Here is a 288,358-nt window from a genome sequence, read left to right on the forward strand (position 1 = left end):
TGTCTCCGGGTAGGACTCTTAAAATATTGGGTTGTCTATCCATTTTGTGTTTTTAAACTGTAAAATAGACAAGAGTTAGATTCATAAAAAAAAACTTATTAATACAAGAAATTTTTACATATATCATAAAGCATAAGCACACTATATTACATATATTACACCACACGAATACAACTATCTTATTCCGACTCGCTCGTTTCTTCTACTTCGGTTTTGGTTCATTTTGCCAAGTTTCTAGGGATATATGATGTTTCCCTAATACGAGCCGTCGTTGTCCACATTGGTTTAGAAAAACCTGGTGGTTTAGAGGTTCCCGGGTCATTGTTACAACTTAAGGACTTCGGGGGTTGACGATACATATAAAGTTCATCGGGGTTGGAATTAGATTTCTCTATTTTTATGCCCTTTCCCTTATTATTTTCTTTTGCCTTTTTAAATTCAGTTGGGGTAATTTCTATAACATCATCGAAATTCTCGTCGGAATCCGATTCATCGGAGAATTGGTAATCCTCCCAATATTTTGCTTCCTTGGTGGAAACACCATTGACCATAATTAACTTTGGTCGGTTAGTTGAGGATTCTCTTTTACTTAACCATTTTATTATTTCCCCCACCGGTTCTATTTCTTCATCCGGTTCCGATTCTTCTTCCGGTTCCGATTCTTCTTCCGGTTCTGACTCTTCTTCCGGTTCCTCTTCGGGAACTTGTGAATCAGTCCACGAATCATTCCAATTTACATTTGACTCTTCATTATTATTAGGTGAGTCAATGGGACTTGTTCTAGAGGTAGACATCTATCACATAATATCAAACGCGTTAAGAGATTAATATATCACATAATATTCACATGTTAAAAATATATAGTTTCCAACAAAATTTGTTAAGCAATCATTTTTAAAGAAAACACGGTCGAAGTCCAGACTCACTAATGCATCCTAACAAACTCGATAAGACACACTAATGCAAATTTTCTGGTTCTCTAAGACCAACGCTCGGATACCAACTGAAATGTCCCGTTCTTATTGATTAAAAACGTTCCATATTAATTGATTTCGTTGCGAGGTTTTGACCTCTATATGAGACGTTTTTCAAAGACTGCATTCATTTTAAAACAAACCATAACCTTTATTTCATCAATAAAGGTTTAAAAAGCTTTACGTAGATTATCAAATAATGATAATCTAAAATATCCTGTTTACACACGACCATTACATAATGGTTTACAATACAAATATGTTACAACAAAATAAGTTTCTTGAATGCAGTTTTTACATAATATCATACAAGCATGGACTCCAAATCTCGTCCTTATTTAAGTATGCGACAGCGGAAGCTCTTAAAAATCACCTGAGAATAAACATGCTTAAAACGTCAACAAAAATGTTGGTGAGTTATAGGTTTAGCCTATATATATCAAATCATAATAATAGACCACAAGATTTCATATTTCAATACACATCCCATACATAGAGATAAAAATCACTCATATGGTGAACACCTGGTAACCGACATTAACAAGATGCATATTTAAGAATATCCCCATCATTCCGGGACACCCTTCGGATATGATATAAATTTCGAAGTACTAAAGCATCCGGTACTTTGGATGGGGTTTGTTAGGCCCAATAGATCTATCTTTAGGATTCGTGTCAATTAGGGTGTCTGTTCCCTAATTCTTAGATTACCAGACTTAATAAAAAGGGGCATATTCGATTTCGATAATTCAACCATAGAATGTAGTTTCACGTACTTGTGTCTATTTTGTAAATCATTTATAAAACCTGCATGTATTCTCATCCCAAAAATATTAGATTTTAAAAGTGGGACTATAACTCACTTTCACAGATTTTTACTTCGTCGGGAAGTAAGACTTGGCCACTGGTTGATTCAAGAACCTATAACAATATATACATATATATCAAAGTATGTTCAAAATATATTTACAACACTTTTAACATATTTTGATGTTTTAAGTTTATTAAGTCAGCTGTCCTCGTTAGTAACCTACAACTAGTTGTCCACAGTTAGATGTACAGAAATAAATCGATAAATATTATCTTGAATCAATCCACGAACCAGTGTATACGTATCTCAGTATTGATCACAACTCAAACTATATATATTTTGGAATCAACCTCAACCCTGTATAGCTAACTCCAACATTCACATATAGAATGTCTATGGTTGTTCCGAAATATATATAGATGTGTCGACATGATAGGTCGAAACATTGTATACGTGTCTATGGTATCTCAAGATTACATAATATACAATACAAGTTGATTAAGTTATGGTTGGAATAGATTTGTTACCAATTTTCACGTAGCTAAAATGAGAAAAATTATCCAATCTTGTTTTACCCATAACTTCTTCATTTTAAATCCGTTTTGAGTGAATCAAATTGCTATGGTTTCATATTGAACTCTATTTTATGAATCTAAACAGAAAAAGTATAGGTTTATAGTCGGAAAAATAAGTTACAAGTCGTTTTTGTAAAGGTAGTCATTTCAGTCGAAAGAACGACGTCTAGATGACCATTTTAGAAAACATACTTCCACTTTGAGTTTAACCATAATTTTTGGATATAGTTTCATGTTCATAATAAAAATCATTTTCTCAGAATAACAACTTTTAAATCAAAGTTTATCATAGTTTTTAATTAACTAACCCAAAACAGCCCGCGGTGTTACTACGACGGCGTAAATCCGGTTTTACGGTGTTTTTCGTGTTTCCAGGTTTTAAATCATTAAGTTAGCATATCATATAGATATAGAACATGTGTTTAGTTGATTTTAAAAGTCAAGTTAGAAGGATTAACTTTTGTTTGCGAACAAGTTTAGAATTAACTAAACTATGTTCTAGTGATTACAAGTTTAAACCTACGAATAAGATAGCTTTATATGTATGAATCGAATGATGTTATGAACATCATTACTACCTTAAGTTCCTTGGATAAACCTACTGGAAAAGAGAAAAATGGATCTAGCTTCAATGGATCCTTGGATGGCTCGAAGTTCTTGAAGCAGAATCATGACACGAAAACAAGTTCAAGTAAGATCATCACTTGAAATAAGATTGTTATAGTTATAGAAATTGAACCAAAGTTTGAATATGATTATTACCTTGTATTAGAATGATAACCTACTGTAAGAAACAAAGATTTCTTGAGGTTGGATGATCACCTTACAAGATTGGAAGTGAGCTAGCAAACTTGAAAGTATTCTTGATTTTATGAAACTAGAACTTTTGGAATTTATGAAGAACACTTAGAACTTGAAGATAGAACTTGAGAGAGATCAATTAGATGAAGAAAATTGAAGAATGAAAGTGTTTGTAGGTGTTTTTGGTCGTTGGTGTATGGATTAGATATAAAGGATATGTAATTTTGTTTTCATGTAAATAAGTCATGAATGATTACTCATATTTTTGTAATTTTATGAGATATTTCATGCTAGTTGCCAAATGATGGTTCCCACATGTGTTAGGTGACTCACATGGGCTGCTAAGAGCTGATCATTGGAGTGTATATACCAATAGTACATACATCTAAAAGCTGTGTATTGTACGAGTACGAATACGGGTGCATACGAGTAGAATTGTTGATGAAACTGAACGAGGATGTAATTGTAAGCATTTTTGTTAAGTAGAAGTATTTTGATAAGTGTATTGAAGTCTTTCAAAAGTGTATAAATACATATTAAAACACTACATGTATATACATTTTAACTGAGTCGTTAAGTCATCGTTAGTCGTTACATGTAAGTGTTGTTTTGAAACCTTTAGGTTAACGATCTTGTTAAATGTTGTTAACCCAATGTTTATAATATCAAATGAGATTTTAAATTATTATATTATCATGATATTATCATGTATGAATATCTCTTAATATGATATATATACATTAAATGTCTTTACAACGATAATCGTTACATATATGTCTCGTTTAAAAATCATTAAGTTAGTAGTCTTGTTTTTACATATGTAGTTCATTGTTAATATACTTAATGATATGTTTACTTATCATAGTATCATGTTAACTATATATATATCCATATATATGTCATCATATAGTTTTTACAAGTTTTAACGTTCGTGAATCACCGGTCAACTTGGGTGGTCAATTGTCTATATGAAACATATTTCAATTAATCAAGTCTTAACAAGTTTGATTGCTTAACATGTTGGAAACATTTAATCATGTAAATATCAATCTCAATTAATATATATAAACATGGAAAAGTTCGGGTCACTACAGTACCTACCCGTTAAATAAATTTCGTCCCGAAATTTTAAGCTGTTGAAGGTGTTGACGAATCTTCTGGAAATAGATGCGGGTATTTCTTCTTCATCTGATCTTCACGCTCCCAGGTGAACTCGGGTCCTCTACGAGCATTCCATCGAACCTTAACAATTGGCATCTTGTTTTGCTTAAGTCTTTTAACCTCACGATCCATTATTTCGACGGGTTCTTCGATGAATTGAAGTTTTTCGTTGATTTGGATTTCATCTAACGGAATAGTGAGATCTTCTTTAGCAAAACATTTCTTCAAATTCGAGACGTGGAAAGTGTTATGTACAGTCGCGAGTTGTTGAGGTAACTCTAGTCGGTAAGCTACTGGTCCGACACGATCAATAATCTTGAATGGTCCAATATACCTTGGATTTAATTTCCCTCGTTTACCAAATCGAACAACGCCTTTCCAAGGTGCAACTTTAAGCATGACCATCTCTCCAATTTCAAATTCTATATCTTTTCTTTTAATGTCAGCGTAGCTCTTTTGTCGACTTTGGGCGGTTTTCAACCGTTGTTGAATTTGGATGATCTTCTCGGTAGTTTCTTGTATAATCTCCGGACCCGTAATCTGTCTATCCCCCACTTCACTCCAACAAATTGGAGACCTGCACTTTCTACCATAAAGTGCTTCAAACGGCGCCATCTCAATGCTTGAATGGTAGCTGTTGTTGTAGGAAAATTCTGCTAACGGTAGATGTCGATCCCAACTGTTTCCGAAATCAATAACACATGCTTGTAGCATGTCTTCAAGCGTTTGTATCGTCCTTTTGCTCTGCCCATCAGTTTGTGGATGATAGGCAGTACTCATATCTAGACGAGTTCCTAATGCTTGCTGTAATGTCTGCCAGAATCTTGAAATAAATCTGCCATCCCTATCAGAGATAATAGAGATTGGTATTCCATGTCTGGAGATGACTTCCTTCAAATACAGTCGTGCTAACTTCTCCATCTTGTCATCTTCTCTTATTGGCAGGAAGTGTGCTGATTTGGTGAGACGATCAACTATTACCCAAATAGTATCAAAACCACTTGCAGTCCTTGGCAATTTAGTGATGAAATCCATGGTAATGTTTTCCCATTTCCATTCCGGGATTTCGGGTTGTTGAAGTAGACCTGATGGTTTCTGATGCTCAGCTTTGACCAGAACACGTCAAACATTCTCCTACGTATTTAGCAACATCGGCTTTCATACCCGGCCACCAAAAATATTTCTTGAGATCCTTGTACATCTTCCCCGTTCCAGGATGTATTGAGTATCTGGTTTTATGAGCTTCTCTAAGTACCATTTCTCTCATATCTCCAAATTTTGGTACCCAAATCCTTTCAGCCCTATACCGGGTTCCGTCTTCCCGAATATTAAGATGCTTCTCCGATCCTTTGGGTATTTCATCCTTTAAATTTCCCTCTTTTAAAACTCCTTGTTGCGCCTCCTTTATTTGAGTAGTAATGTTATTATGAATCATTATATTCATAGATTTTACTCGAATGGGTTCTCTGTCCTTCCTGCTCAAGGCATCGGCTACCACATTTGCCTTCCCCGGGTGGTAACGAATCTCAAAGTCGTAATCATTCAATAATTCAATCCATCTACGCTGCCTCATATTCAGTTGTTTCTGATTAAATATGTGTTGAAGACTTTTGTGGTCGGTATATATAATACTTTTGACCCCATATAAGTAGTGCCTCCAAGTCTTTAATGCAAAAACAACCGCGCATAATTCCAAATCATGCGTCGTATAATTTTGTTCGTGAATCTTCAATTGTCTAGACGCATAAGCAATCACCTTCGTTCGTTGCATTAATACACAACCGAGACCTTGCTTTGATGCATCACAATAAATCACAAAATCATCATTCCCTTCAGGCAATGACAATATAGGTGCCGTAGTTAGCTTTTTCTTCAATAACTGAAACGCTTTCTCTTGTTCATCATTCCATTCAAATTTCTTCCCTTTATGCGTTAATGCAGTCAAGGGTTTTGCTATTCTGGAAAAGTCTTGGATGAACCTTCTGTAGTAACCAGCTAGTCCTAAAAACTGGCGTATGTGTTTCGGAGTTTTCGGGGTTTCCCACTTTTCAACAGTTTCTATCTTTGCCGGATCCACCTTAATACCTTCTTTGTTCACTATGTGACCGAGGAATTGAACTTCTTCCAACCAAAATGCACACTTTGAAAACTTAGCGTACAATTCTTCCTTCCTCAATACTTCTAACACCTTTCTCAAATGTTCACCGTGTTCTTGGTCATTCTTTGAGTAAATAAGTATGTCATCAATGAAAACAATGACAAACTTGTCAAGGTATGGTCCACACACTCGGTTCATAAGGTCCATGAACACAGCTGGTGCATTAGTTAAACCAAACGGCATGACCATAAACTCGTAATGACCGTAACGTGTTCTGAAAGCAGTCTTTGGAATATCATCTTCTTTCACCCGCATTTAATGATACCCGGAATGTAAGTCAATCTTTGAATAAACAGACGAGCCTTGTAGTTGATCAAATAAGTCATCGATTCTCGGTAGTGGGTAGCGGTTCTTGATGGTAAGTTTGTTCAACTCTCGGTAGTCGATACACAACCTGAATGTACCATCTTTCTTCTTAACAAACAAAACAGGAGCTCCCCACGGTGATGTGCTTGGTCGAATGAAACCACGCTCTAAAAGTTCTTGTAATTGGCTTTGTAGTTCTTTCATCTCGCTGGGTGCGAGTCTGTAAGGAGCACGAGCTATTGGTGCAGCTCCTGGTACAAGATCTATTTGAAATTCAACGGATCGATGTGGGGGTAATCCCGGTAATTCTTTCGGAAATACATCAGGAAATTCTTTTGCGACGGGAACATCATTGATGCTCTTTTCTTCAGTTTGTACTTTCTCGACGTGTGCTAGAACAGCATAGCAACCTTTTCTTATTAGTTTTTGTGCCTTCAAATTACTAATAAGATGTAGCTTCGTGTTGCCCTTTTCTCCGTACACCATTAAGGGTTTTCCTTTTTCTCGTATAATGCGAATTGCAATTTTGTAACAAACGATCTCTGCTTTCACTTCTTTCAACCAGTCCATACCGATTATCACATCAAAACTCCCTAACTCTACTGGTATCAAGTCAATCTTAAATGTTTCGCTAACCAGTTTAATTTCTCGATTCCGACATATATTATCTGCTGAAATTAATTTACCATTTGCTAATTCGAGTAAAAATTTACTATCCAAAGGCGTCAATGGACAACTTAATTTAGCACAAAAATCTCTACTCATATAGCTTCTATCCGCACCCGAATCAAATAAAACGTAAGCAGATTTATTGTCAATAAGAAACGTACCCGTAACAAGCTCCGGGTCTTCCTGTGCCTCTGCCGCATTAATATTGAAAACTCTTCCACGGCCTTGTCCATTCGTGTTCTCCTGGTTCGGGCAATTTCTAATAATGTGGCCCGATTTTCCACATTTATAACAAACTACATTGGCATAACTTGCTCCGACACTACTTGCTCTGCCATTACTCGTTCCGACACCATTTGTTCCTTTCGTTCTATTAACCCCTGGTCCGTAGACCTCACACTTCACCGCGCTATGACCGTTTCTTTTACACTTGTTGCAAAATTTGGTGCAGAACCCCGAGTGATACTTTTCACACCTTTGGCATAGCTGCTTCTGATTGTTGTTGTTGTTGCGGTTATTATTGTTGTTGGGATGATTGTTGTAGTTGTTGTTGTTGTTGTTGTTGTTGTTGTTGTTGTTGTTGTTGGGCCGTTTGTTGTAGTTGCGATTGATGTTGCGATTGTTGGGATAATTGTTGCGATTATTGTTGTAATTGCTGTTGTTGTTGTATTGGTGATTCTTATCACCGTTTTCCTCCTACTTTCTTTTGACTTGCTTCACATTGGCCTCTTCAGCAGTCTGTTCTTTAATTCTTTCTTCAATCTGGTTCACTAGTTTGTGAGCCATTCTACATGCCTGTTGTATGGAGGCGGGCTCGTGTGAACTTATATCTTCTTGGATTCTTTCCGGTAATCCTTTCACAAATGCGTCGATCTTCTCTTCCTCATCTTCGAATGCTCCCGGACACAATAGGCACAATTCTGTGAATCGTCTTTCGTACGTGGTAATATCAAATCCTTGGGTTCGTAACCCTCTAAGTTCTGTCTTGAGCGTATTGACCTCGGTTCTGGGACGGTACTTCTCGTTCATCAAGTGCTTGAATGCTGACCACGGTAGTGCGTACGCATCGTCTTGTCCCACTTGCTCTAGATAGGTATTCCACCATGTTAACGCAGAACCTGTGAAGGTATGCGTAGCGTACTTCACTTTGTCCTCTTCAGTACACTTACTTATGGCAAACACCGATTCGACCTTCTCGGTCCACCGTTTCAATCCAATCGGTCCTTCGGTTCCATCAAATTCCAAAGGTTTGCAGGCAGTGAATTCTTTGTAGGTGCATCCTACACGATTTCCTGTACTGCTAGATCCAAGGTTATTGTTGGTATGTAGCGCAGCCTGTACTGCGGCTATGTTTGAAGCTAGAAAAGTACGGAATTCCTCTTCATTCATATTCACGGTGTGTCGAGTAGTCGGTGCCATTTCCTTCAAAATAGCCAAATGGAACAAGTTAATCATACAGAATATTAAGAGTAGTTAATAGTATTTCATAGCATAATATGAACTCATTTATAAAAGCTTTTTCTTCATATTAGCGTTTTATAAGTTTAAATTCGGGTAGTACCTACCCGTTAAGTTCATACTTAGTAGCTAATATATAATTCAACTACTACAATTCTATATGAAAAACTGATTATAATAATATTTCGCGTTCAAACTTTTATACAATATTTTACAAACTTACAATACCGCTTATTTTACATAAAGCATGAAATATAGCACACAATAACTTTGATACAAGATAGTTGTGAAGATAATTCTAGCTAGTACACAAGTCGTTCAGCAAAGGCAATAAAGACACGTAATTCATACGTCCAGAAATAAGTCATGCATTCTGGTTTTACTAGGACTACTTCCCATCCTTGGTCTTGTGGAACATAACCGTTATGGCCGTTGATAAGACAGCATGTTGTAACGTCGTCAAAGGGACGAGGGTTACGTAATGTCCAACAGTCCCGTAACAATCTAAAAACCTCATTTCTTACCCCAATTACCGACTCCGTCACTTGTGGAAACGTTTTGTTTAATAGTTGTAGCCCGATGTTCTTGTTCTCACTTTGGTGAGAAGAGAACATTACTAATCCGTAAGCATAACATGCTTCTTTATGTTGCATGTTAGCCGCTTTTTCTAAATCACGAAGTCCAATATTCGGATATATTGAATCAAAATAATTTCTTAACCTTTTGCGTAAAATAGCATTTGGGTTCCCCGCAATATATGCGTCAAAGTAAACACATCGTAACTTATGGGTTTCCCAATGTGATATCCCCCATCTTTCAAACGAAAGTCTCTTATAAACCAAGACATTCTTGGAACGTTCTTCGAATGTCTTACAAACTGATCTCGCCTTAAATAGTTGTGCCAAGGAATTCTGACCGACTCTAGACAAGATTTCATCAATCATGTCTCCGGGTAGGTCTCTTAAAATATTGGGTTGTCTATCCATTTTGTGTTTTTAAACTGTAAAATAGACAAGAGTTAGATTCATAAAAAAAAACTTATTAATACAAGAAATTTTTACATATATCATAAAGCATAAGCACACTATATTACATATATTACACCACACGAATACAACTATCTTATTCCGACTCGCTCGTTTCTTCTTCTTCGGTTTTGGTTCGTTTTGCCAAGTTTCTAGGGATATATGATGTTTCCCTAATACGAGCCGTCGTTGTCCACATTGGTTTAGAAAAACCTGGTGGTTTAGAGGTTCCCGGGTCATTGTTACAACTTAAGGACTTCGGGGGTTGACGATACATATAAAGTTCATCGGGGTTGGAATTAGATTTCTCTATTTTTATGCCCTTTCCCTTATTATTTTCTTTTGCCTTTTTAAATTCAGTTGGGGTAATTTCTATAACATCATCGAAATTCTCGTCGGAATCCGATTCATCGGAGAATTGGTAATCCTCCCAATATTTTGCTTCCTTGGTGGAAACACCATTGACCATAATTAACTTTGGTCGGTTGGTTGAGGATTCTCTTTTACTTAACCATTTTATTATTTCCCCCACCGGTTCTATTTCTTCATCCGGTTCCGATTCTTCTTCCGGTTCCGATTCTTCTTCCGATTCTGACTCTTCTTCCGGTTCCTCTTCGGGAACTTGTGAATCAGTCCACGAATCATTCCAATTTACATTTGACTCTTCATTATTATTAGGTGAGTCAATGGGACTTGTTATAGAGGTAGACATCTATCACATAATATCAAACGCGTTAAGAGATTAATATATCACATAATATTCACATGTTAAAAATATATAGTTTCCAACAAAATTTGTTAAGCAATCATTTTTAAAGAAAACACGGTCGAAGTCCAGACTCACTAATGCATCCTAACAAACTCGATAAGACACACTAATGCTAATTTTCTGGTTCTCTAAGACCAACGCTCGGATACCAACTGAAATGTCCCGTTCTTATTGATTAAAAACGTTCCATATTAATTGATTTCGTTGCGAGGTTTTGACCTCTATATGAGACGTTTTTCAAAGACTGCATTCATTTTAAAACAAACCATAACCTTTATTTCATCAATAAAGGTTTAAAAAGCTTTACGTATATTATCAAATAATGATAATCTAAAATATCCTGTTTACACACGACCATTACATAATGGTTTACAATACAAATATGTTACAACAAAATAAATTTCTTGAATGCAGTTTTTACACAATATCATACAAGCATGGACTCCAAATCTCGTCCTTATTTAAGTATGCGACAGCGGAAGCTCTTAAAAATCACCTGAGAATAAACATGCTTAAAACGTCAACAAAAATGTTGGTGAGTTATAGGTTTAGCCTATATATATCAAATCATAATAATAGACCACAAGATTTCATATTTCAATACACATCCCATACATAGAGATAAAAATCACTCATATGGTGAACACCTGGTAACCGACATTAACAAGATGCATATTTAAGAATATCCCCATCATTCCGGGACACCCTTCGGATATGATATAAATTTCGAAGTACTAAAGCATCCGGTACTTTGGATGGGGTTTGTTAGGCCCAATAGATCTATCTTTAGGATTCGTGTCAATTAGGGTGTCTGTTCCCTAATTCTTAGATTACCAGACTTAATAAAAAAGGGCATATTCGATTTCGATAATTCAACCATAGAATGTAGTTTCACGTACTTGTGTCTATTTTGTAAATCATTTATAAAACCTGCATGTATTCTCATCCCAAAAATATTAGATTTTAAAAGTGGGACTATAACTCACTTTCACAGATTTTTACTTCGTCGGGAAGTAAGACTTGGCCACTGGTTGATTCACGAACCTATAACAATATATACATATATATCAAAGTATGTTCAAAATATATTTACAACACTTTTAACATATTTTGATGTTTTAAGTTTATTAAGTCAGCTGTCCTCGTTAGTAACCTACAACTAGTTGTCCACAGTTAGATGTACAGAAATAAATCGATAAATATTATCTTGAATCAATCCACGACCCAGTGTATACGTATCTCAGTATTGATCACAACTCAAACTATATATATTTTGGAATCAACCTCAACCCTGTATAGCTAACTCCAACATTCACATATAGAGTGTCTATGGTTGTTCCGAAATATATATAGATGTGTCGACATGATAGGTCGAAACATTGTATACGTGTCTATGGTATCTCAAGATTACATAATATACAATACAAGTTGATTAAGTTATGGTTGGAATAGATTTGTTACCAATTTTCACGTAGCTAAAATGAGAAAAATTATCCAATCTTGTTTTACCCATAACTTCTTCATTTTAAATCCGTTTTGAGTGAATCAAATTGCCATGGTTTCATATTGAACTCTATTTTATGAATCTAAACAGAAAAAGTATAGGTTTATAGTCGGAAAAATAAGTTACAAGTCGTTTTTGTAAAGGTAGTCATTTCAGTCGAAAGAACGACGTCTAGATGACCATTTTAGAAAACATACTTCCACTTTGAGTTTAACCATAATTTTTGGATATAGTTTCATGTTCATAATAAAAATCATTTTCTCAGAATAACAACTTTTAAATCAAAGTTTATCATAGTTTTTAATTAACTAACCCAAAACAGCCCGCGGTGTTACTACGACGGCGTAAATCCGGTTTTAAGGTGTTTTTCGTGTTTCCAGGTTTTAAATCATTAAGTTAGCATATCATATAGATATAGAACATGTGTTTAGTTGATTTTAAAAGTCAAGTTAGAAGGATTAACTTTTGTTTGCGAACAAGTTTATAATTAACTAAACTATGTTCTAGTGATTACAAGTTTAAACCTACGAATAAGATAGCTTTATATGTATGAATCGAATGATGTTATGAACATCATTACTACCTTAAGTTCCTTGGATAAACCTACTAGAAAAGTGAAAAATGGATCTAGCTTCAATGGATCCTTGGATGGCTCGAAGTTCTTGAAGCAGAATCATGACACGAAAACAAGTTCAAGTAAGATCATCACTTGAAATAAGATTGTTATAGTTATAGAAATTGAACCAAAGTTTGAATATGATTATTACCTTGTATTAGAATGATAACCTACTGTAAGAAACAAAGATTTCTTGAGGTTGGATGATCACCTTACAAGATTGGAAGTGAGCTAGCAAACTTGAAAGTATTCTTGATTTTATGAAACTAGAACTTTTGGAATTTATGAAGAACACTTAGAACTTGAAGATAGAACTTGAGAGAGATCAATTAGATGAAGAAAATTTAAGAATGAAAGTGTTTGTAGGTGTTTTTGGTCGTTGGTGTATGGATTAGATATAAAGGATATGTAATTTTGTTTTCATGTAAATAAGTCATGAATGATTACTCATATTTTTGTAATTTTATGAGATATTTCATGCTAGTTGCCAAATGATGGTTCCCACATGTGTTAGGTGACTCACATGGGCTGCTAATAGCTGATCATTGGAGTGTATATACCAATAGTACATACATCTAAAAGCTGTGTATTGTACGAGTACGAATACGGGTGCATACGAGTAGAATTGTTGATGAAACTGAACGAGGATGTAATTGTAAGCATTTTTGTTAAGTAGAAGTATTTTGATAAGTGTATTGAAGTCTTTCAAAAGTGTATAAATACATATTAAAACACTACATGTATATACATTTTAACTGAGTCGTTAAGTCATCGTTAGTCGTTACATGTAAGTGTTGTTTTGAAACCTTTAGGTTAACGATCTTGTTAAATGTTGTTAACCCAATGTTTATAATATCAAATGAGATTTTAAATTATTATATTATCATGATATTATCATGTATGAATATCTCTTAATATGATATATATACATTAAATGTCTTTACAACGATAATCGTTACATATATGTCTCGTTTAAAAATCATTAAGTTAGTAGTCTTGTTTTTACATATGTAGTTCATTGTTAATATACTTAATGATATGTTTACTTATCATAGTATCATGTTAACTATATATATATCCATATATATGTCATCATATAGTTTTTACAAGTTTTAACGTTCGTGAATCACCGGTCAACTTGGGTGGTCAATTGTCTATATGAAACATATTTCAATTAATCAAGTCTTAACAAGTTTGATTGCTTAACATGTTGGAAACATTTAATCATGTAAATATCAATCTCAATTAATATATATAAACATGGAAAAGTTCGGGTCACTACATATGTACTATTGGTATATACACTCTAATGATCAGCTCTTAGCAGCCCATGTGAGTCACCTAACACATGTGGGAACCATCATTTGGCAACTAGCATGAAATATCTCATAAAATTACAAAAATATGAGTAATCATTCATGACTTATTTACATGAAAACAAAATTACATATCCTTTATATCTAATCCATACACCAACGACCAAAAACACCTACAAACACTTTCATTCTTCAATTTTCTTCATCTAATTGATCTCTCTCAAGTTCTATCTTCAAGTTCTAAGTGTTCTTCATAAATTCCAAAAGTTCTAGTTTCATAAAATCAAGAATACTTCCAAGATTGCAAGTTTACTTCCAAGTTTTCTAAATCCATTCCAAGTAATCATCCAAGATCAAGAAACCTTTGTTACTTACAGTAGGTTATCTTTCTAATACAAGGTAATAAAAATATTCAAACTTTAATTCAATTTCTATAACTATAACAATCTTATTTCGAGTGGAAATCTTACTTGAAATTGTTTTCGTGTCATGATTTTGCTTCAAGAACTTTCAAGCCATCCAAGGATCCTTTGAAGCTAGATCCATTTTTCTCATTTCCAGTAGGTTTATCCAAGGAACTTGAGGTAGTAATGATGTTCATAACATCATTCGATTCATACATAAAAAGCTGTCTTATTCAACGTTATAAACTTGTAATCACTAGAACATAGTTCAGTTAATTCTAAACTTGTTCGCAAATAAAGTTAATCCTTCTAACTAGACTTTTAAAATCAACTAAACACATGTTCTATATCTATATGATATGCTAACTTAATGATTTAAAACCCGAAAACACGATAAACACCATAAAACTGGATATACGCCGTCGTAGTAAAACCGGGGGCTGTTTTGGTTGGGATAATTAAAAGCTAAGAAGAACTTTGATTTAAAAGCTATACTTCTGGAAAAATGATTTTTCTTATAAACATGAAACTATATCCAAAAATCATGGTTAAACTCAAAGTGAAAGTATGTTTTTCAAAATGGTCATCAAGATGTCGTTCTTTCGACGGAAATGACTACCTCTTTCAAAAACGACTTGTAACTTGTATTTCTGACTATAAACTTATAATTTTTCTGTTTAGATTCATAAAGTTAAGTTCAATACGAAACCTGGCCACTAGAATCACTCAAAATGGATTAGAAACGAAGAAATGGCTAGTAAAACAAGATTGATAAAAACTACTCATTTTACCTACGTGAAAGTTAGTAATAAATCTATTCCAACCATAACCTAATCAACTTATATTGTATATTATATAATCTTGAGATACCATAGACATGTATACAATGTTTCGACCTATCATGTCGACCCATCTATATATATATATTGCGGAACAACCATAGACACTCTATATGTGAATGTTGGAGTTAACTATACAGGGTTGAGGTTGATTCCAAAATATATATATATATATATATATATATATATATATATATATATATATATATATATATATATATATATATATATATATATATATATATATATATATATATAGTTTGAGTTGTGATCAATACTGAGATACGTATACACTGGGTCGTGGATTGATTCAAGATAATATTTATCGATTTATTTCTGTACATCTAACTGTGGACAACTAGTTGTAGGTTACTAACGAGGACAGCTGACTTAATAAACTTAAAACATCAAAATGTATTAAAAGTTGTGTAAATATATTTTGAACATACTTTGATATATATGTATATATTGTTATAGGTTTGTGAATCAACCAGTGGCCAAGTCTTACTTCCCGACGAAGTAAAAATCTGTGAAAGTGAGTTATAGTCCCACTTTTAAAATCTAATATTTTTGGGATGAGAATACATGCAGGTTTTATAAATGATTTACAAAATAGACACAAGTACGTGAAACTACATTCTATGGTTGAATTATCGAAATCGAATATGCCCCTTTTTATTAAGTCTGGTAATCTAAGAATTAGGGAACAGACACCCTAATTGACGCGAATCCTAAAGATAGATCTATTGGGCCCAACAAGCCCCATCCAAAGTACCGGATGCTTTAGTACTTCGAAATTTATATCATATCCGAAGGGTGTCCCGGAATGATGGGGATATTCTTATATATGCATCTTGTTAATGTCGGTTACCAGGTGTTCACCATATGAATGATTTTTATCTCTATGTATGGGATGTGTATTGAAATATGAAATCTTGTAGTCTATTGTTACGATTTGATATATATAGGTTAAACCTATAACTCGCCAACATTTTTGTTGACGTTTAAAGCATGTTTATTCTCAGGTGAATACTAAGAGCTTCCGCTGTTGCATACTAAAATAAGGACAAGATTTGGAGTCCATATTTGTATGATATTGTGTAAAAACTGCATTCAAGAAACTAATTTCGATGTAACATATTTGTATTGTAAACCATTATGTAATGGTCGTGTGTAAACAGGATATTTTAGATTATCATTATTTGATAATCTACGTAAAGCTTTTTAAACCTTTATTTATGAAATAAAGGTTATGGTTTGTTTTAAAAATGAATGCAGTCTTTGAAAAACGTCTCATATAGAGGTCAAAACCTCGCAACGAAATCAATTAATATGGAACGTTTTTAATCAATAAGAACGGGACATTTCATGCGAGTGGTCAAGGGTTCGAATCCCTGATGGGGCAGTTTATTTTTGGGCCAATTTCTTTTGAAGGTAGCTTTAATTTTCATCATTTTTAGTATTATTATTGTTATTATTATTATTATTAATCTGATTATTGTTATTTTTGTATTATTGTTTGTATTAAAGATATTATTATTGTCATCATTATTATTAATACAAGTAATAAATATTATTTACTTATAATTACGAAAATGTGTAATCTTATTAATATAAGTATTAGTATTAAGAAATAGTATTATTATTGTTAGTATATTATTAGTTCAATTATTATTATTACCATCACAACTATAAGTATCATAACCATTAGTAATATTATTATATATATTATGATCATTATTAATTATTGTTATTGTTATAACATGATTCTTATTATTATTATTTTAGTTATAATTAAGTAATATCGTATTGAACTAAAAATATTAATACATGGTATGATTATTATGATTATTGTTCCTATGAAGATAACACAAACTATTATGTATTATTATCAGAATTATTATTTTTATTATCGTTATTATTATTAAACTTATCATTTTATATATAAAATTTGCACTAATATTATTATTATTAAATTTAAGAGTATTATCATCCGTATCTTAATATTTTCATTAGTTTAACTAGCAAATGATATTCATATAACAATATAATTAATAACATAAAAGTAAATTATATTAATATCTTATTTATTAAAAATGAATAAAATGAATCATATAAGTTAATAATATTAAAACTTATATTACTAATAATATGCATATCTGTCCGATTGCAAGTATATGTATTAATATATATACGAATGTTATAGGTTCGTGAATCCGAGGCCAACCCAGCATTGTTCATTATAGTCATATGTATTTTTACTACAAAATACATTAGGTGAGTTTCATTTACTCCCTTTTTAATTGCTTTTGCAATATATATTTTTAGGCTGAGAATACATGCGCTGCTTTTATAAATGCTTTACGAAATAGAGACAAGTGATTAAAAATGATATTCTGCGGATTGATGTGCTAGGTAACTTAGTTATATGTTAGAAGAACATTTAAGCACGAATCCTAAAGATAGATCTATCGGGTTTGACAACCCCATCCTGTAGGATGCACTAGACATTAGAGCTAGTGGGCGGATGTTTAGTATTTCGAGGATTAGTTATTAGCACCGGTGTACATATCCATCTTTGCGAAGATGACTTGTTATATTATTGTTAAGGTTGGTTACTGAGGCCTCAACATAAGCAGAATACTTTTATACACTTGCGAGTGTACATATATTTATAAACGTAAATCTTGTGGTCTATTAATATATTGAAATGATTGTTATGATAAACCTATGAAGTCACCAACCTTTTGGTTGACACTTTTAAGCATGTTTATTCTCAGGTATGAAAGAAATCTTCCGCTGTGCATTTGCTCATTTTAAAGATATTACTTGAAGTCATTCATGGCATATTTAGGTCAGTACCTCACAATGGGACCAGATGTTGATGATTTCGTCCTGGTGGATTAGGACGGGTCGTTACACAACGAAATTGAGGGACAAATAGATCACTTTTCACGTGCCACTATCAATACCTTTTTATTTTACAAACTTTCTGAATGCTTACTGAATTTAATACTTAGAATTGAGGCCTCATGCCTTTAAAATCAGTGACGGGCCAGCACCGTTGTGTAGGTGGGCTGATCATGGGCCTATTTTATTTCCATTGGACCATTTAAACCTGCTATATAGATTGTTTAAGTTGTGCCACTGCTATTTTGTAACCCAACACAATTAATGACGATTGCACGTTTTGTTTCGGATTGACCAGCGAAGACGATGATGATACGGGGTGACTAACAATATATGATGAAGATGAATATGATTCTGATATGAAGATGAGTATGTTACTTGTTTTGTTATGTCATAGGCATCTCCAAAATCATTAACTTTAACCAACAATAACCCATTCAATTGTTACTTGATCCTGTCTCCAGCTTTCACTTGTTCTGTATAATAAAAGATGTTACACTTGAGCATCAGTATATACAATAAGAAATACCAACCGCACCCTCATTCCGATCTTTTTCTTTATTCACCAACCCGAAGTGAAAGATAAATCTTAAAATTTAAATCATGTTATGATAAGTTTACAATTATGATGATGAAATACTATAGGAGTAACATGATGATGGTGGTAACGTGAAGGGAATGATGATGATAACAAGGATGGTGGTGTACGAACAGGAAGAAACCGATGATCGTGTTATGATAATTGATTCGTGATTTTATGTATTAATGATAATGATTCGAATGAAAAGATGAATGAGATCGATTATAAGAAATGGTGATGGTGAGCCTGTGTATGATTTCATGATAATGATGATAATGAATTTTTGAGGAAGATGATACCAGTTTCGTATATGTTAATTGTTTAACTACGCGAGCTAGTACAAGAATAGTCTAATGGTTCAATGGTTAGGGATGTTTTTGTTTTAATGAGAAGTTGCGGGTTCGAGCCCGGGCAGTGTCGTTTTATTTTTAAAAGCTCCTTTCTTCAAAGGTTGTACACTTTTATTATTATTATTATTATTATTATTATTATTATTATTATTATTATTATTATTATTATTATTATTATTATTATTATTATTATTATTATTATTATTATTATCATCATCATCATTATTAATAGAGTTAGAATTATCATTATGAATATTATATAAGTATTAATATTAAAACTATCATTATTATTATTAAAAATTATCCAAAGTAACATTTTTATTATTACTATTATTACTATTATTACTATTATTCTATTATTATTATTATTATTATTATTATTATTATTATTATTATTATTATTAATATTATCAATATTATTATCATTATAAGTATTATTATTTTTAGTATTATAAATATTATTATTATCATTATTAAGTATATTTACTAATATTATTATTATAAAATAATATAACTTTTTATTTATTATTATCAATATTATTTTATCAAATGATTTTAGTTATATAAAACTATAGTTAATACATATAACATATCTATCTATATTAACGTTTATAATAAATACTAATTATTTATTTAAAGTACATAAAATAGAAACATATAATTTATTAAAATAACAATAATATCATTAACAATATATATATATATTTGTTCGATAACAATTATATGTGTTAATATATATATAAATGATACAGGTTCGTAAATTTGAGGCCAACCATGCACTTGTTCAGTGCCGTCCTATGCATAATTACTACGAAATACAGTATTGTGAGTTTCATTTGCTCCCTTTTTAAATGCTTTTGCAATATATATTTTTGGGACTGAGAATACATGCGCTTTTATAAATGTTTGACGAAATAGACATAAGTATTTGAAACTACATTCTATGGTTGAATGATCGAAGCTGAATATGCCCCTTTTAGCTTGGTAATCTAAGAATTAGGGAACATACACCCTAATTGACGCGAATCCTAAAAGTAGATCTACGGGCACTAACTCCCCCTATACTGGAAAATGGTATGCTTTAGTACTTTGAAATTTTATCATGTCCGATGGGTGTCCTGGAATGATGGGGATATTCTACATGCATCTTGTTAATGTCGATTACCAGATGTTCAATCCATATGAATGAATTATATGCAGAATGTTTATGGGTAATGGGAATATGAAATCTTGTGGTCTATTAAAATTATGGAAATGATTGATTACGACAAACTAATGAACTCACCAACCTTTTGGTTGACACTTTTAAGCATGTTTATTCTCAGGTATGAAAGAAATCTTCCGCTGTGCATTTGCTCATTTTAGAGATATTACTTGGAGTCATTCATGACATATTTAAAAAGACATTGCATTCGAGTTGTTGAGTTCATCAAGAATATTATTAAGTCAAGTATAGTTAGATATATTATGAAATGGTATGCATGCCGTCAACTTTCAATGTGATGAAAGTTTATCTTTTAAAAATGAATGCAATGTTTGTAAAATGTATCATATAGAGGTCAAGTACCTCGTAATGAAATCAAATGTTGAAGACTTCGTCCAGATGGATTAGGACGGGTCACTACAGTTGGTATTAGAGTGATGGTCGTAGCGAGCCATGTCTTGCATTAGTGTGTCTAACTAGTAGTTGTTAGGATACATTAATGAGTCTGGACTTCGGCCTAGTAGTTGTTAGGTTATATTAATAAGTCTGGACTTGAACCTAGTCTGCATGTCAAAAGTTTTGCTTACCACCCTTTGTCAAAAAATATCTACATATCATTTTTAGTCTCGACACGTCTTATTGCAATTAATGCATAGATGGTGTACAGACAAATTCATATCACATCACATTAAATCTTGTCGGACACGTTCCCTTAATTTTCTCCGTAATGTATGGGATCTTCTGTACTATATATAGGTATTCTATGTAATTAGAATATCATCTGATATCCAAAAATCATTTCATATCAAAAACCCTTTATCTAACCGTACAAGATGGAACTCGCAACTAGTTCAAGTCCCCCGAATCCCGACAGCTATTCCGACATGGATGTTCATCTAAGCTCCGGAAGCAGCGTCACCAGAATGAATCAACCAATTAGCCATCCCTAATTCATATGATGGGTTCGTAGTCGACTGAATTAATGGAGACGCTAAGAAGGCGATCCTTTCCATCAACCGAATTCACCTCTTGGAGAAGAAACTGAAGCACTTATCGACGAATCTGTTCGAGACACCATTTTCTCTCTCATTGCCAGAGTATCTCGTCATGATTATATACTATCTCAGATTCTAGATCTTATTCATCAGCTTGTCCAAACCGACAATCATCTCGGTGTAATAGAAGAAGTCAATGAGCTTCGCGCATGAGTAGTGGTTTTGGAGAATATGGTGCAAAGGTTACAAGCACCAGCAACAGCACCGGCAGCAACAGTATTACCATCTGCAACATCAACATTACCATCACCACCAACAACAACAACAACATCCGCATCCCGAGCCTCAATTTCACAATCTGTCCCTACGAACATCAACATCATACGCACCATAGATACCAAGGAGTACCAACAACAATGAACGATGAAGTATTGATCCATAACTTCATTGAAGAAATATTCTGCGAAGAATATGTGATTCCTAATAGTTAACGATGAAGTATTGATCCATAACTTCATTGAAGAAATATTCTGCGAAGAATATATGTGGTTCCTAATAGTTTTAGAGATTACTTATTCTAGCTCAAACCGAAAATCATATGAGTTTAATATCATAATTAACTCATTAAATCCATGATTACATCTGAAGAAAATATATATGCAAGTATATTTTCATAAAGGTTGTAATTAAAAATTATTCTGTACAAATTATTAATGATGAGAATATTTTAACGGGTAGGTAATACCCGAGAAACATTTAGATTTCATATTAATACGTTACACTGTACATTCTTCAATTCAGATTCAGCAGTCATCAACAATACTGCTCAAATCTACATATATACGTATCCGTTCATCCAAGAACAACTATTTTCATTCGAATTCAATTTCATATTCGGATTTTGACTGATCAAAATCCAAGTCAAGATTTGACAAGTGGCATAATGAAGAAAATAATGGACAAAATAAAATTGATTAGTAACCATTTAATTAACAACGTAAAAAAAAAAAATTTAATCTATACTAACCAAATCCTAGCTAACTGTTCCTAGCTGACTGTTCCTATATCCGTTATGGCTATTCCCTTATAATATACTAGTCTTGGTTGAACTATTGAACTATTGAATACTATCATTGGACAATTAAAAAGTGTTAAAATAGTAGGAAATATTAATTATAATATTTTGACTTAAAATATCGTTAATAAGTTACACCTACTACAATTAAATAATTCCTCAAGTTTGCCACTTGATTTCATCTTAAGCATCCTTTGTAACTTGATTTCATCTTAAACATCCTTTGTATTTTTACGATTACAATCAGCGTTTAATCATCTAATAACACAATTCCCTTGAAACCACCTCGGATTTATAACCGATGATTCAGATATGGTAGCATTAAATGCAGAGGAAACAACAAAAATTGTAGATGGTTTAAATGGACAAAAGTTTGATAATAAAGAATGGAATGTTGGGAACGCTCGATAGAAACTTTGGTACTAAAAATGGATTGAGCTAACCATGAAGGAGACCAAGGACAAATACAAGGACCAAACTCTATATTCAAAGAATTTGGGTAATTCTGGATCCGATAAAATCTTTAGAGAATATCTTACTCTGAAGTCATGTTAAAATCTTGCGAAAAATCTTTCTTCATCAACCTTCGAACTTTGAAATTCCAAAATATCATCATAAATATCTTCGATTTTTCTGAAGATATTTTCATAAATATTCTTGTCCGAAATTATATACCTCTTCGTGCTTTCTGTATCTCATTATATTGGAAACTTCTGTAAAACCTAAGTATAAACTATGAATGAATTCTGGAGAAGTGTTAAGAATTTGATCATGAGTTAGTATAATATAATAACACTTGGCCAACGTGATTATATTACAGTAAGTCATGCTGGAAGTTCTAATGAAATATGATGATTCACAGATCATAAAATCATCATGTGCCATGTTACACGACTAGTTCATTCTGTTTCACCTCCGAACATATCAATAAAATATATTATTAATAGTTCCATCCTCAGTGATTCTGGTAATTTAACCAATCAAATCGTGAGAATACGCTCTTTCGTGCTTAGAACGTTATGATCAATCGAAACTCTATATCTATGAATTCTGGACCATTATTCGCTTGATTTAAAGTCGGGAAGAGAAAACAAAAGCATAGAGCTCCGAAACATAACAAGAAATATAAAACCGATCACAAACACAGAAATTACAAACCGTGTATATCAATGCGTATAGCAATATAAAGACACGGGAGAATGAAAAATACTATAACTGATATATGCAGTGGGGTGTATATAAAATAGCTATTATATTTTAGCAGAAAATACTATTAAATACGATACAATTTTACACAAGATATTTATTTATTTATAGAATGGATATACTTAAACCTTGCTACAACACTTATAGGCAGTGTACCTAATCGTACAGTAGTGTAGTTTTTAGTAAGTCCGGTTCGTTCCACAGGGAAAATCTTTAAACAAAGCTTAACGCTATATTAGTTTACTTTTATAAAAATACAAATATATATATAAGTAATATTATTATTATAAAGGGGGGTTTTTACCGTTTAATGACCGGTTTGTCGATTTTAAAACTTTAGTCGCAGTTAAAACCAAATGTAAAATATTAAAAATAAATACAAGACTTAAATTAAAGCGTAACGTAAATAACGATAATGAAATTCCGAATAATAAAAGTGCGATAAAATAAACTTGCGATAATTAAAAAGTACGATAATTAAAAGTGCAATTAAATACAATAACAATAAAAATGCGATAATTAGAAGTGCAATTAAATATAAAATAAAGGAAATTAAATATGAAATAAAAGAATTATGCTTATTTAAACTTCCGTAATCATGATGTTTGACGTGTTGATTTTAGTTTTATGCCCATGGGTTAATTGTCCTTTGTCCTGGATTATTTAATATGTCCGTCTGGTTTTTGTCCATAACAGTCCATCAGTCATAAATATAAAGTGCGAGTGTCCTCGTCAAATTATCCTTATACCCGAAGTTAAATATTCCAACTAATTGGGGACTTAAACTGTAACAAGATTTTAATACTTTGTTTAATAATTACACCAGGATGTCGACTGAGTGTAACCCAAGGTTTTAATATTTTGTTATCAATTATACCAAGTGTCCTTGTACATAATTTCACCCCTGTTTTAATTATTCTAGTGGCTATTAATCCATTCCCGTGTCCAGTTAAATGAACGATTATTCGTACATATAAATACCCCGCCCATCGTGTCCGATCGAGTGTATATGGTAATTTATAGGGACGCCCAATTGTAAATCTTTATATTAACATTAACAAACTATCATTTAGTTAAACAAATATAAAGCCCATTAATAGCCCATAGTCTAATTTCCACAAGTGTCGTTCCTTTGTCCAAACCCCAATTATGGTACAAAGTCCAATTACCCAATTTTAGTAATTAGCCCAACATCATGATTACTTCGGATTAAATAAGCATAATAATAACTTAGCTACGAGACATTAAATTAAAAAGGTTGAACATAACTTACAATGATTAAAAATAGCGTAGCGTTACACGGACAGAATTTCGACTTACACCCTTACAATATTCGCTAACATACCCTTATTATTAGGATTAAAATTAAAATTAAAATTAAAATTAAAATATAAATATAAATATTTACGTATAGATATAGAGAGGATGGATATATATGTTTTTCTTGCGATCAGAATTCGTTTGCTTTTATAGGGAGTTTCAGAATTTGGGGCTCCGCGACTCGCGGCATTTTTTGCCTTCAAACTCCGCGAGTCGCGGAGTTTGAAATTCCAGCTCACTCCAAATTGGATCTTAGTCTGACGACGGTTTTAAATATTAATATAATATATATATAATTTTTAAGAATTATTTATATATTATATTATATTCATGTGCATAGTTGACTTGTAATTTTTAGTCCGTTGCGTCGAGCGTTGAGAGTTGACTCTGGTCCCGGTTCCGAATTTTCGAATGTCCTTGCGTACAATTTAATATCTTGTACTTTGCGTTTTGAATCTTGTACTCTTGTAATTTCGAGACGTTTCTTATCAATAATTGGAACCTCTTTGATTGTCTTTTGTACTTTTGAGTTTTTTGGTCGTTTGCGTCTTCAATTCGTCGAATCTGTCTTTTGTCTTCACCTTTTATTATTTAAACGAATATCACTTGTAAATAGAACAATTGCAGCTAAAAGCTTGTCTTTCTTGAGGAATAATGCTATGAAATATATGTTCGTTTTTAGCATTATCAAATATTCCCACACTTAAGCGTTGCTTGTCCTCAAGCAATATCGTCTTGAAATACTAGAATCACTTCTTTATTCTTCACACTTTGTACATCAGTGATTTCTATACGGCGGTATAAACAATGGTAGTAACGATATGGTTTACAGTCCCACATGACTATAAAAATTTAGATCCATTAAGGAAATTGAATCTTTATGAAAACATTTGATCTTTTGAAAATTAAATCTAGTTTTTACCCTAGATAAGTTTTCCGGAATAACTCTTTACCGGTGTTTGCAAAATATTTTTGTGGGTTTGGTGGGTTTCAGATTTGAAAATTTTAGCTCAAAACTTGCGATTTTGTGTCACCCACTTGCTAACCTTGTATTTGGAAAGCAACAGTCCAGTTTACTTGTCCCGTATATTACCTTTCAGTAAACTACCGTCCGGTTGTAAAGGAAAGCGTTGAATAAGTAACTGTTAAGGCAATGTCCCCTGACATGCTTTTAATTATGGTCTATAACGTGTCGGACGCAATTACTATCCTTGGTAGGAGCAATAGTAAAGCTCACCCTTATGATTTTTCGGTCTGGCACAAGGTCCTATCTTTGACCACTATGCAACCACCGTTCTTACGGTTGACACCCGATTTAGTTCAGGTGACCTAATGAATTCCAGGTGAATTCCTAGGATTTTACGTTCAATGGTAATGAACGCATTGAAAATAGGGTTTTCAGAAAACAAATCGGTTTGTAATTTTAATCAAAATATTTTCTCGTTCAAGCTCGAGTTTAGATATCATTGAATTCCATGAGTTTGTAATTCTCAATCTTTAAGGTCAATCTCAAGGATTGAGTAATATCAGGCTTAAAAGCTGATTTTTGATCTTTTAAGGAGATTATCCTTTCTGGGGATCTGATTCATTAGTCTTATCCAGCTAATTTGCATGGTGCCCCCCATTTTACGAGATAAATCCTTCTCATGGTTAGGATAAATCTGACCACTTGGCGACCCTGTTTAATGCTGAGGTCCGTGTATTTCCTGCTGATTTTAGTGATGACTTTTCTGGGTTTTTCGCCAACCTACAGCTGGTCTGGACGACAACTTCATGACCTAAATCAAGAAGCGCGTTTCTTTTTCGGAAGACTTTACTTCCTTTTAATGATGGAATTGATTCATCGTGTAGATCCATCTTTCTTACAGTAAATCAGGTAAAAAAATTTAGTTTAGTCCAAAGCAAAAGTATTTTCAGTTATTTGTACAAAAATATGTGACATATGTTTTGAATAACTTGGAGAATTTTCCCACACTTGGCTTTTATTTTCCTTTTTATTGTCCTCTATTCCATTTTAAATGAATTTTAACATTTTGGTTTGTTTCTCAATTTATGTCCTTTCTGAGGTAACAATAATTTCGGTGTTAACACCTAGTTTTATCGTTCATAAATATGTATAAACATGATTTTGAGTTCATTTAATTGAAAATTTTGAAATTTTTTTACTAGAATTGGGTAGTCAGTATATAAGACTAGGGCTGTTCTTTATTATCAGAGAGCACTAGATTCTAATACAACTACTACGTTACTAGTATTTTTAATGGTAACCAAGTGTTTAAGATAAAAATTATAAAATCCGAAAGAATTTAACCCCAGAGAGCACTAGATTCTAATACAACTACTACGTTACTAGTATTTTTAATGGTAACCAAGTGTTTAAGATAAAAATTATAAAATCCGAAAGAATTTAACCCCTTCCCACACTTAAGATCTTGCAATGCCCTCATTTGCAAGAAATCAGTAACAATTTAAATTATTGAGGGTGATTTGTGTGAAAATGATTAAATTTTACCAAAGTTTCCAAACATATTGGCGTTTGTTTGCTGAATGATAAATGGTGCACATCATTTGTTCATTCCGTCTTGTTGTTATTTCACATATATTTTGCATCTTGTCGTCAAAATTAGTTGCTTTTGCTGAACTTAATGCCAGTCTTTGAAAATGCGTTGTTTTACCCTGTTGTGTACATAAGATAAACTGCAAACATATATACATATTTTTGAAGTTTGGTATATTACCCCACATTCAAAAATTATTAAAATCTAAGAATAAAAGTTAGAAAATTATAAAAACTATTACAATATTAACATAAGTATTAAACGTATCAACATTACAAATTACAAAATAAATAAAACTAAGTAGACTAGGGATGATACTGATACCAATAGGGGTTCTATGCATAACCATAGGTGCTATAAAATGCTTCGGCAGGGTTATACGTAGGATAAGGTGGTTGCATCTCTATAGACCAGGGAGGGAATATGGGTTTTGGAGTAGGAATATAGTTTCTACCTATATGTTAGCAATGAGCTATGATTTGGTTTTGATGAACTTGCCAATCTTCAAATACTCTCTGTCTAGCATTTTCGTACTCCTGTGAAGCTATAAACCTTTGCATTTCTTGCATTTCATTTCCCCCTCCTACATTACCTTGCTGTTAGTTTCTCTCAACCTGTGGATGTCTACCATGGTATTGTACTGCGGCGTTATTTCGCCTCTTCAAAACTTTCGCACCATGGTATACATTTAAACCTATTGTATCGCGGGGTTCTGGTTCTTCGACTAATAATCCCCCCCCGACTTATATCCACACCGAGATATTCAGCAATCAAAGTAATAAAAATACCACCTCCTATTATGCTATGCGGTCTCATCCCCATAACCATAGCTAATAAATAATAACCCACACAATAAGGTATACTTACAGCGCTTTGTGGGTCTCGAATACACATATGGTAAAACAAATCCTGTTCATTTACCTTTTCCTTGTTCTAACCTCTTTGTGTAATCGAATTAGCTAAAAACCTATGAATCACTCTTAATTCAGCTCTATCTATATCCAAATAAGAGTAATTTCCCCCTTTGAATCGGTGATGGCTTGTCATTTGACTCCATACACCATGTGTATCAAAATTTTCATCTATCTTTCTACCATTTAGTATCAACCCTCTACAATCGGCAGATGCTAACTCCTCAGGCGTATATATACGTAAAGCCTGAGCCATGTCTAGTAAAGACATGTGGCGCATCGAACCTCCTAACAAAAATCTAATAAAAGATCGATCGGTTAAACTAGCTACCCGATCATTTAATTCTATACTACACAACAATTCTTCACACCATACTTTATATACAGGTCTACGCATGGTGAATAAACGTACCCAGTCGTTAAAAGTAGAATTACCATACCTCTGTGCAAGTAATTCCCTAATTGGCCTGGCCAATTCTACAGCTTCTAATGGTCCCCATTCTATGACCCTAGGTACCTCAACAACTTTAGAATGAAGAGTATGCAAACCCCTTTGGTATTTTGGATAATCTATCCAAAGTCTGTCAAATCTCAGGTTCGGATGCAAATCTTCCAAGTGCATATCAGAAAATGTCATGACTGGATGAGGTATATCATGATTGTAGTAGTTATCCACCTCCTGTTGTTCCGCATTCTCAGCAGGAGCATTGCGAGCATGGGATGAAGATTCACCCCTTTCAGTCTGCAAAACACATCAAACACAATTTTTGTGCATCCAAATATGCATTAGTGTCAGCAAAATCATCAATCAAAATAATTACAATGACATGATAAATTTATATCAAACTTAAGCTCATTTTCACATTTTTATCAAATCTACACTTTTTCAAATAAGCATATACGAAAATGTTCACCAAGTTCATAAGCATTCAACTCAAATAACATGTCAAAATAATCATTACTAGCAATTAAACAAGTTTCAAATGGCATTATCTCTCAAAAATCAAGTTCATGAATTTTAGACTTGAAAAAGTCCACTTTAATTCTCAAAATCATGTTTAGGCTCAAAGTTTGGATCATTTAACTACCTAAACATGTTACACTACTTAATTTAGCAACAATTCATGACAAAAATCGGCCATAACCTGTTTATATCAAAAAGCCCCAAATTGCTCAAGAACACAAACCCTAGATTACTCAAAATTTGAAGTTTAAGGCTTCTAATCATGTTAAATAGCATCAATCTAGGTTATACAAGCATAATACATAAACAATTTAAGCATAATTACACTAAAAAGCATCAAAATCAAATTGGGAAAAAAATTGCTCAAGAACACTAATTTTCGGATTAAATGGTGTTTAGGTGTAGAAATTTACCGTTTTTCTTGAGTAATTCCTTGATAGCATCCTTCTCAACATGATTTTAGTAAAAGATTTGATGATTAACTGTTAAAAATTGTGATTTTGGGGGTGTTTTTGCGGGTTTTTTCGGCAGTATTTTCGCAGTATTTGGTGTGTTTGTGGTGTGCAACTGATCAGTTCTGCGTTTTATTTTTTTTCTGATTTTTGGTCCTCCCGCGAGTCGCGGGGTTTAAACCTTCAAACTCCGCGAGTCGCGGAGTTTGTTATTTTTTTTTTTTTAACATCTTATACTAATTAAAACAAATAAGTAATTAATTTTAAAATTTTGTTTCCCTTGTTATTTAGGACGAGGTCGTTTCGGATCGATGTCCTAGTCCGTCCCTCGACAAAATTTTAAAATTTGTCTTTTTGTAGCTATTGTTTTAAAAGCTAAGATTTTTGGTTTTTAATGTTTTTGGCATACTTTAATTCAATAAGATTAAAAATAATGATAATAAAAGTTCTCGTCCCTCCCTTGGGTAAAGCAATTTCGGTTCAAAGACCTAGTCTTCAACTTACGACGAATTTTAAAAATCATATTTTTAACTTAATGAGATAAAGTAAATTTTTGTTTTTAAATTCACACAATTTAAATATAAAATTCAAAATTAATATTAAAAATTCACACCAAACTTTAAAATTTGAAATGCATAAAATTAAAAATTCATATTTTTTAAAAATTAAAGATTCACACCAAACTTAATTTAAAAATTCATATTATAAATTCACACCAAACTTATATAAATTTTTCAAATATTTACAATTTTAAATATATTGTTTTTACAAAGTTTACAATATTAATTTAAGATTTATATATTAATTTTAAAAACATGGTAAAAATAAAATTAAAAATCTTTTTGGCTTTTTATCCCACTTTAATCAATCAAATATTATCAAAAATATGCGCCCCACTTTTCGGTAAAGTAATTTCGGTTCCAAGACCTAATTTAACTCATGACGAATTTTTGAAATATTTTGGGTTGATTGATTAAAGATATTTATACCTTAAGAATAAACGTTAAATTTCGCAGTGATGTAATAAATTTTTGAATGATATCAATAATTTCGGTTGCCAAACCTAATTTTATTCAATACCAATTTAATACTTTATAGCGAACAAATTAGCGTTTATTATCAAAAGGTTAAAAATAAAAATAAAAATAAAGACTGTACAGACTTACCTGTGAAATAGATTTCTTAGTTATATGATCTATCCCATTCATAAGATAGTCGGTTTAATTGGTTTTCCATGGCTACATAGGCGTAACCTCGAGCATTCAGTGTTTTTTCTTCTAAACATACGAACGGTCCGTCTCTGCATAAAGTAACAAATTCGGTATTTGAATAGGTTTGATTATTTGAACATTTACCTCCATGTGACCATTTTTCGCATTTGTGACATCTTTCTAGGTGTCGTGCTCTTCTTTTCGCTGCGGATTTTGATTTTCCTTTACCAAATTGTAACTTATTATCTTCGCATCTGGATTCTTTTCTAACTCCGTCCAATCTTTCTCTGATTACTGATACTATTTCACTCGGTAGTGTGTCATTATTATGTTTAGTGATCAAAGCGTGTAGCATTAGACCATGGTTTAGTTCACAGGCAGTCTTCATTTTGTAAAAACCTAAAAAAAATAAAAATTCAGAATGGGGGGAGAAGACTAGTTCTTTAGGGTCTGCTAGGGAAAGACCATTCGGGTTCCATTTTTGACACCTACACGAAAACAGACAATCTAACTCTAACAGAAATACATATTATCATTTAAAGACTTGATTCTCCCCACACTTAGTTAGCTGTGGTGTCGAAATTGTGATTAACTTCGTTGTCGACTTCCATCGGACTATCTATGTAGTGTTTAACTCTGTGACCATTAACTTTAAATTCAATCCCATTTGAATTTATTAATTCTATCGTTCCGTATGGAAAAACTCTTTTAACTATGAATGGTCCAGACCATCTTGATTTCAATTTTCCAGGAAATAGCTTGAATCGTGAATTGAAAAGAAGAACTCTGTCTCCTTCCTTAAATTCTTTTGAACTTCTGATTCTTTTATCATGCCATTTCTTCATTCTTTCTTTATAGATTAACGAATTTTCATATGCTTCATGTCTTAATTCTTCTAATTCATTTAGTTGACTTAATCGTAGACGTCCGGCTTCATGTAAATCAAGATTACATGTCTTCAAAGCCCAAAATGCTTTGTGTTCAATTTCTACTGGAAGATGACATGCTTTTCCATAAACAAGTCTAAAAGGTGTGGTTCCAATTGGAGTTTTGTAGGCTGTTCTAAAAGCCCAGAGTGCATCCTCCAATTTAATGGACCATTCCTTCAGATTTGATCCTACGGTTTTCTCTAGAATACGTTTTAAAGCTCGGTTGGTATTTTCAACTTGTCCACTTGTTTGTGGATGATATGCGGTGGAGATTTTATGAGTTACTCCATATCTTTTAAGAACTTTCTCAAGTTGATTATTACAAAAATGAGTACCCCGATCACTTATTAAAGCTTTCGGTGTTCCAAACCTTGCAAAAAGACGTTTTAAAAAGTTGACTACAACTCGTGCATCGTTAGTTGGGAGAGCTTGTGCTTCCGCCCATTTAGATACATAATCAATGGCTACGAGTATATATAGATTATTATGAGATTTTGGAAATGGACCCATAAAGTCAATACCCCAAATGTCAAATACTTCACATACTTGGATAACATTTTGTGGCATTTCATCACGTTGACTTATTTTTCAAGCCCTTTGACAAGCATCACAGGATTTGCAAAGAGGGTGTGCGTCTTTGTAAATTGTAGGCCAATAGAATCCAGCATCATAAACTTTTCTTGCTGTTAGTTGAGGCCCATAATGCCCTCCTGTTGGTCCTGTGTGACAATGGTTTAATATTTTACTAGCTTCATCTCCAAATACACATCGGCGTATTATTCCATCGGGACAACTTTTAAACAGATGTGGATCTTCCCAAAAATAGTGTTTTATATCACTGAAGAATTTCTTTCGTCTTTGGTACGATAATCCTTTTTCAAGGAATCCACAAACTAAGTAGTTTGCATAGTCTGCAAACCATGGAATTTCTTTATAATCTATCTTCAATAGATATTCATCAGGAAAGTTGTCTTGTATGGCCGATTCATTTAGAACTTCTAATTCGGGATTTTCAAGACGAGAAAGATGATCAGCGGCGAGATTTTCTGCTCCTCTTTTATCTCGGATTTCAATATCAAACTCTTGTAAGAGTAAGATCTAACGGATTAATCTTGGTTTAGCATCTTGTTTTGAAAATAAGTATCTAAGAGCAGAATGGTCGGTATAGACCACCGTTTTTGCTAGAACGAGATATGATCGAAATTTGTCAAAAGCAAAGACAATAGCAAGGAGTTCTTTTTCAGTAGTTGTATAGTTCGTTTGTGCTCCTTGTAACGTCTTACTAGCATAATATATAGGTTGAAATCGTTTTTTAATCCTTTGTCCTAAAACGGCTCCCATTGCAAAATCACTTGCATCGCACATTAGTTCAAATGGTAGATTCCAATTTGGTGTTATCATGATCGGCGCATTAGTGAGTTTCTCTTTAAGAATATTAAAAGATTTGATACACTCATCTGAAAAGATGAATGGAGCATCCTTTTCTAGGAGTTTATTCATAGGAGTGGCAATTTTAGAAAAATCTTTTATGAAACGTCGGTAAAAACCGGCATGCCCTAGAAAACTCCTAACTCCTCTAACATTGGTGGGATGTGGAAGTTTAGCAATTACATCTACTTTAGCTCTATCCACTTCAATTCCTTCTTTTGAAATTTTATGTCCAAGAACGATGCCTTCTTTAACCATGAAATGGCATTTCTCCCAATTAAGTACTAGATTTGATTGTTCGCATCTAATAAGCATTCGTTCCAGATTAACTAGACATGATTCAAATGTATCACCGAAGACTGAAAAGTCATCCATGAAAACTTCCATGCATTCTTCTATCATGTCGTGAAAAATCGCCATCATACACCTTTGAAAGGTTGCAGGGGCGTTGCAAAGTCCAAATGGCATGCGTTTGTAAGCAAAAGTACCATAAGGGCATGTGAATGTGGTTTTCTCTTGATCTTCGGGTGCTATTGGAATTTGAAAATATCCGGAAAATCCATCTAGAAAACAATAGTAACTATTTCCGGCTAATCTTTCCAACATTTGATCTATGAAAGGTAAGGGAAAGTGATCTTTTCTGGTGGCGTCATTTAATTTTCTATAATCAATACACACACGCCATCCTGTTACAGTTCTAGTAGGAATAAGCTCATTTTTTTCATTTGTAATGACAGTCATGCCACCCTTCTTAGGCACGCATTGAACTGGGCTTACCCATGGACTATCAGAGATTGGATAAATTAGACCTGCATCTAGCAGTTTAATAATCTCTTTCTTAACTACATCTTGCATATTAGGATTTAGTCTTCGTTGGCGTTGCACATACGTTTTATGACCTTCTTCCATAAGGATTTTATGTGTGCAATATGAAAGACTTATTCCTTTAATATCATGAATCTTCCATGCAATGGCTGGTTTATGAGCTTTCAACACAGAAATGAGTTGTAATTTCTCTTTTTCAGTAAGAGAAGACGATATTATTACAGGTAATTCAGATTCACCATGTAAATAAGCGTATTCCAAATGGTTTGGAAGTGGCTTTAACTCTAATTTCGGAGGTTCTTCTATCGATGATTTGTATCGATATCTGTCTTCTTTTTTTAGCATTTGAATTTCTTCTGTTGTTGGTTCATATCCATTAGCTATAAGTGTAGCTAACATTTCAACTTCATCAATTGGTTCATTACCTTCTCCTAAAGAACATTCTCCTGTTCCTTGTAATTCTGAAAATTCTTCTAATAATTCTGCATGTGCATCTATAGTTTGAATATAATAACATGTATCATCTGCAGATTGCGGTTGTTGCATTGCTCTATCAACTAAAAAGGTAACACTCTCATCCTCTATACTTAGGGTCAATTTCGTACCGAACACGTCTATCATTGCTTTAGCCGTGTTTAAGAATGGTCTTCCTAATATGAGAGGAACTTGAGAATCTTCTTTCATGTCCAGAACAACAAAATCTACTGGAAATACTAAAGTACCAACTTTAACTAGCATGTTCTCCATTATCCCTCTAGGATATTTTATTGATCTATCGGCTAGTTGTATGCTTATTCTGGTTGGTTTCAATTCTCCAAGGTCTAGTTTAGCGTATAGTGAATACGGCATTAGATTTATACTAGCACCTAAATCTGCCAATGCTTCTATTGAACTAAGACTACCCAGAAAACATGGAATTATGAAACTTCCTGGATCGGATAGTTTTTCTGGTATCTTATTCAACAGTACTGCTGAACAATTAGCATTCATGGTAACAGCCGAGAGTTCTTCCATTTTCTTTCTATTTGAGATTAGATCTTTCAAGAATTTAGCACATCTAGGCATTCCTGAAATCACATCAATGAAAAGAAGATTTACATTTATCTGTTTAAACATATCCAAGAATTTGGATTGCGCGGCTTCAAGTTTCTCTTTCTTCATTTTACTCGGGTAAGGAAGTGGTGGTTGGTATGGTTTAACATAAGGTTTAGCCTTAACTGTGTTATCTTCATTAACCTTTTCAACTACCGGTTCTTTTTCCTTATCTTGATTAGGTTGGGGTTCTTGTGGAGTAGGAATAGCTTCATCAGAAGTTACAGGTATTTCAGGTGGTTTAAGTGTTGTACCACTTCTTGTGGTAATGGCTTTAGCTGTTTCATTCCGGGGGTTAGCATTTGTATCACTAGGTAGACTTCCCGGTTTTCTTTCACCTATTAACCTTGCTAGGTTACTTACTTCTTGTTCCAGATTTTGAATAGAAGCTTGTTGATTTCTAAATGCTTGAGCATTTTGTTCATTAGTTTGTTTCTGAGATGTGAAAAACTGCGTTTGAGTTTCAACTAGCTTCGTCATCATATCTTCTAAATTCGTCTTTTTATCATCGGTTTGTTGTGGTGGTTTGTTTTGAAAATTAGGTCTTTGCTGATTGTAATTATTATTGGATACTTGTTGATTGTTAGGACCTTGTTGGTTGTTGTATGGAATATTTCGGTTATAGTTCTGGTTTTGATTGTAAATTGGTCTTAGCGGTTGATAATTATTCTGATAATTATTTCCAGGTCTTTGGTTTATGTATGAAATATTCTCTCTTTGTTCCATTGTTAATTCAATACTGAGACAATCTTTTGTCAAATGTGGTCCTCCACACTGCTCACAACTAATTCGTATTGAGTGAATATCTTTAGTCATCTTTTCCATTCGTCTCTCGACAGCATCTATCTTTGCGGAAATGGAATCTAAATCATGGCTAGAATCGGCTCTAGCTACTTTAGATGATCTAACGATATCTTTTTCTTGGTGCCACTCATGTGAGTGGGAAGCAGTGTTATCAATAATTTTGTAAGCATCAGTTTCGGTTTTCTTCATAATAGAACCACCAGCTGCTATATCTATGTCTTTCCTTGTAGTGATGTCGCATCCTTGGTAGAATATTTTTACTATTTGACAGGTGTCTAAACCATGTTGCGGACATCCTCTCAACAACTTTCCAAATCTTGTCCACGCCTCATATAGAGTTTCATTTGGTTTCTGTGTGAACGTAACAATTTCTCCTTGAAGTCTTACGGCTTTAGATGCAGGAAAGAATTGTTTAAGAAATTTTTCAACTAAAACATCCCATGTATCAATCGCCCCTTCAGGTAACGATTCCAACCAATCTTTGGCTTCTCCCTTTAAAGTCCAGGGAAATAACATGAGATATATCTGCTCATCCTCCACTTCTCGGATTTTAAATAGTGTGCAGATCCTATTAAAGGTACGTAAATGTTCATTTGGATCTTCCTTCGGCGCACCACTAAATTGGAATTGATTAGTCACCATGTGTAGAATTTGTCCTTTGATTTCATAATCTGGCGCATTAATGTCTGGATGAGTAATTGCGTGACCTTGGCCAGTGCGTTTGGCTCTCATTCGGTCTTCCATACTTAATGGTTCCAGATTCTCCATAATTGAATTTGTTGAATCGGAATCACTAGAGGATTCTGATTTAATGGTTCGTTCCTCAACAATCTCTGTTTGAATGATTGGTGGTTCCGGAGGAAAGTTTAGTGGTTCAGGATCTATGAATCGTCCCTGAATATTCTCCGGATTCTCAATTGTGAGGTCGGGTTCAAAAAATGGATTATCGGAAATTTGAACTGGAGTACTTGGTCGACTGGATGACGATTCTAAAGAAAAATCAACGGCGGTAATATTTGCTAAATGTCTTGATCTAGTTACAGGTGGTGAACGTACAAAAGGTGGTGAACGTCTTGCTCGGTGCATTCACTGAATATCCTATTAGTTTTTAAAAGGAAAGAAAAATTATAATAAGTTATCCAATCAATAGACTTTTCTGATTTTGTCCACGTTTCGAATAGCCAAAAGATGCAGCAGAGGGGCAGGATTCGTTTGGTCTCAATATAATTGAGGACTGTTTGGCTCCAATAACCCGGTCCACGTACAAATCCAACTATTACTACGAACCAGAAAAATTTGATGTCTATCAATTTAACCACTTAAAATAAATTTTCGTAATTTTAAGAAATTTAGATAAGAAGTAGAATAAAAATCTATGTCCTAAAACTAGAATAGCGAGAAATAAGAAAAAAAAGAGCGTGTCAGAAAAAGGTCGAAAAAGAAAAATGGTTGAAAAATAAAAGGTGACGGAAAAATAAAAGAAACTTATAAAACTTAAAAACACTTGACTAACCTAACCTTATTACTACAACTAACTTAAAATTATAATCGCAAATTGAGATTACTAATTGGAATGATAATTGATACATAGGAAAAAGTCGTCTAAAAATATTAAAGCTTACAGGAAAAACTAAATCCCAAATGGAAATAACTTAAAAAGAAACTAAAACTTAAAAAGGTGTCGCAAAATTCTAAAGCACCTAAATCTTAGTCTAAAGAAAAAGCACTTAAGGAATTCTACGGCAAAGCCTAAAAATCTAGAAGTAAAAATAACTATGGCAAAAACTAAGTTTAAAACTAAATATGAGCTAAAAATACAAATATTACGCTAAAACGATTAAAAAGGGACAAAATATAAAAATATACAAAAAGTTGTAAAAAGTTACAAATTTTTATAAAAATATTATTTTTATATTATTTTATAAAAGCAATAATTTTTTATATATTAAAACTAATTATAATTAATTATACTAATTAAATTAAAACTTAAACTAAATTATAATAATAATTAAACTAATTAGGGTTAAAATAATAATAATAATTAATTACTCCTAATTAAATGCAGATTAGGGTTTCTGTCGGTGTCAGAGTGGCTCCGCGAGTTGCGGTAGTCGAGACAGCAAACTCCGCGAGTCGCGGGGTTCCAGAATTCAACTCAGGTACAGTTTTTAATTCGACGTGTTTTTTTTATGTTTTATGTTTTAAATAAAAACAAAATACTTAAATAAAACTTATATAAAAATAAAGAAACTTTATAAAACTTAAATATTTAACAAAATCTTAAAAATACTTATATTTTTGTTTTCTTTTTATATTTTCGAATATTTAAAACGTATTTTTATAAAAACGAATTTTAATAAAAGTAAACTAAAAATCTTTTTTTTTTTATATTAGCGTTGCGCTTCCGGCTTTTAAGCATTTCCCCGGCAGCGGCGCCAAAAAATACTTGATATGTGCAGCGGGGTGTATATAAAATAGCTATTATATTTTAGCAGAAAATACTATTAAATACGATACAATTTTACACAAGATATTTATTTATTTATAGAATGGATATACTTAAACCTTGCTACAACACTTATAGGCAGTGTACCTAATCGTACAGTAGTGTAGTTTTTAGTAAGTCCGGTTCGTTCCACAGGGAAAATCTTTAAACAAAACTTAACGCTATATTAGTTTATTTTTATAAAAATACAAATATATATATATAAGTAATATTATTATTATAAAGGGGGGTTTTTACCGTTTAATGACCGGTTTGTCGATTTTAAAACTTTAGTCGCAGTTAAAACCAAATGTAAAATATTAAAAATAAATACAAGACTTAAATTAAAGCGTAACGTAAATAACGATAATGAAATTGCGAATAATAAAAGTGCGATAAAATAAACTTGCAATAATTAAAAAGTACGATAATTAAAAGTGCAATTAAATACAATAACAATAAAAATGCGATAATTAGAAGTGCAATTAAATATAAAATAAAGGAAATTAAATATGAAATAAAAGAATTATGCTTATTTAAACTTCCGTAATCATGATGTTTGACGTGTTGATTTTAGTTTTATGCCCATGGGTTAATTGTCCTTTGTCCTGGATTATTTAATATGTCCGTCTGGTTTTTGTCCATAACAGTCCATCAGTCATAAATATAAAGTGCGAGTGTCCTCGTCAAATTATCCTTATACCCGAAGTTAAATATTCCAACTAATTGGGGACTTAAACTGTAACAAGATTTTAATACTTTGTTTAATAATTACACCAGGTTGTCGACTGAGTGTGACTCAAGGTTTTAATATTTTGTTATCAATTATACCAAGTGTCCTTGTACATAATTTCACCCCTGTTTTAATTATTCTAGTGGCTATTAATCCATTCCCGTGTCCGGTTAAATGAACGATTATTCGTACATATAAATACCCCGCCCATCGTGTCCGATCGAGTGTATATGGTAATTTATAGGGACGCCCAATTGTAAATCTTTATATTAACATTAACAAACTATCATTTAGTTAAACAAATATAAAGCCCATTAATAGCCCATAGTCTAATTTCCACAAGTGTCGTTCCTTTGTCCAAACCCCAACTATGGTACAAAGCCCAATTACCCAATTTTAGTAATTAGCCCAACATCATGATTACTTCAGATTAAATAAGCATAATAATAACTTAGCTACGAGACATTAAATTAAAAAGGTTGAACATAACTTACAATGATTAAAAATAGCGTAGCGTTACACGGACAGAATTTCGACTTACACCCTTACAATATTCGCTAACATACCCTTATTATTAGGATTAAAATTAAAATTAAAATTAAAATTAAAATATAAATATAAATATTTACGTATAGATATAGAGAGGATGGATATATATGTTTTTCTTGCGATCAGAATTCCTTTGCTTTTATAGGGAGTTTCAGAATTTGGGGCTCCGCGACTCGCGTCATTTTTTGCCTTCAAACTCCGCGAGTCGCGGAGTTTGAAATTCCAGCTCACTCCAAATTGGATCTTAGTCTGCCGACAGTTTTAAATATTAATATAATATATATATATATAATTTTTAAGAATTATTTATATATTATATTATATTCATGTGCATAGTTGACTTGTAATTTTTAGTCCGTTGCGTCGAGCGTTGAGAGTTGACTCTGGTCCCGGTTCCGGATTTTCGAATGTCCTTGCGTACAATTTAATATCTTGTACTTTGCGTTTTGAATCTTGTACTCTTGTAATTTCGAGACGTTTCTTATCAATAATTGGAACCTCTTTGATTGTCTTTTGTACTTTTGAGCTTTTTGGTCGTTTGCGTCTTCAATTCGTCGAATCTGTCTTTTGTCTTCACCTTTTATTATTTAAACGAATATCACTTGTAAATAGAGCAATTGCAACTAAAAGCTTGTCTTTCTTGAGGAATAATGCTATGAAATATATGTTCATTTTTAGCATTATCAATAACCCCAAGGTAATAGTAGAAGTGAATAGATTCCTTCGGTGGTAGATAAAAGAGGAGAATGACAGAAACGATAGTCAGAATAAGAACAAGGATCAGAACTGGATTAAGCATTGTTACAATTTTTAGAAGTATGGATTAAGGAAGAAAGTATAGGAATGGTGAGAATAATGAAACAGAAGAGGTCAATTTATAATGAAATTATCAGATAGAGCAATCGAGGTAGATCATCGCATTTAATAGAAGAGATCCTAATTTCCTTAATTACCGAAGAATCAAATCTTATTCAGATTTCGAAGAATTCTTTAAATCCCTTGAATTCCGGAATTCAACCAAGACGTCAAAAGTCAAAACGCACCTTATTTTCTAAATTCAAACGTGACTACGTCAAAAGCTAAGGCGAAACTTTATTTTCTTATTTCACTATTTTGTGATAGCTTCATCCATACGCTTCAGGTAACCGAATCATTTTATCTACATTACTCAATGATGATAAAACTCTATTTATCAACTCATATTCGTCATGAAAATATTTTTATTGTTAGCCATGACCACCTCACACAAATTTCGGGACGAAATTTCTTTAACGGGTAGGTACTGTGACGACCCGGAAATTTCCGACCAAATTTAAACTTAATCTTTATATGATTTCGACACGATAAGTAAAGTCTGTTAGGTTGAATCTCAAAAATTTTGAACTGATTCATATATTCAATTGACCTACGACTGTTCTCGACGATTCACGAACAACTACTTGTAAATAGATACGTTTATATTTAAAAATATTAATTCGAAATATAATTTGAAATATTATATGAGTTATTTATTAGAATTAATTTTATAAAATAAAATAAGATAAGAAATAATAATGGTGTATCTTAAAATGAATATATGTGTGTATAATGCACATTAAAAATAAATATTAAAGGATTGTAGTACTCGTTTGATATTCTGATTAATATTAAGCAAGTTTAATTCGAACTTATGTGATTTTAAAATAAACGGTGATCTGAAAATGAGTTATATAAATTATAGGCTTATTAAAAATGTATTTATGAGCTAATTGTTAAATTTGAACATTTTTCATATTTTACCTGGAATCGAGCGCGAATAGTGATGAAATTTTTATTTAGTAGTTAATAATCAAATTTTATACCATAATGACTAAAATAAATAAATATAATTATTGTAAAAATTTAAGAAATTTTTGAAGACTTTCATCCGCCACTAATTAACAACGGAGCACGATATGATCCCAGCGATGTAACTGTCGATTGAAATTATTAGTTGTACATGTTTCTTCACCGAATGAATATATTATTAATATTAATATTATTATATTCTTATTATTATTAATATTAATATAATATAATATTATACATTGCTTTATGTGAATTACAATCAAGTAAGACACCAATATTCAAACACCCGTGATAATTAAAAGTTGAAATGGAATCACAGTGCTAAATTGTCCTTGTTGTCTTCATCACATTATATATGCAGATACATATTACATATACTTGATAAAAAAACACATATGATTTACCATCGACACCATAAACAAACATCCTCTTTCTTGTGAACTCTTCTCAAAACCTCTGTCATCTATACCACCTACAATCATCCTCAACGGCTACCACTTCAATAATTTTTTTCTCTCTTCTTTCCTTCGTGAACTCGCATCAGATATGTTTCTGTTTTCTCGATCAAACGCAACCTTGAATCACCATTGTTTCACCATCCTATCACCACTGCACCTTCATAATCCGCCACCCTATATAACACTCTTTCTTTTCTCTACTCTGGTAGAATTATGTATTTGTTTATACTTGGAATTAACAAGTATTGTACTACAAATAAGTGATGCAATACATGATCATCCAGCTAGTTTTCTGTTTCAGTCTAGTACCATGGTTGAACTATCTATCTATCTAATATTTATTTATTTCTCTTTTCACATCGTAACCTAGTTCATATCTGTTTATCTCATGAACAAAAGCATAAATACAAATCATGTTGCAAACTGTATCCTCTGGTTCCCATGCGATAACAAACACACACGATCACACTATTGCATTATTATTTTCTTTTTAGTGTTCCAGCTACCCGTCGATCTGTTTTTGCTTTGAATTAACAAACCACCACAACCCCGTCACACAAGGCTGCTATAATAACCGAAAGTATTGCTGCTGCCTTAAATTTTTTTTTTTGTTCCAACTGGATGGTTGGTACTCCACGTCTGTATTTTCCATCATCAAATAAATAATTGTATCGAATGACTTGTGAACTATTTTATACTAACAAGTTTCTGTAAAGTTGCTGTAAGGTTGTAATAAAGAAGTTGATGTGATATATTTCCTTGAATGCCCAACAACCCATGACAAGATAACTCCACTTGGTATTTTATTCAGTTCCTTTTTCTTTTGATTGTGGGCCGAATCAATCAACACCCCACTTGTTGAAACAGCAAAATTGAGGGACAAATAGATCACTTTTCACGTGCCACTATCAATACCTATTTATTTTACAAACTTTCGGAATGCTTACTGAATTTAATACTTAGAATCGAAGGCCTCATGCCTTTAAAATCAGTGACGGGCCAGCATGGTTGTGCAGGTGGGCTGATCATGGGCCTATTTTATTTCCCTTGGACCATTTAAACCTGCTATATAGACTGTTTAAGTTGGGCCGCTGCTATTTTGTAACCCAACACATTTAATGATGATTGCACGCTTTGTTTTGGATTGATCAGCGAAGACGATGATGATACGGGGTGACTAACAATATATGATGAAGATGAATATGATTCTGATATGAAGATGAGTACGTTACTTGTTTTGTTATGTCATAGGCATCTCCAAAATCATTAACTTTAACCAACAACAACCCATTCAATTGTTACTTTATCATGTCTCCAGCTTTCGCTTGTTCTGTGTAATAAAAGATGTTACACTTGAGCATCAGTAGATACAATAAGCAATACCAACCACACCCTCATTCCGATCTTTTTCATTCACCAACCTGAAGTGAAAGATAAACCTTAAAATATAAATCATGTTATGATAAGTTTACAATTATGATGATGAAATATTATACGAGTAACATGATGATGGTGGTAACGTGAAGGGAATGATGATGATAACAAGGATGGTGGTGTACGAACAGGAAGAAATCGATGATCGTGTTATGATAATTGATTCATGATTTTATGTATTAATGATAATGATACGAATGAAAAGATGAACGAGATCGATTATAAGAAATGGTGATGGTGAGCCTGTGTATGATTTCATAATAATGATGATAATGAATTTTTGAGGAAGATGATACCAGTTTCGTATATGTTAATTGTTTAACTACGCGAGCTAGTACAAGAATAGTCTAATGGTTCAACGGTTAGTGTAACGACCCGGATTTTTCCGATCATTTTATACTTATGAGATTAATATTTACATAAAATAAACCTTATCAACATGATAATCAATCCAAACTATTGAGACTTATGTTTTTGAAAAGAGTTTCACACAACGTTTGACCATCCAATTTGACCGATGATATCACGAACTATATAACACACTATAATTATACGATTATGTATATGTACATATCTATACATATTTTACATGATTTAAGGATGGTTTAACATTTCATTGTGAACTAACAACAATAAGTTATAAGTATACTTTGAGACCACTAACTTAAGTTTTCAAAACGATAACTATATGTAACGTTCTTTGACATATATACTTACAATCTATAATGTGTTGGTGATCTATGTCACCAATATGATTTAAGTGTAATGGGATTAATTTGTAACCAAAATAATCTTGATAAATATCGATCAAGTTTGGGGAAGTGTGGAGTGCACACTTGTTTGAACTTATCTTGATTATGACGGGGGTTCGAGGGCAGCGCCCCCGATAAGCGGGGTCCAAGGGGTGGCAACCCCTGGCGGGGTTCAAGGGGCAGAGCCCCTGGCTGGGGTCGAGCTTGTAACATCCCACCTTTTTCCGTTTTCTTTTCCGTTATACTAATTTAAACTCCGTTATATGTTTATAACATCTCCCGTTAATACGCGTTTTAAAATATTCCGTTTAGGTATTTTTCGCACCCGACTACAAACTCGAGGGACTAAAATTGACACGGGGCAAACTAGTTGACTAGGTCACCTAGTCTACCCCAATTACCACCATTCAACCACCTCTCACTCTCTCTCTCTTTCTCTCTAGCAAGAACACACCCAATTTCCAAATTCATTCATTCATCATCTAAATTCGGATTAGGGAGCTAGCAACCAAATAAATTACATATTCTTGATCCTCTCATCATCCTCTTCGATTTGATGCTAACTACTTCGATTTTGGGTAACATTTCTAAAACACTAGATTTCTTTAAATTTGTGTTCTTGACTTAAAAGTGTGTTAATTAGTGTCTATGGCTCATTGTAATGTCGTGTATGTAATTTGTATGCTCGATTTGTTGTTTTTGGTGTAACTAGCTTGAATATGAAAATTGCTTGCTTAATCTTTGATTTTGGATGATTAAAAGTTGTTTAATTGTTAAAGTTCATGTATTAAATGTGTTACTAGCATCATTAGCTTCAAATTGATGTGTAGGTTGATTAAGAAAACTTCAAAAACATCATTATTGATTTTGAGATGTTTGACTAGGGTTTGATAGTTCTTGACATGAATTTTTGGATGCTTGAATGTCATGGAATGTTAATTGTTAGTGTTTAGTAGTAATGTATGCTTCATTACCTTCAAAACGGCATATCATATGTGTGAATTGGTTTCCCGAAACTCAAAATGCAATTGATGAACTTGAAACTTAGGAAATGGACTTTTATTGTTCGCTTGATGAGATTTCGGCTATTGTAAATGATGTTATTGTTGGACCATAAGTGCTTAGTTGTATTCCTCGTCAAAATACCTTTCCAACGATATATGATAGGTATTGTAAGTGTTTGCGGGTCAAGAGTTGGGTTGGAAAAGGTTTTGGTTCGTGCATACTTTGAAAAACTGGCCAGAATTCTCTGCCCAGATGGTGGCGCGGCGCGCCCCATCCCCGCGCGGCGCGCAGATGTGCCTGGTCAGATTCTGACCTCCTCGTCCCATTTCACGTGAAATGTTTGATGACCTACGGACCTCCGATTCACATGAAACTTGTTTTAATACACTTGTATATGAATAATTAGCATAGAAAAATAGTCCGGGACCCGACCCGAACATGTTGACTTTTTCGTTGACTTTGACCCGACCAAGTTTGACTTTTTGTCAAACTTAACCAATTAATTATGCAATCTTTCTAACATGATTCTATACTTGTATCTTGCATGAAACTTGACTAATTGATTCACATGCTATATTAATCGAGTCGTAACGAGCCATAGGACTAATTGAACATCTTTGACCGTTTGTGTTTACCGTTATTGATACAACCTATATGATTAGGTCAAGACTAGCTTTGTCTTTGCACGCGTCTACTTGTTGAAGTACTTTATTAACTCTTGCACTCAAGGTGAGATCATAGTCCCACTTTTACTCTTTTTGAACTTATATTTGGGATGAGAAAACATAAACGATTCTTTTGAACTAAGTGAACACAAGAACGGGAAAACAAACATTCTACATACGAGTTTAGAACAAAAATCCTCAATTCGATTATCATTAGTTACACTTGCCGGGTGTAAGCGAGAACTTATGTTATATGGCCATATGGGTTGACAACCCTCATCTTTGACGGTTCGCTACCGTCTACGGATGAAATATATTTTAGAGAATCAGTGTTTGTTCTAGCACTATGGATGGGGTATACAATGGATGGAATGTTAAGCTTTGATAATTGGGTGCTCGTGAAACAAACTTTTGGAATGTATTACTATTATTTCTTTGATGCAAATCTTGTGGTTCACTTGTACTTACTTACTTAAACCTATGATTTCACCAACGTTTTCGTTGACAGATTTCTATGTTTTTCTCAGGTCCTTGAACGATACATGATACATGCTTCCGCTCATTATTTTGATACTTGCATTGGATGTCGAGTATATATGCATACATGGAGCGTCTTTTGGATACTTTTAAATTGTGTCGCATAAGTTTCATTTGTACTTAAAACTTTGAATCGTAACTTGTGGTGGAACTATTCTTGTAAACTTGAACAACCTTTACATTTGAAATGAATGCGACATATCTTTTGGTCAAACGTTGTTTTAAAGACTTATGACCACGTAACGGGACCTAAGTAGACGGCGCCGTCAATGATGATTTGGTTGGGTCGCTACAGATGGTATCAGAGCGTTGGTTGTAGGGATTTAGAGTTCATTAGTGTCAACCCCGAGTCATAGGGTACATTGGTGAGTCTAGACTACAACCGGCATATAGACTTGAAGTAGGAATTACTTGACTACTTGTGCATTTATACTCGAACGCTTCTACTCATATCTACTCTTAGTTCATCTTAATCTCACGTTGTTTAATTTGATTGACGCGCCACCTTGACTATATGAAATGATGTCGAATGCACATATGAATCAGGGTAATATAATTTTCGGGATTATATTACGGTGACTCATATGAACGTTCCGACATTATGACATAAAGAATTTAAGGCGAGTCGAGGAAAAACTTCTCTTTATCTTTATTCTATATCACGGTTAGTATTATTGAGAATACTAATCAATGATATTCTTGTGTCTTGAAGGAACAATGGCTCCTCGTCGTGTACGCCGCAATGAAACTCCCGAACAAGCTCTCGAACGGATGATAGCCACCGCCGTAGATGCGGCCATGGCCGGTCACTCATCCAACAACAATAATAATAACAACCACAACAACAACAACAACCAAGGAGCCGGTAACTCTAGCGAAGGGTGCTCCTACAAAGCTTTCATGGGGTGCAAACCCCACACTTATGATGGAACCGGGGGACCGGTTGTGCTTACTCGTTGGTTTGAACAAACCGAGGCCGTCTTTAGCATAAGCGGTTGCCGGGATCAAGACAAGGTCAAATACTCCACTCACACTTTCTCCGGAATTGCTCTAACATGGTGGAACACCTATGTTCAATCGGTGGGTACCGATGAAGCTCATGCCCTCTCTTGGGCCGATCTAAAGGAAAAGATGATTGTTGAATATTTTCCGTGCGAAGAAACCCGAAAGCTTGAGGAAGAACTAAGAGCTTTGAAAGCGGTCGGAAACGATCTTAAAGCTTATAATCAACGCTTCGCCGAACTATCCTTGATGTGTCCTAATCTTGTTAACCCCGAATCTCAAAAGATTGAGCTCTACATGCTCGGTCTTCCAAAAAGCATCAAACAAGGGGTGATGTCATCCAAACCCACTACTCATCAAGCCGCTATGAACATGGCTCGCCAACTAATTGAAACGGTTGACGAAATCGTAGTGCCGGCTCCTAAGGCCGAGGACAAGTCGGGTAGTAACAAAAGGAAATGGGAAGCCACTCCATCAACCAACTACAACAACAACACCTTCACCAAAAAGCCCTTCAACAACGACGGCAAGAGGGGTTATGCCGGGAACCTACCTCTTTGCAACAAATGCAACAAACATCACTTTGGTGAATGTGGCAAGTTAATTTGCCACCGGTGCCAAGGAGTTGGTCATAAGGCCAACGATTGTAAAAGTGCCACTCCCGTTGCTCGAAAGTGGCCCAATGCACCAAAGACGGGCACTTGTTACGAATGTGGTCAAACGGGTCATTATAGAAATGCATGCCCAAAGAAGAAAGCCAACCCCAACAACCGAGGCCGAGCCTTTAACATCAACACCGAGGAAGCCCGAGATGACAATGAACTAGTCACGGGTACGTTTCTTCTCAACAACTCTTATGTTACTTGCTTATTCGATTCGGGTGCCGATAAATGTTTTGTGTCCAAGACTTTAGCTCCTACCCTTTGCACTCCACCACACCCTTTAGATACTACTTATTCCATCGAAGTGGCCGACGGAAAACTCTTAAGTGCCGACACATATTACCGGGGGTGTACTTTGAACATTTTGGGTAAGGAATTTGAAATTGACTTGATACCCATGGAACTAGGAAGCTTTGATGTAATAATCGGTATGAATTGGTTAGTCAAAACGAAATCTCACATTCTTTGTGATCTTAACGCAATCCGAATTCCTATCGAGAATGGTGAACCTTTGATCGTCTATGGCGATAAGAGTTGCACCGGACTCAACCTCGTTTCGTGTATTAAAGTTAGAAAACTACTCCGTAAGGGTTGTTTTGCGATCCTTGCTCACGTTAAGAAAGTCGAGTCCGATGAGAAGCACATCGATGATGTGCCAATTGTTAGTGACTATTCCGATGTATTTCCCGACGAATTGCCGGGTCTTCCGCCTCATCGACCGGTTGAATTCCAAATCGATCTTATTCCGGGAGCCGCACCCGTAGCGCGTGCACCATATAGACTCGCTCCATCTGAAATGCAAGAATTGCAAAGTCAAATCCAAGAACTACTTGATCGTGGTTTTATCCAACCTAGCCATTCACCTTGGGGCGCTCCGATTTTGGTTGTTAAAAAGAAAGACGGATCCCTACGAATGTGCATTGATTATCGTGAACTAAATAAATTGACGGTTAAGAACCGATATCCTCTTCCTCGCATCGATGACCTCTTTGATCAACTACAAGGGTCTTGTGTATATTCGAAAATCGATCTCCGCTCGGGTTATCATCAATTGAGGGTTAAGGGGGAAGATGTCTCCAAAACCGCTTTCCGAACTCGTTATGGTAGTTATGAATTCCTTGTCATGCCATTTGGTCTCACTAACGCACCGGCGGTGTTCATGGATCTTATGAACCGCGTGTGCAAACCGTATCTCGATAAATTCGTTATTGTGTTCATCGATGACATATTGATCTATTCTAAAAATGAAGATGAGCACGAACAACATCTCCGACTTGTGCTTGAACTTTTAAGACAAGAACAACTCTATGCCAAATTCTCCAAGTGTGAATTTTGGTTAAAGGAAGTTCAATTTCTTGGTCATGTTGTAAGTGACCAAGGTATTAAAGTCGATCCAACGAAAATCGAAGCCATTAGCAAATGGGAGACTCCTACTACTCCTACTCACATTCGTCAATTCTTGGGTCTCGCCGGGTACTATCGTAGATTCATCGAAAATTTCTCTTTGGTTGCACGTCCTCTAACCGCATTAACTCACAAAGGAAAGAAATTCATTTGGGCGACCGAGCAAGAATCCGCGTTTCAAATCTTGAAAACGAAGCTAACCACCGCTCCTATCTTGTCACTTCCCGAAGGCAATGATGACTTTGTTGTATATTGCGATGCCTCGAAACATGGTTTTGGGTGTGTATTGATGCAACGAACGAAAGTCATTGCTTATGCTTCTCGACAACTCAAAATTCATGAACGAAACTACACGACGCATGATCTCGAACTCGGAGCCGTCGTCTTTGCACTTAAAATGTGGAGACACTATCTTTATGGAACCAAGAGTACTATCTTTACCGACCACAAAAGTCTCCAACACATTTTCGATCAAAAGCAACTAAACATGAGACAACGACGGTGGATTGAAACTTTGAACGATTACGATTGCGAGCTTCGTTACCATCCCGGGAAGGCAAACGTAGTAGCCGATGCCTTAATTCGAAAAGAAAGAGCGGTGCCTCTTCGTGTCCGAGCCTTAAACATCACCATCCACACAAACCTTAATAGCCAAATTCGGGTAGCCCAAGATGAGGCTCTCAAAGATGAAAACCTTTCACACGAGCTCTTGAACATTCTCGTCTCTCGATTCGAAATTAGGGAGACCGGACTCCGATATTACGCCGGAAGGATTTGGGTGCCTAGTTATGGGGACCTACGAAGCCTTATTTTAGATGAAGCCCATAAGTCACGATACTCGATTCACCCCGGTGCCAATAAGATGTACCACGACCTTAAACAACTATATTGGTGGCCGAACATCAAAAGGGACGTAGCTACTTATGTTTCCAAGTGTTTGACATGTTCCAAAGTCAAAGCCGAACACCAAAGACCGTCCGGACTACTTCAACAACCCGAGATCCCGCAATGGAAGTGGGAAAGGATAACGATGGATTTTATCACCAAGCTACCAAAAACGACGGGCGGTTATGATACCATTTGGGTTATTGTTGACCGTCTCACCAAATCCGCACACTTCCTTGCCATGAAAGAAACGGACAAAATGGAGAAACTTGCACAACTTTACATTAAGGAGATCGTAGCACGACACGGTGTACCTTTATCGATTATCTCCGACCGAGATGGCCGTTTCGTTTCTAGATTTTGGCGTACATTACAAGAAGCGTTGGGAACGCGTTTAGACATGAGCACCGCATATCATCCTCAAACCGATGGACAAAGCGAACGTACAATTCAAACCTTAGAGGACATGTTACGAGCTTGCGTGGTTGATTTCGGAAAAGCTTGGGACAAGCACTTACCTCTCGCCGAGTTCTCTTACAACAATAGTTATCACGCGAGTATTAAAGCCGCACCTTTTGAAGCGCTATATGGCCGCAAATGTCGTTCACCTCTTTGTTGGGCCGAGGTAGGCGACGTGCAAATCACCGGACCCGAACTCATTCACGAAACCACCGAGAAAATCGTTCAAATCCGAGATAGGCTTAGGACGGCCCGAAGTCGTCAAAAGAGCTATACCGACAAACGACGCAACGATCTTGAATTTCAAGTCGGTGACCGAGTAATGTTAAAAGTCGCACCTTGGAAGGGTGTAATCCGTTTTGGGAAACGCGGGAAGCTAAATCCGCGGTATATTGGTCCTTTCGAAATCTTGGAGCGTATTGGAACCGTTGCTTATCGTTTAGATCTTCCGCCTCAATTGAACTCCGTTCATCCTACCTTCCATGTATCTAACTTGAAAAAGTGTCTTGCCAAACCCGATATCGTCATCCCTCTCGAAGAACTTACTATGGATGACAAACTTCATTTTGTGGAGGAACCGGTTGAAATTGTGGACACCTCCGTCAAGACATTGAAACAAAGCCGAATCCCGATTGTCAAGGTTCGTTGGGATGCCAAAAGAGGACCCAAGTTTACTTGGGAAAGACAAGATCAAATGCAAAGGAAGTATCCTCATCTATTTGTGAATTCAGAAACGCAAGATCTCGAGGAAGAAACAACGACTACTACGCCTACTTAAATTTCGGGATGAAATTTCTTTTAAGGAGTAGGTAATGTAACATCCCACCTTTTTCCGTTTTCTTTTCCGTTATACTAATTTAAACTCCGTTATATGTTTATAACATCTCCCGTTAATACGCGTTTTAAAATATTCCGTTTAGGTATTTTCCGCACCCGACTACAAACTCGAGGGACTAAAATTGACACGGGGCAAACTAGTTGACTAGGTCACCTAGTCTACCCCAATTACCACCATTCAACCACCTCTCACTCTCTCTCTCTTTCTCTCTAGCAAGAACACACCCAATTTCCAAATTCATTCATTCATCATCTAAATCCGGATTAGGGAGCTAGCAACCAAATAAATTACATATTCTTGATCCTCTCATCATCCTCTTCGATTTGATGCTAACTACTTCGATTTTGGGTAACATTTCTAAAACACTAGATTTCTTTAAATTTGTGTTCTTGACTTAAAAGTGTGTTAATTAGTGTCTATGGCTCATTGTGATGTCGTGTATGTAATTTGTATGCTCGATTTGTTGTTTTTGGTGTAACTAGCTTGAATATGAAAATTGCTTGCTTAATCTATGATTTTGGATGATTAAAAGTTGTTTAATTGTTAAAGTTCATGTATTAAATGTGTTACTAGCATCATTAGCTTCAAATTGATGTGTAGGTTGATTAAGAAAACTTTAAAAACATCATTATTGATTTTGAGATGTTTGACTAGGGTTTGATAGTTCTTGACATGAATTTTTGGATGCTTGAATGTCATGGAATGTTAATTGTTAGTGTTTAGTAGTAATGTATGCTTCATTACCTTCAAAACGGCATATCATATGTGTGAATTGGTTTCCCGAAACTCAAAATGCAATTGATGAACTTGAAACTTAGGAAATGGACTTTTATTGTTCGCTTGATGAGATTTCGGCTATTCTAAATGATGTTATTGTTGGACCATAAGTGCTTAGTTGTATTCCTCGTCAAAATACCTTTCCAACGATATATGATAGGTATTGTAAGTGTTTGCGGGTCAAGAGTTGGGTTGGAAAAGGTTTTGGTTCGTGCATACTTTGAAAAACTGGCCAGAATTCTCTGCCCAGATGGTGGCGCGGCGCGCCCCATCCCCGCGCGGCGCGCAGATGTGCCTGGTCAGATTCTGACCTCCTCGTCCCATTTCACGTGAAATGTTTGATGACCTACGGACCTCCGATTCACATGAAACTTGTTTTAATACACTTGTATATGAATAATTAGCATAGAAAAATAGTCCGGGACCCGACCCGAACATGTTGACTTTTTCGTTGACTTTGACCCGACCAAGTTTGACTTTTTGTCAAACTTAACCAATTAATTATGCAATCTTTCTAACATGATTCTATACTTGTATCTTGCATGAAACTTGACTAATTGATTCACATGCTATATTAATCGAGTCGTAACGAGCCATAGGACTAATTGAACATCTTTGACCGTTTGTGTTTACCGTTATTGATACAACCTATATGATTAGGTCAAGACTAGCTTTGTCTTTGCACGCGTCTACTTGTTGAAGTACTTTATTAACTCTTGCACTCAAGGTGAGATCATAGTCCCACTTTTACTCTTTTTGAACTTATATTTGGGATGAGAAAACATAAACGATTCTTTTGAACTAAGTGAACACAAGAACGGGAAAACAAACATTCTACATACGAGTTTAGAACAAAAATCCTCAATTCGATTATCATTAGTTACACTTGTCGGGTGTAAGCGAGAACTTATGTTATATGGCCATATGGGTTGACAACCCTCATCTTTGACGGTTCGCTACCGTCTACGGATGAAATATATTTTCGAGAATCAGTGTTTGTTCTAGCACTATGGATGGGGTATACAATGGATGGAATGTTAAGCTTTGATAATTGGGTGCTCGTGAAACAAACTTTTGGAATGTATTACTATTATTTCTTTGATGCAAATCTTGTGGTTCACTTGTACTTACTTACTTAAACCTATGATTTCACCAACGTTTTCGTTGACAGATTTCTATGTTTTTCTCAGGTCCTTGAACGATACATGATACATGCTTCCGCTCATTATTTTGATACTTGCATTGGATGTCGAGTATATATGCATACATGGAGCGTCTTTTGGATACTTTTAAATTGTGTCGCATAAGTTTCATTTGTACTTAAAACTTTGTATCGTAACTTGTGGTGGAACTATTCTTGTAAACTTGAACAACCTTTACATTTGAAATGAATGCGACATATCTTTTGGTCAAACGTTGTTTTAAAGACTTATGACCACGTAACGGGACCTAAGTAGACGGCGCCGTCAATGATGATTTGGTTGGGTCGCTACAGAGCTGCCAGGTCAGCTTAGAAATTTTTTTTGGGCTAACATTGCTTTATTAAAAATGTCTTAAAATTTTATTTTGGCCCGGTTTGACCCAAAAATAAAAGCCCAGTTTTGAGCCTCTTTTACAGTTATAAACCCGTCCATATTTGAATTCTTGTTCCGATTCCTCAAAATTTCTACAAGTATATCTAGGGTATATGTAACCGTATCATACCCAGCTTCTATATGTATTTACTATTGGTATATACCAACAATAAACTTCAATGATCAGCCACTAGACATGATGTTACATGTGGGAACCAGCCATTTAACCTCATGTGTGACTTTTGTGCAAGAAAACAAACTAAATCTCCTATATATCCATTCCATAATCATGCTATTTTGCACACATACACATACAATTTCATTTCCAATTTTCTTTCAAGTTAATTCACTCCCTAATCTCTCTTCATTTACCTACTCAAGAACGTATCAATATAGTCATCCGATTTCAAGGAGATTACTTCCAATCTTTCAATCCCACTCCACCACTCTTTTGATTCCAAGATTTTTCTTACCTTTTCCAGTAGCTTTGTCCAAGTAACTTGAGGTAGTAACCTTATTCATAACCTTATTCGATTCATATTTATATAGCTATCTTATTTTGTGTTGTAAAATTTTAACAACAAGAACATAGTTTGAGTGATTTCAAACTTGTTCGCAAACTAAATAGATCCTTCTAATTTGATTTTTAAAAACACTTCAAGACATGTAATATATCATATTATGACAAAATCGGATTAATCATATCTTGGCTAATTAACATAATATTTAATATATATTTACTTATGATTTGAATTAATCAGAATTAATCTCGACCCATGGTACCATGTTGATATATCTTGGCTAATTAATATATTACATATTATGACAAGATTTTTCTTACGTATTCGTATTGATCAGAATTAATCTCGACCCATGGTACCATGTTGATATATTATATATATGGTTAGGTTCGTGATATCTATCGGAGACCAAGTCGTGATAAATACCTTCAAGGCAAAAGTGAGTATATAGTCCCACTTTTAAACTCTAAATATTTCGAGATGAGAATACATGCATTTTATTATTTACGTTATGGACACAAGTGATTAAAAATATATATTCTACGTTGAGTTGTACCACTGGCATACTTCCCTGTAACTTGGTAACTATTATTTACATGAGGTATCGTAAACGCGAATCCTGTTGATAGATCTATCGGGCCTGACAACCCCAACCGGACTGGACAACCAGTATTCAACGGTTGCACAGTACTTCATTTCGGTGACTACACTTGGTACGGTGTAGTAAGATTTCATAATAAAGGGAATATGCGACGTTGATTAAATGTTAAGTATGGTTATCAAGTGCTCAACAACTTAGAATATTTTTATTAAAACATTTATATATGAAATCTTGTGGTCTATATTTATAACGCTGCCGGCATTAAACCTATATCTCACCAACTTTATGTTGACATTTTAAGTATGTTTATTCTCAGGTGATAACTAAAAGCTTCCGCTGAAACATGTTGAATTTAAGCAAGATCTTGAGTATGCATATTTTTGTCAAAAATAAAACTGCATATCGGAGGATTTGTAATGTAAAATATGTTGGAGGTCGTATTGTTATTATCACATGTAAAGTTTGTAAGTCTAAGATTATCGCTAAACGATAATCATTATTAAGTTGTTTAAACCTTGTATTTGTAATAAAAGCTATGGTTTGTATTGTAAAAACGAATGCAGTTTTTGAAAAATGTCGCATATAGAGGTCAATACCTCGCGATGAAATCATATGTTATTGTATTCGTCCTTATGGTTAAGGTCGGGTTATGACATGTGGTATCAGAGCGTTGGTCTTAGAGAACCAGAAAATTTGCATTAGTGTGTCTTATCGAGTTTGTTAGGATGCATTAGTGAGTCTGGACTTTGACCGTGTTTGATTTTGAAAACTATTGCTTATCCTTGTTGGTTAAAAATTAATATGTAAATATTATGTGGTATTAACATGCTAGTTGTTATGTGATAGATGTCTGGCTTAGAACTTATTATCACATTCAGCGACTCTGAACCAGAATCTTCAGATGGTGTTCCAGTCATTAACCTATCCGATGATAAAAACGACACCTTTGGGGAAGACTCACAAGTTCCGGATGAATCAATTGAAGAGGAACCAGAAAGTGATCCTGAGGAGGAAGAAATACAGGAAATTACGAAAGACAAGTTCGAACGAGGAAAGAAACGAAAGGCTACTGAAATGGAAAATCCAAATCCCGAGTCTAGAGAGAATGTTGTCACACCAACTCCACCAGATGCTTGCACACCTATTCCCGCTATTCCTATTAGTTCTATCCCGACATCCAGTTCTTTGGTTCCTCAGCCAAAACGCAGGGAGACAACCAGGATAACCTTTAAGCAATTTCTTTGAACACAAACGCTTTGGGTTAAATGATGCGTTGTTATTTTAAACCATGGGATCATATAATATTTTGTATAATATTACTAGTGTGGTTTGCTTAATGTTTGATGTAAGATAAGCATATGTAAAATAGTGAAGTGTGAAATGCAATAATTTTCCATGGTTAAGTATTATTTGGGTGGTAGTAATTGATTTTCGTACTAAGCTATTAAGTATGAACTTTAACGGGTAGGTACTACCCTAGATATAATTATAAAACGCTAATAAGAAGAAAAGACTTTTATAATAATAACTGGTTCATATTATTAATAAGCTACGATGTACTGTAAATACATACTACATCTATAATATTCCATGTGAATAATTATTTTTTTCATTCTTGTTGAAGATTATGGCGCGATTGAACCGAATGACGGAACAAGAAATCCAGGAACTCATCAATCAGCGAGTGAATGGCAGAATGTTATGGGTCGTGGCTGCAAGAGGTGCTGCAGTTAACCCAAATCCTCGTGTGGGGTGCACTTACAAAACTTTTCAAGGTTGCAAGCCCTCATCATTCAGTGGAACAGAAGGACCGGTTGGTTTAACCCGGTGGATCGAAAAGATTGAGTCTGTGTTTAAAATCAGTGGTTGTATTGAGAAGGACATGACCAAGTATGCATCGTGCACCCTACAAGATAGTGCTCTCACGTGGTGGAAAAACTATGTGAAGGCCGTAGGAGGAGATGTAGCTTATGATACTCCTTGGGAAGAATTCAAAACAATGCTAATCAACGAATATTGTCCAAGGAACGAGGTTAGGAAGTTGGAAGCTGAATTACGAAGCCTGAAAGTTGTTGGTACTGAACTCATCAACTACAATTAGCGATTCATGGAATTAGCTTTGCTATGTCCCGAATTGGTACCAACCGAAGAACGGAAGATTGAACTGTTCAAAGACGGTTTGCCGAAAAAGGTCAAGGCAAATATTACAGCATCCAAACCCAAGACTATTCATGAAGCTATCACCATGGCGAATGAGTTAATGGACCAGATTATTCTGGATAAGAACACCGATGTCAAGACATCGGGAAACAAAAGAAAGTGGGAAGGTAATCATCAACAATCCAACAAGAAACAAGAAACCACGCAAGGTGCGGGTAGCGGTTCGAACTCAGGTTACAAGGGATGAAATCCTTTATGTAACAGATGCCACAAACATCACTCTGGTTATTATAATGTGGTGTGCAACAATTGTAATCGAAAAGGTCATCTTGCTGAAGATTGTAGGGTTCCCACTACAAATACAAACGGTACCAAGACTCCTGCCACCAATGCAAATAGAACTGCCTTGGCCACTGTTACTTGTTATGGGTGTGGGAAACAGGGTCATTATAAGAGTCAGTGCCCGAATCCAGAGAAGAATAACGGATCTGCACGTGGAAGAGCATTTGTTATTAATGCTAGAGAGGCGTGCGAAGACCCGGAGCTTGTTACGGGTACGTTTACCATTAATAACTTATCCGCATCTATTATATTTGATACTGGTGCCGATAGAAGTTACGTGTGTAGAGACTTTCACGCTAAATTGAATTGTTCATCATTACCTCTAGATGCTAAGTACATGATTGAGTTAGCTAATGGTAAACTAATTAAAGCCGATAAAATTTGCCGTGATTGTAAAATACATTTAGCCGGAGAAACATTTAAGATTGATTTGATACCCGTAGAATTAGGAAGTTTTGATGTAATAGTGGGCATGGACTGGATGTCTAAAATAGGAGCTGAAGTTGTGTGCGCCAAGAAGGCAATTCGCATTCCTCGTAAGGATAGAACGCCATTAATGATTTATGGAGAGAAGGGTAACTCAAAGCTAAAACTCATTAGTTGTTTGAAAGCTCAAAACTGCTTAAAGAAAGGGTGATATGCTATACTAGCACATGTTAATAAAGTCAAAACGAAGGAAAAGTGAAGAGCATCAACGACGTGCCTGTGGCAAGAGATTTTCCTGAAGTATTTCTGGAAGAGTTGTCGGGATTACCTCCATTTAGATCTGTAGAATTTCAAATAGATCTAGTACCAGGAGCTGCACCAGTGGCTCGTGCTCCATATAGACTTGCACCATCTGAGATGAAAGAGTTACAAAGCCAGTTACAAGAATTACTGGACCGTGGTTTCATTCGACCGAGCACTTCACCGTGGGGAGCTCCGATTTTATTCGTCAAGAAGAAAGACGGATCTTTCCGAATGTGTATAGATTATCGTGAATTAAATAAGGTAACTATCAAGAATCGGTATCCACTACCGAGAATTGATGACTTATTTGATCAATTGCAAGGATCATGTGTTTACTCGAAAATCGACCTAAGGTCGGGCTATCATCAACTACGCGTCAAAGAAGAAGATATTCCGAAAACTGCTTTTCGGACACGCTACGGTCATTATGAATTTTTGGTCATGCCGTTTGGGTTGACAGATGCGCCAGCTGTATTCATGGACCTCATGAATCGAGTTTGTAGTCCGTATTTAGATAAGTTTGTTATCGTTTTCATTGACGATATTCTTATCTATTCCAAGAGTGAGCAAGAGCATGAGCAGCATTTAAGGATGGTATTAGAATTGTTAAGAAAAGAACAGTTATACGCCAAATTTTCTAAGTGTGCATTTTGGTTGAAAGAAGTGCAATTTCTTGGCCACGTTGTTAGTAGCAAAGGAATTCAGGTTGATCCAGCTAAAATTGAGGCCATTGAAAAATGGGAGACTCCTAAGACACCAACGCAGATACGCCAATTTTTGGGTTTAGCTGGTTATTATAGAAGGTTTATTCAAGATTTTTCCCGAATAGCTAAACCATTAACAGCGTTAACACAAAAAGGAAAGAAGTACAAATGGACTTCTGAGCAGGATAGTGCATTTCAATTACTGAAGAAGAAGTTGACTACGGCGCCTATTTTATAATTACCTGAAGGAAACGATGATTTTGAGATATATTGTGACGCTTCGCGACAAGGTTTTGGTTGCGTCCTTATGCAACGAAAGAAAGTTATTGCATACGTATCTCGTCAATTAAAGATTCACGAGCGGAATTACACGACGCATGATCTAGAACTGGGAGCAGTAGTGTTTGCATTGAAGATATGGAGACACTACTTATATGGGGTTAAATGCACTGTGTTTACCGATCATAAAAGCCTTCAACATATCTTCGATCAGAAATAGCTGAACATGAGGCAACGTAGGTGGGTCGAGCTGATAAACGACTATGATTGTGAAATTCGCTATCATCCCGGGAAAGCGAACGTAGTGGCCGACGCTTTAAGCAGAAAGGAACGGGAACCAATTCGAGTACGAGCAATGAACATAAAAATTCGCATGAATCTCAACTCACAAATCAAAGAGGCTCAACGAGAAGCTCTTACTAAAGAAAACATAGGAAATGAAATAATGAAGAAGTATGAGAAGCAACTCGTTAAACGGGAAGACGGAATTCGATATTTCGCAAACCGTATTTGGGTACCGAAGTTGGGTGGATTAAGGAAGTTGATATTGAACGAGACACATAAGACAAGATACTCGATACATCCTGGAGTTAGAAAGATGTATCAAGATCTTAAGACGCATTATTGGTGGCCTAATTTAAAGACAGATGTTGCAACATATGTTGGGTAATGTTTAACTTGTTCCAAAGTCAAAGCAGAACACCAGAAGCCGTCAGGGTTACTTCAACAACCAGAAATCCCAGAATGGAAATGGGATGGTATTACCATGGATTTCATCACAAAGTTACCTAAGACTTCCTGGGGTTATGACACCATTTGGGTAATAGTTGATCGTCTCACCAAATCTACACATTTCTTGCCTATAAAGGAAACGGATAGAATGGAGAAACTATTACGATTATACATAAAGGAAATTGTTTCAATGCATGGAATACCTATTTCCATTATATCCGATCGTGATAGTAGATTTACATCAAAGTTTTGGCAATCACTACAGGAGGCCCTGGGAACCCGTTTGGATATGAGCACCGCATATCATCCTCAAACTGACGGGCAGAGTGAAAGAACAATTCAGACTCTTGAAGACATGCTCAGGGCATGTGTGATCGATTTTGGAAACGGATGGGATAAATATCTACCATTAGCAGAATTCTCGTATAATAATAGTTATCATGCGAGCATTAAAGCTGCACCATTCGAAGCACTGTATGGAAGGAAGTGTAGATCCCCTATCTGTTGGAATGAAGTAGGAGATCGACAATTAACTGGTCCCGAGATCATCCATGAAACTACTGAGAAGATAGTGCAAATCAAGGAGAGATTGAAAACAGCCCGTAGTCGCCAAAAGAGCTACGCTGATGTCCGAAGGAAACCATTAGAGTTTCAGATCGGTGACATGGTTATGCTAAAGGTGTCACCTTGGAAAGGTGTAATACGTTTTGGAAAAAGGGGTAAACTGAACCCAAGGTATGTAGGCCCGTTCAAGATCATCAAACGCATCGGACCGGTAGCTTATCGACTCGAGTTACCACAACAACTCGCCGGGGTACATAATTCATTTCACGTCTCAAACCTCAAGAAATGTCTTGCAAAGGAAGATCTCACCATTCCTCTTGAAGAAATCCAAGTCGACGAGAAACTACAATTCATAGAGGAACCAGTCGAAATCATGGACCGTGAAGTTAAAAAACTCAAGCAGAGCAACATACCAATCGTCAAGGTTTATTGGAATGCTCGAAGGGGTCCTGAGTTTACTTGGGAACGAGAGGATCAGGTGAAACAAAAGTATCCACATTTGTTTCCCTACAACGCAAAATAGGTACAACTTTAAAATTTCGGGACGAAATTTATTTAACGGGTAGGTACTGTAACGACCCGGATTTTTCCGATCGTTTTATACTTATGAGATTAATATTTACATAAAATAAACCTTACCAACATGATAAGCAATCCAAACTATTGAGACTTATGTTTTTGAAAAGAGTTTAACACAACGTTTGACAGTCCAATTTGACCGATGATATCACGAACTATATAACACACGATAATTATACGATTATGTATATGTACATATCTATACATATTTAACATGATTTAAGGATGGTTTAACATTTCATTGTGAACTAACAACAATAAGTTATAAGTATACTTTGAGACCACTAACTTAAGTTTTCAAAACGATAACTATATGTAACGTTCTTTGACATATATATACTTACAATCTATAATGTGTTGGTGATCTATGTCACCAATATGATTTAAGTGTAATGGGATTAATTTGTAACCAAAATAATGTTGATAAATATCGATCAAGTTTGGGGAAGTGTGGAGTGCACACTTGTTTGAACTTATCTTGATTATGACGGGGGTTCGGGGGCAGCGCCCCCGATAAGCGGGGTCTAAGGGGTGGCAACCCCTGGCGGGGTCCAAGGGGCAGAGCCCCTGGCTGGGGTCGAGCTGCCAGGTCAACTTAGAAATTTTTTTTTGGGCTAACATTGCTTTATTAAAAATGTCTTAAAATTTTATTTTGGCCCGGTTTGACCCAATAATAAAAGCCCAGTTTTGAGCCTCTTTTACAGTTATAAACCCGTCCATATTTGAATTCTTGTTCCGATTCCTCAAAATTTCTACAAGTATATCTAGGGTATATGTAACCGTATCATACCCAGCTTCTATACGTATTTACTATTGGTATATACCAACAATAAACTTCAATGATCAGCCACTAGACATGATGTTACATGTGGGAACCAGCCATTTAACCTCATGTGTGACTTTTGTGCAAAAAAAAACAAACTAAATCTCCTATATATCCATTCCATAATCATGCTATTTTGCACACACACACATACAATTTCATTTCCAATTTTCTTTCAAGTTAATTCACTCCCTAATCTCTCTTCATTTACCTACTCAAGAACGTATCAATATAGTCATCCGATTTCAAGGAGATTACTTCCAATCTTTCAATCCCACTCCACCACTCTTTTGATTCCAAGATTTTTCTTACCTTTTTCAGTAGCTTTGTCCAAGTAACTTGAGGTAGTAACCTTATTCATAACCTTATTCGATTCATATTTATATAGCTATCTTATTTTGTGTTGTAAAATTTTAACAACAAGAACATAGTTTGAGTGATTTCAAACTTGTTCGCAAACTAAATAGATCCTTCTAATTTGATTTTTAAAAACACTTCAAGACCTGTAATATATCATATTATGACAAAATCGGATTAATCATATCTTGGCTAATTAACATAATATTTAATATATATTTACTTATGATTTGATTTTATATATTTCAGGACCACCCGTAAACAACACGCGAAGATTAATCATAAGACCTCATGATTGTACGCAACACGTCATTTGACAACACGGTACTTTATGTACGTAACACGTCACTTGACAACATGGTACCATGGGTCGAGATTAATTCTGATCAATACGAATACGATGGGGTCTTTATTTATTTTATTTAAGCAACTAATTGTGGACCACTAACATCGGACTGCTAACTACGGACTAAGAAAATATTAAAAGTATTAAAAGTATATATATATATATATATATATATATATATATATATATATATATATATATATATATATATATATATATATATATATATATATATATATATATATATATATATATATATATATATATATATATATATATATATATAATGATTACTTAAAAAGAAAATATGTTGATATATTATATATATGGTTAGGTTCGTGATATCTATCGGAGACCAAGTCGTGATAAATACCTTCAAGGCAAAAGTGAGTATATAGTCCCACTTTTAAACCCTAAATATTTCGGGATGAGATTACATGCATTTTATGATTTACGTTATGGACACAAGTGATTAAAAAAATATATATTCTACGTTGAGTTGTACCACTGGCATACTTCCCTGTAACTTGATAACTATTATTTACATGAGGTATTGTAAACGCGAATCCTGTTAATAGATCTATCGGGCCTGACAACCCCAACCGGACTGGACAACCAGTATTCAACGGTTGCACAGTACTTCGTTTCGGTGACTACACTTGGTACGGTGTAGTAAGATTTCATAATAAAGGGAATATGCGACGTTGATTAAATGTTAAGTATGGTTATCAAGTGCTCAACAACTTAGAATATTTTTATTAAAACATTTATATATGAAATCTTGTGGTCTATATTTATAACGCTGCCGGCATTAAACCTATATCTCACCAACTTTATGTTGACATTTTAAGCATGTTTATTCTCAGGTGATAACTAAAAGCTTCCGCTGCAACATGTTGAATTTAAGCAAGATCTTGAGTATGCATATTTGTGTCAAAAATAAAACTGCATATCGGAGGATTTGTAATGTAAAATATGTTGGAGGTCGTATTGTTATTATCACATGTAAAGTTTGTAAGTCTAAGATTATCGCTAAACGATAATCATTATTAAGTTGTTTAAACCTTGTATTTGTAATAAAAGCTATGGTTTGTATTGTAAAAATGAATGCAGTTTTTGAAAAATGTCGCATATAGAGGTCAATACCTCGCGATGAAATCATATGTTATTGTATTCGTCCTTATGGTTAAGGTCGGGTTATGACATGTGGTATCAGAGCGTTGGTCTTAGAGAACCAGAAAATTTGCATTAGTGTGTCTTATCGAGTTTGTTAGGATGCATTAGTGAGTCTGGACTTTGACCGTGTTTGATTTCGAAAACTATTGCTTATCCTTGTTGGTTAAAAATTAATATGTAAATATTATGTGGTATTAACGTGCTAGTTGTTATGTGATAGATGTCTGGCTTCGAACTTATTATCACATTCAGCGACTCCACAACTAGTTAAAACTATCAATATTATTATTAAAAATTATCCAAAGTATCATTTTTATTATTACTATTATTAGTATTATTCTAATTATTATTATTATTATTATTATTATTATTATTATTATTATTATTATTATTATTATTATTAATATCAATATTATTATCATTATAAGTATTATTATTTTTAATATTATAAATATTATTATTATCATTATTAAGTATATTTACTAGTATTATTATTATAAAATAATAAAACTTTTTATTTATTATTATCAATATTATTTTATCAAATGATTTTAGTTATATAAAACTATAGTTAATACATATAACATATCTATATTAACGTTTATAATAAATACTAATTATTTATTTAAAGTACATAAAATAGAAATATTTAAATTAGTTATTAATGAAACATATAATTTATTAAAATAACAATTATATCATTAAAAATATATATATTTGTTCGATTACAATTATATGTGTTAATATATATATATATATATATATATATATATATATATATATATATATATATATATATATATATATATATATATATATATATATATATATATATATATATATATATATATATATATATATATATATATATATATATATATATATATATATATATAATGATATAGGTTCGTGAATTTGAGGCCAACCATGCACTTGTTCAGTGCCGTCCTATGCATAATTACTACGAAATACAGTATTGTGAGTTTCATTTGCTCCCTTTTTAAATGTTTTTGCAATATATATTTTTGGGACTGAGAATACATGCGCTTTTATAAATGTTTGCCGAAATAGACACAAGTATTTGAAACTACATTCTATGGTTGAATGATCGAAGCCGAATATGCCCCTTTTAGCTTGGTAATCTAAGAATTAGGGAACATACACCCTAATTGACGCGAATTCTAAAGGTAGATCTACGGGCACTAACTCCCCCCATACTGGAAAATGGTATGCTTTAGTACTTCGAAATTTTATCATGTCCGATGGGTGTCTCGGAATGATGGGGATATTCTATATGCATCTTATTAATGTCGATTACCAGGTGTTCAATCCATATGAATGAATTTTATGCAGAATGTTTATGGGTAATGGAAATATGAAATCTTGTGGTCTATTAAAATTATGGAAATGATTGATTACGATAAACTAATGAACTCACCAACCTTTTGGTTGACACTTTTAAGCATGTTTATTCCCAGGTATGAAAGAAATCTCCCCCTGTGCATTTGCTCATTTTAGAGATATTACTTGGAGTCATTCATGACATATTTCAAAAGACGTTGCATTCGAGTCGTTGTGTTCATCCAGAATATTATTAAGTCAAGTATAGTTGGATATATTATGAAATTGTATGCATGCCGTCATCTTTCGATGTGATGAAAGTTTGTCTTTTAAAAACGAATGCAATGTTTGTAAAATGTATCATATAGAGGTCAAGTACCTCGCAATGAAATCAAATGTTGAAAACTTCGTCCAGATGGATTAGGACGGGTCACTACAGATATCAAGATTAGCATAATAAAAAAATGTAGGCATGATCAACTTCTGGTTATTTGAATATTTTTTTTTCCTATCTTACTTTTACCTAGTATGTTTTGAGTTAAATTAAAAATGCAGTGAACAGTAAACTGTTGGTTTCAATTGATATATTTATAATATTGTTATCCATGTTTATGCTTCATGAGTTGTTGGTATGTTAGCTCACATGTTTTCGTTCATCCCGATAAAATGTTCTTACTTTTTGATTTTACTGCAGTTTATTTATTTGAAATTTGACATTGAAACTAACTTAAATTGTTTTGACGATGTACTCTATTCATCATATTTAGGATATGTACCATATCATGGATTATACTCAACTCATTATATTCATGGATTAGTTATCATACTATCTTTATCATACCGTAAACTGATATAACATGTATGTTGCCACTTTGTTTGATTAATCTATCGAAACAACAAACAACAGTTTAACATTAAGACACTACAACCAATTTTTAGATTTTCTTTGTTAGTCAGCAGGAGTGTGTTTATATAAAAAAAAAAAAAAAAAAAAAAAAAAAATTGAACATCATATGTTTATTTGATGCGCAATGACACTTGTGAGAATGTCCTTATCATAACGCCAAATGATATAACATTTTATATTTCAATTTAATTTGTTTAGAATCTATGTGCGTTGTCCGAGCTCTTAAATCTACTATATATATATATATATATATATATATATATATATATATATATATATATATATATATATATATATATATATATATATATATATATAATTAATTAATTAATAATTAATAGTGGATGATGAAGAGTGTTAGCATAACGTCATCAAAATTATCACATGTTATAATAATACCTTAATTAAAAAACAAAGTACTTTATAAATATGTTTCCAACGATCCATTTCCTTCTCCAACATTATACTATACATTGTCAATCCATCAAAGAATTAATTAATTAATTAATGGCATGGAAGAAATCAAACTGTAATTTTTGCAGTGTTGTTATTGTTGGTCGTTATTGGTGGTGTTGAGGTGAATGCTAACCCGACACCAGAGATTTAGGCGTAGTAGTAATCGGAATGGGTATGCGTCGATGATGTATATGGGAACACCAAGAGATTACGAGTTTTATATTGCAATTCGGGTCATGCTTAGATCTCTATCCATCAAACTTCGGGTCCAAGCAGATCTCGTAGTCATTGCATCTGTCGACGTTCCTCTCCATTGGATTAAAACTCTGTAAGTATTCTTTATATGCTAATTACGTCATCCATATCATATAATTAAATTAAGTTACAAAAATTTGTAGTGAATTTGTTATACCAAGTCAACCAAATCAAAGAGTTGGCCGGCAGTAACGTAACTCCATCTTTGTGGAATACACGAGTACCACCCACGCTCACTTGTTAGTTTTGATATTGCTTCTCATTAATATAGGTTTTTTTTTTATAGTAACAGCTGTTATATATATATATATATATATATATATATATATATATATATATATGCATTTTTATGTATTTTATATCATAACTTCATAAGTAATATAGGTGACCAACAATGATATCACTGTCTCCTCAATATTAGTTTATCAAAAAATTGAAAAGACTATTAAAAATATCAAAGACTCAGGGGATACTAAACTAATTGTAAAAAAAAATATAAAAAGAATAGAATTTTGCTAACGATAATTTAATTTAGTTTAACACTATAACAAAATGGACAAATCTTGATACGATTTGCGGATGATGACACTTGATTATAACATAATTTGTGTTACAAAATTTAATTTTTGTTTAACAATTTGACAAAAAGGGAAAAACTAAAAGTTAGGGTAAAAAGAAAGGTAGAAATTAGAAATTTCTTAAAAATAATATGAAAAAAATCCATAAAAGAAGAAAAAAATGTGCATCATTCATAAAAAAGGAAACTAAATAAATAAATATACTCATGACAACTAAATGCAAAACACAAAAAATAAAAATGTGAAAACATCATTTGGATCAAAATTAAACGGATCAGGTCATTTAACAATTTAGTTTACAAAGTGGCTAACCGCTATTTGAACCAATCAAAGCTTTTATCCAGTGGCGAAGCCAAGTTTTAAAGATGAGGAGGGCTCAGTGTCACAGACTTATCACAATAATCTCATCATGCGACACTTAGTCACTACTAAGTCAACCTTACTCGGACCTTCTAATGATTTGAGTAACCTATAAAGAACAAATGGGTATAACGGAAAATACTTATAGTAATTGAAAGAACTTTACAATAGAGCATAGAAGAAATTCGATGTGTAGTTTGTTAAATGAGGTTGCCCATATTTAAACTACTCTTACTACATAATTGATGAATAAGATTAAATGAAATGAATGACTAGGATCAAAGTATTAGAAACTTCAAATATGTACATAATCCTAGAGATATCCATAGAGTTTTTACATCATTTCAAATATGAACTAAGGAGAGAGTTCTAAAAAACATTCTTTGCAAATATTAGATCTTTCGATTTTAGGTTAATATCACACATTTGGGTTACAAGGTGAATGAATTAAGCCACAAGCTTAGTGAATTGTGACATCAACCAACAGTTAAGTAATTACAAATTCTATCTATAAAATGTAACAAAATATCTAGAAAATGAGTTAACAATCATAACAAAGTTTTAAATAGAATATAAATATGAGTCAAACCAATAAATAAATTATAATAAATATAATCTATAACAATTAGTTAATTCTGCACACACATATGCATTTATCACGAACTAGCTTGTTGATAATAGTTAAATAGTTATGATTAGTTAACTATTCATATAACTTACAATAAAATACAAGATCATCGAAAAAATATTATCTTTTGTATTAATAGTTGAACGTGTTTACACTTCTTAAAAGTAAAAGCAATTGTAGAAAATATATCATTATTTTCCTTTAAATATAAAGAATCAAATAAGTTTAATTGTAACATAAATACCAGTAATTATAAAATGGTTACACTCCATTAATCGTAAAAAATTTCATTAGAAAATATATATCTAAAATAAATAACTAAAATGTTTATAGTTAAGTCTATCTTATCTTATTTAATAGACGTAATACAAACACAATTACTACATGAAATGAAATTTTTAAAAGAAGAAAAATTAAAAGGAAAACTTACAATCGAAAAGTGACTAATTGCATATTTGAAGAGAAGTTTAATTGCTCAGTAAAGTATTTGTAATACATAAAACGAAATTAAAATTCATTGTATAATGGCTTGGTAAATTAGATATAACTGACGTATTTACTGAATATTTTAGTGTTTGTTTAATTGATATATATTTTTTGTAAAACTCAACGTATAATAGAACTCTTTGTGTAGTTAGACTTAGTAATATATTATATTACGTAAATAAGAGACATTGGGGAAGGCTTAGCACCACCAAGTCCCCCCTTGTCTCTGCCTCTGCTTTTATCCATTTACGTTAATCAGAGATACAGATAATGAATACTAACATAACTGTGGATTTTTTAGTATATTCTTTGTATACAAATACGTTCAAACTGGTAATTTTAAGTTTAAGTTAAATACAATTTTTACTTTTTAATAAGTTAGAGCTCGAGAATTCTTGTGACATTTACACTTAACCACGATATATATAGATACACATTCATATAAAGTAATACTTGACATAACACGTTGGTTGAAATATATATCATCATCATACTAATTAAATACACTTTAATCGTACTAATTAATTAAGGATATATCGTTGTCGATTTTAACAGGGAAGTGGAAGATGGGGTAAAGGTGGTGAGAGTTGAGAATCTAAACAACCCTTACATAAGCGAAAAGAACCACGATAGATTCAGATTAACCCTAAACAAGATCTATGCATGGAGCATAGTCGAATACGATAGGGTTATTATGCTTGACGCCGATAATTTGTTCCTTCAAAATACAGATGAACTATTTCAATGCAGTCAGTTCTGTGCAGTCTTCATCAACCCTTGCATCTTTCATACTGGCCTATTCATGTTGCAGGTGTTTAGTGTATATATATATATATATATATATATATATATATATATATATATATACTAGATTTTTTGAGCCCGTGCGATGCACGGTGGATATAATATAACTGATTATAAATGAATTTTTATTAAATTAGTATCAACAAATGATATAATTTTTTTAATCACCAAATAAATTTATTTAAATTTGTTGAACAAATATTTTTTGTAAATTGTTTGATTATTCTATGATTAATGATTATAGCTACTTCATTAATTGGAGCAACAATTGTTTTCAAGACTTCTTTGTATAAAATATTTCTCTGAGCCCGTGCGTTGCATAGATGTGTAAAAAACTATGCAATAAAAGGGATTTGCAGTTCATATTGATATGTAAATAGTGATACTAAAAGTATAAAAAATATAAGAATTATTTAAGAGCCCGTGCTATTGACAAAATTTAAATATTCTTTTTGAGTTTAAGAGCTCGCGGTCATTGAGTTGATAAATCTGCAAATTTAATAAAAACGAAAAAATTCTAATATAAGTCATTGTGCTGTAATGGTTCACATTAGAAAACTTATATCATAGGAGCCAATAAAAATCTAAAAACATATTTTATATTTAAAACATTCAAATGTGTAAAACACCGTGCAATTGTATTTAAAACATATTTTTTATAGCCACAAACACCGAACACTGGTTTGATGACTTACGTAGATCTTTTTTTTTTTTTTACAATTTTTTCAAGAACTCATTATTCAATTGTATTTAAATAAATATAAATATAAAACTTAGTAATTTAAAATAAATATTCAATATCTTTGCTTGATGCAATCTTACAAATTGAAATAATTATTGTATAACGAATTAAAAATAAAATTTTGAAGTATTGAATGTGTGGTTGTAGACAAACAATATCGAAGGTAACTTGTGTCTTTGAACCAAGGTTGTAAAAATCGCGAGTCGGTGACGCATCGGTCGAGACCTAAAAAAGACGCGTCGGCCGAGTCAGGGACGCATCGGGGACGCAACGGTCGTTGACAAACGTTGACTTTATTAATAATTTCTTATGTGTGTGTGTGTGTGTATATATATATATATATATATATATATATATATATATATAATAGTTGATTCTGTACCATAAATTTCTTGAATAAAAACTTGAATTTAAAAGCAATCAAACTTCAAACTCAATTAATGTTACCGAGTTCTTAATCAGTAAGGACACATAGAAAATAGCGGCCCAAAAAATGAAAACAAACCGTAATTTTAAAACATATATGATCTTGACGAAAATTTGACTGATTTTGACCGTTTTTGACCAACTTTGACCGTAGTTGACAGACTTTGATCGAACTTTTAGCTTTGACCGTCCTTTGAGTCGTTTTAAGAAAAAACGGGACGGAGAACTCAAAAAAATGACGCATCGGCCGACGCGTCGGTTAAGTCGGCCGACTTTTACAACACTGCTTTGAACAACAAAATTCATTATATTTAAGTGGTCAATCAGTATACACATCACAAACTATTTTATTTACTGTAAGATCCTATTTTCTCAGATGCTTGAGACGCCGTCCAAACCTGTGGGACGCCGTCCAATTGTAAAGGGCTGGACGCCGTCCAGTTGAACTGGCGGGCCAGCTGTGTACTTTTAGATATTTAATGGGGGTAGTTTGGTCTTTTCACTTGTTGGACGAATCTAAGGCCACAAGATCAGTTCTAAGAGCCTCATTTACTCCACTTTCAACTACCTCATCCTTCCACTTCAATTCTACATAGAGAGAGTGTGATTCTTGTGTGAGAAAGCTCAAATCGAGGAGGAAGAAGTTTGTTTCGAGTCAAAGCGCGTGCTTTAAAGTTGTTCATCTAGTCCTAGCTACATTTTGAGTGTAGTGGTAAGTCTTAACCTTGATTTCCTTATTTTAATTGTTTAAGGGTTACGGTTTGGGTTAGTGATGAACATAAAACCCAATCGTTAGTGTTTTGGGGGTTTGTGGGTAAGTTTGGGTCATGAGGACTCAAAGATGACTAACCTAGGGTTTTGAAATGTTAAATTGTGTATATGGGTCTTAAATGTTAGTAAATCACTAGCACACTTAGTGTTTAAAGTGAATGGGTGTATTTGGGTATAATAGTAACCCAAATGAGTGTGTTAACCTTGAAATGGGTCAAATGAGTCTTTGATTACCTAAGTAGGTTAACGGGTGCGAAATGAGATAACTTTGTGTTAAAAGGGTGCATTAAGACCATAATCAAATTGTTGGTAAGGGTTTGACATAATCCCGACCTAGTGTTAGAATGAGTGGTGCAAATGGGTCACGTTTGTCCCATGGGCCAAATGGCACTTGTATGACAAATAAGTTGGTTGACCAACTTGAATGAATGATTGATATATGTACTTAATGTATTAGGTACTTTGCTTTGAAGTGTACGGAAGTGTTTAATCATCACCGACGTGTAAGGTGAGTGGAATAATTATGCATGTACGTATATAATGTATTTATTTGTGTAGCGTGGAATGTGAAATTGTCGCGGTGTTCAAGACACCACATTCTACGTAACGAGTGGAATTGTCGCGGTGTTTAAGACACCACTCATTGGTTTGATTGACATGTGGAATAGTCGCGGTGTTTAAGACAACACATTGTCATGGGAGTAGAATTGTCGCGGTGTTCAAGACCACTCATTGGTTTGATTGACATGTAGAATTGTCGTGGTGTTCAAGACACCACATTGTCATGGGGGTGAGTTAGTCGCGGTGTTCAAGACATCCCCCGAGGGATTAGTGATTACGCGGCGTATGTACACTAATGGATGTTATGAACTCCGACGGTCTTTAGCGAGTACCGTTCCCTAGTACGATTGGTTAACCATGGTTGTGTGAATTTTGTATTAGCATATTTAATTGTGAACTATATGCTTTCGATGTCGCTAGCTTATTATGAATTACGGATATTGGTTTATGCATAATGTTTGCATAGTTGTCGAATTGCTAGCTTGTATGCGGTATTGTGTAGGTGATTGCAAGTAAGTAGGTTATATATGTATATGTATAATTATTGCATTCACTAAGCTTTAGCTTACTCTCTTGTTGTTTACCTTTTTAGGCTCCGGCGTGAACAAGGGCAAAGGTATTCGTTTGGAATAGTAGTGGCTCTCGAGGGTTTAGCTTTTTGGAAGTTCGGCCAAGATTTGGGTAGTTTAACCCCAAACACCATGCTCTAGTGTCGTTTGGAAAATTAAACTAGTACGATCGAAACTAGTATTTTTGTACGAAACGTGTAATTCGGGCCGATGTGGGCCCGACGATGTAAAACTTGTTTTGATGGTGGAAATCTCTTAAAATAACTTATTATGACATGTTGTGAAAAGGTTTTCGTTTAAAAATGTCGGGAAGCGGGTTTTCCGCTCACGTAATTTGGACACCTAGATCAGAATCTGGCAGTTCATTTGGACGCCGTCCAGATCTTCTGGACGCCATCCAAGTCTTCATTGCTGGACGCCGTCCAGATGTACTGATCCAAATTTTTTTTTTTTTTGGGTCGTATTAGGGGAGTTCATTCGGGCGGTTTATGGTTTATTTGGTTTAAACGGTTTAGATAAATTGGTTTTTCAAAATATTTGTGAAAACCAATAATCAAACCAAATATGTCAAAACTAAACCAATCGAACCTAATATAAAATCGATTTATTTGGGTCGGTTCCCCAATTAAACCAATTTAAGAACTTATGGAATAGTAACTGATAAAAAATAAAGAATCTTAAACATGCTATAGTGTATTAATAATTTGGAACAATTGAAAATCAATCATAGTAGTCATAGCCAAAAAATACATTCACTCTAGGCGTTGGTAGTGTTAAAGATAATAACCATTCAACATTTAAAATGAAACCATGAATTCATAACCAACAAACACCCTGACTTGTAAACATAAAGAAACCAAACAAATAAAAACTCATACAGAGTACTTAAATGATCAAAACAAAAGCAAATGAAAAAAATAAATAGGCAACTCCATCTCATAAAAATGAAATTTTTGAAGCTGATAACCAATTAATCGGGTATCTGGTTTAGAATCATGGATTAAATTTTATATCCATAACCAATCCATTAACCATTTTATAAATCGGGTATCACCAAAAATCCTAACCAAATCTGAATTAGATAAACCCGTTTCACCCAAAAGCATTCGGTTCGGGTGGTTTATCGGGTATAACCGTTTAATGAACATCCCTACCAATTCCTATAATTGTTGAGAAAAAAAAATGATTATAAGAAATCAGAAATGAAATTTACCTGTTGAATCTGAAGAACATGATGATTATAACCGGCCTTTTCATTGAATCTATTTATTAGATCTGAAAATGAAGAAGAGGATGAAAATTTACACTATACAATAATATGATTGAATACTTGCAAAACACTAATAAAAACTAACCCGTGAATTGATTTTATGTTGCGATTGAAGGATAGTTTGTTGTGATTGATTTTATCTTGTAAACACGTTCGTTTAGAAGCCGTTTGTCTGAGGTACATTTATCTTACCACCACATTTGCGACCCATTATCTTACCACCACATTTGTGAGATCTGTAAAAAACATGAATGAAAAAAGGTACATTTAGGACCTATCTGTGAATTCCTTTTTTTAGCATCTTAAAAGTTAGTTTAGCCTATTTGAGTCCATGCACATATTGCTACTTATTATGAGTCATTTTTAATTACAACAATAGAACCTGAATAAGAAAGTAGAACTTAGAGGTGGCAATTTCCGCCCATTTGGATTCTATTTGAGTTTTACCTGGAAGATATCAAATGGGTCAGATAATTTTGTTTTTAGAACACAGTCAAAAAGGTTAAAGGTCACCCAAAGTATGTTGTTAATACATCTTACTGAAATTAATAACTACCTTAGATATTTAACCCAACTCATTCCTAAACACGTATTGATTAAACTATAAGTGAAAATTTTACCTTAAACTAACAATAAAAATGAAAATTTGAGTGTGAACCACTATGGCACTATGAGTGAAAAAGATGGCTGTTTTTTTAGCTTGGGCTTAATAATCTCATGGCCAAGCTTATTTGGGTATACAATTGGGCTAAATGCATTTTTATTAACTTCTGCTCCAAAACAGTGTTCAAGTTTGGCCCATAAACCACCCGGTAAGAGTAACATAATTAAGGATGAAATTTTTACACGATCTAGTGAATATCCATCCGATTAATAATAGATATAGATGATCAAAATAGATATAAATAGTAATATGAATGAACCTGAATGGATGTGAATATAGATGAAGAAAAGTAGGCCCGAGAGTCATTTTGACGGACCAGGCTGGAATAAGCCATCAATCTACGGGTCCGAAAAGTAGGCCCGAGAGTCATTTTGACACATTCAGTTGGAACAATGTCATCTACTAAATCAAGTTAAAACTTCACAATATAAATAGCATCAATCCTATCCACAATAATTGATTAATAGTCCAAATATTTAACCTATTAATTCAATAAAGTTCATGATACTAATTAACCATGTACCTTCAAAGAAGAACGAAATCTTCTCTGCACTGAAAATTCAAATCTCCTTTTTATGAAAATTCAACCAATTATAAAACTATATTCAAGTATACATTTGTCTGCTATTTAATTCTTAGTTCAACACGTAACCAAAATTGATGATTTCACACTAAGAAAAAAATTCCAAAAACTTCTTATAATGACACATAATTTTGCAACCAAGTTGTACATGACTCATGGAACCCTAATCTCCAAGCATAAAACAACTTTAAAAACAGCAGAATTAAATGATTTTAAACAATCAAAACCCATAGATTGCAAGTAAAGGAAACCCTAACCTCTCAGTCTTATCCGCTTCAAACGTTCTGAAATTTGTACCGTTTTCTTCCGAAAATCGATATGAATTTGTTGGTGCTGGCGCCACTGTCTGATACGGCGAAGATAAATCAAGATCAACCATTTAAAGTACAAATCGTATTAAAGTTAGATAAATCAAGATCAAACAGACTTGACTCGTATCGTTATTTTTGAATTAAAAACAGACTTGACAATTCGTATTATATATATAGATATATAATCCTCAATATTTTAAGATTACCATGGAAATTTTTTTGTTATCAAGATGTGTTTCCTTGTATGTTTTCCTAAAATCATCCCTACACCACAAACAATTGTCAGCATCTGTTAAATGTACATATGATAATACATTTTCTTATAATTAGCTGTTGAGTTATAGCAGTACATGAACTAAACGAATCCAGTTGGAGGCCTTTTAGGCTTGCTTTTCTTTCTTCACTTTCTTTACAGGTTGTTCTTTATCGTTATTAATCACCTTCTTTCTGCAACAATATCCAACAATTACATTAAATACAAAAAACACAAATCTAATGTAAATTGATCTAAAAAAAGGTAATTACTTCTCTGATGGTTGTTTGGCAACTGATTCTTCAGGTCTCTCTACAGCAGTAGTCTATGAAATAAAGAAGCTCATACTATAAATATACAGTAATTTAATAACAAAAAAATAGATACTTCAAGTAATTTCAATTAGAAAAAAACAACTCTATACCTAAATTCATCTTAATTTGGGCATCAAGACCACAATCATGCATGCTAATCAATGCCACAACTACATCTTTCTTACACGATTCACTGTAAAAATATACAAAACCCAAAATCGATTGGCAAGCTTCAATTTAAATAACAAATAATGAATAAAAAGATTAAATATGAACAGACCAAATTCATTAGGGGATCAGTAGACGAACCTGTTGAGAAAATAGTGAAGCACCGAAGAAACCTAAAAAGAGGAAGAAGATGCTCCCCGTTCAATACTGCAGGTAAACCGATTTCATGATTATTGGTATAGATATGAAATAAATATAAATAAATATAAATAATCAAATGTAAGGGGAATTCAATTGATGATAAAATCATACCTTCATGAAATAATTCAGTCAAAAGTTGATTACAAAAAAGATGAGAGCAAGAAGAAGATGAAGAAGAGAGAGATATTGAGCAGTGTTTTGAGTTTGTAAATCTAATTTGGTTTTCATATTACGGAGAGATAATTGTTGACAATCTTTGATTTCAAATTTTAAATTTTAAAAAAGCTTTGGTAGATGTATTATGTGTAAAAGATGCTCTTTAATTACATGATATATGTCATAAAAAGTAAATTTTGATATCTTTTCTATGTACTTAGACCACTCCCAACCATGACACCGTCATGGACACTTCTTCAGCGCCACATCAGCTTTCTCTCTCCTCATTTCTCACCACTTCCTCTCATAACACTCTCAGGACACATCATTGCCAACCATGACATACTTCCTCCCAATCACATACCCCACAAAATTAATTAAATAAGTAATGTACAAGGTTGTTTATGCTAAAGTACAAGTAAATAAAGCAAAGAAAAAAAGAAAGAAAAAATGATCTCGTGCTGGAAGATGCTTGGGGAAGAAACAGATGAGGGCGAATCTTGTGAGGGCGGACTGAGGGCTTGGGAGGGCACACCAATGCCAATGGAGCCCTCGAGGAAGAATGGTGAGGAAGGGATTGAGGGCGGACCATTGGGAGTGGTCTTAGAGAATTTAAAATTTAAAAAATTAAATAAAAGGACATAAAAATTGAATTTGGAATCTGATTTCAAAAACTTGGCCACATGGGATGGTGATGTAATGTATCTATCTATATGTATAGGTAGTTTATGACGTAAAAAAAATATGAACGAATCTTGTATATGTATAGGTTTTATGCGAGTGTTACCTCTCTCCTAAGTGGCCCTTAAATCATGGGTTGGATGACATTTGGACAAAAGCTTATAGATTTATATGTAGTTATACATACATATATATATATATATATATATATATATATATATATATATATATATATATATATATATATATATATACACACATTAGGTTTTAGAGCTCGTGCGTTGCACGGGTGTGTAAAAAGTCATTCAAAAATCGTAACAGATTATATCATTCAAGTATGTAAATAGAGAAAATAAATAAAACGTTAGAGCCCGTGCGTGGGTAAGATAATCGTGCAAAGTTAATTGATTTTTTCAAACAATTATTCTTTTAAGTTTAAGAGCCCATAGTGTTAGCAAAATTTAAAAGTTCTTTTGAGTTTAGGAGTCCGTAGTGTTGAGAAATTTTAAAAGTTCTTCATCTATGTGCAGCTCGACCTTCAATCTGCGTGCAGCTCGAGTCAAGCTGGGTGCAGATGGAGTCAATCTGCATGCAGATTGAGCTTGTTTTGAGTGCAACACACTCTGTTCTTCGTAAAAAAATTGAATCTGTCAAAATCAAACCTATAGCAAAAATTAAAAGCGCATATTTATTAGGTTTCATCACGTGAATCTACGTGCAAAGTTTCAGATTCTAACTCCTAGATTTGAGCTCGAATTCGTGAGTCAAAGATTTGAGGAAAAAAAGTCAACAATTTCTTCATAGCTCAAATTCATAATCTATATGATGTTTCAGCTTAAATTGACGATTGGCGAGCATTAGATGCAACATTTTAAGCAACTTTCATGTTGGAATCATCATTTAAAACGCCTTTGATTGATGTTACGAATTCATGTTCATCGTTCACAGGTGATGGTTCGCTGGGTTCTCTGCTATGTCAACTTTCGTTGTAATGAAAGTTTGTCTTTTAAAAACGAATGCAATGGTTATAAAATGTATCATATAGAGGTCAAATACCTCGCAATGTAACCAATTATTATGTAACATTTATAATCGATATGAATGGGGCATTTCACAAATTAAGTTGTCCATTAACGCCTTTGGATAATAAATTTTTACTCGAATTAGTAAACGGTAAATTAATTACAGCAGATAAAATATGCCGGAATCGAGAAATTAAACTAGTTGGCGAAACGTTTATTATTGATTTGATACCATTAGAGTTAGGGAGTTTTGATGTGATAATTGGTATGGAGTAGTTGAAAAAGGAGAGAGCAAAGGTTGTTTGTTACAAAAATGCGATTCGCATTATGCGCGAAAAGGGAAAACCCTTAATGGTGTACGGAGAAAAGAGCAACGCGAAGTTAAATCGTATTAGTAACCGGAAGGCGCAAAAGCTAATAAGAAAAGGTTGCTATGCAGTTCTAGCACACGTCGGAAAAATCAATCCCGAAGAAAAGAACATCAATGATGTTCCCGTCGCAAAAGAATTCCCCAATGTATTTTCGAAAGAATTACCGGGACTACCTCCACACCGATCTGTTGAATTTCAAATAGATCTTGTACCAGGAGCTGCACCAATATCTCGTGCTCCTTACAGACTCGCACCCATCGAAATGAAAGAATTACAAAGCCAATTACAAGAACTTTTAGAGCGTGGTTTCATTCGACCAAGTACATCACCGTGGGGAGCTCCGGTGTTGTTTGTCAAAAAGAAGGATGGTATATTCAGGTTATGTATCGACTACCGAGAGTTGAACAAACTCACCATCAAGAACCGTTATCCACTACCAAGAATCGACGACTTATTTGATCAACTACAAGGTTCGACGGTTTATTCAAAGATTGATTTACGTTCCGGATATCATCAAATGCGGGTGAAGGAGGATGATATTCTAAAAACTGCATTTATAACGCGTTACGGTCATTATGAGTTTATGGTTATGCCGTTTGGATTAACTAACGCACCAGCTGTGTTCATGGACCTCATGAACTGAGTGTGTGGACCATATCTTGACAAGTTTGTCATTGTTTTCATCGATGACATACTTATTTACTCAAAGAATGATCAAGAGCACGAAGAACATTTGAGAAAAGTGCTAGAATTGTTGAGGAAGGAAAAATTGTACGCTAAGTTTTCAAAGTGTGCATTTTGGTTGGAAGAAGTTCAATTCCTCGATCACGTAGTGAACAAAGAAGGTATTCAGGTTGATCCGTCAAAAATTGAAACAGTTGAAAACTGGAAAACCCCGAAAACTCCGAAGCATATACGCCAATTTTTAGGATTGGCTGGTTACTACCGAAGATTCATCCAAGATTTTTCCAAAATAGCAAAACTCTTGACTGCATTAACGCATAAAGGGAAGAAGTTTGAATGGAAGGATGAGCAAGAGAAAGCATTTCAATTGTTGAAGAAAAAGTTAACTACGACACCTATATTGTCATTGTCTGAAGGGAATGATGATTTTATGATTTATTGTGACGCTTCAAAGCAAGGTCTCGGTTGTGTTTTAATGCAATGAAAGAAGGTAATTACTTATGCGTCTAGACAATTGAAAATTCATGAGCAGAATTATACGGCACATGATTCGGAATTAGGCACTGTTGTTTTTGCATTAAAGATATGGAGACATTACTTATATGGGGTCAAATGTACCATATATACCGACCACAAAAGTCTCTAACATATATTTGATCAAAAACAACTAAACATGAGACAACGTAGGTGGATTGAGCTGTTAAATGATTACGACTTTGAGATTCGTTACCACCCGTGAAAGGAAAATGTGGTAGCCTATGCCTTGAGTAGAAAGGACAGGGAACCTATTCGAGTAAAAGCTATGAATATAATTATTCATACCAACCTTACTACTCGAATAAAAGAAGCACAACAGAGGGTTTTAAAAGAAGGAAATTTGAAGAATGAAATACCCAAAGGATCGGAGAAACATCTTAATATTCGAGAAGACGGAACTCGGTATAGGGATGAAAGAATTTGGGTACCAAAGTTTGGAGATGTGAGAGAAATGTTACTTAGGGAAGCACATAAAACCAGATATTCAATACATCTCGGCGCGGGAAAGATGTACCAAGATCTCAAGAAACAATTTTGGTGGTCGGGTATAAAAGCCGATATTACTACATATGTAGGAGAATGCTTAACTTATTCTAAAGTTAAAGATGAACATCAGAAACCATCAGGTTTACTTCAATAACCAGAAATCTTGGAATGGAAATGGGAAAACATTCCCATGGATTTCATTACTAAATTGCCAAGGACTGCAAGTGGTTATGATACAATTTGAGTAATAGTCGATCGTCTTACCAAGTCCGCACACTTTCTACCAATGAGGGAAGATGATAAAATGGAGAAGTTTGCACGACTATACTTGAAAGAAGTCGTCTCCAGACATGGAATACCAGTCTCTATTATCTCTAATAGGGATGGCAGATTTGTTTCAAGATTCTGGAAGCGTTACAACAAGCATTGGGGACTCGTCTAGACATGAGTACTGCTTATCATCCACAAACTGATGGGCAAAGTGAAAGGACTATACAAACGCTTGAAGACATGCTACGAGCATGTGTTATTGATTTTAGAAATGGTTGGAATCGACATATTGATGGAATTCAACATAACAACAAGTTCTTAATGTTAACATTATCACAAAACCAATTGATGTAGAGTTGTAGCAAGCGGAAGCATAATTATTAAGAAAACAAGTTTATATGTATAACCATTTAAATTGAATCCCATGTAGATATCAAGTCATGAATATATGCTTACATATAACATAAAGAAGAGATGATTTATACCTCCTCAAGTGAGTTTGAGGGCTGTTTTAAAGAGTGCAAGATGATGATGAAGATGATGAATGAAAGCCTCTAACTTGAAGCCTCAAGTGTGTAATACCCACAAGCCTTTTGTGCACCGACACCACCTTTGTTTAGTTAGGATTTTTGACACTTGATTACTTAGATTAACAAGCAAGAACTCTCTCTTTTGTGTGTGAAAAATTAGGCCAACAGCCCCAAGAGGAAGAAGCAAGAGTTTTCAAGCTAGTTACCTTGAATAAAATGAGTCAATCACTTGGTTCTTATGTTAAGCATGTTCCTTAGCAAGTGTGCTATTAAAGTAACAACAAAATAAGCATGGGGGGTGTCTTGGAGACCCCAAAACCTTCCACCACCATGGGGACTATTAAAAATGTAATTGTTTTATAAAATTTGAAATAAAACCATGCATTTGTTAAGTTACTCATGTTTTATAAACCATTTTTATAAAATATAACACAAATTAATTATTTAAAACCTATAAATAATTAATTCCTCATCATTTAAATTATCCAAATAATTTATCTCAAGAGATAATATTTTAGAAAATCGATTTTCTAAAATCCAAGTGTCGCGTATTTATTTAACGATCCAATCGTTAAGATTAAATACATATAAGGTGTCGGTAAGCTTGTTATTGGATATGACCCGACTTAGATCATAACACATTAGCCACATTAATTTAATATGTCTCTCGAGCATACGAAATACCTTCACATTTACCGTTAGCAGAGTTTTCCTACATCAACAGTTACCACTCGAGTATTGAGGCGGAACCGTTCGAGGTACTTTACGGTAGAAAGTGCAGATCTCCGGTTTGTTGAAGCGAGGTGGGGGATAGACAAATTACGGGTCCGGAGGTAATCCAAGAAACTATCGAGAAAATCATTCAAATTCAACAACGGTTAAAAACCGCACAGAATCTGCAAAAGAGCTACGCGGACATTAGAAGAAAAGATTTAGAATTTGAAATTGGTGACATGGTCATGCTTAAGGTATCACCTTGGAAAGGCGTTGTTCATTTTGGAAAACGGGGAAAACTAAACCCGAGATACATTGGGCCATTCAAGATTATTGACCGGGTTGGACCAGTAGCTTATCGACTTGAATTACCTCAACAATTAGCCGACGTACATAATATCTTTCACATCTCGAATATGAAGAAATGCTTAGCTAAAGAAGATCTCACTATTCCTTTAGACGAAATTAAGATCAACGAAAAACTACAATTCGTTGAAGAACCCGTCGAAGTAATGGATCGTGAGGTTAAAGGACTTAAGCAAAACAAAATACCAATTGTTAAAGTACAATGGAATGCTCGTAGAGGACCCAAGTTCATCTGGGAGCGTAAAGATCAGCTGAAACAGAAATACCCGCACTTATTTCCAGATGATGCGTCAACACCTCCAACTGCTTAAAATTTCGGGACGAAATTTATTTAACGGGTAGGTACTGTAGTGACCCGAACTTTTCCATGATTATATATTATATGAGATTCATATTTACATGATTAAATGTTTCCAACATGTTAAGCAATCAAACTTGTTAAAACTTGATTAATTAAAATGAGTTTATGTAGACAATTGACCACCCAAATTGACCGGCGATTCACGAAAGTTAAAACTTGTAAAAACGACATGATATATATATATATATATATATATATATATATATATATATATATATATATATATATATATATATATATATATATATATATATATATATATATATATATATATATATGATAAGTAAGTATCTCACAAAGTATATTAACAAAGAGTTATATGAGTAAAATGAAACTACTAAATTAAAGAAACTCGAAACGATATATATAACGATTATCGTTATAACAACATTTTAATTAAAATAAATACATATGTATTGTATTAAGATATTAACACACTATGTTTAACATGATAAAATGATAATTAAATATATCATTAAGTGTATTAACAATGAACTACACGAGTAAGATAAGACTACTAACTTAAGGATTTCGAAACAATATATATATGTAACGATTATCGTTGTAATAGCATTTTTAACATATATATATATATATATATATATATATATATATGACATTAAGATATATTAATACACCATGTTATCATGTTAACATAACAATTTAACATCTCATTAAGTATAATAACAATGGATTAATTACATTTAACAAGATCGTTAACTTAAAGGTTTCGAAACAACACTTACATGTAACGACTAACGATGACTTAACGACTCAGTTAAAATGTATATACATGTAGTGTATTAAGATGTATTAATATACTTTTGGAAGACTTCATGACACATATCAAAACACTCATACTTATCAAAGTTCGTTACAATTGCATTCTCATTCATTTTCATCAAGAATTCTACTCGTACTCATTCAGTATTTGTACTCGTATTATACCCAGCTTTTAGATGTACATACTATTGGTATATACACTTCAATGATCAGCTCTTAGCAGCCCTTAATGAGTCATCAAACATGTAGGAACAATCATTTGGCAACTAGCATGAAATATCTAACAAAACAACAAACTAATGGAGCCTATATGGAGACTCCATAATTCATGTGAAAGAGCACACACACAAACACAATTTCATTCAACTTTCATGCATCAAATTGATCTCTCTCTTGTTCTCTCATGATGTTCTGAATGTTCTTCATCATCTTCATCAAAATCTACATCAATCTAGCTCAAAAATCCAAACATAAATCAACTTACAAAATGTGACGACCCGGAAATTTCTGATTAAATTTAAACTTAATCTTTATGTGTTTTCGACAGGATAAGCAAAGTCTGTAATGTTGAAGTCTCAAAAATTTTGAACTGTGTTCATATATTCAATTACCCTTTGACTATTCACAATGATTCACGAATAATTATATTTAACTTGATGTGCATATATAATTATATATTAATATTAATTAAAGACGTTAACAAAGTATTAAATGTATAATACTTTACATGAACATATTTGTTTCGATATATGTTTAATATATTTATCGATGGGATTAAAAGATAATATCAAATGATTGAATTATCAGAAACATTGTGATATGATTAGGGGTCTCAGTTGTGAGGTCCACATTGATTTGAGAAATATTTCCCTTTTAACGGTATTTGGAATAATTGGTAAAGTGATCTTCAAGTAGGAATAAAGTGTCGAATAACGAAAGCTAGACAAAAGTTAGTGGAGAACTAAATTTCATAATATTCGATTGATCTATTTTCAAACGTACGGAAAACGTTTTTCAATTCAATAGAATTTGATTATTAAAAATATTTTTGTTCAAATAACATAATTTGAATATATACAATATGATATTAATTATTAGAATTAAATATATAAATAACTCGCAATATGTATTTAAAACGTGTTAATGAATATTGAATATATATATATATATATATATATATATATACATATATATATATATATATATATATATATATATATATATATGATTTCAAATTAGTTAATTAAACGATAGTAACACTTGTTTATTTGATTCGATTGATATATGATTAATAAAGTGTAATATTAATAAATGTAATTACAAGTTAAAATATAGTTGTTATAATAAGATTATTATTACTTTCATTATTAATATTAATATTAATATTAAAAATTAAAATAAGTATTAGTTACATTATTATAACTAATATATAGATATGAAATTTAACGCATTAAATTTGTCATCTTTACTAATATTATTATTATTACTTTCATTACTATTATTAGAATATATTTAATATTAATATTAGTGTTATTATTATTATGATGTATAATACATAAATATGAAATTTGATACAATTGATTTGTTATATAATTATTATTATTATTATTGATATATTAACTGAATTATTGTTATTAAGATATTAATTAATAACAATATTATGGATAATATTATTAAGATATTTTTATTAATATTATTATTAACAGTATTATTTTAATTATTAATATAAATATAAATATAAATATAAATATATAAAAGCAAAGTCATACGCTATCTCTATCTGTTTTTTTTTTCTCCTGCTTCCGTTTTCATTTTTTTTTCTCTGCTCGTGAACCTACAGCGACACCATCACCATTATAAAAAAAACGTGATCAAATCCTTGTTGGCCACTTCAATCGTTTGATTAATACAATCAACATCCATCAATCATTACTACCATTTGAAGAACCAAAACAGAAAAATCATAACCCAGCTCGCTACCTCTGTTGCCATAACTTTTATGCTATATCTCGAATTTAATTCGATTCTCAAAAACTAATAATACAGAGTTGTTAGGATTCATCTAGCGAAGCACTCTGTAATTTTTCAAGTTTTTATTCATCATATTGATTATTAATTTCATAGTCAAAACTTTCTGTCAAAAAGTCAAATCGAACTCCTTCATTCAAATTGAGACATTGTAAGTTGTTTCAGGTCCAATTGAGATCTCGCGAGTATTTTAATTGTGATTTGAAACAGGTTTCATGAAGGAATCATGATCTAAAGCTCTTTAGATTTTGAGTTTCAATTTTGTTTTCATGTTGAAAAACTACTACTGTTCGTTGAAAAATCTCACTTTTTATTGCTGCTATGTTTCTCTTCAGTTGACCGAACTGCTATAGATGTATACCTGTTTCTGTTTCGAATGTCAATAATCAACAAATAAACCGTCACTGCATCTGCTACTTTCTTCTTTCTGTTTCTGTTACTCACCCCATCGAACAACAACAATAGCTGTTACAAAATTGGGCCAAGGTTTAATTGCAGTTGGGCCGTGTACTTTCTTTCTATTGGGCCAGGTTCTTGTTCTATTAGATATTGGGCCTTGACCCAATTCTAGTGGTCTGTTGGGGCTGAAACGAGGCCCAGTACCTACAAGTCGTGTATCACTGCTATTCTTTTGATATTATTGGCGTTTCAAATTATTTCTACTTCTCGACTTTTTCTGCTTTATGCTATCGATCGAACTCCACAAACCGCGACCAACGCTCGTTTCTTGTTTTTCTCGTACCCTTATTCAAAGGTATGAACTACAAAAGTTAAACTTTTAATTTTATGTATATAATATATAATTATAAAAATCATATTCAAACATGATAAATATTATAAATTGGTATAAATATATAGAATTTTGGTTACCTCAAAGGGAGGTGGAAAATTTTTACATAATAAGTATCTTCATATATACGTATATATATGATAAAAGGGTTCGTTATATTACGTAACCGATAAATTCACATCTTCATGCATATATGTACATATAAGTATATGTATGGATAATACTTAAATTAAAACCATGTTATTAGTATGATATGTAAAATATAACTGTAATATTGGACATATTATAAAAATAAATAATATAACATATAAATAAAAGTATTTATATATTCATGGGTATAAACGGATTATGGATAAGTATTATAATTATTAATATTATTAATATTAGTATTATTATTATCAATATTAAAATTAATGTAAGTATCATTATTATTATTATTATTATTATTATTATTATTATTATTATTATTATTATTAACATCAGTATTATTATTAGTATTATTACTACAAATAAAATGACAAACGTTATTGTCAAAATTGTTATTATCAATTTCATTATTAAATCTAATTACTATTATTATCATCATTATTTTAGTATTATCATAATTATCATTTTAACAAACAAAAGATATATATATATATAAATATAATTACTACATATAACATAAGTATATCTAATTTACTATTTTAATACAAACATAATATATATAGATATATATAACATTTGAAATAATAAATACATTATTATTTTATATAAGTAATATATTATATAATTGATGTATATAAACTGGGTTGAATACCATTATATGTTCATTATATGTTTTAATATATATAAAACTGATATAGGTTCGTGAATTCGAGGCCAACCCTGCATTGTTCAGTATCGTCTATGAATATTTTTACTACAAAATATTGTATCGTGAGTTTCATTTGATCTCTTTTACTCTTTACATTTTTGGGCTGAGAATACATGCGCTGCTTTTATAAATGTTTGACGAAATAGACACAAGTACTTAAAAACATTCTATGACTGAATTATTATACTGGATATCACCCCCTTTAGCTTGGTAACCTAAGAATTAGTGAACTAGTCCACTAATTGACGCGAATCCTAACGATAGATCTATGGGCACTAACGACCCCCATCCTGAGAGTTTGGATGCTTTAGTACTTCGATTTTTGTACAGATGTGTTAATCCTGTACATATACAGATGTGTTAATCCTGTATCTTTGGGGATATCCTATATGCATTATTGTTAAAGTCGGTTACCAGGTGTTCACTGGTATGAATGAATTTATATACAGATGTGTTAATCCTGTATGTTGAGTATGAAAATGAAATCTTGTGGTCTATTAAAATTATTGAAAACATGATTAATGATAAACTAATGAACTCACCAACCTTTTGGTTGACACTTTAAAGCATGTTTATTCTCAGGTATTAAAGAAGTCTTCCGCTGTGCATTTGCTCATTTTAAAGATTTTACTCGGAGTCATTCATGACATATTTTAAAAGACGTTGCATTCGAGTCGTTGAGTTCAATAAAGATTATTATTAAGTAAATGACAGATTAGGTCATTTATTGTCACGACCCGGAAAATTTCGACTAATTTTGAACCAAACTCACGATACGATTTGATATTTTTAACACGATAAGTAAAGTCTGTTAGGTTGAGTCTCAAAAATTTTGAACTATTTCATATATTCAATTACCATTCGACCATTCCTGACAATTCACGAACAACTACTTGCGAATAGATAACATATATATTTAAATAAGTATTTATAATTCAAAATATAATTTAGAATATTATATAATATGATTATTAGGATTTATATTGTAACATAAACAAAATGTGACGTAATGGAAACTGTATTTAAGAATATATAGATATATACAAATATGTATATAAATATTACTCGTAAGTATATAAAGTTGTATTAAATCTATTTGTTTAATAATATATAATATAATTGTTTTAGTAATTAAATTGCTATTCTAAAACTGTTTATATATAGAAAGGGAATATAAATGATTTTGATGCTTAATTAGTAAACGCCAGTAATATTCGGTTGACATTTCGTTAGCGTTCATATGGATTTAATATAAGTTTATGAAGGATTAAAATAAAAGTTGAACTGTAAATCAATTACGAAGATTTTAGATTTGTTAAATATATTTTTACCTCTTTAAGTTTAAATATTAGTACTCCGTACATAAAAATCGGAATAGAAAATAAATAATTTTCGAACCTTTTTGATCAGGTTTCAAACAGGTAATGAGTGAAATAATTAAATATATTTAATCTAAAAATTTGGGATTTTTAGGAACACTTTCATACGTCAACTGTTTAGCAATGGACACGATATCGTCATTCGGGAAAAACCGTCGGCAGATAATAATTTAAGTGGCACGTTTTATTCTCCTAATTGTATTATAATATTACTTTAATTATTATTATATTATAATTATTATTATTATATATAAATATAATCCTATATATATATATATATATATGCATATTAATGTAGAGGAGATACATAAACACTTTGCACCATTTTTCAACCTCAAACACCATCACCACCGGGACCATTACAATCAAAACCGCCACCCTAGTCCATCGCCGGCAACCACCACAATCACCATGGTTGTTAACTACTCGCTGCTATACGTTTGTTTCTTCAATCACCCTACAACCGTGTGCATCACCACCGAGACTAACCATCGTGAACCACCTTCATCCTTCATTTAATCACCACCCTACTACCACCCAACCGCGAGCCACCACTAATTATCACCATGAACCAACCACCACAACCTCCGTGATTTTCTCTCTCCTCTCTCTCTCCCTTTTCTATTTAATTTACAATCGTCGCCGATCACAGCAGCTACTGCTACTTCGCATCTGTTTCTGTCACCACTCTCGAGCTCTATCTCCCATTGTTGTATGCTATTACGGTCACTACAACTTTGCTTTATGCTTTGTACTACTCAAACGCCCATATGATCATATTGCTCACTCAAGAACCACCATGACCACCATCTTCAAATCACCATAGAAACCCGTAAATCGCTGTTAACAATCACTTGTTTTAACTAATACTACGATTCTTTTTTTTTCATTACCCAACACCCTAGAATACCACCCCATCGCCACTTGTTGTTACTACGGCTGTTACGATTTAATGATGATACAAAGTTGATACTGATGATGATGAACTGGAAACAATCATCTCAACCCATCGACAATTGATGCAAACTCCTTTCGTTCGAACTGTTGTTGGTTACGGCTGTTAGTGATATCGTGGGTACACCAAAACACTTTTGTTGTACATTACATATTGGGTCAATTAAAAATGGATCGGGCTTTTACTGGGTTTGGTTATTGGGCTAAGTACAATTAATTGGGTCGTTTTTGGATTTAGTAGATGAGATTTGATTAGTTGGGCCGAATGATATGTTGGGCCAATGGCAGACTGATCACAGTATACGGGTCATATAGTTTAGGATACAATTTAGAACCGAAAAAGCGTAAGCAGTGTAATGGTTTGGAGTCTTGGTGTTTATTGAGAGGTCAAGGGTTCGAGCATAGGCTATGGAATTTAATTCTTTTTAGTCTTGTTTTAAAGGTAGTTTCTTTTATTATCTTTATTATTATTATTATTATCATCATCATTATTATTATTATTATTATTATTATTATTATTATTATTATTATTATTATTATTATTATTATTATTATTATTATTATTATTATTATTATTATTATTGTTGTTGTTGTTATTATTATTATTAATATAAATACTATGCTTATTGTTATTATTATTATTAAAATGAGTATTAGGATTATCACTACTATTAATATTATTATTAATATTATTACCAAGTATTACCATTAAATTATCATTTTCAAAATTTTTATTATTAACAAAAGTATTTTTATTAAAAATTATCATTTTTATGAAAATTATCATTTTTGGAATTATTATTATTATTATTATCATTATTATTACTATTACTATTACTATTAGTATTAACAATGTTTTTATTATTATTTTTTTTAACATTATTATTATTATTATTATTATCAATATTTTAGTATTATTATATCTATTATTTAAAAAAAATAAAATTATACAAAAATAAGCCTAATACATATGATATAACTATATTAATATTTTAATGGAACATATGAGTTCTAAAATAATATCACTAAATTAATACATATATAAATTTGTGCGATTACCATTATATGTGTTAATATATATAATGGAATATAGGTTCGTGAATCCAAGGTCAACCCTACACTTATTCAATATCGTCATATGTATTTTTACTACAAAATACAGTATGTTGAGTTTTTTTTGCTCCCTTTTTAATTGCTTTTGCAATATATATTTTGGGCTGAGAATACATGCGCTGCTTTTATAAATGTTTACGAAATAGACACAAGTACTAAAAATATATTCTACGTTGAGTTGTACCACCCTGCATATCTTCCCTAATAGCTTGGTAACTACTATTTACATGTGGTATTGTAAACGCGAATCCTGTTGATAGATCTATCGGGCCTGACAACCCCAACCGGACTGGACGACCAGTATTCAACGGTTGCACAGTACTTCGTTAAAATGACTACACTTGGTACAGTGTAGTGAGATTTCATAATAAAGGGAATATGCGACGTTGATTAAATGTTAAGTATGGTTACCAAGTGCTCAACCACTTAGAATATTTTTATTAAAACGTTTGTGTATATGAAATCTTGTGGTCTATTAGCAGATTGAAATGATTGTTATGATAAACCTATGAACTCACCAACCTTTTGGTTGACACTTTTAAGCATGTTTATTCTCAGGTACTAATTAAGTCTTCCGCTGTGCATTTGCTCATTTTAAAGATATTACTTGGAGTCGTACAAGGCATATTTAGGTCAGTACCTCGCAATGGCACCAGATGTTGATGACTTCGTCCAGGTGGATAAGGACGGGTTGTTACAGGTGGTATCAGAGCGGTGGTCTTAGCGAACCAGGTCTTGCATTAGTGTGTCTAACTGATAGTCGTTAGGATACATTAGTGAGTCTGGAATTCGACCGTGTCTCCATGTCAAAAGTTTTGCTTATCATTTCGTGTCGAAAATCATCTGCTTATCATCCTTAGGAAATTACCTGCTTATCATTCTTAGTCTAGACATGTCTTACTGCCTCTATTGCATAGACAGTGTATAGATAAATTCATATCTTAGCGTATCTGTTATTGTTACCTTTACCTGACAGCTTCCGTAGATTCCTCCGTAACTTATGGAATTTTAGTATTATATATGCATATGTAAATTATGTATTGCAGGGTACTAATATACATCTTATAAACTATTTCTTATCGAAAATCTTTCATCTGTTCGTACGAGATGAATCCCTCAACTAGTTCGAGTCCCTCAGATTTCGATAACTATTCTGATAATTATTCCGACAGCTATTCCGACATGGATATCCACCTAAGCTCCGAAAGCGGTGTCACCAGAATGAATCAATCAAACAGTCATCCCCAATTCATCTGATGGGTTCGTAGTCGACTTAATCAATGGAGACGTGAAGGAGGCGATCCCTTCCACCAACCGAATTTACCTCTTGGTGAAGAACCTGAACCACTTACCGGCGAACCTGTCCGAAACACCATTTTCACACTCATTTCTAGAGTATCTCGGCACGATTATATTCTATCCACAATTCTAAACCTTATTCATCTGCTCGTTCCGACCGACAATCATCCCGAAATAATAGAATAAGTCAACAAACTTCACACTCGAGTAATCAATTTGGAGAATATGGTGCAAAATTTACCAGCTTCAACAACATCACCTGCACCAACAGTACCATCAGTAACAGCAACAGTACCATCAACAATCCGTGCCTCAACATCTCATTCTGTACCTCGAGTATAATCATCGCTCTACGTATCGTTCTACATCGATTATCTTCGTTCTTCATGACGATTAAGTAATCTCTAAATGTTTTAGAGATTATGTATTCTAGTTCTAACGGTAAACCAAATGAGTTTAATATCATATTAACTCAATGAATTCATGATTAAATCTGAAGAAAATATATATGTAAGTATATTTTCATAAAAATTGTAATTAAAAATTCTTTCGTACAAATTGTTAATGTTGAAAATATTTTAACGGGTAGGTAATACTCGAGGAATATTCAGATTTCACATTAATAAGTATACTGTACATTCTTCCAAATCTAATTCAATAGTCATTTACGATCCTATTTACAACCACCGATATACGTATCCGTTCACCACAGAATAACCATTTTCATTCAATTTCATATTTGGATTTTGATCTATCAGAATCCAACAAGTGGCATAATGAAGAAAACACTGGACAAAATAAAACTTGTTAGAAACAAACAAATTAACTATGAGAAATTTTGTTAAGAATACACGCTAACTGTTCCTAGCTAACTGTTCCTAGCTAACTGATTACATTTTATTTATCGCAATTTAATTATCGCAATTTAATTATCGCAATTTAATTCTTGCAATTTTATTTATTGTCATTTAATTTCTGTTATTTACTTTACGCACTTTATTTATCGTCATTTATTTTTTGTTATTTATTTTACGCACTTTAAATATCGGGACACGTATACAAGGTTTTGACATATCATATCGACGCATCTATATATATTATTTGGAATCACCATAGACACTCTATATGCAGTAATGATCGAGTTCTCTATAAAGGGTTGAGGTTGATTCTCAAATAATATATATACTTTAAGTTGTGATCGAGTCTGAGACATGTACACGGGTCACGATACGTATTAATTAATTCGAATATTATATATTAAACTATATATGAAATATTGGACTCTCAACTGTGGACTATCAACTGTGGACTGCCGACATTGGACAATTAAAATGAATTAAAATATTAATTATAACATATGAAACTAAACAATTCTTCAAGCTTGCCACTTGATTTCGTCTTAAATCTCATTTGTATCTTGACGATTACAATCTGCGATTCAAACCTTTCATGATTCTCGAAAATACCTCGATCGAGAAGATGAACCAGCCGCACTTCATCTACAGAAGGAAAAGATTGATGCATATAGTTATGCACCTGAAAAACTCTCGAAAACTGAGTAAACGTTTAACACGTAGCTGTGCTAATTCCTTTAGTGTTATTATTACCCAAAATAACTTTGCAGTTCTTCTTCAAAATAGCCAATTTTGTCACAGCTCCAGCAAGTCAACTTCGATTTTTGTTTGAAACAACTATATTATGACTTTGATATATATGCGTGTTCTTTTATTGTTACTAGGGAACCTTTTATATTCCACCATATTACCATCAGCATTTAATCATCTAAAAACACAATTCTCCTGAAACCACCTCGGTTTGATAACCGATGACCCAGATCCTTTAACTTTGAAAATGCTGACGAAGCAGCATATTGTAAATGGTCTTAATGGCCAAAAGTTGATAAAGAAGGAAGTGATAGGAACGCTCGATAGAAAATTGGTACTGAAAAACAGATTGAGCTAACCAAGAAGGAAACCAAGGACAAATACAAGTACCATACCCCATATTCAAGGAATCCAAGTGATTATTGATCCGATGAAATCTTTAGAGAATATCTTGCTCCGAAGTCATGTTAAAATCTTGCGGACAATTTTTCTTCATCAACCTTTGTACATAGAAATTCCAAAATATCATCATAAATATCTTCGATATTTCTGAGGATATTTTCATAAATATTCTTGTCTGAATTATCTACCTCTTCGTGTTTTCAGTATTCCATTATATTGGAAACTTTTGTAAAATCTAAGTATAAATTATGAATGAATTGTGGAGAAGTATTGGGGAATTGAAGCATGGGTTAGTATAATATAATCATGCTTGGCCAACTTGATTATATTACAGTAAGTCATGCTGAACATTCTATTGGAGCATGATGATTCACAGATCATAACGTCATCATGTGCCATGTTACATAACTCTTTCATTCTACTTAAGCTCTAAGCATATCACGGAAATATTTCCTTGATGTTTCTGTTCTTCCGTAATTCCAACAGTTACTAATAAATCGTCTTATTATGTTTTCTTTCTGATTAACAGTTTTTCTTTAAATTTCATGAACTCCGGAAATCGACCATGACTACGTCAAAAGTTAAGACGAAACTTTTCACTCTTTTGTGATAGCTTCACTCGTACGCTTCACATGATCGAATCGTTTTATCTATATTAATCAATAATGATAAAACTCTAATTATCAACTCATATTTGTCATGAAAACATTTTTAGTGTTAGCCATGACAACCTCGATCAAATTTCAGGACGAAATTTCTTTAACGGGTAGGTACTGTCACGACCCGGAAAATTTCGACTAATTTTGAACCAAACTCACGATACGATTTAATATTTTTAACACGATAAGTAAAGTCTGTTAGGTTGAGCCTCAAAATTTTTGAACTATTTAATATATTCAATTACCATTCGACCATTCCCGACGATTCACGAACAACTACTTGCGAATAGATAACATATATATTTAAATAAGTATTTATAATTCGAAATATAATTTAGAATATTATATAATATGATTATTAGGATTTATATTGTAACATAAACAAAATGTGACGTAATGGAAACTGTATTTAAGAATATATAGATATATACAAATATGTATATAAATATTACTCGTAAGTATATAAAGTTGTATTAAATCTATTTGTTTAATAATATATAATATAATTGTTTTAGTAATTAAATTGCTATTCTAAAACTGTTTATATATAAAAAGGGAATATAAATGATTTCGATGCTTAATTAGTAAATGCCAGTAATATTCGGTTGACATTTCGTTAGCGTTCATATGGATTTAATATAAGTTTATGAAGGATTAAAATAAAAGTTGAACTGTAAATCAATTACGAAGATTTTAGATTTGTTAAATATATTTTTACCTCTTTAAGTTTAAATATTAGTACTTCGTACATAAAAATCGGAACAAAAAATAAATAATTTTCGAACCTTTTTGATCAGGTTTCAAACAGGTAATGAGTGAAATAATTAAATATATTTAATCTAAAAATTTGGGATTTTTAGGAACACTTTCATACGTCAACTGTTTAGCAATGGACACGATATCGTCATTCGGGAAAAACCGTCGGCAGATAATAATTTAAGTGGCACGTTTTATTCTCCTAATTGTATTATAATATTACTTTAATTATTATTATATTATAATTATTATTATATTATAATTATTATTATTATATATAAATATAATCCTATATATATATATATATATATGCATATTAATGTAGAGGAGATACATAAACACTTTGCACCATTTTTCAACCTCAAACACCATCACCACCGGGACCATCACAATCAAAACCGCCACCCTAGTCCATCGTCGGCAACCACCACAATCACCATGGTTGTTAACTACTCGCTGCTATACGTTTGTTTCTTCAATCACCCTACAACCGTGTGCATCACCACCGAGACTAACCATCGTGAACCACCTTCATCCTTCATTTAATCACCACCCTACTACCACCCAACCGTGAGCCACCACTAATTATCACCATGAACCAACCACCACAACCTCCGTGATTTTCTCTCTCCTCTCTCTCCCTTTTCTATTTAATTTACAACCGTCACCGATCACAGCAGCTACTGCTACTTCGCATCTGTTTCTGTCACCACTCTCGAGCTCTATCTCCCATTGTTGTATGCTGTTATGGTCACTGCAACTTTGCTTTATGCTTTGTACTACTCAAACGCCCATATGATCATATTGCTCACTCAAGAACCACCATGACCACCATCCTTAAATCACCATAGAAACCCGTAAATCGCTGTTAACAATCACTTGTTTTAACTGATACTACGATTCTTTTTTTTTCGTTACCCAACACCCCAGAATACCACCCCATCGCCACTTGTTGTTACTATGGCTGTTACGATTTAATGATGATACAAAGTTGATACTGATGATGATGAACTGGAAACAATCATCTCAACCCATCGACAATTGATGCAAACTCCTTTCGTTCGAACTGTTATTGGTTACGGCTGTTAGTGATATCGTGGGTACACCAAAACACTTTTGTTGTACATTACATATTGGGTCAATTAAAAATGGATCGGGCTTTTAGTGGGTTTGGTTATTGGGCTAAGTACAATTAATTGGGTCGTTTTTGGATTTAGTATATGAGATTTGATTAGTTGGGCCGAATGATATGTTGGGCCAATGGCAGACTGATCACAGTATACGGGTCATATGGTTTAGGATACGATTTAGAACCGAAAAAGCGTAAGCAGTGTAATGGTTTGGAGTCTTGGTGTTTATTGAGAGGTCAAGGGTTTGAGCCTAGGCTATGGAATTTAATTCTTTTTAGTCTTGTTTTAAAGGTAGTTTCTTTTATTATCTTTATTATTATTATTATTATTATCATCATTATTATTATTATTATTATTATTATTATTATTATTATTATTATTATTATTATTATTATTATTATTATTATTATTATTTTTATTATTATTGTTGTTGTTATTATTATTATTAATATAATATAAATACTATGCTTATTGTTATTATTATTATTAAAATGAGTATTAGGATTATCACTACTATTAATATTATTATTAATATTATTACCAAGTATTACCATTAAATTATCATTTTCAAAATTTTTATTATTAACAAAAGTATTTTTATTAAAAATTATCATTTTTATGAAAATTATCATTTTTGGAATTATTATTATTATTATTATCAGTATTATTACTATTACTATTACTATTAGTATTAACAATGTTTTTATTATTATTTTTTAACATTATTATTATTATTATTATCAATATTTTAGTATTATTATAACTATTATTTAAAAACAAATAAAATTATACAAAAATAAGCCTAATACATATGATATAACTATATTAATATTTTAATGGAACATATGAGTTATAAAATAATATCACTAAATAAATACATATATAAATTTGTGCGATTACCATTATATGTGTTAATATATATAATGGAATATAGGTTCGTGAATCCAAGGTCAACCCTACACTTGTTCAATATCGTCATATGTATTTTTACTACAAAATACAGTATGGTGAGTTTCATTTGCTCCCTTTGTAATTGCTTTTGCAATATATATTTTGGGCTGAAAATACATGCGCTGCTTTTATAAATGTTTACGAAATAGACACAAGTACTAAAAATATATTCTACGTTGAGTTGTACCACCCTGCATATCTTCCCTAATAGCTTGGTAACTACTATTTACATGTGGTATTGTAAACGCGAATCCTGTTGATAGATCTATCGGGCCTGACAACCCCAACCGGACTGGACGACCAGTATTCAACGGTTGCACAGTACTTCGTTTCGATGACTACACTTGGTACAGTGTAGTGAGATTTCATAATAAAGGGAATATGCGACGTTGATTAAATGTTAAGTATGGTTACCAAGTGCTCAACCACTTAGAATATTTTTATTAAAACGTTTGTGTATATGAAATCTTATGGTCTATTAGCATATTGAAATGATTGTTATGATAAACCTATGAACTCACCAACATTTTGGTTGACACTTTTAAGCATGTTTATTCTCAGGTACGAATTAAGTCTTCCGCTGTGCATTTGCTCATTTTAAAGATATTACTTGGAGTCGTACAAGGCATATTTAAGTCAGTACCTCGCAATGGGACCAGATGTTGATGACTTCGTCCAGGTGGATAAGGACGGGTTGTTACATTTATAGTTTGGATATTATGAAATGGTAGGCATGCCTGCCAACTTTCGATGTTATGAAAATTTGTCTTTTAAAAACGAATGCAATGTATGTAAAATGCATCATATAGAGGTCAAATGCCTCGCAATGTAACCATATGTTATTGTATTTGTCCTTATGGATTAGGACGGGTCGTCTCATGTGGTATTAGAGCTGGTTTAAGCTGTCTCGTTGGCTTAATCGTAGAGGGGGTTCTCACAGTGTTACCTGTGACGAAGCATTGACTCTTACTCCTCGCGGTCCGAATATGGTTGGCTTTGCCGAGAGGCAGGGCTGTAAAATAAGTGTCTGAGGTACGCTCAGTGGTTACCAGGCGGTTAGCTGGGAATGCACTGAGTGGGATGCGTCCCCACATGTCTCATGTGGTATCAGAGCGGTGGTCTTAGCAAACTAGGTCTTGCATTAGTGTGTCTAACTATTAGTTGTTAGGATGCATTAGTGAGTCTGGACTTCGACCTTAACTGCATGTCAAAAAGTTTTTCTTATCATTTCTTGTCAGAAATTACGTGCTTATCATTCTTAGTCTAGACACATCTTACTGTACTGATTGCATGAATAGTATATAGACAAAATCCATATCTTAGCGTATCTGCTAATTCATATCTTAGCGTATCTGTTACTGTAAACTTTGCCTGACACATTCCGTAAATTCCTCCGTAATCTACGAAATCTTTTGTTCTATATATATAGATCTTCTATGTAATTAGAATACCATTCGATAGCCGGAAATTATTTCATATCGAAAAATCCTTTATTCAATTGTACGAAATGGAACTCGTCACTAGTTCAAGTCCCTCGGATTCCGATATGGAGTTTCACTCGAGCTCCGAAAGCAGTGTGACTGGAATGGATCAACCAATCAGCCATCATCTATTTTGAATGAATTAGGGATGGGTTTGTAGCCTACTTAATCATTGGAGGCAAAAAGAAGGTGATCCCTTCCATCCACCACATTGCCCTCTTGGCGAAGAACATGAAGCACTTATCGGCGAACCTATCCGAGACACTACTTTCTCTCTCATTTCCAGAGTATCTCGTTATTATTATATACTATCTCAAATTCTAGATCTTATTCATCCGCTCGTCCGAACCGACAATCATCCCGATGTAATAGAAGAAGTCAACGAGCTTCGCGCCCGGGTAGTGGCTTTGGAGAATATGGTGCAAAGGTTACAAGCACCAGCAGCAGCACCGGCAGCAGCACCGGCAGTAACAGTACCACCATCAGCAACACCAACAGTACCATTACCACCATCAACCACAACATCCGCACCCCACACCTTAACATCACAATCTGTACCTCGAACATCAACGTCATATGCACCGTAGATAACAAGGAGTACCAACAACAATAACCGATGAAGTATTGATTCATTGGAGAAACTTTCCGCGGCAATTATGTAATCTTCAAAGTCTTAGAGATTATATGTTCTAGCCTTAACCATAAATCAGATGAGCGAAACAAAATGATAGAAGGAAGAGCAGAAACCCTGACAAGAATGGTGCATGATTTACAAGCTAGACTTGTTTTACCAGCAGTATCAACAGTACCGTCAGCATCACCAGTACCGTCAGTATCCTCAGCATCGTCAGCAACATCATCATCGTCAGTATCACCAACACCAGCAACACCTGTAGTACTACAATCTCTGTTTCAAATTCAATGAACTCCGTTTCATAATAAACTAAGTGTATTATTCAATTATATATTTGATTTTACACTTTCGATATACTCGAAACTTTCTAGACAACATCATTCGTACCTTGCGAAGTTCACAAGAATCCCACGAACACCAACATCATTCACCGAGTAAAAATTAATAAAAATAAGGAAGTATTGATTCATAATTTCATTTACATTGAAGTGATAATCCACGTGAATCGTCCCGTTCATATCGAATATAAACGTCACGTACTCATTGGTGTCATTGCGAGGTATTGACCTCTATATGTGACATTTTTAAAAATCTGCATACGTTTTTATGATACAAACCATAATCTTTATTATAACCAAAGACTTAAACAACATAATAATGATTATCGTTTAGCGATAATCTTAGTCTTACAAACTTTACATTTGATAATAACAATACGATTTCCAACATATTTCACATTACAAATCTTTCGGTATGCAGTTTTATTTTTGACACAAATATGCATACTCCAAATCTTGCTTAAATTCGGCATAATGCAGCGGAAGCTTTTATTTATCACCTGAGAATAAACATGCTTAAAACGTCAACATAAAGTTGGTGAGATATAGGTTTAATGCTAGCAGCGTTATAAATATAGACCACAAGATTTCATATACATAAACGTTTTAATAAAAATATTCTAAGTGGTTGAGCACTTGATAACCATACTTAACATTTAATCAACGTCGCATATTCCCTTTAATCAACGTCACATTTAATCAACGGCGCATAAACGAAGTACTGTGCAACCGTTGAATACTGGTCGTCCAGTCCGGTTGGGGTTGTCAGGCCCGATAGATCTATCAACAGGATTCGCGTTTACAATACCGCATGTAAATAGTAGTTACCAAGTTACAGGGAAGTATGCCAGTGGTACAACTCAACGTAGAATATATATTTTTAATCACTTGTGTCCATAACGTAAATCATAAAATGCATGTATTCTCATCCCGAAATATTTAGAGTTTAAAAAATGGGACTATATACTCACTTTTGCCTTGAAGATATTTAACACGACTTGGTCTCCGATAGATATCACGAACCTAACCATATATATATATAATATATCAACATATTTTCTCTTCAAATAATCGTTACATATATACTTATAATACTTTTAATATCTATTAGTCCGTAGTTAGCAGTCCGATGTTAGTGGTCCACAATTAGTTGCTCAATAAAATAAATAAAGACCCCATCGTATTCGTATTGATTGGAATTAATCTCGACCCATGGTACCGTGTTGTCAAATGACGTGTTGCGTACATAAAGTACCGTGTTGTCAAATGACGTGTTGCGTACAATCATGAGGTTTTATAATTAATCTTCTCGTGTTGTTTACGGGTGGTCCTGAAATATGTAAAATCAAATCATGAGTAAATATATATAAAATATCATGTTAATTAGCCAAGATATGATTAGTTTGGTTTTAGTCAAAATATTTTCGTAGCTAAACTAGCTTCGGATACCCGATTTTGTTTTAGTCGTAGTTTCTTCAATACAACTCCGTTTTTGTTGATTCAACTTGCCACTTCCTTGGATCGAGTCATTATTTATGAATATGAACTGTAAATACCTTGGTTTACATTTAAAATCACAGGTTATAGGTCAAACTTGGGTGAATCTTATGAAAGTTATCATTTCCATCATAAAAACAACATCTAGATGATCATTTTTATAAAAATACTTACACTTTGAGTTATACCATGAGATTTTTATATATTAACATATTCATAAGAAATATCATTTTTCCAAAATATAAACTTCCAATTCATAGTTTAAGATGGTTTTTAATTATCCAACCCAAAACAGCCCCCGGTTGCACTCCGACGACGTAGATTCAGTTTTAAGATGTTCTTTGTAAAAACAAGTTATATCTTGTTAAGTTAGCATATGTAACATCCTGCCTTTTTCCATTTACTTTTCTGTTATACTAATTTAAACTCCGTTATATGTTTATAACATCTCCCGTTAATACGCGTTTTAAAATATTCCGTTTAGGTATTTTCCGCACCCGACTACAAACTCGAGGGACTAAAATTGACATGGGGCAAACTAGTTGACTAGGTCAACTAGTCCACCCCAATCACCACCATTCAACCATCTCCCTCTCTCTCTCTTTCTCTCTAGCAAGAACACACACACATTTACCAAATTCATTCAATCATTATCTAAATTCGACCTAGGAGGCTTACAACAAAATAAATTACATATTCGTGATCCTTTCTTCATCCTCTTCATTTTGGTACCAACTTCATCTCCTTTGGGTAACATTTCTAAAACTCTAGATTTCTCTAAATTCGTGTTTTTGACTTGAAATGGTGTTAGTTAGTGTCTATGGCTCATTGTGATGTCGTGTATGTAATTTGTATGCTCGATCTCGTTGTTTTAGTATAACTAGCATGAACTTGAATTTTGGTGTGTTGTTCTTGAATTTTGGATGATCATATGTTGTTAGATGTTAAAAGTTCATGTTCTAATTGTGTTCCTAGTATCACTAGCTTTAATTTGATGTGTAGGTTGCTTGAGAAAACTCCATAAACTTGATTAGTGATTTTTGGTGAATTTGGGTTAGGGTTTGATAAGCTTGAAATGAATAGATGATACATTGAATGCCATGAATTATTGTTAGTAAGTAGTTAGTTGTATTGTATGCTCGATTACCTACAAAACGGCGTGTTGTATGTATGCATTAAATGCTCGAATCATAAATGTGCACTTATCAAATTCGAGTATTAAATGTGTGCATTAATCGATCATTTATTTTGGAAAGCCGATTGTTACAAATAATGTTTTTGGTTGGTGAAATATATTTAGTTGTGTTCTTTGTCAAATTACCTTTCCAACGATATAAGGTGCGAGTTCTAAGAGTTAGCGGTTTGTAATTTATGCTTGAAAGAGTTTTGATTTGGGACTTGAACAATTGAGACTGACCAGGTACCAGCGCACGGCCAATGCCGCGGTGCGGCCAGCTTATGTCGCGGCGCGACATAAGCCGTGGTCAGGTTCTGACCTCCATGTCCAAAATACGAAAAATGTTTGGCATACTACGGACCTCCGATTCACATGAAACTTGTTCTAACATGCTCATATATGATTAAAAACCTCAGAAAAATAGTTCGGGACCCGACCCGAACATGTTGACTTTTTCGTTGACTTTGACCCGACCAAGTTGACTTTTAATCAAACTTAACCAAATATTTGTGCAATCGTTCTAACATGTTTTTATACTTGTACCTTGCATGAAACATGACAATTTGATTCACATGCTATTATGATCGAGCCTTAACGAGCCATAGGACTAATTGAACATCTTTGACCTATCGTGTTTACCGTTATTGATACAACCTATTGTTTAGGTCAAGACTAGCATTGTTCTTTGCACACGTTTACTTGTTGAAGTACTTTACTACTCGTGCACTCAAGGTGAGATCATAGTCCCACTTTTACTCTTTTTGAACTTACATTTGGGATGAGAAAACATAAACATTTCTTTACTAAGTGAACACAAGTACAGGAAAACAAACATTCTACATACGAGTTTAGAACAAAATCCTCAATTCGATTATCATTAGTTACACTTGCCGGGTGTAAGCGAGAACTTATGTTGTATGGATCCATATGGGTTTGACAAACCCTCATTCAAACTGTTCGCTACCGTTTACGAATGAAATATATTTTCGAGAAACAGTGTATGTTCTAGCACTAAGTGATGGGGTTCTATGGAAGGAATGTTAAGCATTGATAATTGGGTGCTCGTGAAACAAACTTTTGGAATGTATTACTATTATTTCATTGATGCAAATCTTGTGGTTCACTTGTACTTACTTACTTAAACCTATGATTTCACCAACGTTTTCGTTGACAGGTTTCTATGTTTTTCTCAGGTCCTCGAACGATACATGATACATGCTTCTGCTCATTATTTTGATACTTGCATTGGATGTCGAGTATATATGCATACACAGAGCGTCTTTTGGCTACTTTTAAATTGTGTCGCATAAGTTTCATTTGTACTTATAACTTTGTAACGTAACTTGTGGTGGAACTATTCTCGTAAACTTTGAACAATCTTTACATTTGAAATGAATGCGACATATCTTTTGGTCAAACGTTGTTTTAAAGACTTATGACCACGTAACGGGACCTAAGTAGACGGCGCCGTCAATGACGATTTTGTCGGGTCGCTACAGATGGTATCAGAGCGTTGGTTGTAGGGATTTAGAGTTCATTGGTGTCGACCCCGAGTCATAGGGTACATTGGTGAGTCTAGACTACAACCGGCATATAGACTTGAAGTAGGAATTACTTGACTACTTGTGCATTTATACTCGAACGCTTCTACTCATATATACTCTTAGTTCATCTTAATCTCACGTTGTTTAATTTGATTGACACGCCACCTTGACTATATGAAATGATGTCGAATGCACATATGAATCAGGGTAATATAATTTCCGGGATTATATTACGGTGACTCATATGAACGTTCCGACATTATGACATAAAGAATTTAAGGCGAGTCGAGGAAAAACTTCTCTTTATCTTTATTCTATATCACGGTTAGTATTATTGAGAATACTTGTGACGATCGCTCCAAATCCATATGGACGAACACGTCATTCATTGATTTCATTGCGAGGTATTTGACCTCTATATGATACGTTTTGTAAACATTGCATTCTTTTGAAAAGGCACACCATAAATGAATATTTAAATCAAAGGTTTTCGACATCTGATGATTTCTACATATAGACAATCACCGTATATAATAGTTTACAACATCATTTCTGTTGACAATGTAGTCAAAATAAGATACATGGTGATGATTTGGTAAATGCAACGTCTCCTTGAAAAATATGTCATGTAAGACTCCATGCACATAGCTTGTTTAACATCTAAGCAAACAGCGGAAGACTTCTAGGAAACCTGAGAATAAACATGCTAACAAGTGTCAACACAAAGGTTGGTGAGTTCATAGTTTTAATGTTGCTCATAATCTGTATATAAAGGTGGATCACAAGATTTCAGTTGTTTCATCCAGAAACGTTTATCAATAGATTCTACATAACAGAGCACCCTGGTAACTAAGCTTTAACGTTATAATGATAAATACCCCATTCGTTTTAATATACGCAAACCAACGTGTCCTAAACTCAAATAACACACGTCCGTTAAAAGGCTAGCGCTCTAGCTCGGACGGGGATGTCAAGCCCTATGGATCCATATACTACTACTCGCGCCCACCAGTTCTTATAACTGGCAGTTACTAGTTACCAAAGCTAAGGGATTTTCGGTTCAAACTCAGTGTAGAATTAAGTATGTACTTGTATCCATTGCGTTTTAAAATAAATTGCATGTATTCTCAGCCCAAAAATATAGATTGCAAAAGCAATTAAGAAGGGAGCAAATGAAACTCACACATATAAATATTGTATATCGGTTAATAAAGCATTTGCATGTATTCTCAGCCCAAAAATGTAGAGAGTAAAAGGGATCTTATGAAACTCACGCATATAAATATTGTATATCGGTTAATAAAGCATTTGCATGTATTCTCAGCCCAAAAATGTAGAGAGTAAAAGGGATCTTATGAAACTCGCGCATATAAATATTGTATATCGGTTAATAAAGCATTTGCATGTATTCTCAGCCCAAAAATGTAGAGAGTAAAAGGGATCTTATGAAACTCACGCATATAAATATTGTATATCGGTTAATAAAGCATTTGCATGTATTCTCAGCCCAAAAATGTAGAGAGTAAAAGGGATCTTATGAAACTCACGCATATAAATATTGTATATCGGTTAATAAAGCATTTGCATGTATTCTCAGCCCAAAAATGTAGAGAGTAAAAGGGATCTTATGAAACTCACTGTTTAATATTGATATACAATATTGTAGAAAAGCACGTAGACGCATCGGAGATGATAAACACGAGGTTTGATTCACAAAAATACCCTCGAACATTACCCATAATTTCCTTGGCAATAACCCATATTTTCCTTAGCTCTAGCTCGCTTGGAAACACGTTTTGAAAATTACTTGGACAGCACTCCGTCGTAATATTTTATGTACATTATTATTTTTGTATCGCAAAAATAATAACACTAATAATAAAAATAATAAGATTAATAATAATCTTATTAATAATAATAATAATAATAATAATAATAATAATAATAATAAATAATATTACGGAGTATATCTATATTTGTGTATGTGTGTGATTATCTCGAGCCAAAAACTGCAATTTATAGCAATCATACCTGAAAAAGTACCCCATGCGATCGCATGGGGTTTAGCCTCCTTGGCCATGCGATCGCATGGCTGGAGGATCCAGCTCATAAACCTTTGTCTCGTTGTTTGTCGACGTATTATATATATTAATATAATACGTAAATCGAATATTAAATTTTAAAAAGTCGTATTTATTAAATACTTCAGGGGTATTCTATGTAACTTATAATTAATAATTTCTATCATGTCGTTTTCATGTGAATAGTAAATAAATTAATTTAAATTCAACTATTTAAGCTACACGTTGTACGTTGTGCTTTACAAATTGTACATTATTAATTTAACTTCGTTTCTTAAAAAAAAATACAAAAATTATATCATAAAAATAAAATGACTTAATACGTAAAAAATTTAATTTGAAATAGCATCGTTTAATAGTAAATTTTTAATCATTTCGTATATAAATATTATTCGCATGATTCCGTATATATCGAAAACTCTTATATTTATTAAAATATGTATATAATACATGTTATAACGTTCGTGAATCGTTGTACAAACAGGATGGTCAACCGTTATATATAAAAAAAATCATTTTCAAAAGTTTTAAAACTTGTCAAAATTCATTGCTTATCATGTCGGAAACATTAAATCATAAAAAGATTAAGTTTAAATTTGGTCAGAAATTTCCGGGTCATCACAGTACCTACCCGTTAAAGAAATTTCGTCCCGAAATTTGAGTGAGGTCGTCATGGCTAAAAATAAAAATGTTTTAATGACGAATATGAGTTGATAATAAAGTTTTATCTATGTTTGAATAATATGGATAAAATAATCCAATTACTCGAAGCGTATGAGAGAAGTTATCGTAATAGAATGAAATGGAGAATAGAGATTCGTCTTATCTCTTGACGTAGTAACGATTGATTTTCGGAATTTAAGGAATAGAAAATCTTCATAATCTAAATAAGATTTGATTCTTCGGAATTTGCAGAAATTAGGATTTTCTTTGATTAAATGTGTAATCTGCCACAATTGCTATGTCTGATATTTCGCTATAAATTGACCTCTTCCGTTTCATTATTTTCACCACTCCTATATCTTCTTCCTCATTTCATACTTTCAAAAGATTGTGAAATGCTTCATCCAGTTCTGATTCTTGATATACTCCTAACTTTCATATCTGTCATTCTTCTTTTTCATCTACCGCCAGAGGAAGTTATTTTCTTCTACCATTACCTTGGGGTTATAGTGTTTTTCATTCTCCCGTGTCTTTATATTGCTATACGCATTGATATACACGGTTTGTAATTTCGGGATTGTTATCGGGCTTTATATTCTCCATTATATTTCGGAGCTTCATGCTTTCGTTTTCTCTTCCCGACCTTAAGTTAAGCGAATAATGGTCCAGAATTCGTAGCTATTCATTTCGGAATGAACATAGTTAATGTTCTAAGAAAGAAATTGTAATGGCACGATATTGATTTGTCAAATTATCAGAATATCTGGAAAAGACCGAATCATCAAGAAAAATATTTTCTTGATCTGTTTAGAGGTTAAATAGAATGAAAGAGTTATGTAACATGGTTCATGATGAGGGTATGATCTGAGAACCTTTATCACGTTCCATTAGAAACTCAGCATGACTTACTGTAATATAATCACGTTGATCAAGTGTCATTATATTATACTAACTCATGCTTCAGCTCCCAACACCACTTTCAAAATATTCATATTTTAAACTTGAAAGTTTCAGAATTTAGAAGCTAAAATAGTTTCTTTTATGATATAACACAGATATCGCAAGGAGAAAATTGATTTTCGATACGAATGATTATGAAATTATCTCCAGAAATATGGAGGATATTTATAATGAAAGATTCGATGATATCTTAGAATTTCTAATATCAAAGGATGATGAAGAATATTGTCCGCAAGGGTTTAGATTCGGAAGCAAGGTATTCGTTAATGGCTTCAGCAGATACTGAATCATTTGGATTCTTTGAAGGTAGATTTAGTCTTCTTGATTTGTCCACAGCCTCCTTCATGGTCTGCTCAATCCGTTTTTCAGTTCCAAACCTTCTCTTTTTCTCAGTTTTACCACCATACTATTATTTATCATCAAACTTTTGACTGTTAAAGTCGTTTACCATTTTTGCTGCTTCATCAGCATTGTTCCAATTTTAGAGAACTAGTTCATAGTTTGGGATGTTTTTCCGAAACTTCACCTTCGAAGTATGTAAGTCTAGAAGATAGATGTTATCCATATATAACTGTTGTCGTATAAAATGCTGCAAGATTCAAAATACTGATTGCTAATTCCCGGTAGTTGGTATGGCAATTACCGTTATAAGATGTGGATGAGTACATGATAGGGTTTCAATGAGTATAAGGATTTTTCGGAAGGTCAAGGATCAATGAAGTTGTTGGTAAATTTACTGCTAATGTGGTGGAACATAAAAGGTTTCCCGGTAACAAAAACGTATATGTCAAGGTTACAATAAGGTTAATCTGAAAAGTCAAAGTTGACTGGTTGAAAGTGTGATAAAACTGGATACTTTGAAAAGGATGGCAAGATTATTTTCAGTAATAACAATGCTAAAGGATCTTTCACATTTTTGAAGTCAAATTATAGATTTGAAAGATGTAGAGATCTAAGAATGATGTCACAGGTTCAGAGTTATGACTTAGATTCTGATCCGTCAATATCAGAATATGTAATTGAATTTGTATGAAAATGATTGTATATCGTTGTGAGCATTGTTAATAATTTTTGAATCAAAGTTGAAGAATGTACAGTGTAACATATTAATTGCGAACTTATATATTTCCCGGGTATTACCTACCCGTTAAAGATTTCACAATTAATACTTTGTACAAAAGAATTTTTATTACCGTCTTTATGAAAATATATGTATGTATATTTTCTTCAGATGTAACACAGATTTAATGAGTTAATATCATATTAAGCTCATTTAATTTTTTTTTTGTTGGATTAGAAATGAATAATCTCTAAAACATTAAAGATTTCATAATCTTCGTGGAGTATTTTACTAATGTAATCAATACTTCGTTATTCAGTTTTATTGATATTTCCTCAGTGAATCATGTTGGTGCTTATGGAACTCTTGCTAACTTCGCAAGGTAAAAATGATGTTTTCTGGGAAGTTTCGAGTATATCGAAAATGAAAATGTAAAATCAATTATGTATTTGAATAATACACTTGGTTTATTATGAAATGGAATTCATTAAGTTGAAACAAAGATTGTAGTTAACAATGGTTAAGTTGTTAAGGAAGGATGTACATCATTGCATATTAGTAATATGAACTAACCGAGTAGTACCTACCAGTTAAGATTCACACGTAATAGCTTAGTACGAAAAGATTTATTTTGATTTCAAAATTCATATATATTAAATATACATAAAATTTCTTCAGGAGAAATGAGTTAAAACTTCATCGATTATTGTTGCTGGTATTTCTTGGTAACTACGGTGCATATGACGTTGATGCTTGTGGAACAGATTGTGAAGTTGAGGTTTGCGATGCGGATGTTGTTGGTGGTGGTAATGGTACTGTTGGTGTTGTTGTCGGTGGTACTGTTGATGCCGGTGATGCTGCTGGTGTTTGTAACCTTTGCACCATATTCTCCAAAGCCACTACTCGAGCACGAAGCTCGTTGACTTCTTCTACTACACCGGGATGATTGGCGGTTCGGACGAGCGGATGAATAAGATCCAGAATTTGAGATAGTATATTATCGTGACGAGATACTCTGGAAATGAGAGAGAAAATGGTGTCTCGAACAGGTTCGCCAGTAAGTGCTTCAGGTTCTTCGCCAAGAGGGCAATGTGGTGGGTGAAAGGGATCGCCTTCTTCTTGTCTCCAATAATTAAGTAGGCTACGAACCCATCCCCAATTCATCCAGAATAGATGATGGCTAATTGGTTGATCCATTCCGGTTACACTGTCTTCGGAATTCAGGTGAATATCCATATCGGAATAGCTGTCAGAGTTTGAACTAGATACGGGATCCATCTTGTATAAATAGGGAGATGATTTTTGATATGAATTAGATTATAGAATTTAGTTTGGTATTCTTCAATACATAATTTACATATATAATACCAAATTCCATAAATCACGGAGAAATTTTCGGAAGATATCAGGAAAAGTTTACAGTAACAGATACGCTAAGATATGAATTTTTGTCTATACACTATTTATGCAATAAATGCAGGAAAACGTGTCTAGACTTAAGAATGATAAGCATGTAATTTTCGACAAGAAATGATAAGCAAAACTTTTAACTTGCAGACACGGTCGAAGTCCAGACTTACTAATGCATCTTAACAACTATCAGTTAGACACATTCATGCAAGACCTGATTCGCTAGGACCAACGCTCTGATACCAACTGTGACGATCGCTCCAAATCCATATGGACGAACACGTCATTCATTGATTTCATTGCGAGGTATTTGACCTCTATATGATACGTTTTGTAAACATTGCATTCTTTTGAAAAGGCACACCATAAATGAATATTTAAATCAAAGGTTTTCGACATCTGATGATTTCTACATATAGACAATCACCGTATATAATAGTTTACAACATCATTTCTGTTGACAATGCAGTCAAAATAAGATACATGGTGATGATTTGGTAAATGCAACGTCTCCTTGAAAAATATGTCATGTAAGACTCCATGCACATAGCTTGTTTAACATCTAAGCAAACAGCGGAAGACTTCTAGGAAACCTGAGAATAAACATGCTAACAAGTGTCAACACAAAGGTTGGTGAGTTCATAGTTTTAATATTGCTCATAATCTGTATATAAAGGTGGATCACAAGATTTCAGTTGTTTCATCCAGAAACGTTTATCAATAGATTCTACATAACAGAGCACCCTGGTAACTAAGCTTTAACGTTATAATGATAAATACCCCATTCGTTTTAATACACGCAAACCAACGTGTCCTAAACTCAAATAACACACGTCCGTTAAAAGGCTAGCGCTCTAGCTCGGACGGGGATGTCAAGCCCTATGGATCCATATACTACTACTCGCGCCCACCAGTTCTTATAACTGGCAGTTACTAGTTACCAAAGCTAAGGGATTTTCGGTTCAAACTCAGTGTAGAATTAAGTATGTACTTGTATCCATTGCGTTTTAAAATAAATTGCATGTATTCTCAGCCCAAAAATATAGATTGCAAAAGCAATTAAGAAGGGAGCAAATGAAACTCACGCATATAAATATTGTATATCGGTTAATAAAGCATTTGCATGTATTCTCAGCCCAAAAATGTAGAGAGTAAAAGGGATCTTATGAAACTCACGCATATAAATATTGTATATCGGTTAATAAAGCATTTGCATGTATTCTCAGCCCAAAAATGTAGAGAGTAAAAGGGATCTTATGAAACTCGCGCATATAAATATTGTATATCGGTTAATAAAGCATTTGCATGTATTCTCAGCCCAAAAATGTAGAGAGTAAAAGGGATCTTATGAAACTCACGCATATAAATATTGTATATCGGTTAATAAAGCATTTGCATGTATTCTCAGCCCAAAAATGTAGAGAGTAAAAGGGATCTTATGAAACTCACGCATATAAATATTGTATATCGGTTAATAAAGCATTTGCATGTATTCTCAGCCCAAAAATGTAGAGAGTAAAAGGGATCTTATGAAACTCACTGTTTAATATTGATATACAATATTGTAGAAAAGCACGTAGATGCATCGGAGATGATAAACACGAGGTTTGATTCACAAAAATACCCTCGAACATTACCCATAATTTCCTTGGCAATAACACATATTTTCCTTAGCTCTAGCTCGCTTGGAAACACGTTTTGAAAATTACTTGGACAGCACTCCGTCGTAATATTTTATGTACATTATTATTTTTGTATCGCAAAAATAATAACATTAATAATAAAAATAATAAGATTAATAATAATCTTATTAATAATAATAATAATAATAATAATAATAATAATAATAATAATAATAATAATAATAATAAATAATATTACGGAGTATATCTATATTTGTGTATGTGTGTGATTATCTCGAGCCAAAAACTGCAATTTATAGCAATCATACCTGAAAAAGTACCCCATGCGATGGCATGGGGTTTAGCCTCCTTGGCCATGCGATCGCATGGCTGGAGGATCCATCTCATAAACCTTTGTCTCGTTGTTTGTCGACGTATTATATATATTAATATAATACGTAAATCGAATATTAAATTTTAAAAAGTCGTATTTATTAAATACTTCAGGGGTATTCTATGTAACTTATAATTAATAATTTCTATCATGTCGTTTTCATGTGAATAGTAAATGAATTAATTTAAATTCAACTATTTAAGCTACACGTTGTACGTTGTGCTTTACAAATTGTACATTATTAATTTAACTTCGTTTCTTAAAAAAAAATACAAAAATTATATCATAAAAATAAAATGACTTAATACGTAAAAAATTTAATTTGAAATAGCATCGTTTAATAGTAAATTTTTAATCATTTCGTATATAAATATTATTCGCATGATTCCGTATATATCGAAAACTCTTATATTTATTAAAATATGTATATAATACATGTTATAACTGTAGTGACCCGAACTTTTCCATGTTTATATATATTAATTGAGATTGATATTTACATGATTAAATGTTTCCAACATGTTAAGCAATCAAACTTGTTAAGACTTGATTAATTGAAATATGTTTCATATAGACAATTGATCACCCAAGTTGACCGGTGATTCACGAACGTTAAAACTTGTAAAAACTATACGATGACATATATATGGTTATATATATAGTTAACATGTTTTTATTATAAGTATGTATCTCATTAGGTATTTTAACAATGAGTTATATACATAAAAATGAGACTATTAATTTAAGAAACTCGAAAACGATATATATAACGATTATCGTTATAACAACGTCTTACTAGGTACATATGAATCATAGTAAGATATTGATACACTTGGTTAATTATGTTAAATGATAAGTAAATATATTATTAAGTGTATTAACAATGAAATACATATGTAAAAATAAGACTACTAACTTAATGATTTCGAAATGAGACATATATGTAACGATTATCGTTGTAACGACATTTAACTGTATATACATCATACTGAGATATATTATATATCATAATATCATGATAATATAACAATTTAATATCTCATTTGTTATAATAAACAATGGGTTAACAACATTCAACAAGATCGTTAACCTAAAGGTTTCAAAACAACATTTACATGTAACGACTAACGATGACTTAACGACTCAGTTAAAATGTATATACATGTAGTGTTTTAATATGTATTCATACACTTTTGAAAGACTTCAAGACACTTATCAAAATACTTCTACTTAACAAAAATTCTTACAATTACATCCTCGTTCAGTTTCATCAACAATTCTACTCGTATGCACCCGTATTCGTACTCGTACAATACACAGCTTTTAGATGTATGTACTATTGGTATATACACTCCAATGATCAGCTCTTAGCAGCCCATGTGAGTCACCTAACACATGTGGGAACCATCATTTGGCAACTAGCATGAAATATCTCATAAAATTACAAAAATATGAGTAATCATTCATGACTTATTTACATGAAAACAAAATTACATATCCTTTATATCTAATCCATACACCAACGACCAAAAACACCTACAAACACTTTCATTCTTCAATTTTCTTCATCTAATTGATCTCTCTCAAGTTCTATCTTCAAGTTCTAAGTGTTCTTCATAAATTCCAAAAGTTCTAGTTTCATAAAATCAAGAATACTTTCAAGTTTGCTAGCTCACTTCCAATCTTGTAAGGTGATCATCCAACCTCAAGAAATCTTTGTTTCTTACAGTTGGTTATCATTCTAATACAAGGTAATAATCATATTCAAACTTTGGTTCAATTTCTATAACTATAACAATCTTATTTCAAGTGATGATCTTACTTGAACTTGTTTTCGTGTCATGATTTTGCTTCAAGAACTTCGAGCCATCCAAGGATCCATTGAAGCTAGATCCATTTTTCTATTTTCCAGTAGGTTTATCCAAGGAACTTAAGGTAGTAATGATGTTCATAACATCATTCGATTCATACATATAAAGCTATCTTATTCGAAGGTTTAAACTTGTAATCACTAGAACATAGTTTAGTTAATTCTAAACTTGTTCGCAAACAAAAGTTAATCCTTCTAACTTGACTTTTAAAATCAACTAAACACATGTTCTATATCTATATGATATGCTAACTTAATGATTTAAAACCTGGAAACACGAAAAACACCGTAAAACCGGATTTACGCCGTCGTAGTAACACCGCGGGCTGTTTTGGGTTAGTTAATTAAAAACTATGATAAACTTTGATTTAAAATTTGTTATTCTGAGAAAATGATTTTTATTATGAACATGAAACTATATCCAAAAATTATGGTTAAACTCAAAGTGGAAGTATGTTTTCTAAAATAGTCATCTAGACGTCGTTCTTTCGACTGAAATGACTACCTTTACAAAAATGACTTGTAACTTATTTTTCCGACTATAAACTTATACTTTTCTGTTTAGATTCATAAAATAGAGTTCAATATGAAACCATAGCAATTTGATTCACTCAAAACGGATTTAAAATGAAGAAGTTATGGGTAAAACAAGATTGGATAATTTTTCTCATTTTAGCTACGTGAAAATTGGTAACAAATCTATTCCAACCATAACTTAATCAACTTGTATTGTATATTATGTAATCTTGAGATACCATAGACACGTATACAATGTTTCGACCTATCATGTCGACACATCTATATATATTTCGAAACAACCATAGACACTCTATATGTGAATGTTGGAGTTAGCTATATAGGGTTGAGGTTGATTCCAAAATATATATAGTTTGAGTTGTGATCAATACTGAGATACGTATACACTGGGTCGTGGATTGATTCAAGATAATATTTATCAATTTATTTCTGTACATCTAACTGTGGACAACTAGTTGTAGGTTACTAACGAGGACAGCTGACTTAATAAACTTAAAACATCAAAATATATTAAAAGTGTTGTAAATATATTTTGAACATACTTTGATATATATATGTATATATTGTTATAGGTTCGTGAATCAACCAGTGACCAAGTCTTACTTCCCGACGAAGTAAAAATCTGTGAAAGTGAGTTATAGTCCCACTTTTAAAATCTAATATTTTTGGGATGAGAATACATGCAGGTTTTATAAATGATTTACAAAATAGACACAAGTACGTGAAACTACATTCTATGGTTGAATTATCGAAATCAAATATGCCCCTTTTTATTAAGTCTGGTAATCTAAGAATTAGGGAACAGACACCCTAATTGACGCGAATCCTAAAGATAGATCTATTGGGCCTAACAAACCCCATCCAAAGTACCGGATGCTTTAGTACTTCGAAGTTTATATCATATCCGAAGGGTGTCCCGGAATGATGGGGATATTCTTATATATGCATCTTGTTAATGTCGGTTACCAGGTGTTCACCATATGAATGATTTTTATCTCTATGTATGGGATGTGTATTGAAATATGAAATCTTGTGGTCTATTGTTACGATTTGATATATATAGGTTAAACCTATAACTCACCAACATTTTTGTTGACGTTTAAAGCATGTTTATTTTCAGGTGAATATTAAGAGCTTCCGCTGTTGCATACTAAAATAAGGACAAGATTTGGAGTCCATGTTTGTATGATATTGTGTAAAAACTGCATTCAAGAAACTGATTTCGATGTAACATATTTGTATTGTAAACCATTATGTAATGGTCGTGTGTAAATAGGATATTTTAGATTATCATTATTTGATAATCTACGTAAAGCTTTTTAAACCTTTATTTATGAAATAAAGGTTATGGTTTGTTTTAAAAATGAATGCAGTCTTTGAAAAACGTCTCATATAGAGGTCAAAACCTCGCAACGAAATCAATTAATATGGAACGTTTTTAATCAATAAGAACGCGACATTTCAGTTGGTATCCGAGCGTTGGTCTTAGAGAACCAGAATTTTTCATTAGTGTGTCTTATCGAGTTTGTTAGGATACATTAGTGAGTCTGGACTTCGACCGTGTTTACTTGAAAAATGATTGCTTAACAAATTTTGTTGGAAACTATATATTTTTAACATGTGAATATTATGTGATATATTAATCTTTTAACGCGTTTGATATTATGTGATAGATGTCTACCTCTAGAACAAGTCCCATTGACTCACCTAATAATAATGAAGAGTCAAATGTAAATTGGAATGATTCGTGGACTGATTCACAAGTTCCCGAAGAGGAACCGGAAGAAGAGTCGGAACCGGAAGAAGAATCGGAACCGGAAGAAGAATCGAAACCGGATGAAGAAATAGAACCGGTGGGGGAAATAATAAAACGGTTAAGTAAAAGAAAATCCTCAACCAACCGACCAAGGTTAATTATGGTCAATGGTGTTTCCGCCAAGGAAGCAAAATATTGGGAGGATTACCAATTCTCCGATGAATCGGATTCCGACGAGAATTCCGATGATGTTATAGAAATTACCCCAACTGAATTTAAAAAGGCAAAAGAAAATAATAAGGGAAAGGGCATAAAAATAGAGAAATCTAATTCCAACCCCGATGAACTTTATATGTATCGTCAACCCCCGAAGTCCTTAAGTTGTAACAATGACCCGGGAACCTCTAAACCACCAGGTTTTTCTAAACCAATGTGGAAAATTACGGCTCGTATTAGGGGAACATCATATATCCCTAGAAACTTGGCAAAACGAACCAAAACCGAGGAAGAAGAAACGAGCGAGTCGGAATAAGATAGTTGTATTCGTGTGGTGTAATATATGTAATATAGTGTTCTTATGCTTTATGATATATGTAAAAATTGCTTGTATTAATAAGTATTTTTTTATGAATCTAACTCTTGTCTATTTTACAGTTTAAAAACACAAAATGGATAGACAACCCAATATTTTAAGAGACCTACCCGGAGACATGATTGATGAAATCTTGTCTAGAGTCGGCCAGAATTCCTCGGCACAACTATTTAAGGCGAGATCAGTTTGTAAGACATTCGAAGAACGTTCCAAGAATGTCTTGGTTTATAAGAGACTTTCGTTTGAAAGATGGGGGATATCACATTGGGAAACCCATAAGTTACTATGTGTTTACTTTGACACATATATTGCGGGGAACCCAAATGCTATTTTACGCAACGGGTTAAGAAATTATTTTGACTCAATATATCCGAATATTGGACTTCGTGATTTAGAAAAAGCGGCTAACATGCAACATAAAGAAGCATGTTATGCTTACGGATTAGTAATGTTCGCTTCTCACCAAAGTGAGAACAAGAACATCGGGCTACAACTATTAAACAAAACGTTTCCACAAGTGACGGAGTCGGTAATTGGGGTAAGAAATGAGGTTTTTAGATTATTACGGGACTGTTGGACATTACGTAACCCTCGTCCCTTTGACGACGTTACAACACGCTGTCTTATCAATGGCCATAACGGTTATGTTCCACAAGACCAAGGATGGGAAGTAGTCCTAGTAAAACCAGAATGCATGACTTGTTTCTGGACGTATGAATTACGTGTCTTTATTGCCTTTGCTGAACGACTTGTGTACTAGCTAGAATTATCTTCACAACTATCTTGTATCAAAGTTATTGTGTGCTATATTTCATGCTTTATGTAAAATAAGCGGTATTGTAAGTTTGTAAAATATTGTGAAAAAGTTTGAACGCGAAATATTATTATAATCAGTTTTTCATATAGAATTGTAGTAGTTGAATTGTATATTAGCTACTAAGTATGAACTTAACGGGTAGGTACTACCCGAATTTAAACTTATAAAACGCTAATATGAAGAAAAAGCTTTTATAAATGAGTTCATATTATGCTACAAAATACTATTAACTACTCTTAATATTCTGTATGATTAACTTGTTCCATTTGACTATTTTGAAGGAAATGGCACCGACTACTCGACACACCGTGAATATGAATGAAGAAGAATTCCGTACTTTTCTAGCTTCAAACATAGCCGCAGTACAGGCTGCGCTACATACCAACAATAACCTTGGATCTGGCAGTACAGGAGATCGTGTAGGATGCACCTACAAAGAATTCACTGCCTGCAAACCTTTGGAATTTGATGGAATCGAAGGACCGATCGGATTAAAACGGTGGACCGAGAAGGTCGAATCGGTGTTTGCCATAAGTAAGTGTACTGAAGAGGACAAAGTGAAGTATGCTACGCATACCTTCACAGGTTCTGCGTTAACATGGTGGAATACCTATCTAGAGCAAGTGGGACAAGACGATGCGTACGCACTACCGTGGTCAGCATTCAAGCACTTGATGAACGAGAAGTACCGTCCCAGAACCGAGGTCAATAAGCTCAAGACAGAACTTAGAGGGTTACGAACCCAAGGATTTGATATTACCACGTACGAAAGACGATTCACAGAATTGTGCCTATTGTGTCCGGGAGCATTCGAAGATGAGGAAGAGAAGATCGACGCGTTTGTGAAAGGATTACCGGAAAGAATCCAAGAAGATATAAGTTCACACGAGCCCGCCTCCATACAACAGGCATGTAGAATGGCTCACAAACTAGTGAACCAGATTGAAGAAAGAATTAAAGAACAGACTGCTGAAGAGGCCAATGTGAAGCAAGTCAAAAGAAAGTGGGAGGAAAACGGTGATAAGAATCACCAATACAACAACAACACCAATTACAACAATAATCGCAACAATTATCCCAGCAATCGCAACATCAATCGCAACTACAACAAACGGCCCAACAACAACAACAACAACAACAACAACAACAGCAACTACAACAATCATCCCAACAACAATAATAACCGCAACAACAACAACAATCAGAAGCAGCTATGCCAAAGGTGTGAAAAGTATCACTCGGGGTTCTGCACCAAATTTTGCAACAAGTGTAAAAGAAATGGTCATAGCGCGGCGAAGTGTGAGGTCTACGGACCAGGGGTTAATAGAACAAAAGGAACAAATGGTGTCGGAACGAGTAATGGCGGAGCAAGTAGTGTCGGAGCAAGTTATGCCAATGTAGTTTGTTATAAATGTGGAAAACCGGGCCACATTATTAGAAATTGCCCGAACCAGGAGAACACGAGTGGACAAGGCCGCGGAAGAGTTTTCAATATTAATGCGGCAGAGGCACAGAAAGACCCGGAGCTTGTTACGGGTACGTTTCTTATTGACAATAAATCTGCTTACGTTTTATTTGATTCGGGTGCGGATAGAAGCTATATGAGTAGAGATTTTTGTGCTAAATTAAGTTGTCCATTGACGCCTTTGGATAGTAAATTTTTACTCGAATTAGCAAATGGTAAATTAATTACAGCAGATAATATATGTCGGAATCGAGAAATTAAACTGGTTAGCGAAACATTTAAGATTGATTTGATACCAGTAGAGTTAGGGAGTTTTGATGTGATAATCGGTATGGACTGGTTTAAAGAAGTGAAAGCAGAGATCGTTTGTTACAAAAATGCAATTCGCATTATACGAGAAAAAGGAAAACACTTAATGGTGTACGGAGAAAAGGGCAACACGAAGCTACATCTTATTAGTAATTTGAAGGCACAAAAACTAATAAGAAAAGGTTGCTATGCTGTTCTAGCACACGTCGAGAAAGTACAAACTGAAGAAAAGAGCATCAATGATGTTCGCATTGCAAAAGAATTTCCCGATGTATTTCCGAAAGAATTACCGGGATTACCCCCACATCGATCCGTTGAATTTCAAATAGATCTTGTACCAGGAGCTGCACCAATAGCTCGTGCTCCTTACAGACTCGCACCCAGCGAGATGAAAGAACTGCAAAGCCAATTACAAGAACTTTTAGAGCGTGGTTTCATTCGACCAAGCACATCACCGTGGGGAGCTCCTGTTTTGTTTGTCAAGAAGAAAGATGGTACATTCAGGTTGTGTATCGACTACCGAGAGTTGAACAAACTTACCATCAAGAACCGCTACCCACTACCGAGAATCGACGACATATTTGATCAACTACAAGGCTCGTCTGTTTATTCAAAGATTGACTTACGTTCCGGGTATCATCAAATGCGGGTGAAAGAAGATGATATTCCAAAGACTGCTTTCAGAACACGTTACAGTCATTACGAGTTTATGGTCATGCCGTTTGGTTTAACTAATGCACCAGCTGTGTTCATGGACCTTATGAACCGAGTGTGTGGACCATACCTTGACAAGTTTGTCATTGTTTTCATTGATGACATACTTATTTACTCAAAGAATGACCAAGAACACGGTGAACATTTGAGAAAGGTGTTAGAAGTATTGAGGAAGGAAAAACTGTACGCTAAGTTTTCAAAGTGTGCATTTTGGTTAGAAGAAGTTCAATTCCTCGGTCACATAGTGAACAAAGAAGGTATTAAGGTGGATCCGGCAAAGATAGAAACTGTTGAAAAGTGGGAAACCCCGAAAACTCCGAAACACATACGCCAGTTTTTAGGACTAGCTGGTTACTACAGAAGGTTCATCCAAGACTTTTCCAGAATAGCAAAACCCTTGACTGCATTAACGCATAAAGGGAAGAAATTTAAATGGAAGGATAAACAAGAGAAAGCGTTTCAGTTATTGAAGAAAAAGCTAACTACGGCACCTATATTGTCATTGCCTGAAGGGAATGATGATTTTGTGATTTATTGTGACGCATCAAAGCAAGGTCTCGGTTGTGTATTAATGCAACGAACGAAGGTGATTGCTTATGCGTCTAGACAATTGAAGATTCACGAACAAAATTATACGACGCATGATTTGGAATTAGGCGCGGTTGTGTTTGCATTAAAGACTTGGAGGCACTACTTATATGGGGTCAAAAGTATTATATATACCGACCACAAAAGTCTTCAACACATATTTAATCAGAAACAACTGAATATGAGGCAGCGTAGGTGGATTGAATTATTAAATGATTACGACTTTGAGATTCGTTACCACCCGGGGAAGGCAAATGTGGTAGCCGATGCCTTGAGCAGGAAGGACAGAGAACCCATTCGAGTAAAATCTATGAATATAATGATTCATAATAACCTTACTACTCAAATAAAGGAGGCGCAACAAGGAGTTTTAAAAGAGGGAAATTTAAAGGATGAAATACCCAAAGGATCGGAGAAGCATCTTAATATTCGGGAAGACGGAACCCGGTATAGGGCTGAAAGGATTTGGGTACCAAAATTTGGAGATATGAGAGAAATGGTACTTAGAGAAGCTCATAAAACCAGATACTCAATACATCCTGGAACGGGGAAGATGTACAAGGATCTCAAGAAACATTTTTGGTGGCCGGGTATGAAAGCCGATGTTGCTAAATACGTAGGAGAATGTTTGACGTGTTCTAAGGTCAAAGCTGAGCATCAGAAACCATCAGGTCTACTTCAACAACCTGAAATCCCGAAATGGAAATGGGAAAACATTACCATGGATTTCATCACTAAATTGCCAAGGACTGCAAGTGGTTTTGATACTATTTGGGTAATAGTTGATCGTCTCACCAAGTCAGCACACTTCCTGCCAATAAGAGAAGATGACAAGATGGAGAAGTTAGCACGACTGTATTTGAAGGAAGTCATCTCCAGACATGGAATACCAATCTCTATTATCTCTGATAGGGATGGCAGATTTATTTCAAGATTCTGGCAGACATTACAGCAAGCATTAGGAACTCGTCTAGACATGAGTACTGCCTATCATCCACAAACTGATGGGCAGAGCGAAAGGACGATACAAACGCTTGAAGACATGCTACGAGCATGTGTTATTGATTTCGGAAACAGTTGGGATCGACATCTACCGTTAGCAGAATTTTCCTACAACAACAGCTACCATTCAAGCATTGAGATGGCGCCGTTTGAAGCACTTTATGGTAGAAAGTGCAGGTCTCCGATTTGTTGGAGTGAAGTGGGGGATAGACAGATTACGGGTCCGGAGATTATACAAGAAACTACCGAGAAGATCATCCAAATTCAACAACGGTTGAAAACCGCCCAAAGTCGACAAAAGAGCTACGCTGACATTAAAAGAAAAGATATAGAATTTGAAATTGGAGAGATGGTCATGCTTAAAATTGCACCTTGGAAAGGCGTTGTTCGATTTGGTAAACGAGGGAAATTAAATCCAAGGTATATTGGACCATTCAAGATTATTGATCGTGTCGGACCAGTAGCTTACCGACTTGAGTTACCTCAACAACTCACGGCTGTACATAACACTTTCCACGTCTCGAATTTGAAGAAATGTTTTGCTAAAGAAGATCTCACTATTCCGTTAGATGAAATCCAAATCAACGAAAAACTCCAATTCATCGAAGAACCCGTCGAAATAATGGATCGTGAGGTTAAAAGACTTAAGCAAAACAAGATACCAATTGTTAAGGTTCGATGGAATGCTCGTAGAGGACCCGAGTTCACCTGGGAGCTTGAAGATCAGATGAAGAAGAAATACCCGCATCTATTTCTAGAAGACTCGTCAACACCTTCAACAGCTTAAAATTTCGGGACGAAATTTATTTAACGGGTAGGTACTGTAGTGACCCGAACTTTTCCATGTTTATATATATTAATTGAGATTGATATTTACATGATTAAATGTTTCCAACATGTTAAGCAATCAAACTTGTTAAGACTTGATTAATTGAAATATGTTTCATATAGACAATTGACCACCCAAGTTGACCGGTGATTCACGAACGTTAAAACTTGTAAAAACTATACGATGACATATATATGGTTATATATATAGTTAACATGTTTTTATTATAAGTATGTATCTCATTAGGTATTTTAACAATGAGTTATATACATAAAAATGAGACTATTAATTTAAGAAACTCGAAAACGATATATATAACGATTATCGTTATAACAACGTCTTACTAGGTACATATGAATCATAGTAAGATATTGATACACTTGGTTAATTATGTTAAATGATAAGTAAATATATTATTAAGTGTATTAACAATGAAATACATATGTAAAAATAAGACTACTAACTTAATGATTTCGAAATGAGACATATATGTAACGATTATCGTTGTAACGACATTTAACTGTATATACATCATACTGAGATATATTATATATCATAATATCATGATAATATAACAATTTAATATCTCATTTGTTATAATAAACAATGGGTTAACAACATTCAACAAGATCGTTAACCTAAAGGTTTCAAAACAACATTTACATGTAACGACTAACGATGACTTAACGACTCAGTTAAAATGTATATACATGTAGTGTTTTAATATGTATTCATACACTTTTGAAAGACTTCAAGACACTTATCAAAATACTTATACTTAACAAAAATTCTTACAATTACATCCTCGTTCAGTTTCATCAACAATTCTACTCGTATGCACCCGTATTCGTACTCGTACAATACACAGCTTTTAGATGTATGTACTATTGGTATATACACTCCAATGATCAGCTCTTAGCAGCCCATGTGAGTCACCTAACACATGTGGGAACCATCATTTGGCAACTAGCATGAAATATCTCATAAAATTACAAAAATATGAGTAATCATTCATGACTTATTTACATGAAAACAAAATTACATATCCTTTATATCTAATCCATACACCAACGACCAAAAACACCTACAAACACTTTCATTCTTCAATTTTCTTCATCTAATTGATCTCTCTCAAGTTCTATCTTCAAGTTCTAAGTGTTCTTCATAAATTCCAAAAGTTCTAGTTTCATAAAATCAAGAATACTTTCAAGTTTGCTAGCTCACTTCCAATCTTGTAAGGTGATCATCCAACCTCAAGAAATCTTTGTTTCTTATAGTAGGTTATCATTCTAATACAAGGTAATAATCATATTCAAACTTTGGTTCAATTTCTATAACTATAACAATCTTATTTCAAGTGATGATCTTACTTGAACTTGTTTTCGTGTCATGATTTTGCTTCAAGAACTTCGAGCCATCCAAGGATCCATTGAAGCTAGATCCATTTTTCTCTTTTCCAGTAGGTTTATCCAAGGAACTTAAGGTAGTAATGATGTTCATAACATCATTCGATTCATACATATAAAGCTATCTTATTCGAAGGTTTAAACTTGTAATCACTAGAACATAGTTTAGTTAATTCTAAACTTGTTCGCAAACAAAAGTTAATCCTTCTAACTTGACTTTTAAAATCAACTAAACACATTTTCTATATCTATATGATATGCTAACTTAATGATTTAAAACCTGGAAACACGAAAAACACCGTAAAACCGGATTTACGCCGTCGTAGTAACACCGCGGGCTGTTTTGGGTTAGTTAATTAAAAACTATGATAAACTTTGATTTAAAAGTTGTTATTCTGAGAAAATGATTTTTATTATGAACATGAAACTATATCCAAAAATTATGGTTAAACTCAAAGTGGAAGTATGTTTTCTAAAATAGTCATCTAGACGTCGTTCTTTCGACTGAAATGACTACCTTTACAAAAACGACTTGTAACTTATTTTTCCGACTATAAACTTATACTTTTCTGTTTAGATTCATAAAATAGAGTTCAATATGAAACCATAGCAATTTGATTCACTCAAAACGGATTTAAAATGAAGAAGTTATGGGTAAAACAAGATTGGATAATTTTTCTCATTTTAGCTACGTGAAAATTGGTAACAAATGTATTCCAACCATAACTTAATCAACTTGTATTGTATATTATGTAATCTTGAGATACCATAGACACGTATACAATGTTTCGACCTATCATGTCGACACATCTATATATATTTCGGAACAACTATAGACACTCTATATGTGAATGTTGGAGTTAGCTATACAGGGTTGAGGTTGATTCCAAAATATATATAGTTTGAGTTGTGATCAATACTGAGATACGTATACACTGGGTCGTGGATTGATTCAAGATAATATTTATCAATTTATTTCTGTACATCTAACTGTGGACAACTAGTTGTAGGTTACTAACGAGGACAGCTGACTTAATAAACTTAAAACATCAAAATATATTAAAAGTGTTGTAAATATATTTTGAACATACTTTGATATATATATGTATATATTGTTATAGGTTCGTGAATCAACCAGTGGCCAAGTCTTACTTCCCGACGAAGTAAAAATCTGTGAAAGTGAGTTATAGTCCCACTTTTAAAATCTAATATTTTTGGGATGAGAATACATGCAGGTTTTATAAATGATTTACAAAATAGACACAAGTACGTGAAACTACATTCTATGGTTGAATTATCGAAATCGAATATGCCCCTTTTTATTAAGTCTGGTAATCTAAGAATTAGGGAACAGACACCCTAATTGACGCGAATCCTAAAGATAGATCTATTGGGCCTAACAAACCCCATCCAAAGTACCGGATGCTTTAGTACTTCAAAATTTATATCATATCCGAAGGGTGTCCCGGAATGATGGGGATATTCTTATATATGCATCTTGTTAATGTCGGTTACCAGGTGTTCACCATATGAATGATTTTTATCTCTATGTATGGGATGTGTATTGAAATATGAAATCTTGTGGTCTATTGTTACGATTTGATATATATAGGTTAAACCTATAACTCACCAACATTTTTGTTGACGTTTAAAGCATGTTTATTCTCAGGTGAATATTAAGAGCTTCCGCTGTTGCATACTAAAATAAGGACAAGATTTGGAGTCCATGTTTGTATGATATTGTGTAAAAACTGCATTCAAGAAACTGATTTCGATGTAACATATTTGTATTGTAAACCATTATGTAATGGTCGTGTGTAAACAAGATATTTTAGATTATCATTATTTGATAATCTACGTAAAGCTTTTTAAACCTTTATTTATGAAATAAAGGTTATGGTTTGTTTTAAAAATGAATGCAGTCTTTGAAAAACGTCTCATATAGAGGTCAAAACCTCGCAACGAAATCAATTAATATGGAACGTTTTTAATCAATAAGAACGGGACATTTCAATAACGTTCGTGAATCGTTGTACAAACAGGATGGTCAACCGTTATATATAAAAAAAATCATTTTCAAAAGTTTTAAAACTTGTCAAAATTCATTGCTTATCATGTCGGAAACATTAAATCATAAAAAGATTAAGTTTAAATTTGGTCAGAAATTTCTGGGTCATCACAATACTAATCAATGATATTCTTGTGTCTTGAAGGAACAATGGCTCCTCGTCGTGTACGCCGCAATGAAACTCCCGAACAAGCTCTCGAACGGATGATAGCTACCGCCGTAGATGCGGCCATGGCCGGTCACTCATCCAACAACAATAATAATAACAACAACAACAACAACAATGGAGCCGGTAACTCAAACGAAGGATGCTCCTATAAAGCGTTCATGGGGTGCAAACCTCACACTTTTGATGGAACCGGGGGACCGGTCGTGCTCACCTGATGGTTTGAGCAAACGGAAGCCGTTTTTAGCATAAGCGGTTGTCGGGACCAAGACAAGGTCAAATACTCCACTCACACCTTCGCCGGTGTCGCTCTTACATGGTGGAATACTTATGTACAATCAGTGGGTACCGATGAAGCTCACGCCCTCTCTTGGGCCGACTTGAGGGAAAAGATGATTGTCGAATATTTCCCTCGTGAAGAAACCCGAAGGCTCGAACAAGAGCTAAGAACTTTAAAGGCGATCGGAAATGATCTCAAGGCTTATAATCAACGATTTTCCGAACTAGCCTTGATGTGCCAAAATTTTGTGAACCCCGAAGCTTTAAGGGTTGAACTTTACATGGATGGTCTTCCAAAGAGCATAAAACACGGAGTAATGTCATCCAAACCCCCTAATCATCAAGAAGCTTTGAACATGGCCCGCAAATTGATAGAGACAGTGGACGAAATCGTAGTACCGACACCTAAATCCGAGGACAAGCCGGGTAACAACAAAAGAAAATGGGAAGCTCCCCAATCAAGCAACAACAACTTTGCCAGGAAATCTTTCACCTCCGACGGCAAGAAGGGTTATGTCGGAATTCTACCTCTTTGCAACAAATGTAACAAACATCACTTTGGCGAATGTAGTAAGCTAATTTGCCATCGGTGCCAAGGAAGTGGTCATAAGGCCAACGATTGTAAAAGTGCCACTCCCGTCGCTCGAAAGTGGCCCAATGCACCAAAGACGGGCACTTGTTACGAATGTGGCCAAACGGGCCATTATAGAAATGCATGCCCGAAGAGGAAAGATAACCTCAATACGCGCGGCCGAGCTTTCAACATCAACATCGAGGAAGCCCGGGATGACACTGAACTAGTCACGGGTACGTTTCTTCTCAACAATTCTTATGTCTCTTGCTTATTCGATTCGGGTGCCGATAAATGCTTTGTATCCAAGACTTTGACTCATTCTTTTAGCACTCCACCTCTTCCATTAGATACCACTTATACCATTGAAGTGGCTAACGGGAAACTATTAAGTGCCGACACATATTACCGGGGGTATACGTTAAACATTTTGGGTAAGGAATTTGAAATTGACTTGATACCCATGGAACTAGGAAGCTTTGATGTAATAATCGGTATGAATTGGTTAGTCAAAACGAAATCTCACATCCTTTGTGATCTTAACGCAATCCGAATTCCTATCGAGAATGGTGAACCTTTGATTGTTTATGGCGATAAGAGTTGCACCAGACTCAACCTCGTTTCGTGCCTTAAAGTTAGAAAACTACTCCGTAAGGGATGTTTTGCGATCCTTGCCCACGTTAAGAAAGTCGAGTCTGATGAGAAGCATATCGAGGATGTGCCAATTGTTAGTGACTTTTCCGATGTATTTCTCGACGAATTGCCGGGTCTTCCACCTCATAGACCGGTTGAATTCCAAATCGATCTTATTCCGGGAGCCGCACCCGTAGCACGTGCACCGTATAGACTTGCTCCATCCGAAATGCAAGAATTGCAAAGTCAAATCCAAGAACTACTTGACCGTGGTTTTATCCAACCTAGCCATTCACCTTGGGGCGCTCCGATTTTGTTTGTTAAAAAGAAAGACGGATCCCTACGAATGTGCATTGATTATCGTGAACTAAATAAATTGACGGTTAAGAACCGATATCCTCTTCCTTGCATCGATGACCTCTTTGATCAACTACAAGGGTCTTGTGTATATTCGAAAATCGATCTCCGCTCGGGTTATCATCAATTAAGGGTTAAGGGGGAAGATGTCTCCAAAACCGCTTTCCGGACTCGTTATGGTAGTTATGAATTCCTCGTCATGCCATTTGGTCTCACTAACACACCGGCGGTGTTCATGGATCTTATGAACCGCGTGTGCAAACCGTATCTCGATAAATTCGTTATTGTGTTCATCGATGATATATTGATCTATTCTAAAAATGAAGAAGAGCACGAACAACATCTCCGACTTGTGCTTGAACTCTTGAGACAAGAACGACTTTATGCCAAATTCTCCAAGTGTGAATTTTGGTTGAAGGAAGTTCAATTTCTTGGTCATGTTGTAAGTGATCAAGGTATTAAAGTCGATCCCACGAAGATCGAAGCCATTAGTAAATGGGAGACTCCTACTACTCCTACTCACATTCGTCAATTCTTGGGTCTCGCCGGGTACTATCGTAGATTCATCGAAAACTTCTCTTTGGTTGCACGTCCTCTAACCGCATTAACTCACAAGGGAAAGAAATTCATTTGGGCGACCGAGCAAGAATCCGCGTTCCAAATCTTGAAGACAAAGCTAACCACCGCTCCTATCTTGTCACTTCCCGAAGGCAATGATGATTTTGTTGTATATTGCGATGCCTCGAAACATGGTTTTGGGTGTGTATTGATGCAACGAAAGAAAGTCATTGCTTATGCCTCCCGACAACTCAAAATTCATGAACGAAACTACACGACGCATGATCTCAAACTCGGAGCCGTTGTCTTTGCACTTAAAATGTGGAGACACTATCTTTATGGAACCAAGAGTACTATCTTTACCGACCACAAAAGTCTCCAACACATTTTCGATCAAAAGCAACTAAACATGAGACAACGACGGTGGATTGAAACTTTGAACGATTACGATTGCGAGCTTCGTTACCATCCCGGGAAGGCAAACGTAGTAGCCGATGCCTTAAGTCGAAAAGAAAGAGCGGTGCCTCTTCGTGTCCGAGCTTTAAACATCACCATTCACAGCAACCTCAATAGTCAAATTCGTGTAGCCCAAGATGAGGCCCTCAAGGATGAAAACCTTTCACACGAGCTCTTGAACATTCTCGTCTATCGATTCGAAATTAGGGAGACCGGACTCCGATATTACACTGGAAGGATTTGGGTGCCTAGTTATGGGGACCTACGAAGCCTTATTTTAGATGAAGCCCATAAGTCACGATACTCGATTCACCCCGGTGCCAATAAGATGTACCACGACCTTAAACAACTATATGGTGGCCGAACATCAAAAGGGACGTAGCTACTTATGTTTCCAAGTGTTTGACATGTTCCAAAGTCAAAGCCGAACACCAAAGACCGTCCGGACTACTTCAACAACCCGAGATCCCGCAATGGAAGTGGGAAAGAATAACGATGGATTTTATCACCAAACTACCAAAAACGACGGGCGGTTATGATACCATTTGGGTTATTGTTGACCGTCTCACCAAATCCGCACACTTCCTTGCCATGAAAGAAACGGACAAAATGGAGAAACTTGCACAACTTTACATTAAGGAGATCGTAGCCCGACACGGTGTACCTTTATCGATTATCTCAGACCGAGATGGCCGTTTCGTTTCTAGATTTTGGCGTACATTGCAAGAAGCGTTGGGAACGCGTTTAGACATGAGCGCCGCATATCATCCTCAAATCGATGGACAAAGCGAACGTACAATTCAAACCTTGGAAGACATGTTACGAGATTGCGTGGTTGATTTCGGAAAAGCTTGGGACAAGCACTTACCTCTCGCCGAGTTCTCTTATAACAATAGTTATCACGCGAGTATTAAAGCCACACCTTTTGAAGCGCTATATGGTCGCAAATGTCGTTCACCTCTTTGTTGGGCCGAGGTAGGCGACGTGCAAATCACCGGACCCGAACTCATTCACGAAACCACCGAGAAAATCGTTCAAATCCGAGATAGGCTTAGGACGGCCCGAAGTCGTCAAAAGAGCTATACCGACAAACGACGCAACGATCTTGAATTTCAAGTCGGTGACCGAGTAATGTTAAAAGTCGCACCTTGGAAGGGTGTAATCCGTTTTGGGAAACGCGGGAAGCTAAATCCGCGGTATATTGGTCCTTTCGAAATCTTGGAGCGTATTGGAACCGTTGCTTATCGTTTAGATCTTCCGCCTCAACTGAGTTCCGTTCATCCTACCTTCCATGTATCTAACTTGAAAAAGTGTCTTGCCGAACCCGATATCGTCATCCCTCTCGAGGAACATACTATTGATGACAAACTTCATTTTGTGGAGGAACCGGTTGAAATTGTGGACACCTCCGTCAAGACATTGAAACAAAGCCGAATCCCGATTGTTAAAGTCCGTTGGAACGCCAAAAGGGGACCCGAGTTTACTTGGGAAAGACAAGATCAAATGCAAAGGAAGTATCCTCATCTATTCGTGAATTCAGAAACGCAAGATCTCGAGGAAGAAACAACGACTACTACGCCTACTTAAATTTCGGGACGAAATTTCTTTTAAGGAGTAGGTAATGTAACATCCCGCCTTTTTCAATTTACTTTTCCGTTATACTAATTTAAACTCCGTTATATGTTTATAACATCTCCCGTTAATACGCGTTTTAAAATATTCCGTTTAGGTATTTTCCGCACCCGACTACAAACTCGAGGGACTAAAATTGACACGGGGCAAACTAGTTGACTAGGTCAACTAGTCCACCCCAATCACCACCATTCAACCATCTCCCTCTCTCTCTCGTTCTCTCTAGCAAGAACACACACACATTTACCAAATTCATTCAATCATCATCTAAATTCGACCTAGGAGGCTTACAACAAAATAAATTACATATTCGTGATCCTCTCTTCATCCTCTTCATTTTGGTACCAACTTCATCTCGTTTGGGTAACATTTCTAAAACTCTAGATTTCTCTAAATTCGTGTTTTTGACTTGAAATGGTGTTAGTTAGTGTCTATGGCTCATTGTGATGTCGTGTATGTAATTTGTATGCTCGATCTCGTTGTTTTAGTATAACTAGCATGAACTTGAATTTTGGTGTGTTGTTCTTGAATTTTGGATGATCATATGTTGTTAGATGTTAAAAGTTCATGTTCTAATTGTGTTCCTAGTATCACTAGCTTTAATTTGATGTGTAGATTGCTTGAGAAAACTCCATAAACTTGATTAGTGATTTTTGGTGAATTTGGGTTAGGGTTTGATAAGCTTGAAATGAATAGATGATACATTGAATGCCATGAATTATTGTTAGTAAGTAGTTAGTTGTATTGTATGCTCGATTACCTACAAAACGGCGTGTTGTATGTATGCATTAAATGCCCGGATCATAAATGTGCACTTATCAAATTCGAGTATTAAATGTGTGCATTAATCGATCATTTATTTTGGAAAGCCGATTGTTACAAATAATGTTTTTGGTTGGTGAAATATATTTTGTTGTGTTCTTTATCAAATTACCTTTCCAACGATATAAGGTGCGAGTTCTAAGAGTTAGCGGTTTGTAATTTATGCTTGAAAGAGTTTTGATTTGGGACTTGAACAATTGAGAGTGACCAGGTACCAGCGCACGGCCAATGCCGCGGCGCGGCCAGCTTATGTCGCGGCGCGACATAAGCCGTGGTCAGGTTCTGACCTCCATGTCCAAAATACGAAAAATGTTTGGCATACTACGGACCTCCGATTCACATGAAACTTGTTCTAACATGCTCATATATGATTAAAAACCTCAGAAAAATAGTTTGGGACCCGACCCGAACATGTTGACTTTTTCGTTGACTTTGACCCGACCAAGTTGACTTTTAATCAAACTTAACCAAATATTTGTGCAATCGTTCTAACATGTTTTTATACTTGTACCTTGCATGAAACATGACAATTTGATTCACATGCTATTATGATCGAGTCTTAACGAGCCATAGGACTAATTGAACATCTTTGACCTATCGTGTTTACCGTTATTGATACAACCTATTGTTTAGGTCAAGACTAGCATTGTTCTTTGCACACGTTTACTTGTTGAAGTACTTTACTACTCGTGCACTCAAGGTGAGATCATAGTCCCACTTTTACTCTTTTTGAACTTACATTTGGGATGAGAAAACATAAACATTTCTTTACTAAGTGAACACAAGTACAGGAAAACAAACATTCTACATACGAGTTTAGAACAAAATCCTCAGTTCGATTATCATTAGTTACACTTGCCGGGTGTAAGCGAGAACTTATGTTGTATGGATCCATATGGGTTTGACAAACCCTCATTCAAACGGTTCGCTACCATTTACGAATGAAATATATTTTCGAGAAACAGTGTATGTTCTAGCACTAAGTGATGGGGTTCTATGGAAGGAATGTTAAGCATTGATAATTGGGTGCTCGTGAAACAAACTTTTGGAATGTATTACTATTATTTCATTGATGCAAATCTTGTGGTTCACTTGTACTTACTTACTTAAACCTATGATTTCACCAACGTTTTCATTGACAGATTTCTATGTTTTTCTCAGGTCCTTGAACGATACATGATACATGCTTCCGCTCATTATTTTGATACTTGCATTGGATGTCGAGTATATATGCATACACAGAGCGTCTTTTGGCTACTTTTAAATTGTGTCGCATAAGTTTCATTTGTACTTATAACTTTGTAACGTAACTTGTGGTGGAACTATTCTCGTAAACTTTGAACAATCTTTACATTTGAAATGAATGCGACATATCTTTTGGTCAAACGTTGTTTTAAAGACTTATGACCACGTAACGGGACCTAAGTAGACGGCGCCGTCAATGACTATTTTGTCGGGTCGCTACAGCATATCATTATGATATATTACAGGTCTTGTAGTGTTTTAAAAGTCAAGTTAGAAGGATCTATTTAGTTTGCGAACAAGTTTGAAATCATTCAAACTATGTTCTTGTTGTTATAATTTATCACTCAAAATAAGATAGCTATATAAATATGAATCGAATAAAATTATGAATAAGGTTACTACCTCAAATTACTTGGATAAAGCTACTGAAAAGGAATTATAACTCTTGATCCTAAAGAGTGGTGAAGTTGGATTGAAAGATTGGAAGTAAACTTAGAATATAGACTTGAAATGAAAGTAGTATCTTGTAGTGTTTTTGTTTGATCTTAATATGATGGTTATTAAGGTGATTCTTGAGAGAGTTTTTGCTGGATTTCTTAGAGGTGAATGAAGCTTACAAGTAGGTGTTTTTAGTTAGAGAAAATGTGTAGTAAAAATGAAAATGGAATGGAGTATAAATGGTGGTGAAATGATGTATAAGTTTGTAATATTGTGTAAAAGTCTTGTAATACGCCAAGTTGATTAATCATGCATGCTAAGATCCAAAATTTGCTGACTCATGGCTGCTAATAAAGTGATTGTGATGTGTATATACCAATAGTAAATACGTATAGAAGCTGGGTATGATACGATTACATATACCCTTGATATACTTGTAGAAATCTTGAGGAAACGGAACGAGAATTCAAATATAACTATCTTTTGTGAATATACTTATATTGTTTTATGTATTTAAGCCCTTTAAAGTAATTAAATACATATTTATACGATACTTGTATAAGCATTATAGATTATAGGTATATATGTCAAAGAACGTTACGTATAGTTACCGTTTTGAAACTTAAGTTAGTAGTCTCAAAGTATACTTATAACTCATTGTTATTAGTACACAATGATATGTTAAACCATCCTTAGATCATGTTAAATATGTATAAATACGTATATGTACACAATCGTATAATTATCGTATGTTATATAGTTCGTGATATCATTGGTCAAATTGGACGGTCAAACGTTGTGTAAAACTCTTTTCAAAAACACAAGACTCAACAATTTGGATTGCTTATCATGTTGGTAATGTTTAATTTATGTAAATATTAATCTTATATGCATAAAACGATCGGAAAAATCCGGATCGTTACACCACGAAGATTACGAAATTTCTAAAGTTTTAGAGATTATCCATTTCTAATTCTAGCTGGAAATCAAATGAGCTTAATATGATATTAACTCATTAGATCTGTATTACATTTGAAGAAACTATACATATTAATATTTTCATAAAAATGGTAATAAAATTCTCTCGTACGAAAGATTACTTGTGAAATTTTTAACGGGTAGGTAATACCCGAAGAATATATAAATTCACAATTAATATGTTACATTCTTAGATTCTGATTCAGCAAATCATCCACTATACTCCCTATTTTCACAACAATATACATTCTTTTAATAGAAATCAAAACAACCATACTTATTCAAATCCAATTACATATTCTGATTTTGAAATCTTAGAATTTAAATCGAGATATAAACGATATCATCACTCTTAGATTCCAACATCTTTCAAAGCTATACTTTGACTTCAAAACTGTGCTAGAACATCCATTCTATTCATAGAGTCTAGGAAAATTATTCGTATCATTCAAAATTCTAGAATAGCATATGTGTATTGACAATTACAATCTATGTTCAAACCCTTCAAAATACCTGAAGGCACTTCAAATAATGAACAATTGAGATGATGATCCAACCACATATTACTCACAATCTTGCACCTGAAAAACTCTCAAAACCAGAGTCATAGTTTAACATGTATTCGTGTCAGATCCTTTGGCATTTATTAGCAAAAATAACTTTTCAATCCCTTTTCAACATAGACAGTTTTGTCACAGCTCCAACAAACCAACTTCAATTGTTCATTCGAATAAGCCTTATTATAACGATTACCCCTTCATCATTGTTACCAGGGAACTTTTTATATCTCGCCACATTAGCAGTAAACTTACCAACAACTTCATTGATCTTTAAGCCTCTTTGAAAAATCATTATACTTATTCATTGAAACCCTATCATGTACTCATCAGCATCTTGTAATGGTAGTTGCCATACCAAAAAGCTTGAATCATTAATCTCGAATTTTGAAGTAATTCTACTCTAACAGTTATATATATATACATATGACGTCTATTTCCAAGACTTACATACTTAAAATGTGAAGTTTCTGAAAAACACCCTAAACTGCGAACTAGTTCTCAAAATTTTGAAAAATGCTGACGAAGCAGCAAAAACTGTAAACGACTTAACAGTCAAAAGCTTGAGGATGAAGAATAATGTGTTGGCAAAAAGAGAAGGTTTGGAACTGGAAAACGGATTAAGCAGACTGTGGACAAATCACAAAGATGAAATCTACCTTCAAAGAATCCAAATGATTCAGTGTCTGCTGAAATCCTTAGCAAATACCTTGCTCCTTACTCTAAACCATTGAGGACAATATTCTTCATCATCCTCTGATCTTAAATGTTCTAAGATATCATCGTATCTTTCATTATAAATATCCTCCATATATTTCTGAAGATATTTTAATAACTATTCTTACCTGAAATCTTTTACCTCTTCGCGATATCGGTGTTACATCAGAAAGGAAACTATTTTAGTTTCTAAACATCTGAAACCTCTAAGTGTAAAGTATGAATGCTTTTGAAGTAGTGTTGAGAACTGAAGCATGAGTTAGTATAATATAATGACACTTGATCAACGTGATTATATTACAGTAAGTCATACTGAGTTCTAATGAAACATGATGATCCACAGACCATACCGTCATCATTGCCATGTTACACGACTCTTATATTCTATCTAATATATAAACATATCAAGAACATAATTTCTTTATAGTTCTATCTTTTCTCTTGAATTCTGGTAATTTAACCAATCAAGATCGTGCTATTACAATCTCTCTCTTAGAACATTAGTCATGTTCATTCGAAACTCTATACCTACGAATTCCGGACCATTACTTGCAAAGAGAAAGCAAAAGAATGAAGTTCTGAAATAGAAATGGGGGTATAAATCGCATTAATTAGAAGAGAGCATTAACTGTGGATGATAATGATTATAGAAGACAGAAACAACCCAGAAATTACAAACCGTAATATAAGGGAAGATATAAAACCCAAAAACAACCCAGAAATTACAAACCGTATATATCGATGCATATAGAAACATAAAGATAGGGGAGGACTAAAAACATTATAAAACCAAGAGTATAGGAGAAATGAATAGATTCTTCTGACGGCAGATGAAAAAGAAGGATGACGGATATGAAAGTTAGGAGTATATCAAAAATCAGAACTGGATGGAGCATGTTGACAAATGCTTTAAAGTATGAATTGAGGGAGAAAGAATAGAAGGTGTGAGTTATGAAAATAAGGAAACAAAGGGGGTGGATATATAGAAAAATATCCGAAAAAGTAATCAAAATAGATTATCGCATTTAATCAAAGCAGATCCTAATTTCATTAATTACCGAAGAACCAAATCTTATTACGAAGATTTTCTCTAAATCCCTTGCATTCCGGAAATCAACCGTGACTACATCACCGGTTAAGACGAACCTACATTTACTCATTTCACTCTTTTGTGATAACTTCGCTCGTACTCTTCACAAAATCAAATTGTTTTGTCTATATTACTCGATGATGATAAAGCTTTAATTTTCAGCTCGTATGCGTCATGAAAACATACTTATTGTCAACCATGACCACCCCAATCAAATTTTGAGATGAAATTTCTTTAACGGGTAGGTACTGTGACGACCCGGAAATTTCCGATCAAATTTAAACTTAATCTTTATGTGTTTCCGAAAGTCTGTAATGTTGAAGTCTCAAAAATTTTGAACCGTGTTCATATATTCAATTACCCTTCGACTATTCCCAATGATTCACGAACAATTATATTTAACTTGATGTGCATATATAATTATATATTAATATTAATTAAAGACGTTAACAAAGTATTAAATGTATAATACTTTACATGAACATATTATTTCCAATATATGTTTAATATATTTATCGATGGGATTAAAAGATAATATCAAATGATTGAATTATCAGAAACATTGTGATATGATTAGGGGTCTCGGTTGTGAGGTCAACATTGATTTGAGAAATATTCCCCTTTTAACGGTATTCGGAATAATTGGTAAAGTGATCTGCAAGTAGGAACAAAGTGTCGAATAACGAAAGCTAGACAAAAGTTAGTGGATAACTAAATTTCATAATATTCGATTGATCTATTTTCAAACGTACGGAAAACGTTTTTCAATTCAATAGAATTTGATTATTAAAAATATTTTTGTTCAAAGAACATAATTTGAATATATACAATATGATATTAATTATTAGAATTAAATATATAAATAACTCACAATATGTATTTAAAACGTGTTGATGAACATTGAATATATATATATATGATTTCAAATTAGTTAATTAAACGATAGTAACACTTGTTTATTTAATTCTATTGATTTATGATTAATAAAATGTAATATTAATATATGTAATTACAAATTAAAATATAGTTGTTATAATAAGATTATTATTACTTTCATTATTAATATTAATATTAATATTAATATTAAAAATTAAAATAAGTATTAGTTACATTATTATAACTAATATATAAATATGAAATTTAATTCATTAAATTTGTCATCTTTACTAATATTATTATTATTATTTTCATTACTATTATTAGAATATATTTAATAGTAATATTAGTGTTATTATTATTATGATGTATAATACATAAATATGAAATTTGATACAATTGATTTATTATATAATTATTATTATTATTATTATTGATATATTAACTGAATTATTGTTATTAAGATATTTATTAATAACAGTATTATGGATAATATTATTAATATATTTTTATTAATATTATTATTAACAGTATTATTTTAATTATTAATATAAATATAAATATAAATATTTAAAATCAAAGTCATACGCTATCTCTATCTGTTTTGTTTTTTTTCTCCTGCTTCCCTTTTCGTTTTTTTTCTCTGCTCGTGAACCTACAGCGACACCATCACCATTACAAAACAAACTTGATCAAATCCTTGTTGGCCACTTCAATCATTCGATTAATACAATCAACATCCATCAATCGTTACTACCATTTGAAGAACCAAAACAGAAAAATCATAACCCAGCTCGCTACCTCTGTCGCCATAACTTTTATGCTATATCTCGAATACAATTCAATTCTCAAAAACTAATAATACAGAGTTGTTAGGATTCATATAGTGAAGCACTCTGTAATTTTTCAAGTTTTGATTCATCAAATTGATTATTAATTTGATAGTCATAACTTTATGTCAAAAAGTCAAACCGAACTCCTTCATTCAAATTGAGACATTGTAAGTTGTTTCAGGTCCAATTGATATCTAGCGAGTATTTTAATTGTGATTTGAAACAGGTTTCATGAAGGAATTATGATCTAAAACTCTTTAGATTTTGAGTTTTGATTTTGTGTTCATATTGAAAAACTGCTACTGTTCGTTGATAAATCTCACTTTTTGTTGCTGCTATGTTTCTCTTCAGTCAACTGAACTGCTATATCTGTATACCTGTTTCTGTTTCGAATGTCAATAACCAACAAATAAACCGTCACTGCATCTGCTACTTTCTTCTTTCTGTTTCTGTTACTCACCCCATCGAACAACAACAATAGCTGTTGTCTTGTTCTTGTTCTGCTATTTGTAACCGAACTAAACACGCTTACGGTTACAAAATTGGGCCAACGTTTAATTTGTAATTGGGCCGTGTACTTTCTTTCTATTGGGCCAGGTTCTTGTTGTATTAGATATTGGGCCTTGACCCAGTTCTGGTGGTCTGTTGGGGCTGAAACGAGGCCCAGTACCCACAAGTCGTGTATCACTGCTATTCTTTTGATTTCTACTACTCGACTTTTTCTACTTTATGCTATCGGTTGAATTCCACAAACTGCGACCAACACTCGTTTCTTATTTTTCTCATACCCTTGTTCAAAGGTATGAACTACAAAAGTTAAACTTTTAATTTTATGTATATAATATATAATTATAAAAATTTTATTCAAAGATGATAAATATTATAAATTGGTATAAATATATAGAATTTTGGTTACCTCAACGGGAGATGGAAAATTTTTTACATAATAAGTATCTTTATATATATGTATATGTATGATAAAAATTGTTTGTTATATTACCTAACCGATAAATTCACATCTTCATACATATATGTACATATAAGTATATGTATGGATAAGACTTAAATTAAAACCATGTTATTAGTATGATATGTAAAATGTAATTGTAATATTGGTCATATTATTTAAATAAATAATATAACATATAAATAAAAGTATTTATATATTCATGGGTATAAACGGATTATGGATAAGTATTATAATTATTAATATTATTAATATTAGTATTATTATTATTATTATTATTATTATTATTATTATCAATATTAAAATTAATGTAAGTATCATTATTATTATTATTAACATTAGTATTATTATTAGTATTATTACTACAAATAAAATGGCAAACGTTATTGTCAAATTTATTATTATCAATATCATTATTAAATCTAATTACTAGTATTATCATCATTATTTTAGTATTATCATAATTATCATTTTAACAAACAATATATATATATATATATATATATATATATATATATATATATATATATATATATATATATATATATATATATATATATATAACTATTACATATAACATAAGTATGTCCAATTTACTATTTTAATACAAACATAATATATATAGATATATATAACATTTGAAATAATAAATACATTATTATTTTAAATAAGTAATATATATATATTATAATTGATGTATATAAACTGGGTTGAATACCATTATATGTTTTAATATATATAAAACTGATATAGGTTCGTGAATCCGAGGCCAACCCTGCATTGTTCAGTATTGTCGTATGAATATTTATTACAAAATATTGTATCGTGAGTTTCATTTGATCCATTTTACTCTTTACATTTTTGGGCTGAGAATACATGCGCTGCTTTTATAAATGTTTGACGAAATAGACACAAGTACTTAAAAATATTTTATGACTGAATTATTATACCGGATATCACCCCCTTTAGCTTGGTAACCTAAGAATTAGTGAACTAGTCCACTAATTGACGCGAATCCAAAAGATAGATGTATGAGCACTAACGACCCCCCATCCTGAGAGTTTGGATGCTTTAGTACTTCGATTTTTGTACAGATGTGTTAATCATGTACGTATACAAATGTGTTAATCCCGTATCTTTGGGGATATCCTATATGCATTATTGTTAATGTCAGTTACCAGGTGTTTACTGGTATGAATGAATTTGTATACAGATGTGTTAATCCTGTATGTTGAATATGAAAATGAAATCTTGTGGTCTATTAAAATTATTGAAAACATGATTAATGATAAACTAATGAACTCACCAACCTTTTGGTTGACACTTTAAAGCATGTTTATTCTCAGGTATTAAAGAAGTCTTCCGCTATGCATTTGCTCATTTTTAAGATTTTACTCGGAGTCATTCATGACATATTTCAAAAGACATTGCATTCGAGTCGTTGAGTTCAATAAAGATTATTATTAAGTAAATGACAGATTAGGTTATTTATAATTTGGATATTATGAAATGGTAGGCATGCCTGTCAACTTTCGATGTTATGAAAGTTTGCCTTTTAAAAACGAATGCAATGTTTGTAAAATGTATCATATAGAGGTCAAATGCCTCGCAATGTAACCATATGTTATTGTATTCATCCTTATGGATTAGGACGGGTCGTCTCACAAAACAACTACTCAAGAAAACTTCAAGAACACTTTCAAGTTTGCAAGTCTACTTCTAAGCTTTCTAATCCAAACCAAGCAATCATCTAAGATCAAGAAACCTTTGTTATTTACAGTTGGGTATCTTTCTTATTCAAAGTAATATTCATATTCAAACTTTGATTCGATTTCTATAACTATAACTATCTTAATTCGAGTCGTAATCTTACTTGAAATTGTTTTCGTGTCATGATTCTACATCAAGAACTTCCAAGCCATCAAAGATCCATTCAAGCTCAAAATTATTTCTTGTTCTTTCCAGTAGGTTTACCTACTATACTTGAGGTAGTAATGATGTTCATAACATCATTCGATTCATATATATATAACTATCTTATTCGAAGAATATAACTTGTAATCACTAGAACATAGTTTAGTTAATTCTAAACTTGTTCGCAAACAAAGTTAATCCTTCTAACTTAACTTTTAAAATCAACTAAACACATTTTTTATATCTATATGATATGCTAACTTAATGATTTAAAACTTGGAAACACGAAGAACACCGTAAAAACGGACATACGCCGTCATAGTAAAACCCGGGGCTGTTTTGGGTCGAATAATCAAAAACTATGATAATCTTTGATTTAAAAGTTGTTCTTCTGGAAAAATGATATTTCATATGAACATGAAACTATATCCAAAAATCATGGTTAAACTCAAAGTGGAAGTATGTTTTTCAAAATGGTCATCAAGATGTCGTTCTTTCGACGGAAATGACTATCTCTTTCAAAAATGACTTGTAACCTGTATTTTCGACTATAAACCAATACTTTTTCTGTTTAGATTAATAAATTATGGTTTGATACTAAAAGGACCCATTCATATTCATTATAAATGATTCACAATAGTTGATTACATCGCGAGGTACTTGACCTCTATATGATACATTTTACAAACATTGCATTCGTTTTTAAAAGACAAACTTTCTTTACATCTAAAGTTGACGGCATGCATACCATTTCATAATATTTCCAACTATAATTGACTTAATAATAATCTTGATGAACTCAATGACTCGAATGCAACGTCTTTCGAAATATGCCAAGAATGACTCCAAGTAATATCTTTAAAATGAGCTAATGCACAGCGGAAGATTTCTTTAATACCTGAGAATAAAAATGCTTTAAAGTGTCAACCAAAATGTTGGTGAGTTCATAGGTTTATCATAACAATCATTTCAATATTTTAATAGACCACAAGATTTCCGTTTATAAATATATGTACACTCGCAAGTGTATAAAAATCGTTCTGCTTATGTTGAGGCCTCAGTAACCAACCTTAACAATAATATAATAAGTCATCTTCGCAAAGATGGATGTGTACACTCGCAAATGTATAAATAATCCTCGAAGTACTAAACATCCGCCCACTAGCTCTTATGTCTAGTGCAGGCTACAGGATGGGGGTGTTAAGCCCGATAGATCTATCTTTAGGATTTGCGCTTACATGCTCTTATAACATGTAACTAAATTACCTAGCACATCAATCCGTAGAATATCATTTTTAATCACTTGTCTCTATTTCGTAAAGCATTTATAAAAGCAGTGCATGTATTCTCAGCCCAAAAATATATATTGCAAAAGCAATTAAAAAGGGAGCAAATGAAACTCCCAATACTGTATTTTGTAGTAAAAATACATATGACGATATTGAACAATGTAGGGTTGGCCTTGGATTCACGAACCTATATTATTTATATATCTATTAAAACATATAATGGAAATCACATAATTTTCTTTATTAATTATATATTATTTATGTGCTTGTACTTTATATAAATTTTATACTAAATTCTATTAAAAACATATACTTCATTTATATTTATTATATCTTAACTTATATGTTATATATATATACTACGTTAAAATAATTATTATCTATTCATTTAGTTATTTTAAAATATCTATATATATATACATATATGTTTAGTGTTATATCTAAAACCAATAGTTTGTTATATGTAAGTATGATGTTAATGGGTTTGATATATATAGTTATGTGAAATATTAATATACTTATAGTATATGTAATAAGTATATTCTATGTACCAAATATTTATTTGTTTTAAATGATAGTCCTGATAATAATGATTTACTAATAATAATAATAATTATTATCCTAGTCATAATTATAATCATAATAATAAAAATTGATAGACTTTATAATAATACTTTGTATTAGTAATAATAAGTGTTCTAAAAATAACCATAATAATAATAATAACAATACTAATAATAATATTAATTTTAAAAATGAAAACTACCTTCAAAAAGGGTTTTAAAAAGAAAAGCCTCAGACGGGGTTCGAACCTGAGACCTCCCAGTTACGCACCAACACCACTAACCAGCCCTCCATCGCTTGTTTTTCTAATTTATAATACTTCTAAAATGTATTTAACCCATTATTCATGTTCATCATCTTCTTCATCTTCTTCCTTACATCAATTCATCCATGGGACTTCCTAACTTTAAATAATGAATTTGGGATTTCATTTAGGACTTTTAAACAAACATGAAACAAGAAAAAATAAAATGTTCTTGTAATTAAAAAAAATTCAAAAAAAATTGGAAATAACTTACTGCTTTAGCTCGTAACTCTTTTAAAAAAAATGTTTTCAATTTTGAGTTCGTTTTGGACAATCTTTACAACATGAAATATGTTTCAAATCATTCCTAAAAACTTTGTGAATCATCAATTTCAACAGAAACATCAATTAGAACTCGAATTTGATTGTAGAACAATAGTTGACTTTTTAAAATTGAAACTTTGACTCGCAAATTCGAATTCGTTAGTAAGAATTGGAACTTGAGATTTAACATGAAGTTTAAGTAAATGATTCCTAACAACTCTGCATTTTTAGTTTTTGAAATTTATTTCGAATTCAAGTTAGTGTATATCACTGTCAAGAACTCATAAACTCAAAATTGATTTTTGAGATTAAGAATGTTATAGGTTATGATTACAACATGAATTGTGTTGCAAATCATTTCTATAATCTTTATGGATCATCAAATTAACTGGAAACATCAAAACAAACACGAATTTGATTCAAGAACACTTAGTTGACTTTTAAAACCCAAAACTTTGACTCTCAAATTAGAGATTAATAGAAAGAATTGAGGATTGAAAACTTACATATAGTTTAGATAGACGATTCCTAACACTTCTACATTTAAGAATTTTGGAATTTGGTTTGAAATCGAATTATGGCCAAAAAAATGAAGAACAGAGGTTTGCGTAATTGTTTTTCTTAATTTTTGAGTTTTAATTCAATTGCATTTGTGGTGATCAATATATAAATGAGAAATTTCCTGTTTTCTACTGATTGAATTTAACCTGTAACAAACTCCCGACATAAACAAAAAATTAAAACAGTTGTGAAAGGTATTGATAACAAATTCGTGTCCTTTTTTTTTATACTAACATTTATAATATTAATAATGATTTTAATGATAATGATAATTATAATAAAAATGTTAATAAAAGGTATTAGTTCCTAATAATAATATTACTTCCTAATGATAATAATATCCAATAATACAAGTGATATAAAAAAAATATAACAAGTTACATGTATTCTATTTTCATATTAGAATACTGATATTTATAAACTGTAACATTGATATATTTATATATATATATATTTAGATTCATTTTAGAAACAACTTAGTTATTCTGCATAATACTTTATATTTACACTTCATCTTATTAAATTGTATTATTCAATTTAATATATACACCTATATTTATATTTACATATTTATTTGCACACAATTGTTCGTGAATCGTCGAGCACAGTCAAAGGGTAATTGCTTAAATGAAAACAGTTCAAATTTTTTTTAAGACTCAACATTACATACTTTGCTTATCGTGTCAGAATCATATAAAGATTAAGTTTAAATTTGGTCGAAAATTTTCGGGTCGTCATTTGATCGAGATCATCATGGCTAACAATAAGAATGTTTTTTTGATGAATATGAGCTGATAAATAGAGTTTTATTACTGTTGAGTAATATGGATAAGATAATTCGACTACTCGAAGAGTACGAGTGAAGCTATCACAAAAGATTGTGATAAAGATTTAACTTATGACGTAGTCACGGTTGCTTTTCGAAATTCAAGGGATTTAAAAGAAACTCTTCGTAATAAGATTTGGTACTAAGAATCCTCTTTGGTTAAATGCGATGATTTGTCTCGATTGCTCTGTCTGACATTTCACTATAAATCCATTTCCTTTGTTTCCTTTATATTTTGGAGTTCCATCTTTTTGTTTTATCTTCCCGACTTTAAATCAAGCAAATAATGGTCCAGAATTTATAGGCATGGAGTTTCGAATGAACATGGCTAATGTTCTAAGAGAGAGATTGTAATAGCACGATCTTGATTGGTTAAATTACCAGAATTCAAGAGAAAATATAGAACTATTAAGAAATTATGTTCTTGATATATTTATATATCAGATAGAATGTAAGAGTCGTGTAACATGGCACATGATGACGTTATGGTGTGTGAATCATCACGTTCCATTAGAAACTCAGCATGACTTACTGTAATATAATCACGTTGATCAAGTGTCATTATATTATACTAACTCATGCTTCAGTTCCCAACACTTCTTCAAAAACATTCATATTTTAAATTCGAATTTTTCAGAATTTAGAAACTAAAACAGTTTCTTTTATGATGTAATAAAGATAGCGCGGAGAGATAATTAATATCGGACAAGAATATTTATAAAGATATCTTCAGAAATATTGAGGATATTTATAATGAAAGATACAATAATATCTGATAAATCCACAATCAAAATGTGATGAAGAAATTCATTCACAACGATTTAGAACAATTACGAAACGAGGCATTCGCTAAAGGTTTCATCAGAAACAAATTCATCAGGATTCTTTGAAAGCAGGTTTAGTCTTTGTGATTTGTCCACAGCCTCCTTCATGGTTTGCTCAATCCGTATTCCAGTTCCAACTTTAGTGAACTTTGCCAACATACTATTCTTTATCATCAAACTTCCGACTGTTAAAGTCGTTTACAGTTTTTGTTGCTTCATTCGGCTTTTTCAATATTCAGAGTATTGATTCGTAGACTGGGTGCTTTTCAGAATTTCAGAATGGAAGATCATAATTCTAAGAGATAAATGTTATATATATACATATAACTATTGATGTAGTCATGTTGCGAGTTTTCAAAGTACTCATTGCTGATTCCCGGTAATTGGTATGGTAATTCTCGTTACAAGATGCGGATGAGTATACGATAGGGTTTTAATGAACAATTAATATGGTTTTTCGGAGACACTTAAGCCAATAAGTGATGAAGTTGCTGGTAAGTTTGCTGCTAATGTGATGGGGTATAAAAGGTTCTCCGGTAACGATGATGAAGGGCAAACTTATATAGCAAGGTTATAGTAAGGCTAATTCGAATTAAAGATCGAAGTTGATTTGTTGGAGCTGTGACAAAATTGGCTATTTTGGAAAGGGATTACAAAGTTAATTTCGGTAATAACAACGTCAAAGGAACTAGCACACATACGTGTTAAACGTTTACTCAGGTTCCGAGTGTTTTCAGGTGCATAACTATATGCATCAATCTTTTCTTCCGTAGATGAAGTGCGGTTGGTTCATCCTTTCGATTGAGATGTTTTCTAGAATTATGAAAGGTTTGAACGCAGATTGTAATCGTCAAGATATAATTGAGGTTTAAGATGAAATTAAGTGGCAACTTGAAGAAATGTTTAGTTTCATATGTTATAATTGAAGGTATTTCGTATGCCCGAGAGACATATTAAATTAATGTGGCTAATATGTTTTGATCCAAGTCGGGTCATACCCAATAACAAGCTTACCGACACCTTAGTCGTATATTGATCTTAATGATTGGATCGTTGATTAAATTACGCAACACTTGAGATTTAGGAAAAATGGTTTTCTTAAATAATATTATTTGATGTGTATATAAATTATGGTATAATTTATATAACAAGAATTTAATTATTTATAGGTTAAATAATTAATAAAGTTAAGTTGCATTTTATAAAATTGGTTTTATAAAATAATGTAAACATAACTTATAATATGGATTTAATTATTTATAGGTTAAATAATTAATTAAGTTATGTTACATTTTGTAAAGTTGGTTTTGTAAAATATATATAACATATAATGTGCAAGTTTATAAAAATGTATTTAATAAAATATAGTTTTATAAAAACTAGTTTTATAAAAACTAGTTTTATAAAAACTAGTTTAATAAAATCTAGTCTTATAAAACAAGTTTATAAAAGAATTGGAAGTGGCATGGGAGTATGGAGTAGGCATGCTCTTTTGACTTGTCTTTTACCTTGTTGCTTCCATTCAAAGTGCATATTAACCAAGACATTTTGCAAGACCAACACACACATGCAATACACATCAAAACTAGCAAAAAAAAAAAAAAAATTCCGCATTCTCCCATTTGAAGCTGCTACTGCCGTGACCTTTCTAAGGGGTAGGAGAGTTCATTTTCTTTTTTTTTGCAAGCAAAATTCAAGTGTTATCAAATCCTAACCAAAGTACAAGGTATTGGTGATAAGCTTGGGGTATAACAACTTGAGGTTTCATCCATTTGAGGCTCCATTCATCATCATCATCTTCATCACTCACTACCTAGCTTGGAGAAGGTATAAACCCCTTTCTTACTTGTAGTTTGTAAGTATATTTCATAGCTTGATCCTTTCTTGGGGTTTAACTTTAATATGGTTAAAGATTAACAAGTTTTAAATCGGGTTTTACATGCTTCCGCAAAGTTTGATTCTTAAAATGTTTTAAGCATTTTGAAACTTGTTAAATCCCAACAATGGTATCTATAGCCGAAGTTGATGGAATATGCTTCGAGATGATTTTTTAAACCCACTATATTTAGCATTTTATGTACATGCATGATAGCAAAATGCAAAAATTAAAGGGTTTGGGTGGGATCTTCTTTATGGCCGAATTATTGGGGACCCAAAATGGGTTTTGGGTCTTCCACTTTGGTCATATTTGGTTGCATGTTGAGTTCACAATCAAGCCTTGACCTTGTGTTTGAATGGTTGCATGTTTGGTTGATTATTTATTATTCATTTGGTTTGTAATAATATTTATTCAATTGGTTTGTAATAATATTATTTTGGTTATGTAATTTATTTTATATTTGGTATGTAAAATAGATTAGGTTGTATTTTCATTTTTTAGAATAATGTATTAGGATATATTTTTTTTGTAAAAATGAAGATGCAAGATGAAGACAAGGAAAATGTAAGATTAAGTGGGAGATTTAAAATCTCCTACTTTGTGTTATAACCCTTACCGGTGGCATTTGTTTTCGGCTAAACAAATGTCTACAAAATTGGCTTGATTGTGAACATATTTATTTTGCATGCACGGTTGTTTATTGTGTTTGTATGTTTGGTTGCTACAAGTATATCACAAGTTAACAACAAGCAAAATGACAATTTAATTGGTTAAATTAGACATTATTAACTACATGCAAAATGACAATTTAAATGGTTAAATTGAAATGGCAAAAGGACATTAATAAATGGTTATTAAGAACACTAAAAGGATCACACATATAAAATGGTTTATATCAAGTAATTGGCTTAATTACAAGACTTGAAAATGGATTTCAAATGAACCATACACTAAATGCATGTTGGTGTATGGCTTAAAAGTTTTCTCAAACTAGAATTAATGAAAACTTAAAATCCCTTAATAAACAAGGCAAACAAGTTAAACGCCATCCTTTTGTGTGACACTTAAAAATATTAGGGAACTCATAATGGGATAAAGGTCACCTAACCGTTATGAACAAACTAATATGATTAAGGTTAATTTCACACACTTGTGGGATAAAGGTCACCTAACCACTTGTGTGTTAAGTTTACACGTTTACACAAGTAGGACGATTTGATTTGGGAATCATGAACTTAGGGTCACCGAAGCATGAGGAACAAATAGGTGTTGATGGGATAAATATGCCATGCAAAAGGATTGCATGATCCCATACCTTAGAAGTTGCAAAAGGATTGCAATTGTGATACAATGACTACCTAGCTAAATTAAATGACGGGATAAAGGTCACCTAACCGAAATTTGGTTTACCGTTGGATTCTAAAATTTAATAAATATCAATTGGATTTAAAGGGTATTGATTGTTAAATTAAAATTAATACTTAAAAAACTTTGTTAAATTTTGTAGATGGCTGCCAATAACAATAACATTCCAAACGCTCCAATCAACTTTAACAACCTATCATTGAGGTCAATCCTCGAAAAGGAAAAACTCAACCATACAAATTTCATGGATTGATTTTGCAATCTAAGAATTGTCCTCAAACTTGAGGATAGGGCGTATGTGTTGGAAGACCCTATTCCCGATCAACCGGACGAGGATGATACAGAAGGCATGGATTATTGGGAGAAATATTGCATCGATTCGGTGCAAGTTTCTTGCCTCATGCTTGGGACTATGATACCGGAACTCCAAAAGGATTTCGAGCATCATAGTGCATATGACATGATCACAAAATTGAAGGAGATGTTCCTTCAACAAGCTCGTGTCGAGCGCTTCGAAACAGTTCGAGCGCTTCATGCATGTCGGATGGACGACTCCCAATCCGTTTCATCTTATGTCCTTAAGATGAAAAGCCTAATTGATCGAGCAAACCATCTAAATTGCAACGTGTCTAATGAATTAGCCACGGACCTTATTCTCAACTCATTGTCACAAAGGTTTGACACATTTGTAATGAATTACAACATGAATGGTTGGGATAAAAGCATTGGTGAATTACATGCCATGCTTAAGACGGCAGAAGCAAGCATGGGTAAAAGGGATTCACCCGTGTTTACGATCAATGAAGGTGGGTCCAAAAACAATAACACTTCTAAGTCGAAGGCGGCTAAGAGGAAAGGACCCACCTACCAAGGCAAAGGCAAGGGCAAGGGAAAGGGAAATATGGTTACCCCAACCAACAAGAACAAAAAGCAAAAGGTTGCCGGTAAAGCTAACCCCAAGGAAGATCCGTGCTTTGGTTGCAGTGAGATGGGTCACTGGAAACGCAACTGCCCGATCTACCTTAAGGAGTTGAAAGAAAAGAGGGATGCAGGGCAAACCTCAGGTAATGTATATATGGTATACATTGAGCTTAGTATTACTTTTTCTAATACATGGGTATTAGACACAGGATGTGGAACTCATATTTTCAATTCTTTGCAGGGGTTCAATAGAAGTGATCAAGATGCGGGAACAACAAGTCTCTTCATGGGAAATGGAGCAAGGGTGCAAGTAAAAGCTCAGGGAGACTTTGTTTTGAAGCTACCAAGTGATTTTGAGCTTATTTTGAAAGATGTTTTGTATGCACCCGATTTATCTCGAAACATTATTTCTGTATCCCGTTTGAAACAATATGGTTTTAATCTTAATTTCATTAATGATGATATCCATGTTTCTTTAGATAATGTGTTCTATTTTAAGGCTTCACCTTCGAATGGTATTTATGAACTGGTTCATGATGACACATCATACAATAGCTCAATATTCCATGTAAACACCAAGAAACTCAAAAGGAATTTGCGTGATTCCTACTTATGGCATTGTTGCCTTGGTCACATAAACAAGAATCGAATGCATACACTTCAAAAGAATGGACTTTTGAAATCAAATGAACTAGACTCGTTTGATGTATGTGAATCTTGTTTACAAGGCAAAATGACTAAAGCACCTTTCAAAGGGACCTATGAAAGGGCCAAAGACTTATTGGGATTAATACATTCGGATGTATGTGGACCCTTTAAGCCCATGACTAGGAAAGGTGAAAGGTACTTAGTCACTTTCATTGATGACTTTAGTCGTTTCGGATATGTCTACTTGTTAAGACATAAGGACGAAACTTTTGAAGCATTCAAGGAATATCAAAACGACGTACAAAATCAACTCAATAAGACAATCAAGGTACTTCATACCAATAGAGAAGGTGAATACCTAAGCGATGCTTTCCAAGATCATCTTAAAGGTTATGGGATTATCTCGCAACTCACTCCTCCTGGAACACTCCAACTAAATGGAGTTTCCGAAAAGAGGAACTGAACCCTAATGGATATGGTTCGATCTATGATGGCAAGAAGCTCGTTGCCTCTATCATTTTGGGGTTATTGTCTATGCTCCGTGGCTCGTATTCTAAATATGGCCCCAACCAAGAAAGTGGAAGGAACTCCTCATGAGATGTGGTTTGGAAAACCTCCATCTCTATCATACTTAAAGGTATGGAGATGTGAATCTTATCCTAAGCGTTATGTCCCTAATAAGTTGAATGCTCGATCCACAAAGTGTATCTTCATAGGATATCCCAAGGATGATATGGGATACTATTTCTATGATCCAACCGAGCAAAATGTATTTGTTGCTCGAAAGGCTGAATTCCTTGAAACTAAGTTCCTAATAGAAGGAAATAGTGAGAGGAAGATAGATCTTGAAGAGGTTCAAAATCAAGTAGATGATACACAATTGGTTGACACTAGCACTCAATATGAAGATGTTGAGAGTGATCAAATGGATGATCAAAATACACAAGACATTCGCAGATCTGGTAGGATTAGTAATCCTCCTGAGAGATATGGGTTTCTCATGGACGGTTGCTATGTGGTTGATTTGGATGAACTAAAAAACTACCAAGATGCTTTATCAAGGATTGATAAAGATAAATGGCAGGATGCCATGAACGCTGAGATGCAATCCATGTATGACAACCAAGTTTGGGAACTTGTTGTGCAACCTCCTGGCTCTAGGCTAGTTGATTGTAAATGGCTTTTCAAAATGAAAACCGACATACATGGAAACTTGGATACATATAAAGCTAGACTTGTAGCAAAAGGTTTCACTCAAACTCAAGGGGTTGACTATGATGAAACTTTTTCGCCTGTGGCAATGATAAAGTCTATTTGGATATTACTTGCCATTGCTGCTCATTATGATTATGAAATATAGCAAATGGATGTCAAGACCGCTTTCCTAAATGGACATCTTGAGGAAGATGTCTATATGGTTCAGCCTGAAGGTTTTGTTGATCCGAAATATCCTAAAAAGGTATGCAAGTTAAAGAAGTCAATCTACAGATTGAAACAAGCATCTAGAATGTGGAATCATCGTTTTAATGAGGAGGCCCAGAAATTTAGCTTCATTAAAAATGGTGATGAAGCTTGTGTATACAAGAAAGCTAGTGAAGCTTGTGTATACAAGAAAGCTTGTGGATGATATATTGTTATTTGGAAATGATATTCCGGCAATGCAAGGTGTTAAAACTTGGCTAAGTAAATGCTTCTCCATTAAGGATCTTGGAGAAGCACAATACGTTTTGGGGATTGGGATCTACAGGGATAGATCCAAGAAACTGATAGGTTTGAATCAAAGTGCATACATTGAAAAGATCTTGAAAAGGTTCAAGATGGAGAACTCTAAGAAAGGTTTGGTACCTATTCAAAAGGGAACACTTCTCAGTTTATCTTAGTGCCCCACCACGAAAGATGAACATGAGAGAATGAAGAAAGTCCCATATGCGCCTGCCATTGGGTCAATCATGTATGCAATGATATGCACTAGACCGGATGTGTCATGCGCTCTTAGCTTGAAAAGTAGATACCAGAATAACCCAGGAAACAGTCATTGGATTGCTGTCAAAAGTATATTGAAATATCTTAGGAGGACTAAGGATATGTTTCTAATATATGGGTCTGGTGAGGAGGAACTCGCTGTAAAAGGTTATGTAGATGCGAGTTTCCAAACTGATCGAGATGATTCTCGATCACAATCCGGTTATGTCTTCACGTTAAATGGAGGTGCAGTCTCTTGGAAGAGTTTAAAATAGGATGTTGTTGCTTTATCCACTACAGAGTCGGAGTACATCAACGCATCATTGGCAGCTCAGGAAGCTGCATGGATGAAGAAATTCATCGACGACTTAGGAGTAGTCCCTTCCATTCTGGACTCTCTTGAGACCTTTTGTGACAACGAGGGTGCTATTGCTCAAATCAAGGAACCTCGTGCTCACCAAAAGACCCGTCACATTGAGCGGAGATTCAACTACATAAGGGATGAAGTTGAAAAGAGAAATATATGTATTCGCAAAGTTCATACAGATCTTAATATAGCGAATCCTCTCACGAAGCACTTACATGGAGCAAAACACGCAGGACATGTTTGTGCATTAGGGCTTTGATATTCTAGTGATTGGTCATGATCTGTTTTAAGTATTGTAACGGAACGAAATTGTTCAAACTCATTAATATAATTACGGTATTAATTTATTTTGAGTCAAGTTCCTATCTTGCATATTTTATCCATGAATAAGAAATTATTCTAAATTCCGTAGTCGATCACATTTGTGGGAACAAGTGTGAGGTTTAGACTATTATGAACTTGGATTGGTATACATTCACGGAATGAATGTGGGGCAAGGTTGCTACCAAGGTTCATAGATATTTGTGGGATACAAATATTGGAAGACCCGCCCTCAAGATTTACTAAATGGAGCCTTTGTGGGTGATCACATGTAATCTTGAGTAAAGGCGAATATCATTGTATCCTCTGACCTGAGATACATATTGGGTTCGGATATTCACCAAATATTATGCCTTGATTCTTTCCTTCGCTATTCTGAAATATGGTAGTTCACAAGGTGGAGCTCAGGTATAATGCAAGGTATGTATCTAGGACGTATGTAGTCAAGATGGAATTTGTCCCTCTTATTCGTTGAGAGTCAGATGCCTAAGGCTTGACAAAGTTAAATCTAGAAGAGAGTGATCACTTTGTGTCTCTTGGATTTAACATGACATCTAGGATGAAAGGAAATAATGAAATATTCTCCTATTCATATTCGAGATGGGAACTCGAAAGGGATGATGTTATTGAATGGCACAAAGTCATAACATATTGGGGGTGATGGACGGTCGTTAGGTGGTATCCATCACTTGCATTAATTTCTTATGTTTCTCGTGCAAGTGGGAGATTGAAGGTATTTCGTATGCCCGAGAGACATATTAAATTAATGTGGCTAATATGTTTTGATCCAAGTCAGGTCATACCCAATAACAAGCTTACCGACACCTTAGTCATATTTTGATCTTAACAATTGGATCGTTGATTAAATTACGCAACACTTGAGATTTAAGAAAAATGGTTTTCTTAAATAATATTACTTGATGTGTATATAAATTATGGTATAATTTATATAACAAGAATTTAATTATTTATAGGTTAAATAATTAATAAAGTTAAGTTGCATTTTATAAAATTGGTTTTATAAAATAATGTAAACATAACTTATAATATGGATTTAATTATTTATAGGTTAAATAATTAATTAAGTTATGTTACATTTTGTAAAGTTGGTTTTGTAAAATATATATAACATATAATGTGCAAGTTTATAAAAATGTATTTTATAAAATCTAGTTTTATAAAAACTAGTTTTATAAAAACTAGTTTTATAAAATCTAGTCTTATAAAAAAAGTTTATAAAAGAATTGGAAGTGGCATGGGAGTATCGTGTAGGCATGCTCTTTTGACTTGTCTTTTACCTTGTTACTTCCATTCAAAGTGCATATTAACCAAGACATTTTGCAAGACCAACACACACATGCAATACACATCAAAACTTGCAAAAAAATAAATAAATTCTGCATTCTCCCATTTGAAGCTGCTGCTGCCGTGACCTTTCTAAGGGGTAGGAGAGTTCATTTTCTTTTTTTTTGCAAGCCAAATTCAAGTGTTATCAAATCCTAACCAAAGTACAAGGTGTTGGTGATAAGCTTGGGGTATAACAACTTGAGGTTTCATCCATTTGAGGCTCCATTCATCATCATCATCTTCATCACTCACTACCTAGCTTGGAGAAGGTATAAACTCCTTTCTTACTTGTAGTTTGTAAGTATATTTCATAGCTTGATCCTTTCTTGGGGTTTAACTTTAATATGGTTAAAGATTAACAAGTTTTAAATCGGGTTTTACATGCTTCCACAAAGTTTGATTCTTAAAATGTTTTAAGCATTTTGAAACTTGTTAAATCCCAACAATGGTATCTAGAGCCGAAGTTGATGGAATATGTTTCGAGATGATTTTTTAAACCCACTATATTTTGCATTTTATGTACATGCATGATAGCAAAATGCAAAAATTAAAGGGTTTGGGTGGGATCCTCTTTATGGCTGAATTATTGGGGACCCAAAATGGGTTTTGGGTCTTCCACTTTGGTCATATTTGGTTGCATGTTGAGTTCACAATCAAGCCTTAACCTTGTGTTTGAATGGTTGCATGTTTGGTTGATTATTTATTATTCATTTGGTTTGTAATAATATTTATTCAATTGGTTTGTAATAATATTATTTTGGTTATGTAATTTATTTTATATTTGGTATGTAAAATAGATTAGGTTGTATTTTCATTTTTTAGAAAAATGTATTAGGATATATTTTTTGTAAAAATGAAGATGCAAGATGAAGACAAGGAAAATGCAAGATTAAGTGGGAGATTTGAAATCTCCTACTTTGTGTTATAACCCTTACCGGTGGCATTTGTTTTCGGCTAAACAAATGTCTACAAAATTGGCTTGATTGTGAACATATTTGTTTTGCATGCATGGTTATTTATTGTGTTTGTATGTTTGGTTGCTACAAGTATATCACAAGTTAACAACAAGCAAAATGACAATTTAATTGGTTAAATTAGACATTATTAACTACATGCAAAACGACAATTTAAATGGTTAAATTGAAATGGCAAAAGGACATTAATAAATGGTTATTAAGAATACTAAAAGGATCACACATATAAAATGGTTTATATCAAGTAATTAGCTTAATTACAAGACTTGAAAATGGATTTCAAATGAACCATACACTAAATGCATGTTGGTGTATGGCTTAAAAGTTTTCTCAAACTAGAATTAATGAAAACTTAAAATCCCTTAATCAACAAGGCAAACAAGTTAAACGCCATCCTTTTGTGTGACACTTAAAAATATTAGGGAACTCATAATGGGATAAAGGTCACCTAACCGTTATGAACAAACTAATATGATTAAGGTGAATTTCACACACTTGTGGGATAAAGGTCACCTAACCACTTGTGTGTTAAGTTTACACGTTTACATAAGTAGGACGACTTGATTTGGGAATCATGAACTTAGGGTCACCGAAGCATGAGGAACAAATAGGCGTTGATGGGATAAATATGCCATGCAAAAGGATTGCATGATCCCATACCTTAGAAGTTGCAAAAGGATTGCAATTATCATACAATGACTACCTAGCTAAATCAAATGACGGGATAAAGGTCACCTAACCGAAATTTGGTTTAACGTTGGATTCTAAAATTTAATAAATATCAATTGGATTTAAAGGGTATTGATTGTTAAATTAAAATTAATACTTAAATAACTTTGTTAAATTTTGTAGATGGCCGCCAATAATAAAAACATTCCAAACGCTCCAATCAACTTTAACAACCTATCGTTGAGGTCAATCCTCGAAAAGGAAAAACTCAACCATACGAATTTCATGGATTGGTTTCGCAATCTAAGAATTGTCCTCCAACTTGAGGATAGGGCGTATGTGTTGGAAGACCCCATTCCCGATCAACCGGACGAGGATGATACGGAAGGCATGGCTTATTGGGAGAAATATTGCACCGATTCGGTGCAAGTTTCTTGCCTCATGCTTGGGACTATGATACCGGAACTCCAAAAGGATTTCGAGCATCATAGTGCATATGACATGATCAGTAATATTATTAGTATTATTACTACAAATAAAATGGCAAATGTTATTGTCAAATTTATATTTATCAATATCATTATTAAATCTAATTACTAGTATTATCATCATTATTTTAGTATTATCATAATTATCATTTTAACAAACAAAAGATATATATATATATATATATATATATATATATATATATATATATATATATATATATATATATATATATATATATATATATATATATATATATATATATAAATATAATTATTACATATAACATAAGTTTATCCAATTTACTATTTTAATACAAACATAATATATATAGATATATATAACATTTGAAATAATAAATACATTATTATTTTAAATAAGTAATTTATTATATAATTGATGTATATAAACTGGGTTGAATACCATTATATGTTTTAATATATATAAAAATGATATAGGTTTGTGAATCCGAGGCCAACCCTGCATTGTTCAGTATTGTCGTATGAATATTTTTACTACAAAATATTGTATCGTGAGTTTCATGTGAACCCTTTTACTCTTTACATTTTTAGGCTGAGAATACATGCGCTGCTTTTATAAATGTTTGATGAAATAGACACAAGTACTTAAAAACATTCTCTGACTGAATTATTATACCGGATATCACCCCCTTCAGCTTGGTAACCTAAGAATTAGTGAACTAGTCCACTAATTGACGCGAATCCTAAAGATAGATCTATGAGCACTAACGACCCCCCATCCTGAGAGTTTGGCTTCTTTAGTACTTCGATTTTTGTACAGATGTGTTAATCATGTACGTATACAAATGTGTTAATCCTGTATCTTTGGGGATATCCTATATGCATTATTGTTAATGTTGGTTACCAGGTGTTTACTGGTATGAATGAATTTGTATACAGATGTGTTAATCCTGTATGTTGAATATGAAAATAAAATCTTGTGGTCTATTAAAATTATTGAAAAAATGATTAATGATAAACTAATGAACTCACCAACCTTTTAGTTAACACTTTAAAGCATGTTTATTCTCAAGTATTAAAGAAGTCTTCCGCTATGCATTTGCTCATTTTAAAGATTTTACTCGGAGTCATTCATGACATATTTCAAAAGACGTTGCATTCGAGTCGTTGAGTTCAATAAATATTATTATTAAGTAAATGACAGAATAGGTCATTTATAGTTTGGATATTATGAAATGGTAGGCATGCCTATCAACTTTCGATGTTATGAAAGTTTGTCTTTTAAAAACGAATGCAATGTTTGTAAAATGTATCATATAGAGGTCAAATGCCTCACAATGTAACCATACGTTATTGTATTCGTCCTTATGGATTAGGACGGGTCATCTCATAAAACAACTACTCAAGAAAACTTCAAGGACACTTTCAAGTTTGCAAGTCTACTTCCAAGCTTTCTAATCCATTCCAAGCAATCATCTAAGATCAAGAAACCTTTGTTATTTACAGTAGGGTATCTTTATTATTCAAATTAATATTCATATTCAAGCTTTGATTCGATATCTATAACTATAACTATCTTAATTCGAGTCGTAATCTTACTTGAAATTGTTTTCGTGTCATGATTCTACTTCAAGAACTTCCAAGCCATCAAAGATCCATTCAAGCTCAAAATTATTTCTTGTTATTTCCAGTAGGTTTACCTACTATGCTTGAGATAGTAATCATGTTCATAACATCATTCGATTCATATATATATATATATATATATATATATATATATATATATATATATATATATATATATATATATATATATATATATATATATATATAACTATCTTATTCGAAGAATATAACTTGTAATCACTAGAACATAGTTTAGTTAATTCTAAACTTGTTCGCAAACAAAGTTAATCCTTCTAACTTAGACTTTTAAAATAAACTAAACACATGTTTTATATCTATATGATATGCTAACTTAATGATTTAAAACTTGGAAACACGAAGAACACCGTAAAAACGGACATACGCCGCCGTAGTAAAACCGGGGGCTGTTTTGGGTCGAATAATCAAAAACTATGATAATCTTTGATTTAAAAGTTGTTCTTCTGGAAAAATGATATTTCATATGAACATGAAACTATATCCAAAAATCATGGTTAAACTCAAAGTGGAAGTATGTTTTTCAAAATGGTCATCAAGATGTCGTTCTTTCGATGGAAATGACTATCTCTTTCAAAAATGACTTGTAACCTGTATTTTCGACTATAAACCTATACTTTTTCTGTTTAGATTCTTAAATTATGGTTCGATACTGAAAGGACCCGTTCATATTCATTATAAACGATTCATAATAGTTGATTACATCGCGAGGTACTTGACCTCTATATGATACATTTTACAAACATTGCATTCGTTTTTAAAAGACAAACTTTCTTTACATCTAAAGTTGATGGCATGCATACCATTTCATAATACTTCCAACTATAATTGACTTAATAATAATCTTGATGAACTCAATGACTCGAATGCAACGTCTTTTGAAATATGCCATGAATGACTCCAAGTAATATCTTTAAAATGAGCTAATGCACAGCGGAAGATTTCTTTAATATCTGAGAATAAACATGCTTTAAAGTGTCAACCAAAAGGTTGGTGAGTTCATAGGTTTATCATAACAATCATTTCAATATTTTAATAGACTACAAGATTTCCGTTTATAAATATATGTATACTCGCAAGTGTATAAAAATCGTTCTGCTTATGTTGAGGCCTCAGTAACCAACCTTAACAATAATATAATAAGTCATCTTCGCAAAGATGGATATGTACACTCGCAAATGTATAAATAATCCTCGAAATACTAAACATCCGCCCACTAGCTCTTATGTCTAGTGCAGCCTACAGGATGGGGGTGTTAAGCCCGATAGATCTATCTTTAGGATTCGCGCTTACATACTCTTATAACATGTAACTAAATTACCTAGCACATCAATCCGCTGAATATCATTTTTAATCACTTGTCTCTATTTCGTAAAGCATTTATAAAAGCAGCGCATGTATTCTCAGCCCAAAAATATTTATTGCAAAAGCAATTAAAAAGGGAGTAAATGAAACTCACAATACTCTATTTTGTAGTAAAAATACATATGACGATATTGAACAATGTAGGGTTGGCCTTGGATTCACGAACCTATATCATTTATATATCTATTAAAACATATAATGGAAATCACATAATTTCCTTTATTAATTATATATTATTTATGTGCTTGTACTTTATATAAATTTTATACTAAATTCTATTAAAAACATATACTTCATTTATATTTATTATATCTTAACTTATATGTTATATATATACTACTTTATAATAATTATTATCTATTCATTTAGTTATTTTAAAATATCTATATATATACATATATGTTTAGTGTTATATCTAAAATCAATAGTTTGTTATATGTAAGTAGATGTTAATGGGTTTGATATATATAGTTATGTGAAATATTAATATAATTATAGTATATGTAATAAGTATATTCTATGTACCAAATATTTATTTTTTTAAAATGATAGTCCTGATAATAATGATTTACTAATAATAATATTAATTATAATCCTAGTCATAATTATAATCATAATAATAATAAATGATAGACTTTATAATAATATTTTGTATTAGTAATAATAAGTGTTCTAAAAATAACCATAATAATAATAATAACAATACTAATAATAATATTAATTTTAAAAATGAAAACTACATTCAAAAAGGGTTTCTAAAAAGAAAAGCCTCAGACGGGGTTCGAACCCGAGACCTCCCGGTTACACACCAACACCACTAACCAGCCCTCCATCGCTTGTTTTTCTGATTTATATTACTTCTAAAATAAAATGTATTTAACCCATTATTCATGTTCATCATCTTTTTCATCTTCTTCCTTACATCAATTCATCCATGGGACTTCCTAACTCTAAATAACGAATTTGGGATTTCATTTAGGACTTTCAAACAAACATGAAACAAGAAAAAATAAAATGTTCTTGTAATTAAAAAAAGTTCAAAAAAATTGGAAATACTTACTGCTTTAGCTCGTAACTCTTTTAAAAAAAATGTTTTCAATTTTGAGTTCGTTTTGGACAATCTTTACAACATGAAATATGTTTCAAATCATTCCTAAAAACTTTGTGAATCATCAATTTCAACAGAAACATCAATTAGAACTCGAATTTGATTGTAGAACAATAGTTGACTTTTTAAAATTGAAACTTTGACTCGCAAATTCGAATTCATTAATAAGAATTGAAACTTGAGATTTAACAGGAAGTTTAAGTAAATGATTCCTAACAACTCTGCATTTTTATTTTTTGAAATTTGTTTCGAATTCAAGTTAGTGTATATCACTGTCAAGAACTCATGAACTCAAAAATTGATTTTTGAGATTAAGAATGTTATAGGTTATGATTACAACATGAATTGTGTTACAAATCATTCCTATAATCTTTATGGATCATCAAATTAACTGGAAATATCAAAACAAACTCGAATTTGATTCAAGAACACTTAGTTGAATTTTAAAACCCAAAACTTTGACTCTCAAATTAGAGATTAATAGAAAGAATTAAGGATTGAAAACTTACATATAGTTTAGATAGACGATTCCTAACACTTCTACATTTAAGGATTTTGGAATTTTGTTTGAAATCGAATTATGGCCAAAAAATGAAGAACAGAGGTTTACGTAATTGTTTTTCTTAATTTTTGAGTTTTAATTCAATTGCACTTGTGGTGATCAATATATAAATGAGAAATTTCCTGTTTTCTGCTGATTGAATTTGACCAGTAACAAACTCCTGACATAAACAAAAAATTAAAACAGTTGTGAAAGGTATTGATAACAAATTCGTGTCCTTTTTTTTTTATACTAACATTTATAATATTAATAATGATTTTAATGATAATGATAATGATAATTATAATAAAAATGTTAATAAAAGGTATTAGTTCCTAATAATAATATTACTTCCTAATGATAATAATATCCAATAATACAAGTGATATAAAAAAAATATAACAAGATACATGTATTCTATTTTCATATTAGAATACTGATATTTATAAACTGTAACATTGATATATTTATATATATATTTAGATTCATTTTAGTAACAACTTAGTTATTCTACATAATACTTTATATTTACACTTCATCTTATTAAATTGTATTATTCAATTTAATATATACACCTATATTTATATTTACATATTTATTTGCACACAATTATTCGTGAATCGTCGAGCACAGTCAAAGGGTAATTGCTTAAATGAAAACAGTTCAAATTTTTTTTGAGACTCAACATTACATACTTTTCTTATCGTGTCAGAATCATATAAAGATTAAGTTTAAATTTGGTCAAAAATTTTCGGGTCGTCACAGATACGAAACCATAGCCTTTTGATTCACTCAAAACGGATTTGAAATGATGAAATTATGGGTAAAACAAAATTGGATAGAATTACTAGTTTTAGTTACGAAAATTTTATAACAAATCTATACTAACCATATCCTAACTAACTTATCCTATATTCTATATATGTATAATATACCTTGATAAACCATAGACACGTATACAATGTTTTGACATATCATATTGACATCATCTATATATATTATTTTGAATAACCCATAAGACACTATATGCGGTAATGCTCGAGTTAGCATATAATGGGTCGAGGTTAATTCTAAAATAATATATATATACCATGGGTTGTGATCGAGTCTGATATATGTATACACTGGGTCGTGGATTGATTCTAGATAATATGCATAATATGATATATTTATGTACTACTAACTGTGGACTACTAATTGTGGACTACTAACGTTGAACTGCTAACTTAACAACTTAAATCGTCAACACGTAATAAAATATGATATGAATATATTTCTATCATACTTTGATATATGTATATATTTGTTATAGTTCGTGAATCGACCTGTGGACAAGTCTTAATTCTGATGAATTGAAAATCTTTGAAAGTGAGTTATAGTCCCATTTTTACTATATAATATTTTGGGATGAGAATACATGCAGTTTTGAAAGTATTTTACAAAATAGACACAAGTACCTGAACTACATTCTATGATTAATTTATTATCGCGTATCCCTTTTTGTTTAGCTTGGTAACCTAAGAATTAGTGAACCAGTCCACTAATTGACGCGAATCCTAAAGATAGATCTATGGGCCTTGACAAGCCCCAGTCAAAGAATTTGAACTGCTTTAGTACTTCGAGGTTTATATGTTTGGGGATATGCTAGATGCATTTTTGTTAATGTCGGTTACTAGGTGATCATCATATGAATGGATTTTACAGTAGTGAGCAGACCTGCACTTTATTATGAAAAATGAAATCTTGTAGTCTATTATTACAATTTAATATATAGGTTAAACCTATAACTCACCAACGTGTTTGCTGAGGTTTTATGCATGTTTATTCTCAGGTGATTATTAAGAGCTTCCGCTGTTGCATGCTAAATTAAGGACAAGATTTGAAGTTAGCATGCTTGTTTAATATTGTTTAAAAACTACATTCGAGAACTTACTTTGTTGTAACATATTATTATTTGTAAACCATTACGTAATGGTCGTGTGTGAGGGTTATATTTTAGATTATCATTACTTGATAATCTAGGTTATGTCCTTTAAACCTTTGTCAATAAAATAAAGGTTATGGTTTGTTTTAAAAACGAATGCAGTCTTTGGAAAACGTCTCATATAGAGGTCAAAACCTCGCAACGAAACCAATTAATATGAAACGTTTATAATCGATATGAACGAGACATTTCAAGAACAAGTTCATTAATTAATATAAACATATTAATTCAAGTAATCCACTAGGATCATGTACGCATTTAAATCAATTAAACACATAAAGTTCTACGTAATCACCGTTAAATAATTAACGGACAAGTAATGATAGTAACGGAAAAAGTAGGGTTGTTACAAGCCAGAAGCGCCGTTCCTCATTGCCAAAAGCACCGCTCCTAACCACAAAAAGGGCCGCTCCTGAATGAAGCCAAAAGCGCCTCTCCCGAGCTAAAAGCGACGCTCCTGTCACTGTTCAGCCCAGAATTTTCAGCACTATAAAAGGAAAGAGATTAGGTCATTTTGAGAGGACAGCTTGAGGAGAGCTGCAATTCTATGTCCAATTTTCACCTCCAAAACCCTAATTTCATCATCTATTGGAGTTGAAGGTGAATTGAAGGAAGCAAGCTCAAGTTCCATCATAGTTTTAGCTCTAGATCTTCATCTCTTTGTATTTGGGTTGTAATCTCCACCTTTATTTATCTACTTGTAATAACTTTAAGATATTGTTTATTTGTGTTTCAATGCTTATGATTAGTATAATCTTAGCTATGATTGGCTAAATCTATTGTGTTTGCTTATCTAGGAATCTCTAATGCAAAGATTTGCCCCTAAATCAATTGAATGATGTTGTTTGAATGAAATACATGAACAAGTATTATTGTGTTAGCTATAGATCTATTGCTATGCATTTGTTTTAGGCTTTACTTTGATTACATAGGTTGAGTAGCTCTCTTAGTGATTTGAGAAGTGAATCAATTTGTGCTTCAACACCTTGAGTGATCAAGACAACTAGACTAAGGATTTCAAGTGATTGTGTTCTTGATCTAGGTTGGTTTTCAATTAGCCTTTAGTCAACATAGTGGTGTTCGATTATCTTAAGTGATTTCGATAGTTGAAGGGTTCTAAGTGATTTCAACCCAAGCATAATTTTAATAACCAATCATGCTTAACTTGATCTTAAAATGCAATGCTTATGTGAATTCGCAAAGTGTTATTTGATTGAGGTTTGGTAGTAATGCTAAACATTAGATAGTTTAACAACTAGTGCGGTAACAATTCGGGTAAAACGGGGCAATCCAAGCATAGAGAGGATTAGGTAAGTGAACACTACTTAGTTAATTGAATTAATTCTCAATATTTTGTTACTTGTTACTTGCTACTAGTCTTAATTGTTAAGTTTAAGTTTGTTTACTTGTGCACGTTTTAGTTGTTAATTAAAATCAATCAAAACCCCCAATCAAACAAACTCTAGGACAATTAATAGTTTCAATTATTCTACTTACACCGATCTCTTGGGACGAACTTGAAACGAATACTTACATTAAAGTGCTCTAATAACTGGGTTCTAATTGCTCGTTAGTTGTGTGTGCTTATTTGTAGTGTTTGAATCTTGTATAAATTTAGAGGTAAATGATGTAATATTCCACACGCATCATCAAGTGTGCGTAGGTCGATAGCCAAAAGAGAGAGGAGAAGAAGAATGTCAACTAGGTTTTATGATAATGAGAAGCAAGTAATCTAATTCCACTAGTTATATTTGTTTAGGGCCTAATTAAAGTAAACTAATGGCTACACAAGCCCAAACAACAAATAAATGGGGGAGAGGGGGAGTGGTCGGCCGAATGGCCCATGTGGGTGGTCATTGGGCTCGTCTTGCTTACTAGTGTACGTGCAGTGGTCCGTTTCATGCGCTTTCGTGTTACCAGAACATTAACCGAACGTTAAAACGCTACCCACCGTAATTAATTCATTAAATAAATAATAAATTAAATAAGTTTTTATTAAAAGTAATAATTATTAAAAATAATTATTTTATCAAAAATCAGACATTTCGCAGTCTCGTGAGACCTCTGTTAAAGTTTTCAAAACCGTATCGTTTTATCAGTATTTCAAAACATGAAATAAGTTTTCTGGCTAATATAATCATATATTAAATATGTTAGTTCATCATGAACTCAAGTATGCATTTAATTCAATTAAATACACGAATCAAAAGTAAACACTGTTAAATACTTAACGGACAGTTAACAAAGCTTAACGAAAAAAGCTAGGGTGTCACATTACCTCCCCGTTAATGAAATTTCATCCCGAAATTTAGTGCACGTCCGCTGAAGTTGTCTCGTCAGGAAACAGTTGTGGATACTTTTGTTTCATCTGGTCTTCACGTTCCCACGTGAATTTCGGTCCTCCGCGTGCGTTCCATCGAACTTTCACAATCGGTATATTGCTCTACTTTAGGCGCTTGACCTCACGGTCTATGATCTCAACAGGTTCTTCTATGAAATGAAGTTTAGGATCAACTTGTATCTCGTCCAAAGGAATTATCAGATTGTCGTCTGACAAACACTTCTTCATGTTTGACACGTGAAACGTATCGTGAATCTCACTAAGCTCTTGAGGTAAACTCAATTTATATGCTACGGGTCCAATCCGTTCAGTAATCTCAAAGGGGCTAACGTACCTTGGACTTAACTTGTCACGTTTCCCAAAATGCACTACACCTTTTCAAGGTGATACTTTCAGCATGACTTTGTCACCAACTTGAAATTCTAGAGGTCGTCTTCGATTATCATGTAAGACCCAAATTATTATTGTACAGCAGTGTAAATATGGTACATAGAGTGTGGGAAACATTGTGCAGTTAAACAGAAGTCAGAAACTACCCAGACCCTTGTGCGCGTAGCGCAGGGTTAAGTGTGAGCGCCGCGCACTAGCCCTGTGCACAGATTCCTATTTTTAAATTAAAGTTAAAAGAGGGACATTCTTGTCTTTTCACATGAGGACGAGTTTAGGTCACTTATGGCCAGTTTTGTGGTAGTTGAAACACATTCAACACAACCACCAACACCATCTTCAATTCCACTTCAATTTTAGAGAGAGAAACCCTTTGAGAGAGAGAAAGCTGAAATCAAGGAGGAAGAAGCTTGACTCGGGTTAAAGCTCAAGTATTAAAGTTGTTCCTCTAGCCTTTAGCTACGTTTTGGTTGTGGTGGTATGTTCTAACTTTGATTTCCTTACTTTAATTTATATAAGGGTTAGGGTTTGGGTAAATGGTGAACACAAAACCCATAATTGGTGATTTTGGGTGTTCTTGGGTAAGATTGGGTCATGAGGACTCAATGGTAACTAACCTAGGGTTTCAAAATGGTGGTTATGAGTCTTAAATGATAGTTAATCACTAGCACACTTTGTTGTTTTTGTAAATGGATGTTATTTGGGTTGTGGATGACCCAAACAGATGTGTTGACCTCGATATGGGTCAACCGAGTTTTGAATGACCTAGTGGTGTGAAGTTGGGTGATATAATGCCATGGTCACTAGTTTTAGTGGTTATTGGCAAGTTAGGCCTATGATTGGCATTATGAGTGCAAAAGGGTGAACATTTGCACTAGGTGTCTACTTGGGCGGGTTAAGAGCCCCATTTAGATAAGTGTTGATTTTATATTAATATTATAGTTTATTTCATTGACGGTTGAAGAAATTGTTGGCTCACCTTCGCTTTGAATACAAGGTGAGTGGAATGATTATATGCGTATGTATATAATGTATTTATTTGTGTGCTATGGTATAGTACATGCGATTGTGCTATGATGTGAACCAAAGAGCCGGTGGCATCGTAGCACATGTATTATAGTGTGAACCAAAGAGCCGGTAGCACTTAGCGCGAGTATGACTCGGGTTGTGATGTGAACCAAAGAGCCGGTAACATCATGGCCGATGCGTATGGTGTGAACCAAAAATCCGGTAGAACCATGACGCGGGTATGGTTAACCATATGTATTGTGTATGCGTTGTAGTGTAGCATATTGTATTGTTCGATTATATGCTATTGATTATACTAGTTGCGTATTGGAGGTTATTAGCTTCGTACTTGAGATGGTATATTGCTAGCGTGCATGCGGTATGTGAGTAAGTGTTTGCAAGTAGGTATATTATATATGTATGTGTATAATTATTGCATTCACTAAGCGTTTTGCTTACCCTCTCGTTGTTTACTTTTTTATAGGCTCCGGCGTGGACAAAGGAAAGGGTATTTGTTCGGACTAGTGATCCCGCTTTATGTTGATACTAGATGCTTTTTGGGACATTTAGCTTTTGAAGTTTGACCAAGATTTGGGTAGTTTTACCCCCAAACACCATGCTCAAAGTGTAGTTTGGAATTTAAACTAATGTGGTCGAAACTTATATTTTGTACGAAACTCGTAATTCGGCATATGTGGGCCCGGTTTCATAAAACTTGTTTTATCATTGAAACGTGTTAGTTTTAACTATTATAATGTGATGTGAAAAGCGTTTCATCTAAAAGTGTCGGGAAGTGGGAGATCATTAACGAAAAATTGGAAAAATTGGACAGCGGGCTGCCAGGCCTTGTGCGCACCGCGCACTTAAGGTGTTGCGCGCCGCGCACTACACTGTGTATAAAAAAAATTATTACGCGTATTCGATTGTATAACGGGTTGGGTCGTTACAAGTGGTATCAGAGCATGGTCTAAGGGATTTAGGCGACTTGAAATAGGTGCCTAGACTTAGACTTTATTGTGTATGCGCTTTACGCAGGACTTGTAGGAGATGGGTCGGACCGGGGATTGGCTAGTGCCTAGGTTTAGGTGAGCTAACTATGCACTAATTGTTTTGTGTTGTGTTTGCAATCATTGTGACGACCCGGAAATTTCCGACCAAATTTAAACTTAATCTTTATATGCTTCCGACACGATAAGCAAAGTCTGTAATATTGAGTCTCAAAAAATTTATGAACTGTTTCATATATTCAATTGACCTTCGACCATTCCCGACGATTCACGAACAACTATTTGTGAGTAGATAGGTATATAAATATAAATAAATATATGTACATAAATGTTATTAATCGTTGTATGAAATTATTAATATAAATAAAAATGTAAAATAATATACAACTTAATTGTTAGAAATAAGTATGAAAAATGATGTAATTAATAATAAAATTTATTGTTAAAATAAATCTATATACATAAAGTATATTGAATATATATATTTGGTTTCAAATTCATTTAGTAAATGATAGTAGCACTCGTTCATCATTCGATGGATATTACACAAGTTAAATTCAAACTTATATTATTTTAAAATAAACGGTTAGCCGAAAATGGTTTTTATAAATTATAGGTTTATTAAAAATGCATTTAGGAACTAATTATTGAATTTTAAAAGTTTTTATATTTTACTTGGGGTTGGGAGTAAATAATTAATGTAATTTTTAAGTAATAGTTAATGACTGAATTTTATACCATAATGATCAAAATAAATAAATATATTTAATTTAAAAGTTTGGGATTTTTCTGAGACTTTTATCCGCGATATGATTTCAAATAGTGCACGATACACAGTCCGTTAAAACTGTCGGTAGAAACAACCAAATTAAATGGCTGCTAACTATTCTTAATTGATACATGATTGGTATGATTGCTTTTCTTCTTTTGTATTTACACAGACACCACCATTTCTTGTTCCATGCATTTGATATAGCCATGTGTTACTTATATTATTATATTTAGGATAAAATGAAAACAATAATATGTGATAATTATTTCAACCATGTCGGCTATCTCTATTTATATATGGCTCCACAATTCAATTTATATATCCTCACACAAACTTGATTAATTTTAAAGACACTTTCATGAAGGTGTATATAGTTATATATTTCACTCACATTCAGATGATACAACAAATCACATTGTAATATCATCATTCATTTTAAACTCTTGTCTTCAAGGAACAATATTTACATCTTCATCTACTTGCATCTTCAAGGACACTATGTCCATCACCATTCAAAACCAACCATCGTAGAATATCAATTACTTGTCACCATCATCTAGCTACTATTTTCTATTCTTGTTTAACCACCAAAATGCCACCGGAGAACAATCACCAACAGCTACCATCCCTCTTTTCTCTCTCTCTCTCTCTCTCTCTCTCTCTCTCTCTCTCTAAAATTCTTCTCCGTGAACCCTGAAAACCGCTAATCATAAATCACCTTCACCATATTTCTTTGCTACCATTCGGTTCACCACCATCACTTGCCATCGAACCAACCTAACCACCATTTTCTTCACCACGATCGCCACTAACCACCGTAACCTACCTCAACCAATGACACCTTCACCACTAATGGATTCCTGTTTATTGATCGACAACCCAAAATCGAGAACCACCTTCTCGTTTGCTGTTTTGATCACCACCACAACATCACCTCCATCCGCCACTACCACACCCGTATCAACACTACTTGAAACCATAACCATCACCCATTTAATGACCACCATCGTCCATCACCTCCACTTAAAGCCACCTTCGCATAATTTTCTTTTTTTCTTCTTTCTTATCTTTCTCACGACAGTCACACAAAACCCACCTTAGATCACCATCATCCTAGTAACAACTACTGTTGTCCTCCTGTTTCTGGTGTGAACGAACGACACAAAACCATCTCCACCATTAAAATTGTACATTTCGAAGACTGCCATAAATGTTCCTGTTTGTTTTATTCGCGAACCACAATTAAAAACGTCATTTTTCTTTTAATTTTTCTTCTCGCCGTATTGCTGCTACTGCAGTGATATGTTTACGTTTCCGCAGCTGCTTGTTTGTGTTCAATATAAACCGTCATTTAAACCCACGAAAAATACGGTTACACAGTTTGTTCCTGTTTTGAAATGATGTTGATGTGTTTATGAAAATGGTGTTATGCAGTATATATGACGATGAGGGTGATTATTATAATCACAAGATGATTTGGTGATATTACAGAAATAAATGATTTTGAGAGGATGTTGATATATACATGATAGGTTATGAATGATGATTATGATTGTAATATGTTAAGATTGTTGATGATGATAAAAATGAATCCAAATAATGATAGATAATGTGTAGATGATGATAGATGTTTAGTGATGAAACAATAATGATGATCTGTGATTATGATGTTAGGAAAAAGGAGAAAGATTAAAGTAATCTTGTTTTGGAGGGAAAAAAAATACAATAATCGAATTTAAGAGTTTTAAAGAATTAGTTGTGATAAAAAATCAAGAAATACAGAACAGCTTAGTTGGTTTAGAGGTGTTGAGTTAAACCGAGAGGTCTCGGGTTCGAGCCCGGTCTATGGCATTTTTGTTGGGAAAACTCTTTAAGGTAGTATTTTATTTCTATTATCATTATTATTATTATTATTATTATTACTATTATTATTATTATTATTATTATTATTATTATTATTATTATTATTATTATTATTATTATTATTATTATTAGGAATATAAGCATTATTATTATTATCATTATTATTATTTAAAATATCATTTTTATAAAAATCATCATCTTATTATTATTATTAAAACCATCATTATTATTATCATTAGGATTATCATCATTATTTTAACTATCATTTTTATTATTATTATTTTTAACATTAATATTAATATTTTTAACATTATTATTATTATTATTATTATTATTATTATTATTATTATTATTATTATTATTATTATTATTATTATTATTATTATTATTATTATCATTTTTCTACTAGTATCATTATTATTATTATCATAACTATATTATTATTATTATCAATACTACTAATATTATTATTATTATTATTATTATTATTATTATTATTATTATTATTATCATTACAATAAAAATTAGTTATATAAAAATATATTTAACTATATTAATATATCTAACACATATAACCTAACTCTATTTCTATATTTTTTTATACGTAAGATATATAAAATGAATATATATTTAAGTTATTAAAGGAACACATAAATCATAAATAACATAAATCACTAATAATAATATATAAATTTGTTCGATTCCCATTATATGTGTTAATATATATATATATACATGATATAGGTTCGTGAATCCGAGGCCAACCTTGCATTGTTCAATATCGTCATATGTATTTTTACTACAAAATACAGTATTGTGAGTTTCATTTGCTCCCTTTTTAAATGCTTTTGCAATATATTTTTTGGGACTGAGAATACATGCGGTGCTTTTTATTAATGTTTGACGAAATAGACACAAGTAATCAAAAACTACATTATATGGTTGGATTATTAAACCGAATATCGCCCTTCAAGTCTGGTAACCTAAGAATTAGGGAAATGGCCCCTAATTGACGCGAATTCTATAGATAGATCTATTGGGACTAACAACCCCCCATTCAGGTTATGGATGGCTTTAGTACTTCGAGATTATTATACAGACGAGAGGTTCTGTTTGGGGATATTTTATGCATTAAGTTAACGTCGGTTACCAGGTGTTCAATCCATATGAATGATTTTTATCTCTATGCCGTGCGAAATGCCTGCTATGAGATTATAATTATTAGAAATGAAAATGAAAATCTTGTGGTCTATTAAAATAATAGAAATGATTGGTTATGATAAACTAATGAACTCACCAACCTTTTGGTTGACACTTTAAAGCGTGTTTATTCTCAGGTATTAAGGAAATCTTCCGCTGTGCATTTGCTCATTCTAAAGATATTAATTGGAGTCATTCATGACATATTTTAAAAGACGTTGCATTCGAGTCGTCAAGTTCATCAAGATTAATATTAAGTCATTCATAGTTTGGATATATTATGAAAGGATATGCATATCTGTCAACTTTCGATGTGATGAAAGTTTGTCTTTTAAAATCGAATGCAATGTTTGTAAAATGTATCATATAGAGGTCAAATACCTCGCAATGTAACCATATGTTGAAGATTTCGTCCAGGAGGATTAGGACGGGTCTTTACAGGTGGTATCAGATCGGTGGTCGTAGCGAACCAGGTCTTGCATTAGTGTGTTTAACTAGTAGTTGTTAGGATGCATTAATAAGTCTGGACTTCGACCTAGTAGTTGTTAGGTTATATTAATGCGTCTAGTATTTTTATTTCAAGACTATATTGCTTGAGGACAAGCAACGCTCAAGTGTGAGAATATTTGATAATGCTAAAAATGAACATATATTTCATAGCATTATCCCTCAAGAAAGACAAGCTTTTAGTTGCAATTGTTCGATTTACAAGTAATATTCGTTTAAATAATAAAAGGAGAAGACAAAAGACAGATTCGAAGATTTGAAGACGCAAATGACAAAAAAGCTCAAATGTACAAGATACGATCCAAGTGGTTCAGTTTATTGATAAGAAACGTCTAAAAATGACAAGAGTACAAGTTGTGAAACGCAAAGTACAAGATAATAAATCGTACGAAAAGGCGTTCGAAAATCCGGAACCGAGACATGAACCAAATTTCAGCACGCGACGCAACGGACCAAAAATTACAAGTCAACTATGCACAAGAATATAATATAATATATAAATAATTATATAAAATTATATATATATTATATTATATAATAAAACGTCGACAAGCAAATGGCCAAAAGTTGGTGAGCTGGAAGGCGTGCCTTCGCGATCTCGGAGCAGTCATTTCAGAATCTGCCAATAAAAGGTCACGAAATCTGCCAATAAAAGGCCACGAAATCTGCCGAGTTTTTTTACACAATTTTTCAATCTCTCTCTCTCTCTCTGATATATATATATAATTATATTATAATTTTAATTTTAATTTTAATTTAATAATAATAAGGGTATGTTAGCGAATGTTGTAAGTGTGTAAGTCGAAATTCTGTCCGTGTAACGCTACGCTATTATTAATCATTGTAAGTTATGTTCAACCTTTTTAAATTAATGTCTCGTAGCTAAGTTATTATTATGCTTATTTAAATTGAAGTAATCATGATGTTGGGCTAAATATTAAAGACTGGGTAATTGGGCTTTGTACCATAATTGGGGTTTGGACAAAAGAACAACACTTGTGGAAATTAGACTATGGGCTATTAATGGGCTTTATATTTGTTTAATTGAATGATAGTTCGTTAATTTAATATAAAGATTTACAATTGGACATACCTATAAATAACCACATACACTCAATCGGACACGATGGGCGGGATATTTATAAGTACTAATAATCGTTCATTTAACCGGATACAGGGATGAATTAATAGTTAATGGACTCATTAAAATAGGGGTGAATTACATACAAGGAAAATTGGTGTAATTATAGTTTAAGTCCCCAATTAGTTGGAATATTTGACTTCGGATATAAGGATAATTTGACGAGGACACTCGCACTTTATATTTATGACTGATAGACTGTTATGGATAAAAACCAGATGGACATATTGAATAATCCAGGACAAAAGACAATTACCCTATGGTAATAAACTAAAATCAACACGTCAAACATCATGATTACGGAAGTTTAAATAAGCATAATTCCTTTATTCCATATTTAATTGCACTTTTAATTATCGTACTTTTATTTACTGCCATTTTATTTAATTGCACTTTTAATTATCGCACTTTTATTTACTGTCATTTTATTTAATTACACTTTTAATTATCATACTTTTTAATTATCACAATTTTATTTATCATCATTTTATTTATCGCACTTTTATTTATTGCAATTTCATTATCGTTATTTACTTTATGCTTTAAATTAAGTCTTTTATATATTTAATATTTTACATTAGGTTTTAACTGCGACGAAAGTTTTAAAATCGACAAACCGGTCATTAAACGGTAAAAACCCCCTTTTATAATAATAATACTACTTATATATAATTATATTTATATACAAATATAGTTTTAAAAATATAGTGTTAAACTTGGCTAGTTCCCTGTGGACGAACCGGATTACTAAAAACTATACTACTGTACGATTAGGTACACTGCCTATAAGTATTGTAGCAAGGTTTAGGTATATCTACTCTATAAATAAATAAATAACTTGTGTAAAATTGTATCATATTTAATAGTATTTCCTTGTAAAATTATTATTATTTTATATACACCTCTACGCACATCAAGTATTTTTGGCACCGCTGCCGGGGATTCCTAAACGCCGAAAGCGCAACGCTATAAAAAAAGAATTTTTATTAAGTCGTAATCTATTTCAGTAAAAATATACGTTTTAAATATTAAAAATACAAGAAAAAGAAAATATATCTATATTTTTAAGTTTAGTTAAATTTAAAAGTTTATATTTTTTTTTATTTATTGTGAAAAAGTTATAAAAATGTAATAAGTTATATTTATATTTTATATATATTAAAAACAGAAAAATTAAAAAGTAAAAAAAATAAAAAAAAATCCTGCACGAAATTCAGCCAACATCAGATTCTAAACCTGCACATCTCCGCGATCTCGGAGTAAACAAAGCAAAACCTACGCGATCGTGTAGCCTGCACCGACAGGTCTGATCCTTAATCTGCACAAATTAGGGTTTAATTTAAATTTAATTTTTATTATTAAACCTAATTAGGGTTTTTAATTAATAATTAGTTTTTAAGTTTAGTTTTTAATTAATGTTGTATTTTCAAATAAAATTATAAAAATATAAAAATAATTAATTAATTAATACTTTTCAAATAAAAATATAAAAATAATATTTTTTTATAACTTTAAGTTTTATTTCTATATTTCGTATTTTTCTTAAGATTTGTTTAATTTTCGTTCGTAATTAGTTCGTAACTTAGTTATTTTTATTTCTAGATTTCTAGTATTTGCCGTAAAATCCCTTAAGTACTTTTTCTTTAGACTAAGATTTAGGTGCTTTAGAATTTTACGACGTCGCTTGATGTTATGTGAGGTGTATAGAAAATAGCTTTAAATTTTACTAGGAAATACTATTAAATACGATAAAATTTTACACAAGATATTTATTTATTTATAGAATGGATATACTTAAACCTTGCTACAACACTTATAGGCAGTGTACATAATCGTACAGTAGTGTGGTTTTTAGTAATTCCGGTTCGTTCCACAGGGAAAATCTTTAAACAAAGCTTAACGCTATATTAGTTTACTTTTATAAAAATACAAATATATATATAAGTAATATTATTATTATAAAGGGGGGGTTTTACCGTTTAATGACCGGTTTGTCGATTTTAAAACTTTAGTCGCAGTTAAAACCAAATGTAAAATAATAAATAAATACAAGACTTAATTTAAAGCGTAAAGTAAATAACGATAATGAAATTGCGAATAATAAAAGTGCGATAAAATAAACTTGCGATAATTAAAAAGTACGATAATTAAAAGTGCAATTAAATACAAATAAATAAAAATGCGATAATTAGAAGTGCAATTACATATAAAATAAAGGAAATTAAATATGAAATAAAAGAATTATGCTTATTTAAACTTCCGTAATCATGATGTTTGACGTGTTGATTTTAGTTTTATGCCCATGGGTTAATTGTTCTTTGTCCTGGATTATTTAATATGTCCATACGGATTTGTCCATAATAGTCCTTCAGTCATAAATATAAAGAGCGAAAGCCTTCGTCAAATTATTCTTATTCCCGAAGTCAAATATTTCAACTAATTGGGGATTCGAATTGTAACAAGGTTTTAATACTTTGTTTAATGAATACACCAGGTTATCGACTGCGTGTAAACCAAGGTTTTACTACTTTGTTAACAATTACACCAATTACCCTTGAATTTAATTCACCCCTGTTTCAACAAGTCTATTAACTATTAATCCAGTTCCGTGTCCGGTAAAATGAATAATTATTGGTATTTATAAATATCCCGCCCACCGTTCCCAGTCAAGCGTATGTGGTTATATATAAATACGTCGAATTATAAGTTTGTATATTAAATTAACAAGGTATTGTTTAGTTAATATAAAACCCATTAATAGCCCATAGTCTAATTTCCACAAGTGTCGTTCTTTTACCCAAACCCCAATTATGGTACAAGGCCCAATTACCCAATTTTAGTAATTAGCCCAACATCATGATTACTTCGGTATTAAATAAGCATAATAATAACTTAGCTACGAGACATTAAATTAAAAAGGTTGAACATAACTTACAATGATTAAAAATAGCGTAGCGTTACACGGACAGAATTTCGACTTACACCCTTACAACATTCACTAACATACCCTTATTATTAGAATTAAAATTAAAATATAAATTATAAATATAAATATTACGTATAGATAGATGGATGGATATATATTGGATTATAAAATGATCATAATTCGTTTGCTTTTATAGGGAGTTTCAGTTTTTGGGGCTCCGCGAGTCACGGAGTTTGTTTTTACAGCTCACCCACCTTTGGCTCTTTGTTTGCCGACGATTTATTTTATAAATATAATATATATATAATTAATATAATTAATTATATATTATATTATATTTATATACATAGTTAACTTGTAATTTTTAGTCCATTGCGTCGAGCGTTGAGAGTTGACTCTGGTCCCGGTTTCGGATTTTCGAACGTCCTTGCGTACTATTTTATATCTTGTACTTTGCGTTTTGAATCTTGTACTCTTGTAATTTCGAGACATTTCTTATCAATAATTGGAACCTCTTTGATTGTATTTTGTATTTTTGAGCTTTTTGGTCGTTTGCGTCTTCAATTCGTCGAATCTGTCTTTTGTCTTCACCTTTTATTATTTAAACGAATATCACTTGTAAATAGAACAATTGCAACTAAAAGCTTGTCTTTCTTGAGGAATAATACTATGAAATATATGTTCGTTTTTAGCATTATCAAATATTCCCACACTTGAGCGTTGCTTGTCCTCAAGCAATATAGTCTTGAAATACTAGAATCACTTCTTTATTCTTCACACTTTGTACATCAGTGATTTCTTTACGGCGGTATAAACAATGGTAGTAACGATATGGTTTACAGTCCCACATGACTATAAAAATTTAGATCCATTAAGGAAATTGGATCTTTATGAAAACATTTGATCTTTTGAAAATTAAATCTAGTTTTTACCATAGATAAGTTTTCCGGAATAACCCTTCACCGGTGTTTGCAAATTATTTTTGTGGGTTTGGTGGGTTTCATATTTGAAAATTTTAGCTCAAAACTTATGGTTTTGTGTCACCCACTTGCTAACCTTGTATTAGGAAAGCAACACGTCCAGTATACTTGTTCCGTATATTACCTTTCGGTAAACTACCGTCTGGTTGTAAAGGAAAGCGTTGAACAAGCAACTGTTAAGGCAATGTCCCCTGACATGCTTTTAATTATGGTCTATAACGTGTCGGACGCAATTACTATCCTTTGTAGGAGCAATAGTAAAGCTCACCCTTTTGATTTTTCGGTCTGGCACAAGGTCCTGTCTTTAACCATGCTATGCAACCACTGTTCTTACGGTTGACACCCGATTTAGTTCAGGTGACCTAATGAATTCCAGGTGAATTCCTAGGATTTTACGTTCAATGGTAATGAACGCATTGAAAATGGGTTTTTAGAAAACAAATCGGTTTGTAATTTTGATCAAAATATTTTCTCGTTCAGGCTCGAGTTTAGATATCATTGAATTCCATGAGTTTGTAATTCTCAATTTTTAAGGTCAATCTCAAGGATTGAGTAATATCAGGCTTAAAAGCTGATTTTTGATCTTTTAAGGAGATTATCCTTTCTGGGGATCTGATTCATTAGTCTTATCCAGCTAATTTGCATGGTGCCCCCCATTGTACGAGATAAATCCTTCTCATAGTTAGGATAAATCTGACCACTTGGCGACCATGTTTAATGCTGAGGTCCGTGGATTTCCTGCTGATTTTAGTGATGACTTTTCTAGATTTTTCGTCAACCTACAGCTGGTCTGGACGACAACTCCCTGACCTAAATCAAGAAGCGCGTTTCTTTTTCGGAAGACTTTACTTCCTTTTAATGATGGAATTGATTCATCGTGTAGATCCATCTTTCTTACAGTAAATCAGGTAAAACTTTTTAGTTTAGTCTAAAGCAAAAGTATTTTCAGTTATTTGTACAAAAATATGTGACATATGTTTTGAATAAATTGGAGAATTTTTCCACATTTGGCTTTTATTTTTCCTTTTTGTTCTCCTCTATTCCATTCTTAAATGAATTTTAACATTTTGGTTTGTTTCTCAATTTATGTCCTTTCCGAGGTAACAATAATTTTGGTGTTAAAACCTAGTTTTATCATTCATAAATATGTATAAACATGATTTTGAGTTCATTTAATTGAAAATTTTGAAATTTTTTACTAGAATTGAGTAGTTAGTATATAAGACTAGGGCTGTTCTTTATTATCAGAGAGCACTAGATTCTAATACAACTACTACTTTACTCGTATTTCTAATGGTAACCAAGTGTATAAAGTAAAAATTTTAAAATCCGAAAGAATTTAACCCCTTCCCACACTTAAGATCTTGCAATGCCCTCATTTGCAAGAAATCAGTAGCAATTTAAATTATTGAGGGTGATTTGTGTGAAAATGATTAAATTTTACCAAAGTTTCCAAATATATTGGTGTTTGTTTGCTGAATGATAAATGGTGCATATCATTTGTTCATTCCGTCTTGTTGTTATATCACATTTATTTTGCATCTTGTCGTCAAAATTAGTTGCTTTTGCTGAACTTGATGCCAGTCTTTGAAAATGCGTTGTTTTACCCTGTTGTGTACATAAGATAAACTGCAAACACATATACATATTTTTGAATTTTGGTATATTACCCCACATTCAAACATTATTAAAATCTAATAATAAAAGTTAGAAAATTATAAAAACTATTACAATATTAACATAAGTATTAAATGTATCAACATTACAAATTATAAAATAAATAAAACTAAGTAGACTAGGGATGATACTGATACCAGTAGGGGTTCCATGCATAACCATATGTGCTATAAAATGCTTCGGCTGGGTTATACGTAGGATACGGTGGTTGGATCTCTATAGACCAGGGAGGGAATGTGGGCGACGGAGTAGGAATACAGTTTCTACCTATATGTTGGCAATAAGCTATGATTTGGTTTTGATGAACTTGCCAATCTTCAAATGCTCTATGTCTAGCATTTTCATACTCTTGTGAAGCTATAAACCTTTGCATTTCTGCCATTTCATTTCCCCCTCCTACATTACCTTGCTGTTAGTTTCTCTCAACCTGTGGATGTCTACCATTATATCGTGCTGCGGCGTTATTTCGCCTCTTCAAAACTTTCGCACCATGGTATAAATTTAAACCTATTGTATCTCGGGGTTCTGGTTCTTCGATTAGTAATCCCCCCTGACTTATATCCACACCGAGATATTCAGCAATCAAAGTAATAAATATACCACCTCCTATTATGCTATGCGGTCTCATCCCCCTAACCATAGCTGATAAATAATAACCCACACAATAAGGTATACTTACAGCGCTTTGTGGGTCTCGAATACACATGTGGTAAAACAAATCCTGTTCATTTACCTTTTCCTTGTTCTTACCTCGTTGTGTAATCGAATTGGCTAAAAACCTATGAATTACTCTTAATTCAGCTCTATCTATATCCAAATAAGAGTAATTTCCCCCTTTAAATCGGTGATGGCTAGTCATTTGACTCCATACACCATGCGTATCAAAATTTTCGTCTATCTTCCTACCGTTCAATATCAACCCTCTACAATCGGCAGATGCTAACTCCTCAGGCGTATATATACGTAAAGCCTGAGCCATGTCTAGTAAAGACATGTGGCGCATCAAACCTCCTAACAAAAATCTAATAAAAGATCGATCGGTTAAACTAGCTACCCGATCATTTAATTCTATACTACACAACTATTCTTCACACCATACTTTATATACAGGTCTACGCATGTTGAATAACCGTACCCAATCGTTAAAAGTAGAATTACCATACCTCTGTGCAAGTAATTCCCTAATTGGCCCGGCCAATTCTACAGATTCTAATGGTCCCCATTCTATGACCCTAGGTACTTCAACAGCTTTAGAATGAAGAGTATGCAAACCCCTTTGGTATTTTGGATAATCTATCCAAAGTCTGTCAAATCTCAGGTTCGGGTGCAAATCTTCCAAGTGCATATCAGAAAATGTCATGACTGGATGAGGTATATCTTGTTTGTAGTAGTTATCCACCTCCTGTTGTTCCACATTTTCAGCAGGAGTATTGCGAGCTTGGGATGAAGATTCACCCCTTTCAGTCTGCAAAACACATCAAACACAATTTTTGTGCATCCAAATATGCATTAGTGTCAGCAAAATCATCAATCAAAATAATTACAATGACATGATCAATTTATATCAAACTTAAGCTCATTTTCATATTTTCATCAAATCTACACTTTTTCAAATAAGCATATACGAAAATGTTCGCCAAGTTCATAAGCATTCAACTCAAATAACATGTCAAAGTAATCATTACTAGCAATTAAACAAGTTTCAAATGGCATTATCTCTCAAAAATCAAGTTCATGAATTTTAGACTTGAAAAAGTCCACTTTAATTCTCAAAATCATGTTTAGGCTCAAAATTTGGATCATTTAACTACCTAAACATGTTACACTACTTAATTTAGCAACAATTCATGACAAAAATCGGCCATAACCTGTTTATATCAAAAAGCCCCAAATTTGCTCAAGAACACAAACCCTAGATTACTCAAAATTTGAAGTTTAAGGCTTCTAATCATGTTAAATAGCATCAATCTAGGTTATACAAGTATAATACATAAACAATTTAAGCATAATTACACTAAAAAGCATCAAAATCAAATTGTGTATAAAATTGCTCAAGAACACCAATTTTCGGATTAAATGGTGTTTAGGTGTAGAAATTTACCGTTTTTCTTGAGTAATTCCTTGATAGCATCCTTCTTAACATGATTTTAGTAAAAGATTTGATGATTAACGGTGAAAAATTGTGAATTTGGGAGGTCTTTTTCGGGTTTTTTCGCAGTATTTTCACAGTATTTTTGTGTTGTGGTGTGCAACTGAGCTGTTCTTTACGTTTTTATTTTTTTCTGGGTTTTGATCCCTCCGCGAGTCGCGGTGTTTGACCCTTCAAACTCCGCGAGTCGCGGAGTTTGTATTTTATATATATATATATATATATATATATATATATATATATATATATATATATATATATATATATATATATATATATATATATATATATATATTATACTAATTAAAACAATTAAGTAATTAATTTTAAAATTTTGTTTCCCTTGTTATTTAGGACGAGGTCGTTTCGGATCGATGTCCTAGTCCGTCCTTCGACAAAATTTTAAAATTTGTCTTTTTGTAGCGATGGTTTTAAAAGCTAAGATTTTTGAGTTTTTTGTTTTTTTTTTGTTTTTGGCATACTTTAATTCAATAAGTTTAAAATTAAAGATAATAAAAGTTCTCGTCCCTCCCTCGGGTAAAGCAATTTCGGTTCAATGACCTAGTCTTCAACTTACGACGAATTTTAAAAATCATATTTTTAACTTACGAATTCACACCAAACTTAAATTTAAAATGCATAGAATTAAGAATTCTTATTTTAAAAATTAAAAATTCACACCAAACTTAATTTAAAAATTCATATTATAAAATCACACCAAACTTATATTAATTTTTTCAAATATTTACAATTTTAAATATATTGATTTTACAAAGTTTACAATATTAATTTAAGATTTATATATTAATTTTAAAAACATGGTAAAAATAAAATTAAAAATCTTTTTCGCTTTTATCCCACTTTAATCAATCAAATATTATCAAAAATATGCGCCCCTCTTTTCGGTAAAGTAATTTCTGTTCCAAGACCTAATTTAACTCATGACGAATTTTTGAAATATTTTGGGTTGATTGATTAAAGATATTTATACCTTAAGAATAAACGTTAAATTTCGCAGTGATGTAATAAATTTTTGTATGATATCAATAATTTCGGTCGCCAAACCTAAATTTATTCAATACCAATTTAATACTTTATAGCGAACAAATTAGCGTTTATTATCAAAAGGTTAAAAATAAAAAAAAATAAAAACTGTACAGACTTACCTGTGAGATAGTATTCTTAGTTATATGATCTATCCCATTCATAAGATAGTCGGTTTAATTGGTTTTCCATGGCTACATAGGCGTAACCTCGAGCATTCAGTGTCTTTTCTTCTAAACATATGAACGGTCCGTCTCTGCATAAAGTAACAAATTCGGTATTTGAATAGGTTTGATTATTTGAACATTTACCTCCATGTGACCATTTTCCGCATTTGTGACATCTTTCTAGGTGTCGTGCTCTTCTTTTTGCTGCGGATTTTGATTTTCCTTTACCAAATTGTAACTTATTATCTTCGCATCTGGATTCTTTTCTTACTCCGTCCAATCTTTCTCTGATTACTGATACTATTTCACTCGGAAGTGTGTCATTATTACGTTTAGTGATCAAAGCATGTAGCATTAGACCATGGTTTAGTTCACAGGCAGTCTTCATTTCGTAAAAACCTAAAAAAATAAAAATTCAGAATGGAGGGAGAAGACTAGTTCTTTAGGGTCTGCTAGAGAAAGACCATTCGAGTTCCATTTTCGAGAACTACACGAAAACAGAAAATCTAACTCTAATAGAAATACATAAACCTCCTTATACTTAGTTGAAATTGTGATTAACATTATTTTCAATTGAATCATCAACAACTTGTATATCTTTGACTTTTACTTCAATCCATTTGTTGATTTCCTCCGTAACTTTCACAAATTCAACTAACATTGCCTTTTCTTTTGACGATAAATTGGATATTAATCAGTTATATAACTTAAAGTTTCTTTTAATCTTAGCATCGTGAATCCGTTTATAAAGTTTCTTCGTTGAACTGTTAAAAATGGGTTCATCTAATTTCGTATCATCAACGGCATTCTTTGTGATTGGATCATCATTAAGTGTTTCTTCATCTTCCCCACACTTATGCGTTTTTATTGGTCTAACAGTTTTGGTTTGTGGATATCTAAACTTTCGGTTCACAAAAGTGATCGATGTATCACCATCCATAAGTATCATTCTACCTTCTCTTACATCAATGAATGCCTCGGTGGTTGCTAAAAATGGGCGACCTAGAATTAGAGGAATATCAAGGTTTTCCTCCATATTAATCACTATGAAGTTTGCAACAAAGGTCAAACTTCCCACGTTAACAAGTAAATTATTAGCTATTCCAATCGGGTGTTTAATGGTTTGGTCAAATGATTGAACACCTATTTTGGTTGGTTTTAATTTACCCATGCCTAACCTTTTGTATAAGGAAAGAGGCATAATATTTGCACTTGCTCCTAAATCTGCGAGTCCATTATATGCAGCACCATCATTAAGTAAGCAAGAAATGATAAATTCACCCGGGTCTCCTGCTTTAGTAAGTCGAGTTGGTTTGTAAACCTTTTTCGGGTGTTCTTTCCTTGGTTCTTTCACTTCTATTTGAATTTCTTGTTCACATTTTCTTCGTTTCTTGGAATGGGAGGTTTGTATAAGAATTCTTCTTCATCACTCAAATTTGAATCCTCCTTATATTCTAATTTTGATTTTTCATATGTTGTTGATAACATATTTATGTTTTCATTTTGAAGGTTTTCTTGGGTGGTGAAATTATGATTAACTTCATTGTCAACTTCCATCGGACCATGTATGTAATGTTTAACTCTGTGACCATTAACTTTAAATTCAATCCCATTTGAATTTATTAATTCTATCGTTCCGTATGGGAAAACTCTTTTGACTATGAATGGTCCAGACCATCTTGATTTCAATTTTCCAGGAAATAGCTTGAATCGTGAATTGAAAAGAAGAACTCTGTCTCCTTCTTTAAATTCTTTTGAACTTCTGATTCTTTTATCATGCCATTTCTTCGTTCTTTCTTTATAGATTAACGAATTTTCGTATGCTTCATGTCTTAATTCTTCTAATTCATTTAGTTGACTTAATCGTAGACGTCCAGCTTCATGTAAATCAAGATTACATGTCTTCAAAGCCCAAAATGCTTTGTGTTCAATTTCTACTGGAAGATGACATGCTTTTCCATAAACAAGTCTAAAAGGTGTGGTTCCAATTGGAGTTTTGTAGGCTGTTCTAAAAGCCCAGAGTGCATCCTCCAATTTAATGGACCATTCCTTCGGATTTGATCCTACGATTTTCTCTAGAATACGTTTTAAAGCTCGGTTGGTATTTTCAACTTGTCCACTTGTTTGTGGATGATATGCGGTGGAGATTTTATGAGTTACTCCATATCTTTTAAGAACTTTCTCAAGTTGATTATTACAGAAATGAGTTCCCCGATCACTTATTAAAGCTTTCGGTGTTCCAAACCTTACAAAAAGATGTTTTAAAAAGTTGACTACAACTCGTGCATTGTTAGTTGGGAGAGCTTGTGCTTCCGCCCATTTAGATACGTAATCAATGGCTACGAGAATATAGAGATTATTATGAGATTTTGGAAATGGACCCATAAAGTCAATACCCCAAATGTCAAATACTTCGCATACTTGAATGACATTTTGTGGCATTTCATCACGTTGACTTATTTTTCCGGCCCTTTGACAAGCATTACAGGATTTGCAAAGAAGGTGTGCGTCTTTGTAAATTGTAGGCCAATAGAATCCAGCATCGTAAACTTTCCTTGCTGTTAGTTGAGGCCCATAATGCCCTCCTGTTGGTCCTGTGTGACAATGGTTTAAAATTTTACTAGCTTCATCTCCGAATACACATCGGCGTATTATTCCATCTGGACAACTTTTAAATAAATGTGGATCTTCCCAGAAATAGTGTTTTATATCACTGAAGAATTTCTTTCGTTTTTGGTACGATAATCCTTTTTCAAGGAATCCACAAACTAAGTAGTTTGCATAGTCTGCAAACCATGGAATTTCATTATAATCTATCTTCAATAGATATTCATCAGGAAAGTTGTCTTGTATGGCCGATTCATTTAGAACTTCTAATTCGGGATTTTCAAGACGAGAAAGATGATCAGCGGCGAGATTTTCTGCTCCTCTTTTATCTCGGATTTCAATATCGAACTCTTGTAAGAGTAAGATCCAACGGATTAATCTTGGTTTAGCATCTTGTTTCGAAAATAGGTATCTAAGAGCAGAATGGTCGGTATAGACCACCGTTTTTGCTAGAACGAGATATGATCGAAATTTGTCAAAAGCAAAGACAATAGCAAGGAGTTCTTTTTCAGTAGTTGTGTAATTCGTTTGTGCTCCTTGTAACGTCTTACTAGCATAATATATAGGTTGAAATCGTTTTTCAATCCTTTGTCCTAAAACGGCTCCCATTGTAAAATCACTTGCATCGCAGATTAGTTCAAATGGTAGATTCCAATTTGGTGTTATCATGATCGGCGCATTAGTGAGTTTCTCTTTAAGAATATTAAAAGATTTGATACATTCATCTGAAAAGATGAATGGAGTATCCTTTTCTAGGAGTTTATTCATAGGAGTGGCAATTTTAGAAAAATCTTTTATGAAACGTCGGTAAAAATCAGCATGCCCTAGAAAACTCCTAACTCCTCTAACATTGGTGGGATGTGGAAGTTTAGCAATTACATCTACTTTAGCTCTATCCACTTCAATTCCTTCTTTTGAGATTTTATGTCCAAGAACGATGCCTTCTTTAACCATGAAATGACATTTCTCCCAATTAAGTACTAGATTTGATTTTTTGCATCTAATCAGCATTCGTTCAAGATTAGCTAGACATGTTTCAAATGTATCACCGAAGACTGAAAAGTCATCCATGAAAACTTCCATGCATTCTTCTATCATGTCGTGAAAAATCGCCATCATGCATCTTTGAAAGGTTGCAGGGGCGTTGCAAAGTCCAAATGGCATGCGTTTGTAAGCAAAAGTACCATAAGGGCACGTGAACGTGGTTTTCTCTTGGTCCTCGGGTGCTATTGGAATTTGAAAATATCCGGAAAATCCATCAAGAAAACAATAGTAACTGTTTCCGGCTAATCTTTCCAACATTTGATCAATAAAAGGTAAGGGAAAGTGATCTTTTCTGGTGACGTCATTTAATTTTCTATAATCAATACATACACGCCATCCTGTTACAGTCCTAGTAGGAATAAGCTCATTTTTCTCATTTGTAATGATAGTCATGCCACCCTTCTTAGGCACGCATTGAACTGGGCTTACCCATGGACTATCAGAGATTGGATAAATTAAATCTGCATCTAGCAGTTTAATAATCTCTTTCTTAACTACATCTTGCATATTTGGATTTAGTCTTCGTTGGCGTTGCACATACGTTTTATGACCTTCTTCCATAAGGATTTTATGTGTGCAATACGAAGGACTTATTCCTTTAATATCATGAATCTTCCATGCAATGGCTGGTTTATGAGCTTTCAACACAGAAATGAGTTGTGATTTCTCATTTTCAGTAAGAGAAGACGATATTATTACAGGTAATTCAGATTCACCATGTAAATAAGCGTATTCCAAATGGTTTGGAAGTGGCTTTAACTCTAATTTCGGAGGTTCTTCTATCGATGATTTATATCGATATCTATCTTCTTCTTTTAGAATTTGAATTTCTTCTGTTGTTGGTTCATATCCATTAGCTATAAGTGTAGCTAACATTTCAGCTTCATCAATTTGTTCTGTTCCTTCTCCTAAAGAACATTCTCCTGTTCCTTGTAATTTTGGAAATTCTTCTAATAATTCTGCATGTGAATCTATAGTTTGAATATAATAACATGTATCATCTGCAGATTGAGGTTATTGCATTGCTCTATCAACTGAAAAGGTAACACTCTCGTCCTCTATACTTAGGGTTAATTTCTTACCGAACACGTCTATCATTGCTTTAGCCGTGTTTAAGAATGGTCTTCCTAATATGAGAGGAACTTGAGAATTTTCTTCCATGTCCAGAACAACAAAATCTACTGGAAATACTAAAATACCAACTTTAACTAGCATGTTCTCCATTATCCCTCTAGGATATTTTATTGATCGATCGGCTAGTTGTATGCTTATTCTTGTTGGTTTCAATTCTCTAAGGTCTACTTTAGTGTATAGTAAAAACGGCATTAAATTTATACTAGCACCTAAGTCTGCTAATGCTTCTATTGAACTAAGACTACCCAGAAAACATTGAATTGTGAAACTTCCTGGATCAGATAATTTTTCTGGTATCTTATTCAACAGCACTGCTGAACAATTAGCGTTCATGGTAACAGCCGAGAGTTCTTCCATTTTCTTTCTATTTGAGATTAGATCTTTCAAGAATTTAGCATATCTAGGCATTCCTGAAATCACATCAATGAAAGGAAGATTTGCATTTATCTGTTTAAACATATCCAAGAATTTGGATTGCTCGGCTTCAAGTTTCTCTTTCTTCATTTTACTCGGGTAAGGAAGTGGTGGTTGGTATGGTTTAACATAAGGTTTAGCCTTAACTGTGTTATCTTCATTAACCTTCTCAACTACCGGTTATTTTTCCTTATCTTGATCAGGTTGTGGTTCTTGTGGAGTAGGAATAGCTTCATCAAAAGTTACAGGTATTTCAGGTGATTTAAGTGTTGTACCACTTCTTGTGGTAATGGCTTTAGCTGTTTCATTCCGGGGGTTAGCATTTGTATCACTAGGTAAACTTCTCGATTTTCTTTCACCTATTAACCTTGCTAGGTTACTTATTCTTGTTCCAGATTTTGAATAGAAGCTTGTTGATTTCTAAATGCTTGAGCATTTTGTTCATTAGTTTGTTTTTAAGATGTGAAAAACTGCGTTTGAGTTTCAACTAGCTTTGTCATCATATCTTCTAAATTCGGCTTTTTATCATCGGTTTGTTGTGGTGGTTTGTTTTGAAAATTAGGTCTTTGCTGGTTGTAAGTATTATTGGATACTTGTTGATTGCTAGGACCTTGTTGGTTGTTGTATGGAATATTTCGGTTATAGTTCTGGTTTTGATTGTAAATCGGTCTTGGCGGTTGATAATTATTCTGATAATTATTTCCAGGCCTTTGGTTTATGCATGAAACATTCTCTCTTTGTTCCATTGTTAATTCAATACTGAGACAATCTTTTGTCAAATGTGGTCCTTCACACTGCTCACAACTAATTCGTATTGAGTGAATATCCTTAGTCATCTTTTCCATTCGTCTCTCGACAGCATCTATCTTTGCGGAAATGGAATCTAAGTCATGGCTAGAATCGGATCTAGCTGCTTTAGATGATCTAACGATATCTTTTTCTTGGTGCCACTCATGTGAGTGGGAAGCAGTGTTATCAATAATTTTATAAGCATCAGTTTCTGTTTTCTTCATAATAGAACCACCAGCTGCTATATCTATGTCTTTCCTTGTAGTGATGTCGCATCCTTGGTAGAATATTTGTACTATTTGACAGGTGTCTAAACTATGTTGCGGACATCCTCTTAATAACTTTCCAAATCTTGTCCATACCTCATATAAAGTTTCATTTGGCTTCTGTGTGAACGTAACAATTTCTCCTTGAAGTCTTACGGCTTTAGATGCCGGAAAGAATTGTTTAAGAAATTTTTCAACTAAAACGTCCCATGTATCAATCGCCCCTTCAGGTAACAATTCCAACCAATCTTTGGCTTCTCCCTTTAAAGTCCAGGGAAATAACATGAGATATATCTGTTCATCCTCCACTTCTCGGATTTTAAATAGAGTGCAGATTCTATTTTAGGTACGAAGATGTTCATTTGGATCTTCCTTCGGCGCACCACTAAATTGGCATTGATTAGTCACCATGTGTAGAATTTGTCCTTTGATTTCATAATCTGGCGCATTAATGTTTGGATGAGTAATTGCGTGACCTTGGCCAGTGCGTTTAGCTCTCATTCGGTCTTCCATACTTAAAGGTTCCAGATTCTCCATAATTGAATTTGTTGAATCGGAATCACTAGAGGATTCTGATTTAATGGTTCGTTCCTTAACAATCTCTGTTTGAATGATTGGTGGTTCCGGAGGAAAGTTTAGTGGTTCAGGATCAATGAATCGTCCCTGAATATTCTCCGGATTCTCAATTGTGAGGTCGGGTTCAAAAAATGGATTATCGGAAATTTGAACTGGAGTACTTGGTCGACTGGATGACGATTCTAAAGAAAAATCAACGGCGGTAATATTTGCTAAATGTCTTGATCTAGTTACAGGTGGTGAACGTACAAAAGGTGGTGAACGTCTTGCTCGGTGCATTCACTGAATATCCTATTAGTTTTTAAAAAGGAAAGAAAAATTATATAAGTTATCCAATTAATAGACTTTTCTGATTTTGCTCACGTTTTGAATAGCCAAAAGATGCAGCAGAGGGGCAGGATTCGTTTGGTCTCAATATAATTGAGGACTGTTTGGCTCCAATAACCCGGTCTACGTACAAATCCAACTATTACTACGAACCAGAAAATTTTGATGTCTATCAATTTAACCACTTAAAATAAATTTTCGTAATTTTAAGAAATTTAGATAAGAAGTAGAATAAAAATCTATGTCCTAAAACTAGAATGACGAGAAATAAGAAAGAAAAAGAGTGCGTCGGAAAAAGGTCGAAGAAGAAAAGATCGAAAAAATAAAAGGCGTCGAAAAATAAGAAATAAAAAGAGTGACTTATAAAACTTTAAAACACTTGCCTAACCCAACCTTATTACTACCACTAACTTAAAATTATAATCGCAAATTGAGATTACTAATTGGAATGATAATTGATACATAGGTAAAAGGTGTCTAAAAATATTAAAGCTTACAAGAAAAACTATATCCCAAATGGAAATAACTTAAAAAGAAACTAAAACTTAAAAAGGCGTCGCAAAATTCTAAAGTACCTAAATCTTAATCTAAAGAAAAGGCACTTAAGGGATTTTACGGCAAAGCCTAAAAATCTATAAATAAAAAATAACTATGGCAAAAACTAAGTTTAAAACTAAATACGAGCGAAAAATACAAATGTTACGCTAAAACAATTAAAAAGGGACAAAATATAAAAATATACTAAAAGTTGTAAAAAGTACAATTTTTATAAAAATATTATTTTTATATTATTTATTTTATAAAACTATTAATTTTATAATTTAATTAAACTAATTAAACAAAATAATAATAAAAACTAATTACTAATTACTAATTAAATTAATACAACAACCTAATTAGGGTTATAAAAAAAATAATAATAATAATTACACCGTATTAAATGCGAGATTAGGGCTTCCTGTTCGTGTCAGGGTGGCTCCGCGAGTCGCGATATTCGAAGCTGCAAACTCCGCGAGTCGCGGAGTTTGTTTTTACAGCTCACCCACCTTTGGCTCTTTGTTTGCCGACGATTTATTTTATAAATATAATATATATATAATTAATATAATTAATTATATATTATATTATATTTATATACATAGTTAACTTGTAATTTTTAGTCCTTTGCGTCGAGCGTTGAGAGTTGACTCTGGTCCCGGTTCCGGATTTTCGAACGTCCTTGCGTACTATTTTATATCTTGTACTTTGCGTTTTGAATCTTGTACTCTTGTAATTTTGAGACGTTTCTTATCAATAATTGGAACCTCTTTGATTGTATTTTGTATTTTTGAGCTTTTTGGTCGTTTGCGTCTTCAATTCATCGAATCTGTCTTTTGTCTTCACCTTTTATTATTTAAACGAATATCACTTGTAAATAGAACAATTGCAACTAAAAGCTTGTCTTTCTTGAGGAATAATACTATGAAATATATGTTCGTTTTTAGCATTATCATCGCTCATCGCTTAAGTTTTAATATATTTTAGTACCTATTTAAGTTATTGCCGTTTCGGATATAGAATTTCTTTTAATTTTTAATACCTTTAGACACATGTTTTAATATTTAGTTTTTAGATTTTTAAGTTTCGACGCGCTACTTTCTTATTTTTATTTTTCGACCTTTTATTTTTTGATGTTTTTCGACGCGCTCTTTTTTTTTTCTTATTTCTCGACGCTCTAGTTTTTAGGACATAGAATGTTCTATTTCTTCTCTAAAATCTCTTTAAATTTCAATGAAGAATTATATAATTTAGGACATAGAATGTTCTATTTGAATTGGACTATTAATTGGATAACTTATATAATTTTTCTTTCCTTTTTAAAAACTAATAGGATATTCAGTGAATGCATCGAGCAAAACGTTCACCACCTTTTGTACGTTCACCACCTGTAACTCGATCAAGACATCTAGCCAATATTGTCGCCGTTGATTTTTCTTTAGAATCGTCATCTAGTCGACCAAGTACTCCAATTCAAATTTCCGATAATCCATTTTTTGAACCCAACCTCACAATTATCCGGAGGATATTTAGGGACAATTTAGAGATCCTGAACCACTAATCATTCCTCCTGAACCACAAATTATTCAAACAGAGATTGTCGAGGAGCAAACCATTAAATCAGAATCATCTAGTGATTCAGATTCAACAAATTCAATCATGGAAAATCTGGAACCTCTAAGTATGGAAGACCGAATGCGAGCTAAACGCACTGGCCATGGTCACGCAATTACTCAACCAGACATTAATGCGCCAGATTATGAAATCAAAGGACAAATCCTACACTTGATAACTAATCAATGCCAATTTAGTGGTACGCCGAAGGAAGATCCAAATGAACATCTTCGAACCTTTAATATGATCTGTACTCTATTCAAAATCCGAGAAGTGGAGGATGAACAGATCTATCTCATGTTATTTCCCTGGACTTTAAAGGGAGAAGCCAAAGATTGGTTAGAATCGTTACCTGAAGGGGCGATTGATACATGGGACGTTTTAGTTGAAAAATTTCTTAAACAATTCTTTCCGGCATCTAAAGCCGTGAGACTTCAAGGAGAAATAGTTACGTTCACACAGAAGCCAAATGAAACTCTATATGAGGCGTGGAAAAGATTTGGAAAGTTATTGAGAGGATGTCCGCAACACGGTTTAGACACTTATCAAATTGTACAAATATTCTACCAAGGATGCGACATCACTACAAGGAAAGACATAGACATAGCAGCTGGTGGTTCCATTATGAAGAAAACCGCAACTGAAGCTTACAAAATTATTGATAACACTGCTTCCCACTCACATGAGTGGCATCAAGAAAAAGATATCGTTAGATCATCTAAAGCAGCTCGAGCCGATTCTAGCAATGACTTTGATTCCATTTCCGCAAAGATAGATTCTGTCAAGAGACGAATGGAAAAGATGACTAAAGATATTCACTCAATACGAATTAGTTGTGAGCAGTGTGGAGGACCACATTTGACAAAAGATTGTCTCAGTATTGAACAAACAATGGAACAAAGAGAGAATGTTTCATACATGAACCAAAGGCCTGGAAATAATTATCAACCGCCAAGACCAATCTACAATCAAAATCAGAATTATAACCGAAATATTTCATACAACCACCAACAAGGTCCTAGCAATCAACAAGTATCCAACAATACTTACAATCAGCAAAGACCTATTTTTCAAAATAAACCACCACAAACCGATGATAAAAAGCCAAATTTTGAAGATATGATGTTGAAGCTAGTTGAATCTCAAACTCAATTTTTCACATCTCAGAAATAAACTAATGAACAAAATGCTCAAACATTTAGAAATCAACAAGCTTCTATTCAAAATTTGGAACAAGAATTGAGCAACCTAGCAAGGTTGATAGGTGAAAGAAAACCGGGAAGTCTACCTAGTGTTACAAATGCTAACCCCCGGAATGAAACAGCTAAAGCTATTACCACAAGAAGTGGTATTACACTTAAACCACCTGAAATACCTGTAATTTCTGATGACGCTATTCCTACTCCACAAGAATCACAACCTGAGCAAGATAAGGAAAAAGAACCGGTAGTTGAAAAGGTTAATGAAGATAACACATCTAAAGCTAAACCTTATATTAAACCATACCAACCACCACTCTCTTATCCGAGTAAGATGAGAAAAGAAAGACTTGAAGCCGAGCAATCTAAATTCTTGGATATGTTTAAATAAATAAATGTCAATCTTCCTTTCATTGATGTGATTTCAGGAATGCCTAGATATGCTAAATTTCTGAAAGATCTAATCACAAATAGAAAGAAAATAGAAGAACTCTCGGCTGTTACTATGAATGCTAATTCTTCTGCAGCACTGTTGAATAAGATACCAGAAAAATTATCTGATCCAGGAAGTTTCACAATTCCATGTTTTCTGGGTAGTCTTAGTTCAATAGAAGCATTGGCAGACTTAGGTGCTAGTATAAATTTAATGCCGTATTCACTATACGCTAAACTAGACCTTGGAGAATTGAAACCAACATGAATAAGCATACAACTAGCCGATCGATCAGTAAAATATCCTAGAGGGATAATGGAGAACATGCTAGTTAAAGTTGGTACTTTAGTATTTCCAGTAGATTTTGTTATTTTGGACATGGAAGAAGATTCTCGAGTTCCTCTCATATTAGGAAGACCATTCTTAAACACGGCTAAAGCAATAATAGACGTGTTTGGTAAGAAACTGACCATAAGTATAGAGGACGAGAGTGTTACCTTTTCAGTTGATAGAGCAATGTAACAACTGCAATCTGCAGATGATACATGTTATTATATTCAAACTATAGATTCACATGCAGAATTGTTAGAAGAATTTCCAAAATTACAAGGAACAGGAGAATGTTCTTTAGGAGAAGGAACTGAACCAATTGATGAAGCTGAAATGTTAGCTACACTTATGGTTAATGGATATGAACCAACGACAGAAGAAATTCAAATGCTAAAAGAGGAAGACAGATATCGATATAAATCATCGATAGAAGAACCACCGACATTAGAGTTAAAGCCACTTCCAAACCATTTGGAATACGCTTATTTACATGGTGAATCTGAATTACCTGTAATAATATCATCTTCTCTTACGGAAAATGAAAAATCTCAACTCATTACTGTGCTAAAAGCTCATAAACCAGCTATTGCATGGAAAATTCATGATATTAAAGGAATAAGTCCTTCGTATTACACACATAAAATCTTAATGGAAGAAGGTCATAAAACGTATGTGCAACGTCAACGAAGACTAAATCCTAATATGCAAGATGTTGTTAAGAAAGAAATTATTAAACTGCTAGATGCAGGTTTAATTTATCCAATTTCTGATAGTCCATGGGTAATCACAGTTCAATGCATACCTAAGAAGGGTGGCATGACTGTCATCACAAATGAAAAAATGAGCTTATTCCTACTAGGACTGTAACAGGATGGCGTGTTTGTATTGATTATAGAAAATTAAATGACGCCATCAGAAAAGATCACTTTCCCTTACCTTTCATTGATCAAATGTTGGAAAGATTAGCCGGAAATAGTTACTATTGTTTTCTTGACGATTTTTCTGGTTATTTTCAAATTCCAATAGCACCCGAGGACCAAGAGAACACCACGTTCACGTGCCCTTATAGAACTTTTGCTTACAAACACATGCCATTTGGACTTTGCAACGCCCCTGCAACCTTTCAAAGGTGCATGATGGCGATTTTTCACGACATGATAGAAGAATGCATGGAAGTTTTCATGGATGACTTTTCAATCTTCGGTGATACTTTTGAAACATGTCTAGTTAATCTTGAACGAATGCTTATTAGATGCGAACAATCAAATCTAGTACTTAATTGGGAGAAATGCCATTTCATGGTTAAAGAAGGCATCGTTCTTGGTCATAAAATTTCAAAGGAAGGAATTGAAGTGGATAGAGCTAAAGTAGATGTAATTGCTAAACTTCCACATCCCACCAATGTTAAAGGAGTTAGGAGTTTTCTAGAGCATGCCGGTTTTTACCGACATTTCATAAAAGATTTTTCTAAAATTGCCACTCCTATGAATAAACTCCTAGAAAAGGATGCTCCATTCATCTTTTCAGATGAATGCATCAAATCTTTTTATATTCTTAAAGAAAAACTCACTAATGCGCCGATCATGATAACTCCAAATTGGAATCTACCGTTTGAACTTATGTGCGATGCAAGTGATTTTGCAATGGGAGCCGTTTTAGGACAAAGGATTGAAAAATGATTTCAACCTATTTATTATGCTAGTAAGACGTTACAAGGAGCACAAACAAATTACACAACCACTGAAAAAGAACTCCTTGCTATTGTCTTTGCTTTTGATAAATTTTATTCATATCTCGTTCTAGCTAAAACGGTGGTCTATACCGACCATTCTGCTCTTAGATACCTACTTTCGAAACAAGATGCCAAACCAAGATTAATCCGTTGGATCTTACTCTTACAAGAATTCGATATTGAAATCCGAGACAAAAAGGGAGCAGAAAATCTCGCCGCTGATCATCTTTCTCGTCTTGAAAATCCTGAATTAGAAGTTCTAAATGAATCGGCCATACAAGATAACTTTCCTGATGAATATCTATTGAAGATAGATTATAGTGAAATTCCATGGTTTGCAGACTATGCAAACTACTTAGTATGCGGATTCCTTGAAAAAGGGTTGTCGTACCAAAAACGAAAGAAATTCTTTAGTGATATAAAACACTATTTCTGGGAAGATCCACATTTGTTTAAAAGTTGTCCCGATGGAATAATACGCCGCTGTGTATTCGGAGATGAAGCTAGTTAAATCTTAAACCATTGTCACACAGGACCAACAGGAGGGCATTATGGGCCTCAACTCGCATCAAGAAAAGTTTACGATGCTGGATTCTATTGGCCTACAATTTTTAAAGACGCACACTTTCTTTGCAAATCCTGTGATGCTTGTCAAAGGGCTGGAAAAATAAGTCAACGTGATGAAATGCCACAAAATGTCATTCAAGTATGTGAAGTATTTGATATTTGGGGTATTGACTTTATGGGTCCATTTCTAAAATCTCGTAATAATCTCTACATTCTCGTTGCCATTGATTATGTATCTAAATGGGTGGAAGCACAAGCTCTTTCAACTAATGATGCACGAGTTGTAGTCAACTTTTTAAAACGTCTTTTTGCTAGGTTCGGAACACCGAAAGATTTAATAAGTGATCGTGGTACTCATTTCTGTAATAATCAACTTGAGAAAGTTCTCAAAAGATATGGAGTAACTCATAAAATCTCCACTGCTTATCATCTACAAATAAGTGGACAAGTTGAAAATATCAACTGAGCTTTAAAACGTATTCTAGAGAAAACCGTAGGATCAAATCCGAAGGAATGGTCCATGAAATTGGAGGATGCACTCTGGGCTTTTAGAACAGCCTACAAAACCTCAATTGGCACCACACCTTTTAGACTCGTTTACGAAAAAGCATGTCATCTTCCAGTAGAAATTGAACACAAAGCATTTTGGGCTTTGAAGACATGTAATCTTGATTTACATGAAGCCGGACGTTTACGTTTAAGTCAATTAAACGAATTAGAAGAATTAAGACATGAAGCATATGAAAATTCGTTAATCTATAAAGAAAGAACGAAGAAATGGCACGATAAAAGAATCAGAAGTTCAAAAGAATTTAAGGAAGGAGTCAGAGTCATTCTTTTCAATTCACGATTCAAGCTATTTCCTGGAAAATTGAAATCAAGATGGTCTGGACCATTCATAATCAAAAGAGTTTTCCCATACGAAACGGTAGAATTAATAAATTCAAATGGGATTGAATTTAAGGTTAATGGTCACAGAGTTAAACATTACATAGATAGTCCGATGGTAGTTGACAACGAAGTTAATCACAATTTCGACACCACAGCTAACTAAGTGTAGGGAGAATCAAATCTTTTTAGGGTAATATGTATTTCTGTTAGAGTTATATTTTCTGTTTTCGTGTAGTTCTCGAGAATGGAATCCAAATGGTCTTTCCCTAGCAGACCCTAAAGAACTAGTCTTCTCCCCCCATTCTGAATTTTTATCTCTTTTAGGTTTTTCGAGATGAAGAATTCCTTTGATCTGAACCATGGTCTAATGCTACACGCTTTGATTACTAAACGTAACACACTCCTGAGTGACCTGGTGTCAGTAATAAGAGCCAAATTGGACGGAGTAAGAAAAGAACTCAGGAACGATCATAATAAGTTACATTTGGTAAAGGAAAATCAAAATCCGCAGCGAAAAGAAGAGCACGACACCTTGAAAGATGTCACAAATGCGGAAAATAGTCACACGAAGGAAAATGCTCGACGAATCAGACATATTCCAATACCGAATTCGTTACTTTATGCAGAGAAGGACCGTTCATATGTTTAGAAGAAAAATCGTTGAATGCTCGAGGTTACGCTTATGTAGCTATGAAAAACCAATTAGTCCGACTATCTTATGAGTGGGCTAAAGCAGGTCTCTGAGAATTCTATCTCATAGGTAAGTATGTACAATTTTTATTTTTATTGTTATTGTTATTGTTATTATTTTTAACCTTTTGATAATAAATGCTAAATCGTTCGCTATAAAGTATTAAATTGGTATTCAATAAAATTAGGTATGCATAACCGAAATTATTGATATCATACAAAAATTTATTACATCACTGCGAAATTTACCGTTTATTCATAAGGTATAAATATCTTTAATCAATCAACCCAAAATATTTCAAAAATTCTTCATGAGTAAAATTAGGTTATGGAACCCAAATTACTTTACCGAAAAGAGGGACGTATATTTTTGATAATATTTGATTGATTAAAGTGGGATAAAAGACCAAAAAGATTTTTAATTTTTATTTTTACTTTGTTTTTAAATAAATATTAAATTAATATTGTAAACTTTTTAAAATCAATATATTTAAATTTTTATGTATTTTAAAAAAATTAATATTTTTAATATAAGTTTGTGTGTATAAAAACAAAAATATAATATAAATTTGGTGTGAATTTTTTAATATGAATTTTTAATTTTATGCATTTTAAATTTATGTTTGGTGTGAATTTTTAAAAAAAAAATTTACTTTATTTCATTAAGTTAAAATTTTGATATTTAAAATTCGTCGTGAGTTGAAAACTAGGTCGTTGAACCGAAATTGCTCTACCCAAGGGAGGGACGAGAATTTTTATTATCATTATTTTTAATCTTATTGAATTAAAGTATGCCAAAAACATCTGAAAAACCCAAAAAAATCTTTGCTTTTTAAAACAACGCTTAAAGAAAGACAAATTTTAAAATTTTGTCGAGGGACGAACTAGGTCAATGTACCGAAACTCCCTCAATCCTAAAAAAAACAAATTTTTAAAATTAATTACTTATTTGTTTTTTATAAGTTAAGATTTTTATAAAAAAAAAAAGCTTCGAAATCCCGGAGTTAGGAAGGTATACCCCTTTGAGATCGTGGAGCAACCAAAACCCAGAAAGCATAAACTGGTCAATAGACCAGTTTCTACACACACACCACACAAATATTCTGCGAAAACCCACGAAAAAACACACATAAATCGCAATTTTACACCGTTTTTCATCAAATTTGTTGCTATATAACGATGTGGAGATTCCTACCTAGAACCCTTTCAAGAAGAAGGGTAATTCCTACATCCAAATTGCTTTAATTTCGAATTTGTAGTGTTCTTGATAGAATTTTTACCTAATTTGAATTTGATGATTTCTAGCTTGATTATAGTTAAATTGCTTGTGTATTATAGTTGTATAACCTATATTGATGCTATTGAACATGATTTGAAGCTAAAAATTTCAAAAGTTTTTGAAATCTAGGGTTTGTGTTCTTGAGTAAAATTGGGGCTTTTTGATATAAACGAGTTATGGCCAATTTTTGTTATGAATTGATACTAAATTAAGTAGTGTAACATGTTTGAGGTGTTAATTGATCCAAACTTTGATTACAAACATGATTTTTGAGCCAATTTGTTGACTTTTTAAGTCAAAATTGAATGAACTTGATTAATTTGATATGAATACCAATTGGAACTCGTTTAATTGTTATAATGATTCTGTTTGATATGTTTTAGAAGTTACATGCTTATAGACATTGTATACATTCTCATATTTGTTTATTTGAAAAAGTATATAATTGATAAAAATATGAAAATGTGTATAAATTTGATTCTAATTAAACATGTCATTTTAGTTATTTTTATTTGTTATTTTGCTAACACCAATGCATTTTTGGATGCACAAATTCTTTTTTGTTTAATGTGTTTTGCAGAATGAACGAGGTGAATCTTCATCCGCGCCACAAAACTTTAATACTTATAATGAAGATGACGAGGATCAAGATTTCAGTGAACGATACAAACAAAATCAACCGCACCCTTTTATTCCATTGTCACGAGCAGTTGAAGCAAATCTACACCCTAACTTAGTTTTTGATAGATTTTGGACAGATTATCCAAAATTCCAGTGGAACTTAAACATTCTGCAACCCAAGAGTGTTGAAGTACCCAGGTTAATAGATTGGACACCGTTACAAATGGTGGGATTGGCCGAGCCAATAAGAGAATTACTTACACAAAGGTATGGTAATTCTACTTTCAATGATTGGATTAAGCTATTCACTATACGTAGACCTGTATATAAGGAATGGTGCGTTGAGTTATTAAGTACTATTGAACTAAATAATGAAGTAACTAGTTTAACGGATAGAAGTTTTATTAGATTCTTATTAGGAGGAATAATGTACCGTATCTCTTTATTAAATATGGCTGAAGCTTTGTGTATTTATACGCCCGAAGAACTATTAACTAATGATTATAAACAGTTGATAAGTAATGGTAGAAGGGTTGATCCGGATTTTGATATGAATGAGTTGTGGAGTAGAATGACTAGCCATAATCGTTTTCGTGGAGGTCATTATTCTTATATTGATATAGATAGAGCTGAGCTTAGGGTAATCCATAGATTCATTTCCAACTCTATTACACAAAGGGGTAGAAATAAAGATAAAGTGAATGAAAATGATTTATTTTATCTGATGTGTATTAGAGACCCACAGAGCTTTGTAAATATTCCTTATTGTGTGGGTTATTATTTGTTGGAAATGATAAAGGGAATGCGAAACAATAGTATTATAGGAGGTGGTATTTTTGTGACTTTAATTGCCGAGTACCTCGGTGTGGATATTACTCGGGGAAGGGAGTTAGTACAAGTACCCCTTCCTCATGATCAGATTGATATGCGGGTATATGCTGGTGCAAAGGTTTTATTGAAAAGAAATAATGTTGCACAACCATATCAAGGGAGTCATCCACAGGTCGAAAGAGGTCAACAGCAAGGTAATGTGGGAGGAGGGAATCAGATGACAGAAATGCAACTTTTTATGGCTCATCATGAGTATGAAATGGCTAGACAACGAGCATTTCAAGATTGGCAGTATCATCAAAACCAAATCATAAGTCATCGTGCACACATAAATGCAAACTACATTGCTACTCCAATGCCCGTATTTCCTCCCTGGACTATACAGACCCGACCACCGTACCCTACATATGACCCAGCTCAAGCATTCTACAGCACATGCGGCTATGAATGGGATCCTTACTGGCACCATCCTTATCAACCCTGATTTTCTTTTATGCTTATTTTTATTTATTTGGTAACTTGTAATATTTATTTTGATATTATAATAGTTTTTATAATTTTCTAACTTTTATTATTAGATTTTAATAATTTTTGAATGTGGGGTGATATACCCAACTTCAAAAATATGTATATATATGTTTGTAGTTTATCTCATGTACAAAACAGGGTAAAACATCACATTTTCAAAGACTGACATTAAGTTCAGCAAAAGCAACTAATTTTAACGACAAGATGCAAAGTATATGTGAAATAACAACTGCAGGAATGAACAAATGATATGCACCATTTATCATTCAACAAACAAACGCTAATATGATGAGAAACTTTGGTAAAATTTAATCATTTTTCTACGCTAATCACCCTCAATAATTTAAATTGTACTGATTTCTTGCAAATGAGGGCATTGCAAGATCTTAAGTGTGGGAAGGGGTTAAATTATTTCGGATTTTTTAAAAAATTTTTGACTTATATACTTGGTTACCATTAAAAATACTAGTAACGCAGTAGTTGTATTAGAATCTAGTGCTCTCTGATAATAAAGAACAACCCTAGACTTATATACTGACTACCCAATTCTAGTAAAATTTTTCAAAATTTTCAACTAAATGAATTCAAAATCATGTTTATACATATTTATGAACGATAAAACTAGGTGTTAACACCGAAATTATTGTTACCTCGAAAAGGACATAAATTGAGAAACAACCCAAAACGCTTGAATTCATTTAAGAATGGAATAGAGGAGAATAAAAAGGAAACGAAAAATATAACTAAAAGCTAAGTGTGGGAAGAATTTACCAAGTTCTTTAAAACATATATCACATATCTGTACAAGCTTATTGCAGGTACTTTTGCTTTGGACTAAACTAATCAGTTTTACCCGATTTATTGTAATACCTTTGAAAGAATAGATGGATCTATATGATGAATCAATTCCATCATTAAAAGGAAGTAAAGTCTTCCGAAAAAGACACGCGCTTCTTGATTTAGGTCATGAAGTTGTCGTCCAGACCAGCTGTAGGTTGTCGAAAAATCTAGAAAAGTCATCACTAAAATCAGCAGGAAATCCACGGACCTCAGCATCAAACAGGGTCGCCAAGTGGTCAGACTTATCCTAACCATGAGAGGGTCTGTCTCGTACAATGGGTGGGTACCATGCAAATTAGCTTATAAGACTAATGAATCAGATCCTCAGAAAGGATAATCTCCTTAAAGATCAAAAATCAGCTTTTAAGCCTGATATTACTCAATCCTTGAGATTGACCTTAAAGATTGAGATTTACAAACTCATGGAATTCGATAATATCTAAACTCGAGCTTGAACGAGAAAATATTTTGATCAAATTACAAACCGATTTGTTTTCTGAAAACCTATTTTCAATGCGTTCATTACCATTGAACGTAAAATCCTAGGAATTCACCTGGAATTCATTAGGTCACCTGAACCAAATTGGGTGTCAACCGTAAGAACGGTGGTTGCATAGCATGGTCAAAGACAGGACCTTGTGCCAGACCGAAAAACTATAGGGTGATCTTTACTATAGCTCCTACAAAGGATAGTAATTGCATCCGACACGTTTTAGACCATAATTAAAAACATGTCACGGGACATTGCCTTAACAGTTGCTTGTTCAACGCTTTCCTTTACAACCGGACGGTAGTTTACCGAAAGGTAATATACGGAGCAAGTATACTGGACATGTTGCTTTCCTAATACAAGGTTAGCAAGTGGGTGACACAAAATCGCAAGTTTTGAGCTAAAATTTTCAAATCTGAAACCCACAAAACCCACAAAAATAATTTTGCAAACACCGGTGAAGGGTTATTCCGGAAAACTTATCTAGGGTAAAAGCTAGATTGTATTTTCAAAAGATCCAATGTTTTCATAAAGATCCAATTTCCTTAAGGATCTAAATTTTCACAGTCATGTGGGACTGTAAACCACAATGTTACTATCATTGTTTATACCGCCAAATCAAAATCACTGATGTACAAAGTGTGAAGAATAAAGAAGTGATTCTAGTATTTTTATTTCAAGACTATATTGCTTGAGGACAAGCAACGCTCAAGTGTGGGAATATTTGATAATGCTAAAAACGAACATATATTTCATAGCATTATCCCTCAAGAAAGACAAGCTTTTAGTTGCAATTGTTTAATTTACAAGTAATATTCGTTTAAATAATAAAAGGAGAAGACAAAAGACAGATTTGAAGATTTGAAGACGCAAATGACCAAAAAGCTCAAATGTACAAGATACAATCCAAGTGGTTCAATTTATTGATAAGAAACGTCTAAAAATGACAAGAGTACAAGTTGTGAAACGCAAAGTACAAGATATTAAATCGTACGAAAAGGCGTTCGAAAATCCGGAACCGAGACATGAACCAACTTTCAGCACGCGACGCAACGGACCAAAAATTACAAGTCAACTATGCACAAGAATATAATATAATATATAAATAATTATATAAAATTATATATATATATTATATTATATAATAAAACGTCGACAAGCAAATGGCCAAAAGTTGGTGAGCTGGAAGGCGTGCCTTCGCGATCTCGGAGCTGGAAGGCACAATTGCTTCACGATAGCGAAGCAGTCATTTCAGAATCTGCATATAAAAGGTCACGAAATCTGCCGAGTTTTTTTACACAATTTTTCAATCTCTCTCTGTGATATATATATAATTATATTTTAATTTTAATTTTAATTTTAATTTAATAATAATAAGGGTATGTTAGTGATTGTTGTAAGTGTGTAAGTCGAAATTCTGTCCGTGTAACGCTACGTTATTATTAATCATTGTAAGTTATGTTCAACCTTTTTAAATTAATGTCTCGTAGCTAAGTTATTATTATGCTTATTTAAATTGAAGTAATCATGATGTTGGGCTAAATATTAAAGACGGGTTAATTGGGCTTTGTACCATAATTGGGGTTTGGATAAAAGAACGACACTTGTGGAAATTAGACTATGGGCTATTAATGGGCTTTATATTTGTTTAATTGAATGATAGTTCGTTAATTTAATATATAGATTTACAATTGGACATACCTATAAATAACCACATACACTCAATCAGACACGATGGGTGGGATATTTATAAGTACTAATAATCGTTCATTTAACCGGACACGGGAATGAATTAATACTTAATGGACTCATTAAAATAGGGGTGAATTACATACAAGGAAAATTGGTGTAATTATAGTTTAAGTCCCCAATTAGTTGGAATATTTGACTTCAGACATAAGGATAATTTGATGAGGACACTCGCACTTTATATTTATGACTGATGGACTGTTATGGACAAAAACCAGATGGACATATTGAATAATCCAGGACAAAGGACAATTAACCCATGGTAATAAACTAAAATCAACACGTCAAACATCATGATTACGGAAGTTTAAATAAGCATAATTCCTTTATTCCATATTTAATTGCACTTTTAATTATCGCACTTTTAGTTACTATCATTTTATTTAATTACACTTTTAATTATCGCACTTTTATTTATTGTCATTTTATTTAATTACACTTTTAATTATCGTACTTTTTAATTTTCACAATTTTATTTATCGTCATTTTATTTATCGCACTTTTATTTATCGCAATTTCATTATCGTTATTTACTTTACGCTTTAAATTAAGTCTTTTATATATTTAATATTTTACATTAGGTTTTAACTGCGACTAAAGTTTTAAAATCGACAAACCGGTCATTAAACGGTAAAACCCCCTTTTATAATAATAATACTACTTATATATAATTATATTTATATACAAATATAGTTTAAAAATATAGCGTTAAACTTGGCTAGTTCCCTGTGGACGAACCAGATTACTAAAACTATACTACTGTACGATTAGGTACACTGCCTATAAGTGTTGTAGCAAGGTTTAGGTATATCCACTCTATAAATAAATAAATAACTTATGTAAAATTATATCGTATTTAATAGTATTTCCTTGTAAAAATATTACTATTTTATATACACCTCTACGCACATCAATTACATCTGAAGAAAATATATATATATATATATATATATATATATATATATATATATATATATATATATATATATATATATATATATATATATATATATATATATATATATATTCATAAAGATTGTAATTAAAAGTTCTTTTTAACAAACTGTTAATGATGAGAATATTTTAACGGGTTGGTAATATCCGAGGAATATTTAGATTTTACATTAATAAGTTACACTGTACATTCTTCGAATATGATTCAACAGTCATTTACTATCCTGCTCACATCCACAGATATACGAATGCGTTCACCACAGAGTAACCATTTTCATTCAATATCATATTTGAATTTTGACTTATCAGAATCCAACAAGTGGCATAATGAAGAAAACATTGGACAAATTAAAATTTGCTAGAAACAAACAAATTAACTATGAGAAATTTTGTTAAGAATCCACGCTAACAAAATCCTAGCTAAATGTTCCTAGCTAATTGATTACATTTTATTTATCGCAATTTATTTATTGTAATTTATATTCTCGCAATTTTATTTATCGTCATTTATTTTTTGTTATTTATTTTACGCACTTTAAATATCGAGACACGTATACAAAGTTTTGACATATCATATCGACGCATCTATATATATTATTTGGAATCACCATAGACACTCTATATGCGGTAATGCTCGAGTTAGCTATACAGGATTGAGGTTGATTCTATAATAATATATATACTTTGAGCTGTGATCGAGTCTGAGACATGTATACAATGGGTCACGAATATGTATTAATTAATTTGAACATTATATATTAAACTATATATATGAATTATTGAACTACTAACTGTGGACTAACCAACATTGGACAATTAAAATGAATTGAAATATTGATTATAACATATGAAACTAAACAATTCTTCAAGTTTGCTACTTGATTTCATCTTAAACCTAGTTTGTATCTTGACGATTACAATCTGCGTTCAAACTTTTTATGATTCTTGAAAACACCTCAATTGGGAGGATGAACCAACCGCACTTCATCTACGGAAGAAAAGATTAATGCATATAATTATGCACCTGAAAAACTCTCAGAACCGAGTAAACATTTAACACGTAACTGTGCCAATTCCTTTAGCGTTGTTGTTACCGAAATTAACTTTACAATTCCTTTCCAAATTAGCCAATTTTGTCACAGCTCCAGCAAATCAACTTCGACTTTCATTCGAATTTGCTTTATTATAACCTTGATATAGATGATGCCCTTTTTGTCATCATTACCGGAGAACCGTTTATATTCCACCACATTAACAATAAACTTTCCAACAAATATGTTGATCTTTGATTTTCATAAAATCATATTTTTTCATTAAAACCGTATCATATACTCATCCGCATCTTGTAACGAGAATTGCCATACCAATTACCGAGAATCATCAAATCAGTATTTTGAATCTTGCAACAAGTCTACAGCAACAGTTATATGTATACATATAGCATTTATCTCTTAGAATTATGATCTTTCATTCTGAAAGCCTGAAAAACATCCAGTTTACAAATCAGTTCTCCAAATTTTGGAAAGTGCTGATGAAGCAGCAAAAGCTGTAAACGACTTTAACAGTCGAAAGTTTGATGATAAAGAATAGTATGTTGACAAAGCTCAGAAAAGTTGAAACTGGAAAACGGATTGAGAAAACCATAAAGGAGACTATGGAAAAATCACAAAGACTAAACCGGCCTTCAAAGAATCCAAATGATTCAGTATCTACTGAAGTCATTAACGAATACCTTGCTCTTGACTCTAAACCCATGCGGATGATATTCTTCATCATCCTCTAATATTAGAAATTATAAGATATCATCGTACCTTTCATTATAAATATCCTCCATATTTCTGAAGATATTTCATAACTATTCTTATCCGAATTTAGTTATCTCTTCGTGCTATCTGTGTCACTTCATAAAAGAAACTATTTTAGTTTCTAAATTTTGAAATCTTCAAGTTTAAAATATGAATGTTTTTGAAGTAGTGTTGAAAATTGATGCATGAGTTAGTATAATATAATGACACTTGATCAACGTGATTATATTACAGTAAGTCATGCTGAATTTCTAATGGGACGTGATGATTCACAGATCATAACATCGTCATGTGCCATGTTACACGACTCTTACATTCTATCTAATCTATAAACACATCAAGAACATATTTTCTTGATAGTTCTATCTTATCTCTTGAATTCTGGTAATTTGACAAATCAAGATCGTGCCATTACGATTTCCTTCTTAAAACATTAACCATGTTCATCCGAAACTCCATACCCACGAAATTTTGGACCATTACTTGAAGTACTTAATGGATAGAAGAGAAAGCAGAGCATAAAGCTTCGAAGTGTAAATGGGGGTGTAAAGCACAGCAAATAGGAGAGAGCATTAACTGTGGATGACAATGATTATAGGAGACAGAAGCAGGGACATCGAAATATAAGGGAAGATATAAAACCCAACAACAACGCAAAAATTACAAACCGTGGATATTAATACGAATAGTAATATAAAGACACGGTATAATTAAGAATAGTATCATCCCAAGGTAATAGTAGAAGTAAACAGATTTTCTGGTGGAAGATTGAAAAGAAGGATGAAAGAAATGATAATTAAGAAAATATCAAGGATTAGAACAGAATTAAGAATTTTCACAATCTTTTGGATGTATGAACTAAGAAAGAAAGTATATGAATGATGAAAATAATGGAACGGAAAAAGTTTAATTTATAGTGGGAATATCAGACAGAGTAATCGGGGCAGATCACCATATTTAATTATAGAGATCTTAATTTCCTTATTCGCCGAAGAATCAATTCTTTTAGATTTCGAAGATTTTCTTTAAATCCCTTGAATTCCGGAATTCAACCAAGACAACGTCAAAAGTTAAGTTGAAACTTTATTTCTTCAATTCACTCTTTTGTGATAGCTTCATTCGTACTCTTCGAATAAGTGAATTAATTTATCCTTATTACTCAAGGGTAATAAAACTCTATTTATCAACTCATATTCATCATGAAAACATTTTTATTGTTAGCTATGACGACCTCGATCAAATTTCGGGACGAAATTTCTTTAACGGGTAGGTACTGTGACGACCCGGAAATTTCCGACCAAATTTAAACATAATCTTTATATTAAGGAAATCTTCCGCTATGCATTTGCTCATTCTAGAGATATTAATTGGAGTCATTCATGACATATTTCAAAAGACGTTGCATTCGAGTCATCGAGTTCATCAAGATTAATATTAAGTCATTCATAGTTTGGATATATTATGAAAGGATATGCATATCTGTCAACTTTCGATGTGATGAAAGTTTGTCTTTTAAAAACGATTGCAATGTTTGTAAAATGTATCATATAGAGGTCAAATACCTCGCAATGTAACCATATGTTGAAGATTTCATCCAGGAGGATTAGGACGGGTCTTTACAATCATCAAGCGAGATAGACTTTGTACTAGCAAGTTAATGTGACGTGCTCGCGTAACAATAATTAGCTACCATTGTTACGGGTTCAAATCGTGTCAAACAAGCGATGTACGACGATTGTTGAGCCAGATGGGGCGGTGAGGTGTATATGAATATTATGTTATGTCCTTTCGTTACATTGTTTAACCTATTTCCATTTTATAGTATGAAGACGAGAAATGGACCCGAAAACAATGACGGAGGTACGAGTGAGGACGTTGAGTTTACGACCAAGGTTGAGGCCATTATGCAAAGGCGTCACACGAATTTTCTAGAGGACGTTAAGAAGATGTTCTTAGATTCGATTGATGAGCAAGTAGTCAATCTAGTCAAGGAACAAGTTAAGATTGTTCTTCAAGAAGATAATATTGGAAGGCGAGACTTCCATTATAAAAATTTCAAATATGATCAACCTCCCACCTTTGAGGGACAATGAGACCCACTCAAGAGTGCTCGTTGGATCTCCGACATGAAGGGGGCTTTTTGTACGAGTGAGTGCCCTCTCGATAAAATGAAAAGGTATGGTAGTAGCATGATGAGGGGTAACGAACTTTTTCAAGGAGTAAAGTATGAGTTTGATGTGCGACGAGTTTAAGGAGGAATTTTCAAGGAGTACCGAACTTCGGCCGATCTTTCGAGGCTTAAGGAAGAGTTGTGTACTTTAAGGCAAGTGAAATGCCCCGTTCATATGGATTATAAACGTTTCATATTAATTGGTTTCTTTGCGAGGTTTTGACCTCTATATGAGACGTTTTCAAAGCTTGCATTCGTTTTAAAATAACCATAACCTTTATTATTGAATAAAGATCTAATAACATAAGTTTTGATTATCGATCAAAGACAATCTCCTCAAAATAGATGAGTTTTACACACACCATTACATACTTGCCAACAATATATTACAAATACAAATCTCGAATGCAAGTTTATTTATTTATGAAAAGCATGATGACTCCAAATCTTGATGTTGGGTAACATGCAACATCGGAAGCTTTCTAATAATCACCTGAGAATAAACATGCTTAAAAAGTCAGCAAGAATGTTGGTGAGTTATAGGTTTAAACCTATATAGTAATTCATCATAGTAATAGACCACAAGATTTCATTTTATAAATGGCATACAGAAATCATCTGGATGAAAATCATTCATATGATAAACACCTGGTAACCGACCTTAACAAGATGCATATAGAATATCCCCAGTATACAGCGCGCAGCTACTATACTATAAAATACCTCGAAGAACCAAAGCAGTCAAACCCTTTGACTGGAGCGTGTTAAAGCCCATAGATCTATCTTTAGGATTCGCGTCAATTAGTGGCAATTATAATAAACACTAATTCTTAGGTTACTAGAATAAAAGGGGGTGATATCCGGTGTAATCAATCAATCATAGAATGTAGTTTCCGGTACTTGTGTCTATTTCGAAAAACAATTATAAAAATAGCATGTATTCTCATCCCAAAAATAATTAGATAGTAAAAATGGGACTATAACTCACTTGTGATGATTTCTGAATAGATGGTAATAAGACTTGGCCTTTGACAAATTCACGAACCTAATAATAATATTCTTGTGTCAAGATATATATATAATTAATATTCCATACTTATGATACTTGTGATAATTTTAATTGTCCATTGTTAGTAGTCCAACGTTCGTATTCCAATAGTCCGATAGTCCAATAGTATATTATATATATATATATATATATATATATATATATATATATATATATATATATATATATATATATATATATATATATGCGTATATTGTGTTAGAATTTACTAACACTATAATATATTGTCTTAATATAGTAAGACACATAATATGTATATAGTCTGAAGCAATCCGCAACCCATTGTATACATATCTCAGGCTCGATCACAACTCAAAGTATATATATTATTTTGGAATCCACTTCGACCCACAGCTAACTCAAAATTTCTACCAATGGTGTCTTATAGTTCGTTCCAATAATATATATAGAAGAAATCAAAATGATATGTCAAAACGCTGTATACGGATCCACGGTGATCAAGTCATATATATATATATATATATATATATATATATATATATATATATATATATATATATATATATATATATATATATATGGTGCCTTACGATCTTTAATAAGACTATAATATATTGTCGTAGAACTTAATCACGACTAGTATAAATTTTATTTCCATTAGTACGGAACAAAACATGTATAAATACATGTAGGATACAAGGTAAGTTAGCTAGGATAAGGTTAGCATCCATTTTTATTAATCAAAACCGTGGCTAAAAACAAGCAAAAATATCCAATTTTGTTTTACCCATAATTTCTTCGTTACAAATCTGTTTTGAGTGATTCAACTTGCCATGGTTTTGTATCGAACTATTATTTATTAATCTAATTATAAAAAGTATATGTTTATATTCGAAAATACAGCTTAGGTGTCAAATAAGAGAAGATAGTCATATCCGTCGTAAGAACGACATTTTGATGACCCTTTTGAAAAACATACTTCCACTTAGTGTTTAACCATGGATTTTGGATATGTTTTATATCCATATAAAATAAAATTTTTCACCAAAGTAAATCTTTTAATTCAAAGTTTAAGATAGGCTTTTAAAATTAAACCCAAAACAGTCCCGATTTCACTATGACGGCGTATATTCGATTTTAAGGTGTTCTTCGTGTTTACAAGTTTTATATCCTTATGTTAGCTTGACATACTGTCATAATACATGTGTTGAAGTATTTTAAAAGTCAAGTTAGAAGGATTAAGTTTATTTGCAAACAAGTTTAGAAATAATCTATACTATGTTCTTGTTGTTATTAGTTATAAACTCAAAATAAGATAGCTATATGAATATGAATGGAATAAGATTATGAATAAGGTTACTACCTTAAATCAAATGAATAAAGTTGCTGGAGAAATTTGGAGAATATCTTGAGTTCAAAGATATCCTTGATGGCTTGGAATTCTTGAAGTAAAATCATGAAATGAACAAAAGTTCGAATAAGAATTCTATCTTGATTTTAAGATAGTTATAGTTATATAAATTGAATCAAAGCTTATATATGATCATTATCTTGATTATAAGATGAAAAACTACTGGAATGAAAGTGGAATTCTTGATCCTAAAGAGTTCTTGAGTTGGATTAAAAAGGTTGGAAGTAATCTTCTTCAAATGGGTGGTTATTTTGATATGTTCTTGAAAGAGTTTTCTTATGGTGTTTAAGGCTTAGCTTATGACCCAAAGGTTGCTGAATATGATGAAGGTTATGAGAGTGTTTGAGTATGTGTGTGTAGAGAGTAAATGATGTAGTAATCTTGAATCAAATGGATGTGTATTTATCCTCCATTTTGGCATGAGACATGGGGGAGACAAAAACAAATTTCTAATTTGTTATTTTGTGTAATAATGTATGCTAACTTCCAATTTAAGTTCCCTCTCATCTAGGGCAGATCTAAAACTATTAAAAAGGTTGACTTTGATGTGTATATACCCATAGTAAATACCTTTAGAAGTTGTGTATGATACGGGTATGAATACTGAATAAATACGAGTAGAATTATTTGATGGAATTGAATGAGAATATGAGTATAGCTATCTTTGTTGAGTATAAGTATGTTAGTATATATGTTTAAGTCCTTCAAAAGTGTATTAATACATATTAATACAATACATATACATACATTTTAATTTAGAAGTTATTACAACGTTAATCGTTATATATATTTATATAGTCTTGAAGTCCTTAAGTTAGTAATCTCATTTTATGTATATAACTAATTGTTATTATATGTAATGAGATACTTAAATATCATTTTATCAAATCATAAGTATATATATATATATATCCATATATACGTCATTATGTAATTATTTCGAGTTATGACGTTCGTGAATCGTCAGACAGACTGGGTGGCCAAACATTTGTATAAAATTCATTTAAAATAACCAAGTCTTAATGAGTTTGATTACTTAACATGTTGGAAACATTAATTATGTAAATATTAATCTTCTATATATTAGCGGAAAAATCCGGGTCGTTACAGCAAGGGTCAATGGATTTGAACACTCTCAAGTCCACCTTTTTATCAAAGACCCAATTTTGCCCGGAGTATGTCGGGAATGACCATATGTTGAAAGAAGATTTCTACCAAACCTTAAATGATATCTATTAAGAAAGGATTAGTAGGAACTTGGCGAAAACTTTTGATGAGTTGTTTGATATCGCTAAGGGTTTTGAGTCGCTTGCTCCGAGAAAGAGTGACTTCACCTTTGGCAAACGAAAATTTGAAGCTACTAGCCACTCGAACAAGAAGAGTAGGAGTGTGACCGAGAGCATCGGTAGTGTGAAAAAGGGGGCTTCTAAGGGTTTTGGACGGCGACAAGGGAACATGGCCCGTGATTGTACGAACTCATCTTCCAACAAAATCGTTTGTTTTAATTGTCAAAAAAAGGGTCACCGAAGGACGGAATGTTCCGATTTGAGGAATGATCAAGTTAAGAAGCTAGAAAAGGCGGCGGGAACGGCGAGGGGACGAAATTACTTAATGACCCATGATGAGGCCAAGCAATCCAACGAAGTTGTCTCAGGTACTTTCATGGTTAACTCTAATCCGGCAAGGATACTATTTGATAGCGGTGCTAATTTATCGTTTGTGTCTCCGAGTTTTGTGTCTAAGCTTGATAAACCATAAGTTAAGTCATCCGCTAGAAGTTGAAATAGCGGATGGTAAGACAGTGCTAGTGGTTGATATGTGTAATGATTGTGACATTGTTTTTAGTACCGAAACGTTTAAAATTGATCTTATCCCGATGACTTTGGGTGAATTTGATATTGTCATTGGTATGGATTGGCTCGATCGTTATAGAGCCGATATTGCATGTCATGAAAAATCTATTCGTGTGAAGACCCCAAGTGGGGGAGAGTTAATTATTCATGGTGAGAGACGGGGAAGGCTTGTGCCATTATGCACTTATGCACGAGTACGGCGTTTTCTTATTAGTGGTGGCATGGCTTTTCTTGCTCATGTAGTTGATACTCGTGAAGACCGACCATTCATTCGTGAAATTCTGGTGATTAATGAATTCGAAGACGTTTTTTCGGATGAATTACCGGGTGTTCCGGTAGAAAGACAAATTGAATTTCCCATTGACTTGGTTCCGGGGGCTACTCCCATTGCTAAAACTCCTTATCGTTTAGCACCAACGGAGATGCAAGAGTTGTTAAATCAAACCCAAGAGTTGCTTGAAAAGGGTTTTATTCGACCGAGTGCTTCACCATGGGGTGCTCCGGTTTTATTCGTGAAGAAGAAAGATGGTAGTATGCGGATGTGCATCGATTATCGGGAGTTGAATAAAGTGACGACCAAGAATCGCTATCCATTGCCTCGGATTGACGATTTGTTTGATCAAATCCAAGGCGCGACTTATTTGTCTAAAATAGACTTACTGTCCGGTTATCACCAAATGCGGGTCCGTGAGGAAGATATTGAGAAAACCGCCTTTCGAACGCGTTACGGGTATTTTGAATTTGTAGTGATGCCTTTCGGTCTTACGAATGCGCCGGCGGCATTCATGGATCTTATGAACAGAGTGTGCCACCTATGTTGGACAAGTCGGTAATTGTGTTCATTGATGACATACTTGTCTATTCGAAAAGTATGAAAGAAAATGAACGTCATTTACGTGAAGTATTGAAGACGTTGCGGAAGGAGAAGTTGTATGCTAAATTCTCCAAATGTGAATTTTGGCTAAGGGAAGTTCAATTTCTTGGTCATATTGTGAACAAAGAAGGTATTCAAGTAGATCAGTGGAAGATAGAGACGTTGAAGAGTTGGGGATAACCAACTACACCTACAGAAATTCAAAGTTTTCTCGGATTGGCCGGTTATTATCTTCGGTTTATCCAAGACTTTTCTAAAATCGCTTCTCCATTGACAAAGTTGACGAGGAAAAATGCGAGATTTAATTGGGAAAATGAGCAAGAGATCGCTTTTCAATTATTGAAAGAGAAGTTATGTCAAGCTCCGGTGTTAGTATTGCCAGAAAGGGTAGAAGACATGACGGTTTATTGTGATGTGTCTTTAAATGGGCTCGGGTGTGTTCTAATGCAAAGAGGTAAATTCATCGCTTACGCCTCTCGACAATAAAAGGAACATGAAACGAGATATTCGACTCATGATCTTGAATTGGCGGCGGTGGTGCATGCATTGAAAATTTGGCGCCATTACTTGTACGGTGTCAAGTGTACGATTTACTCGGATCACAAGAGCTTAAAACATCTTTTTGATCAACGAGATTTGAATTATCGTCAACGTAGGTGGATGGATGTGGTAAAGGATTATGATTGTGAGATACTTTACCATCCGGGTAAGGTGAATGTGGTCGTGGATGCGTTAATTCGAAAGAGTCAACATCCGGCAATACGAGTAGGATCGTTACGCGTGATTATTACTAACGATTTTCTTGTAAAGCTTAGCGAGATTCAAATTGAAGCTTTTGTTAACAACAAGTATGAAGAACGAATCGTGGGGCAAATGGAGTCCATTACCTTAGGCCCGCATGATTTGTTGTCCTATCAAGGAAGAGTGTGGGTGCCTAGAATGGGAGATTTCTGACGAGTGCTACTTGATGAAGCACATAAGTCAAAGTATTCCATTCATCCGGGCGCGACGAAAATGTATCTTGATTTGAAGAAAGAGTATCGGTGGCCGAGCATGAAACGTGATGTTGTAAAGTATGTTGAACAATGTGTCATGTGTTTGCAAGTTAAGGCCGAGCACCAAAATCCGTATGGAAAGTTACAACCATTGGAAGTCCCGAAATGGAAATGGGAGCACATTACAATGGATTTCATTACAAAGTTACTAAAGACAGCGAGAACCCAATTTGATACGATTTGGGTGATAGTTGATCGGTTGATGAAAAGTGCTTTGTTTCTTCCCATTCGGGAAACGATATCGTCGGAGGCTTTTTCAAAGTTGTTTATCAAGGAGGTGATATCGAGACATGGGGTTCCTATATCTATTATTTCGGATCGGGATACTCATTTCACATCTCGGTTTTGGAATAAGTTTCATGAAGATATGGGTATACAATTGAGAATGAGCACGGCGTACCATCCTTAAATAGACGGTCAAACCGAACGTACGAATCAAACATTGGAGGATATGTTACGGGCGTGTATTATCGATTTCGGTGGTAGTTGGGATGAGCACTTACCTTTGGTGTAATTCTCATACAATAATAGTTATCATACTAGTATCGGGATGCCACCGTGGTGTCGAACTCCAATTTGTTGGGGTGAAGTGGGACAAAGGGAAATCGGGAGTACCGATTTGGTTTTAGAGACGAATAGTAAGATTGAGATTATTCAGACTCATTTGAAAGTGGCTCAAGATAGACAAAAGTCGTATGCCGACAAATGTAGGCGACCGATTGAGTTCCAAGAAGGTGACATGGTGATGCTTAAGGTTTTGCCATGGAAGGGTAATATTCGGTTTCGAACACAGGGAAAGTTATCTCCTCGATTTATTGGGCCATTTAAGATTTTAGCTCATGTTGGTGAAGTTGCATATCGTTTGGAATTACCTGAAGAGCTTGCGGGGATCCATAATACATTTCATGTTTCCCATCTCCTTAAGTATCTTGCGGACGATTCTTCATGGATGTCATTGGACGAGATTGAGCTAAACAACAAGTTAGAGTATATTGAAGAGCCGATTGCTATACTCGATGAAAAGGTGAAAAGGTTAAGGAATAAAGAAGTGAGAACTTATAAAGTTCAATGGCATCGTAGTAAAGGTTTCGAGTTTACTTGGGAGCCCGAAGAGTTTGTGTTAGTTTATCTTCCCTCTTGTCATGCGGCTTGGATCGCGAGGACACGCTCCGATTCAAGTGGGGGAGATTTGTAAGACCCAAATTATTATTGTACAGCAGTGTAAATATGGTACATAGAGTGTGGGAAATATTGTGCAGTTAAACAGAAGTCAGAAACTGCCCAGACCTTTGTGCTCGCCGCGCAGGGTTAAGTGTGAGCGATGTGCACTAGCCCTGTGCACAGATTCCTGTTTTTAAATTAAAGTTAAAAGAGGGACATTCTTGTCTTTTCACATGAGGACGAGTTTATGGCAAGTTTTGTGGTGGTTGAAACACATTCAACACCACCACCAACACCATCTTCAATTCGACTTCAATTTTAGAGAGAGAAACCCTTTGAGAGAGAGAAAGCTCAAATCAAGGAGGAAGAAGCTTGATTCGGGTTAAAGCTCAAGTATTAAAGTTGTTCATCTAGCCCTTAGCTATGTTTTGGTTATGGTGGTATGTTCTAACTTTGATTTATATAAGGGTTAGGGTTTGGGTAAATGGTGAACACAAAACCCATAATTGGTGATTTTGGGTGTTCTTGGGTAAGATTGGGTCATGAGGACTCAATGGTAACTAACCTAGGGTTTCAAAATGTTAATTGGTGGTTATGAGTCAGTTAATCACTAGCACACTTTGTTGTTTTTGTAAATGGGTGTTATTTGGGTTGTGGATGACCCAAATGGATGTGTTGACCTCGATATGGGTCAAGCGAGTTTTGAATGACCTAGTGGTGTGAAGTTGGGTGATTTAACGCCATGGTCACTAGTTTTAGTGGTTATTGGCAAGTTAGGCCTATGATTAGCATTATGAGTGCAAAAGGGTGAACATTTGCACTAGGTGTCTACTTGGGCGGGTTAAGAGCCCCATTTAGATAAGTGTTGATTTTATATTAATATTATAGGTGATTTCGTTGACGGTTGAAGAAATTGTTGGCTCACCTTCGCTTTAAATACAAGGTGAGTGGAATGATTATATGCGTATGTATATAATGTAGTTATTTGTATGCAATGGTATGAACCAAAGAGCCGGTAGTGCTATAGTACGTGCGATTGTGCTATGATGTGAACCAAAGAGCCGGTAGCATCGTAGTACATGTATTATAGTGTGAACCAAAGAGCCGGTAGCACTTAGCGCGAGTATGACTTGGGTTGTGATGTGAACCAAAGAGCCGGTAGCATCATGGCCGATGCGTATGGTGTGAACCAAAGAGCCGGTAGCTCCATGATGCGGGTATGGTTAACCATATGTATTGTGTATGCATTGTAGTATAGCATATTGTATTGTTCGATTATATGCTATTGATTATACTAGTTGCGGTATTGGAGGTTATTAGCTTCGTACTTGAGATGGTAGGCTAATTATATTGCTAGCGTGTATGTGGTATGTGAGTAAGTATTTGCAAGTAGGTATATTATATGTATGTGTATAATTATTGCATTCACTAAGTGTTTTGCTTACCCTCTCGTTGTTTACCTTTTTATAGGCTCCGGCGTGGACAAGGGAAAGGGTATTTGTTCGGACTAGTGATCCCGCTTTGTGTTGATAGGAGATGCTTTTTGGGACGTTTAGCTTTTGAAGTTTGACCAAGATTTGGGTAGTTTAACCCCCAATCACCATGCTCAAAGTGTAGTTTGGAATTTAAACTAATGTGGTTGAAACTTATATTTTGTACAAAACTCGTAATTCGGCATATGTGGGCCCGGTTTTGTAAAACTTGTTTTATTATTGAAACGTATTAGTTTTAACTATTATAATGTGATGTGAAAAGCTTTTTGTCTAAAAGTGTTGGGAAGTGGGAGATCATTAACGCAAAATTGGAAAAATTGGACAGCGGGCTGCCAGGCCTTGTGCGCGCCGCGCACTACACTGTGTATTAAAAAAACAATTATTACGCGTATTCGATTGTATAACGGGTTGGGTCGTTACATATCAGCATAGCTCTTTTCTCGGCTTCGAGCAATTTTCAACCTCTCTTGAATTTGTATAATCTTTTCAGTATTCTCGTGAATAATCTCGGGTCTTGTCAATTGACTATCCCCTAATTCACTCCAACATATCGATGATCTATACTTTCTCTCATATAGCATCTAAAAAGGTGCGGCCTTAATACTCGCGTGATAGTTGTACGAGAATTCTGCCAACGGTAAGTGTCTATCTCATCCGTTCCCAAAATCGATTACACATGCTCTCAACATGTCCTATAAAGTTTGGATGGTTCTTTCGCTTTGGCCATCTGTCTGGGGATGATACGACATGCTCATATCACGTCGAGTTCCCATTGCCTTTTGCAATGTTTGCCAGAATCTAGACGTGAATCTGTTGTCTCTGTTGGAAAAAATGGATATCGGCACACCATGTTTGGAAACCACTTCTTTTAGGTAAACATGTGCCAACTTCTCCATTTTATCTGTCTCCTTAATTGGTAGAAAATGAGCTGATTTTGTGAGACGATCAACAATAACCCAAATGGTGTCGTAACCTCCCACGGTCTTGGGTAACTTAGTAATGAAGTCCATAGCAATACATTCCCATTTCCACTGGGGAGTCTCTGGTTGTGTCTGCAGTCCTGACGCTCTCTGATGTTCTGCCTTGACCTTAGCAGAAGTCAAGTATTTACCAACATAGGTAGCAATATCGGCTTTTAGATTGGGCCATCAATATAGTGCCTTAAGATCTTGATACATTTTGTCGAATCCAGGTTGAATAGAGTATCTTGACTTGTGTGCCTCATCTAGCACTAGTTTCCTTAATCGAGTATCTAGATTTATGCGCTTCATCTAACACAAGCTTCCTCAATTCGCCAAACTTTGGAACCCAAATACATCCCGCAAAATAACGAGTCCCATCTTCTCGTACGTCGAATTGTTTATCCAAACCTTTAATCTTCTCATTCTTGACATTTTCCTCCTTCAAAGCTTCTTGCTGAGCCTCAAGAATTTGCTTTGCGAGGTTTGTTCGGATATTTAAATTTGGAGCTCGGACTCTTAGAGGTTTCTCTCTTTCTTTCCGACTCAGTGCGTCGGCTACAACAATAACCTTCCCGGGATGATATCGGATTTATACATCGTAGTCATTTATCAGTTCAACCCACCGTCGTTGTCTCATATTCAGCTGTTTCTACTCGAAGATGTGCTGAAGACTTTTGTGGTCGGTGAATATAGTACACTTAATTCCGTAGAGATAATATCTCCACATCTTAAGTGCAAAAACTACTGCACCCAACTCCAAATCCCGAGTTGTATAATTTTGCTCATGTATCTTCAGTTGACGTGAAGCGTAAGCGATAACTTTATTCCACTGCATCAACACACAACCAAACCCTTGAAGCGAAGCATCACAATAGATAACAAAATCTTCGTTCCCCTCGGGTAGTGATAGTATAGGTGCTGAAGTTAACTTCTTCTTCAATAATTGGAACGCGGTTTCTTGTTCAGCAGACCAAACATACTTCCTTCCTTTATGCGTCAATGCAGTCAGAGGTTTCGCTATCCTATAAAAATCTTGGATAAACCTTCGGTAGTAACCGGCGAGACCTAAGAATTGACGTATTTATCTCGGAGTCTTTGGAGTTTCTCATTTTTTAATGGCTTCAATTTTTGCTGGATCTACTTGAATTCCCGGTCGGCTAACAATGTGACCGAGGAATTGCACCTCCTGCAACCAAAACTCACACTTGGAAAACTTTGCGTATAACTCCTATTTTCTTAACAATTCAAGCACCAATCTCAAGTGCTCTTCATGCTCTTGGTCGCCCTTAGAGTAGATAAAAATGTCATCAATAAACACAATGACGAATTTGTCTAGATACGAACTATACACATGATTTATGAGATCCATGAGCATAGAAGGTGTGTTATTCAGTCCAAACGGCATAACTAAGAATTCATAATGGCAGTATCGAGTTCTAAATGCGGTTTTTGGAATATCGGTTTCTTTAACACGGAGTTTATGATAACTAGAGCGAAGATCAATCTTTAAATAAATGGATGAACCTTGAAGCTGGTCAAATAGATCGTCGATTTTTGGGAGTGGATAACGATTCTTGATGGTAAGCTTGTTCAATTCTCGGTAATCAATACACAGTCTGAACGAACCATCTGTCTTTTTGACAAACATAACAGGAGCTCCCCACGAAGAAGATCTGGGATGAATGAAACCTTTCTCCAATAACTCTTAAATTTGACTTGCAAGTTCTTAGAGTTCGGATGGAGCAAGTCTATAAGGCGCACGGGCTACAAGAGCATCACCTGGTGCTAGATCAATTTGAAACTCTACCGCTCGGTGCGGTGGAAGTTCAGGTAAATCTTCAGGAAACACTTCGGGAAAGTCGCAGACGATTGCTACGTCACTCAACTTTCTTTCTTTCGGATCAGGTTTACTTACGTGAGCAAGAATGGCATGACACCCTTTCCTGAGATACTTCTGAACTTTTAAAAAGCTGATGAGGTTCAACTGCATGCACTTCTTATCACCATAGATCATTAACGGTTCTCCATCTACTTGAGGAATACGAATAGCCTTATCATAGCAAACGATCTCAGCTAGATTCTTGGATACCAATCCATACCAATTATTACATCAAAACTTCCTAACTCAATAGGTATCAAGTCCACTTCAAAACTTCTACCATCCAAAGTTATACTATAGTTACGATACACTTTTTCAGCCTTAAGTAATTTACCACTAGCTACCTCTACAGTATACTTTATATCTAAGGTCGATAATGGAGTGTTGATTTTTGGACTTAGTTTGGTAGATACAAAACATAAATCCCCACCAGAATCAAATAGAACATAAACTAGTAAATTGTTAACTGAAAATGTACCAGTAACCAACTGAGGATCCTCTTCCGCATCTCTGACATTAATGTTGAACGCACTACCCGCGCGTTCCCTGCTGACTTATTCTTTTCCGAACACGTATCGTGAAAATGTCTCGGTTTCCCACACTCATAACAAACTTTTGGTGCACCAGCGTTAGTCTTAACATTTGTAGAAATATTAGCTGAAGGAGTAGCATTTGGGACAACAACCCTACAATCTCGGGCTATATGTCCTTGTTTTAGGCATTTCGAACACGTTGCAGTACAGTACCCACTATGAGGTTTATAACACCTCAGACACAGGGGGCATAAGTTATTTCTATTAGCATTAGAAGTGTTCTATTTCTTTTGCTGGTTCTGATTTGGGTTGCGGTATTATTCCACTTCCGCTTCCCACTCTCATCTTTCTTAGCAGTCTCATCTACCTTACCAACCTCATTACTTGTCTCCCCAGATGGGGTCTTCTTTTCCTTACGTAGAATCTTATCATTTAGCTTGTGTGCCATAGCTATGGTAGCTTCAATAGTTTGAGGTTCATTGGATTCAACCCTAGCTTCAATCAAGTCAGACAATCCTTCAATATAAGCATCGATCTTGAGGTCTTCGGTAGGAAAAGCAGTTGGACACGAAAATGTCAATTCAAAGAACCGCTGATCATAAGCATCAATGTCATTTCCCTTCATTTTTAGATTTTTCAGCTCAGTCTCTAGTTTCTTAAGTTCACTCCTCGGACAGTAGCGGGTGATCATTCTTTGCTTGAAAGCTTCCCAAGTAAGGCCATATGCCACATCATTCCCAATAGAACTAACATTATTGTTCCACCAGGTAAATGCACTATCTTTCAAAGTGTAGCTGGCGAAGTTCACCTTATCCTCTTCTCGGACCCTGCTTGCTCAGAATATAGATTCCAACTTCTCAAATCAACGTGAAAGGCCAACTGATCCTTCAGTACCACAAAACTCTTGAGGCTTACTCCCCATGAAGGGCTTGTGAGAACAGCCATCTTGGTTCCGATTTACATTCCCATTATTTCCGATATTATTGTTATTGATATTATTTTGAAGAGTTGTAGCCATAGCGGCAGTGGCAGCAGCGATACCCTCTGCTAACAATCTCTGAAAGCGAGCTTCGGTAGATTCACGAGGAGGCACGATCTTCAAAACAAATAACACCATAGTTAGCATTAAGAATAATGACTGTGTTATGGATTGAGTATAGATCAGATATATAAATTAACCTTTAAAATAATAGTTAATGAATAGAATTATTGAGTAATAATATGATAGTCATAACAGTTATAAGATAATAACCATACAATGCATATATATTATGACAAAAATCACACACCATATATAGCACCTAACATACATGAACCACACATAACATGCCAAAACCACCGTCACACGCAGTATAAAGAAAATCATGATGATGATAGATAAACAGATGATATAAATAGAAATAAATCATCCATAACTGAAATGTAAATAAGTCATAACATAATCCTCGGCAAAACACTGTAAATATCCTATAAGAATATGAAATAAGGAAATAAGTCTATGAAATAAACAAATCATCATCCATCACATCCCCTAACTTCTTCCTCGAACGAGTACAGTGAGAGGACCAACATGAAACACCTCCTTGAGCTCATACTTCGCCAGCTTCTCCTGTGTCGCGGCCAGCTCAGTCCTGAGGCTAAGGATCTCATCCTCCATCTTCTTGAACTTCACATCCACGACCCGATCACGAGCCTGAAGATCCCATCTAATCTCGTACATGAAACTCATAAACTGGGACATCTCTCTCCATGTCGTCTATCTTCTCTACATGGGGATGAACCCACATACAATCGTTGAACGCATCTACTCGAGTATCCATTTTGAAACTCCGGTACATGTGCGCGAACGTAGAAGTGTAATAGTTCACCGGATCATCAATTAAAGGCGTAACCCGACGCGAACCAGTGAGATTCTGAGAAGTCGACATCTGTAACAACAAAATCACATACATATATATAGCTGAGGTAATGTTAAGATCTAACTTATAATAAATCCGATGATGTTCATTTAATGCATAATAGTGCTATAATGATAAAAAGTCAGGTTGTAGACTAAACTCTAATGCACCTATTGAGCCAGGGTTGACCACATTATGACATCCTAGTTCCCTACAACTAACGCTCTGATACCAACTGAAACATCCCGTCATAATAATCCACGACGACTAACGTTTACTCAGTCCCACGGCATTGATCATTAACTCTATATGAACATATTTAAACAGCCATTTTATTCATTTATTGAAAGGGATTACCCAAAAAGAAAATCTAACATTTAAAAGTTTTAAAGACAAACCAAAAGAAATAAATGTTGGCTCAAACGCCAACCAACAATTATAATAACCGAATGTATGAAAACTGAATGTAATATTTATAAATGTTTAAATAAAAATTTGCGACACAATATGTAGACTCTCTAACCTGCGGAAGCATATGCAAAGCAATTAATTACCTGAGAATAAAACATGCGAGTAAAAGTCAACAAAAATGTTGAGTGAATTATAGGTTTAGTATAACAACCGTAAAAAAAAAATAGACCACAAGATTTAATGTTGAAAAACATATAAAATGATTATTACATCTTCGTGAGCACTCGGTAACTTAACTTGTCTCATTTTATTTACCCTTGCATTATATAATATACATAGAAACATGTGTATCTTCTAATGAAGTACTAGACATTCCGTTAAAAACTAGCGTGAATAGCACAGAATGGGGTGGCCAGGCCCGATAGATCTATCCATAGGATTCGCGTTTACCAGCAAAAACCAGTAATTAAAAGTTACCAAATTAGGGAATATTTGTGTTTCAACTCACAATGAATAATTTACCATCATTTGCCAAAATAAAAAGCATGTATTCTCATCCCAAAAGATTTAAAAGAGTAGAAAAGGTGGGACTATAACTCACGATACAATATTTGGAAAATAAGTGCAGCGGTAGTGTAAAAAATACACGGTCAAGTCCGAATTCACGAACCTAGATCAAGAATATATATATATATATATATATATATATATATATATATATATATATATATATATATATATATATATATATATATATATATATATATATATATATATATATATATATATATATATATATATATATATATATATATATATATATCAAGATATATAACAACAAATAATAATAATAAAATAAGTTTATATAACATATATAATACTTTTACTTGTTTACATTGGAAACTAATTTTTAGTAATTATATAATAAGTATATATATATATATATATATATATATGTATATATATTTCAGGTTCGAGTAGTTAGCTTTGATTAAGTGTATCTCATAGTGTATTTATCATCTATAGGTGTAATAGGCACCCTTAGATAGCTATTTGAGTCCTCTAACTAATCTGATTCATCATATGTCCTGAATCAAGGTATATGTTAGTCAAAATTGTAAAATTGTTCAAAACAGAACAAACAGTCCAATAATCGTCATGAGAACAGTTAGTATGGTATGATAAATAGCTAAACTTATTATTTTTCTTAGCTATTCTGGAATTTAGTTATTAACATATAAATCAACATGTAGCCCAGGTCTAAGTTAGCATAGTTTTTAAGTTAAATATATTAGGCATACAACGTTAATATTAGTCAAAAGTTTCGGTTCATAATTTTTTCGTTACTTCATATATTTTGGTCACACAACTGGAGACTCCTTAATATGTTGAGTTTTCAAAACATATTTGAAATGTTTTGGTTTCATAGTCGAAGTTAGGCTTTTGCCCTCAACTTGTAACGGTTGATAGATTCGGAGGAATTCCGAACTGTAGTCACCAAATAAAAATGAAAAATACCTTTTTCTTTGAGATAATTGGTGATTTTTGTACAGAAAATCAATTTTATGTAATTGAACATTTTCCTACAATATAAGCCTTTAAAACAAAGTCTAAGATAGCTTTTTAATTTTTATGTCAAAATAGTTTTTAAGAACCGAAAGAGACTAAATGTTGTTGTTAAGTTTAAGTGTCTTATACATGTATACAAGTTATTAATTCTTATAATAACTTAGTATAATGTTATAATACAGTGGTGCTTGATTTTTTCCCATGATATTGTGCTAGTATTGGAATCAAAGGAGGAGCTTAATAGACGACTTGAGCTTTGGAGGGAGGTCCTAGAACGTAACGGTCTACGGATTAGTAGACAAAAGACGGAATATCTTAGGTGTGATTTCGATGGGAACGAAGATGAACATAGTGATGGTGTGAATATCAGCATTGGGGACCAGGTCTTACACCTGCAAGACTCGTTTAGATATTTAGGTTCGGTACTCCACAAATCTGGGAGAATTGATGATGACGTGACCCATCGTATCAAAGTAGGTTGGCTGAAATAGAGAGCGGCGACAGGGGTTTTGTGCGACAAGAAGGTACCACTTAAACTGAAAGGAAAATTCTTCAAGGTGGCAATTAGACCTTCCATGTTGTACAGATCAGAGTGTTGGCCAATGACGAAGGCTCAAGAGAGAAGGATGGAGGTGGCTGAAATGAGGATGCTTAGGTGGACGTGTGGTAGAACCATGTTAGATAGGATTCCAAATGGTGTTTATAGGGAGAACCTAGAAGTTAGGAGCATCATCGATAAACTAAGAGAACATCGACTGCGTTGGTTTGGGCATGTGAAGAGGAGACTACATATTGCTCCGGTCAGGAGAGTGGAGGCCAAAACGGTTGAGGGCATAAGAAGAAGGGGTAGACCCAGACGTAGGTGGGAGGATAGACTTAGGATCGACATGAGAGAGCTTTCATTGACCGAGGACATAACTTCTGATAGAAATGCGTGGAGGGCTAGAATTAGTGTAGATGGGTAAGGTTGTACTTTTTAGGTAGATTACGTGTATTATAGCATTTTCTATATGGGTGAAGTTTTTCCCCTTTTTTATCTTGTTTTATGTGTATGTTTGTATGCAATGTTTAAGTATTGGCATTGGTTGCTTTATGTATGTATGTATGTATGTCTATATGGGTATGTATGGGTGTATGTAGGTATACATGTATATGTATATATATCTACTTTAGGTTCGCATGTTTGTGTGTGTATGCTTATGGATGTTTGTATTTTTATACGTACGTATGTAGGTAGGTAGGTATTGTATATATGTTCTTGGATGTATGTACGTATGTTTAGCTTTGTATATAAGTATGGTCATACACACGTACATGTGTATGCTTATGCAGGTATGTATGTACGTCTGTATGTTTATGTATGTATTGTAATGTAAGCATGCGTAGTGTATGTATTCTTATGCAAGTATGTATGTATGTATGTATGTATCTATGTATCTATGTATGTGCGTGTATGTATGTATGTATGTATGTATGTAGGCCTAGACATGTATGTATATTGATGTATGTTTATGGATGTAAGTTTTTTATGTGTTATATATGTTTAGCGTCCCTTGTGTGTAGCTTTTCTTGCATGTTTTGAACTCTGCCCAGCACCCCCACCTAGGTACGTTTTTGATTTTTATTTATTTATTATTATTATTATTATTATTATTATTATTATTATTATTATTATTATTATTATTATTATTATTATTATTATTATTATTATCATCATCATTATTATTATTATTATTATTATTATTATTATTATTATTATTATTATTATTATTATTATTATTAATAAGTATTTTTATTGGCGTCTCTATTTTTGAATTAAGAGCAAGCGTCGAATTATTGGCGTCTTGTCTGCAGTTTAGAGCCGAAATTGAATACCAGGCAAAATTTAAAACCCATGGAAATTTGATTCAACCATTTTCATGGCGTCTCAATTTTATTTTATTTTATTTTATTTTATTATTATTATTATTATTATTATTATTATTATTATTATTATTATTATTATTATTATTTCAATTTTCAATATTTAATTTTTTTTTTAATTTGTGTTAACGTTTTTTTTTCCCTACGTACTGGCCGGAGGTCCACTCGGAAGCAATCTCTCTATCTGGCGAATAGAGAGAGAGAGAGAGAGATGATTTTCTCTACATTTGAGAGTGTGTCATTCTGGGTAGAGAAATGACTTTTCTTTATTCTCTGATAGGGGAAGGATTGTCTACATCTCACCTCCCCCATACACCACTAATTGTGGTATTGGGATATGTTGTTGTTGTTGATATATATATATATATATATATATATATATATATATATATATATATATGTGTGTGTGTGTGTGTGTGTGTGTGTGTGTGTGTGTGTGTGTGTGTGTGTGTTTCCAGAGAAGTTAGTAATGTTTACTTAGTTTTTAAACAAGCTTGGTGTTCACCAAAACAAGTTCTAGTTTTTACAAGTTTTATAAGCATAATAAGATAGCAATAAAATAGGAATTTAACAAGAGTTTTAAGAAGTGTTTTACCTTAATTTTGAAGCTAGATGATGAGGAAAATGCTTGCTAATGATCTAGTATGAAGATAGAAGTATTTTGAGAGAGTAATTTGGAGTAAAGGATGAGAATACGGAATGGAAAAATGGGGTAGTATATATGGACGAATTTTAAGTCCATAATGGAGTTAGTAAACTTGTGAGTTGTCTCATGACTCATTAACAAGACAAAAGATGCTAGGATACAAAAATGGGGCTGCTAAGGAGTGTATTTTCCAATAGAAGCTAAATAATGCGCGTAAAAATACCGTATAAATACAAGTAGAATTTTTGATGAAAACGAATCAGAATACAAATGTTGCTATCTTTAATAAGTATAAGTATGTTAAAGTATGTATTCATAGCTTTCAAGAGTATATTTATACATTCATAATACATTATATATAAAATACATTTTAATATAGGTTTAACTACGTCGATAAATATTACATATATATATATAGTTTGAAAACCTATAAGTTTGTAATATAAAAACGTAGGTGTAATACTTTGTTAATATACTGCATGAGATACTTAATATTGTATTGTCAAGTTATATGTATATATATATATATATATATATATATATACAAATTTTTCCGAAAGATGAATAATAAAGCGTTGGTTTGGAAATAAAGCGTTACGCGATTTATAATACGCTAGATGAATAATAATTCAAGAAATAAAACATATAAATATTTTAGTATTTCGAATGACATAGGAGTGTCGTATAAAAGAATTCTAATTTTGGAAATCATGAATATATAATCGTTGGTTTGGAAATCGAGACGATTCTTCGAATAAAAACGGGAACGTACTAACACATAGTCACACCTTTTCATTTAATAAATAATATAGGAATATTATATAATTTATATAGAATATAATCTAGTCACATAAAATGACATGGCAAGCATACCAGTTAACGATAGTCAATTACTTAACAGAAAAAAATTACGGAAAAAGTAAAGTCGTGCAGCCATCTACCAAGGTATTTAAGAATATGCTACATGATATAGATATTGGTAGAGATAATTCTGATGGAGCTGATCAAGGTTTTATTGGAGGCTTCTTCTCTGATCTTCTGAATCTACCATTATTCCATCCACCACCTAATGGCACCACACTTGATGGAACTTATAGACTCCCTTTGGGCTACCAAATGGACGCTTCCTATTATTGTAAGTGATGCATATTACGTTTACAATTTATTCTTTCTTAATTAAATTTGTTAAATCGATCGACTGATATGTACGTGCAGATCTTAGATTAATGTGGAGTGTACCATGCGGACCAAACAGTGTAATAACATTTCCTGGTGCATCATGGTTAAAGCCTTGGTACTGGTGGTCATGGCCTGTTCTACCTCTTGGCCTCCAATGGCATGAACATCATAGAGAGATTCTCGGGTACTCATAGCATAGCCAATATATATATATATATATATATATATATATATATATATATATATATATATATATATATATATATATATATATATAGTGTTAGGATCAAGAGGGAAGTAACCATTCGGGGGGAAGGGGGGAAACAAAAACTTTTTTTTTCGTTTTTTGAAAAAACTTTGTTCACGAACATTATAGATAAGATGAAAATATGAACATTTAGTAGAGACACTTTGTGATAAATGTTTTTATTTTGGCTGGAAAACGCTCAAAGAAGTAATATATAACAATTATCGTGTTTTTCGAGCGTATTTTGAGGTTTTAGCTATTGGGGTTTAGATATTAGGGTTTATAGGGTTTAGATATTAAGGTTTAGAAATTTAGGGTTTAGGGTTTAGATTTAGGGTTTAGATTTAGGATTTAGATTGAGCTTTTAACACGAACGGTTTAGAGTTTAGGGTTTATGGTTTGGTGTTTTGGGTTTATGGAATAAACCCAAAACACCAAACCCTAAACCCTAAACCCTAAACTCTAAATCGGGCTAAATTTTACTTCACAAAACATGAAGAAAAAAAACGTTCATATTCTTCACGAACAATATTATCTTGAATGTTATTTTTGTCGATCGTTTTTTCGCCTAAATAATAACATTCATCACGAAGTGTCTCTTCTAAATGTTCATATTTTCGTGTGATCTTGATGCCGGAAAAAAAAATTTCAAAAAAAACGAAAAAAAAAAAATTTGCTTCCCCCGATTGGTTACTTCCCCATTGATCCTGCCCATATATATATATATATATATATATATATATATATATATATATATATATATATATATATATATATATATATATATATATATATATATATATATATATATATATATATATTATTTACACATACCATTTAATAAATGATGCTTGAAAAATAATTTCTCGCCGCATGCCAGCCATATAAGTCTATCTTTGTGATATACATGTTTATTGATTTGGTTTTCAATTTTTTTGATTTATTCAATGCGGTTTGTTCGGTTTTAAAATTATTGAGAGCGAACCCGAAAACCAATCTGTACCCTATTCAAATTTGAATCGGTTTGGTTTTAGTTAAATCTGAAAAGAAAAAAAAATATAATTTAACCAAAACAATCATAAAAGATTTAATTTAATTTGACTTTACGTTTTAAATACTATATACATAGTATAGTTTAATAGGGAGTAGTTAAGTATATTATTAGTTGAATTTTGTTTTGTATTTCGGTTTGATTCTCTGTATAATTGATTTTAAAAAGGTAAACCGAAAATCAAATTTTGTAAACCGAACAAATTCGATCATTTTCCTGATTTGAGCAATACTAATGTAAACATGAGTGTGGTAACTCCTATTCACTACGTTCTGTCTAAGATTTTCTATATTTAATAGGTACCAATTAGAGATGCCTTTTGTAATAATCCAAGTCGTTATCTACCTCGGAATTATAGGAATGACTCGTTTGACTCACCCAAGTTTGACCAAATTATGCCATCGCAGTGCAAATAGAAATATGACCATCCTTCAAACAAGCCTTAAAGCTATAGCCATATTATCCATTCTCATATCGTACATACTCCCCTTCATATTAATTCCTCATACGATCCACCCGATTTTAGGTTGGACCTTATACTTACTAGGGTCCTTCGCTCTCTCATGTATAGCGACTAATGTCTTTCTTCTTCCTATGCAACATGTCTTGATACCTTGGTTTGGTATTATAAGAGTCTTATTTGTAATGGCTTATCCACGGTATAATGATGGCGTTGTCAGAGCGTTGTCTGTTTTCGTATACGCCTTTTATACTGCACCAGTTTTGTGGGTTTCATTGGTGAAAATCGGATCAGTGTTGCATACTTCATTTGAAAGAGAAGCTTTGTTTCCAAGTAAACTCACTGACTCGATACAATCTGGGTTCAATAAGTTATACTGACTTAGCAATGTAAATTAAGAGTATGTAGAGAACGAACAAATTTATGATCATATATTGTCAATGCTTTTTCAGGAGTCTTGTTTTAGCATTTGTGACATTGTTTATAAATATAGTAAAATACGAACATTTTAATGAAAATGAGATATTTTAATGAAAATGAGATGGTGAATAGACAAGTTGAGTTGAATGGTTTGTTGATTTAATGACTAGTAAGCACGTTTTCTTTACATCTTTATGAACGAAAACGTAAAGTACAATATATTTTTGGGAAATGCAAATATTATCCTTTCTTATTACTGGTATCTTTTACTTTTATCTTTTATTTATTAACTAGTGAAATAACTCGTTGAACCACGAGTTTATTTAAACGAAACAGTTTAACATCATGTTTTAGATATTAAGTGAACGTAAAGTCATTTAGTTTAATGACCCGTGTAACAGGAGATTCTGACAGAGAAATTTGTCGTTGTTTTTTACAAACATATTGATATAATGTACTTAACTTGGTCAGAATAAAGGAATTACATTTATTCTCCTACGACCTTCCTCTAATTTTTATCACAATTAATATTTTTCTTGTCATAAAAGTCTACATTACAACATTTTATTGAGACATATATTTCGTATATATACGTAACGTAATTAATCCCGTAAAGAGAACCCATATTTGAATAATAAAAATATAATAATAATAAAGTTTGCTCTAAAATTGAGTATTTATATTTGTAATAATAATTATTAGTAATAACAAATGTCTCTTTAACTTTTTTTTTTAAATGTAAAATATCATTATTATATGAAGGTTGACAATGCTTTAAAGTTTGTACATGTGTTCATAGGATGTTTTTTAAAAGATTGTAAAATTTGTTTTAAAGTTTGTACATAAGATCATGGGAATGTTTTATCATAAAGTTTGTACATAATGTTTCAGATATTGTACATATGGTAATGAAGGTGTTTTACCATAAGGTTGTACATAATGCTTCAAATATTGTACATATGATCACGGGAGTGTTTTATCATAAGATTGTACATAATGTCTAACCTTTTTTGTTCTTACTCTATACATAGCAACACCAAAAAAAACCCTTTTAATTTGTTTACATCTTGTGTGTTCAACAAGGAAAAAAAAAACTAAATTAATCCATTTCATTTAACACAAAAATTGGTTACATTTAATTATGGTAGGATACCAATTACCAAAGCCTAAAAAACATTTTTATTTTTAACATAAAAATAAGCCATTCAAATATTTTATTGTATAATGGCTCATTGAACATTTTATAATTTCATTAAATCATATTTAATTAAATTATACTTTTCGAACTATATATTATAATTATATATCGGCAATATATAACAATTGGTGTCTGAGTGCTAAAGTGTGTGACCTCATAAACTGGTATATAAGTGGTAGTATAGATATTTTTGTTATCATGTGCACATTAAGTCAACAAACTCCCACTTGTGTGTACCATAACATCTAGAAATAATACACACCTATATTGACGTATATCAACACATCAATGTGCCCAAGAATATACAAGCATTTGTTTCAGCTATGCGAACTATCATTATTATTTACTGTCCCTTTATTGCTGATACCATGTTGACATGAGACATTGATCTAGTCATTCTCATTTGTCAACAAATTATGTTTCATGATATAGAAAATTTGAATACGATCGCCAAGTTAAAATTGGTTAACAATCAATATAGCTAGGACACGCCCGTGTAAATATTCATTCACTTCATCAAGGGGCCTAGTGGTATCAAACTCTCACATAGAGGAATAAATCTCATTTTAATTATATACGTTTGTCATGTATTTCACATCATACCCGATGATGACCTTAATAACTACTTTTTTTAGAACATCGTTTAACTATATCAAAGTATAACATGTTATACAATCGAAAACTAACATATATATCTCAAGTCTAAGGACGCAAAGACATAACCATTATGAGATTCACTATTGATGATGATCCATGTAGTGACATCTCATGATTTGGTCATTTCAATATTCGTCATCAATGAATACACATGAATTTTAGCTTCAACTAAATAACTATTCACAATTAGTGAATAAAACCAGACATTCATAATAATCATAATTCATGTTATTCCCATAACATGATCGATTAGGGAGATTTTGAATAATCAACAATTATTCATGAATTACACATGCTAATATAGAACACTGTAATATAAATGAAAACTACCATACCAAGTATCTCAATTCATTAAGATAAAACTGCTTAATGTTCCAGAATATCCAAATACTAAATTACAGATGAAAAAGATCTGTAGTATAACGAAGTCCAATACTACTAGCAAGATCATCATGCTTATTGTGTGTCACCGACTTCGTGACAGATTCGTCACATTATCATTTGTATAAATCTTAAAAATACTAATCTCATTCCTCTTAACGACTTCTTAATTGCAGTCAAAATTTTGAAGAATGTGTCGGATATATTAATGTACATGTGATTATTTCGCAAGTATAATAACACTTGAACTATCACAGAACTTCTTTATAGAATATTTAATATTGAGTACTTCTCCGAGTTCAACAACAAACTTCTTAATCAAGACAACTTCGTGAGCACCTTCTCAGTAAGAAATGTATTCTACTTTTGTTGTAGATTGTTCAACCGTGCTCTGATTTGAGCTTTTCAATCGACTGTTGAGCTTTTCCAATCAACTGCCTCATCCATCATGACAAAGACACAACATGACTATAATAGAGGATCAACTCGATCAGTTTGGAAATAGCATATGTATAACATTTAATACTCAACATACTTTCAACCACTGTAAACTAATAACATATCTTTAGTATTATACAAATACATAAGAATGATCCTAACATCAATCCAATTTTCTTCACCTTGATTCTTTTAACAACGACTCATCAAACTCAAAGATAACGAGATATGAGGTCTAATACATAATATGGCCTATATAATGGATCTAACAGCCGAAGCATATATGATACATTACATTCGTCTTATCTCATTAGGTGTGATAAGACTTTGAGACTTGCTTAAGTTTATGCCCTTTTGCATTTGCAATGCTCCACGCTTGGAGTATTGCATACTAAATCTTATCAAGAACTATGTATGTACTTAGACTAAAACCAATAATTCATTTTAATCAATTTCTACATATCATGATTACAAGAATATAAGTAGTGTCTCTAAGATCTTTCATTGCGAACACATATTCCAAGTCAAGACTTGACATCTTGTAAAGTTGAAATGTCATTTCCAATAAATAGTATATCATCAACATTCAAGATCATGAAGACTACTTTGCTCCCACTAGCTTTAATGTAAACACATAACTTATCTCGGTTTTGAGAAAAATAAAAATATTTGATATTCTAATCAACTTTAAGATTATAGGGCCTGGATGCTTGTTTTAATCCATTAATGGATTTTAGAATTTTGTTACTTTATTAGGATGCTTAAGATTCATAAACCTTTCTGGTTAAACCATATATTAGTCCTCGCTTAGGTCGCCATTTAGGAAAACTGGTTTGACATCCATTTGTCATAGTTTATAATCATGAAAAGAAGCTAAAGCAATAAGTTTCCTAACTGATTTAATGCTCGCGATTGGTGTAAAAGTTCCATCATAATCTTTTATCACCAACCGATCCTTAAAAGTGTTTACATTACTATCCATATCACCCTTCTTCAGACCCATTTACACTCCACTGTCTTACAATTGGGTGAAAGGTCAATCAAGTCTCATGCTTGATTATCTTTCATGGACTGCATCTTTACATTCATATCATCTCTTCATTTGGCAGATTCTAAAAATATGATATGGCCTCACGGTAGCTAGAGGGCTCATCATAATCCCCTGGGTGAGGTTCAACCCAATTAATCAGATAATTGTACCTCGCATGCCGATGACGAGTTCTACTAGAGCTATGCAGTGTGGGTATAAAACGTTCTGGCTCACGAATAGTGTGCTCAGCTTCAACGTGTTGATAGATAGTGTTTACAGAAGGTAGGTTACTTTGTGGTTCTTGAATCTTGATATCATCGAAATTATACATATTTTTATATCCTTTTTACGGTGCTATCTTCCACAAATTCGCATTGTGCAATTCTTTGCTTATTGAGGGAAAAATGAGCAAAGGCTACTAACCGTGTGAAAAATTTATCTGTGATCTTTGTAGGTACAATTATGAAGAAAACAAGCGAAAAAAGCAATAAAATGAAGAAGCCAAAGAACAACTGAGAAACTGCTCAGGTCGGCGGCCTAGTCTCCCAGGCCAACGGGTGGCGGCCATATCAAAGTCAAATTAAAGTAAAAATTGCAAAAAGAATAATTCCCGAGTAAAACTCAATACGGCGGCCAAGATCTCCAGGACGGCGGCCAAAGTATATAAGGAAAACATTCAGCTTTAATGAAGAAAATTCCAGAAGCAGTTCAGTACAACGACCAAGAAGTCAAAATCATCGTAGCTATTTAAGAAAAGAATTCACGTGTTTTAGTAAATAAGGAAAATATTTCTCAGTACGGCGACCTCAAAGGCATAGCACAGACTGAGCATTCCAGTTGTAATACAGAAGACACTTTCCATAATTGAAGACGGCGACCACCAGGTCCAAGACGGCATCCTGAGCTTCACTGCCATATGAGGCCGGCGGCCAGGAAAGCTTGGTCGGTGGCTGGAAAATTTTTATAAATAGAGGATCCGATTTCGGCCAGAGAGACAAGAATTTTTCAATTTTGTTTAGGTTCTATATTTTAGTTTTATTTCCGTCATTTTTTACATTATCAATTTACTTGTCAAGCATTGTTCTTTCAAGAATTCAAGTTACTTTCTGGTGTAAAATCGCGTATTATACTTTTCACTAAGATTATTGAAGAACTCTGCATTCTTACTTTTCGTATTTATCTTCCCTTTAAGGTACAATTTCATTCTTTACATTTATCATTATTATTTATCATTTTTGCCTCTTTATCTGCTTTGAAACTGTTATTATGAGTAGCTAAACAACCTTAGGGTTTTGGGTTTGGGTAAAAGGGGATAAAAAACTGTAATCGGATTTGAACTGTTGAGAATGGCCGGCGGCCTGAGTGACAGGGCCGGCGACCCAGAACCTTAAAATCAGTAAATCATTTTTGAATACTATCTGTGGTAATTAGATTCGATTTCTGTCTATTAATGCTCCAAGCCGGCAGCATGTCTTGGCTAGTCGGCATCGGAACTAAAAGAACACTAGGTTCAAAGTCTGGTAAAAATGTGGTTAATCTGGCGGCTATATATGGCCAGCCGGTGGCCCCATCATTTAACATACATGGATCGCGGCTGGATAACTATAGTCGGGGACCTGGTTAAACTAAAGACTTAATTACTCTGTTTTTGAATGCTTTCCGTTGATTACTCTTATGGGCTTGATTGAACTGACCCACTGTTGTAGGTTGAGTCGCTCGTTGCATGTATAACTATTATATAAGAACTGGACCTCGTGATGCATTTGATATAGATTGAGTCCCATATGATGATCATATGTTTAACCTTAGTGGCACTTAAGTGACACTTAGGTACACTTCACGAATATAGGGATTAACGACCCCAATATTCATGTTCAACACTAAAAGCTATTAAAAAAGACGCTCTTTAATGATATCCATTTACATATATAAAATCCCTGACCAAACCAACATCCTTCCTTTTATCTATTTAAGTTTAATCCTTAAAATCCATTGCTCCTGCAATACAAAACCCCCAATTAAATATAGTAAATTATATTATATAAAATGTATCTGAAAAGATAAAGTAGACTCACTGACTACTTCCTAACTCTCTTGGGCCGATCTCATACTTGCACCCACTGCTGCAATAACCAGGACTCTGCTTGTTAGTGCTAAATTCGTAATAGTATAGGTTATAAATTTAACATTGTTGATTCCATACACGCGCATGACTGCACACACGTCAAATATCTTCAAGATTTACTTTACTCACGCTAAATTCTTGTAAGAAAAGATCTCTTTCCAAGAACTCAACAGACCAAGCGATAAACACTTTCTTTTTGTCTTGGCAGTAAAATTAGTAACCCATTATTTCCTTTGGGTATCCCACAAAGTGGCATTTGATACTTCTGGGTTCTAATTTGTTTGAAGTGTCACGTTTCAAAGACGCTTCACAACCCTAGACTTTCAAATAAGACAACTTGAGAATCTTTCCATGTCATAGCTTATATGGCGTCTTTTCTATCTTCTTGGTTGAAACCATATTGAGTATGCATGTAGCTGACTCTTATGTATATCCCTAAAAGGCAATGGTAGAGTAGTGATGTGTGCGAGGTGTACTAGGAAATAGTATTATTTTTACAAGGAAATACTATTAAATACGATACAATTTTACACAAGATATTTATTTATTTATAGAATGGATATACCTAAACCATGCTACAACACTTATAGGCAGTGTACCTAATCGTACAGTAGTGTAGTTTTTAGTAAGTCCGGTTCGTTCCACAGGGATCTTTAAAACAAGCTTAACGCTATATTAGTTTTAAATTTATAAAAATACAAATATATATAAGTAATATTATTATTATAAAAGGGAGTTTTTACCGTTTAATGACCGGTTTGTCGATTTTAAAAATTTAGTCGCAGTTAAAACCTAATGTAAAATATTAAATAAATAAAAGACTTAATTTAAAGCGTAAAGTAAATAACGATAATGAAATTGCGATAAATAAAAGTGCGATAAAATAAAATTGCGATAATTAAAGAGAACGATAATTAAAAGTGCAATTAAATACGATGACAATAAATAAAAGTGCAATAATTAGAAGTGCAATTAAATATGAAATAAAAGAATTATGCTTATTTAAACTTTCGCAATCATGATGTTTGACGTGTTGATTTTAGTTTATTCTCATGGGTTAATTGTCCTTTGTCCTGGATTATTTAATATGTCCGTCTGGTTTTTATCCATAACAGTCCATCGGTCATAAATTTAAAGTGCGAGTGTCCTCGTCAAATTATCCTTATATCCGAAGTCAAATATTCCAACTAATTGGGGACTTAAACTGTAATAAAGTCTTAATACTTTGTTTAATAATTACACCAGGATATCGACTGCGTGTAACCCAAGGTTTTAATACTTTGTTATCAATTATGCCAAGTGTCCTTGTACATAATTTCACCCATGTTTTAATAATTCCATAGACATAGACTATTAATTCATTCCCGTGTCCGGCTAAATGAACGATTATACGTACACATAAATATCCCGCCCATCGTGTCCGATCGAGTGTATGTGGTTATTTATAGGTACATCCAATTGTAAATCTTCATATTAAATTAACAAACTATCATTTAATTAAACAAATATAAAGCCCATTAATAGCCCATAGTTTAATTTCCACAAGTGTCGTTCTTTTGTCCAAACCTCAATTATGGTATAAAGCCCAATTACCTAATTTTAGTATTTTAGCCCAACATCATGATTACTTCGACATTAAATAAGCATAATAATAACTTAGCTACGAGACATTAATTTAAAAATAACATTAACCATAACTTACAGAGATTAAAAATAGCGTAGCGTTACACGGACAGAATTTCGACTTACACTCTTACAATATTCGCTATCATACCCTTATTATTAGAATTAAAATTAAAATTAAAATTAAAATATAAATATATATATATATATATATATATATATATATATATATATATATATATATATATATATATATATATATATATATATATATATATATATATATATATATATATGTTTACGTATGAGTAAGAAGAGAAAAAGATTATGGATATTAAACCAAAACACGCGAATTTATAGCAATGTGGGCTGTCACCTACCTCCATGCGATCGCATGGCTTTTTGCCTTCGCATGGCCCTGGAATTCAGCTCACATGTCTTTGTTTCTTCTGCCGACGGTTTTTATTATATATAATATAATATATATATATATATATATATATATATATATATATATATATATATATATATATATATATATATATATATATATATATATATATATTAATTTTAAGAATTAATTATATATTATATTATATTCATGTGCATAGTTGACTTGTAATTTTTAGTCCGTTGCGTCGAGCGTTGAGAGTTGACTTTGGTCCCGGTTTCGGATTTTCGGACGTCCTTGCGTACAATTTAATATCTTGTATTTTGCGTTTTGCACCTTGTACTCTTGTAATTTTGAGACGTTTCTTATCAATAATTGGAACCACTTTGATTGTACTTTGTACTTTTGAGCTTTATGGTCGTTTGCGTCTTCAATTCGTCGAATCTATCTTTTGTCTTCACCTTTTATTATTTAAACAAATATTACTTGTAAATAGAACAATTGCAACTAAAAGCTTGTCTTTCTTGAGGGATAATGCTATGAAATATATGTTCGTTTTTAGCATTATCAAATATTCCCACACTTGAGCGTTGCTTGTCCTCAAGCAATATAGTCTTGAAATAAAAATAGTAGAATCACTTCTTTATTCTTCACACTTTGTACATCAGTGATTTCTATACGGCGGTATGAACAATGGTAGTAACGATATGGTTTATAGTCCCACATGACTATGAAAATTTAGATCCTTTAAGGAAATTGGATCTTTATGAAAACATTTGATCTTTTTGAAAATTCAATCTAGCTTTTACCCTAGATAAGTTTTCCGGAATAACCCTTCACCGGTGTTTGCAAATTATTTTTATGGGTTTGGTGGGTTTCATATTTGAAAATTTTAGCTCAAAACTTGCGGTTTTGTGTCACCCACTTGCTATCCTTGTATTAGAAAAGCAACACGTCCAGTATACTTGCTCCGTATATTACCTTTCGATAAACTACCGTACGGTTGTAAAGGAAAGCGTTGAACAAGCAACTGTTAAGGCAATGTCCCCTGACATGCTTTTAATTATGGTCTATAACGTGTCGGATGCAATTACTATCCTTGGTAGGAGCAATAGTAAAGCTCACACTTATAATTTTCCGGTCTGGCATAGGGTCCTGTCTTTGACCATACTATGCAACCACCGCTCTTACGGTTAACACCCGATTTGGTTCAGGTGACCTAATGAATTCCAGGTGAATTCCTAGGATTTTAAGTTCAATGGTAATGAACGCATTGAAAATAGGTTTTCAGAAAATAAATCGGTTTGTAATTTTGATCAAAATATTTTCTCGTTCAAGCTCGAGTTTAGATATCATCGAATTTCATGAGTTTGTAATTCTCAATCTTTAAAAGTCAATCTCTAGGATTGAGTAATATCAGTCTTAAAAGCTGATTTTTGATCTTTTAAGGAGATTATCCTTTCTGGGGATCTGATTCATTAGTCTTATCCAGCTAATTTGCACGGCGTCCTCCCCATTTTACAAGACAGATCCTCTCATGGTTAGGATAAGTCTGACCACTTGGCGACCCTGTTTGATGCTGAGGTCCGTGGATTTCCTACTGATTTTAGAGATGACTTTTCTAGATTTTTCGTCAACCTACAGCTGGTCTGGACGACAACTTCATGACCTAAATCAAGAAGCGCGTTTCTTTTTCGGAAGATTTTACTTCCTTTTAATGATGGAATTGATTCATCATGTAGATCCATCTTTTCTTATAGTAAATCGGGTAAAAAATTTTAGTTTAGTCCAAAGCAAAAGCATCTTCAGTTATTTGTAAAAAAATATGTGATATATGTTTTAAATAACTTGGTAAATTTTTCCCACACTTGGCTTTTATTTTCTTTTATTTGCCTTTTTATTGTCCTCTATTCTATTTTAAATGAATTCTAACATTTTAGTTTGTTTCTCAATTTATGTCCTTTCCGAGGTAACAATAATTTCGGTGTTAACACATAGTTTTATCGTTCATAAATATGTATAAGCATGATTTTGAGTTCATTTAATTGAAAATTTTGAAATTTTTTTACTAGAATTGGATAGTCAGTATATAAGACTAGGGCTGTTCTTTATTATCAGAGAGCACTAGATTCTAATACAACTACTGCGTTACTAGTATTTTTAATGGTAACCAAGTGTATAAATAAAAAATTTTAAAAATCTGAAAGAATTTAACCCCTTCCCACACTTAAGATTTTGCAATGCCCTCATTTGCAAGAAATCAGTAACAATTTAAATTATTGAGGGTGATTAGCGTCGAAAAATGATTAAATTTTACCAAAGTTTCCAAACATATTGGCGTTTGTTTGCTGAATGATAAATGGTGCACATCATTTGTTCATTCCGTCTTGTTGTTACATCATATTTGTTTTTCGTTTTGTCGTCAAAAGTACTAGCTTTTTCTGAACTTAATGCCAGTCTTTGAAAATGCGCTGTTTTACCCTGTTTTGTACAATTTACAATATACATATTACAAATATAAACAAGCATGGTAATTTGAAATGGGACTTAAAATCCCACTTTCAAATCAAATATGAAATATTAGTACAACATAATAAAAATATTAAACATTACAATAAAAGTATCATAATATAATGTGTTTAAACATAAATAAATAGAAATAATAAAAATTAAAAATCATATAAATTACCAACCGGAACTAAATCTATCTGGATAGGGGTTCCAGTTCATGTTATCGTCCGGGTTCCATGGTTGGTTATAGGTATACTGGTATGCCTGGTTAGGGTCGTAGAGAGTAAATGGCGGTCTCATCTCAGGCTGGTGTGGAGGATAGTAAGCTGGTCGGGTCGGGACGTAGTGCTCCTGAGGTGACAGCCGGCTCATAATATGACGCTGATGATAGTCCCATCTATTATGCTGTCGTTGCCTGGAATGCTCGTAATCATTCCGGGCTTGCCACTGCTCCATCTGACGAAATCTCTCCGCGTTTGTCATATCTACCTCCTCTACACGCTGGTAGACATCAGTCGTATCCTCCCAAATGACATCCCTAATGTCATCCGCTTCCTCCATCTCCTCATCTGAGCCTCTCTCTACCTGAGGATGACTACCTACATAGGGTATTGCCTGGTTGCGTCTACTCTTCAATACCTTAGCACCCCATAAACCCTCAATCCTAAAAGCTCAACCTGTTCCCTACATTCCATAAGTGGACCCCCTTGGTCCTTATCTACACCTAAATACTCTCCAATGAGAGTAATAAAAATACCTCCTCCAATTATCCCCCCTTCCTGTATTCCTTCAACCATCTTAGATAAATAAAAACTAACACAGTAGGAGATATTAACAAAGCCTCTTGGGTCTCGAATACACTTTAGGTAAAATAAATCATGTAAGGTCAATTTTTTCTTGTTGTGACCTCTCTGTGTAATCGAGTTAGCCAAAAATCTATGAATTATACGAAGCTCGGCTCTGTTAATATGTAAGTAGGTATCTGTTCCTCCCCGCCCAAAAACATTATAATCTGACATACGCCTCCAGACGGCGTTCGCGTCAAAATTCCTATCTACCCTTTCACCACGATAAATCAAATTCATACAATCGGGTAGTAGTAATTCAGCGGGCGTATATATCTACAAAGCCCTGACCATATCCAGCATGGACATCCTGTACATCCTACCGCCAAGTATAAATCTAAGAAAACTTCTATCATCTAATCTATCTACATCTACATTTAACGCTATAGTACTCATCAGCTCAATACACCATTCCTTATATACAGGTCTACGAATGGTGAATAAGCATTCCCAATCAGTAAAAGAAGAACTGCCATACCTTTGTATCAAATGCTCCCTAACACGGTCAGCAAGTTGGACCCTTTCTAAAGGATCCCAATCAATTACCCTAGGCACCTCTACATCTTTCGTTATTAATTTGAATTTATTACTTTGATATGCCGGGTAATCTCTCCATCGTCTATCGAATCTCAGATTAGGATGCAATATGTGTTCAGGAATCGTTGGGTATTCTACAGGCGGATGCATCGGAAATACTATGAATTCAGTAACAAACTGTAGCGGATCATAATAAGGTACATGTTGATCAGGCTGATGTTGTTGTTTCTGTTGTGGTTCTTGTTTGGGTTCTTGAGCAGGTCGTCTAGATGATGATGATGAACCTCCAGTTTCAGTATTAGTAAATCTCTGCAAAATACATTAAACACAAAATTTGTGCATCCAAAATGCATTAGTGTTAGCAAAATAACAACTCAAAACAATCACAATAACATGTTCAATCAAAATTAAACTTATACACATTTTCACAATTTTTTACAATTCTACACTTTTTCAAATAAGCACATATGAAAATGTATACAAAGTTCATAAGCATTTAACTCAAATAACATGTCAAAATAGTCATTACTAGCAATTAAACAAGTCTCAAATGGCAATTATATCAAATTAATCAAGTTCATGAATTTTAGACTTAAAAAGTCTACTTTAATCTCCAAAAATCATGTTTAGGATCAAAGTTTGGATCATTTAACTACCTAAACATGTTACACTACTTAATTTAGCAATAATTCATGACAAAAATCGGTCATAACCTGTTTATATCAAAAAGCCCCAAATTGCTCAAGAACACAAACCCTAGATTTCTAAAATTTTTGAAGTTTTTGGCTTCAAATCATGTTAAATAGCATCAATCTAGGTTATACATGCATAAAACACTAATAATTTAACTCTAATTACACTAGAAATTAACAAAATTAAATTATGAAAAATATAGCTCAAGAACACTAAAAATTAAATTTAAAGAGATTTAGGGGTGAAATTGTTACCCTTTTTGATAAACTCCTTATCAAATTCATGTTTAGAGCGGATTGTAGCGAGAAATTTGATTGAATTTGGTGAAAATTTGATGAAAATTGAGAGGTATGTGTGTGTATGCTCGTATGTATGTGTGAGTATGGAATGAGACAGAGAGCAGCTCGATGAGCTTTTTGATTCTGGCCAATTTTTCAGCTCCATGCGATCGCATGGAGTTGAAGTTCAAAACCCATAAGATAGTCGGACTTTTTGGAGTTGGAGTTGAAGTTGAGTCCGGGTACAGTACTTTTTGGTTTTTTTTTTAATTTAAAAATCTTAAAACTTTTAAAACATATAATTTAATAAAATTTTAAAAATTTGTTTCTTTTTAGGATGAGGGCGTTTCAGATTGTTGTCCTAGTCCGTCCCTCGACAAAATTTTAAAATTTGTCAATTCAAAGCGCGGTTTTAAAAGTAAAGATTTTTGAGTTTTTTAAATGTTTTTGGCATACTTTAATTCAATAAGATTAAAAATAATGATAATAAAAGTTTTCGTCCCTCCCTCGGGTAAAGCAATTTCGGTTCAACGACCTAGTCTTCAACTCACGACGAATTTTAAAAATTAAATTTTTAACTTAACGAAATAAAGTAAATTTTTGTTTTTAAATTCACACCAAACTTAAATTTAAGATGCATAAAATTAAAAATTCATATTAATAATATTTAAAACTTCACACCAAACTTATATTATATTTTTGTTTTTATACATACAAATTATATTAAAAATATTAATTTTTCAAATATTTACAATTTTAAATATATTGATTTGAAAAGTTTATATGAATAATTTAATATTAATTTTAAAAATAAAGTAAAAATAAAATTAAAAATCCTTTTGGTCTTTTATCCCACTTTAATCAATCAAATATTATCAAAAACATACGCCCCTCTTTTCGGTAAAGTAATTTTGGTTCCATAACCTAGTTTAACTCATGACGAATTTTCGAAATATTTTGGGTTGATTAGTTAAAGATATTTATATCTTAAGAATAAACGGTAAATTTCGCAGTGATGTAGTAAATTTTTGTATGATATCAATAATTTCGATCGCAAAACCTAATTTTATCGAATATCAATTTAATACTTTATAGCGAACGATTTAGCGTTTATTATCAAAAGATTAAAAACAATAAAAATAAAAATAAAAATAAAAACTGTACAAACTTACCTGTGAAATAGAATTCTTAGTGACCGGCTTTAGCCCACTCATAAGATAGTCGGACTAATTGGTTTTCCATAGCTACATAGGCGTAACCTTGAGCATTTAACGTTTTTTCTTCTAAACATATGAATGGTCCATCTCTGCATAGCGTAACAAATTCGGTATTTGAATAGGTTTGATTATTTGAACATTTACCTTCGTGTGACCATTTTTCGCATTTGTGACATCTTTCAAGGTGTCGTGCTCTTCTTTTCGCTGAGGATTTTGATTTTCCTTTACCAAATTGTAACTTATTATTTTCGTTCCTGGATTCTTTTCTTACTCCATCCAATTTACCTCTGATTAATGATACTATTTCACTTGGAAGGGTGTCATTATTACGTTTAGTGATCAAAGCGTGTAGCATTAGACCATGGTTTAGTTCACATGAAGTCTTCATCTCGTAAAACCTAAAAAAATATAAATTCAGAATGGGGGGAGAAGACTAGTTCTTTAGGGTCTGCTAGGGAAAGACCATTCGGATTCCATTCTCGGAAACTACACGAAAACAGAACATCTAACTCTAACAGAAATACATATTATCCTTTAAAGACTTGATTCTCCCCACACTTAGTTAACTGTGGTGTTGAAATTGTGATTAACTTCGTTGTCAACTTCCATTGGACTATCTATGTAATGTTTAACTCTGTGACCATTAACCTTAAATTCAATCCCATTTGAATTTATTAATTCTACTGTTCCGTACGGGAAAACTCTTTTGACTATGAATGGTCTAGACCATCTTGATTTCAATTTTCCAGGAAATAGCTTGAATCGTGAATTGAAAAGAAGAACTCTGTCTCCTTCTTTAAATTCTTTTGAACTTCCGATTCTTTTATCATGCCATTTCTTCGTTCTTTCCTTATAGATCAACGAATTTTCGTATGCTTCATGTCTCAATTCTTCTAATTCGTTTAATTGACTTAACCGTAGACGTCCGACTTCATGTAAGTCAAGATTACATGTCTTCAAAGCCCAAAATGCTTTATGTTCAATTTCTACTGGAAGATGACATGCTTTTCCGTAAACGAGTCTAAAATGTGTGGTTCCAATTGGAGTTTTGTAGGCTGTTCTAAAAGCCCAGAGTGCATCTTCCAATTTAATGGACCATTCCTTCGGATTTGATCCTACGGTTTTCTCTATAATACGTTTTAAAGCTCGGTTGGTATTTTCAACTTGTCCACTTATTTGTGGATGATAAGCAGTGGAGATTTTATGAGTTACTCCATATCTTTTGAGAACTTTCTCAAGTTGATTATTACAAAAATGAGTACCCCGATCACTTACTAAAGCTTTCGGTGTTCCAAAGCTTGCAAAAAGACGTTTTAAAAAATTGACTACAACTCGTGCATCGTTAGTTGGGAGAGCTTGTGCTTCCGCTCATTTAGATACATAATTAATGGCAATGAGAATGTAGAGATTATTATGAGATTTTGGAAATGGACCCATAAAGTCAATACCCCAAATGTCAAATACTTCACATACTTGAATGACATTTTGTGGTATTTCATCACGTTGACTTATTTTTCCGGCCCTTTGACATGCATCACATGATTTGCAAAGAAGGTGCGCGTCTTTGAAAATTGTAGGCCAATAGAATCCAGCATCATAAACTTTTCTTGCTGTAAGTTGAGGCCCATAATGCCCTCCTGTTGGTCATGTGTGACAATGGTTTAAGATTTTACTAGCTTCATCTCCGAATACACATCGGCGTATTATTCCATCGGGACAACTTTTAAAAAAATGTGGATCTTCCCAGAAATAGTGTTTTATATCACTAAAGAATTTCTTTCGTTTTTGGTACGATAATCCTTTTTTAAGGAATCCACATACTAAGTAGTTTGCATAGTCTGCAAACCATGGAATTTCATTATAATCTATCTTCAATAGATATTCATCAGGAAAGTTGTCTTGTATGGCCGATTCATTTAGAACTTCTAATTCAGGATTTTCAAGACGAGAAAGATGATCAGCGGCGAGATTTTCAGCTCCCTTTTTGTCTCGGATTTCAATATCGAACTCTTGTAAGAGTAAGATCCAACGAATTAATCTTGGTTTAGCATCTTGTTTCGAAAATAGGTATCTAAGAGCAGAATGGTCGGTATAGACCACCGTTTTAGCTAGAACGAGATATGATCGAAATTTGTCAAAAGCAAAGACAATAGCAAGGAGTTCTTTTTCAGCAGTTGTATAATTTGTTTATGCTCCTTGTAACATCTTACTAGCATAATATATAGGTTAAAATCGTTTTTCAATTCTTTGTCCTAAAACGGCTCCCATTGCAAAATCACTTGCATCGCACATAAGTTCAAACGGTAGATTCCAATTTGGAGTTATCATGATTGGTGCATTAGTGAGTTTCTCTTTAAGTATATTAAAAGATTTGATACATTCATCTGAAAAGATAAATGGAGCATCCTTTTCTAGGAGTTTATTCATAGGAGTGGCAATTTTAGAAAAATCTTTTATGAAACGTCGGTAAAAACCGGCATGCCCTAGAAAACTCCTAACTCCTCTAACATTGGTGGGATGTGGAAGTTTAGCAATTACATCTACTTTAGCTCTATCCACTTCAATTCCTTCCTTTGAAATTTTATGACCAAGAACGATGCCTTCTTTAACCATGAAATGGAATTTCTCCCAATTAAGTACTAGATTTGATTGTTCGCATCTAATAAGCATTCGTTCAAGATTAACTAGACATGTTTCAAAAGTATCACCGAAAACCGAAAAGTCATCCATGAAAACTTCCATGCATTCTTCTATCATGTCGTGAAAAATCGCCACCATGCACCTTTGAAAGGTTGCAGGGGCGTTGCAAAGTCCAAATGTCATGCGTTTGTAAGCAAAAGTACCATAAGGGCACGTGAATGTAGTTTTCTCTTGATCCTCGGGTGCTATTGGAATTTGAAAATATCCGGAAAAACCATCAAGAAAACAATAGTAACTATTTTCGTCTAATCTTTCCAACATTTGATCAATGAAAAGTAGGGGAAAGTGATCTTTTCTGGTGGCGTCATTTAATTTTCTATAATCAATACAAACACGCCATCCTGTTACAGTCCTAGTAGGAATAAGCTCCTTTTTCTCATTTGTGATGACAGTCATGCCACCCTTCTTAGGTACGCATTGAACTGGGCTTACCCATGGACTATCAGAGATTGGATATATTAAACCTGCATCAAGCAGTTTAATAATTTCTTTCTTAACAACATCTTGCATATTAGGATTTAGTCTTCGTTGGCGTTGCACATACGTTTTATGACCTTCTTCCATAAGGATTTTATGTGTGCAATACGAAGGACTTATTCCTTTAATGTCATGAATTTTCCATGCAATAGCTGGTTTATGAGCTTTTAGCACAGAAATGAGTTGAGATTTTTCATTTTCAATAAGAGAAGACGATATTATTACAGGTAATTCAGATTCACCATGTAAATAAGCATATTCCAAATGGTTTGGAAGTGGCTTTAACTCTAATGTCGGTGGTTCTTCTATCGATGATTTCTATCGATATCTGTCTTCTACTTTTAGCATTTGAATTTCTTCTGTTGTTGGTTCATATCCATTAGCCATAAGTGTAGCTAACATTTCGGTTTCATCAATTTGTTCAGTTCCTTCTCCTAAAGAACACTCTCCTGTTCCTTGTAATTCTGGAAATTCTTCTAACAATTTTGCATGTGATTCTATAGTTTGAATATAATAACATGTATCATCCGCAGATTGCGGTTGTTGCATTGCTCTATCAACAGAAAAGGTAACACTCTCGTCCTCTATACTTAGGGTCAGTTTCTTACCAAACACGTCTATCATTGCTTTAGCCGTGTTTAAGAATGGTCTTCCTAATATGAGAGGAACTTGAGAATCTTCTTCCATATCCAGAATAACAAAATCTACTGGAAATACTAAAGTACCAACTTTAACTAGCATGTTCTCCATTATCCCTCTAGGATATTTTACAGATCGATCGGCTAGTTGTATGCTTATTCGTGTTGGTTTCAATTCTCCAAGGTCTAGTTTAGCGTATAGTGAATACGGCATTAAATTTATACTAGCACCTAAGTCTGCCAATGCTTCTATTGAACTAAGACTATCCAGAAAACATGGAATTGTGAAACTTCCTGGATCTGATAATTTTTCTTGTATCTTATTCAACAGCGCTGTAGAACAATTAGCATTCATAGTAACAGCCGAGAGTTCTTCCATTTTCTTTCTATTTGTGATTAGATCTTTCAGGAATTTAGCATATCTAGGCATTCCTGAAATTACATCAATGAAAGGAAGATTGACATTTATTTGTTTAAACATATCCAAGAATTTAGATTGCTCGGCCTCAAGTCTCTCTTTTCTCATTTTACTCGGGTAAGGAAGTGGTGGTTGGTATGGTTTAACATAAGGTTTAGCCTTAACCGTGTCATCTTCATTAACCTTTTCAACTACCGGTTCTTTTTCCTTATCTTGCTCAGGTTGTGGTTCTTGTGGAGTAGGAATAGCTTCATCAGAAATTACAGGTATTTCAGGTGGTTTAAGTGTAATACCACTTCTCGTGGTAATAGCTTTAGCTGTTTCATTCCGGGGGTTAGCATTTGTATCGCTAGATAGACTTCTCGGTTTTCTTTCACCTATTAACCTTGCTAGATTACTTACTTCTTGTTCCAGATTTTGAATAGAATCTTGTTGATTTCTAAATGCTTGAGCATTTTGTTCATTGGTTTGTTTCTGAGATGTGAAAAATTGAGTTTGAGATTCAACTAGCTTCGACATCATGTCTTCTAAATTTGGCTTTTTATCATCGGTTTGTGGTGGTTTATTTTGAAAAATAGGTCTTTGCTGATTGTAAGTATTATTGAATACTTGTTGATTACTAGGACCTTGTTGGTTGTTGTATGAAACATTTCGGTTATAATTCTGGTTTTGATTGTAGATCGGTCTTGGCGGTTGATAATTATTCTGATAATTATTTCCAGGCCTTTGGTTTATGTGTGAAACATTCTCTCTTTGTTCCATTGTTAGTTCAATACTGAGACAATCTTTTGTCAAATGTGGTCCTCCACACTGCTCACAACTAATTCGTATTGAGTGGATATCTTTAGTCATCTTTTCCATTCGTCTCTCGACAGCATCTATCTTTGCGGAAATGGAATCTAAGTCATGGCTAGAATCGGCTCTAGCTGCTTTAGATGATCTAACGATATCTTTTTCTTGGTGCCACTCATGTGAGTGGGAAGCAGTGTTATCAATAATTTTGTAAGCATCAGTTGCTGTTTTCTTCATAATGGAACCACCAGCTGCTATATCGATGTCTTTCCTTGTAGTGATGTCGCATCCTTCGTAGAATATTTGTACTATTTGACAAGTGTCTAAATCATGTTGTGGACATCCTCTTAATAACTTTCCAAATCTTGTCCACGCCTCATATAGAGTTTCATTTGGCTTTTGTGTGAACGTAACAATTTCTCCTTGAAGTCTCACGGCTTTAGATGCCGGAAAGAATTGTTTAAGAAATTTTTCAACTAAAACATCCCATGTATCAATCGCCCCTTCAGGTAACGATTCTAACCAATCTTTGGCTTCTCCCTTTAAAGTCCAGGGAAATAACATGAGATATATTTGTTCATCTTCCACTTCTCTTATTTTAAATAGAGTGCAGATCCTATTAAAGGTACGAAGATGTTCGTTTGGATCTTCCTTCGGCGCACCACTAAATTGGCATTGATTAGTCACCATGTGTAGAATTTGTCCTTTGATTTCATAATCTAGCGCATTAATGTCAGGTTGAGTAATTGCGTGACCTTGGCCAGTGCGTTTAGCTCTCATTCGGTCTTCCATACTTAGAGGTGCCAGATTCTCCATAATTGAATTTGTTGAATCTGAATCACTAGAGGATTCTGATTTAATGGTTGGTTCCTCAACAATCTCTGTTTGAATGATTGGTGGTTCCGGAGGAAAGATTAATGGTTCAGGATCTCTGAATTGTCCCTGAAGATCCTCCGGATTCTCAATTGTGATGTTGGGTTCAAAAAATGGATTATTGGAAATTTGAATTGGAGTACTTGGTCGACTGGATGACGATTCTAAAGAAAAATCAATGGCGACAATATTTGCTAGTTGTCTTGATCGAGTTACAGGTGGTGAACGTTTTGCTCGGTGCATTCACTGAATATCCTATTAGTTATAAAAATAAGAAAAATTATATAATTTATCAAATTAATAGACTTTTCTGATTTTGCCCACGTTTCGAATAGCCAAAAGATGCAGCAGAGGGGCAGGATTCGTTTGGTCTCAATATAATTGAGTACTGTTTGGCTCCAATAACCCGGTCCACGTACAAATCTAACTATTACTACGAACCAGAAAATTTTGATGTCTATCAATTTAACCACTTAAAATAATTTTTCGTTTGAAATTTAAAGAAATTTAGAGAAGAAATAGAAAATTCTATGTCCTAAAAACTAGAATGGCGAGAAATAAGAAAGAAAAAGAGCGCGTCGAAAAATGTCGAAAAATAATAGGCGTCGAAAAATAATAGGCGTCGAAAAATAAAAATAAGAAAGTAGCGCGTCGAAACTTAAAAACGAACTAAAAACTAAGAATTAAAAGTTGCGTCTAAAAATATTAAAGCTTAAAAGGAATACTATATCCCAAAACAACAATAACTTAAAGAGGTACTAAAATATAAAAACGGCGTCGCAAAATTCTAAAGCATCTAAATCTTAGTCTAAAGAAAAAGTACTTAAAGGATTTTACGGCAAAGCCTAAAAATCTAGAAATAAAAATAACTATGGCAAAAACTATGACTTAAAACTAAAAACGAGTGAAAAATACAAATATTACGCTAAAACAATTAAAAGGGGTACAAAATATAAAAATATACTTAAAGTTGTAAAAAGTACAATTTTTATAAAAATATTATTTTTATATTATTTATTTTATAAAACTATTAAATTTATAATTTATTTAAACTAAATAAACTAAATAAAACAAATTAAAGAATTAAAACTAAAACTTAAATAATAAAATAAGTAAAACCTAATTAGGGTTTTAAATTAATTATAATTAATAATAATACTCCGTAATGATTGATGTTACCAGTCAACTCTGGCGTGTCAGGTACTCTCATGCGATCGCATGAGAATTTGCCTTCGGGCTCATGCGATCGCATTTGCTAGGGTTACGTGCCAAGCCTTTGGCTGCTACAATGATCGGGCCGAGAATTTTTTTATATTTTTCTTTTTTTTTTAAAAAAAAATTTCTGTTTTATATTTATAAAAAATATTTAAATGAAACTTATATTTTTTACAAACTAAAATAAAAATAAAGAAACTTTATAAAACTTATATGTTTAACAAACTCTTAAAAATACATAAATTTTGTTTTTCTTTTTATATTTTTGAATATATTATTATTTTTCAAAAACGTATATTTTTATAAGAAAAATAAAAATCTTTTTTTTATATAGCGTTGCGCTTCCGGCGTTTAAGCAAGAATTTCCCCGGCAGCGGCGCCAAAAATACTTGATGTGTGCGAGGTGTACTAGGAAATAGTATTATTTTTACAAAGAAATACTATTAAATACGATACAATTTTACACAAGATATTTATTTATTTATAGAATGGATATACCTAAACCTTGCTACAACACTTATAGGCAGTGTACCTAATCGTACAGTAGTGTAGTTTTTAGTAAGTCCGGTTCGTTCCACAGGGATCTTTAAAACAAGCTTAACGCTATATTAGTTTTAAATTTATAAAAATACAAATATATATATAAGTAATATTATTATTATAAAAGGGGGTTTTTACCGTTTAATGACCGGTTTGTCGATTTTAAAAATTTAGTCACAGTTAAAACCTAATGTAAAATATTAAATAAATAAAAGACTTAATTTAAAGCGTAAAATAAATAACGATAATGAAATTGCAATAAATAAAAGTGCGATAAAATAAAATTGCGATAATTAAAGAGAACGATAATTAAAAGTGCAATTAAATACGATGACAATAAATAAAAGTGCAATAATTAGAAGTGCAATTAAATATGAAATAAAAGAATTATGCTTATTTAAACTTCTGTAATCATGATGTTTGACGTGTTGATTTTAGTTTATTCCCGTGGGTTAATTGTCCTTTGTCCTGGATTATTTAATATGTCTGTCTGGTTTTGTCCATAACAGTCCATCAGTCATAAATTTAAAGTGCGAGTGTCCTCGTCAAATTATCCTTATATCCGAAGTCAAATATTCCAACTAATTGGGGACTTAAACTGTAACAAGGTCTTAATACTTTGTTTAATAATTACACCAGGATATCGACTGCGTGTAACCCAAGGTTTTAATACTTTGTTATCAATTATGCCAAGTGTCCTTGTACATAATTTCACCCCTGTTTTAATAATTCCATAGACACAGACTATTAATTCATTCCCGTGTCCGGCTAAATGAACGATTATTCGTACACATAAATATCCCGCCCATCGTGTCCGATCGAGTGTATGTGGTTATTTATAGGTACATCCAATTGTAAATCTTCATATTAAATTAACAAACTATCATTTAATTAAACAAATATAAAGCTCATTAATAGCCCATAGTCTAATTTCCACAAGTGTCGTTCTTTTGTCCAAACCTCAATTATGGTATAAAGCCCAATTACCCAATTTTAGTATTTTAGCCCAACATCATGATTACTTCGACATTAAATAAGCATAATAATAACTTAGCTACGAGACATTAATTTAAAAATAACATTAACCATAACTTACAGTGATTAAAAATAGCGTAGCGTTACACGGACAGAATTTTGACTTACACTCTTACAATATTCGCTATCATACCCTTATTATTAGAATTAAAATTAAAATTAAAATTAAAATATAAATATAAATATATATATGTTTACGTATGAGTAAGAAGAGAAAAAGATTATGGATATTGAACCAAAACACGTGAATTAATAGCAATGTGGGCTGTCACCTACCTCTATGCGATCGCATGGCTTTTTGCCTTCCAGGCCATGCGATCGCATGGCCCTGGAATTCAGCTCACATGTCTTTGTTTCTTCTGCCGACGGTTTTTATTATGTATAATATAATATATATATTAATTTTAAGAATTAATTATATATTATATTATATTCATGTGCATAGTTGACTTGTAATTTTTAGTCCGTTGCGTCGAGCGTTGAGAGTTGACTTTGGTCCCGGTTTCGGATTTTCGAACGTCCTTGCGTACAATTTAATATCTTGTATTTTGCATTTTGCACCTTGTACTCTTGTAATTTTGAGATGTTTCTTATCAATAATTGGAACCACTTTGATTGTACTTTGTACTTTTGAGCTTTATGGTCGTTTGCGTCTTCAATTCGTCGAATCTGTCTTTTGTCTTCACCTTTTATTATTTAAACGAATATCACTTGTAAATAGAACAATTGCAACTAAAAGCTTGTATTTCTTGAGGGATAATGCTATGAAATATATGTTCATTTTTAGCATTATCAAGTAGTCAGACTCATAGTTGATTCCCTTCTCAGACACACCATTGTGTTATGGTGTGTAAGGTGGAGTAAATTATGAGACAATCTCACGATTCTTTAGTGGTCAATGGACTCTTGACTCATATACTCACTTCCTCCATCAGAGCAAAGTACTTTAATGGTCTTTCCAATCTAATTATCTACTTCATTGTGGAAGACTTTTGAACATTTCAAAAAATTCATGTTTATGTTTCAGCAAGTAAACATAACCATATCTACTATAACCATTAGTTAATGTATCAAACAAAAATATATCATTTCTAAACATTGTTCTAAAAGGGATGCATCATCAATATACATTAGTCCTAAAAGATCTTCAACTCTTTCACCTAAATCAGAGAAACAAGCCTTTGTCATCTTTCCATATAAACATGAATCACATACATCAAATGACTCAAGGCCCGATGATTCTAAATTCCATTAGATTGGAGTTTTAAAATGCGTTGTTTGTTTATATGACCAAGACGACAATGCCATAGATAGGTCATATTCAAGTTTTGCTTAAATTATTTGGCAGTGCATACATACCTTTAATTGTCATTTGAAATCACACCATGCATATCAATTTCAATCATATCATCACGTGGATATTCATTAAGATAATGTATTATTCTACATTTCCCCAAAAGAACATTCATTCATTTCTTTCTTCCCCGTCGACCACGACGACAGAAACGACGCGAGAAATCCAGACCTGGAAAGGGGAAGGGCCAGTGGTGGGCAAAGAAATTTCCCTTCCATAGGGATCGTTGTGGCATGAACTCATTTCTGCCTTTCCTCACCCCCGCCCTACCTTGTAATGGCAATGGATTAAGCTGACACCTCTCTTTGATGAAGAAGAGAGCGTACTTCCATGTCTAATTTATCCATATACATAGCCAGACACAAAGGTGTACAATCTGGTAAAAATCTGCGTCCCAAAGCCTTGATCGAAGACATTATATGAACATGTTTAAACAACCATTGCATTCATTTATTAAAAAGAGATTTCTCAAAAAGAAAACCAAACATTTGTAAGTTTTAGACACAAACTAAATGTAATAAATGATTACTCAAAATGTCAACCAATAACCATAACGAGAAATAGTATGAAAATTGAATGCAATATTGATAAATGTTTAAATAAAATCTGTGACACAGTATGCAGACTCTCTAGCCAGCGGAAGCAAATAATCAATCAACTAAGTACCTGAGAATAAAACATGCGAGTAAACTGTCAACATAACAATCTTGGTGAGATATAGGTTTAATAAAACAACTTGAATATCATTAGACCACAAAATTTAATGTTGAGAAATGTCTTAAAATATTATTACAACTATCCCTTGAGCACCTGGTAACCCAACTTAACTCATTTTATCTACCCTTTTATGGACCATACTGAAATGTCCCGTTCATATTGATTATAAACGTTCCATATTAATTGATTTCGTTGCGAGGTTTTGACCTCTATATGAGACGTTTTTCAAAGACTGCTTTCATTTTTAAAACAACCATAACCTTTATTTTATCAATAAAGGTTTCAAAAGCATTACGTAGATTATCAAATAATGATAATCTAAAATATACTGATTACACTCGACCATTACATAATGGTTTACAATAGAAATATATTACATCGACATATGTTTCTTGAATGCAGTTTTTACACAATATCATACAAACATGGACTCCAAATCTTGTCCTTATTTTAGTATGCAACAGCGGAAGCTCTTAGTATTCACTTGAGAATAAACATGCTTTAAACGTCAACAAAAATGTTGGTGAGTTATAGGTTTAACCTATATATATCAAATCGTAACAATAGACTACAAGATTTCATATTTCAATACACATCCCATACATAGAGATAAAAATCATTCATATGGTGAACACCTGGTAACCGACATTAACAAGATGCATATATAAGAATATCCCCATCATTCCGGGACACCCTTCGGATATGATAAAAATTTTGAAGTACTAAAGCATCCGGTACTTCGGATGGAGTTTGTTAGGCCCAATAGATCTATCTTTAGGATTCACGTCACTTAGGGTGTCTGTTCCCTAATTCTTAGATTACCAGACTTAATAAAAAGGGGCATATTCAATTTTGATAATTCTACCATAGAATGTAGTTTCACGTACTTGTGTCTATTTTGTAAATCATTTATAAAACCTGCATGTATTCTCATCCCAAAAATATTAGATTTTAAAAGTGGGACTATAACTCACTTTCACAGATATTTCCTTCCTCGGAAATAAGACTTGGTCACAGATCGATTCACGAACCTATAACAAATTTGTACATATATATCAAAGTATGTTCAAAATATATTTACAACATTTTTAATACGTTTACCTGTTTTAAATTTATTAAGTCAGCTGTCCTCGTTAGTAACCTACAACTAGTTGTCCACAGTTAGATGTACAGAAATAAATCGATATATATTATCTTGAATCAATCCACGACCCAGTGTATTCACGTCTCAGGCTAGATCACAACTCAAAGTATATATATTTTTGGAATCAACTTCAACCCTGTATAGCTAACTCCAACATTACTGCATATAGAGTGTCTATGGTTGTTCCAAATAATATATATACATGGGTCGATATGATATGTCAAAACATTTGCATACGTATCTATGGTATCCCAAGATTACATAAAATATTAGAATACATGTATAATACAATATAAGTTAGCTAGGATATGATTTTATAGATTTTTTAAACATTTCTCGTAGCTAAAATAATCAAAAAAATATCCAATCTTGTTTTACCCATAACTTCTTCATTTTAGATTCGTTTTGAGTGAATCAAATTGCTATGGTTTCATATTGAACTCTAATTTAAGAATCTAAACAGAAAAAGTATAGGTTTATAGTCGGAAATTTAAGTTACATGTCAATTACTAAAGAGGTAGTCATTTTCGTCGAAAAAATGACATCTTGATGACCATTTTGGAAAACATACTTTCACTTTGAGTTTAATCATAATTTTTTGATATAGTTTCATGTTCATAAGAAAAATCATTTTCCCAGAAGAACAACTTTTAAATCAAAGTTTATCATAGTTTTTAATTATTAAACTCAAAACTGTCCGCGGTGTTACTAAGACGTCGTATATCCGGTTTTACGGTGTTTTTCGTGTTTTCCGGTTTTAAATCATTAAGTTAGCATATCATATAGATATAGAACATGTGTTTAGTTGATTTTAAAAGTCAAGTTAGAAGGATTAACTTTTGTTTGCGAACAAGTTTAGAATTAACTAAACTATGTTCTAGTGATTACAAGTTTAAACCTTCGAATAAGATAGCTTTATATGTATGAATCGAATGATGTTATGAACATCATTACTAAGTCAATTTTTCTAGATAAAGCTACTGGAAATGAGAAAAATGGATCTAGCTTCAAAGGATCCTTGGATGGCTTGAAAGTTCTTGAAGCAGAATCATGATACGAAAACAGTTCAAGTAAGATTTTCACTCGAAATAAGATTGTTATAGTTGTAGAAATTGAATCAAAGTTTGAATATGAATATTACCTTGAATTAGAAAGATAACCTACTATAAATAACAAAGATTCCTTGATCTTAGATGATTACTTGGAATGGATTAGAAAGCTTGGAAGTAGACTTGCAAACTTGGAAGTATTCTTGATTTTTATGAAACTATACTTATGGAATTTATGAAGAACACTTAGAACTTGAAGATGGAACTTGAGAGAGATCAATTAGATGAAGAAAATTGAAGAATGAAAGTGTTTGTAGGTGTTTTTGGTCGTTGGTATATGGATTAGATATAAAGGATATGTAATTTTGTTTTCATGTAAATAAGTCATGAATGATTACTAATATTTTTGTAATTTTATTAGATATTTCATGCTAGTTGCCAAATGATGGTTCCCACATGTGTTAGGTGACTCACATGGGCTGCTAAGAGCTGATCATTGGAGTGTATATACCAATAGTACATACATCTAAAAGTTGTGTATTGTACGAGTACGAATACGGGTGCATACGAGTAGAATTATTGATGAAACTGAACGAGGATGTAATTGTAAGCATTTTTGTTAAGTAGAAGTATTTTGATAAGTGTCTTGAATTCTTTCAAAATTTTATGAATACATATTAAAACAATACATGTATATATATTTTAACTGAGTCGTTAAGTCATCGTTAGTCGTTACATGTAAATGTTGTTTTGAAACCTTTAGGTTACCGATCTTGTTAAATGTTGTTAACCCATTTTTTATTATATCTAAAGAGATGTTAAATTATTACATTATCATGATATTATGATATATTAATATATCTTAGTATGATATATATAGAGTTAAATGTTGTTACAACAATAATTGTTACATATATGTCTCGTTTCAAAATCATTAAGTTAGTAGTCTTGTTTTTACATATGTAGTTCATTGTTAATACACTTAATGACATGTTTACTTATCATTTATCATGATTAAACATAGTGTAACAATATCTTAATATGATTCATATGTAATTCGTAAGACGTTGTTATAACGATAATCGTTATATATATCGTTTCGAGTTTCTTAATTCAATAAACACAATTTTATGTACATAACTCATTGTTAAAATACCTAATGAGATACTTACTTATCATAATATCATGTTAACTATATATATAATCATATATATGTCATCATATAGTTTTTACAAGTTTTAACGTTCGTGAATCACCGGTCAACTTGGGTGGTCATTTGTCTATATGAAACCTATTCCAATTAATCAAATCTTAACAAGTTTGATTGCTTAACATGTTGGAAACACTTAATCATGTAAATATCAATTTCATTTAATATATATAAACATGGAAAAGTTCGGGTCACTACAGTACCTACCCGTTAAATAAATTTCGTCCCGAAATTTTAAGCTGTTGAAAGTGTTGACGAATCTTCTGGAAATAGATGCGGGTATTTCTTCTTCATCTGATCTTCACCCTCCCAGGTGAACTCGAGTCCTCTACGAGCATTCCATCAAACCTTAACAATCGGTATCTTGTTTTGTTTAAGTCTCTTAACCTCACGATCCATTATTTCGACGGGTTCTTCAATGAATTGAAGTTTTTCATTGATTTGGATTTCGTCCAACGGAATAGTGAGATCTTCTTTAGCAAAACATTTCTTCAAATTCGAGACGTGGAAAGTGTTATGTACAGCCGCGAGTTGTTGAGGTAGCTCCAGTTGGTAAGCTACTGGTCCGACACGATCTATAATCTTGAATGATCCAATGTACCTTGGATTTAGTTTCCCCCGTTTACCAAATCGAACAATGCCTTTCCAAGGTGAAACCTTAAGCATGACCATTTCTCCAATTTCAAACTCTATATCTTTTCTTTTACTGTCCGCGTAGCTCTTTGTCGACTCTGGGCGGTTTTCAATCGTTGTTGAATTTGGATGATTTTCTCGGTAGTTTCTTGTATTATCTCCGGACCCGTAATCTGTCTATCCCCCACTTCATTCTAACAAATCAGAGACCTGCACTTTCTACCATAAAGTGCCTCAAACGGCGCCATCTCAATACTAGAATGATAACTGTTGTTGTAGGAAAATTCTGCTAACGGTAGGTGTCGATCCCAACTGTTTCCGAAATCAATAACACATGCTCGTAGCATGTCTTCAAGCGTTTGTATCATCCTTTCACTCTACCCATCAGTTTGTGGATGATAGGCAGTACTCATGTCTAGACGAGTCCCCAATGCTTGTTGCAACGTCTGCCAGAACCTTGAAACAAATGTACCATCCCTATCAAAGATAATAGAGACAGGTATTCCATGTATGGAGATAACCTCCTTCAAATACAATCGTGCCAACTTCTCCATTTTATCATCTTCTCTCATTGGCAGGAAGTGTGCTGACTTGGTGAGACGATCAACTATTACCCAAATAGTATCATAACCACTTGCAGTCCTTGGCAATTTAGTAATGAAATCCATGGTAATGTTTTCCCATTTCCATTCCGGGATTTCAGGTTATTGTGGTAGACCTGATGGTTTCTGATGTCCAGCTTTGACCTTAGAACACGTCAAACATTCTCCTACATATTTAGCAATATCGGCTTTCATACCTGGCCACCAAAAATGTTTCTTGAGATCCTTGTACATCTTCCCCGTTCCAGGATGTATTGAGTATCAGGTTTTATGAGCTTCTCTAAGTACCATTTATCTCATATCTCCAAATTTTGGTACCCAAATTCTTTCAGCCCTATACCGGGTTCCGTCTTCCCGAATATTAAGATGCTTCTCCGATCCTTTGGGTATTTCATCCTTTAAATTTCTCTCTTTTAAAACTCATTGTTGCGCCTCCTTTATTTGAGTAGTAAGGTTAGTGTGAATCATTATATTCATAGATTTTACTCGAATGAGTTCTCTGTCCTTTCTGCTCAAGGCGTCGGCTACCACATTTGCCTTCCCCGGGTGGTAATGAATCTCAAAGTCGTAATCATTCAACAATTCAATCCACCTACACTGCCTCATATTCAGTTGTTTCTGATTAAATATGTGTTGAAGACTTTTGTGGTCGGTATATATAATACTTTTAACCCCATATAAGTAGTGCCTCCAAGTCTTTAATGCAAAAACAACCGCGCCTAATTCCAAATCATGCATCGTATAATTTTTCTCTTGAATCTTCAATTGTCTAGACACATAAGCAATCACCTTCATTCGTTGCATTAATACACAACCGAGACCTTTCTTTGATGTGTCACAATAAATCACAAAATCATCATTCCCTTCAGGCAATGACAATATAGGTGCCGTAGTTAGCTTTTTCTTCAATAACTGAAATGCCTTCTCTTGTTCATCCTTCCATTCAAATTTCTTTCCTTTATGCGTTAATGCAGTCAAGGATTTTGCTATTTTGGAGAAATCTTGGATGAATCTTCTGTAGTAACCAGCCAATCCTAAAAATTGACGTATATGCTTCAGAGTTTTTGGGGTTTTCCACTTTTCAACGGTTTCGATCTTTGCCAGGTCCACCTGGATACCTTCTTTGTTCACTATGCGACCGAGGAATTGAACTTCTTCCAACCAAAATGCACACTTTGAAAACTTAGCGTACAATTTTTCTTTCCTCAATACTTCTAACACTTTTCTCAAATGTTCTTCGTGCTCTTGATCATTCTTTGAGTAAATAAGTATGTCATCGATGAAAACGATGACAAACTTGTCAAGATATGGCCCACACACTCGGTTCATAAGGTCCATGAACACAGCTGGTGTGTTAGTCAATCCAAATGGCATAACCATAAACTCGTAATGACCATAACGAGTCCTAAAAGTATTTTTTGGAATATCATCCTCCTTTACTCGCATTTGATGATATCCAGAACGTAAATCGATCTTCGAATAAATCGACGAGCCTTGTAGTTGATCTAATAAGTCGTCAATTCTTAGTAGTGGATAACGGTTTTTGATGGTAAGTTTGTTCAACTCTCTGTAGTCAATACACAACCTAAATGTACCATCCTTCTTCTTGACAAACAAAATAGGAGTTCCCCATGGTGATGTGCTTGGTCGAATGAAACCACGTTCTAATAGTTCTTGCAGTTGGCTTTGCAGTTCTTTCATCTCGCTGGGTGCGTGTCTGTAAGGAGCACGAGCTATTGGTGCAGCTCCTGGTACAAGATCTATTTGAAATTCAACAGATCGATGTGGAGGTAGTCCCGGTAATTCTATCGAAAATACATCTGGAAATTCTTTTGCGACGGGAACATCATTGATGCTCTTTTCTTCAGTTTGTACTTTCTCGACGTGTGCTAGAACAGCATAGCAACCTTTTCTTATTAGTTTTTGTGCCTTCAAATTACTAATAAGATGTAGCTTCGTGTTGCCCTTTTCTCCATACACCATTAAGGGTTCTCCTTCTTCTCGTACAATGCGAATTGCATTTTTGTAACATATGATCTCTGCTTTCATCTTCTTCAGCCAGTCCATGCCAACTATTACATTAAAACTCCCTAACTCTACTGGTATCAAATCAATCTTAAATATTTCGCTACCCAGTTTAATTTCTCGATTCCGGCATATATTATCTGCTGAAATTAATTTACCGTTTGCTAATTCGAGTAAAAATTTACTATCCAACGGTGTCAATGGACAACTTAATTTAGCACAAAAATCTCTACTCATATAGCTTCTATCCGTAACCGAATCAAATAAAACGTAAGCATATTTATTGTCAATAAGAAACGTACCCGTAACAAGCTCCGGGTCTTCCTGTGCCTCTGCCGCATTAATATTGAAAACTCTTCCGCGGCCTTGTCCACTTGTGTTCTCCTGGTTCAGGCAATTTCTAATAATGTGGCCCGGTTTTCCACATTTATAACAAACTACATTGGCATAACTTGCTCCGACACTACTTGCTCCACCATTACTCGTTCCGACACCATTTGTTCCTTTTGTTCTGTTTACCCCTGGTCCGTAGACCTCACACTTCACCGCGCTATGACCATTTCTTTTACACTTGTTGCAAAATTTGGTGCAGAACCCTGAGTGATACTTTTCACACCTTTGGCATAACTGCTTCTGATTGTTATTGTTGTTGTTGTGGTTGTTATTGTTGTTAGGATGATTGTTGTAGTTGTTGTTGTTGTTGTTGTGCCGTTTGTTGTAGTTGCGATTGATGTTGCGATTGTTGGGATAGTTGTTGTTGTATTGGTGACTCTTATCACCGTTTTCCTCCCACTTTCTTTTAACTAGCTTCACGTTGGCCTCTTCGGCCGCCTGTTCTTTAATTCTTCCCTCAATCTGGTTCACTAGTTTGTGAGCCATTCTACATGCCTTTTGTATGGAGGCAGGCTCGTGTGAACTTATATCTTCTTGGATTCTCTCCGGTAACCCTTTCACAAACGCGTCGATCTTATCTTTCTCATCTTTGAACGCTCTCGGACGCAATAGGCACAATTATGTGAATCGTCTTTCGTACGAAGTAATATCGAATCCCTGTGTTCGTAACCCTCTAAGTTCTGACTTGAGCTTATTGACCTCGGTTCTGGGACAGTACTTCTCGTTCATCAAGTGCTTGAATGCCGACCACGGTAGTGCATAAGCAGCATTGTGTCCTACCTGTTCAAGATAGGTGTTCCACCATGTTAACGCAGTACTTGTGAAGGTATGCGTAGCGTACTTAACTTTGTCCTCTTTAGTACACTTACTTATGGTAAACACCTATTAGACTTTCTCGGTCCACCGTTTCAATCCAATTGGTCCTTCGGTTCCATCAAATTTCAAAGGTTTGCAGGCAGTGAATTCTTTGTAGGAGCATCCTACACGATTTCTTGCGCCGTTAGCTGCATTACTAGATTCAGAGTTATTGTTGGTATGAAGCTCAGCCTGTACTGTGGCTATATTTGCAGCAAGAAAGGTACGAAATTCATCTTCGCTCATATTCATGGTCTGTCGAGTAGTCGGTGCCATTTCCTTCAAAATAGCCAATTGAATTAAGTTAATCGTACAGAATATTAAGAGTAGTCAATAGTATTTCGTAGCATAATATGAACTCATTTATAAAAGCTTTTTCTTCATATTAGTGTTTTATAAGTTTAAATTCAGGTACTACCTACCCGTTAAGTTCATACTTAGTAGCTAATATACAATTCAATTACTACAATTCCATATGAAAAACTGATAATAATATATCACATACAAATATTCTTCAAACTTACAACTTCGCTATATTACATATAACATGAAATATAGTACACTTTGATACAGGACAGTTTTGAAGATAAATCTAGTTAATACGCAAGTTGTTCAGCAAAGGAAATAAAGACACGTAATTCATAAGTCCAGAAACAAGTCATGCATTCTGGTTTTACTAAGACGGCTTCCCATCCTTGGTCTTGTGGAAAATAACTGTTATGACCGTTGGCTAGGTAGCATGTTGTAATGTCGTCAAAAGGACGAGGGTTTCGTAATGTCCAACAGCCCCGTAATAATCTAAAAACCTTGTTTCTCACCCCAACTACCGAATCCGTCACTTGTGGGAAGGTTTTATTTAAAAGTTGCAATCCGATGTTCTTTTTCTCACTTTAGTAAGAAGCAAACATCACTAACCCGTAAGCATAACATGCTTCTTTATGTTGCATGTTAGAAGCTCTTTCTAATTCACGAAATCCTATGTTGGGATATGTTGAGTCAAAATAGGTTCTTAACCCGTAGCGTAAAATTGCATTTGGGTTCCCCGCATTTAACGCTTTAAAGAAAATACGGCGTAGCTTACGGTCTCCCCAATGTGATATACCCCACCTATCAAAGGAAAACCTTTTATAAATTAAGGCATTTCTGGAAAGTCTGTCAAATGTTTGACAAGTTAATTTCGCCATAACTAAATATGCTGATGAATTCTCACCGACTCTAGACAAGATTTCCTCAATCATATCCTCTGGTAAGTCTTCTAAAATATTCGGTTGTCTACCCTTAACGTCTATTTTGTTTTTATACTGTAAAATAGACAAGGATTAGATTCGTAAAAGATAATTAATAAACAATACAAACAATTTTTACATAGAACATAAAAGTACAAGCACACTACAATACATATAATACACAACATGATTACAACCCTCTAATCTGAATCACTGGTTTCTTCTTCTTCGGACTTGGTTCGTTTTCCTAATTTTCTAGGAATATATGGTGTTCCTCTAATACGATCCGTCGTTTTTCACAATGGTTTAGAAAAACCTGGAGGTTTAGAGGTTCCCGGGTCATTGTTACATTTTAGGAAATACGGATGTTGCCGATACATATAAAGTTCATCGGGGTTGGAATCGGGTTTCTCTATTTTTATACCTTTTCCCTTATTATTTTCTTTCGCTTCATTAAATAGGGTCGAGGTAATTTCTATAACATCATCGGAATCCTCATCGGGATCCGATTCATCGAAAAATTGGTAACCTTCCCAATATTTTGCTTCCTCGGCGGAAACACCATTGACCATTATTAACTTTGGTCCGTTGGTTGAGGATTTTCTTTTATTTAATCGATTTACTATAGGTATCAATATTTCTTCCTCCGGAACCTCTTCTTCTTCTGATTCCTCCTCTTCCAATTCCTCCTCTTCTGGTTCCTCTTCTTCTGGTTCCTCCTCTTCCGATTCCTCCTCTTCCGGTTCCTCTTCGAGAATTTGTGAATCTTCTCAAAATATATTCGACTCTTCATTATTATTAGGTGAATCAATGGGATTTGTACTAGAGGTAGACATCTATCACACAATATCAAACACATTAAGAGATTAATATATCACATAATATTTACATGTTAATAATATATAGTTTCCAACAAAAAAATGTTAAGCAATCGTTTTTAAAGAAAAACACGGTCGAAGTCCAGACTCACTAATGCATCCTAACAAACTCGGTAAGACACACTAATGCAATTTTCTGGTTCTCTAGGACCAATGCTCGGATACCAACTGAAATGTCCCATTCATATTGATTATAAACGTTCCATATTAATTGATTTCGTTGCGAGGTTTTGACCTCTATATGAGACGTTTTTCAAAGACTGCATTCATTTTTAAAACAACCATAACTTTTATTTTATCAATAAAGGTTTCAAAAGCATTACGTAGATTATCAAATAATGATAATCTAAAATATACTGATTACACACGACCATTACATAATGGTTTACAATAGAAATATATTACAACGACATATGTTTCTTGAATGCAGTTTTTACACAATATCATACAAACATGGACTCCAAATCTTGTCCTTATTTTAGTATGCAACAGCGGAAGCTCTTAGTATTCACCTGAGAATAAACATACTTTAAACGTCAATAAAAATGTTGGTGAGTTATAGGTTTAACCTATATATATCAAATCGTAACAATAGACCACAAGATTTCATATTTCAATACACATCCCATACATAGAGATAAAAATCATTCATATGGTGAACACCTGGTAACCGACATTAACAAGATGCATATATAAGAATATCCCCATCATTCCGGGACACCCTTCGGATATGATATAAATTTTGAAGTACAAAAGCATCCGGTACTTTGGATAGGGTTTGTTAGGCCCAGTAGATCTATCTTTAGGATTTGCGTCAATTAGGGTGTCTGTTCCCTAATTCTTAGATTACCAGACTTAATAAAAAGGGGCATATTCGATTTCGATAATTCAACCATAAAATGTAGTTTCACGTACTTGTGTCTATTTTGTAAATCATTTATAAAACTTGCATGTATTCTCATCCTAAAAATATTAGATTTTAAAAGTGGGACTATAACTCACTTTCACAGATATTTTCTTCCTCAGAAATAAGACTTGGCCACGGATCGATTCACGAACCTATAACAAATATGTACATATATATTAAAGTATGTTCAAAATATATTTACAACATTTTTAATACGTTTTACTGTTTTAAATTTATTAAGTCAATTGTCCTCGTTAGTAACCTACAACTAGTTGTCCATAGTTAGATGTACAGAAATAAATCGATATATATTATCTTGAATCAATCCACGACCCAGTGTATACACGTCTCAGGCTAGATCACAACTCAAAGTACATATATTTTTGGAATCAACCTCAACCTAGTATAGCTAACTCCAACATTACTGCATATAGAGTGTCTATGGTTGTTCCAAATATTATATATACATGGGTCGATATGATATGTCAAAACATTTGCATACGTGTCTATGGTATCCCAAGATTACATAATATATTAGAATACATGTATAATACAATATAAGTTAGCTAGGATATGATTTTTATAGATTTAATATAAGTTAGCTAGGATATGATTTTTATAGATTTGTTAAACATTTTCCGTAGCTAAAATAATCAAAAAAATATCCAATCTTGTTTTACCCATAACTTCTTCATTTTAAATCCGTTTTGAGTGAATCAAATTGCTATGGTTTCATATTGAACTATAATTTAAGAATCTAAACATAAAAAGTATAGGTTTATAGTCAGAAATTTAAGTTACATGTCAATTACTAAAGAGGTAGTCATTTCTGTCGAAAAAATGACATCTTGATGACCATTTTGGAAAACATACTTTCACTTTGAGTTTAACCATAATTTTTGGATATAGTTTCATGTTCATAATAAGAATCATTTTCCCAGAAGAACAACTTTTAAATCAAAGTTTATCATAGTTTTTAATTATTAAACCCAAAACAGCCCGCGGTGTTACTACGACGGCGTATATCCGGTTTTACGGTGTTTTTCGTGTTTTCTGGTTTTAAATCATTAAGTTAGCATATCATATAGATATAGAACATGTGTTTAGTTGATTTTAAAAGTCAAGTTAGAAGGATTAACTTTTGTTTGCGAACAAGTTTAGAATTAACTAAACTATGTTCTAGTGATTACAAGTTTAAACCTTCGAATAAGATAGCTTTATATGTATGAATCGAATGATCTTATGAACATCATTACTACCTCAATTTTTCTGGATAAAGCTACTGGAAATGATAAAAATGGATCTAGCTTCAAAGGATCCTTGGATGGCTTGAAAGTTCTTGAAGCAGAAACATGATACGAAAACAGTTCAAGTAAGATTTTCTCTCGAAATAAGATTGTTATAGTTGTAGAAATTGAATCAAAGTTTGAATATGAATATTACCTTGAATTAGAAAGATAACCTACTATAAATAACAAAGGTTCCTTGATCTTAGATGATTACTTGGAATGGATTAGAAAGCTTGGAAGTAGACTTGCAAACTTGGAAGTATTCTTGATTTTTATGAAACTATATTTATGGAATTTATGAAGAACACTTAGAACTTGAAGATGGAACTTGAGAGAGATCAATTATATGAAGAAAATTGAAGAATGAAAGTGTTTGTAGGTGTTTTTGGTCGTTGGTATATGGATTAGATATAAAGGATATGTAATTTTGTTTTCATGTAAATAAGTCATGAATGATTACTAATATTTTTGTAATTTTATGAGATATTTCATGCTAGTTGCCAAATGATGATTTCCACATGTGTTAGGTGACTCACATGAGCTGCTAAGAGCTGATCATTGGAGTGTATATACCAATAGTACATACATCTAAAAGCTGTGTATTGTACGAGTACGAATACGGGTGCATACGAGTAGAATTGTTGATGAAACTGAACGAGGATGTAATTGTAAGCATTTTTGTTAAGTAGAAGTATTTTGATAAGTGTCTTGAAGTCAAGGACGGCCCTAGGGTAGGGCCACAGGGGCGACCGCACCCGGGCATCACATTTTAAGGAGCATCAAATTTGGAGTTTTGAGTTTTTTTAAAGTGAAGTTGAGTTTTTTTTTTTTTTTTTTTTTGTGTAAGTTCAGAAAAGAAATTTCATGGAGGAAGAGAGAGGAAAAAGGAAAAGTCAAAAGTTGGAAAGAGAAAAAAATCTTTTATTTCTTGATATTGTAAGCTTTTTTTTTCTTTGTAAGATGTGTTAATTTTATTAAAATCCAATATATCGTACAACAAATATAGCGTATTTTACAATCACGTATGGATTTCGAAATTCTAGTCTAGAAATAGAGGTGCCATAATAATGTGAATTCATAAAATAAGTTTACTGATTTCTTAATATAATACTCCATAATACTACTTGATTTTTATATTTTCTTTAATTTAATTATTTCTACAAGGAACAAAAGTCCTTTTTTGAAAGTCTTATTTTATTAGTGTGTCACAGAAAAATTTTAGTATAGTATAAAAATGAATCTTTTTAAGATGTCAATTTTTGAGAAAATGTTTAAGAATAAAAATGAAAATTGATTGTATTTTTTGAAGGTAGACAATTATTTGGAAACAAAAGAAAAATAGAATTATAGATACATATTTCGGGATAGATTGAGTAATAGTCTAATAATTTAGACACATGTTACATTAACTTGATATTTTTCTTTTATAATTTACGCATTAATTAAATCACGTAAAGAAAAAGGCACTATAAAAATTTTAATTAGACTCGAAGTCATCACTTTTATTGTATTTTATCTCTTTAAATTGTCATACTAAATTTATTTAAAAAAATATTAACGTGAAAATGAGTTATATAAGCCGATTAGCTTTCGAACACTTGTTTATAAATAGAATAGAGGGCATTATTTGATCGTTTTGCCCCGGGCAACAGAACACATAGGACCGGCCCTGCTTGAAGTCTTTCAAAAGTGTATGAATACATATTAAAACACTACATGTATATACATTTTAACTGAGTCGTTAAGTCATCGTTAGTCGTTACATTTAATGTTGTTTTGAAACCTTTAGGTTAACGATCTTGTTAAATGTTGTTAACCCATTGTTTATTATATCTAAAGAGATGTTAAATTATTACATTATCATGATATTATGATATATTAATATATCTTAGTATGATATATATACAGTTAAATGTTCTTACAACGATAATTGTTACATATATGTCTCGTTTCAAAATCATTAAGTTAGTAGTCTTGTTTTTACATATGTAGTTCATTGTTAATACACTTAATGACATGTTTACTTATCATTTATCATGATTAAACATAGTGTAACAATATCTTAATATGATTCATATGTAATTAGTAAGACGTTGTTATAACGATAATCGTTATATATATTGTTTCGAGTTTCTTAATTCAATAAACACAATTTTATGTACATAACTCATTGTTAAAATACCTAATGAGATACTTACTTATCATAATATCATGTTAACTATATATATAATCATATATATGTCATAATATAGTTTGTACAAGTTTTAACGTTCGTGAATCACCGGTCAACTTGGGTGGTCATTTGTCTATATGAAACCTATTCCAATTAATCAAGTCTTAACAAGTTTGATTGCTTAACATGTTGGAAACACTTAATCATGTAAATATCAATTTCATTTAATATATATAAACATGGAAAAGTTCGGGTCACTACACATACACTGTATAGGTGTATCTTCTACGAAGGACTAAACATTCACTTGAAGACTAGTGCGACTAGGAAGGAATGAGGCGGTTAAGCCCGATAGATCTATCATTAGGATTCGCGTCTACAGTACAGAGCCCGCAGTTACAAGTTACCAAGCTAAGGTATATTTCCGTACAACCCACAGATGAATTTAAATAACATATGCAACCATTCTAATATTTAACATATTTTAATTATTTAAATAACACCACAATTAATTTCAAGCATTATAACTACACATGCAATCATAATATCATATAAATATAAAGAATTGAAAAGATAGGGTTTTATAACTACCTCAAATCAAGAAACAAGAAAGATAGATTTGAAGATCGGATCGAGAGAAGCACGAATACGCTAACCATCTTGAATGAAGCCTAATAATTATGAAGATGAGTTTGATTTTTAAAGATGATGGTGATGGTGAGAAAATCTGCCAAGAAGAGCAAGAGAGGGAGAAAAAAGTTTATTTTTGTGATTAGGTTTAAGCAAATGAGGAGATAAAAGCACATTTAAGATAAATATCAAGTGTTGCAAAATTTTTGGATGTAATCCCTTCGATTTAGGATGATCCTTATTAATAAGGGCTTAATAATTTTTTTATATCCTTAAATAAATTGATATTATTTAAATAAATTGATATTATTTAAATTTAAAATTTGGTTAGGATATAAACTTGGAGAAAAAGCAAAATACAAATCATTTTTTTTTCGGTCGTATATATATATATATATATATATATATATATATATATATATATATATATATATATATATATAATGGTAGGATCAAGAGGGAAGTAACCAATCGGGGGGAAGCGGGGAAAGCAAATTTTTTTTTTTTTTTTTTGTTTTTTGAAAAAACTTTGTTCACGAACATTATAGATTGGATGAAAATAATAACATTTAGAAAAGACACTTCGTGATGAATGTTATTATTTTGGCGGAAAAATGCTCGAAGAAGTAATATATAACAATTATCGTGTTTTTCGAGCGTATGTTGAGGTTTTAGACATTAGGGTTTAGATATTAGGGTTTAGATATTAGGGTTTATAGGGTTTAGAAATTTAGGGTTTAGATTTAGGGTTTAGATTTAGAATTTAGATTGAGTTTTTAACACGAACGGTTTAGAGTTTAGGGTTTAGGGTTTGGTGTTTTGAGTTTATGGAATAAACCCAAAACACCAAACCCCAAATCCAAAACCCTAAACCTTAAGCCCTAAACCCTAAACTCTTAATCGGGCTAAATTTTACTTCACAAAACATGAAAAAAAAAAAAAAAACGTTAACATTCTTCACGAACAATATTATCTTGAATGTTATTTTTGTCAATCGTTTTCCCGCCAAAATAATAACATTCATCACGAAGTGTCTTTTCTAAATGTTCTTATTTTCATCCAATCTATAATGTTCGTGAACAAAGTTTTTTCAAAAAACAAAAAAAAAATTTGCTTTCCCCCGTTCTCCCCCGATTGGTTACTTCCTCATTGATCATGCCCCTATATATATATATATATATATATATATATATATATATATATATATATATATATATATATATATATATATATATATATATATATTAAAAATACAAGTATTATCCTTAATAATATTATCTAGCTAATTTAAATTAAAACACAGAGTGGGTTAAAACAACTTAAAAGGGATAAAGGATAATCCATGGGCCACTATTAAATGGTTCGGCCATATTTGGGCTAAGATGGCCCAACTCATTAACCTGGACTTTTGACCTCGACCCGAACGATAAAACGAACTCGATCCGAAAAATAAAACGTTACATAATTTATAATAAGCGATATGAATAGTAATTCAAGAAATAAAACATTTCAATATTATTTAATTTATATAGAGTATAATTAAGTCACAAAAATATGATATGGCAAAGATACCCGTTAACGAAGGTTAAATACTTAACAGAAAAAGATAACGAAAAAAGTAGGGTCGTTACAGTACCTACCCGTTAAAGAAAATTTCGTCCTGAAATTTTGAGGAGTGACCATCAGCGGTACGGAATTGGAGAAAAGTGGAGCGTATCAATGTCCCTAGAGACTGGTGTTTAAAAGTGAACTATTTACCTTGGAAGGAATTTTGAAAGCACATTTGCAGGATATAACTACATGATCATTATTTTAGTTATATGTCAAAACGGGGGTCGAAACCCAACTAGGATAACATCTAGTTGCAATAAATGAAGGAAGAAATGTTTAGAGTAACCACATTAGTGTCATAGACCTTTAGGGTAACTCCTTCATAAAGGATAAGGAGGATCATATAATTTTAAAATAATTTACATTATATTTTCGAAAGAAAACCGCACGAAAGGTGTGCTCTCTTAACGAGAGTGAGCTCCTCGCACAGAACAGTGAGTCGATTTAGGATTCATCCTCCATTATAGGTTTATGTGCGGTTGAGAAATTTCGTGAATCATAGATTATAAAGAATAGTTGACCCAGGTGCAGAATCTCCGTCAGTTGGATAAACATCAGTTTGGGATCTCCACCCACCCAATGCCTTTACTTTGGTGACCACTGAGCGTATCTCAGAAACTGATTTTACGGCCCGCGTTTCCGCCACGGCCAACCTTAAAATGGAAAGAGTTGATGAGAGCAGCAACTTCCTAGCTACATTTACGGAATCGCTAGCCAAGGCGGCGTAAGAGTTTTATTCGATGAACCTAGTGGTGAGTTTCGTCCTTACACGAAAGATGAGAGAAATTGAGATCCATAGATGGTGTAGAATATTGCGAGTATTTTTATATGACCAATCAAAAAGTTTGAAACTTTTGGTGTGACATCATAAAAGTGGAGCGAAGTTCTTAGTAAAATCAGAGTTATGTACAACGTATACCATTTTATGTAAAACTGTTTAAATTAGCCAACAAACTCATAAAAGAACTTATTTTTAAAAAGTGAAGTTAAGATTTAATATGTACCTAACCAAAATAGATAAAGGTAAATTTATTTATTTCATTTATAATTTGCATAAGTGACAGTAATTTTTAGAAATTCTATTTATCTATAAATTTCGAGAGGATCGCACAATGAAATAATGTGTAGGAGATTTTGATAAACATAATATTCGTATATCAGAAGTCATGAGTTGGAAAAAGATCGAGGAAGATGATTGGGTGAAAGACCTTGAATTATCAGGTGACATTTGAGTAACAATTGTTACAGAGTAATGAGTGCCAACGCATCAAGTGTATCCTATGAATGTTATCAGGACATAAGTTGTTGGACCCGAAATATTCATGTGTGAAGATGTTGCTGACAAGTGAGATAGGAATGATGGAGTATGAGAATAAGAAGTTAATTGTTGACATTGCAAAATTCCGCACTGATTACGACTAATATTGAAGTTGAAAGACTGGTGGTACCATTATTACCAAGTGGGTAATTTCTTGGAATAAGTTAGGATTTAGATTTACTCATGAAAGAGTATCGTTCGCACAAGTGTAGAAGGTACAATCCTTGTGTGGTTTTATCTAAGAAGTTGAACCGTTCAAGTGGTTGTGGATATCAAAGGATTCGGCATAACGTGGCGCCATGTACCTTTCTTATACATGTTCATGAACCGCTTAATTTTGACGGTTGTAAAGATTTCATAATATCTTGGATATGGATAATCTGATATTCGTATAGATAAATATGAAGACACTCTAAAGCAGTGGCTTTTGACTAACTGATGATTATTAATTTATCAAATTCTCATTATATCTGAGATGAATGCCAGAACGATATGAATTTACTCAATGGGTAAGGGTGATGTAAGGACGAGATATCATTTTCCATGGTTACAACCATTAATTTGTGATGAGTAAATCTCGCTGCTCTTTTGTACCAAGGAGCATAAGGCTAACTCACTAAAGTGAGTGTTCAGATGAAAAGGATACGGTGTGTACCTGATAATCACAACTGTAAGTAACTAGAGGGGGGTGAATAGTTAGTTAATACGATTTTTAAAAGTTTTTCGATGATCAACAATATTTGAACAATCCTTGATCAACTTAATCGACTCAAACCAAATGTATGTAGTGTTTATGTTTATAGTAATGTGGAAGGTAAAGTAAAGAACATACACACAAGGATTTATAGTGGTTCGGGTGGATGTTAACTAATCCGCCTTAATCCTCTCCCCGATTCACTAATCGGGAGTTTTGCTTCACTAAGCCTCTTTCTCCAAATCCGGTGGAGATCCGATTTAGAAGTCTTGTACTCCTTCGTAGACAATAAACCTAATCTTTCTATCCATTCGAAAGATTACCTCTAACATAGATCAACTTGTCTTCATCTTGGACAAGTATTAATCTCCAATGGAATTAATCAACTTCCTAGTTCTCTTTAAGAAAGATGATAGCTAAGCTAGCTTATACTTTTAATTACAAAGTACAAGACTCACCCTTTCTAGTGATTGAAAGGACCCGTTCATATACATTATAAACGATTCACAGTAGTTGATTACATTGCGAGGTATTTGACCTCTATATGATACATTTTACAAACATTGCATTCGTTTTTAAAAGACAATCTTTCTTTACATCGAAAAATGACAGGCATGCATACCATTTCATAATATCCACTATCCAACTATAAATTGATTTAATAATAATCTTTGATGAACTCAATGACTCGAATGCAACGTTCTTCGAAATATTCTATGAAAGACTCCAAGTAATATCTTTAAAATGAGCAAATGCACAGCGGAAGATTTCTTTAACACCTGAGAATAAACATGCTTTAAAGTGTCAACCAAAAGGTTGGTGAGTTCATTAGTTTATCATAATCATTTATTTCCATCATTTTAATAGACCACAAGAATTTCATTTCCAGTTCTCATAAATATACGTCTCATGCATAGAGACAAAAATAATCATTCATATGGTGAACACCTGGTAACCGACATTAACAATATGCATATAAGAATATCCCCTATCATTCCGGGATCCTCCTTCGGACATGATATAAATTTCGAAGTACTAAAGCATCTGGTACTTTGGATGGGGTTTGTTAGGCCCAATAGATCTATCTTTAGGATTCACGTCAATTAGGGTGTCTGTTCCCTAATTCTTAGATTACCAGACTTTAATAAAAAGGGGCATATTCGATTTCGATAATTCAACCATAGAATGTAGTTTCAATTACTTGTGTCTATTTCGTCAAACATTTATAAAAGCGCATGTATTCTCAGTCCCAAAAATATAAAGGGTAAAAAGGCAAATGAAACTCACCATACTGTATTTCGTAGTAAAAATACATATAACGTCATTGAACAAGTGCAAGGTTGGCCTCGGATTCACGAACCTATATTAATTATATATATTTATATGTTGGTCAATATTTGTATAGCAATTTAGGTCAGGTCATAGTGTAATCCTATCCTATAGCTCGAGTCTGACTCTACAGTATAGTAACATGTTATATTACTCATGCTCAATTAAGATTCTAGTAAAAGGTGACGTGTGAAACAACGTAACACAAATGGTTTCATAATCATAAAATAGTATTTTAGGTTTTTTTTTTTTTTATAGAGAAAATCAACACAAAAAGTTAACTGAAAAGTTAACAGGAAAAGTCAAAGTTCAAAGTCAAAAGTCAAAGGTTAAAGTCAAAAGTCAAAGGTCAAAGTAAAAATGAGGTCGCATGCAAATATATAATAACTTATACAAAAATGATTTTCGATCAAACATGACTAAACGGGCCACTTCAGCTATTTTTAGAAAAATTATCGGAACTCCAATTGATAAACGGCCAAAGATAAAAGTTACACATTACCAAAAAGATTAATCATAAATATTACAGAAGTAAACTAAACCTAGACAACTCGTAGTTGCCAACGCGTTTTCGGCGTTTCAAAGTTAATTTTTTTTTAGCTTTAATAAATTTACAAAAGTGACCGAGTAGCCTACTTTGGAGATTTTTAGAAAATTCCTCAAAACTCGTATTGACAAACGGTCAAAGCCTGCAAATTCTCGTTACCACAAATATATAACATGATTTTTGGCAAGAGTAAACACATATCAGGCCGACCATGACAACTGATACAAAACTGACAGTTTTAAATAAAAAAGTTTCAGCTCTTTTTAGAATTTTAAAATGTGACCAAACCGTCAACTTTGATGATTTTTAGAAAAATCGTCGAGACTCGAATTGACAAACGGCCAGTGTCGTTTGTTAGACCTTACAGCAAAGAATTCAGTGGTATTTTTTTTATATATGAAACAACGCAGATCAGCGAGAATTTCAGTTCCCGTTTCGACATTTCATCAAAATTTGCAAAACTTCTTTTGTCCATAACTTGACAACCGTTCAACGAAACGAGACGTGCTTTATATGAAAATTCATCTACTCGACGAGTAGAATCCAAATAACCACTTTTTATAACCCAGAAAATTAGTTCACTAATTATCATCAGCAATTTTAATTACGAAATTAATTATGCAATTTGTTTATTTCATAACTTTCTAACCGTTACTTGGATTCAAGTGATTCTTAAACCAAAATTCAACTATTTTTCGCTAGCTTTCCAACGACATGCATATCTTATACCTTATCTCAATCGTATATGTAACTAATTCAGGAATCAACATAACCTATCTAATGGCAATATCAAAAGTACAAGCATGCATAATCCTATATACTCGAGCACTAGTCAGGGATACACTATTAGTATGTAAAAATTAAATTATGAGTACTCACATATCAATATTGAGATTCAATATTGCAGGAAAGGTACGTAAACGCAACGGAGATGATAAACACTATATTGACCTCACGAGCATACCCATGAACCATACTCAATCACCTCCATAGCTATAACCCATAATTTCCTTAATCCTATCCCACTCGAAAAAACAACTTCGAAATCACTCGGACAGCCCTCCGTCGTAATATTTTATGTATACTAATAATATCTTGAGATAATACGGAGTAAATATATATATGTAAATCGATTGAGAGAGTTTAGAGAAAACTATTTTCAAGTTTCTATGAAATAATGAAACCTATTGAATTCTATTTATAATAGATTTTTGAATTATTAAAGTAAATTATTAAAGTATGAATTATTAAAGTGAATTATTAAAGTATGAATTATTAAAGTGAATTATTAAAGTATGAATTATTAAAGTGAATTATTAAAGTATGAATTATTAAAGTTAAAGTAAAGTAAAAATAAAGTAAAGGTAAAGTTTAAGTATAGTAAAAGTATAAAACTATGTACGTATAATACGCGTATAAATATATATAATATTAATTTAAATCGTTATATATATTTAATAAAATAAAATATAAATATCGTTATCTTTATCATACTAGTTAAATAATGAGTTGTCAAAAGTGGTTCTAGATATTTATAAAAGTTATATACGTTTTAATAATAAAGTTCTTTTTAAACTGAAAACGTTTTTGTACGTTTGAAACTAAATAGATCAATCGATTCTTATGAGATTCAATCTTCCACTATCCTTTCTCTAGTTCTCAATGATTGACAATTTGTTCATATTTATAAATCACTTTACCATTTTTCTTATATTGTTAAAATGAAAAGATTTCTCAAATCAACGTGGGCCTTTCAACAGAGACTTGTAATCATAATTCAATATATCTGATAATTCAATCATTTGATCTTATCTTCTAATTCCATTGATAAACATTTTGAAACAGATACAATCATATAAAGTACTTAATCTAATATTTTGTTTACGTTTCAAGTTATAATATATATACACATATACATATATAATCATATTCGTTTAATGGTTCGTGAATCGTTGGAACTTGGTCGAGGTTGAATGAATGTATGAACATAGTTTAAAATTCTTGAAATTTAGCTTAATAAATATTGCTTATCGTGTCGGAAACATATAAAGATTAAAGTTTAAATTTGGTTGGAAATTTCCGGGTTGTCACAGTACCTACCCGTTAAAGAAATTTCGTCCCGAAATTTGAGTGGAAAGGTCGTGAATGATAATAAGTATGTTTTCATGATGCATACGGGCTGAAAATTAGAGTTTTATCATCAACGAATAATTTGGATAAACAATCCATTTATATGAAGAGTACGAATGAAGCTAACATAGAAGAGTGAAATGAGTAAGTGTAGATTCATCTTATCATTTGATGTAGATATGATTGATTCCCAGATTTTAAGGGATTTGAAGAAAATCTTCTTAATAAGATTTGACTCTCCGGTAATTAAGGGAATTAGGATCCGCTTTAAATGCGATCGTCCATTTAAATTGTTCTGTCGGAGATTTTCTTATAAATTCACCTCCTTCGTTTCCTTACAACTCACACCATCTGTTGATGCATTTTATGCAAGTCCCTAGACATCTACCCACGTCCATTGCAGGTACAACAGTTTACAGGCCACCATGATTGCTCGTTATTATCCTATCCGTGTTTGTATGTGGTTACAGGAACTGCAGGAACGAGATTTAGATGTTTGACTATGTTAGACTTAGTCAGACGTACGAGTGAAGCCTCACTAGTACAGCTGACAGGCTCATACGCATGGTTGATGCTGAGCTAAGTCATAATTACAACCTAAATGATAAGACACGAGTGAGTGATCACCCGTACGGTTGATGAAGCCAACTCGTACGTGTGATGAATGAATCGTATGGGTGTGTCAACAGCAGGGGTATATAAAGTCTTATGTTCTTCATTTTAGGTTAAGCCTCTCATTTGTTACACACACTCAGATCTAGTGAGCTCCTTCGATTCTCTCTCAGTCCAAATCACCCAGGTGGTGAATAATAGCTCTAGGTGTTGATCTAATCACACTTGATTTAGTTGTGGTTTGACTAAATTAATCAAAAAAAACTTAACCTATTCACTAGAGGGTTTGATTCACTTATTCTGCCATTGTGTGAGTTAAATCTGTTGATTTCTAAGTTCCTAGTCATGTTTCATCACCTTCTATTCTTTCCCCCTCAACTCATATTTTAAAGTATTCATCAATATGCTTCATCCAGTTCTGATTCTCGATATACTTCTAACTTTCATATCGATCATTCTTCTTTTTTTCATCTACCGCCGGAAGAATCTATTTACTTCTACTATACTCTTGGGTTTATAGGGTTCCTAGTTCTCCCGTGTCTTTATATTGCTATATGCATCGATATATATGGTTTATAATTTCTGGTTTGTCGTTGGGCTTTATATGTTCCCTTATATTTCAAAGTCTCTGCTTCTGTCTTCTATAATCATTATCATTCACAGTTAATGCTCTCTTTTATTTGCTGCAATTTATACCCCAATTTCTATTTCAGAGTTTTGTCCTTTCGTTTCTTCTTCTTGCGATTAAGCACCGCTTGTAATGGTCCAGAATTCACAGATATGAATTTCGAAATGAACATTGTTAATGTTCTAGGAAGGAAACTGTGATGGCACGATCTTGACTTGTCAAATTACTAAAATACCTTGGAAAAGGCCGAATCATCAAGAAATATTTTCTTGATATTTTAGAGGTTAAATAGAATACAAGAGTCGTATAACATGGCACATGATGATGTTATGATCTGTGAATCATCACGTTTCATTTAGAAACTCAGCATGACTTACTGTAATATAATCACATTGATCAAGTGTCATTATATTATACTAATTAATGCTTCAGTTCCCAACACTACTTCAAAATATTCCTATTTTAAACTTGAATTTTTCAGAATTTAGAAACTAAAATAGTTTCTTTTATGATGTAATACAGATAGCGCGAAGAGGTAAATGATTTCAAATAAGAAAATTTTAAGAAAATATCTTCAGAAATATGGATGATATTTATAATGAAAGATATGATGATATTTTAGAATTTCTAATATCAGAGGATGATGAAGAATATTGTCCGCAGGGGTTTAGAGTCAGGAGCAAGGTATTCGTTAATGACTTCAGCAGATACTGAATTATTTGGATCCTTTGAAGTCAGGTTCAGTCTTTGTAATTTGTCCACAGCCTCCTTCCTACTTGCTCAATCCGTTTTCCAGTTCCAAGACTTCTCTTTTTCTGCGCTTTGCCAGCACACCTATTCATTATCATCAAACTTTTACTGTTAAGGTAGTTTATAGTTTTTTTTTTTTGCTGCTTCATCAGTATTTTTCCATTTTCGGAGAACCAATTCGTAGTTTGAAGTGTTTTTCAGAATCTTCACATTCAAATTAAGTCCAGAAGATAGACGTTATATATACACATATAACTGTTGGCGTAGACATGCTGCGAGATTTCAAAATACTGATTGCTAATTCCCAATGATTCGTATGGAAATTCTCATTACAAGATGCGAATGAGTAAATGATGGGGTTTCAATGAATAATTATAATGACTTTTTGGAGAGGCTAAAGTCAAAGGGTAATGAAGTTGTTGATACATATGTTAATAATGTGGTGGAATGTAAAAGGTTCCCTGGTAACGAAGGTGTATATCTCAAGGTTATAATAAGGTTAGTCTGACTGAAAAGTCGAAGTTGACTTGCTGGAGCTGTGACAAAACTGGCTACTTTGAATAGGAGTCGCAAAGTTATTTTTGCTAATAACTGCTAAAGAATCTGACGCGGATACGTTGTTTATACTTTTACTTTGGTTTCAAGAGTTTTTCGGGTACACAACTATGGGTAACATGTGGTTGGATCATCATCTCGATTGCTCATCATTCGAAGTGTCTTCAGAAATTTTCGAAGGGTTTGAACAAAGATTGTAATCGTTAACATACATTTGATGTTCTAACACAGTTTTGAAGTCAAAATATAGCTTGTGAAAGATGTAAGGATCTAAGAGTGATGATTTTGGTCATATCTCAAGTTGAATTTTGAGATTTCAAAATCAGAATATGTAATTAAATTTTGAATGAGTATGGTTGTTTTGATTTCTATAAAAGAATGTATATTGTTGTGAAAGTAGGGAGTATAATGGATGATTTGCTGAATCAGATTCGAAGAATGTAATATATTAATTGTGAATTTATATATCTCTCGGGTATTACCTACCCGTTAAAAAAAATTTCACAATTAATATTTTGTACAAAAGAATTTTATTACAGTCTTTATGAAAATATATATATGTATATTTTCTTCAGATGTAACATAGATTTAATGAGTTAATGTTAAATTAAACTCATTTGATTTACGGTTGAAACTAGAATTGAATAATCCCTAAAGGCTTTAAAAAAGTACATAACTTTTACGCAGTAATTCTTTAATGACATTGAAATTATGAATCAATACTTCGTTATTTGTTGATGTATGATGTTCGGTTCGTGGAATTCTTGTGAATTTTGCAAAGTACGAATGATGTTATCTGAAAAGTTTCGGGTACATCGAAGATGAAAGTGTAAAATCAAATATATACTTGATTTATTATGAATTGGAATTTGTTGAATTGCGACAGAGATTGTAGTTAACGCTGGTTAAGTTGCGGCCGAAGGACGTACATTATTGCATATTTGTAATATGAATTAACCGAGTAGTTAAGATTCACACACAATAGCTTAGCACGGAAAGATTTATTTTTATTTAAAAATATATAAAATATACATATAATTTCTTCAAAGGGAATGAGTTAATTCTTCATAACTCGTTGATACAATATACAGGTTATTGATTCGTAATGATGTCCATAGTGATTCTTGAGCTGACGGAGTTTGTGATGTTATAGGTGTTGTTGATTCTGATGTTGACTGTACTGATGATGCTGGTGACGCTGACGGTACTGTTGATGCTGTTGGTAAAACAAGTTTAGCTTGTTAATCACACACCATTTTTGTCAGGGTTTCTACTCTTCCTTCTATCATTTTGGTTCGCTTAACTGATTTATGGTTAGGGCTAGATTAGATAATCTCTAAGACTTTAGATATTACATAATCTGCGCGGAATGTTTCTCCAATGAAGTTATGAATTAATACTTCGTCGGTTATTGTTGTTGGTATTCCTTGGTATCTACAGGGCGTATGACATTGGTGCTCGTGGGACAGAGTGTAAAGTTGAGGTTTACGACGTGGTTGTGGTTGCGGTGGTAATGGTACTATTGGCGTTGATGATGGTGTTACTGGTTATGCTGCTGATGCTGCTGCTGGTGTTTGTAATATCTGCACCATATTCTCCAAAGCCACTACCCGAGCGCGAAGCTCGTTGACTTCTTCTATTAAACCGGGGTGATTGTCGGTTCGGACGAGCGGATAAATAAAATCTAAAATTTGATGTAATATATAATCGTGACGAGATACTCTGGAAATGAGCGAGAAAATGGTGTTTCGGACAGGTTCGCCGGTAAGTGCTTCGGGTTCTTCATCAAGAGGGCAATGTGGTGGATGGAAGGGATCACCTTCTTCTTGTCTCCAATGATTGAGGAGGCTACGAACCCATCCCCAATTCATCCAGAATAGGTAATGACTGATTGGTTGATCTATTCCGGTCACACTGCTTTCGGAGCTGGAGTGGGATTCCATTTCGAAATCCGAGGAACTTGAATTAATGATGAATTCCATTTCGTACGATTGAATAAGGATTTTTTTTTTTCCGATATGAAATGATTTTCGGTTATCGGATGGTATTCTAATTACATAGAATATCCATATATATAGAACAAAAGATTTCGTAAATTACGGAGGAATTTATGAGATATATCAGGCAACGTTTACAGTAATAGATACGATAAGATATGATTTAGCAGATACGCTAAGATATGAATTTTTGTCTATACACTATTCATGCAATCAATGCAGCAAGACGTGTCTTAGACTAAAAATGATAAGCAGGTAATTTCCTGAGGATGATAAGTAGTTAATTTTTGACACAAAATGATAAGCAAAACTATTGACATGCAGACACGATCGAAGTCCAGACTCACTAATGCATCCTATCGACTTATCTGTTAGACACACTAATGCAGACCTGGTTCGCTAAGACCACCGCTCTGATACCAACTGAAAGGACCCGTTCATATACATTATAAACGATTCACAGTAGTTGATTACATTGCGAGGTATTTGACCTCTATATGATACATTTTACAAACATTGCATTCGTTTTTAAAAGACAATCTTTCTTTACATCGAAAAATGACAGGCATGCATACCATTTCATAATATCCACTATCCAACTATAAATTGATTTAATAATAATCTTTGATGAACTCAATGACTCGAATGCAACGTTCTTCGAAATATTCTATGAAAGACTCCAAGTAATATCTTTAAAATGAGCAAATGCACAGCGGAAGATTTCTTTAACACCTGAGAATAAACATGCTTTAAAGTGTCAACCAAAAGGTTGGTGAGTTCATTAGTTTATCATAATCATTTATTTCCATCATTTTAATAGACCACAAGAATTTCATTTCCAGTTCTCATAAATATACGTCTCATGCATAGAGACAAAAATAATCATTCATATGGTGAACACCTGGTAACCGACATTAACAATATGCATATAAGAATATCCCCTATCATTCCGGGATCCTCCTTCGGACATGATATAAATTTCGAAGTACTAAAGCATCTGGTACTTTGGATGGGGTTTGTTAGGCCCAATAGATCTATCTTTAGGATTCACGTCAATTAGGGTGTCTGTTCCCTAATTCTTAGATTACCAGACTTTAATAAAAAGGGGCATATTCGATTTCGATAATTCAACCATAGAATGTAGTTTCAATTACTTGTGTCTATTTCGTCAAACATTTATAAAAGCGCATGTATTCTCAGTCCCAAAAATATAAAGGGTAAAAAGGCAAATGAAACTCACCATACTGTATTTCGTAGTAAAAATACATATAACGTCATTGAACAAGTGCAAGGTTGGCCTCGGATTCACAAACCTATATTAATTATATATATTTATATGTTGGTCAATATTTGTATAGCAATTTAGGTCAGGTCATAGTGTAATCCTATCCTATAGCTCGAGTCTGACTCTACAGTATAGTAACATGTTATATTACTCATGCTCAATTAAGATTCTAGTAAAAGGTGACGTGTGAAACAACGTAACACAAATGGTTTCATAATCATAAAATAGTATTTTAGGTTTTTTTTTTTTTTTATAGAGAAAATCAACACAAAAAGTTAACTGAAAAGTTAACAGGAAAAGTCAAAGTTCAAAGTCAAAAGTCAAAGGTTAAAGTCAAAAGTCAAAGGTCAAAGTAAAAATGAGGTCGCATGCAAATATATAATAACTTATACAAAAATGATTTTCGATCAAACATGACTAAACGGGCCACTTCAGCTATTTTTAGAAAAATTATCGGAACTCCAATTGATAAACGGCCAAAGATAAAAGTTACACATTACCAAAAAGATTAATCATAAATATTACAGAAGTAAACTAAACCTAGACAACTCGTAGTTGCCAACGCGTTTTCGGCGTTTCAAAGTTAATTTTTTTTTAGCTTTAATAAATTTACAAAAGTGACCGAGTAGCCTACTTTGGAGATTTTTAGAAAATTCCTCAAAACTCGTATTGACAAACGGTCAAAGCCTGCAAATTCTCGTTACCACAAATATATAACATGATTTTTGGCAAGAGTAAACACATATCAGGCCGACCATGACAACTGATACAAAACTGACATTTTTAAATAAAAAAGTTTCAGCTCTTTTTAGAATTTTAAAATGTGACCAAACCGTCAACTTTGATGATTTTTAGAAAAATCGTCGAGACTCGAATTGACAAACGGCCAGTGTCGTTTGTTAGACCTTACAGCAAAGAATTCAGTGGTATTTTTTTTTTATATATGAAACAACGCAGATCAGCGAGAATTTCAGTTCCCGTTTCGACATTTCATCAAAATTTGCAAAACTTCTTTTGTCCATAACTTGACAACCGTTCAACGAAACGAGACGTGCTTTATATGAAAATTCATCTACTCGACGAGTAGAATCCAAATAACCACTTTTTATAACCCAGAAAATTAGTTCACTAATTATCATCAGCAATTTTAATTACGAAATTAATTATGCAATTTGTTTATTTCATAACTTTCTAACCGTTACTTGGATTCAAGTGATTCTTAAACCAAAATTCAACTATTTTTCGCTAGCTTTCCAACGACATGCATATCTTATACCTTATCTCAATCGTATATGTAACTAATTCAGGAATCAACATAACCTATCTAATGGCAATATCAAAAGTACAAGCATGCATAATCCTATATACTCGAGCACTAGTCAGGGATACACTATTAGTATGTAAAAATTAAATTATGAGTACTCACATATCAATATTGAGATTCAATATTGCAGGAAAGGTACGTAAACGCAACGGAGATGATAAACACTATATTGACCTCACGAGCATACCCATGAACCATACTCAATCACCTCCATAGCTATAACCCATAATTTCCTTAATCCTATCCCACTCGAAAAAACAACTTCGAAATCACTCGGACAGCCCTCCGTCGTAATATTTTATGTATACTAATAATATCTTGAGATAATACGAAGTAAATATATATATGTAAATCGATTGAGAGAGTTTAGAGAAAACTATTTTCAAGTTTCTATGAAATAATGAAACCTATTGAATTCTATTTATAATAGATTTTTGAATTATTAAAGTAAATTATTAAAGTATGAATTATTAAAGTGAATTATTAAAGTATGAATTATTAAAGTGAATTATTAAAGTATGAATTATTAAAGTGAATTATTAAAGTATGAATTATTAAAGTGAATTATTAAAGTATGAATTATTAAAGTTAAAGTAAAGTAAAAATAAAGTAAAGGTAAAGTTTAAGTATAGTAAAAGTATAAAACTATGTACGTATAATACGCGTATAAATATATATAATATTAATTTAAATCGTTATATATATTTAATAAAATAAAATATAAATATCGTTATCTTTATCATACTAGTTAAATAATGAGTTGTCAAAAGTGGTTCTAGATATTTATAAAAGTTATATACGTTTTAATAATAAAGTTCTTTTTAAACTGAAAACGTTTTTGTACGTTTGAAACTAAATAGATCAATCGAGTCTTATGAGATTCAATCTTCCACTATCCTTTCTCTAGTTCTCAATGATTGACAATTTGTTCATATTTATAAATCACTTTACCATTTTTCTTATATTGTTAAAATGAAAAGATTTCTCAAATCAACGTGGGCCTTTCAACAGAGACTTGTAATCATAATTCAATATATCTGATAATTCAATCATTTGATCTTATCTTCTAATTCCATTGATAAACATTTTGAAACAGATACAATCATATAAAGTACTTAATCTAATATTTTGTTTACGTTTCAAGTTATAATATATATACACATATACATATATAATCATATTCGTTTAATGGTTCGTGAATCGTTGGAACTTGGTCGAGGTTGAATGAATGTATGAGCATAGTTTAAAATTCTTGAAATTTAGCTTAATAAATATTGCTTATCGTGTCGGAAACATATAAAGATTAAAGTTTAAATTTGGTTGGAAATTTCCGGGTTGTCACAGTGATGACAATCCTAAGACAAATCAAAGGATTAATACAATACTAAGAAAACTCACAAAGATAGTAATTTGATAGTATGTTTACAACCCCTTCTACAATCTATGAGATTATAGAAATTCTCTTGCTAATCACAACACATGTATATGAATTATGATCTTGTGATTCTCTGATGATTTTGAGTTGAAGCATGCAAGAGGGTCAAGTCTTCAAAGTTCTCAAAGTCTTGCTATTCATATGGAGAGATAAAGAAAACTAGTCGTTGCTGCGGCTCAGGCCACGGTCGACTGTGGGTCAACCGTATGTGGTCCAGTCAAAAATACTTATCAGTTGTATAGCCGTTTGAATCAGTTTTAAACTCAAATCTTTGGACTCTTTAGTTCATTTAATACCTGCAAAAGATACCCAACATCTTATACAAGTACTATATGCATAAAGTGTTCATTTATCTTGGATGTATTGCCTTGATAGTGACTTATCATGTTCAAAGTGGTAAGTCTAACATTCTTGGATATAAGTCATGATAACCATTTGAGGCAATCTCAGTTTTCTCATAATCTTTTGTTTGTAATTAACACATTTGATAAAGTCCTATTGGGTGGTCAACAGGTCATTAATGACAATAACCCACTTAATCACAAAGCACATTAATATTCATCTTTAAGCTTCTTTGTGAATTAATTAAGTGTGTTCGTAATGTCTTAACAAGTGAAACAACTAATATCAATTAAGCATATTGTAAGACATTAAGTTAATCTAGACCAAACCATTCTTAAACTTGTTTCTAGACTTAAGCAACTCATGTGTATGTTAATAATTTTTTTATCTTTTTAAGATCACTAGAATATGACTCTTTAATTGTTATCTAAGTAGCATAAGCATATATTGAAGTAGTCTAAATACAAGCTGATGAGTTTCCAACTTGTAGCACATAGAAAGACAAAGATCATACATACATATATTAAGTAACTACTAACAAATTAACATTTAGCACATAGTCAAATAATACTCATGTATTAATAGCAAGTAGTCAATTAATATTCATGTAATGACTAGCAAGAGATCACTAATTAATCTAGGATTTAACCTATCGTGAT

General features: G+C 33.1%; 1 protein-coding gene across 1 annotated transcript; it reads left to right on the forward strand.

Annotated features, from left to right (window-relative positions):
• The first annotated feature begins 59,578 nt into the window (after positions 1 to 59,578).
• Positions 59,579 to 231,405, forward strand: LOC139858481 (putative glucuronosyltransferase PGSIP8). The gene is made up of 6 exons (XM_071847329.1): positions 59,579 to 59,599; positions 67,007 to 67,191; positions 69,726 to 69,981; positions 229,022 to 229,223; positions 229,304 to 229,451; positions 230,865 to 231,405. Exons 2-6 carry the CDS (start codon positions 67,046 to 67,048, stop codon positions 231,403 to 231,405), a joined length of 1,293 nt encoding a protein of 430 aa, XP_071703430.1. The 5' UTR covers positions 59,579 to 59,599; positions 67,007 to 67,045.
• The last annotated feature ends 56,953 nt before the right edge of the window (positions 231,406 to 288,358 follow it).

This window comes from Rutidosis leptorrhynchoides, chromosome 7 (genome assembly GCF_046630445.1).
Source record: "Rutidosis leptorrhynchoides isolate AG116_Rl617_1_P2 chromosome 7, CSIRO_AGI_Rlap_v1, whole genome shotgun sequence".
Lineage (NCBI taxonomy): Eukaryota > Viridiplantae > Streptophyta > Magnoliopsida > Asterales > Asteraceae > Rutidosis > Rutidosis leptorrhynchoides.

What these genes read in the sequence shown, in the direction of transcription:
- LOC139858481 (XM_071847329.1), top strand. Translation starts at nt 67,046, where the DNA reads ATGATGTATATGGGAACACCAAGAGATTACGAGTTTTATATTGCAATT. An exon ending in CTCCATTGGATTAAAACTCT is followed by an intron (nt 67,192 to 69,725) that starts GTAAGTATTCTT and finishes CGATTTTAACAG; the next exon opens with GGAAGTGGAAGATGGGGTAA. An exon ending in AATGGACGCTTCCTATTATT is followed by an intron (nt 229,224 to 229,303) that starts GTAAGTGATGCA and finishes ATGTACGTGCAG; the next exon opens with ATCTTAGATTAATGTGGAGT.